This window comes from Erythrolamprus reginae, chromosome 3 (assembly GCF_031021105.1).
Source record: "Erythrolamprus reginae isolate rEryReg1 chromosome 3, rEryReg1.hap1, whole genome shotgun sequence".
Lineage (NCBI taxonomy): Eukaryota > Metazoa > Chordata > Lepidosauria > Squamata > Dipsadidae > Erythrolamprus > Erythrolamprus reginae.
Window position 1 is genome coordinate 172,864,236 of NC_091952.1, and position 288,358 is coordinate 173,152,593.

At 40.9% G+C, this 288,358-nt stretch overlaps 2 protein-coding genes and 1 long non-coding RNA gene across 4 annotated transcripts; 1 reads left to right on the top strand and 2 right to left on the bottom strand.

Moving 5' to 3' along the window:
- The first annotated feature begins 31,575 nt into the window (after positions 1 to 31,575).
- PSMG4 (proteasome assembly chaperone 4) lies at positions 31,576 to 37,461 on the top strand. The gene is made up of 3 exons (XM_070747177.1): positions 31,576 to 32,170; positions 35,221 to 35,296; positions 35,948 to 37,461. The coding sequence occupies exons 1-3, from the start codon at positions 31,949 to 31,951 to the stop codon at positions 36,067 to 36,069; spliced, it is 420 nt and encodes a 139-aa protein (XP_070603278.1). The 5' UTR covers positions 31,576 to 31,948; the 3' UTR covers positions 36,070 to 37,461.
- Positions 37,462 to 43,835: 6,374 nt separating this feature from the next.
- On the bottom strand, positions 43,836 to 181,033 carry SLC22A23 (solute carrier family 22 member 23). 2 transcript variants are annotated; one of them, XM_070747178.1, is made up of 10 exons: positions 179,712 to 181,033; positions 139,624 to 139,727; positions 134,849 to 135,003; positions 84,917 to 85,085; positions 81,587 to 81,714; positions 70,110 to 70,212; positions 64,661 to 64,893; positions 54,963 to 54,995; positions 53,084 to 53,207; positions 43,836 to 47,295 (listed from the first exon to the last, which is right to left on the bottom strand). In XM_070747178.1, exons 1-10 carry the CDS (start codon positions 180,282 to 180,284, stop codon positions 46,938 to 46,940), a joined length of 1,980 nt encoding a protein of 659 aa, XP_070603279.1. In that variant the 5' UTR covers positions 180,285 to 181,033; the 3' UTR covers positions 43,836 to 46,937. The 2 variants fall into 2 exon arrangements, with proteins under 2 accessions (XP_070603279.1, XP_070603280.1); XM_070747179.1 differs by lacking the exons at positions 43,836 to 47,295; positions 53,084 to 53,207; positions 54,963 to 54,995; positions 64,661 to 64,893; positions 70,110 to 70,212 and adding an exon at positions 79,845 to 79,998 and having other exon boundaries at positions 179,712 to 181,020.
- Positions 181,034 to 208,448: 27,415 nt separating this feature from the next.
- LOC139165864 (uncharacterized) lies at positions 208,449 to 212,922 on the bottom strand. The gene is made up of 3 exons (XR_011558824.1): positions 212,838 to 212,922; positions 209,032 to 209,132; positions 208,449 to 208,514 (listed from the first exon to the last, which is right to left on the bottom strand). It is a non-coding gene; the product is annotated as an uncharacterized lncRNA (long non-coding RNA).
- Positions 212,923 to 288,358: the final 75,436 nt, after the last annotated feature.

Genomic DNA, 288,358 nt, shown 5'->3' on the forward strand with positions numbered 1-288,358 from the left:
CCGAAAAGGAATCCCTGCTTCGGTTCGCGCCTCCTGCTGACGCACACACCAGCGGTCTCTTTTTAGGGGCTAGCCGGCGTTGAGGAGCCGGGCGGGTGGCGCTCAGGCCGAAGCAGCGCTTTGTTCTTGGGTTTCTTCTCCTCAGGGGCGGTGGGGAAAGAGAGAGAGAGAGGGTGCTGAGGAAGGCGTTGAGGAGGCGGCGGCGGCAGTGGCGAAAAAAAACCTGCAACGTCTGGGCTTTTCAGGCTGCCCGGCATCCGTCACCGAACGCTTCGCACCGCTCCCTCCTCCTCTTCGTCCCCTCAGCTCTTTTGTTCCTGAGGAGACTCGCCCGCCCGCCCTCTTTGCAGCAGCAGCTTTTTGCGGCGGCAACAGCGCTGCGAAAAGGTGGTCGAGGGCAGGGGCGTGTCCCGCGCTGCAGCTTGTTTCTCCACGTGCTCTCTCTCCCCCCCCACATACACACCCCATACCACCACCGCCCCACACACGACACCCTCGCTCCCTTTCGAGAAGCCACAGCAGCTGTTTTGCGGAGCGAGTCCTCCGCTGCTTCGCCTTTGCTCCAAGGAGCCGAGTCTAAACAAATAAGCGGCGCTTTGTGGGAAGAGGGGAAAAAAAGCCAACTCTGGTTTCAAAGCTTTGTGTAGACAACCGGTAGCTTTCATCCATGTCTCTCTCCATCTCCCTCCCCCCCGCGCCATCTTCTCCCGTGGTCGCCGCCCCTGAGTTGCAGCACCTGGTGTCTCGGTATGAAAAGCAATACTAGCCATCCCCGCCCCCCTAAATGTATTTTTGCGCGGCGGGCCTCGTCAAGGCACTGTGTTGTTGCCTTGACGAGGCCCGCCGTCAATCGTACTACTAGTCAGGCGTTTCCCATCAAGTCGAGGTTGGGAGCGAAGCGGGCCAGGGAGATTTTGACGGCGATGCGACCTGAAGTAGTGGGGGGCGGGCTGTTGGGAGATAATAGTTTTGAGGGGGGGGGTGGAAAACGAGGAGAGAAACGCTACGAGCGGCTTGTCTCAACGCGGACTGGGATTTTGGTTAAAAGGACGGGAACCGCCTCAAAGCAACTAAGCATCCCAATCGCTTGCTAAGCGAAGTACAGTACACTGCTCCAAAAAAAGGCGGGGACACTTAAACAACAGAATATAACTCCAAGTAAATCAAACTTCTGTGAAATCAAACTGTCCACTTAGGAGGCAACACTGATTGATAGTCAATTTCACACGCTGGTGTACAAATGGAATAGTTGTGCAAATATTAAGTGAGAATATTTCATTCATTCAGATGTAGGCTGTGTTCTTTGAGTGTTCCCTTTATTTTCCTGAGCAGTATATTAACTCTCCGCTTTCCAGAATGTACGATTGAAGAGTATTATCGTGCCTATTTTATATTAAACGCAGTTGGTTTAATCCGGCGGATTAGGCGACTCTTTTGTCAAATTGTACAAAAGGAGGGTGTCAATTTCTTTATCAAGAGAGGGGAGGGGGATCTGTACTGAATGTCTCTGTTAGCTTCCCACGGTTTTTTGGGTGGGTGGGTGAGGGGGGGGGAAACAGTCGGTTGTCCTTCACCAGATTCAACAGCTGTGGTGAGAAACGGAATAGCGCTGGGGGTGGGTGGGGTTTTCTTGTGCTGCTGGTTGTTTCTGTCAATTCCTACTGTTCGTAGAAGGAAACACGCCTCGCGCGCGCGCACACACACATACACTGTCAAACCGAATGATCCTAAGCCACGGAGTAGCCTTTTTGTTTTATTACAACTGGAACACTGCTCAGGAAGTGAGTCAAGAGGATCTCATAGCTGGGGCTTTCATATTTGCATTGGTGCAAGCCCTAGTGCAAAATCCATACCTTCAGTTTGTGTGTATGAGTGTGTGTGTAAGTAACATATTTTTTTGCTGATAATGAAAAGTATTGGCAGTACTGTAGCATCAATCCAGGTGTGTTTGTGTCTGTGTGTGTGTGTGTGTGTGTGAGACAGAGAGAGAGAGAGAGAGAGAGAGAGAGAGAGAGAGAGAGAGAGAGAGAGAGAGAGAGAGAGAGAGAGAGAGAGAGAGAGAGAGAGAGAGAGAGAGAGGGAGTGTTTCTGCCGAATCACCCTGGTATACCCAAATATGGGAGGGAGCATACTGCTTCCTTTTTACCTCTCGGTCCTTCCAGGGGCCATATCCAAGGCAGTTAAATTTTTATAGCTGACACATATTGTATATGTGTAACATATTTTTTGCTGATAATGAAAAGGAAGGGAGACTAGTATAGATCTATTTCAAGCTATTCTGCTCTCATCAAATCCTGGTAAGTTTACGGGTAGCTGATGAGAGCAAAATAGCTTGAAATAAATCTATACTAGTCTCCCTTCCTTTTCACAGAATCATAGAAACATAGAAGATTGTCGGCAGAAAAAGACCTCATGGTCCATCTAGTTTGTCCTTATACTATTTCCTGTATTTGATCTTAGGATGGATATATGTTTATCCCAGGCATGTTTATATTCAGTTACTGTGGATTTACCAACCACGTCTGCTGGAAGTTTGTTCCAAGCATCTACTACTCTTTCAGTAAAATATTTTCTCATGTTGCTTCTGATCTTTCCCCCAACTAACCTCAAATTGTGTCCCCTTGTTCTTGTGTTCACTTTCCTATTAAAAACACTTCCCTCCTGAACCTTATTTAACCCTTTGACATATTTAAATGTTTCAATCATGTCGCCCCTTTCCCTTCTGTCCTCCAGACTATACACATTAAGTTCATTAAGTCTTTCCTGATACGTTTTATGCTTAAGATCTTCCACTATCTTCCACTATTCTTGTAGCCCATCTTTGGACCCGTTCAATTTGATCAATATCTTTTTGTAGGTGAGGTCTCCAGAACTGAACACAGTATTCCAAATGTGGTCTCCCCAGCGCTCTATACAGCGGGATAACAATCTCCCTCTTCCTGCTTGTTATACCTCTAGCTATGCAAGCAAGCATTCTACTTGCTTTCCCTACTGCCTGGCTGCACTGTTCACCCATTTTGAGACTGTCAGAAATCACTACCCCTAAATCCTTCTCTTGAGAAGAGTCTGCATGCATGGACAGCTAATAATGTAGCTGATAAGATAGTAAACCCTATTACATGTAGTTTTGAAGCTAGATAGTGATTGCTGTTCCCGCTACTACTGGTGCAATGCACACGTAGCTCCGGGTGACTGCCCTAAATCCTTCTCTTCTGAAGTTTTTGCTAACACATCCATGCCAACTCCATCAGCATCCTGGCTCCAGGTCCTCACTGCCTTCCTGTAGGAAAGCAGTCGGAACCAGCCATATTTTTTTTTTGGAAGGGGGGAGGCTGTTCCACAAAGCATCTTGATATAAAAGGGGCTGCTTTTGAGACCCCCATAAAGAGACACTACTTTAGCAAAGTGGCCTGGGACATGCCCACCTTCTTTCAGATCTGGTAAAATGTTCAGAAACCACTGGATGAGGATGAGCTGCAAGGAACATGACCCCTGTCTACAACTTTAAAATGATAATATTCACAGTTGGAGATAATTATTTTACCTTGAGAATCACAGGGTCTATAGGTTCATATAATTGTAGGATTACATGTCACGGGATGTTATTTTGGGTATGGGAATTTAGAAACTGAATAGTATTCTTATTTTCTCATTTCAGCACTGTGGGGAAAATGTGGGATAGGAGAGTGTACATTATGTTTGTCTGTCTTTTGAAAAAAACTTTTCCCCAAAGAACAAGAAGACACATCTCTCTCTCTATAGCAGTGTTTCCCAACCTTGGCAACTTGAAGATATCTGGACTTCAACTGCCAGCATTCGCTGGCTGGGGAATTCTGGGAGTTGAAGTCCAGATATCTTCAAGTTGCCAAGGTTGGGAAACACTACTCTATAGAGACCTCACCTACAAAAAGATATTGACAAAATTAAACGGGTCCAAAGACGGGCTACAAGAGTGGTGGAAGGTCTTAAGCATAAAACGTATCAGGAAAGACTTAATGATCTCAATCTGTATAGTCTGGAGGACAGAAGGAAAAGGGGGGACATGATCGAAACATTTAAATATATTAAAAGGTTAAATAAGGTCCAGGAGGGAAGTGTTTTTAATAGGAAAGTGAACACAAGAACAAGGGGACACAATCTGAAGTTAGTTGGAAAGATCAAAAGCAACATGAGAAAATATTATTTTACTGAAAGAGTAGTAGATCCTTGGAACAAACTTCCAGCAGACGTGGTTGGTAAATCCACTGTAACTGAATTTAAACATGCCTGGGATAAACATATATCCATCCTAAGATAAAATACAGAAAATAGTATAAGGGCAGACTAGATGGACCATGAGGTCTTTTTCTGCCGTCAGACTTCTATGTTTCTATGTTTCTATATATACTGTATTTTGGGGCTATAAGAAGCACCAGGGTATAAGATAAACCAAGATTTCAAAGAGGTAAGTAAGAAGAAAAGGTTTTGTCTTCCCTGGCCCCCAGGAGCATTCTGCGGGGCTCCCAAACCCTCTGCACACACACACCCTTTTTTGTGCAAATATGGCCTTGTTTTTCACCCATTTTTTTTTTAAATGGGGCACGCATTGGGTTTTGGAAGTCTGCAGAGCAAGGGTGGGCTGCAGCCCAGACCAGGGTGGGAATGCAGTGGGGTAGCGAAAATGGAGCTCTACCCCAGAGCACCCAATTTGCACTGAAAGATGTTGAAAGAAAATGCATAAGCCACGGCCACAGTGTGGTAATAAAAATTTTGGTAGCTCTTCACTGCTGCAGTGTTCCTGGGAGCTCAGGGAGGGCAAAAATGCCCCTGTTTTTGTACAAAAATGACCCATTTTCATCCATTTGTTTTACAAAAATGGCGTACACATAGGTTTGGGAGGCCTGCAGAGTGCTCCTGGGGGCTGGGGGAAGGCAAAACCACCCCCATCCCCCCTTTTTTTGCAAAAAGGGTGTTTTGCCTACCCACAGCCCCTGGGAGCACTCTGCAGGCCTCGTAATAATAATAATAATAATAATAATAATAATAATAATAATAATAATAATAATAATTATTATTATTATTATTATTTATTAGATTTGTATGCCGCCCCTCTCCAAAGACGCAAGACCCAAACCCTCTGCGCATCCCATTTTTGCAAAAAACAGATGTAAGGGTAAGACTTCAGGAGGCCAAAAATGACTGTATTCATTGCGTAAGACGCATCAACATTTCCACCCTCTTTTAGGGGAGAAAAAGGGTGCGTCTTATACTCTGAAAAATATTGTATATATGTATGTGTGAATATAAATATAGATATCATGTATATTATTATTCACTTTCAATGTATTTCCTACTTGTTTTGAAACCTGCTAAATTCACACAATATTAATCCACATTTTAACTATAGCCTGTTCACACATAACACTAATTTCATGCATAACAGCAAGCTGTATTGTTAAGAGTTCACACTTTTTTTTTTTTTAAAAAAAACCCTTTGAGTCAGTCTTGATTCCTGGAAACAAATTCCTGCAGTTTTCTTGGCAAAGTTTCACAAGTGGATTGCCAGTGAAAGCTTTCTAGGGGTGAGAATGAGTGACTGGCCCAAGGGTCACAAATTGGCAGGACTAGAAGTTTCTCTGTTTTTTAACTTGGTACTTTAATCGCTGCACCAAATTAACCCTCTCACTTATTTTTTTTTTAAAGGGGTGGGTGGGGGCTTCATATCAGCCTTGACTCCTAATACAAGCATACAAGTCCTTGCAGTTTTCTTGGCAAGATTCCAGAAGTGGTTTGCCATTGCCTCCTTCCTTGGACTGAGAGAGATGACCTGCCCAAGGTCACCCAGCTGGCTTCATGCCCAGGTCATGCCTAGAACTCAGTCTCCTGGTTTTCTGATGCCCTAATCCAGTGGTTCTTAACCTTTCTTTTTTTTATTATTATTATTTTTATTTGTTTCCCCCCCCCCAAATATAACAGAAAAAGAAAAGACATACACAGAAACATACATACACATATAACATTTGGGAAATGAAAGTTTCCCCACTTTTTTGGGGGGATGTTCGATCAGAGAATTTTACTTCTTTCACATAGTATTAATTCTTCAATTCTTTTATTTGACGTGTTGCTTTGCTTGAATTTTTATTTATTTCTTTGCTGCTCTTTCCTTTAACCAGTCATAAAATTTTCCCCGTATTTTATAGTAATCTGAATCTTCTTTTCCCTCTAGTTTTTTAGATAATCTGTCCATCTCCGCATAGTGCAATATTTTTTTAATTACTATATTTTCTTCTGGTGTTTTATCTATTTTCCATTGTTGGGCATAAGCTATCCTGGCAGCTGTTAATATGTGTGTAACTAAATATCTTACCTCTTTTTCCATTTTTTAATTAAAAATACCCAATAAATACAATTCTGGTTTTTTTTTCCAATTTCTTCTTTTACTATTTCTTTTAACCAGTCTGTTATTTTATTCCAGAAATTTTTTGCTTGTACACATGTCCACCATTGATGATAGAACGTGCCTCTTTCTTTTTTGCACTTCCAGCATAATGGGGAGGGTTTGGGGAACATTTTAGAGAGTCTTTCCGGTGGTAGGTGCCACCTGTAAAACATTTTTAATTGGTTTTCCTTGAATGCAGTCGATTTTGTCATCTGCCAATTATTAGTCCATAATTTTTCCCATTTTTCTAATTCAATTGTGTAGCCAAAATTCATTCCCCGGTTTTTAATCTTTCTAATGCCATGACTCCTTAACATAGTTCCTCATGTTGTGGCGACCCCCAACCATAAGTCTAGCACCAATTCTCCCAACAGAGCTTTAAGCTGATTGATAGGAAGGTCAGAGGGACACCCCCACTGTAAACGCCTGATTGTAAAATTATATTCCAAGGTGTCAGAATAGAAGCTTTAGTTCCTAACACCATGGGAAATTTGTCTTTTCCCATGGTCTTAGCCAGGGACAGGCAAAGTTGGCTCTCCTATGACTTGTGGACTTCGACTCCCAGAATTCCTGAGCCAATCATGCTAGCTCAGGAATTCTGGGAGTTGAAGTCCACATGACATAGAAGAGCCAACTTTGCTTATCCCTGGTCTTAGGCAACCGCTGTGAAACTATCGTTCGACCCCCAAAGGGGTCCCAACCCCCAGGTTGTGAAGCACTGCCCTAATCCTCAGACCCATGATGGCAAACATATGACACATGTGCCACAGGTGGCACACAGAGCCCTCTTTGAGGGCACATGAGCCATTGCCTCAGCTCTGCCAGCCAGCTGGTTTTCAGGTCTCTGCCGTGTTATGCAGGAGTGGGGCGCATGCTAGAGACACGTGCGATTGTGGGGAAGAGACATGTGCTCATGCATAGGGTTGTACATGCATGCATGGAGGGTCACGTATGCATGTGCAGGTATATGTGGGAGGGGTCACATGGGCATGCACAGGGGCAGGGCATGCATGAGGGCTGCACATGCATTGCATTATAAGTGTGTGACTTCAGACTCCCTTTGGAGCTGTAGAATAAAATACTACCGTGTTTCCCCAAAAACAAGACACTGTCTTATATTAATTTTTGCTCCAAAAGTTGTGCTACGTCTTATTTTCGGGGGGTGCCTTATATTTCTCAAATAAGACAAATTCACAGGCAGAAAAGCTGACATCCCCAAAGAAAGTGTATTGTATGGTACACTGATTACGGTACAGTACCTGTCAGTATGGCACACACACACACAAACGACGGCACTTATATGGTACAACAGTATACTCCCGCTATTGCAGCTTCCGGCCACCAGAGGAACTACAGTCTATGCACTGTAGTGGAGACTGTAATGGCGGTGAGACAGCAGCAGACTGTGTCTGCTGTACTGGACGGTACAAAGTGATGGAAGGGGCCAGCAGGGGACGCCACATTATTACGGTACCGCTATGAACAGCTTTGAATGGTACCGTATGTTTTTCCACCGTACCGTATGTAAACTTGACTACGCCTTATTTTTTTTTGGGTGCCTTATATTAGCAAATTCTGCAAAACCTCTGACATGCCTTACTTTCGGGGTACGTCTTATTTTCGGGGAAACAGGGTAACATCAATCCTCGACTGTTTACTCTTATACAGTAGTATAAACTAGCCATTTTTATAACAACAGATCTATCTAAATCAGTAAAACCCAGAATCAAAGTTTCATTTTTCCCCCCACCTCAAGCACAAAGTCCAGAAGTGGTTTCCAAGTGATTTCCAAAGGTTTGCTTTACATCTGCTGCAATTGTTTTGTGAAAGCTGCAAAAAAAGGTCATAAAATCAATTTGGTCATTTGATGGACCTGTCACAAATGATGACTGACATGAGTAGACTCCATTATGACCATATGTTGAGAGCTACCAATACATGGTTATGTTTCAAATTCGTTTTTATTAGGCAACAAATCTCTAGATCTCACAATAGTATTTCCCTGGAATCCTCTATTCTCCTTCCAATGTTGACTAATCCTCTTTAAAGGATTGGCTTTTGTTTCTTTAGCCAGCACAGTTTGCCAAAATTTGATTACTGCATTCAGGTACTTGAGACAGTTTTGCTACTTGATTGTGATTCCCCATGTCTTTTCCCTGGCATCCTTCCTCTAATTGTAATATAAGAGGGAGTTACAGCATAGTCTTATTGTGAATCAAATCAGATATTAGCTACAATCCAGTATAACATTACTGGAATGGAAGCTGACCGAAAGAAACCTTTCTTACCCTGGTCCTGGGAAAAAGTGCTATAAGATCTTAGGGACAAATATCCTCCATTTAAGTAAACTGAGAAGTCTGGGTTGTGTTGTGTTCCACCAGCAGCCTGTGGAACTGGCAGTAGAGTTGAACAGCGAGGAGGCTGGGGAGGAAATTGTGCCAATCCTGGAGTCTGGAGAAGACTCTGCATTGGAGGCAGAGATGGGGCCAGGGCTATCTGGAAGTTCTTTGCTGACACCAGAGCCTGCAGAGCCAGACATCAGCAAAGCAGAGGAACAGGGAGAGTCTGTTCCTGGTGTGCGCATGCGCAAGAGCAGTTAAGGGGGAAAAGGGCTACTTGGGAGTACGTCTTTAAGACATAAAAGAGGAGGAAACTGATGGGAGCCTTTGCAGGAAGCAACTTGATTCATTCTGGTCAGTTTAACTCTGCAGATCCGTTTGACTCTGTGTTTCTGTTTAGCCTTACAAAACTACTTGTCAATCAGGTATTTGTCAGCATGTCAACTGTCAGGAGAGATAAAGGTGGGTGCTTATCAGCCTTCTGAAAGACTGTGGCAGACTTTTGTCAGGACTAATTAAAACTCTTTGAGACTCATTACGGCTATGAATGAACATAATTCACAGCCATTGAGATAAAAAGTGTTTTGGGGGGAGACCATGTTTGTGATTTAGTTATGCTCTCTCAGGAAGCCTTGGTCAGAACAGGCTGGCTGATTTCCCACACACACCTACATCATGGTGCATAGTGCAAGTTAGATGAACAGGTGGTCCTCAACTTACACGAGTTTACTTAGCGACCATTCAAAGTTACATCATCACTGAAAAAAGTGACTTACGGCAATTTTTACACAACCGTTGCAGCATCCCCATAGTCACGTGATTGAAATTCAGATAGTTGACAACTGACTCACATTTACAACCATTAAAATGCCCCTGGGATCATGGGTTATTTTATTTATATTATATTGTATTGTATTGTATTGTATTGTACTGTACTGTATTATATTGTATTATATATACTATATTATATTATATTATATTATATTATATTATATTATATTATAATATAATATAATATAATATAATATAATATAATATAATATAATATAATATAATATAATATAATATAATATAATATTATATTTATTATATTATATTATATTATATTTATTATATTATATTATATTATATTGATTGGATTTATATGCCGTCCCTCTCCTTGCAACTTTCTGACAAGCAAAAGTCTACGGGGAAGCCAGATTCATTCAGCAACTGTGCGTGACTAACTTTAGTGATTCACTTAACAACTGTGGCCAGAAAAGTTGTAAAATGGGGCAAGCTCACTTCACAAACGTCTCGCTTTATCACCATAAATTTTGGGCTCAATTGTGGTCGTAAGTTGAGGACTATGTGTAGTTGGTTTTCTCCAATAACCACTATTTGATGAACCGAAATTTGGATCCATAAAGAGCTGCTTTGTGGGTTGGACTGGTCTGCTTCAATGTTGGCACTGATGCTCCCCTCAAACTCGCACGAATAAATTAAGATAGACGGGGGGGGGGGGGGGGGGGCAAGAGAGCCATAATATTTTATTAACATCCTCAGATCCCAGAAGAGTAAGACGATCCACGCAATTAAACTGAGTGATGCAACGGGCAGAAAGAACTACAGCATGTCAAAACAAGGTACTCAAACCAGCATGATATATTGAAGGCTTGGATGCTCCATTCCTCCACTGGATGATGACCAAGGCTATAACTGAATAATTAATTCCTTGATTATGTGTGTAATATATATCCATCTATCCCAAAACCTGACACACGGAGAGACGTAAATACCTATCAGTTTCACATCACATATTAAAAATGGAAGTGGGTTGCTTCCGTGAATTTTACTAGCAGCCATTAACCAGATAATAGATAGGCCCTCTGTACAACGAAGGTGTCTTCAAATAGCAGCGATGATTCTTTCTGAAAGGAAGCGCTAGTTTTGCTGACAGTATGTGTCTGTGTGCCCTAAAAAAAGAAAAGCTTCCCCTCCCCCATTTCTAGGCCGGGAGTGTTAGAAACCGAATACATTTCATAGCTAACAGTAGTTAGAGGAGCCATTATACTGAATAATAGCAGGTTCCTATTGTTCTCCGCGAGGCATCTTAGAAACATAGAAACATAGAAGACTGACGGCAGAAAAAGACCTCATGGTCCATCTAGTCTGCCCTTATACTATTTCCTGTATTTTATCTTACAATGGATATATGTTTATCCCAGGCATGTTTAAATTCAGTTACAGTGGATTTACCAACCACGTCTGCTGGAAATTTGTTCCAAGGATCTACTACTCTTTCAATAAAATAATATTTTCTCATGTTGCTTTTGATCTTTCTTTCCCCCAACTAATTTCAGATTGTGGCCCCTTGTTCTTGTGTTCACTTTCCTATTAAAAACACTTCCCTCCTGAACCTTATTTAACCCTTTGACATATTTAAATGTTTCGATCATGTCTCCCCTTTTCCTTCTGTCCTCCAGACTATACAGATTGAGTTCATTAAGTCTTTCCTGATACGTTTTATGCTTAAGACCTTCCACCATTCTTGTAGCCCGTCTTTGGACCCGTTCAATTTTGTCAATATCTTTTTGTAGGTGAGGTCTCCAGAACTGAACACAGTATTCCAAATGTGGTCTCACCAGCGCTCTATATAAGGGGATCACAATCTCCCTCTTCCTGCTTGTTATACCTCTAGCTATGCAGCCATCTTGTCTGATTCCAGTCCCTGCTACATTTCTTTCTTTTTCCCCCCATCATAAATGTTTTATTTTTCTCCAACAACAACAAAAAAAACAATACATAGTTTCCAACACAAAGTCCAGCTTATTGTCAAACATATACAAATTTTTCCTTTTTTACCTTGTAATCATTCAATGCAGGATCTTATATCTCTTTCTTTCGCAAAGTAATTGTAAAAACATATCATATCTTATATATTCCAAAAAACCTTTAAAGTATAGCTTTTCCTTCTCTAATATTAAAACATTACAATAACCTTTACATTAATCGCTGGTCAACAAATTCATTTCTTATTTAAATCTTACAAATCTGTTAGGCTCATTATTCAAAAATAAATAAAATAAAATAAAAATATCCCTGCTACATTTCTTTCTTTTTTTCCCCGATCATAAATTTTTTATTTTTTCTCCAACAAAAAAAAACAATACATAGTTTCCAACACAAAGTCCAGCTTATTGTCAAACATATACAAATTTTTGCTTTTTACCTTGTAATCGTTCAATGGAGGATCTTATATCTCTTTCTTTCGCAAAGTAATTGTAAAAACATATCATATCTTATATATTCCAAAAAGTATAGCTTTTCCTTCTCTAATATTAAAACATTACAATAACCTTTACATTAATCGCTGGTCAACAAATTCATTTCTTATTTAAATCTTACAAATCTGTTAGGCTCATTATTCAAAAAATAAATAAATATCCCTGCTACATTTTGAACGTACGCAGATATTTTTATGCACAGCTAGGAAAAAGAATTAACATGAATTTGCATTTTTATTTTATTATTTATTTATTTTTTGCTTGTCTTCAATTTTATGCCTCCCTTAATTCTTCAGAGGCTGTCTCCCTCCTTCATTGAAACCCTGCCCACAGATCCCTGTCTCTCTCCGTCTGGCCACACTATTGAATCATATTCCACCTACTGTGGTTTCCTAGGCAACCGGTTTAGCCTTGGAAACAAGCTCCAGTGTGGGGAGAAAAAGGATCCCTCTGTTTCCTCTCCCCGTAACGTTTTCGGTTCCGACAATACCGTCTCATGGCTTAAAAGGCAAGAATGTGAAAACAAATGAACGTTTCCCTTTGTTATTCCTCATTCCCCTCCCCTGCGAATTTGGAAGGAAGGCAGCAGAGAAGTGCTTGAAATGGATGCCGAGAACAACATTTATGTTACACCCTTTTCTATGCCATTTGAGCATATGGCTATGTTGTTCAAATACAAGAAGGTGTTAAGACCCCAGTGCTATCAGTTTCCTTGCTGGCAGGTCACAAAAGAGCTATTTCAGAGTCCAGCGATACAACCACCATGGGTTGGGGAGGGGGAAGGGAGGGGGAAATGATAGAGCACCCATCATTGTGTTGCAATGCAAATTTTGTTCCTTCTGTTGTGATGTCCATCACCCGGGGGGGGGAATTATTGACCCCCTCAGAGAGGGTGAGCAACTTGGGCGTCCTCCTCAATCCACAGCTGACATTGGAACATCATCTTTCGGCTGTGGCGAGGAGGTTGTTTGCCCAGGTTCGCCTGGTGCACTAGTTGCGGCCCTATCTGGACCGGGACCCACTCCTCACAGTCGCTCATGCCCTCATCACCTCAAGGTTCGATTACTGCAATGCTCTCTACATGGGGCTACCTTTGAAAAGTGTTGGGAAACTCCAGATCATGCAGAACGCGGCCGCAAGAGCCATCGTGGAGCTTCCCAGATTCACCCACATATCTTCAACACTCCGTGGCCTGCATTGGCTGCCGATCAGTTTCTGGTCACAATTCAAAGTGTTGGTCATGACCTTTAAAGCCCTACATGGCATTGTACCAGAGTACCTCTGGAACCGCCTGCTACCGCATGAATCCCAGCGGCCGATAAGGTCCCACAGAGTTGGCCTTCTCCAGGTCCTGTTGACTAAACAATGTCGTCTGGCGGGCCCCAGGGGAAGAGCCTTCTCTGTGGCGGCCCCGGTCCTCTGGAATCAACTTCCCCCGGAGATTAGAACTGCCCCCACCCTCCTTGCCTTTCATAAACTACTTAAGACCCACCTATACCGCCAGGCATGGGGGATTTGAGACATCTTCCCCCAGGCTTGTATAGTTTTATGTATGGTATGTTTGTTGTATGGTGGAGTAGCAAAAATGGAGCTCCACCCCAGAGTACCCAATTTTCACTGAAAGGTGTTAAAAGAATATGCAGGGCGTCCTGTATAAGCCACGCCCACAGTGTGTTAGTAAAAAAATTGCTAGCCCTTCACTGGGAATGTGCATTGCCATTTTGACAAAAGTGTTACCATTTAAACTTTTAGTCCAGACTGATATCCATTTATGTGGCCATATGTCATATTGAAGTTTGTGGGATTTCCTGCTGAATAGAGACGCATCAGGTTGCAATGCTATCCCGGGGCTTGATTGCCTCCGGATGGGACTACATCTACCTTCAATGCGGTTAGTTATAATCCAACCATCATTCATTATAGCCTTGGAAGGACACCTAACTGGTGAATCTCACTGTAGACTTTGCAGAAGGAAATTCGGGTTTGTCTACGATAGTCAAAAATCAGAAAGAGTCTGGTAACACATTTTTATACGTTTTTGGATGGTTTATGATCGTGATGGTGAACCTATGGCATGTATGCTACAGGTAACACACGGAGCTATATCAAAGGTATCAGAGTCCACGGAGAGGGGCAGCATACAAATCCAATTAATAATAAATAAAAGGGCATATGAAGTGTTGCCCTATGTCAGCTCCAGGGCACATGCAAGGATTTTTGGCCTTCGGGAAGGCTGTTTTTCCCTCCAAGCCCCAGAGTCCTAAAAAAACCCCAATGGATGAACCAAAAGTCCATTTTTCCAAACTTCTGGTTTGTCAATTTTTTCACCGTCCCAGGCTTCATTGAGGCCTGTGCGCATGTGTGGGGACAGTGTATGTGTGATTGTGCACATGTGCAGGGGCAGCACGGGGTGTTGGGGTGTTTGAATCAAGGATTTGCTCAGTTCTAGGTGATATTCCATTATATAACCATATAACGTAAAAGAAGGATGTAAGCATGTGGAATGCTGAGTCATTGGGTGTAAATTGAAATCTGATTGGGCCAGAGCACTATAAAATGCAAAGCAACTTAACAATGATTAACTGCTGTTAGATGTTAACTGTTGTTGGTGGTGATATTGTTAGTTGGTTGGCTAGAGCAGTTTTGAGCATGAATTAAAATATTGAGTTAGAGCTGTAGTGTTGACACGGAGAAACCTGGATTGGTTTAGTATCTATGTGTAAGTAAGCTTTATTGCATATAGATAAAGTTTGGTCATGTAAATAGAAGACTAAGACCGCCTTCTGCCGCACGAATCCCAGCGGCCGGTCAGGTCCCACAGAGTTCGCCTTCTCCGGGTCCCGTCGACTAAACAATGTCGGCTGGTGGGACTCAGGGGAAGAGCCTTCTCTGTGGCGGCCCTGACCCTCTGGAACCAGCTCCCCCGAGAGATTAGGATTGCCCCCACCCTCCTTGCCTTTCGTAAACTTCTTAAAACCCACCTCTGCCATCAGGCATGAGGGAAATGAGACATCTCCCTTTGCCTATGTAGTTTTATGTATGGTATGTGTTGTGAGCTTGACAGAACAGTATGTTTGTGTGTATACTTTTTAAATAATGGGGTTTTTAGGCTTTTAATGGTAAATTGTTATTTTAGACTCTTAATATTAGATTTGTTATTGTACATTGTTTTATCACTGCTGTGAGCCGCCCCGAATCTGCGGAGAGGGGTGGCATACAAATCTAATAAATCTAATAAATCTAATAAATTAATACATCTAATAAATCTAATAATAATAATAATAATAATAATAATAATAATAATAATAATAATAATAATACAGAAGATATTTTGCTTGCACTGAAAAGTAAAACTGTTTACTCCTGTTTTCTACAAAAGTGTCTTTATTATTTCTCTGCACTGGTTCCTAAATTGCCACAATATAAATCCTGGTATCTTATTTTATGCGTAGCTCTGTATATCCGGACAGGTTGTGCATTTGTGAGTGGGAGGGAATGAGGGTAGGCACATACGCGAGTGTTAGCACATGCACATACGCCCTTTTGCTGCCATCACTGATCTATGACAATCATCTAAAACTGATATTCAGTATAATTTTATACTCCTTTTCACAGATGGGAGGCTCAGAGATTTACCGAGTCTTACACTGCAGTATTGCAGGGTTAAGCACCCTTTATCTCAGTGAAATCAATTGTCTGGATTTCACTTTGGGTATTGGCCTGGGTGCTGCTAACTAAAAATAAAAAAAGGCATTTCCAATCCAAGAAAGGATGAAGCAGCTGTTTTGGCTGATATGTTGAAAGACTCAAAAGAGAAACCAGACCCTTAAAGACTTCAGTCAACCATAGCTTCTAAATCTGAAGTCCTTCACCTATGTTGGTCTGAGACAGAGGATAATGGGAATTATGTGATGAAGCATTTCTTATTTTATTTATTTATTTGTCAAACAATTATAGGGTGTTCATTTGTACAAATAAAACATTAGATAAGTAATGATAAAAAGTAACAAAAGAAGACAATAGGACAGGGACGGTAGGCACAGTAGTGTACTTATGCACACCCCTTACAGACCTCTTAGAAAGGGGGAGAGGTCAATTGTAGATAGTCTAGGGTTAAAGGTTTTGGGATTAGGAGTAGAAACCACAGAATCAGGTAGTACATTCCAGGCGTTGATTACTCTGTTGCTGAAGTCGTATTTTTTGCAGTCAAGTTTGGAGCGGTTGACATTTAGTTTAAATCGATTTTGTGCTTGTGTGTTGTTGCGGTTGAAAATGAAGTAGTCGTTAACAGGTAGAACATTTTGGTACTGTATATGATTTTATGAACTATAATTAAGTTGGAACGGAGACGACGGAGTTGTAAGTTGTCTAAACCAAGAATTTCAAGTCTGGTGGAGTAAGGTATTTTGTTGTCAGAAGAGGAATGAAGGACTCTTCTTGTGAAATATTTCTGGACTCTCTCAATTGTGTTGATGTCAGATATGCAATGTGGGTTCCATACAGGTGAGCTGTATTCTAGGATTGGTCTAACAAATGTTTTGTAAGCTCCTGTTAGCAGTTCAAAATTACCAGAGAAGAAGCTGCGAAGGATTAGGTTAACAAGTCTTAAAGCCTTTTTGGCAATGTTGTTGCAGTGGGCTCTAGGACTTAGGTCATTGGACAGGAGTACTCCAAGGTCTTTGACAGATTGAGAGTTATCAATAAGTTCAATTCCTCCAAGTTTATATTTAGTATTCTGATTCTTTTTACCAATGTGTTTTTTTTTAAAAAACACCATATGTATAATGTACACTGCTCAAAAAAATAAAATAAAGGGAACACTTTAAAAACAGTTTAAGTAAATCAAACTTCTGTGAAATCAAACTGTCCACTTAGGAAGCAACACCGATTGACAGTCTATTATACATGCTGTTGTGCAAATGGAATAGTTCAATGAGAATATTTCATTCATTCAGATCTAGGATGTGTTATTTGGGTGTTCCCTTTATTTTTTTGAGTAGGGTATAATGCTGCCTTCTGTGATATTAGTCTTGAGTCCCAGGCAAAACAAAGACGCGTAAATCCAGCAACAAGGGAAGATCTCCACCAGCTGTTCTGTAGGCAGATAGGGTTTCATCCCTGGCAGCTATAATTAGGTCTGGATTTGGTCTTTAAGATCTGCTGGCATCATAAATGAACACTGAGCTTGTTGACTGCATGGTCATATTCTAAATGCAGCAGTTCCCTGGGTTCCTGTTCATGAACAGAGATGGATTGATCTTCAAAACTCTTCCTTCCCACTTGCAGAAAAAAGAGGGTGAGGGAGGAGAATCTCCTCAACAGATCCATATCAAGAGAATAAAATAGATAATAGAATTTTATTGGCCAAGTGTGATTGGACACACAAGGAATTTGTCTTGGTGCACACCCTAGAATGCATGTTGTACAGTTTCTGCCTAACCCAGGGGTAGGAAAAGTCGGCTCTTCTATGACAGTGTTTTTCAACCAGTGTGCCGTGGCACACTAGTGTGCCGTAAGACATGGTCAGGTGTGCCGCAAAGCTCAGAGAGAGAAAGAAAACAAGAGAGAGAGAGAGAGAAAACAAGAGAGAGAAAGAAGGAGAGAGAAAGAAAGAGAGAAAAAGAAAACAAGAGAGAGAGAAAGAAAACAAGAGAAAGAGAGAAACATAGAAACATAGAAACATAGAAGTCTGACGGCAGAAAAAGACTTCATGGTCCATCTAGTCTGCCCTTATACTATTTTCTGTATTTTATCTTAGGATGGATATATGTTTATCCCAGGCATGTTTAAATTCAGTTACTGTGGATTTATCTACCACGAGAGAAAGAAAGAAAGAGAGAGAAAAAGAAAAGAGAGAAAGAAAGCAAGGGAGAGAGCAAGAGAGAGAGAGAAAGAAAGAGAGAAAGAGAGGGAGGGAAAGTGGGAGAGAGAAAGACATAGAGAGAGGGAAGGAGGGAGAAAGAGAGCAAAAAAGAGGAAGGAAGGGGGAAAGAAAGAGGGATGGAGATAGAGAGGAAAAAGAAGGGAGAGAAAGAAGGAGGGAGAGAGAAATAGAGTGAAAGGGAGGAAGAGAGAAAAAATTTTTGTCCAAACTTTTTTTAGCCCCACCCCCCAACTCAATGTGCCCCAGGGTTTTGTAAATGTAAAAAATGTGCCGTGGCTCAAAAAAGGTTGAAAATCACTGTTCTATGACATGTGGACTTCAACTCCCAGAATTCCTGAGCTAACATGATTGGCTCAGGAATTCTGGGAGTTGAAGTCCAGAAGTCATAGAAGAGCCAACTTTGCCTATGCCTGGCCTAAACTATTGATCACTTAACAGATACATTGTGATGCCTCTAGCTGAGATGGGTGACAATTCAAAAATTATGAAAAATAAAATAAATTAAAATAAATAATAAAATAAATTACAATGAAAAATGTATTTTTTTAAAAATAGCAACAGCAATAGCACTTGTATACCGCTTCATAGTGCTTTATGGCCTTCTCTGAATGGTTTACAGAATCAGCATATTTCTCCAACAATCTGGGTCCTCATTTTACCCACATCGGAAGGATGGAAGGCTGAGTCAACCTTGAGCCGGTGGTGAGATTTGAACTGCTGAACTGCAGCTAGCAGTCAACTGAAGTAGCCTGCAGTACTTTACTCTAACCACTGCACCATGTCGGCTCAAAAAATGAAATGAAATCAAATAATAAAATACAATAAAAATAGTTATCTGGAACAAAAGGGTAGCAAATGCTGAATTTAAAGGCCAGATATTTTTTCCCTTCCTAATTTCATAAAAGATGAGATAAAGAATAAGAACACAAGAAGAGCCATGCTGAATCAAGCCAAAGCCCATTGAGTCCAGCATTCTGTGTCACACAGTGGCCCATCAATTGTCCATGGGGATCTTGAGCAGAAAGAGAAGGCAAAACCCTCCCTTTCCCTTCACCTCCAACAAATGGTACCCAGAATATCAGCTTGTCTGGTGTATGCAAAAGGAATTAGTTTCCTGAGCCATTTTGCTTAGATAATTGGATTTTTCTAAACAGTAGAAGTGTCTGTATTCACAGAAGGACTAATATTACAAGAGCGCTGGAGTACGAAGTGGGCTACATGCCAAAACAGTAATTCTTAGCTTCTAAATGTAACAAGGGAAGCTTAGTTTTCCACCTAAACTTTCCAGGAAGAAAAATGGTTTCATAATTAAACAGATTCACAATTTGTTACAAAGTTCCTGCATGCTGTAATGTTAGAAGGACAGAGAAAGCTCTGGGGACTTCATTATGCTGCTTCTATTTTGGCAAATATGAAAGCAGAAAATAATAGAAGAACAAAAACTCAGGGAAACTATGGTATTTCCAAAAAAACTATTGATTCCCTCTTTCAATAGAAACTCTTACCTGTCTCTCTGCTGCAGTATTTCTGCAACGCTCTCTACATGGGGCTACCTTTGAAAAGTGTTCGGAAACTCCAGATCGTGCAGAACGCGGCTGCGAGAGCCATCGTGGGGCTTCCCAGATTCGCCCACGTATCTACAACACTCCGTGGCCTGCATTGGCTGCCAATCAGTTTCCGGTCACAATTCAAAGTGTTGGTCATGACCTTTAAAGCCCTACATGGCATTGGACCAGAGTACCTCCGGAACCACCTGCTACCGCATGAATCCCAGCAGCCGATAAGGTCCCACAGAGTTGGCCTTCTCCGGGTCCCGTCGACTAAACAATGTCATCTGGCGGGCCCCAAGGGAAGAGCCTTCTCTGTGGCGGCCCCGGCCCTCTGGAATCAACTCCCCCCGGAGATTAGAACTGCTCCCACCCTCCTTGTCTTCCGTAAACTACTTAAGACCCACCTATACCACCAGGCATGGGGGATATGAGGCATCTTTTCCCCAGGCTTGTTATAATTTATGTTTGGTATGTATGTGCTGTTTGGTTTTTAATTATGATAGGGTTTTTAGTTTTTTAATATTAGATTTGTGCCATTATAATATTGTTTTTATTGTTGTTGTGAGCCGCCCCAAGTCTTCGGAGAGGGGCGGCATACAAATCTAATAAATTATTATTATTATTATTATTATTATTATTATTATTATTATTTGCACAACACATTCACTTGTGGTTAACAGAATTATGGTTTACTTAAACCAGTGCTTCTCAATTATTTTCTGTTTCATGCTCCCCCAAAAGAAGTAAAGATTTCACCTGCCCCCCAACTCTCCAATCTGTGCCCCTATGGAATTTTAGTGTAAGTCATACTGAACTCAATGGAGACTGTGGACAACGGAAACACTTTATTCGCTCTGGGCAGTCCAGAGATAGGAAAATTGGGCTGCTGCACAAGAAGACAAATATCTTATCACACAAATCTTAACAGCAGCCAGAATCACATGTACACAGTTATGGAAACAGGAAAATACCTCTACCACATTAAATATTATAATAAAAATCATGGAATGTGCCAAAATGTCTAAAATGACATTGGAATTCCAAAACAAAAATGAATCAGATTTCTACAAGGTTTGGGAGAAATGGTACCAGTGGTTAACAAATAAAAATATGTATCAAAATTTTTGGAAAGAAAAAAAGAAATGCCTCAAGTCTTCTAATTGTTCCAACTGATAACAGAGAGGGTCCGCAACTATCAACTATCGATTACAAACAATTCAAAACTTAACTTGACTCCCTGTACTCAACTTGCAAAAAAAAATATATTTGAAATATTATCTTGTTTATACCTACATATAAATACTAAACACTTATTACTTCAAGCTCTTTACATATTTACCTCCCTCCTCTTAACATATACACCAATCATACAACCAAAATGAATAGTCGTAAACTCCAAAAATGCCTGCTATATTGCAGGCATCGCCTTTCCAACCCCCCCCCCAATACCTAACCTTTCTGTACACCTGCTAAGTTATCTCTTTCATAATCTCTACTTACTCCTTTTTTCTTTTCTCTGTAAATATTGTAAGATACAACTAAATATATACAAATCATATTATGATCTATCTCAACTGAGTATCTTGAGATTTGCTGTTATTATGTATATTTTCCCCCCTTTCCCTCCCTCCCTCAATATTTAAAACTCAATAAACTATTTTTTTTTTTTTTAAAAAAAAGAAAATCGGGACTTTTTAAAAACCCTGTGGGATGCGGGACAAATTATTAAAAATCAGGATTGTCCTGCCAAGAGCAGGACACCTGGTCACTTTAGGTTAGTGCCCTCTTTTGACAAGAGACCAGGCTAGCTTTTATTTATTTTATTTTATTTTATTTTATTTATTTGTTTTGTCCAATACACAATAATACACAATGAAGGTAATAGAGGACACCTTCGAGGAAGTAGAATTAGAGAAAGAATAGAAGAGAGAGTATAGGATAAAATAATCAAAGAGAGAATAGAAGAAAGATATAGGGATAGAAGAGAAGATATATGGGATATAGGAGAGACTATAGGACAGGGGACGGAAGGCACCCTAGTGCACTTATGCACGCCCCTTACTGACCTGTTAGGAATCTGGAGAGGTCAACCGTGGACAGTCTAAGGGTAAAATGTTGGGGGTTAGGGGATCATACTACGGAGTCCAGTAATGAGTTCCACGCTTCAACAACTTAATCAAGCCGATGTTTTGGAGTCACCGTCTGGGCCCATAATCACCACCTCTGTTGGGCAGTCACAGTGAATGGTGTGGAACGAGGCTTTAGGGTGCCGTTCAAAGCTTTCGCCCAGCTGCAGAGGATGCTCTTCCTTGTCCAGCAGTAGGTTCGCCACACTGTTCATGCCTACCGTGGTGCCTGCAAAGAACAACAAGAACTCACGCAGTCACTCTGCCCCGCCTTGCCGCCTTCTCTTCCGGGTTCGGAGCAGCATGTAACTGGGAAAATACTTTCCATCATAGCCTGGGAATCAATCGAGAGGGAGCATGCATGTTTCCCAGGGTCACACCTGCCCCCTGGCATCGTTCTGCAGCCCCAGGGGGGGCGTGCCCCACTATTTGAGAAGGACTGACTTAACCCAATTGTCTGTGTTCAGACATCTCACTTATCCATAAATTGGCTGGGCTCACTCTCTCCTCTGACATATATCCATTGTTGTTGTTATTGTTATTGTTGTTGTTGTTGTTATTTATTAGATTTGTTTGCTGCTCCTCTCTGCAGACTCAGGGCGGCTCACAGCAGTGATAAAACAGTATACAATGACAAATATAATATTAAATCTAAAATAACAATTTTACATTAAAAACCTAAAAAAAACCTTATATAAAAACATACACACAAACATTCCATACATAAAACTACATAGGCAAGGGGAGTTGTCTCAGTTCCCCCATGCCTGATGGCAGAGGTGGGTTTTAAGAAGTTTACAAAAGGCAAGGAGGGTGGGGCAGTCCTGATCTCCGGGGGGAGCTGGTTCCAGAAGGTTGGGGCCGCCACAGAGAAGGCTCTTCCCCTGGGTCCTGCCAGCCGACATTGTTTAGTCGACGGGACCTGGAGAAGGACAACTCTGTGGGACCTAACCGGCCACTGGGATTCGTGCGGCAGAAGGCGGTGTCGCAGATATTCTGGTCCGGTGCCATGAAGGGCTTTATAGGTCATAACCAACACTTTGAATTGTGACCAGAAACCGATCGGCAACCAATGAAGACTGCAGAGTGTTGGTGTAACATGGGCATACCTAGGGAAGCCCATGATTGCTCTCGCAGCTGCATTCTGCACGATCTGAAGTTTCCGAACACTCTTCAAAGGTAGCCCCATGTAGAGAGTGTTACAGTAGTCGAGCCTCGAAGGTGATGAGGGCATGAGTGACTGTGAGCAGTGATTCCCGGTCCAAGTAGGGCCGCAACTGGTGCACCAGGTGAACCTGGGCAAATGCGCCCCTCGCCACAGCTGAAAGATGTTTCTCTAATGTGAGCTGTGGATCGAGGAGGACGCCCAATTTGCGGACCCTCTCTGAAGGGGTCAATAATCCCCCCCAGGGTGATGGACGGACAGATAGAATTGTCCTTGGGAAGCAAAACCCACAGCCACTCCGTCTTATCAGGGTTGAGTTTGAGTTTGATAGATTCTAGATATGACAGTAATCCATTAGGTAATATTAAAAAAAATCAATTTGCCTTCTATATGTTTCAACAATTTAGGTTCGATTTCAGACTATTCGAGTAGTTCCTTTCCCATTCTTCTGGAATTGAAGCATGTAGATCAGTGTTTCCCAACCTTGGCAACTTGAAGATATTTGGACTTCAACTCCCAGAATTCCTGAGCCAAGCATGCTAGCTCAGGAATTCTTGGAACTGAAGTCCACATGTCTTAGAAGAGCCAACTTTGCCTACCCCAGGGTTAGAATGTAGTATTGCAGGCAAACTCTGCCCATAACCCGGAGTTTGATCCTGATGGAGCACAAGATTGACTCAGCCTTCCATCCTTCAGAGGTCAGTAAAATGAGGGTGCAGATTGGGGTTTTTTGGGGGGAGAAGCAATATGCCAACATTGTAAACTGCTCAGAGAGTGTTATATACCACTATGGGATGGTGTATAAATGCTATTGCTATTTGAAAATATGGAGGGAAGGCTTGATGAGTTGCAAAGGATTTCCTGCATTAATAGTAACATTGAACACGATCTTTCAGCTTCGTTATTCTGTTTTATGAATGACACACAGGGGTGGGCAGCAGGCAGGACAGGGTGGAATGCAGTTCCACAAGTGGAAATGAAGATGAGTAGTATCTCCAGCTGATTGTGGCTGTCATTTTCTGGATTACTGGTTTCGGTTCCGCTCTCCTTTTCTTCTCTGCTACTGCTGCTGCGTCTGCGCTCCTTGCTTTTTTCCTCTTTCCTCCTTCCTGGCCTTGGACTAGCTTCCCTCTCTCCTGTCCAGCTCTCCTCCAGCCTCCTGCGGCCACCTCCCGTTTGCTTAGCTACCCAGCCTGAGGCAGGGGGCAACCCAGGAAGGAGAGCATGGGAAACACGAAGCAAATTGTCACCCCAGTGAGCAACACTGGTAAGGTTGTAAGTCGAGAACTTAACAATTCACTTGAACGATGATTGTTCAAGCTACTCCTACCTGGTCACATGGCCGGCAAGCCACTCCCACCCAGTGACATGACCATTAAACCACACCCACAAAATAAGCCACACCCTCAATGTGGCAGTAAAATTTTTGGCTGACCATTACTGATGACACAATATATGGACCAAGCAGTTGCCACTGTGGAGGAATGTAGTCTGGATTCCCAGGAGGGAGGGAATATGTTCCAGAGGAACAAAAGGCAGCAGTGTTTAGCCTGAGTGGGAAGAAGACAGCCAGAATAGCTCCTCCCTAGGAATTCTCAGAGTGTATGTTTAATGGTGTAAGCACTTAGCTTTAGTTTGATAATATTTCCGTCTATGGGTGAGGAACAATAAAGGAATCTGCTTAGAACAGGGGTGTCAAACTGGCAGAATGTGGGCTGGATGTGTCATGCACAAGCCACGCCCACCCCAGCTCTGTAAAGGGGGAAAAAGTCATAACATGTCACATGACGGCAATGTGCCATGGCAAATTTGACATCTGTGGCTTTAGAACAGGGGTAGGCGAAGTTGATTCTTCTATGACTTATAGACTTCAACTCCCAGAATTCCTGAGCCAGTCATGCTAACTTAGAAGAACTTTGGTGTGTCTTTGTTGGCTTTTGGAGTATCAGAGTTCACATTTAAAACCCGGAAGCCTGAGAAACAAGTGACTGCATGTGGCTGAGATTCAGAATAAACTATAGATGCACAGTACCGTATTTATAAGAACACTTTCAATAGACATCTGTCTCTATCAGAATCATCAAGAGCAATGGCGGAGGGTGGGAGGAGAACTCAGGCTAAACTCTGCCTTTCGCCCCCTTCATTCTTGCACATGCTCAGATTATACCACACCCAGATTAGCATACTGAGCTATACACAATCATTGTCTCTCTCAGGCAGGAAAAGACCTTGACACAGAGTTTGACATGCACAATCGTTTCTGGAAAATGCTGACTGAGCTTTTGGGAATAGCTGATATTTACAGTATAACTGCTTGGTTTATAGTATTCTTTTACATGTCAGTGTGATTTCCTAAATATATACAATTTCCATTTAAATTCAGCGTAATTTTTTTCATAGTAATAAAAAAACAAATAAACCCAGTATCAGAATATTTATAACAGGTAGAGACTCCAGATAGGAATAATAAAATTTCTCCATCTAGTGGGCAGATGAGCTATCACATCTCTGGGTCTTGGGTATAAGACCGACATTTATGCTGTGAAAATCCAAAGCAGCAATAATTTTATTTATTATTTATTTGTTTTGTCACGTATGTATTGGTGGTATACAAAGATATAATATTTATATACATTATATTAATAAAAGAGAAACATTAGGACAGGGGAGGAAAGCACACTGGTGCACTTATGCATGTCTGTTACTGATCTCTTAGGAATCAGGAGAGGTCAACAGTGGATACTCTAAGGGTAAAGTTTTGGGGGTTAGGGGATACTACAAAGTCTGATAGTGAGTTCCATCAACTTCTCGGTTACTAAAGCTGTATTTCCTGCAGTTGAGTTTAGAGTTTACTTTAAGTTTGTATCTGTTGTGTGCTCGTGTGTTGTTGTGGTTGAAGTTAAAGTAGTTGTTTACAGGAAGAACTTTGTAGCAGATGATTTTATGGCCTATGCTTAGGTCATGTTTAAGACGACACAATTCTAAGCTTTGTAAACCTAGGCTTGTAAGTCTAGTTTCGTGGGGTATTTGGTTGCCATTGGAGGAATGAAGGACTCTTCTGGTAAAGTATCTCTGGATATTTTCTAGAGTGTTTATGTCCGAAATGTGGTGCAGGCTCCAGACAGATGAGCTGTGTTCAAGGATTGGTCTGGCGAAAGTTTTGTATGCTCTGGTTAGTAGTGTGAGATTACCGGAGTAGAAGCTATGTAGAAATGTCTCAGTCTTCCTTTCAAGTGGAGATGTTTCTTTGTTTCAAGACATTGAGTTTTGTCCATTAAATGACCATTGTTGTTAAATGTTATTAAATGAGTGACTGTAGTTCTAAGTAACATAGTTAAGTGAATTTGACTTTGCTTGACAGAAGGTTGCAAAAGGTGATCACATGACCCTGGAACAGGGCAAGCTACATAAATAAGAGTCAGTTCTATAAAACATGGAACAAGTGGTATGACTGGTTGAAGCAAAAAAAATATTTAAAAATATAAAGTAGATTTATTCATCCCCCACGATTTGGAAGAAACTATGAATGGAAATATAGATATGTAATCTTACAATCCTAATAAAAAGAACAGACTATAAATGTAAATTGTTGTTAAATTCACATTCTTTTAATCAAAAGACCCTTGAAAACACCCTTGAAAATGTCCAAAGGTACTTCACCAGAAGAGCCCTTCACTCCTCCACTTGAAACAGAATACCCTACGAGACTAGACTTTCAATCCTGGGCCTAGAAAGCCTAGAACTAAGACGCCTTAAACATGATCTAAGTCAGTGTTTTTCAACCAGTGTGCCGCGGCACACTAGTGTGCCGTGAGACATGGTCAGGTGTGCCGCGAAGCTCAGAGAGAGAAAGAAAGCAAGAGAGAGAGAAAGAAAGCAAGAAAGAAAGCAAGCGAGAGAGAAAGAGAGGGAGGGAAGGAGAGAGAGAGAAAGACATAGAGGGAGGTAGAGAGGGAGAGAGAAAGAGAGCAAAAAAGAGAGGAAGGAAGAGAAAGCAAGAGGGATGGAAAAAGAGAAAGAAAGGAAGGAAGGGAGAGAAAGAGGGAGAGAGAAATAGAGTGAAAGGGAGGGAGATAATTTTTTTGTCCAAACTTTTTTTAGCCTCCCCCCCCCGGCCCCACTCAATGTGCCCCAGGGTTTTGTAAATGTAAAAAATGTGCCGTGGCTCAAAAAAGGTTGAAAATCACTGATCTAAGTATTGCCCACAAGATCATATGCTGCAACATCCTGCCTATCGGCAGCTACTTCAGCTTCAACCACAACAACACAAGAGCACAGAACAGATTTAAACTTAATATTAACTGCTCCAAATTTGACTGTAAAAAATATGACTTCAGTAACCGAGTTGTCGAAGCGTGGAACTAATTACCGGACTCCATAGTATCATTCCCAAACCCTCAACACTTTACCCTTGGATTATCCACAGTTGACCTCTCCAGATTCCTAAGAGGTCAGTAAGGGGTGAGTACAAGTGCACTAGAGTGCCTTCCGTCCCCTGTCCTATTGCTCTCCTATATCTCCTATACCTTCTTCTATTCCTATATCTCTTCTTCTATTCTTTCATTGATATGTTCTATTCCTATATCTTCTCTTCTATTCTTTCTTATATTTTACCATGAGTATCTCCTCTATAACCTTCATTATACAAATCTATATTAATAAATAATAAATACAAATCTAATTAATAAATAATAAATTAATAAATTATGTATTTTACTATGTGTATACCCACTAAAACCCTCATTGTGTATTGGACAAAATCAATCAATCAATCAATTAAAAAATAAAAGGAAAAAAACCCCTCATTGAACTAACAAAACTAGCATACTAAAGGAAAAAGAGTATAGAAAGAAAATGACACTATACAAGGGCTGTTCAAAAACGATAGTCAACCGAACAGTTGACCCTTTTTTCTGTTGAATGTTACACTTATGAAAAGTTTGAGATATGTATATATTTTATCTTTTCTATGTGATTGTTTTTTTATGGTTTCTATTTGTGTGTGTTTATGTTGTTTGTCTTGAATGTAAATAATAAAGACTATTTTTTTTTAAAAAAAGTGTCAGTTACAAAGTGTTTGAATTTTCATCATGTGACACTGAAGATTCTGCAATGGTCATAAGCGTGAAAAATGGTCATTTTTTGCAGTGCCATTGTAACTTCAAATGGTCAGAAAATGAACTGTTGTAAGTTGAGGACTACCTGTATATCATTCTAATTTTGGCTTTCTGGCCATGATACTAATTCTTTAAAAAAAACATGACTGGAATATTTATGTTTTTAAAGACAACCTACAATCTACTGTCAAACTATTTCCTAAGTCTGCATTACTATTAATCTTCTCATCGTTCCCATCCCCTACCTCCTCCCACAAATGCCTCTATGACTGTAACTTTGTGGCTTGTATTCTTACTGGTTCCTAATATGATTTGCTTGCTTATATGTTCCCGGACTATCATTAAATGTTGTACCTGACAAATTTTCTCTTTTCTTTATGTATACTGAGAGCATGTGCACCAAGGCAAATTCCTTTATTGGCCACACTTGGCCAATAAAATTCTATTCTATTCTGTTCTGTTCTATTCTACCAACCAAAATGACATAAAATGACACTCTAACACATTGTGATGCATTGTGATGCATTGTGATGCATTGTATATCACACTCTGCGGGGCCTCTTATAAGAAGAAAAGGGTCAAATATCTATATACACCATCAGGATAGATATAACCAGCTGAGGCTGAGGCTTCATCTGGTGGTGGCAACATTTACCTCCAGTCCTGACCAGGATTAGAAATCGGGACAATGGGGAGGAGTAGCAGCTTCAACTACTCGCCGTGGCAACACAATGACAAGTGTGCGGCAGCCTTCCTGGGTTTGGATGAGAGGAGGCCTGCTATTGGTTCATTGCTAGTGGTCGGGATGAATCCTAGAAGGTGATTGGTCAGTGAGCATTCCCTGTGCCTCCATTCTTCCTGTCGCTGATAGCTGGAAGGATTGTGAGGGGAATGTTTATGTTCGGATGGAGGCAGGGGTGGATAAATGGCCTCCGCAGGCCATATCCGGCATGCAGGCCGTAGTTTGGGGACCCATGTTTACTTTCCACATGGCACACCTGACCATGTCTCACGGCACACTAGCCACGGCGCACTGATTGTAAAACACTGGTCTACATAATGAAAAGCCTTAATATAATCCATAAAGCAAATCAGGCATCTTTTTGGAAGTCCCTTTTCTTTTCTAGGCATCATATGTTAACAATATGATCTCAGGTCCCTCTGATTTGAATCCAGCTTGTACATCTGGCAGTTCTCATTCCATGCATTAGTGAAATCTGGATTGCAAAAACATTAGCTTACTAGCAGATAAATGTGGTACTTGGTGTGAGCACTGCACACCAAGACAACTAGACACAAGAACAGTTTTTACCCGAACACCATCACTCTACTAAACAAATAATTTCCTCAATACTGTCAGACTTTTTACTGAATCTGCACTTCTATTTCTACTAGTTTTTCTCATCATTCCTATCATCCTTTTCCTCCCACTTAGGACTGTGTGACTGTAACTTGTTGCTTGTATCCTAAGATTTTTATTAATATTGACTGTTTCTTCATTGCTTATTTGACCCCTATGACAATCATTAAGTACCACACGATTCTTGACAAATGTATCTACGCTGAGAGCATATGCACCAAGACAAATTCCTTGTGTGTCCAATCACACTTGGCCAATAAAATTCTATTCCATTCCATTCCATTCCATTCCATTCTATTCTATTCACACTATTTAACACTGCCCTATAAACTGATCTTTTACCATCCTTTAGCTACTGCTCTGCTTTCTATACCTGCTTACAAACCACAATACTTTAGTTTGTATCACCCTCTTGTAGTAATAAAAGTACTGTACAGCTGGTAATTATTCAGTACCTGCAGCTTTGTTTTTAGTAATATTTTATAGGACCCTTTTCATTATCTTTGCAGAGTGTTTGGCCATAGTTAAGTGACCAAATCTTGTATGTATCAGTGATTGGGAGATTATTTATGTACTGTATAGTTATTCCATATATTTGCACCATGTTTTTTTTCTCCGTAAGTCTTTGCCTTTTGTCATACTCATCTTTATCTAAATATATTTCTAGATATTTTTCTAATTTTCATCTCTCTTATTATTCATTTGCTTGTTCTTTGCATTGCTTATACAACTTGTTGTTTTTTCTTCTTCCCTGGAAAGATTTAGCGAGGCAAAATTCTATCTGTTTCTATTTCCTTCTACATTCTGCCTCTTATTAGGTACCAACTCCCCCCAGAGATTAGGACTGCCCCCACCCTCTTTGCCTTTCGTAAACTTCTGAAAACTCATCTGTCGCCAGGCATGGGGAAATTAATATACCCCTTAGCTATTATAATTTGTGTATGGTTTGTTTGAGTTGCATGATTATTTTTATAAGGGTTTGTACATTGTGTATTGTCCTGTTGTGAGCCGCTCCGAGTCCTCGGAGAGGGGCGGCATACAAATCTAATAAATTATTATTATTAAATTATCATTTTCAATATATCAACAGAATTATTTTCTGTTTTACATTTTGGGTATTTTATTTGCTTTAGCTTCAATACCACAAATGTCAATCGCAAATTCTTCAGCCATTCTTTTTAACAAACCTAATCCATTGAAGCTAATCCTTGTCTCCACTGACTGTACCGGCAATATGATTTTATCCAACAACAAGCAACAAGATACTCAACATCTGGACAATGTTTATTTTAAGACTTTGCCTGCAAGACAGAGGACATGAAGAGGAAAAAGGAGGGCACTGTCTTTTGTCAGACATCTGGAAACCTTGATTCAAATTAAGATCATTTCATCAGCTGAGTTCTTATCCTTTTCTTGATCTCCACTTCTTCTGTGATCTGCTTGTTTGTGGTTTTAACCATCCCAATTTTCCAGAGCATTGGGTTAAAGAAGTTTTAGACTGTTTTTAATTGTTGGTTTTAAATTGTTTAGATTGTTTCTTAAGGAGTTTTTATATTACAGTCTATGTTTTACTTTTTTTGGTTATGAGCCATCCCGAGCCCCTCAGGAGTTGGGCAGCATACAAATTCAAATAGATAGAGATAGAGAGAGAGATAGAGAGAGAAAAGATAGATAGATATAGATAAGAGAGAGAGAGAGAGAGATAAGATAGATATAGATAGATGAGAGAAGATAGATAGATAGATAGATAGAGATATATAGAGAGAGAGATAGAGAGAAAAGATAGATAGATATAGATAAGAGAGAGAGAGAGATAAGATAGATATAGATAGATGAGAGAAGATAGATAGATAGATAGATAGAGAGAGAGAGACAGAAAAGATAGATAGATATAGATAAGAGAGAGAGATAAGATAGATATAGATAGATGAGAGAAGATAGATAGATAGATAGATAGATAGATAGATAGATAGATAGATAGATAGATAGTCAGTCTTCGGAGAGGGGCACCATACAAATCTAATAAATTATTATTATTATTATTATTATTATTATTATTATTATTATTATTATTATTATTATTAGATAGATAAGACAGACAGACAGACAGACAGATTCTTCGGAGAGGGCGCCATACAAATCTAATAAATTATTATTATTATTATTATTATTATTATTATTATTAGATAGATAGATAGATAGATAGATAGATAGATAGATAGATAGATAGATAGATAGATAGATAGATAGATAGATAGATAGATAGATTCCTTGTGCAGGAAGAATGGACGTGAAGTGCAATTTAAACGCCAAAAGTAATTGGAAGTAATTGCTCTTTCTGAAGTTATAGATTCCTTGTGCAGGAAGAATGGACGTGAAATGCAATTTAAACGCCAAAAGTAATTGGAAGTAATTGCTCTTTCTGAAGTTATAAATGTGCACAACAAGGTGGCCAAAATGTGGTTATGGCTAGCGATGTGTGAATATAATCTAATCCAACCATTCCTTTACGGTTCAGCGTGTATTTTAAAAAAATAAAAATTAAAGGAAAGAAAGGCGTTCGCGAAAGCCGAGACGCCGCTTGGGAGAAAGACAGAAAAGTAAGCGAGGGCCACGCCCGCTTCTGGCCCGCTGACAACCAGGGAAGAGCCGACGCGATCGGGGATCGCTTGCTTCGGTCTACCGTGGCCGGCTGCTGCTGCTGAGTGGCGGCGTCGGCGGCGATGGAAGAAGCGCAGGAGCCGGGAAGAGGAGACGCGGCCGAGCGGGTCTCGGCTCCCGCCCCGCCGGCCGAGGACGGGGGAATCTCCCTGCACAATTTCTGCGGGCGTTTAGCGGAGCAGCTGGTGCACTTCCACGCCATGCGCCTGCAGGACTCGCTCTTCCTTTGGGTCGGGGACGGGCCGCAGCTCAGCAACTTGGCCGTGGCCATGTGCACCCCCCGCGTGAGTCCCGGACCTTTTGCCTCTCTGGGGTTGCAGTCTGGGGTGATGGGGGTAGAAGAAGTTGCAGATGATGGGCTTGGTACTGCAAAAGTGGAGTAGCTGCCGGTTGGATCCCGACACAGCTAGCAGCCATCCCCCCTTTTATTTATTATAGTTGGAAGGGACCTTGTAGGTCATCTAGTCCAACCCCCTGCTCAAGCAGGAGGCCCTATTCCAGGGGCAGGCAAAGTTGGCTCTTCTATGACTTGTGGACTTCAACTCCCAGAATTCCTGAGCCAATCATGCTAGCTCAGGAATTATGGGAGTTGAAGTCCACAAGTCATAGAAGAGCCAACTTTGCCTACCCCTGCTACCATTTAGGATAAATGGCAGTCCAATCTCCCCTTGAAAGTCTCAAGTGTTGGAGTGCTCACACCTTCTGTTCCACTGGTTGACCACTCTCACGGTCAGAAAGTTCCTCTTTATTTCCAGGTTATCTCTCTTTGGTCAGAGCTTCCATCTAGCCCTCTGGTGCTTTGGAAAACAGCCTGACCTCCTCCTCTCTGGGGCAGCCCCTCAAGTATTGAAACATTTCTCTCATGTCACTCCTGGTCCTTCTCTTGGCCAGATTGTCCATGCTTAGTTTAATAATAATAATAATAATAATAATAATAATAATAATAATAATAATAATAATACAACAGCAACAACAACAACAATAATAATAATAATTGATTGTTAGAGTTGAAAGGGACCATGCAGGTCATCAAATGCAACCCCCTGCCTGAGCAAGAAACCCTACAGCACCCCAGCCCAATGGCAGTCCAATCTCCTGTTGAAAGAGTTGGGGAGTTCACAACCTCCACGGGCAGGCTGTTCCACTGGATGATTGCTCTGACCATTAGGAAGTTCTTCTTTATTTCCAGGTTGAATCTCTACTTGGTCAGCTTCCAGCCGTTGTTCCTCGTCCGACCCTCTGGTGCCCTGGAGAATAGAGCGACCCCCTCCTCTCTGTGGCAACCCCTCATATACCTGTATGCTGCTATCATGTCCTCTCTGGCCCTCCTTTTCTCTAGGCCAGTGTTTCCCAAATGCTGGCTGGGGAATTCTGGGAGTTGAAGTCCAGATATCTTCGAGTTGCCAAGGTTGGGAAACACTGCTCTAGGCTATCCATGCCCAGTTCCCGCAGTCTCGCTTCGTAAGTCTTGGTTTCTGTTCTGCTGGCGTGTGCCACACACCCTTAATTACAGTTTAATTAATCCAAGCAGACACACACACACAATAGAATGTTCTTTATCAACAGAAGAGAAGAAAAAACTCCCTTTTAAACTTCAAAGGGATTTCCTGTACAAACAAAGCACACTTTAAAGACAATCCAAGAACGAAGTCTAGTAATAAATCCAATTTACTAACCCAGTAACTGGGAATTGGCTCACATCTACTGTTGTCCAAACGATGATAAACACTCACAATGAATTATAGTCCAGAGTCCGGAAATTCAAAAAAAGTCTTGAATATAATCAGGAAACAGCAGGTCACGGTCGTCTTGACGAACTAGCAGCTCTAATTACTGGAGCCCCACCCAACCACAGGTGGCCTCTCTTATCTCCTACAATATGTCTTAAGTTCTCTCCTATGCATAGCTCTACGCATGCGTGGGTCTGTCATACGTTCCTCCTCTGAATCCAACGAAGATAAGGGAGATTGATCTCCTGGGCTGTCAGCCAAGCCCCCCTCTTCCATCTCACCCACACTTCCTTCATCATCGGATAATTCACTAGCTGACTCTATTGGGAGCAAAACAGGCCTGTGACATGTGGATGTTTCCCCCACATCCACCTCCACATTCCTTGGGGCAGGACTGGGCCAGAGCTAACCACAACAGTTTCAAATCCCCTAATAATTTTGGTTGCCCTTTTCTGCACCTTCTCCAGAGTTTCAATGTCTCTTTTGAAGTGTGGTGACCAGAACTGGATGCAGTACTCCAGATGTGGTCTGACCAGGGCGTAGTAAACTGGTATTAATACTTCCCTGGTTTTGGAGTGTATTCCCCTGTTGATGCAGTTTAGGATAGTGTTGGCTTTTTTGGCTGCTGCTGCACATTGCCGGCTCATGTTTGGTTAATTATCCACCAAGACTCCGAGATCTCTTTCACAGTCACTACTGCTAAGTGGGGTTTCTCCTAGGCTGTAACCGTGTCTAGATTTTTTTTAACCTAGGTGAAGGACTTTGCTCTTGTCGACGTTGAACATCATTTTGTTAGTGTGGGCCCACAGTGTTAATCTGTCTAGGTCTTTCTGTATTTTGAGCCTGTCCTCTAGGGTGTTGGCTACCTCCGCCAGCTTGGTGTCGTCTGCAATAAGATGATTGTAGTGTATTAATTTATTATATTATTTTACAGTGATCCCTTGATTTTCGCGGGGGTTGCGTTCCCAGACTGCCCGCGAAAGTCGAATTTCCGCGAAGTAGAGATGCGGAAGTAAAAACACAATTTTTGGCTATGGACAGCCAAAAACTACCCCCGCGCACCCTTTTCCAAGGCCGGGCTTGAAGTTGGGGGCGGGGAGCGACGAAAGTGCAGAGGCCGGCAAAGATTGTTTTGAATGTCGGCCGCCCCCGCCCCCCAGCGAGAGAGAGAGAGAGAGAGCAAGAGGGGGGGAGAGTGGAAGGTAGAGAGAGAGAGAGAGAGAGAGAAATGATAGAAAAAAGGGGAGAAAAAAGAGAAATGAGAAAATGATTGAAGCAGAGAATGACAGGAAAGAGAGAAAGAGAGAGAAGTGACTCTTGGTGATGACATATGACATCATCGGGTGGGAAAAACCATGGTATAGAAAAAAAACCGCGGAGTATTTTTTAATTAATATTTTTTTAAAAACCGTGGTATAGCCGTTTTGCGAAGTTTGAACCCGCGAAAATCAAGGGATCACTGTATACGGGATTTTATAATCTGTAAGCTGCCTTGACTCACCATGGTGGGCTGTATAAATTCCCTAAATAAATATTTTCTTTCTGAGCAGAGGATCTATGTATGGATGCATAGAATTGCTCCTAAAACCTTTTCTTTGTTCCAGGACTCCATTCCAGCATCTACCTTACTTTTTGGCAATGCTTCTGACAATACCTCAAATTCTTTAGCTCAAAGACTAGGTATTTATTTTATTTATTTATTTATTTATTTAATCAGATTTGTATGCCGCCCCTCTCCGCAGACTCGTATGTATGTGCATGGATTTTTAAAAATTAACATAGAGAAATGGAAGACAAAAATCTATGACAGCATGATACAAAAGTTAAAAAAAACCCTAATGGCTGATATTAAATGGGATCATCATAAATTTTGTGAGCTTTCAGCAATCATTGAGCATGTTTATTATTATTGTTTTAATTTGGGTGGGGAACTATGGCCCCTTTAATGACTTGTGGACTTCAACTCCCAGAATTCCTGAATTCTCATGCTGGCTCGGGGATTCTGGGAGTTGAAGTCCACAAGTCATAAAGAGGCAACAATTCCCCACCTCTGCATTAAAACAACAATAATAAACATGCTCAAATATATTCCTAGATATTCCCTGGGGATATTAAAAGCAGTTCAATTCCTGTTTAAAGTAAGCATTTTATCTTGAAGAACTCCGAAAACTTCATGTGGAGAATTTATCCCAAATGTATAGCAATTACCTTCCAAATTCACACCCATTTATTGTCAGCAACTATGAACTTGGAACTGTGGGAAACAATGATTTGATTTCTGCTATGCCTCCCTTCAAAGGTTGATAGACTTGTGCTTTGTTTATGTTTTAGCCAGCAAGACTAAAAAGCAGATTTTTGTCAGCTATAACATTCAAAATACGGACAGCGGCTTCATACTACTTGTGGAAAATCGTATCAAGGAGGAAATGACAACATTCCCAGACAAATTTTAGTTTGGGATAGTCACTTTTTTTGTTTATATTTGTTTTTTTCAAAGTTTTTTTTTTTAAAAAATGTCCCTGGGTTATAATATTTGGGATGGCAAAATGCATTCAGTGTAACCGAGCTTGTTTTTGAACTAATGAATGAATCTACATATATAATGAAAAGGAAATAAGTATTCACCTCTTCCTGTCCGGAGAATATAGAACTGGAATAAATGCTGCAATATTTGACAGATGTCGCCACCTACTGTTTTTGCGTGATATGACATGGATCAGTTTTGAATTTTCCAATCTTATGTGCTTTAGTTCCGTAGCATTCAATGATAAGATGAATCTGTTCAGTGGAATGTATCTGGTTTGAAATGGATTCATTGCAGAATATAGGCCCGTAGCAAACCAAGGCAAGAAAAAATGACGTATGGGTTTTTCGGACTATAAGACACACTCCCCCCCCCCCCAAAAAAAAAGTGAGTGGAAATATCTGTATCTGAGTGAATGTTGCTGAAGGCCCGCCTACCCATTGGCCCCCACCTTTCAGACTCTGCCTCCCAACAATTTGCCTCCTTGCAGCAAACAGTCTGATTTAGCTAGAGCAGCTGATTGGCAGCTTGCTTCACCTTCTGGAATACCAACGATCAGCTATTCCAAGCTGTGGGAATCGCTGCTGTCCATCAGCGCCATCGTCACTGCCACCTATTGTTGCCTCTGCCCCATTTTCGGCCTCCGTGCACCCCATTTTCGACCTCCAGGTGTGCCGTTTTTGGCCCGTTCCAGGCAGCGGGGAATGGGATGTGCGGAGGCTGAAAATGGGGTGCATGGAAGCGGTGATAGATGGCAGCTGTTATGGATGGCGTCAGCCCTAGTGAGTGGTGGCAATCTCTGCAGCCTGGAACAGCTGATTGGTAATATTCTGGGAGGCGGATCCAACTGCCAATCAGCTGCTCATGCTAAATCAGGCTGTGCTGAAGCTGACCAGGCTGTTTGTCGTTTGCTGCAAGAAGGCAAATTGCTGGGAGGCTGAAGCAGATTTATTTTTTTCTTGTTTTCCTCCCACAAAGCTAAGTGCGTCTTATAGTCCGGAGCGTCTTATATAGACCGAAAAATACAGGAAAAACTTACTCAATGAGTGTAGTCTTAATAACTTCCCTAGCAATTTTTGATGGCATGACGTACAATGGGATTGACTACTTTCCCATTGTGTGAGGACCAGTGGTGAGCAGGCTTACATTAAAAAAAAAAGAAACGGGTAGAAGAACATCTGTGAGATGAAGCAGAAAAGGAATCACAGGCTCTTTCCCACAAACCTGAATTTCAATATATAAAGTAGAACAGATGTAGATTGTATTGCAAAGAAAACCATTGTCAAATTTAAAAAAAATAAACCACTATGTAATATTTACTGAATCTGCTTTGTGATTCATCCATTAAATCAATAACAAAAGAAGCTACATTTCAGGCAGATTTAGTGAAATTAATAATAATAATAATAATAATAATAATAATAATAATAATAATTTATTAGATTTGTATGCCGCCCCTCTCCGAAGACTTGGGGCGGCTCACAACAACGATAAAAACAATATTATAATGGCACAAATCTAATATTAAAAAACTAAAGCCCTATCATAATTAAAAACCAAGCAGCACATACATACCAAACATAAATTATAATAAGCCTGGGGAAAAGATGTCTCAAATTCCCCATGCCTGGCGGTATAGGTGGGTCTTAAGTAGTTTACGGAAGACAAGGAGGGTGGGAGCAGTTCTAATTTCCGGGGGGAGTTGATTCCAGAGGGCCGGGGCCGCCACAGAGAAGGCTCTTCCCCTGGGGCCTGCCAGACGACATTGTTTAGTCGACGGGACCCGGAGAAGGACAACTCTGTGGGACCTTATCGGCTGCTGGGATTCGTGCGGTAGCAGGCGGTTCCGGAGGTACTCTGGTCCAATGCCATGTAGGGCTTTAAATGTCATGACCAACACTTTGAATTGTTAGAATGTTTTCCTGATCCAGGTCTGGATCCCCTAAAATCTACCAACGGACCACCAAGAGGCCTCTGGGAGCCTAAGTTAAGAATCCCTGGTTTACAGTGGAAAATTCAGTAAAAGGCTTGTAAGGAATTGTGCTCCTTATGTCATATTGAGACCCTCTTTCCCCCTAGGCCTTTACAATTCTATGCATGGTATGTATGTATGTATGTTTGGTTTTTATATTAATGGGTTTTTAATTGTTTTTAGTATTAGATTACTGTTAGCCGCTCCGAGTCTCCGGAGAGGGGCGGCATACAAATCCAATGAATGAATGAATGAATGAATGAATGAATGAATAAATGAATGAATAAATAAATAAATAAATAAAGGTTAACGTTCATTGCAACTGAGAGAGCAAGTTTAGAGGCTATTTACTGTTTGGGGACAGGATTTAATATTGCAGGACAAGTTTGTGTTGTGTTGTTTTGCTTTCCAAATCTCCAAAACCTATACTTTTAAGAAATTCAAATCTACCCTGTTAGATAATGGCAAAAGTCCAGTATTCTTTGCCTCAAGCTGCAAAATCAGTTGCTCTGAATCATAACTGACTTTTTGTGTGTGTGACTTTTAGGAGTTTTCTCTGGGAGTATTAAAGCTATTGAAGGCTTCAGTGGCCATTTTCTTTATTTGCAGTATGTCATATACTGTAACATAAGGGAGTACTGTATACCCTCTCAGATTTTAAGTAAATATTTAACTGTGTCTTTTCATGTGACAACACTGAAGCAATGACACTTGGCTACAATGTAAAGTGGTGAATATACAGCTTGTTTAACAGAGTAAATGTGCTGTCCTCTCAGAATAACGCAACACGCAACCATTAATGTTTAAAATGCTGGCAACAAAAGTGAGGTTGAGGGGACAACACATTTACACTGTTATACAAACTGTATACTTACTACTTTACATTGTAGCCAAGTGTCATTTCTTCAGTGTTGTCACATGAATAGGTACACTTAAATATTTACAAAACCTGAGGGGTTTTTTGTGTTGTCACATGAATAGGTACACTTAAATAAGTACACTTAAATATTTACAAAAACTTATGTGACATACTGTACTGTTCTGCCGGGCTCTCTGGTAGGAGCCTCCTGAAAATTCAAGGGTACAAATTTCAGACACACACATGTTTGAAAATTCAAAACAATGTTCTTTATCACAAAATTCAAAATAAACTAAGCACTCTTTTTGTATTGCAAAGAGCATTCGTCCCAAAACAACCAGGTAGTCTGTACAATTTCCCTTAAGCAGTCATTAAGTACTTAGCAGCTGTGAAGAAACTTCACACCCCTTCTTCTTCCACCAAGTGAGACAGACACACACACATGTTGCTCTGCTTTGGTTTCAAAGGCGTGAAAAATCAACAAAGTCCAGAAAACAGCAACACACGATTCCTGAAGAGCTGCGATCAGATACTCTTCCACAACGGCCAAACCCACACACCGCTATTTATAGCAGCAGCTCTAATTACTGGAGCCCCACCCAAACACAGGTGGCCTCTCTTATCTCCTGTAATATGTCCTTACTTGGTCTCTTCTACGCATAATTCTGTGCTTGCGTGGGTCCAAGACGTCTTCATCCGAATCAATGGAAGATAAGGGAGATTGACTGCCTGGGCTGTGTGCCAAGCCCTCCTCTGCCGAGTCACTCCCACCTTCTTCTTCGTCCAAGGAAACTAAACTCTGAACTGACTCTGTCGGCAATAACTCAGGCCTATGACATGTTGAAGTTTCCCCTGCATCCACCTCCCCATTCCCTGGGGCAGGAGCTGGGCCAGAGCCAACCACAACACTGTACATAATCCTCCAGCTCCTGAATTTTAACAGGTCATTCTTAGCAAGGCAAGGAGCGGCATGGTGGCCCAGTGATAAAGCATAAAAGCTAAAATATCTGCTGGGTGTTAGGAGAAGCATTTGGCTTCATACAGTCACCCTGATTCTACCCCGAATAGAAAAAAGGGAGATATTCTTGGAAAGACAAGGGGTGGGGGAGGCGTGAGAAGCAACTTTGGGCAAAGCAGAATCTGTAAACAGTGCAAATTGGGGTAATCCCCATAAAACAGATGAACACTGAGTCCAGCAATAATGGAGCAACGTCTTTTATTCCTGTACATTTACATATAAAGTTGTTCAGTAGGTACAACGGGTGTAACATCATGCAGACATTTAGCTTTTAAGACTGTTCTCCAGTAGTTGATTGTTAAGCTTGTGCTATGAAGAAGCACCAACTACTCATGATAAAAAAAAAGTACAGTAACAACGATTAGTCAAGAAAACATCATCAGAAATTGAGGGAAAGGGCGGGGATGTCATCCACTACAGACATAGCACACTACTCTGTTCCAAAACATTTTCACACGGTACATTGAAAAAAATGAGGTTTTGTTAACTTTTATTTTTTTTAAAAAAAAATCAAGTGTGAAACACATTCAACACTTGTCTTTCTATCCCAGCTACAGATGCAACTTGATATGACATTCAGAGTTCATTTTAATGGCACTTCTGAATTTGGTGACTTTTTCTTCTTCTTTAGTTTGGCTTCAGGATCTGGCGACATAAATAGTTGGTAATTTAAACATCAATAAAAACAGAACAAAAACGGAGCCAACAATTCAGAATACAGTAGTACCTCTAGATACGAGTTTAATTTGTTCCAGAACGGAGCTCGTATGTCGATCAATTCGTATCTGGAACAAATGGCTTTAGAATTTGTTTTTCCCCCCGCCGAGATAACCAGAAGCAAGGATTCTTGCACCACCTAGTGGAAGCTCGGCTCGTATCCCGAATTTGAGCTCGGGTGTGGAACAGAAATTTCGCTCCCGTCGTGGCTTGTAACTTGGAATACTCGCATGTGGAGCAGCTCGTATCTAGAGGTACTACTGTACTCGTAAGAGTTCATTCTTGCAATGATCCATAACAAGGTTCTCTTGGAATGCTCAGTTTTGATCAGAACTTTCTCGCTATTAAAAAGGTTTCTAATAAATTATTTTCAAATACACCTCCCCAAAAATGACTCGACTCGAATTACCGAAAGCAGAAGTAGAAAAATTGAAGTGGACAGAACAGATACTGATGGTCTCCCTGTTTGGATAAATATGAGGATTTGTTTATTTTTTTTTCTCTTTCAGGGCTAGGTAACCTGCTAGGGCTTCCTAGCTGAAAGGTCTGACTGTCATGCTTGTTAAGATCTCTCTCTGGTTTCCTTAGAAATTGCCAAACAAGATATGCCTTTTTTTCCCTTCCAGATTTGGCAGGAACTAAGGATTTGATCTGTTTTCTGCAGCAGTCAGTTTTCAGGCATGCTTGTGCTAAAGCTGGTCTTGAAATCTGTGCAACTAGAGAGCATCCCTGCCCTTGCACACCCCATTGCAACAGCTTGTAGGCGATGCAGCAGAAGCTGATCCGAATAGAGCACATTATGTGGTTCTGCAGATTGTTAAGTTTCAAAGCTGCTGCAGGGAAAGGCCGTAGTGGCACTGGTGTGTTGTTGCTTGGTCTCCACAGGACAAAATGGCATTGGGTACACGATCAGTTTCAAATGGTCATTTTTAATAGAGTTTTCAAGCCATTCTCACATTATACCAGGGTCACCCAGAAAATAATGCACCACATTTTTTTTCTCAGCCTGCAGTAATGGCACAAATGCGAAACTTTAGATATACATTATTTGAATTGTGTAAATTTTGTGTTTCTTCAGATAGCGTAGCTACAGCAGTGTTTTGAAATGGCGTCTGTAAGTGATGTATGTTACAAACAGTGTGTCATTGAATTTCTCACTGCGGAGAAAGAAACTGTTGGGAACATTCACAAATGTTTGTGTACAGTTTATGGAGAATCTGCAGTCGACAGAAATACGGTTAGTCGCTGGGCACAGAGGGTAGAAGACGGTTCGGCAGAGCTCCAAGATTTGCAGCGTTGGTTTGTGACCAGAACAAGGAGTGGTACCGACAGGGCATACCCCCCTTCGTGTCTTGCTGGAGGAAGGCCATAGAATGGGACGGAGATTACATGGAAAAATAGGGGGTGTAGAAGAAACATTGTTCTTTCTTGTGTGTAAGTTTCATTGTGTTCAATAAATAATTGTTGAAGAAAAAAAATGTAGTGCATTACTTTCTGGGCGACCCTTGTACAATGGGTATGGTCATGGCAGTTGAACCACATTGATGCTGCAGTATATGTGCACTTCTGCTGAACCTAGACCCATTGAAAGGAATGGCCACATGACCCACAGTCCCATTCCCATTTTTCAATAGGTGCCAGTGTTCTTGTTGGAGACTGGAGAAAGGCTTTTCCTATTAGAGAACAATATTTTTAACTCCTTTTTAAAAAAAACCCTTAGATTTAATACACGTACAGTGATCCCTCGATTTTCGCGATCTCGTTCTTCGCGAAACGCTATATCGCGATTTTTCCCACCCGATTACATCACTCTCTTCCTTCCTTTCTCATCTTTCTTTCTCTCTCTCTTTCTCTATCTTGCTTCTTCCTCTCTCACACTCTCTTCCTCCCTCTCTCATCTCTTTCTTTCCTTCTCTCTCTTTCTCTATCTCTCCCCCTCTTGCTGGCGGGCAGCGGGCGGCGGGCGGGCGGTGGGCGGGCGAGCGGGGGCATCAGCGAGGAAGACCCAGGGAAGGTTCCTTCGGCCGCCCAGCAGCTGATCTGCTCGGCAGCGCAGCGAGGAGCCGAATTGGGGTTTCCCCTTTGCGTGGGCGGCGGGGAAACCCCGATCTTCGTCTGCTCGCTGCTGCTGCGCTGCCGAGCAGATCAGCTGCTGGGCGGCTGAAGGAACCTTCCCTGGGTCTTCCCCGCCGCCCACGCAAACTCCACCATCTGCGCATGCGCGGCCATGAAAAAAAGGGCGCGCATGCGCAGATGGTGTTTTTACTTCCGCAACCCTACATTGCGAAAAATCGATTATCGCGAGGGGTCTTGGAACGGAACCCTCGCGATAATCGAGGGATCACTGTATTGCCATTCTGTCCCAACTGAACATTCAAACTGGCTTACCGTTCAAAACAACAGGAAGGGGAAAAAACAGATGCCACCCAGTTAAAGACAGTGTTGTGCTAAAACGGTATGATGGAGAATGGATCCTTGTGGTACATGGCTCGTTCTTGCTGGCCTCCATTCAGTTTTGAAGAGCAGAAAGACCTTAAAGCCTGATTTTCAGACTTAGCAAGAAGAACGAAGCTGTACACCACCATACCTGCAATATTTCCCATGCCGGAAAAACTAAAACATCAATAATGCCTAATAAATAAATATAGCCAAGTCCTGCGAGGCTGCCTGACCGTTGGTCAAAGTTCCAGACCTCAAGTCTGTGTTAGGGATCGCTGCCAACATCTATGGACGATGCTAAAGCTGTAAAAAACAGAAGACCTGTCCAAATGCTTGATAGGCTGCCATAAGTAGTTGATTTTCCAGAAACAACCTGGGGGCCAAGTATGTAGTAGTCCAGTCTTAAGAAGAATACTTGAATGGGAGGCTATGGAAAAATATTGCCAATTGGTTTGCTATGAGCAAGCCTCCAGCAAAGTGCAGCTTATTGGAGGGGACAGCAGCAGAGACACACCGCACCACAACGGTAACAAACTTCTGTGAGTCCTTGGAAATGGATCAAAGTTCAGGTAGGTCAAGCCCTATGAGTAGCTTTTGGAATCTAGGGTTGCACTTGAGCACATTTAGTGGAATCCTCTGGTCCCGTGGATAATTTTATGCCCATTTACTTCATCCCCAAATAATTTAAAATTTAGGCATGCAACATAATTTATTAGAAACATGTTCTACAAAACTGTCTTCAACAATATTGCCATGAGGACTCGACTGACAGTCTTCAGTGAGGCAAATTGCAAGGAAAGTTGGGCACAAATAACAACACATTAATTCCAAATACCAGATTTAGACCAATATAATAAAAAAGCACATCTTAAAAACAAATCTTTTTTTTTTTAGTATCACCAAGTGCTCCTCTCGTCTTACAATATACAATCTCCAAATGTTCGCTTTCTGCTTGTTTGTAAAGTTAAGGAGCGTCGCATCAGAAAGTGGTGAGGATTGTAGATGACAGAATGAACACAACAGGGACTTTGAACCATGGTAAAATGCAATAAACTCCCTATATTAGTGCATGGTTGTAGTAAAGAGTACTGTATATGTACAGGAGTGGGGAATTAAAAAAAGGTACTCCACAGCATACAGACTGCAAAAGTGCTCTGTGACTTGGAGCCTGGATGTCAATAATAAATCCCTCTTCCCCCCAAAAACACAAGGCCCCACTCCACTGAAAAATAAATTTATACTAGAAACTTGCTGTTCCTGATATATCACTTAATAACAAGCATCATATAAAAGGCAAAAGGCGTCACACAGATTTGGCACATGAATACTGCACAATTCAAAGGGCTTATTTTTTTGAATGTGATGTCCAAGAGTTTAATGGAGGAGGGGTGGTCATATTGTTAAAACCAGACAATTTACTAGAGTGTGCAAAGAAAAAAAAAGGTTGGAAAAGCAAGTTCTACTGGCGTGAACACAGCAGTAGCAACTGAAGGGTGAAACTCAGAGTCCTGAAGCTGAGCTACCCAGTTACTTTACGCTTCCCTCCACATTAGACTTTACAAAGGATTTCCCCATGCTTTTTATTCTGTGTAATGAGAGTTAGCAGCTTTATGACATTATTTTCTCTTTTCAAGTATTTCAAAAGTTTCATCTCTTCTGCGGAACCATTTTGCCCATCAACATTGGAAGCTGTGTGATACTTGCTACTGGTCTATATCTACATCAGGGATGGAGAACGATGGCCCCTTTATGACTTGTGGACTTCAATGCCCAGGATTCCTGAGCCAGCCAGGCTTGCTCGGGAATTCTGGGAGTTGAAGTCCATAAGTCATAAAGGGGCCATCATTCCCCACCTCTGATCAATACAAAACAGGTCTGACAGGAGAAGTAAGGAGATATACAGAGAAGTCAACAGACAATATACAGAAAGAAAAAAAGAGAGAGAGAAAGAGGGGAAGGAAAGAAAGAGAAAGAAAGAAAGAAGAAGGAAGGAAGGAAAGAGAAAGAAAGAAAGAAAAAGAAAGAAAGAAAGGGGCATAACAAGGAAGGGTGCACAAAAGTGGGTCCCTAACACTTTACCCACAAATGCAAACTATACATCAAACAAAATGACCACCAGGTGAAGAGCTGTACACATCACCCCATTGGCTGCTGTGCTGATTGAAATGGCAGGCCTATTGGGCTATCAAGTCTCATGATGGCGATATTAGTTTTTTAAAAAAGGGAGTAGGAATAGTTTAACTAGCCACAAGTTCAGATCTTCTTGCATGAAGCTGACATTCTAGTGACTCCTGCGTAAGAAGCAGTGCTGAAACAGGCAAAGCTACAGCAAGAGCAGAGATTTAAATTGCCAGCAGATATTATTGATGAATCTGTAGGGGAAGAGGAAGGAAAAGATGTTCTGTTCCGTTAGCTTCCTGCTCTTAAACACAGCTGCTGATGAAGAAGAAGCAGTGAGTTTCAAGAGGAGTTACCTTCAAGTTTACTTAGGACCAGGGAGTTAAGAATCTATTTTCAGCCCCAGTGATCATATGGGTTTTGGCTTTTATTTATTGTAGGGTAATAAAAAATAACAACGACGAAGAATCCTACAAGAGCACTTTGGATTTTGCGTTGGTCCACTTATGGCGGCCATTTTGTAAGGTTTCAATAGTAAAAAGGGGTAGCTGGCTGACAATATATGCAAACTTAGAAAAATAATTACTTCGGATATCACATGGAGGATGCTCCAAAACCTTCTTAAGGGGGGCCTTTTCAATTAGTTACTTGTTGTTTTTGTCTGTATCCCCCCCCTCAAACTTCATTATTTAAGTCATTGCACTCATCCATTAGAATCAAACAGGGTGATGATGTTGGGGCTGCCTTGAATTCCAGCCCATGGCTTCTGGGACAACCAGTAACTATTTTGCCATCATTTTCCCTCCTTCTCAGCTTGGAGGTAATTTTCTTAAAAACATTACCTCTTCCTTTTAAAAAATAATTCTTGATAGTGTTTATTATCGAGTAGGGCTTCTTCCTGTTCTTAATTAGCAGACACTTGAAATAATCTTTCCCACTTAAAAACCTTATCCATTTAACCTGTACTTGGAAAAAAAATTACCTCCTTGTGCAGAGCTTTTTATTTTTTTTACTGTAAACAGCAATTTACACATGGATTCCTCAACTTCTAAATTAAGAGCTGTTAAAAATGCCCCAGGGTTTTCTTTCTGCTACTTAAAACACAGTTGTAATTTACTTTTATGTGCACACTTTCACAGTCGGTAGGACTAGAAGGTTGGAAGGAGGAAATATTATCTGGAGAGATCAAGGGGAAAAAAAGATGGCTCGAAATGTCATTAGCCAACAAATTCATTGTTGCAGCAAGAGATGCCTCATACCCCTAGTAAAAACACAAAAATAAACAATAAAATGAAACCAAAACCATACCACATCATGATTTCTTTCTTGGAATGGCTGCTGTTCTTGAGAGTAACATGGCTTCATGTTTATGGTCAACAAGGAAAGAAGAACAGAATAAAGTGCATTCATGGGGAAAATCAACAAAATAAATAGAACTATGTCATGGCAGGAAAATAAAAAATAAATGGACAGTGATCTCCAGCCAGGTTTTCTGAAGATGTATTTCCCCCCATTACTGTGCCTCAAAGCAATTTATATCCCCATCACAGATTTATAGTAGTGGCTTTAGCAGCAGAGTCTAATTTCCCTGTATATTCATCCCTTCTTCTCAATGGTTTGTAAATCTTGGGTGAGAAGCAAACCTACAGCTAAATGCTCCTCTTCCTCCTCCTCTTACATTGCTTTCATCCCGTTGGCAGTGACGGTCTCGGTCACCCCATCATTCACGGTTGCCGAGTCATGGAGGCCCGAGTAATCTTTAAGTTCAGAGTTCGTCAGCAACAGGGGCTGCTCCCCCTTCTTATGCGGTATGAGAGGCTGCCGGGTATAATGTTCGCCATCTGGAATGTCCTCTGGCAAGTTCTGGTTTTTGCTCTCGGGCAAGAGGAGGATGCAGATGATGCAGATCAGGGTGCAACACGCAAAAATCACATGGTGGAGGAAGTAGCCTTTCTGGTTGTGAAGCTCCATGATGGGCGCGGTCAGCATCCCAAAGCCTGCGCTAGCCAGGACGAGGCCAAGGCCGCCACCCCTGTGGAAGGAAGCAGAGTTCTTCAGTATAGGCCAACTGTCTATGCCAGTGTTTCCCAACCTTGGCAACTTGAAGATATTTGGACTTCAACTCCCAGAATTCCCCAGCCAGCGAATACTGGCTGGGGAATTCTGGGAGTTAAAGTCCAGATATCTTCAAGTTGCCAAGGTTGGGAAACACTGGAATAGAAGAATAGTTAATGCATGTCCGTAGACAAATACACAAGAGGGAGGAGGGCATTTAAAGTTATTCTACTAATAACATAAATTAATATATTAGTTTTAATAACATTTTTTACTGAATGCTGGCTGGGGAATTCTGGGAGTTGAAGTCCAAATATCTTCAAGTTGCCAAGGTTGGGAAACACTGGTCTATGCAGTATGGTAATAACATAAGAATAGCTGCACTTGAGCATCTGCTTTCATGGTACAGCCCCACCTCATCTCATCTCTCAATTCGGCTATTTTATCTAATTCTTTGGCTTAACACCAAATACAGTGGTACCTTTACTTACGAACTTAATTTGTTCCGTGACCAGGTTCTTAAGTAGAAACGTTTGTAAGAAGCAATTTTTCCCATAGGAATCAATGTAAAAACAAATAATGTGTGTGATTGGGGAAACCGCAGGAAGGGTGGAGGCCCTGTTTCCTCCCAGGAGGTTCCTAGAGAGGCCCCATGGAGGCTTCTCACCGCCTTTTCCGGCCCTGTTTCCTCCTAGGAGATTCCTAGAGAGGCCCTACAGAGGCTTCTCCATGCCTTTTCCATTTACAGTTTCGGAGACTTGGGTTTGTAAGTGGAAAACAGTTCTTGAGAAGAGGCAAAAAAAACGTGAACACCCGGTTCTTATCTAGAAAAGTTCATAAGTAGAGGCGTTTGTAGGTAGAGGTACCACTGTATATAAAAATGTTTTTAATACTAAAAAACTGAACACAATTTGCAACCATTGAAGAATTACAGTAAAAGTAGAAGAGGAAAACTTATAGAAAAGAACCTTTAATTACCATATTTTTCGGACTATAAGATGCACTGGTGCATAAGACGCATCAAGATTTCGAAGATGTAAGTAAGAAAAAAAGTTTTTGTCCTCCCTGACTCCCAGGAGCATTCTGCAGGCCTCCCAAAATCCCTGTCCTTCCCCCACCCTTTTTTTTTTGCAAAAAAACAGGCTTATTTTCATAAAAATGGGCTGTGCAGAGGGTTTGGGAGGTCTTTAGAATGCTTCACAAAAACATTGTTTTTGTGAAAAATGGCTCACTTTGCAAAAACAGAGATGCGTTTGCCTTTTCCTAGGACCTAGGAACACTGCAGGCCTCCCAAACCCTCTGTGCACCCTGTTTTGGAAAAAAATTGCCCATTTTTCATCAGTTTTTGCAAAAAATGGGGTGCTAGGTTTGGAAGGTCTGTAGAATGCTTCTGGGGGCTTGGGAAGGCAAAATCGCCCCTGTTTTTGCAAAAAGGCCCATTTTCTGCCCATTTTTCACAAAAACAGGGGTGTTTTTGCTTTGGGACTAATTTCCTGGAATATAAAAATCATTATATCCTTGACCCCAAAAGAAGCCAAGAAGCTAGTCCTCTTACTATTGACTTTTTAAAATATTTGGTTACACAGTACATGAAAGAACCAAAGGTGGACTATAGCCAAGTCTGAGGACTTATGTTCACTTGTTGGTTTCCTTCTGCCAAAGGTGCTAGGGGTCATCAAAGCAAAAGGAGTAGCTGATTGGCTAATAAGTGACAAGAAGTGTCAAGAATTGGCCACAGCAACATTCATGGAATTTGAACATTTCCTTCAAGAAATATTTTCAAAAATCAAATAAAATCTTACTTTACCAAGCTAGTTTATTCCATTTTTAGTACTCTATCCCTGTGAGATATTGTATATAACATATATGCTTTGCAGATTTTTGAGTAAAATGCACACAAAATCGAACACTTGTGTATAGGTGAAATTTACCCCATAACTCGGTTATAGCCATAATCAGCAGAAATGAGGAACTATCACAATGAAGTGTTCCGTTGTCTGCTTTAAATCTGCATTTATCATTAAGTACAATCCAAAATTAGGTAAAATATGTTATTAAAACTAATATATTAATTTATGTTATTAGTAGAATAACTTTAAATGCTCTCCTCCCTCTTGTGTATTTGTCTACGGACATGCATTAACTATTCTATTCCAGTGTTTCCCAACCTTGGCAACTTGAAGATATTTGGACTTCAACTCCCAGAATTCCCCAGCCAGTATTCGCTGGCTGGGGAATTCTGGGAGTTGAAGTCCAAATATCTTCAAGTTGCCAAGGTTGGGTGGGAAACACTGTTCTATTCCACTGACCAATGTTCGTTTTCTATCCTACCAAAAACAGAAGCTTGGAGCTTATGTAATTCTTTGTGTTACCACTAGAGAGCAAACTTTCCTCAAATTTGTTTTATAAGAAATATAAGGAGCCAGGTTACTGAAAAAGATATACTGATGACAGACTTAACCTCCATGCTTCTCATTTTTCTCAGTCACATTTTATATCCACTATAAATTTAAAAGTCCTTCAGGAGCTGTCATTTTTTAAAAAATATTTCTTTTAGCTAATGAATTAAGTACATTACACAAGACTGTGTAGACCAATGACAATATTGGGCTGGATCCAAATGCAACAAATGTAATGAGGGATGTTTTAATGACACTGATTTCTTTTTAAAAAATGTTGTCTAAATGTGCCTCTCTGGATTAAACACCTTATTCAGAATAAAATCATCCATTGATCAAACAGAGGAGGACGGAACAATTTATATCCACATTTTCCACACTATCCATGAATTCAGATACATTTGTTGTATCTACATTTACTTAAGGTCAGCCTCTAAAGTTACTTTATTTTTGTAAGGAAGACACCAAATTAATGTATTTGCCCTTTTCTCTATCTTTTATCTCTCTGTAACAATCCTCTTGAGATCAAGTGATCACATTGTTTCATCTCCTGAAATTCAGTCTGTGGAATTTATTATTTATTGACTTCTAGTAGTGCTTAAAATCAGGAATCTCTCCGAATATATTGGCTTCTACAATAGGCTTTTTTTTGGTGAAAAATGTTTTTATTTATGTAGAATAGAATAGAATAGAATTATTTATTGGCCAAGTGGATTATTATTATAATATTATTATTATTTATTGGATTTGTATGCCGGAGAGGGGCGGCATACTAATCCAATAAATAATAATAATAATATAATAATAATAATAAAGTGTGATTGGGCACACAAGGAATTTGTCTTTGGTGCATACGCTCTCAAAAAACCATTTGGGAGCATTTCACTGAGGCCGCCTTTGTCGGCGCCATCTTGGATCTTAGGAAGTTTCCAAAAGCTGTTCCTATACTTTCATGGAATATACACATATACTTCAATGGAATAGGAATAAGAATCACTCCCAAATAATTTTAGGGAGTATTCTCTCACACATTCTGAATGCTATCTCTCTCCCTCTCTGAAATTACTTGAGAATGATTCTCACCTTCCTTTGATTTTTTCTGCTTGTCCTCTTTGCACAAGCAATAAAATAAAGGACAAAAATAAATCCAGGTTTTTCTATCCCAACGAAGAGAGAAAATGTGGGCTAATGCTGGACTAGAAACAGGGAGAGGCAAGTTCTGGTCCTTCCCTCGGACAGAAGCCAGCTGGATGACCTTGAGCAATCACTCTCTCCACCCAAATCAGCAAGCTAAATGAAAAGCGCATTACATACAGATAGGCTTCCCTGAAACAATGAGACAAGTTCTTTCAGTGAAACTAAGGAAAACAGACTCTTGGCTGAGACAATTTTGATTTTGTTCAGATTCCAATCTGGGTAAAGAGACTCAGAAATGATTCAAATGGGAAAGGCCCAGCTTCTTAGCACCTGTATGCTCATAAATATCTCATCCTATTAAAAAGAATTCTGCTTTCAGTAACCAAAGTGCAGTTATTCCACATAATAACTTTAGGGTTATTGATTTAGGGTCAGAGGTAGGTTCTTCCTGGTTCATACTGGTTCTATAGAACCAGCAGCAAATCACTGGTGATATCACGATGACAGTGTATGCAACAATTGGGTCTCATCAATATGCATTGATTAAAAATGTATATATTGCTTCTTATGTACACACTCCTGTAATGGTCGACCACAAAAGTGTAAAGAATAAAACAATCAGGTAAAAAGAACAATAATGAGCTAACTGGTCATGCCAAATGTTTGTTTTGCCAATATTCTGAAGAACACTAGGGCATGGAGAAGACCTTTTAAAAAATATAAAATTGTAATAATCCCTTCAAAAACAAACCGTTTTGATTGGACTGGAAGACAAGGCTTAAAAAGAGACAAGTTAAAATGTCCATTAAACCAAAAAGCTCCCCAAATATTTTACACTTTTTATTAAGCCTGTTAATTCATTGATATCTGAAATCTTTGGTATTCCCCAACTTCAAATCATTTTATGAGGCTCAAAGAGACACTGGGAAAACTATGTATTTTGAGTAGTTCAGAGAACCAGTAAATACCACCTCTGACTGGCCCCAGAGTGGGGTGGGAATGGAGATTTTGTAGTATCCTTCCCCTGGAGTGGGAATATTGCAGTATCCTTCCCCTGGAGTGGGGAGGGAATGGGGATTTTGCAGTATCCTTCCCCTGGAGTGGGGTGGGAATAGGGATTTTGCAGTATCCTTCCCACAGGAGTGGGGAGGGAATGGAGATTTTGCAGTATCCTTCCCCTAGAGTGGGGAAGGAATGGGGACTTTGCAGTATTCTTCCCCTGGAGTGGGGTGGGAATGGGGATTTTTCAGTATCCTTCCCCTGGAGTGGGGAGGGAATGGGGATTTTTCAGTATCCTTGCCCTGGAATGGGGAGGGAATGGAGATTTTGCAGTATCCTTCCCATGGAGTGGGGAGGGAATGGGGATTTTTCAGTATCCTTCCCCTGGAGTGTAGAGGGAATGGGGATTTTGCAGTATCCTTCCCCTGGAGTGGAGAGGGAATGGAGATTTTGCAGTATCCTTCCCCTGGAGTGGAGAGGGAATGGGGATTTTGCAGTATCCTTCCCCTGAAGTGGGGAGGGAATGGTGATTTTTCAGTATCCTTCCCCTGGAGTGGGGAGGGAATGGGGATTTTGCAGTATCCTTCCCCTGGAGTGGGGAAGGAATGGTGATTTTTCAGTATCCTTCCCCTGGAGTGGGGAGGGAATGGGGATTTTGCAGTATCCTTCCCCTGGAGTGGAGAGGGAATGGGGATTTTGCAGTATCCTTCCCCTGGAGTGGGGAAGGAATGGTGATTTTTCAGTATCCTTCCCCTGGAGTGGAGAGGGAATGGGGATTTTGCAGTATCCTTCCCCTGGAGTGGAGAGGGAATGGTGATTTTGCAGTATCCTTCCCCTGGAGTGGGGAGGGAATGGGGATTTTGCAGTATCCTTCCCCTGGAGTGGGGAGGGAATGGTGATTTTTCAGTATCCTTCCCCTGGAGTGGGGAGGGAATGGGGATTTTGCAGTATCCTTCCCCTGGAGTGGGGAAGGAATGGTGATTTTTCAGTATCCTTCCCCTGGAGTGGAGAGGGAATGGGGATTTTGCAGTATCCTTCCCTTGGAGTGGGGTAGGAATAGGGATTTTGCAGTATCCTTCTCTTGCCAAACCCACCAAGCCACACCACGCCGACTAAGCCACACCTACAGAACCGGTAGTTAAATAAAAAAGGATTTCACTACTGATCATCTATATAAGGATGGAACTTCAAAACATCTTCTCTTTCTGGAATGAACTCTTATTGAAATACCTGATTACTGTTGGGGTGATCTCTGCACAGAAGAATACACTCAGATTTCCAACTGCGTGCGATGAAAACATCCCCACGATGGAAAACGCAATGGAGAATTTGTCCTTTACGGTGTCACTCATACCTGTTTAGAAAACATGCAGATACGTCATTTGCATTCAGCTCTCAAGGACTGACAGCTCCGTGTTCAAAGTGCCCCTCTACCAACTACAACTGTTGGCTCTTGTACATATTTAGGAGAGTGTAATGCAGTGTTTCCCAACCTTGGCAACTTGAAGATATCTGGACTTCAACTCCCAGAATTCCCCAGCCAGCATTCGCTGGCTGGGGAATTCTGGGAGTTGAAGTCCAAATATCTTCAAGTTGCCAAGGTTGGGAAACGCTGGTGTAATGAAAGAGAAGTGTAAGGCAACATGAGGACCACTGTGTACATTCGTTTGTCTTTGTAAATTGGTGTCATTGAATCAGTGTTGACTGCATGGACTAATTCCTGCAGTTTTCTTGGCAATGTTTTGGAAGTGGCTTGCCATTGTCTTCTTCCCAGGCTTGAGAGAGTATGACTGGCAGGACTAGAACGCAGTGTCCTGATTTCTACACCTGCACCTTAACCATGGCACCAAACTGGTTCTCTTATCTCTCATCTGAAGTATGGAGAGATTAACCTGCCTTTACCATGCGTGGCTCTGAAAATAAAAATGACCCCTCTGCCATTCTTATGTAATTATAGTTAATCTAAAAGAGGAAAAACAGAACATAGTTACACATGCAGGTAAAATATGCCTTTGGGCTCAAGAAATAGATATTCCCATTCAATTAAAATCAAGGCTGTGCAAATTTAGGAGGGGGAGCTGCCCAAGGATGTGTTACGAAAAGGAGACATAGCCAGGAGAAAGTCTAAATTCGAATACATTTACATTACATTAAAATTAATTACACGTTAATATTACAGCTGTTGTAGTTATTCCCCATCGTGCAGAATGCAGCTGCGAGAGCAGTCATGGGCTTCCCCAAGTATGCCCATGTTACACCAACACTCCGCAGTCTGCATTGGTTGCCAATCAATTTCCGGTCACAATTCAAAGTGTTGGTTATGACCTATAAAGCCCTTCATGGCATCGGACCAGAATATCTCTGAGACCGCCTTCTGTTGCACGAATCCCAGCGACCGATTAGGTCCCACAGAGTGGGCCTTCTCCGGGTCCCGTCAACTAAACAATGTCGTTTGGCGGGCCCCAGGGGAAGAGCCTTCTCGGTGGCGGCCCCGACTCTCTGGAACCAGCTCCCCCCAGAGATTAGAACTGTCCCTACCCTCCATGCCTTTTGTAAACTCCTCAAAACCCACCTTTGTCGTCAGGCATGGGGGAACTGAGATATCTCCCCCGGGTCTATATAATTTATGTATGGTATGTTTGTATGTATGTCTGCTTATACTGTAATGGGTTTTTAAAAATATTTTAAATAGTAAATTATTAGATTTGTCATGAACTGTTTTATTGTGTTGTGAGCCGCCCCGAGTCTACGGAGAGGGGCGGCATACAAATCTGATAAATAAATAAAATAAATAAATATGTTTGATGTTTTTGTCCATTTTGTTACCTGAAATTTTGCGGGAGCTTTGAGGGAGTGCCTTGACCAACAAGATTTCTGCCTGTTCAGCCCCCGATTTATAAACATGCTTGTTGGGAAGCACAATAAAACACAATAACACAAAACAAATATTAAATGGAACCAATGGACAAATCTATGCTGAAATAAGGGGGAGATACGATTTCCTCAAAGCTGGCTAATGGTGCTTAAAATAGTAGAAATGTACCCTGACAGCAAGAAAATTTGTTAACATTAAATAAATCATATTCTAAAACTGATTTGGAAACTATACCTGAGTCTGGAAGTTGACTGTATTTTCCTATCACTGGATTCCAAACGATAAGATGATTAAAATATGGGAAAGAGAAAAAGAAAAAAGAATTTGTGAAGAAAAATACACAACCAACAGCAGTTGCCTTGAAAAATTACAGAGCAGAATTACTCCTCTAACTACCCCAGCCCATTTGTTGTTTATGCATTGATAAAGTTAGATTTGTCTTGAATTGTCCTATTGTTGTTGTGAGCCGCCCCGAGTCTACGGAGAGGGGCGGCATAAAAATCTAATAAATAAAATAAATATCCTTTTCCTAGATGGCCTGCCCTGCCATTTAATCTCCAATTCCCAATCAAAAGGCAGAATTCTAACAAGAACAATGAATTGCATAATAATGAAAAATTCCAGGCCTAGAATTAATGCAAAGGCTCAACCAAAGCTTTTATACTGATAATGTAGGGAAAATACAGAGAGAATAACAGACAGAAACAGATTCAGTATTAAAAAAACAAAACTCTGAGATTTTTAGGCAAGTTTTACAATTTTTAACCAAGTCTCTCAAATCCTGTTATTGTAAATCTTAGGACTCAATCCTTCTTAAATGCCTTCAGGAAGAAAAATGATTTACACTTCATTTCCTGTTTCTGAAGACATCATTGGGTTATTTCAATATTACTCTATGCAACACTATGTATTATACAGATATGTAATACAGTGGTACCTCTACTTAATGTTCTGTCTGGATCCCCCCAGACGCCAACACCAACCAAAAAGAGTAGCCAGACACATTGGTAAAAAGCAAAGGCAGTTTATATAATTCAAAGCAAACACAGGTAACAAAAACTGTTCTTACAGACAGGAACACTATGAAGCTTCACAGAGGTTTCACGAAGGCCAGGCAATAAAACAGGATTCTTGTTGGCAAAAACAACGCTGGAGATAATAAAACCGACGCCTCCCACAAGTCTTCCAGACTTCTAGGCCACAAGCCAAGATCAGAGACGCCGAGAATCGAAGCAAGGTCACAGGACTCGCAATTGATAACTCTCCACAAGACTGTAAGGGCGGGCCTGCCTTTTCAACCCTGCTGAGGAGAACCACACCCAAACCCAGCTGTTGCCAATTCAGGGATGGAAATACCTTTCTAATTGGCCCCGTCTTTGAGCTGCTCGTCGCTGCCTCATGTCTATTATAGCCTGTGCGTCTTCATCCAATGAATCCAGGCTACTATCTGGGGAGAGCCCCCCGGGGGTCTCAGGCTGCTCTCCCTCCTCCTCTTCCTGACGTTCCTCTCCCCCATCTGCCTGGTCCTCCCCCTCCTGTTCACTGTCCTCCTCCTCTGGGCATGGATCCGGCAGAGATCCAGCCGGTCCCTGAGGAGCCTCAGGCTGAATCACAACACTTAAGAACTTAATTTGTTCCATGACCAGGTTGTTAAGAAGAAAAGTTTGTAAGTAGAAGCAATTTTTCCCATAGGAATCAATGTAAAAGCAAATAATGTGTGCAAACCCATTAGGAAAGAAATAAAAGCTTGGAATTTGGGTGGGAGGAGGAGGAGGAAGAAGAGAGGACAGTCGCTGCTGAAGGAAGAAGGGGAGGGGAATTAAAAAAAATCCAAAACTTTAAGGCTTAAAAAAAAAAGAGGGACTGTGAGACGGCAAGGAAGAGCAACGCCTCCCATACACCTGGCGTGAGGTTGCCTGCCATACACTGCACCAGAGAGAGAAACCCAGGGGGAATGGCAGGAAACTGGCCGGGCCTTCATGCTGCTCTCAAATTTCCTGGGAAATTTTTCTGGGCTCCGGTTCTTAACTAGAAAATGGTTCTTAAGAAGAGGCAAAAAAATCTTGACCACCCGGTTCTTATCTAGAAAAGGTCTTAAGTAGAGGCGTTCTTAGGTAGAGGTACCACTGTATATAGAGATATATTATATGCCATGTCACTATGTAATATAGTAACAGCACTTAGACTTATATACCACTTCAGAGAGCTTTACAGCCTTCTCTAAGCGGTTTCTAAAGTTAGCATATTGCCGCCAACAATCTGGCTTCTCATTTTACCAACTTTGAAAGGATGGCAAGCTGAGTAAAGCTTGAACGTAGTAAGAATCAAACTGCCAAGCTTCTAGCAGCTGACAGTCAGCAGTACTGGTACTGCATTCAAACCACTGCGCCACCACAACTCCTAAACAGATATAAAATTTTACAGGGCTGCTTTGCTTTCGCTTGCATTTATATGAAGAGGGATATGATCTGAAATCCTGTGTACTCCAAAGTTCCATCCCAGTGATTCATAGGAGACAAGCATTTTTAAAATCAAAACAATCTTTCCTTGGAGTTAAACTTGACTTGTGTGTCTACATGGTTAATATCCATGCAGTTGAGAAACAGAATGGAATTTATTTGTTACTGTTTCCTTCCAAAGAAATGTTTCCAGTCTCCCCAACAGACTGAGACTCTCTAATGTTCTTCCTTCTTCCTTTCATGTATGAAATGTCTACAATCCTCCTTATCTTCCAAATCCAGAGGAACCATCCTTATCCATCTGCTAAGAGCTGTATGAGGTGTGTTCAAAATTTGATGTAGGCATAAATTGTATGGAGCTTCTGCTAGAATACGCCTTCCAAAAGCTTGGTGCCATTTTTCATTATACAGTGGTACCTCTACTTAAGAACGCCTCTACCTAAGAACTTTTCTAGATAAGAACCGGGTGTTCAAGATTTTTTTGCTCTTCTTAAGAACCATTTTCTACTTAAGAATCCGAGTCCGGAAAAATTTCGTAGGAAATTTGAGAGTGGCACGAAGGCCCGGCCAGTTTCCTGCCATTCCCTCTTTAATCCCAGCCATCTTGGGGTTTTCAGGGCTGTAAGAGGAGCCTTTCGGTGGCACTTAAATAGGCTTTGGCAGCCCAGGGTGAACGGACCATTTTCCTTTCTCTGGGTGCTTGGAGAGGGAATAAACCACTTCGCTGTGGTGACTCCCTCGCGCTGCCTCCCATACACCCGGCGCGAGGTTGCCTCCTGGAGCGTCTGGGCACAGAAAGACAAAAGGGGGCGCTCACTTCACCTTCTTCCTTCGGTAGTGACTGTCCTCCTCCTCTTCTTCTTCCTCCTCCTCCTATCCAAATTCCAAGCTTTTATTCCTTTCCTAATGCGTTTGCACGCATTATTTGCTTTTACATTGATTCCTATGGGAAAGATTGCTTCTACTTAAGAACCTGGTCATGGAACGAATTAAGTTCTTAAGTAGAGGTACCACTGTATCTGCATCAACAGAATCACCTGGTCATAACAATTTCACAGACATTACTAAAAGGCACACAAGGCGAACATTAATTTAGGATTTGAAAAGAGAAAAATGGTATTGAATTAAATGTAGAGGTTAAAGATGAATCTGGGTCACTATGATCTGCTAATACCATGATGGTGAACTTATGGCACGTGTACCATAGGTGGCACGCAGAGACCTCTCTGCAAGCGCGCAAGCTGTCGCCCAGCTCAGCTCTACCGTGCATGCCTGCATGCCTCCTGCTGGCCAGCTGATTTTCTGGTATCTACTGTGCATGTCTGGGGCGCATGTGGGACACGTACATACACGAGCAGGGGGTGGGTGGGTTAAGAGGCGCCTGCTAGGGTCCAAAGACAGGCTACAAAAATGGTGGAAGGTCTGAAGCATAAAACTTATCAGGAAAGACTCAATAAACTCAATCTGTATAGTCTGGAGCAGTGTTTCCCAACCTTTTTTGAGCCGCGGCACATTATTCGTATTTTCAAAATCCTGGGGAACACTGAAAGGGGGGGGGGGCGGGCTAAAGAAAAGTTTGGACAAAAAAACCCTCTCTCTTCCTCCCTTTCGCTCTATTTCTCCCTCTTTCTCTCTTTTCCTTCCTTCCCTTCATTCTCTCTCTCCATCCCTCTTTCTTTCTTTCTTTCTTTCTTCCTCTCTTTTTTGCTCTCTTTCTCTCTCCCTCCTTCCCTTCCTCTATGTCTTTCTCTCTCCATTGCTCTCTCTCTCTGTCTCTCTTGCTATCTCTTTCTTGCTTTTTTCTCTCTCTCTTGCTCTCTCTCTCTCTTTCACTGTCTTGCTATATGTCTCTTTCTTTCTCTTTGCCTCTCTTGCTATCTCTCTTTCTCTCTCTGTCTCTCTTGCTATGTCTCTCTTTCTTTCTCTTTCTCTCTCTCTCTGTGCCTCTCTTGCTAAGTCTCTCTTTTTCTCTTGCTATGTCTCTCTTTCTTTTTCTCTCTCTCTGCTTCTCTTGCTATGTCTCTCTTTCTCTCTCTCTTTCTCTATCTCTCTTTCTCTGCCTCTCTTGCTGTCTCTCTTTCTTGCTCTGTCTCTCTTTCTCTGCCTCTCTTGCTATGTCTCTCTTTCTCTCTCTCTCTGCCTCTTATATGTCTCTCTTTCTCTCTCTCTCTCAGCTGACTGCAAGCGGGAGCCCTGACGGCGGCAGCTGGACGTGGTGCTGGACACCGTATATGCCAGGCACGCAGCGCCAGCATGTACGACGTCCAGCAGCACATCCAACCGCCACCGTCAGGGCTCCCACTTGCAGTCAGCTGAGAGAGAGCGAGCGAGCGATCCCTCTCGCCGCCGCCATCTCCCCCGACTGCCTGCGGCCGCTGCGGCCACCCCCCCGCTCCCATCGGACACTTGCCGTCGACGCCAGAGGAGCTCCAGCTGGGCGGGGCGCTGCCGGTACTTCCGTCCTGGGGCTCCCGCTCGCAGCTGTCCCCCGCCTCCTGCTCGATGCCGCGGTTTTCGGCGCTCTCCTGCTGGGCCCCAAAGAAAGAAGGCGGGAAAAAGGTGCGAAGAATGGAGCTCTCCTTCTTCCTGCCTTCCTTCTTTGGGGCCCAGCAGGAGAGCGCCGAAAACCGCGGCATCGAGCAGGAGGCGGGGGACAGCTGTGAGCGGGAGCCCCAGGACGGAAGTACCGGCAGCGCCCCGCCCAGCTGAAGCTTGGCGGCACACCTGGCCATGTCTCGCGGCACACCAGTGTGCCGCGGCACACCGGTTGGGAAACGCTGGTCTGGAGGACAGAAGGAAAAGGGGGGACATGATCGAAACATTTAAATGTGTTAAAGGGTTAAATAAGGTTCAGGAGGTAAGTGTTTTTAATAGGAAAGTGAACACAAGAACAAAGGGGCACAATCTGAGGTTAGTTGGGGGAAAGATCAGAAGCAACGTGAGAAAATATGATTTTACTGAAAGAGTAGTAGATGCTTGGAACAAATTTCCAGCAGATGTGGTTGGTAAAACCACAGTAACTGAATTTAAACATGCCTGGGATAAACATATATAAAAACTAAGATAAAATACGGGAAATTGTATAAGAGCAGGCTAGATGAATTAGGAGGTCTTTTTCTGCTGTCAATCTTCTATGTTTCTATGTTTCTAAAATGGGGCAGGGGGATTGACATACATGTGTGGGGGGCAGGAGGAGCACGGAGATGTTGTGCACACAGGCATGGGGCAGGGGTGTCATAGTCGCAGAGCGCCTGGGTGTGTGTGTTGCACCTGCACTGAATTATGGGTGCTATCGCATGCATGTGAGCTTTCAGCACGCAATGAGAAAAAAAATTAACCCTCACTGTGATAATAGTTATAGATGAGGATTTTGTGGGATCTTGTGATCTCGGCCTCTGCTATTCTCGGCCAAATTGAAATCAACACAAAAGGAGTTGAGATGCTTTCCATTAAAAGTAGCACAATCTGTAAATCCCAGGATAGTTCTGGCAGAGATGGAAATGTGTCATCGGTCAATGTTTTCTTTCTCCCCTGTCTCTGAATTTATCCAGACTAGACACAGACTTTGCCAGGAAATGAATCTTGCAGAGATCCAAGATTGGGTCATATATGTGATGCAATTTAAATTGTGCAATTCTGACCAACAGAAAATGGTAACCTTGAATAAAAAAGTGATGGTTATAACTAGCAGCTTGCATGACGTAAAACCACAATTACAAAGGGCACAACTATCAGTTTATACTTTGCTCTTTCTCTCAGATGGAAGCATTTGGAGTCTGTCAGTGCATTGTATGAGCCTTCTAGCTAGTGGGAGGCCAATATCTATCTATCTACCTACCTACCTACCTATCTATCCATCCATCTTATCTCTCTCTCCCTCCTTCTCTATCTTATCTCTCTGTCTCTATCTTATCTCTCTCTCATTCTTATCTCTCTCTCTCTATAATCTATCTATCTATCTATCTATCTATCTATCTATCTATCTATCTATCTATCTATCATCTATCTATCTTATCTCTCTCTTTCTCTCTCTCTCTCTCTCTATCTAATCTATCTATCTATCTATCTATCTATCTATCTATCTATCTTATCTCTCTCTCTCTTTCTCTCTCTATCTAATATATCTCTCTATCTATCTATCTATCTATCCATCCATCCATCTTATCTCTCTCTCCTTCTCTATCTTATCTCTCTCTCTCTCTATCTAATCTATCTATCCATCCATCTATCTTATCTCTCTCTCCTTCTCTATCTTATCTCTCTCTCTCTCTCTCTCTATCCATCCATCCATCTTATCTCTCTCTCCTTCTCTATCTTCTCTCTCTCTCTCTCTATCCATCCATCTATCTTATCTCTCTCTCCTTCTCTATCTTATCTCTCTCTCTCTCTCTCTCTCTCTCTCTCTCTCTAATCTATCTATCTAAACGTGCACAAGATAATAGGTATGGTATAAACATAAGCAAAAGCAAAGTAGGTCAAGGTAAATTTGGACAATAGGACAGTAGGACAGGGACAATAAGCACAATGGGGTGCTTATGCACATTCCTTAGGAATGGGGTGGGGTTGACCGTAGACAGTCTAAGATTAAAGTTTTTGGAGCTTGGGGAAGAAACCACAGAGTCAGGTAGTACATTCCATGCATTGATTACTCTGTTGCTAAAGTCATATTTTCTACAGTTGCGTTTCGAGGGGTTTACATTGAGTTTGAATCTATTTTATGTGCCTGTGTTGTTGCAGTTGAAGTTGAAGTATTCATTGACAGGCAGGACATTGTGGTAGATGATTTTATGAACTACATTTAGATTGGATGGAGACCGATGTAGCACTAGGTTTTCTAAGCCCAAAATTTCAAGTCTGGTGGAATAAGGTATTCTGTTGCAAGCAGAGGAGTTTGAGGACTCTTCTTGTGAAATATTTCTGGACCCTCTCAATTGTATTAATGTCCAGTATGCAGTGCAGGTTCCAGATGGGTGAGCTGTATTCAAGGATTGGTCTGGCAAATGTTTTGTATGCTCCAGTTAGCAGTTTAATATCGCCAGAGAAGAAGCTATGCAAGATTAGGTTAACAACTCTTACTGCCTTTTTGGCAATAGTTTTACAATGGGCTCTGGCACTTAGGTCATTAGATACGAGTACTCCAAGGTTCTTAACAGAGTGAGGGTCATCTATAAGGTAATTGTACATTGGCTTGTGAGGTGGTATCCAAAGATCCTAGCCCTCATAGAGTAATTTGCCATACCTGGAGTAAAAGTGGCATTTGTGGTACCATGACCAAAATATCTAAACCAACAATGTGATATACAAGAGTAGAGATGCAGTAATTGGTAATAGGCATCCTGATGTGAGGAATGAAAGGCTATTAAAAGAAGTGAAAAATGGCTACATATTAGAACTTGTTTCAGCTTTGCTATATGCGAGAACAAGGTAGAGCCAGGGAAACACAATGTAAATTGAACTCAGTGGAAATAGGGATGCTTAGCGTGCATGCAAAAGGAGAAGAGACTGAGTCAGGGTTGAGTGGGTGGGGATTCAGTGGATGAGTGAATAAGCAGCATGATAAAAGCATGTTAATGGTTTGGTCCAGGGGTGAAATGGTCCAGGCCAGAACAAGGCCGAAATAGCGCTATCCTAGTCTCCCTTAATTTTAAATATTCAGCAAAATTAAAAAAAAACATTTGGCCAGGGTACACATGTGCGCTGGAACTGACATAGGGCAATACCTCACATGCCCTCAGATATGGCTCCACAAGCCACCTGTAGCACATGTGCCATAGGTTCACCATCATGGTGCTAGATGATTCATGAAGTCACTTTTCCATCCCTGACATAACTTCAAACAGGTAGCTATTAAAAGAGGATAATGCAGTGGGAGTTATATAGTAAAACAGCAAGGATGGTCCAAGACTGTTTAGTGTCTGAGGCACATTGCCAAATACAGTAGCCAGTCAGATGCAAGGCATTTTTTACTTTAACACACAAGCAATGGGCTAGCAACTGATGGCTAACACTGACTTAAAGCAGTGTTTCCCAACCGTGGCAAATTGAAGATATTTGGACTTCAACTCCCAGAATTCTCCAGCCAGCAAATGCTGGCTGGGGAATTCTGGGAATTGAAGTCCAGATATATTCAAGTTGCCAAGGTTGGGAAACACTGACTTAAAGGATCCAAGATAAACTGCATAGCACACAGCGCTTCGAACATCTTGCTGTTTTGCTCTCTCCTTTCTCCAGCATCTGTCACCAGAGTCAGCGGCTTCACTTTACTTAATGACAGAGCTCTCTATAGCCTTGCTAAAAGTTAAATTGGGAAGATGGGCAATAAGCTACAATCAAGAAGGCAAAGCAGGGATGACATTCAAAATTTCCCTCTGCCGCTTCTGTAGGTGTGGCTTGGTGGGAAGTGTCATGTGACTGAGTGGGCATAGCCAACTTGACATCACTCGCGGCCCCACAGAACTGTCAGAAAAGTTTGGCCAAGTTTTCTAGCGTTCAGTCTGACTGCTTCTCAAATCCTTCTCGCGTTTGCTCTGTGTGTATGAGCCCAAGAAGGAAGAGAGAAGGAGTGGGTGGGTGGGGTGGGACAGGGCCAGTCAGTGCTGCGATTTACCAGTTCTCCAAACTGCGTATAATCCCCACCACTGGTTCTATAGAACCTGTCCGAACCTGCTGAATTTCACCCCGAGACAAGTGGTACCTCTACCTAAGAACACCTCTACTTACGAACTTTTCTAGATAAGAACTGGATGTTCAAGATTTTTTTGCCTCTTCTCAAGAACCATTTTCCACTTACAAACCCAAGTCTCCAAAACTCTAACCAGAAAAGGCAGGGAGAAGCCTCCGTGGGGCCTCTCTAGGAATCTCCTGGGAGGAAACAGGACCGGAAAAGGCAGGGAGAAGCCTCCATGAGGCCTCTCTAGGAATCTCCTGGGAGGAAACAGGGCCGGAAAACGTGGCGAGAATCCTCTGTAGGGCCTCTCTAGGAATCTCCTGGGAGGAAACAGGGCCGGAAAACGTGGCGAGAAGCCTCTGTAGGGCCTCTCTAGGAATCTCCTGGGAGGAAACAGGGCCTCCACCCTCCCTGTGGTTTCCCCAATCGCACACATTATTTGCTTTTACATTGATTCCTACAGGAAAACTTGCTTCTTCTTATAAACTTTTCTACTTAAGATCTTGGTCATGGAACGAATTAAGTTCGTAAGTAGAGGTACCACTGTAGTACAATTTTGAAAAAAGAAAGGTCTAAAGAAATGCACACATTTGCATTGTTCCTTCTCCTCCCCTCTTTTATTCATAATCAGGGCATCTAACTGCCCAATGTGATGGTTCCCTTATCTTTCTCCCTACAAGTAAGAGTAGCAATGAACCTAGGAAGTAACTAAGGGTACTAATAAACCAGAAACCCTGTGGTAATCTGAAAGACTGGGCCCGGTGAATCTGAACTAAGCTTTGCAACAGTTCAATGCTGACACTCACAGTTGAGAAGGCCCAATTGTAAAAGAGAAGCCAGAGCAGTGAGGATCATGAAAAGCAGGAGGCCCCCTCTTCTTCCGAGAAAACCAACCACTGGGCACATAGCCAGGCAGGACACCAGAGCAATGCTAGCCATAGTGTAATAGTCCGCATAAAAATTGTTGGTAAAGGACATCTTATCTTCATGGCCCATCATACTCTTGGCAAAGCAGTGGTGTATTCCATATCCAGTCAGCCTGTGGGAGACAACATGAGACAAATAACAGGAACCTTTCCTTATATAACCACACTGTAAACAATTACTTAGGACCAGTAATGGGCTGCAGCTGGTACGGCTGAGATCAGGGCTCCGCTAATGGAAATGAAGATGCACATGCGTCTCACACATGTATGCATGAGATTTGGCTTCTGTGCATGCACAGCAAGCAAAATTTTGCATGAGGATGCTGAAGCGCATGATTTCACCAATTTCCAGAGTTATTTTGCTTCTGTGCATGCACGGAAGCAATTAAATTGCCAAAAATAGGCAAAGTATCACACGCGAGCGCATGCTTGTTTTCCATTCGCAGAAGCACAAGTCTCTCGCTGATGGGTGCCCGTGATTATCCAGAAGAGCATACCGCTATCATCCGGTAAATGGAACCCTGCCTGCTTAGGACTATCATGTGGGACTTAGCCGAAAGGAATGGGTTTCTTTTTAAGAGTCATGGGGGGGAGGGAGGACCCTATATGACAGTGATGGTGAACCTTTTTTTTTCTTGGGTGCCAAAAAAGCATGGGCGCGTGCTATCACGCATGCGTGAGTGCCTATGCCCATAATTTAATGCCTGGGGAAGGTGAAAACAGCTTCCCCCACCCCCCATAGGACCTCTAGAGGCCAGAAACAGCCTGTTTCTCAACTTCTGGTGGGCCTAGTAGGCTCATGTTTCACCCTCATCAAGCTCCAAAGGCTTCCCTGGAGCCGGGAGAGGGTAAAAACGCTCTCCCCCATCCCCCAGAGGCTCTCTGGAAGCCAAAAACACCCTTCCAGAGCCACTGTGTGAACCAAAAATCAGCTGGCCAGCACATACATGCAATTGGAACAGAGCTAGGGCAGCAGCTCGCATGCCCGCAGATATGGCTCCGCGTGCCACCTGTGACACCCGTGCCATAGGTTCGCCATCACTGCTATATGATGTACTGTGTTTTATGGAGTATAAGACGCACCTTAGTTTTTGGGGACGAAAATACGGAAAAAAAACCTGCCTACCAGATATTCATCTGGCTAGTGTCCTTAGTCTGGTCAGCTCCAGCAAATTATTTTATCCCCTGTTTAGGGCTTAAAAAAAACTTATTCGCAGAGAGTAACAATGAAAAAGCCTGCAAGCCCGTAAGAACTGGGAAGATTGTTAGCACCTCGTTAGGGCTGGGAAAAAAGCTTTGGAAAAGCTACATTCAGAGTATAAGATGCACCCAAATTTTCAGCCTCTTTTAGGGAGGAAAAACAGGCATCTTCATACTCCCAAAAATATGGTATTTCTCCCATTTGCTTGGATGTCAGGACCAAATTTAGCTTTCTCATACCAGTATTGTTTTAGAACCAACTAGGAGAGCTTGGCATATGGACCTCTACATGCCAAGACTTGACACACAAGCTACAGTGCTATGCAGTTCAAACTCCCTACAAGAGAAGTCTCTGTCCTATGGAAATAAGACAGTCGGAATAACCAAGCAACCAAGCTACAAGAAAGCTATACATGAATGCATGCCCAAGGATTTATCTATATTGAGCAAAATTATTGTTCCATCATGAATCCAAACAAATCTCGGCATGGAGCAGTTTGCAATTAATAGTACCTGGTAGGATTTTTTTTTTAAATGTTTAATGTCTAATATCTGCTGCTATTAAATATCCAAATCTGTGAAAACTCATATGAAAATATAAATATTCTAAGACATGCTTATGTTAGGCAGATAAAGTGAACTGCATTGTCTGCATAATATACTGCATTCCTTCTTAGCAAGGGAAAGAAGAAGTAACCGTGCAGAATAAAGAAATCACATCCTTGTCCATAAGAAATGAGCTGCTTTATTTCAAAATTATTTCACCGATCATGGACCAAATCTTGGAAGCCAATGTTCACAACCAAGAGGAACTATAAACTTGCTTTCATTTTTTAAAAAGCAGAGTTTCAAATAATGAATTCTCTGTTCTATACTAAATAAACTAAAAGACATTTTTCTACTCTAGCAAAGACTTGCAGAATCTAAAGGCTTAAAGCCATGCAACAAACAAATCAGTTCATTTTGAGGGGTCCAGTGGTATCTTCGAGTCAGTCATGACTCCTGGTGATTTCCTTGAACTAAGACCTGCAATTTTCTCAACAAGATTTTGGAAGTGGTTTATTATTGCCTGCTTCTTAGGGCTGAGAGAGAGTGCCTGGCCCAATTTCATCCAGCTGGCTTTAACCCCAAGAAGGGGTTGAAACACACCATCTCCTGATTTCTAACTTGGAGCTTTTAACCATTGCATCCAAGCAAATCTCGGCATGGAGCAGTTTGCTCCATAATAATCCATTCAATAGCATGCATTTATAATGCTATTTAAATTTAACCCAGAGGTTAAATTAACCCAGAGGTTTTTCTTTTAAGAAAAAAACTGATTTTATGAAAAATAAATTGACTTTCGTTGTAATTTTTATTTTCCAGCTTAAATATGTTCAGTTGTCAATGAAGCATCTACATAGATACAGTTTGTTTTAGCTGATTTCTCTCCTCCTTTGTTAGACGGTCATATTTTATCAATGAGATTTCAGAGATTTCTTTTGGCGCCCAATTAGCAAACAAATAACCATACCCATATTTGTATAAGCAGAACGGGAAGGCAGAGTAATTTTGTGACTGCTATTGTTAAATAGCTGGAATTAGAAATCTTTGCCAAAGTCCTCTAATTCACTAGTCATAGTTGTCCCAAAGGTACTTTTTCAACAGACAACTAGGCTGCTTTTTCTGTGTATATCTTTGGCCAGTTTTTCTTAGTTGTTTTCTTGTCTCAACTGGAATCCTAGGAAAACCCAAGTCAGGAAAAGCCGCTCTCGTGGAATAGATGGCAAAACGCACAGCAGTTAAAACAAAATTTTCTGCTGCAAACTTATTTATTTATTCGATTTTTATGCTGCCCTTCTCCTTAGACTCAGGGTGGCTTACAACATGTTAGCAATAGCACTTTTTAACAGAGCCAGCATATTGCTCCCACAATCAGGGTGCTCATTTTACCCACCTTGGAAGGATGGAAGGCTGAGTCAACCTTGAGCCGGTGATGAGATTTGAACCGCTTATCTGCAGATCCAGCAATCAGCTTTAGTGGCCTGCAATGCTGCATTCTACCCACTGCACCACCTTGGCTCATATACTGCTCTTGTCAATGGTGGGAGTAGCAATTCTGGGGTATAATCAGTGAAGGGCTACCAAAACTTTTGCTACCATACTGTGGGCAGACACACACCCCAACGCCAAAAGTGCCCAAACGTGTGCAAACCTCACCGGTGCAAAATCCCTGAAGAAAAACAAAAAACAAAAAACCAGCACTGGAGGGACCAAGACGGTCTGCAACTGAGCGTCTGGAGGAGGAGGAGGAGGAAAGCCAGGGGGCAGGAAGGAAAGCGGGCCTGCAATTGGCCCCTTTCTTTCTCGCCTTTAGGGAGAGGAACTGTTGCTGCTCTGCCATAGGGCAGCAACAGTTTCTCTCCCTAAAGGCAGCAAAGAAAGGGGCCAATTGCAGGCCCGCTTTCCTCCCTGCCCCCTGGCTTTCCTCCTCCTCCTTGCCGCCGCCAGACGCTCAGCAGCAGAGTGGATGGGAGATTCGGGAGCTTAGTATATAGATGGTAAAATCTTGTACGCTGCTGCAGGCCAGATAAATGACCTCAGCGGGCCGCATCTGGCCCGTGGGCCGTAGTTTGGGGACTGCTGGTCTCAGAGTTGTGTCATGTATTTTCGTATGATGCGTGCAGATCCAAGTACGGTGGCTTCTTGCAACTGACAGATTGTGACAGATTTGTTAATGTTTATTGTTTTCAAATGCTGGCTGAGGTCTTTTGGCACAGCACCCAGTGTTCCGATTACCACTGGGACTATCTGTACTGGTCTATGCCAGAGTCACTGTAGAATAATAATAATAATAATAATAACAATAACAACAACAACAACAACAACAACAGCAATAGCAGCAGCAACAACAGCAATAGCAGCAGCAACAACAGCAACAAAAATAAAAACAACAACAAACATTGACAAAATCATAACCTGTCAATTGCAAAAGGCCACCATACTTAGATCTGCGCGCATCATACGAAAATACATCACAGAGTCCTAGACGCTTGGGAAGTTTTCAACTTGTGATATTGTGATACAAAATCCAACCTATCAATCTCATTTGCTGTGTATTACTGTTTTTTGTGAATAATAATAATAACAACAACAACAACAACAACAATTATTATTGTCAGTACAACACAGCAAATGAGACCACTATGCTGGATTTTGTATTTTATCACCAGTCAGGCGCTTCCCAAGCACTTAAGACTGAGTGATACAGCGGCGAATTATGTTTGCCGATCCCAGTAAAGCGGCCTTTTGCAATTGACAGATGGAGATTTTGTCAATTCCGATGGTTTTCAAATGTCCGCTGAGATCCTTTGGGACTGCGCCCAGCGTGCCAAGGACCACTGGGACCACTTTCACTAGTTTATGCCAGAGTCGTTGCAGCTCGATTTTTAGATCTTCATATTTCACTAATTTCTCTAGCTGCTTCTCCTCAATTCTGCTGTCTCTTGGGATTGCAATGTCGATGATCCATACTTTCTTTTCCTCCACAATCAGGATGCCTGGCTTCAGAATTCGGTCAGTCCCACAGTAGTTTTGCTTGCACATTTTCGACCATTTTTTCGGGCTTATGATCCCACTAGTTCTTTGCCACTGGTAAATGGCAGTTCAGGCACAGGTTCCAGTGAATTATTATTATTATTGTTGTGTGCCGCCCCGAGTCTTGGGAGAGGGGTGGCATACAAATCTAATAAATATAAATATAAATATAAATATAAATATAAATATAAATATAAATATAAATATAAATATAAATATAAATATAAATATAAATATAAATATAAATATAAATATAAATATAAATATAAATATAAATATAAATATAAATATAAATATAAATATAAATATAAATATAAATATAAATATAGTTGTTTGTTGTTGTTGTTTTGTTGTTGTTGTTGTTATTGTTATTGTTGTTGTTGTTGTTGTTGTTGTTGTTATTATTATTATTATTATTATTATTATTATTATTTCACTTTAAAAAGACGAACATCCAAGCCACAGGAGTTGCTGGTGCTAATAGATAAAACATTTCCCCTGTTTTCCTCATTGTTTGCTTGATAATCCTTCTGGGAGGCCCGTTCATACTTACGAATTGATGCAGAGCACAACAATGTTTTTCCACAGGTTTCTTGTTCCCACCACTTTAACAATGCAGACTTTTTTTGGTCTCCTGGCAAGCTCTTTCTCTAGTTCTGAAACAAAAGCAACATTTCATTATTTAACAGGTAGGCATTTGGGAACAAGGCAGCTCAGCGGAAAGAAGGAAGTTCTAATTAAAGCTCCTTGTCCCCCCCCCCTTTTTCCCAAGGTTTCCTTAGACAGTGAATTGTCTTTAAACCGCACATGTCATGGTTTCTGAGGTTTGGGAACTGTGCAACAGAAAAAAAAAGAAAGTAATACGTCTTCTCTAATCTTCATCCCATTTCTGAATTAACAATCAATTGAACCTATTCGCCTTTTCTTTTTGAGCTATCAAAGCCTTGGAGAGTTTACGATTAGATTAACGAGGCGTAAATTTCAGGATTATGTTGATTTCCACAACCACAGCTGGCAGAAGATAAAATTAAAGAATTTTGAACCCCGTCATTTAGTTTGATTAGCAGAAAGGAATAGATCTGATATGCTCACAAAAATGTTGCTCCTGGTTTCTTATTTTTTTGGTATCGTTTTGGCAATGTAGAATCTATCTGTTATTCCCTTCTGCCCAGTAATGGGCTGCTAGCCCCACGGCGGAGGGGGGTGACGTAGTGGGGGGGGAAATAAGCTTATGCACTATTTATTGAATACTTAATAGTTTTTTAATTGTCCTTCCTTCTCTAGTACCTTAGTATGATCCTGGATTACTTTAAAATAGGAAATACAGTGGAACCCCGACATAAGAGCTGCTCTACTTAAGAGCAACTCGAGATAAGAGCTGGGAGGGGAGAGATATTTTTGTTCTACTTACAAGCCCAAATTCGGGATACAAGCGCCAAGGAGCTGTCTCCTGAAGCCAAACGCTAACTTCCGCGTTCGGCTTCAGGAGACAGCTGCGAAGCGGCGCGCGTGTTTTAAAAGGTTGCAGCCGGCCTGGGGGGCTCGGGGGGGTGCTTGCAGCTTTCTTTCTTGCTCTTTTTCTTTCTCTCTTTTACCTTCCATTCCTCTATTTCTTCTTTTCTTTCTCCTTCCCACCTTCTTCCCTCCCTCCCTCCCTTCACTCATTCCTCTCTTACTCTCCCCTTTCATAAGTTTCCTTGCTTCCTTCCTCTGTTCCTGTCCCTTCCCCCTTTCTTTCTTTCTTTCTTTCTTTCTTTCTTTCTTTCTTTCTTGCTTGCTTGCTTGCTTGCTCTTTTTCTTTCTCTCTTTTACCTTCCCTTCCTCTATTTCTTCTTTTCTTTCTCCTTCCCACCTTCTTCCCTCCCTCCCTCCCTTCACTCATTCCTTTCTTACTCTCCCCTTTCATAAGTTTCCTTGCTTCCTTCCTCTGTTCCTGTCCCTTCCCTCTTTCCTTCCTTCCTTCCCACCCTCCGTCCATTCATTCACCCATTCCTCTCTTGATCGCTTAAAGCCGGTCCCTGGTGCAAAAAGGGTTGGGGACCTCTGTCCTACAGGATTGGGTGGCAGAGAAGTTGAACATATGTAAATTTAAAAGTTTAAGAAAGTTTACAAGTTAAGTGAAAGAAACTTCATTATTCATTTATATGTACATGTACATTTCTTCATTAAAAACATGTCTTTCTGCATAATTTAGACTAACTTTGTGAGTTTTTTGAGGGCTGGAACCAATTAAAATTATTTACATTAATTCCTATGGGGAAAAGTCGTTCGAGATAAGAGCTGCTCGACTTAAGAGCCCAGGTCCGGAACGAATTAAACTCGTATCTCGAGGTACCACTGTAATTAAATAGTTATTAAATGCTTTAATCATTATCTAGAACTGAACTTTAATAGCAATTAAAGAAAGTTGAGCTACTTGCCTAATCTGTTATCATACTGAACCTTGTGGGTTCAGTACAAAACCATAAATTTGTTACTGTGCTCCTCAACAAATATAATGCTGTCTATCATTTGTCCTTTTTGTGGCTATTCAAATAATGTGACTTAATCAACTGAAAAAGAATCAAAGCACCTATTTGAAAACTTATCTTGGTTGGTACGCCACTCCCACCCACTCACATGACCTATAAGCCACCCCAGTCACATGATTGTTAAGCCACTCCCGCCTGGTTGGCAAGCCACACCCACAAAATAAGCCACACCCTCAGTGTGGCAGTAAAATTTTGTCGGAGCCCATCACTGCTTCTGCCCATCCTTGGATTAAATGTTCTACCTTGTCTTCAGAGAAGAATTATTTGGACTTAGGTATTGGGAGCTGATCATTCCTTCCTCTCTCTCTTTTCACCACCAAGAATAGTAGCAATAGCAACAATAGAACTTATACTTATATACCACTTCACAGTGTTTTACAACCCTCTCTAAGCGGTTTAGAGTCAGCATATCACTCCCAACAATCTGGGTTCTCATTTTATTGATCTCGGAAGGATGGAGGGCTGAGTTAAGCTTAAACCAGTCAGGATCGAACGTTTGGCATTTGGCAGAATATTGCATCCAGTAACATTGCATTCTAACCACTGAGCCACCATGGCTCTTATTTTGAAAGTACAGATAAACAACAATCTGAATTAGCACAGGAACCATAAAAGCACTAACAGTGTCCTCAAACAATAGAAAAAGAGGCAGGTAAAACTTTCTTGATATTTTATATTTTGAAATAGGATTTTTCCATTTATTATTCTAGTATACTTTTTTCATATCTAATTCATTTTGCCTAGTTCTAGCTGAATAATGTCTCATTTCCCCCATATTTTATCATTGTTACTATGATCCTATATAGAAAAATAATAAAGGTGGAATATAAAACAAACGTGGCAAAATCCATCATCTCATCAAAGCACAAACAACATAGTGACTTCTTCTAAAAGGTACCTGCATTCTTTTCATATATATATTTAGCAAGCTTTTCTGAAAATTACATTTCTATTTATACCTCCACAACATATAGAGTGCCAGTTCTGGTTTTTGTTTAACACATGAACAAGCACTAGAAAATCTAGCAGGCAAGAAGTTCTACAATACACCTGTCAAAGTAAACAATAAAATGTCACCAGCAACTTTATGTAAATGCTAGCACCACACTATTGTAATAACAACAACTTGGGAACCATCCCAAAGGAAAGAGAGATCCCAGCCAACGGTAAAGAAATGTAGTCATAAATGGCTTAAATAAGAACTTTTCTCAAGCCCTATCATGTATGTTTGAGATATATCTAAGTTAGGCAATTTGCTCATAGAGGTTGCTGTTGCTGTTGCTGTTTTAGGGCTAAATCTACTATTGCATAATGAGACATCTATGCACCAAAAAACAAACCTCCCTGATCTCCTTCTGCCTTTCCCTCCTTGCATCCCTCAGATCTGCTTTGGGGAGTGTTCCCAAACATTTAGAGAATATTTTGGAGGTGTTCAACAGTAAATGGGAAGATGGAGAACCTGAACTGCCCTTGGTACCCATTCTGTTGCCAAAGGGATACAATGAGTTCTTCATTGAGTTCCCTCTCAATCTTCGACTTACAACAGTTTCATTTAGTGACCATTTAAAGTTACAACGGCAATGAAAGAAGTGGCATGACCATTGTTCACATTTACAACCACTGCAGCATCCCCATGTGATTAAAATTTGGATGTTTGTTTATATTGATAACAGTTGCGGTGTCCTGGGGTCCTTTGACCCGCTTTTGCAACTTTTCACAAGTAAGGTCAATTCATTTATTTTTATTTATTTATTTTGTTGAATATGTATTGGTAATATAATAGATATAACATTGTTTATATCTATAAGATGGGTACATATAAGAAAGAACATTAGGACAGTGATGATAGGCATGCTGGTGCACTTATGCACCAGCGTAACCGCCTGCTACCGCACGAATCCCAGCGACCAATAAGGTCCCACAGAGTTGGCCTTCTCCGGGTCCCGTTGACTAAACAATGTCGTTTGGCGGGCCCCAGGGGAAGATCCTTCCCTGTGGCGGCCCCGGCCCTCTGGAATCAACTCCCCCCGGAGATTAGAACTGCCCCCACCTGCCCTGTCTTTCGTAAGCTACTCAAGACTCACTTATACCGCCAGGCATGGGGGAGTTGAGCCACCTTTCTTCCAGGCTTTTTTATATTTTTTAATGTTTGGTATGAATGTGTTGTTTGGTTTTTAAAATAATGATAGGGTTTTATACGTTTCTTAATATTAGATTTGTTCTACTATAATATTGTTTTTATTATTGTTGTGAGCCGCCCCGAGTCTTCGGAGAGGGGCGGCATACAAATCTAATATATTATTATTATTATTATTATTATTATTATTATTATTATTATTATTATTAATTATTATGCACGCCCCACTTATTCACACCCCTTATTGACCTCTTAGGAATTGGGTGAGGTCAACAGTGGATAGTCTAAGGGTAAAGTTTTGGGGGTTTGGTGATGACTGAGTCAGGTAATGAGTTTCAGGCATTAACCACTCTGTTACTAAAGTTGTACTTTCTACAGTCAAGTTTGGAGTGGTTCACTTTGAGTTTGTATCTGTTGTGTGCTGGTTATGTTATGCTATTGTTATGGTTGAAGCTGAAGTAGTTGTTGACAGGAAAGACATTGTAGCAGATAATTTTATGAGCTATACTTGGGTCATGTCAAAGGTGACGTTATTCTAAGCTTTTTAAGCCCAGGATTTCAAGTCTGGTTGCATAAAGTATTCTGTTGCGAGTAGAGTAGATGGAGGGCTCTTCTCGTAAAGTATCTCTGGACACTTTCTAATGTATTTATGTCCGATATTCAGTGTGGGTTCCACACAGATGAGCTGTATTCAAAGATTGGTCTGGCGAATGTTTTTTATGCTCTGGTTAGTAGTGTTATATTACCGGAGAAGAAGCTACATAAGATTAGGTTAACAACTCTTGAAGAAGCCTTTTTGGCAATATTGTTGCAGTGGGATTTGGCACTTAGGTCATTTGATATGAGTATTCCAAGGTCTTTCACAGAGTGAGGGTGGTCTGCAAAGTCTTCTCTATTCAGCTTTGTATTTGGTGTTTTGATTTTTTTTTTGCCAATGTGTAGGACAGAGCATTTGTTGGTTGAGATTTAGAGTTGCCAAAAGTTTGACCATTCTGACACAAAGTCAAGGTCTTTTTGGAGTGTTGTCAGTTGTGTTGAAGTGTTTTACATCATTGGTGAAGAGAACGGAATCGCTTGTAATGTGATCACAAAGGTCGTTTATATAGAGTATAAAGAGTGTTGGCCCTAGTACACTGTCTTGGGGTACACCGCTATTAATAGGAACAGGATTAGATAGGGTGATCCCTATTTTGACCACTTGTTGTCTGTTTGATGGGAACACAGTTATCCAGAGATGCTGTAGGACAGTCTTGGCGAACCTTTTTTTCCTCGGGTGCCAAACAGTGTGGGTATACACTATCGGGTATACGCGAGTGCCCACACCCATAATTCAATGTCTGGGGAGGGTGAAAACAGCTTCCCATGCCCCCCAGAGGCCAGAAATGGCCTGTTTCCTAACTTCTGGTGGGCCCAGTAGGTTCCTGTTTCACCCTTCCCATGCTCTAAAGGCTTCCTTGGAGCCGGGGGAGGGCAAAAATTCCCTTCCCCATCCCCCTGGAGGCTCTCTGAAAGTCAAAAATGCCTTCCCAGGGCCTCTATGCAAGCCAAAAATCCGTTGGCCCAACACACACATGCATGTTTGAGCTGATATAGGGCAACAGCTCGCGTGCCAGTAGATATGGCTCCACGTGCCACCACCCGTGCCATAGGTTCGCCATCACTGCTGTAGGATTTCAGTTTCAGAAGTAGTTTATCGTGAACCACTGAGTCAAAGGTTATGTAAATTGCATCTATTGACCATACAGAACTGGTCCTATAGGACTTTTCAAAGATTATGCTTAGTGGTTCAGCTATAGCTGTGGAGAGCATTTTTGGGAAGTATGCACATAGTCCATCAGTCTGATTGACAGAGAAGGTTTTAGGCCACGTAGTGCTTTTTCAACGTTGTCTTCAGTGAATTCTATTTGTGTTAAATTGTTGTATTTGTGGTACGACTATGGAATTTTGGGCATGAGCCGTTGCTGTTTAGAAAGACTGAGCCAAAGAATGTGTTGAAGAGGTTACCTTTGACTGTTTCATCATAGTATTCTTTGTTGTTGGGTCCTTTTAATGGTGGGAGGGGTCTCAAGAAAGCCTCCACCACAGCTTTATCTCGAATACACAAAGAACAATATCATGTAACTATATTTCCCACTTAATTTCCTTTTCAACAAGTGTATTTTAAATCCCCCCCCCCATGAGTTAATTGTATGGAACTTCTGTGTCTGGCAGCCTGCTTATACATTATCTCCAGCATGGTTGCTTCCCACACACCCCATCTTGGCACTCTCTGACAACAAAGCCATTAGAGCTCCATGACATGCTGTCCTTTTCTTCACTTCCTGACAGAACTGTGGGCAGCCACCTGTGGCCTGTGAGAAGGAGCCAATCATGCAGGTAAAGGAAGCACGGTTTGACTGACAGCACCAGGAAACAAAACCAGCATTCTCTTAGTCTAAGTCACAGTCTATCAAAAGAATGTTAAAAGCAGTGCGTGCTTCCCTAAATAAACCACATCTGTGTAAAGGATTTTCTTTCCTAGGAGCGATGACGACCCTCCAGTTCAGATAATCTATTGTCCTCAAAATATAGAACATTCATGTGTGCATAAACTAGGCTGACTTCCAGGCAATTGAGCTCATTTACAAGCAGGGATCATCCTTATCTCCCTTCTGCAGAGTTTTACTATCTAATGATTAATGGAATATGTGTATACTCTGCACAGGTCTCTCAGAGTGTACTTGGGGAAAAATTGTGTGCCCTTTTTCACAAATAAAATAAAAATGGAAATTAAACATTTATTTATTTATTTATTTATTTGTTTGTTTGTTTATTTATTTGATTTGTATGCTGCCCCTCTCCGGAGACTCGGGGCGGCTAACAGCAATAATAAGACAGCATATAATAATAATCCAATACTAAAAACAATTAAAAACCCATTATAATAAAAACCAAACATACATGTACTCAACACACCTATTTTCCTTCTGTTTTCCAGAAAAAACCCACAAAGCTTCGCATATTGGCAGTTCAATCCAAGTTGTGCTTTAACAACTGCAAACACCATATCTGAGATCTAAGTATTGCCCACAAGATCACATGCTGCAACGTCCTGCCTGTCAGCGACTACTTCAGCTTCAACCACAACAACACAAGAGCACACAACAGATTTAAACTTAATATTAACCGCTCCAAACTTGACTGTAAAAAATATGACTTCAGTAACCGAGTTGCCGAAGCGTGGAACTCATTACCAGCCTCCATAGTGTCATCCCCAAACCCCCAACACTTTACCCTTAGATTATCTACGGTTGACCTATCCAGATTCCTAAGAGGTCAGTAGAGGCGAGTACAAGTGCACTAGAGTGCCTTCCGTCCCCTGTCCTATTGCTTTCCTATATCTCCTATACCTTTCTTCTATTCCTATATCTCTTCTTCTGTTCTTTCATTGATATGTTCTATTACTATACCTTCTTTTCTATTATTTCTTAGATATATTTTACTATGATTATCTCCTCTATAACCTTCATCATGTATTTTACTATGTGTATATAGATATATACCACTAAAACCCTCATTGTGTATTGGACTAAATAAACAAACAAACAAATAAACAAACAAATAAATAAATAATAAATAAATAGATAGATAGATAGGTAGGTAGATAGATAGATAGATAAATAAAACAAACAAACAAACAAACAAACAAACAAACAAACAAACATGCCCATTTTTGCAACACAGGGTAGAAGTGAAAGAATGGCTTTTATAGAGTCAGGACTCACATAGGTAGAAAGCGTGATAAAACAGACCTGCAAGGCCAGCATACAAGCCTCAGCTAACAAAAGGCTGACTGACAATCATCCAGGAACCTGCAAAGTCATGGACTGGATTTAACATAGCTAGTTATTTAAATGTTACCTATATTGCTGCAACTTTCCTAATCTATTCTGCAATAACAAAGGCTAAGAAAATAGCCTTATTGAAAATAGATCTAGCTCTAAAGATCATTTGTATATCCAGAAAAATATATAAAAACTTGTGAATTTTCATCTCTGGAGCAAAACACAGCAGTTCCAGGATTCAGATGTCAAATCATATGGGACATCATAAATGTCACTTAGCTGCGTAAAAAGGGCATGTAATAATTAAGGATAACACAATGGGGAACTATTGCCCCTTTATGACTTGTGGACTTCAACTCCCAGAATTCCTGAGCCAGCCATGCTGGGAGTTGAAGTCTACAGGGAATAAAGTGGCCTTAGTTTACCATCCTTGCTGCAGGGCAATGATGGTGAACCTTTTTTTGGTTCGCGTACCAAAAAGATGATGATGATGATGATGATGATGATGATAATAATAATAATAATAATTTATTAGATTTGTATGCCGCCCCTCTCCGAAGACTTGGGGCGGCTCACAACAATGATAAAAACAATATTATAGTGGCACAAATCTAATATTAAAAGAAATAACTAAAACCCTATCATATTAAAACCAGTCAACACATACATACCAAACATAAATTATAAAGAGCCTGGGGGAAAGATGTCTCAAATCCCCCATACCTGGTGGTATAGGTGGGTCTTGAGTAGTTTATGGAAGACAAGGAGGGTGGGAGCAGTTCTAATATCTGGGGGGAGTTGATTCCAGAGGGCCGGGGCCACCACAGAGAAGGCTCTTCCCCTGGGGCCCGCCAGATGACATTGTTTAGTCAATGGGACCCGGAGAGGGCCCACTCTGTGGGACCTTATCGGTTGCTGGGATTCGTGCGGTAGCAGGCGCTTCCGGAGGTACTCTGGTCCAATGCCATGTATGCTAGCATGAGTGCACATTGCCCACACCCCTTTCCTCCCCACCCACATTTGCACCCCCCTGCATTGCCCCTGAACATTCACACAGTGCCCTCTGTCCCCCTTGCATGCACACAGGCCTCACTGAAGCCCAGGACAGTGAAAAAATGGCCAAACCGGCAAACCTGAAGTTCAGAAAATGGCCTTCCAGTTTGCCCGTTGGGAAGTTTTTTGCACTCTGTATGGTTCAGGGAAGCTTCCTGAAGCCTTGGAGTGCAAAAAACAGCACAACAGGAAAACCAGAAGTCTGTTTTCCGAACTTCTGGTCTGCCCATTGTGCTGTTTCTCTCACTCCGGGGTTTCAGGAAGCTTCCCTGAACCCTCCAGAGTGCAAAAAACAACACAATGGGAAAACCGGAAGTCCATTTTTTTGAACTTCCTGTTTGCCCATTGAGTGATTTTTTGCTCAAAAATCACTCAATGGAAGCTTCAGGGAAGCTTCTCTAAGCATCTGAAGGGCGAAATGGCCTTTCCCAAGGCCGAAAATCAGCTCGCCAGCATACGTGTGCACACTGGACTTGACACAGGGCAACACGTGCTCTCTGATATGGTTCCATGTGCCACCTGTGGCACATGTGCCATAGGTTCACCACCACGTCTGTAAGGCATACATAGGTTCACCACCACGTCTGTAAGGCATACATTTGTTATTGAGAAGTGATACCTCTTTATTGGTTCAAATAGATTATCCAAATACACTGTATCAGAGCACAGCCCAAATCATTCTACCTATTACATTTGGAAGAATCAATTGTGTATATACGGAGATAAATAAATAAATAACTCAATAAATAAATTTGCTTTTTATTCTAAAGCAGCCAATGGTAATGTGGCTACAAATTCATTTTTACAAATATCGCCCCGAGTCCTTGGAGAGGGGCGGCATAAAATCCAATAAAAATAAAAATAAATATCCATTTGGTCACTTGATTCAGAAGCATCCTTCTCCCAAAATTCAGTTCATGGCAGCACACAAAATATGAATTAAAGGGAACACAAGACTCAAATTACAATAGAGAACAAGAACATTTAAACGATAAGTGCTGTTCTATATTTCACAGTATGAAACAAAATATCAAGCATAGCTACTAAGACATTTGCTGGGGAGAAAACCAAAGTATTGTACAGTATATACAAAGTATTCTATATATTGCAGGGAGGTTTGGACAAGATGATCCTTTTTCTATTGTAATTCTTAAATATGCTATACACTTTTCAGTTTGCTTAATCAGTAATTTTCTGGGATAAATGAACATTATAGTCAATGAGTTCTAAAGTTCTGCTGTGCAAAAATGAACAAAGTTAGCATCTGCAGTTGTCCAAATATTTTGAGGTCAGCTTTCCCTGGCCACTATCTTAAGCAAAGCACCCATTGCCACAAAATTATATTCCTAGTTTGTTTGTTCTCTTGCCTCTTTCTGGCTTTCTAAGATATTTTTCCCCTAATAGTTGTCCTTTCATTTCATACTTGTTAGTTTAATTAGCTTAGGAAGAATGAGAGACATTTTCTGTAAACTCTCATGGTGAAAATGTGCTTTCTTGACATATTTGTCCTTGACAAACTCATGTACAGACAGGAAAACACTTAACATATGGACTTTTGAGATAGTTTAAAGAAAAAAAAGTGTTGTGACAAGGACAAAAAGGAGAGAGGAAAAAGAACACCAATTGATTTGGTACGCCTACAGAAGCAGATGTGTCCTGTTTTCTAATGTTACTAAAGAAAGCTTGCAAGAGGTAAGATAGTGGTATATCTCTACTAATCTTGTGAGCACTTAAGCCTTTAGTCCTATGAAACTGTTGATTGTTCTGTCTTGGGAGTAATGTAACCAGCTCATGTAGGTTATATTAAGCATTACAGGTAGCCCTTGACTTACAAGAGTTCATGTACGAAGTTACAGCAGCATTGAAAAAAAGTAAATTTATGACAGTTTTTCACACTTACAACTATTGCAGCATCCCCATAGTCACATGATCCAAATTCAGGCGCCATGATTGTTGCAGTGCCCCAGAATCAATTGAACTCCTTTTGGGACTTTCTGACAAGCTGTCATTGGGGAGGCCAAATCCACTTAACAATTATTTTACTAACATAACAACTGCAGCGATTCCCTTAAATAGTGTAGCAAGAAAGGTCATAGAATCTGTCTTGCTTACCAACAGAAAATTTGGATTCCAATTTGGTCATACACTGAGAATTACCTGTACTTCTATATTCTTAGTATCGATAAAACATTATTTATTCCCTATTTAGATATGGAACTTAATTGATGGGCCAAAATTTCCCCCATGAAACAAATGGGGGAAGGGGCGGAGAGGGGCGGCATACAAATCTAAATAATAAATAAAATAAAATAATAAATAAATAAATAAATAATAATTTTCTCCATTTTGTTGGTTTAAATAACCTGGAGGAAAATAGCAGATGAATTTTTCCCCCAAAAACAAAATTGCAATTTTTAATCTGCAATCTACAAAAAACATCCATGTGCACTTTCGTTATCTACTTCTCACAGCTTCAAACACTTACCAGGCATCACTCCCTTAATATCACACTCTGTGCTCGTCCTATTCCTGTGAGTCAGACGAAGGATCAGCTTCTTTGCAGCTTCAAATTGTTGTGTGGCCATCAGCCAGCGAAGAGATTCTGGGAAAATGCTTCAGAGTGGGAGAATATGTTAGTCAAGGTTCTTAAAGGATCACAAGCCCTTTTTTTAAACCCTGGTTAAAAACCCTGCTGTTCAGTTCGAGAAAACTCCCTAATCTTATGTTCCCGGGTCTATTTGACCCGGACTGCAGATTGATCATTTTAGGTACTTATATTTGGTCTTTTTGAAAGCTTTTTTCACCTGGAAACAAGTTTGAACATTTCTGCACACAATGGAATGAAAATTGAACTGAAAAAAATTAATCCTTATTGGTTTATTTTGCACATAAATGTGCCTCCCCCCGTGTTTGTGGATTTTTTTTAGGTTTATTGATAATTTTGCCTGCAAAATTAACGGGGGGGGGGGGGGCACGCATTCTATCAGCAAAATAAACCAATAAGAATTACTTTTTTCATTTCAATTTTCATATCATTGTGTGCAGAAATGTTCGGACTACTTTCCAAGTGAAAAAAGTATTCAAATTGACCAAACATAAGCACTTCAAATGAAGAGTTTTCGGTCCTGGTCAGGGTGACCCGGGAACACAAGTGTGACTTTTTGTTTTTCAGCAAGAAAGAAACCCCCCACCCCCCAAAAAAAATTCTCATAGAGAGAACCCCTGAAATGATGAAAAGTCATGAAATTTCAAGTTTCAGATATGCAGGGAAAAGTTTTTACAGAGACTGAAACTTGGCTTCGGGTCACATACGACCCGAACAGAACAGCAGGGTTTTAATATCATCCTTTTTCCCTGTCTGGATGTATTTTGTTTTCTTTTTCTTTTTTGTCAAACTATGAATAACAAATATTATCAAGTAGCTAAATTAGCCAAAATCCAAGATCAATGAGTAGTTACAATCTGTCTCTCCTCTCCTCTCCCTCAGGCTTACTGCACAGAGGCCTCTACTATCCTATCCCCTTTTTTCTCTCAGGCTTCCCACAGAAGAACTCCCCTATCCTATCTCCTCCTCTCTCTCAGGCTTTCTAGCGTCTTCTTTCCCCCCGGTTTGCCCCACAGAATACTCTCCTATGCTCCCCCATTTTTCCCAGAGTTATTTTCAGGTGGGGTGGGGGAGTAGAATGTCTAACTAATTAACATCAGAGAGTGTTAATAATAATATAGGAAATACTAATGATCTGAGGCTCATTTTTAAAAGTCCTTTCTTAGTGAGCACCTAGAAGCCAAGAGGAACATACCTGCCAAATTTCAAGTTTGTAGGCTTTATAATTCTGAAGATTTTAGCATTGCAGTATGAGTGGTTTTCGCATGCAGACATAGATAGATAGATAGATAGATAGATAAATAGATAGATAGATAGATAGATAGATAGATAGATAGATAGATAGATAGATAGTGTTGTGGTTAGCTCTGGCCCAGCTCCTGCCCCAAGGACTGTGGATGTGGGGGAGACATCCACATGCTACAGGCCTGTTTTGCCCCCCCCCGGTGGAATCTGATGATGAAGGCTCCTCTGACCAAGAAGACATGAGTGACAGGGAGGAGGAGAGTGTGGCAGACAGCTCAGAAGGAGATCAATTATCTAGCTCCTCCTTGGATTCAGAACAAGAGTTAATGATACAGCCACGCATGCGGAGAGCGATGCATAGGCAACAACAACTGAGATATTATTATCAAAGAAAATGAGGCCACCTGTGGTTGGGTGGGGCTATGGTGATTAGTGAGGCTGCTATAAATAGCAGCCTGTGGGTTTGGCCATTGTGGAGGATTATCTTGTGTTCAGTTCTGGAGACCTCACCTACAAAAAGATATTGACAAAATTGAACGGGTCCAAAGACGGGCTACAAGAATGGTGGAAGGTCTTAAGCATAAAACGTATCAGGAAAGACTTAATGAACTCAATCTGTATAGTCTGGAGGACAGAAGGAAAAGGGGGGACATGATCGAAACATTTAAATATATTAAAGGGTTAAACAAGGTCCAGGAGGGAAGTGTTTTTAAAAGGAAAGTGAACACAAGAACAAGGGGACACAATCTGAAGTTAGTTGGGGGAAAGATCAAAAGCAACATGAGAAAATATTATTTTACTGAAAGAGTAGTAGATCCTTGGAACAAACTTCCAGCAGACGTTGTAGATAAATCCACAGTAACTGAATTTAAACATGCCTGGGATAAACATATATCCATCCTAAGATAAAATACAGAAAATAGTATAAGGGCAGACTAGATGGACCAGGAGGTCTTTTTCTGCCGTCAGACTTCTATGTTTCTATGTTTCTATCTAATCGTTGTATTTCATGACTGCTTTACTGACTTTGACCTTTTGTGTGCTGATTTCCCCCCGCTTTGAAACTAAACCAGAGCACAGTGTGTTTCACTTTGTGAAAGAAGAAGGGCTGTGAATTGCCTCACAGCTGCAAGCTAAGTATCACAGAACTGATAAGGGACTTGTACAAATTACCTTTTTGTTTGGAGACCAGTGCTCTTTGCTATACCAAAAGAGGGTTTAGTTTAAGTGAATTTTCATTATAAAGAACATTGTGTTGAATTTTCAAACGTGTGTGTGTCTGAACTTTGTACCTGTGAATTTTTGGGAGGAGTCTACCAGAGAGCCAGACAGAACAGATAGATAGATGGATGGATGGATGGATGGATGGATGGATGGATGGATAGATAGATAGATATAGATATAGATATAGATATACATACATACATACATACATACATACATACATATATACATACAAACAAACAAACATACATACATACATACATATTATTGCGATCTATTGTTATTGAGGTAAACCATAAAATCCGACCAGATTTGATAGAAATATGGTTCCTTGTTTTGTTCTTTGTTTTTTTCCTTGTTGTTGTTTTTCGTTTTTGTTTGTATTTTTCTCTTTTTTGTATTTTGCAAATGTGTAAATGTATATATGTTTGTGTTTTGTTTTTTCCTTTGGTTATTATGTTGTTTTTAAAAAATCAATTCAATAAAAACTATTTTAAAAAAAAGAAACATGGTTCCTGTCTCTAATGTCTCATTATTTTAACTTTGTGATTTAAAAACCACAAGGCTGGAAGACCCACAACAGAGGGAAAAAAATGGCGCTCTAGCTCCTCCTATTTCTCTCAGTTTCCATATAAAGAATATAATGGAAATTTGTGATCAAACTCCTCGTTTCTATCATAACGTTTGCTCTACATGCTACTAACGAACTCCTTCTGAAAGTAAAGAATCGCAGATACTTACATCCAGTACAGTAACATCAGCAGGAAAGGGCAGATGATAACAGCTTGGAGAATTTGCCAGTCCTTGCAGAGGGCAGCCAATCCTGGCATCAGGAACTGCCCTGCCATTGCTACAAAGCTTGCTATCATTGTGATCATGAAACGTTGGTTAGGAGGGCAGAGCTCTATCCCTGAAAAATATAAAGAACACTTTTGAGAGCAATGACAATCCAAAATGGGGGAAAAGGACAAACTCATCACAATGGTCATTTGCCTATAAAAATAATTCTACATTCGAAGAGGATAATTCCTATTTGAAATATTCTACGCCACTAATTTTATTTTAGGGCGCAAGAAAAAACTGTACTGTTACTCAGTGGCTGCTCTCAATCTCTATAAGAGCGACAGCCTGCATTTTACAATTTTGTTGCATGAATACAGGTGTAAAAAGGAACAGGTACAACCCGCTGGCTGGACACTGTAAAAGATGACAACGGGATGACCATGGTGGGACCGCCTTCTGCCGCACGAATCCCAGGGACCAGTTAGGTCCCACAGAGTGGGCCTTCTCCGGGTCCCGTCGACTAAACAATGTCGTCTGGTGGGACCCAGGGGGAGAGCCTTCTCTGTGGCGGCCCCGACCCTCTGGAACCAGCTCCCTCCGGAGATTAGGATTGCCCCCACCCTCCTTGCCTTTCGAAAACTTCTTAAAACCCACCTCTGCCATCAGGCATGGGGGAAATGAGCCATCTCCCCTGGCCTATACAGTTTATGCATGGTGTGTTTGTGTGGATGTATTGTTTTAAATAAAGGTTTTTAGATATTTTAATTATTAGGTTTGCCATTGTATATTTTATTTGTTTTATTTATTTGTTTTATTTATTTATTTATTTATTTATTTATTTATTTATTTATTTATTTATGTATGTCCAATACACAATGAAGGTTTTAGTGGGTATACAATGTTCCTTCGATTTCCGCGGGGGATGCGTTCCGAGACCGCCCGCGAAAGTCGAATTTCCGCGAAGTAGAGATGCGGAAGTAAATACACAATTTTTGGCTATGGACAGTATCACAAGCCATCCCTTAACACTTTAAACCCCTAAATTACCATTTCCCATTCCCTTAACAAGCATTTACTCACCATTATTACTGGTACTCACCATTGAATAAGACACTTAGTGATCCTGATATTTATAAACATAATTATTTATTAACAATAAATTTTTTTTGTTACTTATTTGCAAAAACTATTAGTTTGGCGATGACACATGGGTGGGAAAAACCGTGGTATAGGGAAAAAACCCGCAAAGTATTTTTTAATTAATATTTTTTTGAAAAACCGTGGTATAGGCTATTCGCAAAGTTCGAACCCGCGAAAATCGAGGGAACACTGTATATCTATATACACATAGTAAAATACATGATGAAGGTTACAGAGGAGATACTCGTAGTAAAATATATCTAAGAAATAATAGAAAAGAAGATATAGGAATAGAACATATCAATAAAAGAATAGAAGAAGAGATATATGGAATGGAAGAAAGGTATAGGAAATATAGGAGAGCAATAGGACAGGGGACGGAAGACACTCTAGTGCACTTTTATTTATCTATCTATCTATCTATCTATCTATCTATCTATCTATCTATCTATCTATTTATATTGTTTTTTGTTATTGCTGTGAGCTGCCCCGAGTCTGCGGAGAGGGGCGGCATACAAATCTAATAAATGAAATGAAATGAAATGAAATCTGAAAGAGGCGGTGCAAGATGGGAGGGACATGGACAGTGGCAGACGGTCGGACATGACTGAATATCTGTCAGTGTTGATGATGATGTGTTAGTAATAGTTAAGGCTGCATTTTATATTCTGTGAATCACATCAAAACCAGTTAGACCAGACTTAACCAAGAGTCACTATTTTCAACCAAATTAGCCGTAATCATCTTGCTTGGATCCAGACTATCTTTACCACTGGAAAAAAAGAGTAACATTTGTTGGGGTTTTGGTTTTTAATAGCCATCACAAATACCGAATACAGTGATACCTCATTTTACAAACTTAATTGGTTCCAGGACGAGGTTTGTAAGGTGAAACATTTGTAAGACGAAACAATGTTTCCCATAGGAATCAATGGAAAAGCGATTAATGCGTGCAAGCCCAAAACTCACCCCTTTTGCTAGCCGAAGCGCCCGTTTTTGCACTGCTGGGATTCCCCTGAGGTTCCCCTCCATGAGAAATCCCACCTATGGACTTCCGTGTTTTTGTGATGCTGCGATTTTGCTGAGGCTCTCCTCGCTGGGAAACCCCACCTCCGGACTTCTGTTGCCAGCGAAGCACCCGTTTTTGAGCTGCTGGGATTCCCCTGCAGCATCGCAAAAACACGGAAGTCTGGAAGTGGTGTTTCCCATGGAGGGGAGCCTCGGGAATCCCAGCAGCGCAAAAACGGGTGCTTCGCTGGCAACAGAAGTCTGGAGGCAGGGCATCCCAGTGGCAGCGGCTTGGCTTTGTAAGGTGAAAATAGTTTGGAAGAAGAGGGAAAAAAATCTTAAATCCCGGGTTTGTATCTCGAAAATTTTGTATGACGAGGGGTTTGTAAGACAAGGTATCACTGTATTTGCTTGGCATCCTAAGATACCTATTTTCATTTGACCTCCCAGAAAATTGTTAGTGGCCTGAATATTTGACTGTCAACAAGTAGAAATTTGGATATGCCATAGTTCAACAAATTAAATAGCACCCAACATATTTAGAAAATATTTCTACCCTGTGTTTTGGAAACATAGTTGAAGACATTATTTTGCTCTCGCTCTTATCAGTCAGACTGTATTGAAAGATAACACTGGCTTTTTAAAAAAACCCAATTGTTTCCAGTTCAAAATATTGATAGTTCTTGCAAGCTTAACTGTTGGCTGCAATGTATTTATTCTTCCCGAAAGGGAGCGGGGAAAAAATCTACAAATATAATATATGCAATGTTGTTTCTGCTACCAGCAGGGAACAACTAGAAAGAGCTGTATTGTCCATTCTGATTATAATAAGATGCACGTAAATGGTTTTGGATGGAAAAGATTGCTCACACAAAGCAGCATAAAAGATTGATTGGCATTCTTTGATTTTATTTTTCCCCCTTTGATAAAAAAAGAGAAAGAAATGCAAAAGGGGAAAAAAATAAAAGCAAAGAAAGCCAACTAATCTCACACTGCTTTGTAACAAAAACAGAGTAGGAATGTAATAGCATTCAAAAAATTATTCCAGATTAGTTAACGAATGAGGGCAAATATACATTCCAAAGATAATGTTTTAAGATTGAATCCAAGTCAGTCGCTGGGACCAGAAATTTACTTTTCCAAGCTTTTGGATTCATGCTGGTGCCATGTTCAGAGAACTTCTCTCTACTGGAATATGTGACTTGGGCTATCCTATGAGTCATATTTATATAGTTATTTATTTTATTTTATTGATTTATTTTGTCCAATACACAATGAGGGTTTTAGTGGATATATATCTATATACACATAGTAAAATACATGATGAAGGTTATAGAGGAAATACTCATAGTAAAATATATCTAAGAAAGAATAGAAAAGAAGATATAGTAATAGAACATATCAATGAAAGAATAGAAGAAGAGATATAGGAATAGAAGAAAGGTATAGGAGATATAGGAGAGCAATAGGACAGGGGACGGAAGGCACTCTAGTGCACTTGTACTCGCCCTTTACTGACTCTTAGGAATCTGGAGAGGTCAACCATAAATAATCTAAGGGTAAAGTGTTGGGGGTTTGGGGATGACACTATGGAGTCCAGTAATGAGTTCAACGCTTTGACAACTCGGTTACTGAAGTCATATTTTTTACAGTCAAGTTTGAAGCGGTTAATGTTAAGTTTAAATCTGTTGTGTGCTCTTGTGCTGTTGTGGTTGAAGCTGAAGTAGTCGCCGACAGGCAGGACGTTACAGCATATGATCTTGTGGGCAATGCTTAGATCTTGTTTAAGATGTCTTAGTTCTAGGCTTTCTAGGCCCAGGATTGAAAGTTTAGTCTCGTAGGGTATTCTGTTTTGAGTGGAGGAGTGAAGGGCTCTTCTGGTGAAGTATCTTTGGACATTTTCAAGGGTGTTGATGTCTGAGATGCGATATGGGTTCCAAACGGATGAGCTGTATTCCTATTGATTGATACGTTGATGGCTGGCGATTGCTATTGTTTCTTCATGCTGCTAAACCCTCAGAAGTCTAAGTACTTGATAATCTAGGAGCCAAGGGCTCCAAAGAAACAACAGTCAATCACTAGCCATTGACACATGCATACATCTCTGACTGGAGTTAAAAAAAATTCAGCCTGCAATTAATATATGTTGTCAGTTTTCCCACAAACGTACAGATTGGAGGCACCCAAAATATTTCTTGGACGGTCACATACCAATTGTAACCCGTACCCATATTAATTTTTCTTTTTCATAGCCAGATCTATTTCCTGCTGGCTACTCTCTTTCTTGGGAAAAGATATCACTAAAACACTAAGTGTCTGAGAAAATAATTCTACCAAATCGAGGATTATATGACAACCATATTTAGATTTTGGGCAGAGCTTTGGGCCTTTGATATTAATTGGCTTGGTGAGATTGTATTTCAGTAAATAGGATTGGTAATACGGTACAATAAAGCCAGATCAATCAGTAGGGCTAAATATGATATCACTAAGTCGATTCAAACTGAGAAGAAGCACAACCTTACTTTGAGAAGGAATGTGAATTAGGAGGAAGAAGAATACAGTAAATGATATTTGGGCATCTGTGAAATGGGCTGGGTGAACATTTTTGCTCTTATTGCACTCTCAACTGAAGGAAATCAGGATAAACATTGTAAAGGTTTGTACATAATCTCTTTTGTAAATCAATAAAAATTATTTTTCAAAAAAAAAAAAACATTGTAAAGGTTACAAAAACAAAATGTATCATATGGTCCATGAACAATGCACTGGGGAATCTCTCTCCTAAAATGCAACTAAACATATGCAGTCATTTATAAATGGCATATTTGGAAAGCTAATTTTATAAAACAGGTAACATGGAACATCATGATTAACAAAATATGAACCCGAACCCTAATAAGTATTTATTCATCTGTAAAAAGTGTTTTCATGAAACTATAACATAACCCTATTGTCTGACTTTTGTCTCCTTCAGAAATCTCTCCATTTACAGAAGAGAAAAGGAATAACATGGAAATGATTTGATATTTATTGTCCTTATTATTGGCTATTTCAAGTTAAGACTGCTATGCAATTATGTTATGGAAACAAAAATAAAATGATTTTTTCAAGTTTTAAGTGAGGATAAAGGAATGTGGAAGACAAGAAGTACTGGATTGAATTAGCATTTTTTTGTGGGGGGAAGTATAAGATACACCTTAGTGTAGGCCTATAAGCCTGGGAGAATTGAGACATCTCCCCCGGGCTTAGATAGTTTATGTATGGTATGCTTTGCTGTATGCTTTTTTAAATGATGGGTTTTTAGATATTTTCTTTTTACATTAGATTTGTTACATTGTGTATTGTTATTATTATGGTTGTGAGCCACCCCGAGTTTGCGGAGAGGGGCGGCATACAAATCTAATAAATAAATATATAATAAAATAAATAAATAGCTTGGGGGGGAGAAAAAAGTAGAAAAAAATCCTCAAGCATCCTTAGTCTGGTCAGCTTCAGCACATTATTTTATCCCCTGGTTCGGAGTTAAAAAAAAGCTGATTTGGAGCGAGTAGCAATGAAAAAAAGCCTGCAAAGACTTAGGGCTAGAAAAAACCTTCTTCAGAGACAGTAGCAATGAAAAAGCCTGCAAGCTAGGAAGAAGCCGGAAAGATCTTTAGCACCTCATTGACAGAGGGCCAGAATATCCCGGTCCTGCTGGGGAGAGGTAGATATGGCGGGAGTCACGGGGCTAGCCGTTCTGGAGGAAAAAGAGATCGCTGCTTAATAGCGATCCCTTGTTCCGGTCCCGTGAGCTCAAACCGGAGCCCTGGTGACGAGTGTAATCCGGGCCCTGGGCTCAAGCTGCTGCTACTCAATGCCAGATCGGTCGTGAATAAAGCTCTCCTCATCCGTGATCTGATCCTGGATGAGGAGGCCGATCTGGCATGTGTTACTGAAACCTGGCTGGGCCCAGAGGGAGGGGTGCCTCTCTCGGAAATATGTCCAGCCGGGTTTCAGATATGGCACCAGCCTCGACCCCAGGGAAGGGGGGGAGGAGTGGCTATTGTAGCCAGGGAGAGCCTCCATCTGCGTAGACTCGTTGCTCCTGAGATCGCGGGTTGTGAGTCACTCCTTGTGAAGTTGGACTTAGGGGTTCAGGTGGGCTTGTTACTCATGTACCTGCCTCCCAGCTGCGTGTCAACAGCTCTGCCTGTGCTGCTCGAAGAGGTGGCCGGGCTGGTGGTGGAGTTCCCCGGACTCATTGTCCTGGGGGACTTCAATCTGCCGTCGCTCGGCGGTTCCTCAGGATTAGCACAGGAGTTCATGGCCACCATGACAGCCATGGACCTGACTCAAGTAGTTCAGGGTCCGACTCACGAGGGTGGACACACACCCGACATGGTATTCCTCTTGGAGCAATTGAATAGTGGTCTGAGACTAAGGGGCTTAGAAGCATTGCCTTTGTCATGGTCAGACCATTTTCTACTGCGGCTCAACTTCCTGGCTCCAATCCTCCCCCGCAGGGAGGCGGAACCGATTAGGAGGTTCCGCCCCAGACGCCTGATGGACCCTGAAAGCTTTCAGAAGGCGCTTGGGGTTTTACCAGATTCGCTCATCCACAGCTCGGCAGAGTCTCTTGCTGAGGCCTGGAACAAGGCTGCAGCGGAGGCTCTTGACCGAATTGCGCCACTGCGACCTCTCTATGGCACTAGACCCCGTAGAGCTCCATGGTTCAACGAGGAGCTCCGGGAGTTGAAACGCCAGAAGAGACATCTAGAGAAGCGATGGAGGAAGAGTAAGTCCAAATCCGACCGAACACTTGTAAGAGCTTTTATTAAGACTTACAAAGTGGCGCTCAAGGCGGCAAGATGCGTGTACCATGCCGCCTTGATTGCATCAGCGGAATCCTGCCCGGCTGCCCTGTTTAGGGTGACCCGCTCCCTTCTAAATCAGGGGGGAGTTGGGGAACCCTTGCAGGGCAGTGCTGAGGAATTTAACTCGTTTTTCGCTGATAAAGTCGCTCGGATCCGAGCGGAACTCGACTCCAATTGCATAGCAGTATCGGCTGACAATGAGTCAGTCGAGGTGACTGGGGCTAAACATCTTTGTCCATCTGTCTGGGAGGAGTTTGACTTGGTGACACCTGATGAAGTGGACAAGGCCATTGGAGCTGTGAGTTCTGCCACCTGCTTACTGGATCCGTGTCCCTCTTGGTTGGTTTTGGCCAGTCGAGAGGTGACACGGAGCTGGGTCCAGGAGATTGTCACCGCCTCCTTGGGGAGGGGGTCCTTCCCAGCTCCTTATAAGGAGGCACTTGTGCACCCCCTCCTCAAGAAGCCTTCCCTGGACCCAGCCGTGCTTAATAACTACCGTCCAGTCTCCAACCTTCCCTTTATGGGGAAGGTTGTTGAGAAGGTGGTGGCGCTCCAACTCCAGCGGTCCTTGGAAGAAGCCGATTATCTAGGGCCTCAACAGTCGGGTTTCAGGCCTGGTTACAGCACGGAAACTGCTTTGGTCGCGTTGATGGATGATCTCTGGCGGGCCCGGGACAGGGGCTTGTCCTCTGTCCTGGTGCTTCTTGACCTCTCAGGGGCTTTCGATACCATCAACCATGGTATCCTTCTGCGCCGACTGGAGGGGTTGGGAGTGGGAGGCACTGTTCTCCAGTGGTTCTCCTCCTACCTCTCCGGTCGGTCGCAGTCGGTGTTAGTGGGGGGGGGGGTCAGAGGTCGACCTCTAGGTTTCTCCCTTGTGGGGTACCTCAGGGGTCGGTCCTCTCCCCCCTGCTATTTAATATCTACATGAAACCGCTGGGTGAGATCATCCAAGGGCATGGGGTGAGGTATAATCAATATGCGGATGATACCCAGTTGTACATCTCCACCCCATGTCCAGTCAGCGAAGCAGTGGAAGTGATGTGCCGGTGCCTGGAGGCTGTTGGGGACTGGATGGGTGTCAACAAACTCAAACTCAATCCAGACAAGACGGAGTGGCTGTGGGTGTTGCCTCCCAAGGACAATTCCATCTGTCCGTCCATTACCCTGGGGGGGGGGAACTACTGACCCTCTCAGAGAGGGTGCGCAACTTGGGCGTCCTCCTCGATCCACAGCTGACATTGGAACATCATCTTTCGGCTGTGGCGAGGAGGGCGTTTGCCCAGGTTCGCCTGGTGCACCAGTTGCGGCCCTATTTGGACAGGGAGTCATTGCTCACAGTCACTCATGCCCTTATCACCTCGAGGTTCGATTATTGCAACGCTCTCTACATGGGGCTACCTCTGAAAAGTGTTCGGAAACTTCAGATCGTGCAGAACGCAGCCGCGAGAGCCATCGTGGGGCTTCCCAGATTCGTGGCCTGCATTGGCTGCCGATCAGTTTCCGGTCACAATTCAAAGTGTTGGTCATGACCTTTAAAGCCCTACATGGCATTGGACCAGAATACCTCTGGAACCGCCTACTACCGCACGAATCCCAGCGGCCGATAAGGTCCCACAGAGTTGGCCTTCTCCGGGTCCCGTCGACTAAACCAGTGATTTTCAACGTTTTTTGAGTCGCGGCACATTTTTTACATTTCCAAAACCATGGGGCACATTGAGTTGGGGGGGGGGGGGGCGGCTAAAAAAAGTTTGGACAAAAAAATTATCTCTCTCTCTTCCTCCCTTTCGCTCTATTTCTCTCTCCCTTCCTTTCTCTCCCTTCCTCTTTTTTCTCTCTCTCTCCATCCCTCTTTCTTTCTCTTCCTTCTTTCCTCTTTTTTGCTCTTTCTCTCTCCCTCCCTATCTCCCTCTATGTCTTTCTCTCTCCCACCTTCCCTCCCTCTTTCTCTCTCTCTCTCTCTTTCTCTCTCTTGCTCTCTCTCTTGCTTTCTTTCTCTCTTGTTCTCTTTCTCTCTCTCTTGCTCTTTCTTTCTCTCTTTCTCTCTTTCTCTTTCTTTCTCTCGTTTTCTTTCTCTCTCTGAGCTTCGCGGCACACCTGACCATGTCTCGCGGCACACTAGTGTGCCACGGCACACTGGTTGAAAAACACTGGACTAAACAATGTCGTCTGGCGGGCCCCAGGGGAAGAGCCTTCTCTGTGGTGGCCCCGGCCCTCTGGAATCAACTCCCCCCAGAGATTAGAACTGCTCCCACCCTCCTTGTCTTCCGTAAACTACTTAAGACCCATCTATACCGCCAGGCATGGGGGATTTGAGACACCTTTCCCCCAGGCTTATTATAATTTATGTTTGGTATGTATGTGCTGTTTGGTTTTTTTAAATTGATAGGGTTTTTAGTTTTTTCTTAATATTAGATTTGTGCCTGTACAATATTGTTTTATCGCTTGTTGTGAGCTGCCCCGAGTCTTCGGAGAGGGGCGGCATACAAATCTAATAAATTATTATTATTATTATTATTATTATTATTATTATTATTATGGCTGGAAAAAAATCTTTGAAAAAACTACATTCAGAGTATACTCACACAAATTTTTAGCTTCTTTTAGGGGAGAAAAAGGTGTGCCTTATACTCCAAAAATACGGTATGTCTTAAGAGGCTGCTATCATTCATTGTAGATATAACAATAATCTGCATAACTGATAAATGTAGTGCAGGCAAATTAATGTACACATAAATATTCTTATTACTGATTTATTTATTTGTGGCCCAAAATACCAGCCACAACACTAATGGTAATACTGAGCATTATTATCTAGATATTGGCAATGTTTTGGGTTCTTTTGATGTGCCCTTTGTTGTCATGTTGTTTGAGAACTCTTGGAGGCACTAGATTCAGGAAGTTAACCTAATGTATTTTCAAGTGTTCACAGCACTTTTCAAAAACATTTTTGCCAATTCTTAAAATAACTACAGTGATCCCTTGTTTTTCGCGGGGGATGCATTCCAAGACCATCCGTGAAAAATGAATTTCCGTCAAGTAGAGGAAAGATTTTTTAAAAATGTATTTAACAAGTATTTGGACGTTTAAAACCTGCCCTTTGCATTAAACAGTCATTCTATAATGTTTCTCAGCTGGAACTACATGGGATATCCTACCAGTTTCTTTAATAGAGTACAGTAGTACTGTAGAAGAATTTTATGAATTTTCAATGGATTTAATGGATTTAAGCCCCCTTTGAAAACCCGTGAAGTGTGAATCCACAAAAGATGAGCTCAAAGTAGTGAGGGATTACTGTATTGTGAACATGGATGGTGATGAAAAGTAATTTGCTTATGTCCATCTAGCTGAGAATACAAAATATAGAATGACAGAGTTGGAAGGGACCTTGTAGGTCATCTAGTTCAACCCCCTGCTCAAGTAGCAGACCCTATACCACAGGGGTGTCAAACTGGTGGCCTACAGGCTAGATGAATCACATGTAGGCCACGCCCACCCCAGCTCTGCAAAGGCAAAGAAGTCACGTCACATGACGTCATCAAGTTTGACACCTGTGCTATACCATTTCTAACAAGTGGGTTGTCCAGTCTCTCCTTGAAAGCCTCCAATGATGAAGCACCCATGACTTCCAAACGCAGGCTGTTCTGTTGTTCTCACTGTTGGAAAATTTATCCTTATTTCTAGGTTGGATCTCTCAGTTTTCATCCATTGTTCCTTGTCTGGCCTTCAGGTGCTTTGTAAAATAGTTTGTCCCTTTCCTCTCTGTGATAGTCCATCAAATATTGGAACACTGCTATCATGTCAAACCTGGTCCTCCTCTTCACTAGACTAGCCATGCCCAGTTCTTGCAACCATTCTTCATATGTTTTAGCCTCCAGGCCCCTAATCTTCTTGATTGCTCTCCTCTGCACACTTTCTACAGACTCAACATCTGGATGCAGTATTCTAGGTGTGGTCTTACTAAGGCTTTGGAAGTTTCCCTTCTATTCACTCATCTAAGTCATTTATGAAGATATTGAAAAGTACTGGGCCTTAGATGGAATCTTGTGGCACCCCACTACTTACTTCCCTCCATGTACATGCAGGACTACGTATTGAATACAATTGTCAGTCAGTTATAAATCCATATGGTCAGTTTGTGAGTGACATAGGGGAAGGTTTGGTAGGGAAGGTTTGCCTATTTGCTGATGACTCTAAAATGTGCAATAGGGTTGATATTCCTGGAGGGGTCTGTAATATGGTAAATGATTTAGCTTTACTAGATAAATGGTCAAAGCAATGGAAACTGCAGTTTAATGTTTCCAAATGTAAAATAAGGCACTTGGGGAAAAGGAATCCTCAATCTGAGTATTGTATTGGCAGTTCTGTGTTAGCAAATACTTCAGAAGAGAAGGATTTAGGGGTAGTGATTTCTGACAGTCTCAAAATGGGTGAGCAGTGTGGTCGGGCGGTAGGAAAAGCAAGTAGGATGCTTGGCTACATAGCTAGAGGTATTTATTTATTTATTTATTTATTTATTTATCAGATTTGTATGCCGCCCCTCTCCGCAGACTCGGGGTGGAGGTATAACAAGCAGGAAGAAGGAGATTGTGATCCTGCTATATAGAGCGCTGGTGAGACCACATTTGGAATACTGTGTTCAGTTCTGGAGACCTCACCTACAAAAAGCTATTGACAAAATTGAACGGGTCCAAAGACGGGCTACAAGAATGGTGAAAGGTCTTAAGCATAAAACGTATCAGGAAAGACTTAATGAACTCAATCTGTATAGTCTGGAGGACAGAAGGAAAAGGGGGGACGTGATCGAAACATTTAAATATGTCAAAGGGTTAAATAAGGTTCAGGAGGAAAGTGTTTTTAATAGGAAAGTGAACACAAGAAAAATGGGACACAATCTGAAGTTAGTTGGGGGGAAGATCAAAAGCAACATGAGAAAATATTATTTTACTGAAAGAGTAGTAGATCCTTGGAACAAACTTCCAGCAGACGTGGTTTGTAAATCCACAGTAACTGAATTTAAACATGCCTGGGATAAGCATATATCCATCCTAAGATAAAATACAGGAAATAGTATAAGGGTAGACTAGATGGATCATGAGATCTCAGTCTTCTATGTTTCTATGTTTCTACTGAAATAAGCCCTACCTGCACCGAACAAAATAGCGTCGCTGTGGCATTCATGCATTATTTCGGTGGGGAATACCTAGTTGATATTAACTTCTATTATTCACTTTTGGTAAGGAGCAGGATTGCCACCTAAATGTGAATCTAGTATTAGGCATCATTGATATTTCCTCTGTTTCGTTATTATTGCCATCATTCACTCTGGTCAGACTGATATTTCCACAACCCATAGTTATTTATTTAATAATAGTAGGTTCATGAACTAAATTTCCAAGTTTCATTGGTCAAATTAGTCTAATTTTTCTTCTTACCCTGCAGGAAATTCAAGCTTTTCATTTCACTTAAATGATTTGCAGAGTGTGGCAAGAACATAGTCCATTGCATGGTATAGAAATCCAGTGAAGTTCAGCTTCCAAATTAACAAATGTTTGTAATAAAAAGTGGGAAAGAGAAGAAAACCAATCTATGCATGACAAAATAGAACTAAATCATTTACTAATCAATCTCAAGCGGACCAGTTTGGGTTGGGAAGAAACATTTGCTAGAGAATCAGAATTCCATAGAGAAATATGTTTAAGAAGCAAGTCAAGTGGATGTTAAATGACAGTCAAGAGGCAATCAATCAAACTGTAATGGAGTTTAAGCACAAGCTTTCCATAGGAAGATCACCAAAACAAGAGAATGCCTCAAAAAGAGGAGATTATGCCAGCTGAGAGTATAGGTTTTAAGGAATTTTATGACATGAAAAACCTCAGGAAGTTTCATCAAATGATGATGGTAATAATCATAGAATTCAAAAAAGTTTCTGGAATTAATGAGGATGATGATGTTATCTATTCAGTTGCATCTGACTCTTGGAGGGTCCATAGACCATGTCTCTCCATACTTTCCAATCTTGCACTATTTTTTTAATAGTAGAGTTTTCTAGGCTCCAGTTGGTGTCAGCTTTGATGATATCTAGCCAACATGTTCTTTGAGGGCCTGCCTTTTACCACTAACTCTTCCAAACTTATTTATTTATTTGTTTATTTGTTTGCTTGCTTTCCTTCTATGCCGCTCAATCCCAAAGGACTCAGGGCGGCTTACAATAATAATATAAATATTATTTTATATTATTATTGTATTATACAGTGGTACCTTTACCTACAAACACCTCTAATTACAAACTTTTCTGGATAAGAACTGGGTGTTCAAGATTTTTTTGCCTCTTCTCAAGAACCATTTTCCACTTACAAACCAGAGCCTCCAAAACTGCAACCAGAAAAGACAGGGAGAAGCCTCCATGGGGCCTCTCTAGGAATCTCCTATATTAAAGGGTTAAATAAGGTTCAGGAGGGAAGTGTTTTTAATAGGAAAGTAAACACAAGAACAAGGGGACACAATCTGAGGTTAATTGGGGGAAAGATCAGAAGCAACGTGGAAAAATATTATTTTATTGAAAAAGTAGTAGATCCTTGGAACAAACTTCCAGCACATGTGGTTCGTAAATTCACAGTAACTGAATTTAAACATGCCTGGGATAAACATATATCCATCCTAAGATAAAATACATGAAATAGTATAAGGGCAGACTAGATGGACCATGAGGTCTTTTTCTGCCGTCAGTCTTCTATGTTTCTTCTATGTTTCTAAGAGAGATTCAACATCCCTGCTCTAGGGAAACCATGGAACTGAGCTGTCACACTTTCCTTTGCAGCACCTCATTTTCTCACTGCTACATTCTAAACGGCAAATCTCCATCCAATTGCAAGAACAAGAAAGCATCCACCTGTTAAATGCATCACGGGAGCAACTAAGATCCTGGTTTTTCACACTTCGATTTGACGCGGATGAAATACGACAGCTGCTTTCTGAATCCTGGGAAACATAAACTGTCTTCAGGGGTTTACCAAATTGCTCCATCTCCATCTCCTCAATCCTATCTATTCTGTGTTGACAGAGAACGTCTAAAATCACATAGTAAATAGGCTTGGCTGAACTCGGTTGCAAAATTTAATATACATTTAAATCTAGACAAGATGCTAGGCAGCAGGATCATGCTTAGCTAAACTGCAATATACAAAATAGTGTCTTTTGATCATTCGGGTGACTTAGAAGAGTCAAAGCAGAAGGAGGACAGGAGGTACAAGTAGTCCTCAACTTACAACAGTTCATTTACTGACCGTTCAAAGTTACAACGGCACTGAAAAAATTAACTTATGACCATTTTAGAAACATAGAAGCATAGAAGATTGACGGCAGAAAAAGACCCCATGGTGCATCTAGTCTGCCCTTACGCTATTTCCTGTATTTTATCTTAGGATGGATATACTGTATGTTTATTCCAGGCATGTTTAGATTCAGTTACTGTGGATTTACCAACCACGTCTGCTGGAAGTTTGCTCCAAGCATCTACTACTCTTTCAGTAAAATAATATTTCCTCACGTTGCTTCTGATCTTTCCCCCAACTAACCTCAGATTGTGCCCCCTTGTTCTTGTGTTCACTTTCCTATTAAAAAAACTCTTCCCTCCTAAACCTTATTTAACCTATTTAAATATTTCAATCATGTTCCCCCTTTCCCTTCTGTCCTCCATTTTTCACAGTTATGACCTTTGGAGCATAATCCCCATGATCATCTGATCAAAATTCAGATGCTTGGCAACTGGTTTATATTTACGACCGCTGCTGTGTCCCAAAGTCATGTGATCACCTTTGGCAACCTTCTGATGAGCAAAGTCAATGGAGACGCCAGGTACACTTAACAACCTATTGACCAACTTATGATCTACAGCAGTGTTTCCCAACCTTGGCAACTTGAATATATTTGGACTTCAACTCCCAGAATTCCCCAGCCAGCGAATGCTGGCTGGGGAATTCTGGGAGTTGAAGTCCAGATATCTTCAAGTTGCCAAGGTTGGGAAACACTGATCTACAGTGATTCGCTTAACAACTATGGCAAGAAAGGCTGAAGCAAAACTCACTTAACAAAATAAATTTTGGCCTTGAGTTGGTGACTACCTGTAATACAAACCACAAAGTTGAGGACTGCCTGTAATACAAGCTACCATTCTGTAATGCTTTATTTAAAATGGCTTGTGGTAAAAAAAAATGAGAGGAAAAGATGGAAAGAAGACATCAGAAGCCATAACTTATTAGTAGGCAAATTAGTCAAATAAAACCATGCTAGACTTTGCACGGAAAAGAGAAGGTAATTATAATAAAATGTTCCTCAAAATAGACCTGGATTATCATCAGCACTATTAATTTATCACTGCAATTTTCTCTCTAATGTTTTATGTTCCGTTTCTAGTCACACTTTCATTCTTACAATAATACCCACTATTTTTAGCAGCAAGCTACTAAACATACACCTCCCTTTCCCTATCCACGATACCTTAATCAGAACTTTTTGATTTTATTCCAAGGGGAAATAATATTTAAGCTATTAGGTACATATTTTGCCCGACTTAAAAAGACTCCCCCCACCCCCAATTTCTATTCTTGCCAGCAAAATAAAATTCTATCTGGCAATATGCAGGAATAGGAGGTTCTAAATACAGAGTTATTAATTGGAGCGTTTGAATTTTGGCCAAAATGCCAGTTGCTTGAGGTTTCTTTCCTGTGTTGTGCATGCGCAGAAAGAAAATATAGTGGCTGACCCAGGAATCAGAGACCTTTTATTAAAAAATAAGTCTTGATTTATCTCTCCTCTCGCATCCTGGACATAAACTGTTTCAACTCCTACCCTCAAAATGTTGCTATAGAGCACTGCACACCAAGACAACTAGACACAAGAACAGTTTTTCCTGAATGCCATCACTCTACTAAACAAATTAAACTTTTTACTGAATCTGCACTTCTATTCTACTAGTTTTTCTCATCATTCCTATCATCCTTTTCCTCCCACTTAGGACTGTATGACTGTAACTTGTTGCTTGTATCCTAAGATTTTTATTAATATTGATTGTTTCTTCATTGCTTATTTGTCCCCTATGACAATCATTGAGTGTTGTACCACATGATTCTTGACAAATGTATCTTTTTCTTTTATGTACGTTGAGAGCATATGCACGAAGACAAATTCCTTGTGTGTTCAATTGAATTTGCTTTTGTTTTGAGAATACAAGAGAATAGAATAGAATTTTATTGGCCAAGTGTCCAATCACACTTGGCCAATAAAATTCTATTCTATTCTCTTCTTCTCTTAAAACAAAAGCAAATTCAATCAATAGAACTTCAAAGGGAATTGAAAAAAAACCTCCTTATGGATAGATAGATATGTCACTAACAGAAGGAAGGAAAGCATCTATTGATTGCAAAGATCTGGACAAACCAGGGGTGAAATGTTACTGGTTCAGCCGGGTATGTGTGTACCAGTAGCAGTGGCTATTAGTAGTTCGGAGAATCAGTAGTGATGGCAGCGCGTGGCTCCACCCACCTGCCCAGACATCGCCATTTTGTTGTTTTTAATCCTCTGCACATGTGCAAAGCGTTCTGCGAATGCACAGAGGCTGAAAAAGTACATGCGTGAGCAGAGCACGGATAAAAAAGCGTGCAAACCAGTAGGGAAGGTAAGTAGATTTCACCTTTGGGACAAACAGTATGTGGCAGCACACAGCTAACATTTTGGCATCTCTTTGCTGCTGCTTAGTGGTCAATTAAATTTCTGTAGACCACCCCTTAATACAGTTCCTCATGTTGTGATGACCCCCAAACATAAGTCTAGTGCCAATTCTCCCAACAGAGCTTTAAGCTGATTGGCAGGAAGGTCAGAGGGACATCTCCTCTATAAATGCCCGATTGGTCGGATTATAACAATATGTTCCAAGGCACCAGAATAGAAGCTTTGTCTTTTCCCATGGTCTTAGGCGACCCCTGTGAAATGGCCATTCGACCTCCAAAGGGGTCCCGACCTCCAAGTTGAGAACCACTGCTGTAGACTATCACTTTGGTTAACAAAATACAGTATAGTTCTGAAACAGGGCTATTAGATCACACATTTGAGATAGTTCGTTGGCTGTTGCCTTCTGCTGCATTGATTTGCACACAAAGAGAACAGGGAGAAATCACTGTTTTCTGGCCACATGGAGGATTTAAAAAAAGGCAGAAATGGATGGGTTAGTATGATCAGTACAGGATGCAGTTGGGGTAGTAGGTTTATGCACTATTTATTGAATACTTAATAGGTTTTTTATTGTCCTTCCTTCTTTAGTACCTTAGTATGATCCTTTTAAAATAGGAAATAATTAAATAGTAGGTTTTTACCCATAAACGCTTTAATCATTTTAATCATTATCTAGAACTGAACTTTTACAGCAATTAAAGAAAACTGAGCTACTTGCCTAATCTGTTATCATACTGAACCTTGTGGGTTCAGGACAAAACCTTAAAATGTTACTGTGTTCCTCAACAAATAATGCTGTCTATCATTTGTCCTTTTTGTGGCTATTCAAATAATGTGACTTAATCAATTGAAAAAGAGTCCAACACCTCTTTGAAAACTTATCTTGGGCAGTAAGCCATTCCCACCCAGTCACGTGACCTTTAAGCCACCCCGGTCACATGATTGTCAAGCCACTCCCACCTGGTCACATGGCCGGCAAGCGACTCCTGCCTGGCCACACCCACAGTGTTGCAGTAAACTTTTGGCAGCCCATCACTGGGTATGATCCTCCAAAAATGTCTGTGGTTTTGAGGGCCCTGACACACACACACACACACACACACACACACACACACACACACTCTCTCTCTCTCTCTCTTTCTGAGTGTGTATGAGTGTGTGTGTTTAAATCTACTCTTGTGAAGAGGAAAGAAGCAGAAAGGAAGCTATAGCCTTTTTTGCACCAGCTGGAGGGCTAAAAAAAGAGCTGGCAGAAAAATGATCAAGCCATCTTGTTCATGCCATTTGGTGTAAGAGGGTAGATCAGCAGGAATAGAGAGGAGATGATTCAATAGTGATGTCATGAGATCATGATCAATGATCTATCAATGTCATGAGACCATGATCAAATGTTCATAATACAAAGATAAAATGTTGGGTTTTATTATAGGTGAAGGAGGTGTGTTCTATAGCATCACCGGGTAAAATACCTTAATCCAATCCCATTCCTTACACATTGCTGACTTTATGTGGTCTGAGAGAGTAACTTTCATCAGTTCTTTCCTCTGTATGGGCTATCTATGGACATATTCTACAGTCCCTTCCCTACTGACCCCCCCCTACTTGCTCAACAGTAGTAACTCTGAGAGGGATCTTGGAGTCCTAGTGGACAACCATTTAAATATGAGCCAGCAGTGTGCATCAGCTACCAAAAAAGCCAACACAATTCTAGGCTGCATTAACAGAGGGATATAATCAAGATCATGTGAAGTGTTATGACCACTTTATAAGGCCTTGGTAAGGCCACACTTGGAATACTGCATTCAGTTTTGGTCACCACAATGCAAAAAGGATATTGAGACTCTAGAAAAAGTGCAGAAAAGAGCAACAAAGATGATTAGGGGACTAAAAGCTAAGACATATGAAGAACGGTGGTAGGAATTGGGCATGGCTAGTTGAAAAGAAGGAGCAGGGGAGACATGATAGCTGTGTTCCAATATCTCAGGGGTTGCCACAAAGAAGGAGTCAAACTATTCTCCAAAGCACCTGCAGGTAGAACAGGAATCAATGGGTGGAAACTAAACAAGGAGAGAAGTAACTTGGAACTAAGGAGAAATTTCATTTCCAGTTGATCAGTGGAACAACTTGCCTCCAGAAGTTGTGAATGCCCCAACACTGGAAGTTTTTAAGCAGATGTTGGATAACCATCTGTCTGAAGTAGTGTAGGGTTTCCTGCCTAAGCAGGGGGTTGGACTAGAAGACCTCCGAGGTCCCTTCCAACTCATTGTTGTTGTTGTTGTTGCTGCTGCTGTTATTATTATTATTATTATTATTATTATTATTATTATTATTATTATATACCTTTGAGGTAGCAGATTTTGTTTATGGTAAGATATAAATCCAATCAACTATGGTTGATTCATCAAACTGCAAAAAAATTAACAAAAAAACAAAAAAAACCCCATCCTAGCAACATTTGTGAACACAGCTGAAAAAAACACACCTTTTGAAGTTACCTCTGAAGCATCTCAGGCAAATAATTCTACCTCTTACAAAAGAGAAGGGAGAATATGAATCTCTCACAAGGCAAACTACTCCCTCTTGTTTTATTTTCCTTTCTCAGTTTGTTTTTTTGATATACACCTTCTGCTGGAACACCTTGTCTTTTAATCTATTTTGCCCTTTACATTCTTAGTGAAATAACAACAACATAGTAGGTGTTATCTCAGTTAAATATTTGCTTGGGTGGGTGGGGGGACAACAAAATTCTTTAGCTGCTGTGAACAACTACTAGAGGAATTATTCCAAAGTAGGTAGCATTTAAACCACTGTTCCAAAATAGAGATTCCATTCATTCTCACCTGAGATTCTTGTGTATGGAAAAAGTCAGCAAGAATGAGTACCTGTCCTAATGCTATGGGGTGGGGTGAGAGTAGGATTTTTTTATGGTGGATTTTTAAATACTATTGTAAACTACTTTTTGCATGTGTTGGGCGGCCATATAAACTTGTCAAACAATAAATAATACCCCAAGTCATGCAAACTGTAATTTTCTCCTGACATGAGTCCTTCACAAAACAAAATTCATGGCCTAAGCAGTGAGTGTAGAAAATTTAATATAAGGGGATGGGTGTGGGGGGAATAACTTGCACTAAGTGGCACAAGAATGTTATTTTAAAAAAAAGTAGGAGAGGAAACCAAACTTCCTTTTTTTAGATTCCTCCAACTTTGTTAATAAATCAGCAGTGATTTACAAAGATTTTGGACTCAGGATACCTTTACATATTTAAAAATGATTGAGGATCTCAAACAGTTTTGGTTTATGTGGGCTGTAGTTATTGATATGTACTGTATGAGAAGGTACAACAGGAAAATGAAAATAAATATTATTTATTAATTGTCTCTGCAGACCACCTTGACCAGTGGTTCTCAACCTGGGGGTTGGGACCCTTTGGGAGTCGAACGACCGTTTCACAGGGGACGCCTAAGACCATGGGAAAAGACAAATTTCCCATGGTGTTAGGAACTAAAGCTTCTATTCTGGCCGCTTGGAACATAGTTTTACAATCTGACCAATCAGGTGTTTACAGTGGGAGTGTCCCTCTGACCTTCCTGCCAATCAGCTTAAAGCTCCGTTGGGAGAATTGTTGCTAGACTTATAGTTGGGGGTCATCACAACATGAGGAACTCTATTAAGGGCTCAGGGCATTAGAAAGTTTGAGAACCACTGACCTAGACCTAGAGGGGTCTTGAGGATGTGCAGAGGCTTCCAAACAGTGATAATCCTTGACTTAGAGCAGTGATAGTGAGCCTTTTCAGCACCAAGTGCCCAAACCAGAATGCATATGCCCACCAGAGCACTGGCCAGCTGGTCTTCGTGTGAGCCAGAGCTCCAGAAATCCAAAGACAGCTGGCCAGCATGTATGTGTGTGCCAGAAACCACAAGAACAGCTGGCAATAGTGCGCGTACTCACAGAGAGGGCTTTGTGTGACACATCTGGCACATATAGCATAGGTTCACCATCATGGACCTAGAGGATTTGCAGCCCACACTTGGATTGTCTCTGCGTTTGTGAACAGCAATAATTTGGACAAACCTTTCAGTTAAAGAAGCCGCTAATACTGAGATTCAGTAACTTAAGTAGACGATGGATAAACTGGAGAAGATCAACTCCTGTAGGTAGCTACAACTCAATGCATCAAAATAAGGCTGTGCTGCCAATTTTTAAAAAATTCTTGAACTTGTTCCTCCTTTCTACAGGAATGTTCCTTCTTTTAGTGAACTTTTTTTTCATTTCCTTCATCCTTTTATAGCATTTACAGGATGATTTTCATTTGTTTTAAAAGACTATAGGTTACTTAATAAATCCCAATTGCCTGGGTTCACAATTGACTTGGGCAGGTATGAATTCCTCCCAGTTCAGACCAATTCACCCGAACTGCTAGTGACCTGCTGGTGATGTCAAGATGGCATCACGGATCCGGTTCGGTCAGTGCTGGTCCATGGGTGCCCCCATCTTTAAAAATAAATTCCAAATTTTTTCTGTTGGGAAGTTTTTTCCTCTGCTGCTGCTTGAAAAAGGGCCCTCCTGCCCACTCTCGGGCTTATACTTAACCTTTATTCCTTCACTCAAAGCACAGCTGATTACCTCCTCAGCTGTATCTTGGTCTGATTATAGCTACTGAGCATGCTTGGAAGCAGAATTGCACGAGGGGATGCACCAGGTAGATCCATACTGTAGCCCTAGTGTGTTTATAGCAAATAACTAAGTGGAAGTGCATCTCAATTCAAAGTACAGTGGTACCTCTACTTACAAACTTAATTTGTTCTGTGACCAGGTTCTTAATGAGAAAAGTTTGTAAGAAGAAGCAATTTTTCCAATAGGAATCAATGTAAAAGCAAATAATGTGTGCAACTGAGAAAACCACAGGAAGGGTGGAGGCCCTGTTTCCTCCCAGGAGATTCCTAGAGAGGCCCCATGGAGGCTTCTCTCTGCCTTTTCTGGCCCTGTTTCCTCCCAGGAGATTCCTAGAGAAGCCCCACTGAGGCTTCTCCCCACTTTTTCCGGCCCTGTTTCCTCCCAGGAGATTCCTAGAGAGGCCCTATGGAGGCTTCTCTCTGCCTTTTCTGGCCCTGTTTCCTCCCAGGAGATTCCTAGAGAAGCCCCACTGAGGCTTCTCCCCACCATTTCCAGCCCTGTCTCCTCCCAGGAGATTCCTAGAGAGGCCCCATGGAGGCTTCTCCCTGCCTTTTCCAGTTACAGTTCCGGAGGCTTGGGTTTGTAAGTGGAAAATGGTTCTTGAGAAGAGGCAAAAAAATCTTGAACACCCGGTTCTTATCTAGAAAAATTAGTAAGTAGAGGCATTCTTAGGTAGAGGTACCATTGTATTTGGTAAGCCTCACCGAGACTTCCTTCTGAATATACAATTGCTGGAGTTGTGTCTTGCACCTGTGACATTTCACTAGAAGATAAATAAGTTCTTATAGCAGCTAAGCACTTAAAGAAAGACAGTGTCTGTGCTTTCATGGAGGAGGGAATTACATTTCCAGAACAAGCAGGCAACAAATCTGGAGGGAACCTGCCCCCACAACATTTCAAGTATCCATAAATAGTTTTGTGATATTCTATGCCTGTTATGGAATATAAATACCACAAGGAACAAGCCATCTGCCTCACCATGTTGTTTGCCTATTTATTCTAGATCCAGTTTAGCTTAGTATCCTTGTCCATCTGTGGCGAATTCTTTTTTCTTCCTTGGCCGTCTTAAAAAAACACAACCCACTATAACAAACCTTGCATCATTCATTTTAATTGCTTTTAATGTCTCAGTTCAAATTTTGATTTTATACATTGTTGTAAATCAGTATTAGATACACAGTTCTTAAATATTCTTATAAGTCCTATATATTGAGATAGAACATATAAACGAGAAATTATGTGCTATGCTTTAGTTCCTAACAAGATCGTTTCAACGTACAGTAACAGCTCTTATTTATTTACAATGGGACCTTGCAGCGGTTGGCCCAGTTCTGTGAACCAATAGTAGCAATGGTGAGAAGCTCCGCCTACCAGCCCGGGACATTCCGTCTAACCACTTGGGAGGTATCATGTGCGCACGCAAGTGAACCAGTAGCAACTGGATTTAGAACCCACCACTGGTACCTTGATACTCAACTGCTTTAAAACTCACTGAATTTGGTACTCAACACATTTTAATGTGAACATTTTGTCCCGGTACTAATTGTTTGTTTGGTATTCAATGCACAAACTACAACACGTCATTGTCGGCTGCCTTGTAATTTACTACATTATTCCTTATGGAGAAAATTTGTTTGGTACTAATCATTTTTCGTACTCAAAGTGCTTCCTGGAAGAATTAAGGACGAGTATCAAGATACCATTGTACCTTGATGCTGTTTCTGAGTGGTCTAACACAGCGTTTCCCAACCGGTGTGCCAGGTGTGCCGCGAAGCCTAGGGAAGCTCCAGCTGGGCGGGGCGCTGCCGGTGCCGGACCGCCGGTGTCTCGGACCTGGAGCTCCCACTCGCAGCTGTCCCCCGGCTACTGCCCGATGCAGCTGTTTCCGGCGCTTTCCTGCTGGGCCCCAAAGCTTCATTATTCGCGCCTCCTTTTTCCCACCTTCCTTCTTTGGGGCCCAGCAGGAAAGCACTGGAAACAGTGGCATCTGGCAGTAGTCGGGGGACAGCTGCGAGCACCGTTCCCCATAAGCTGCCCCCTCTCCTCCTCCACCGCCGCCGCCTGTCTTGGGGCACGATCTGCCCCCTCTCCTCCGCCGCCGCTTCCTGCCTTGGGGCGAGCAATCCAGGAGTCTGGGGCTGTGTGGCTTTGCGCCATGAAGAGAAAACGGCCGACTTTTCCCTGCTGCCCGGGCCGTTTTCTCTTCATGGTGCAAAGCCACACAGTCCCGGACTCCCGGATCGCTCGCTTCTCCGCTCAGCAAGGCCATCTTCCCAGGAAAGCACTGCGCATTGAAAAAGTGCGATGCTTTTCCGGCAGCCGGCTTGCTGGCTGGAGAAGCGAGCGATCCGGGAGTCCGGGACTGTGGCTTTGCGCCATGAAGAGAAAACGGCAGCAGGGAAAAGTCAGCCGGGCTAACGGGAGGCGGCGCATGGCTGGGCGCTGGGGACGTCTGGGAGGGTGAGGGGGCTGATAGCTGCTGCCTCTTAGCTGCAGAGCTGGTGGGCGGAGGCGAAGACAACAGCCGCCCGCTCTCTCCCTCCACTCTCTCCGGCTCTCTCACTTTCTTTTTCTCTCTGTTGCCGGCGTGGTGAACGAGAGAAAGAGAGAGAGAAAAAGGAGGGGAGAGAGAATGAGAGAGAAAGAAAGCAAGAGAGAGAGAGAAAGAGAGGGGGGAAGGAGGGAGAGGGAAAGACATAGAGGGAGGGAAGGAGGGAGAGGGAAAGAGAGTAAAAAAGAGAGGAAGAAAGAAAGAAAGAGGGATAGAGAGAGAGAAAGAAGGGAAGGAAGGGAGAGAAAGAGGGAGGGAGAAATAGAGTGAAATGGAGGAAGAGATTTTTTTTTGTCCAAACTTTTCTTTAGCCCCCCCCGCCCCCCGCCCCCCAGTGTTCCCCAGAATTTTGAAAATATGAATAATGTGCCACGGCTCAAAAAAGGTTGGGAAACACTGGTCTAACACATGGCAACTCCAAATCTCAACTAGCAAATGCTCTGTCCTACACATTGGGAAGAAGAATCTGAACTCCAAATACGAACTGAATAATCAAATTATCACAGATAATCCCCACTCGGTTAAAGACCTTGGTATACTAATAACAAAAGATTTAAGTGCCAAAGCCCACTGCAACAATATAGCCAAGAAGGCTTCAAAAGTTGTAAACCTAATCGTACGTAGTTTCTGCTCTGGCAATCTCACACTACTTACAGAGCTTACAAAACTTTTGCCAGACCCATCCTCAAATACAGCTCATCTGTTTGGAACCCATATCGCATCTCAGACATTAACATCCTTGAAAATGTCCAAAGATACTTCACCAGAAGAGCCCTTCACTCCTCCACTCGAAATAGAATACCCTATGAGACTAGACTTTCAATCCTGGGCCTAGAAAGTTTAGAACTAAGATGCCTTAAACAAGATCTAAGTATTGCCCACAAGATCATATGCTGCAATGTCCTGCCTGTCGGCGACTACTTCAGCTTCAACCACAACAACACAAGAGCACACAACAGATTTAAACTTAATATTAACCGCTCCAAACTTGACTGTAAAAAATATGACTTCAGTAACCGAGTTGTCGAAGCATGGAACTCATTACCAGACTCCATAGTGTCATCCCCAAATCCCCAACACTTTACCCTTAGATTATCTACGGTTGACCTATCCAGATTCCTAAGAGGTCAGTAAGGGGCGAGTACAAGTGCACTAGAGTGCCTTCTGTCCCCTGTCCTATTGCTCTCCTATATCTCCTATACCTTTCTTCTATTCCTATATCTCTTCTTCTATTCTTTCATTGATATGTTCTATTCCTATATCTTCTTTTCTATTCTTTCTTAGATATATTTTACTATGAGTATCTCCTCTATAACCTTCATCATGTATTTTATTATGTGTATATAGATATATACCCACTAAAACCCTCATTGTGTATTGGACAAAATAAATGAATGAATAAAATATATTTGTAGGATGCTCATTCCCGGAAGCTCTAAGGCAGGGTTGGTGAACCTATGACATACTATATAGGTCGATGGTCATGTGTCACAATGTTTTCAGTGACATGCCAGATTGCCAGAGTTTACCAAAACCGGACAACAACTATTCTTAAAAGCAATACAAAAGCGTTGAACAACAAGACTCAAAATGCCCCATCAAACCTTAGCACTGCTATTTTCAGTGAAATTCCTTGCTCTCAGACTGACTCTAAAAGCCAACTGATAAAATAAAAATGATGGGTAGTTGCGATGTTTTGCTTTGCAGTGCTTTGATGGGAACCTTCTCCTCCAAACAATGTTGGAGAAACATTAAAGGGGATAACGGACATTGTTATTGATATTTTTAAATGTTATTTATACAAAAGCTCCCTCTCGCTCTCTCTTGCCTGTTACATTTTAAAGTGTACCTACACTGGCTTGTCTTTAAAAGGATTTTTCATGATGTACAGTATATGCTTTATTTAGGATGTTGTATTAGGTACAGGAACATTCTGAGGTTTGTCTTTTTCAAGCAAAATGCCTCAGAGGTTCTTATAGGTTTAAATATGTCAAGTTTCCGAGAATCTTACAAACAAGGCAACTGTCTTCATCTATGATTGGCAGTTTGCTTCTGAAAATGAGAATTTGGTTAACAATTAGTTAAAATAGAAGAATAGAATAGAATTTTATTGGCCAAGTGTGATTGGACACACAAGGAATTTGTCTTGGTGCATATGCTCTCAGCGTACATAAAATAAAATATACATTTGTCAAGAATCATGTGGTACAACACTTAATGATTGTCATAGGGGTCAAATAAGCAATGAAGAAGCAATATTGATAAAAATCTTAGGATATAAGCAACAAGTTACAGTCATACAGTCAACATGGGAGGAAATGGGTGATAGGAATGATGAGAAAAACTAGTAGAATAGAAGTGCAGATTTAGTAGAAAGTCTGACAGTGTTGAGGGAATTATTTGTTTAGTAGAGTGATGGCATTCAGAAAAAAACTGTTCTTGTGTCTAGTTGTCTTGGTGTGCAGTGCTCTGTAGCAACATTTTGAGGGTAGGAGTTGAAACAATAAGAGCTATAACAAAACCTCCTATTGAAAAATAATATTTAAAGTTCTGGAAGCAGCAGAGACCAGCTCAGACTGTTCCAACAGTGTTCTCTCATTTGATAATATGTCTAGATTTACAAAGAAAATTGAAAACTGAAGCATCTGGACAATATCAGAATAAAGAGGCCTACTGAAAACTATCTATAAAAAGAGTTTTGATTGAAATCTTGGGGAAAATGTATTTTTGTACAATTGTTATATTTGTAGACAGGTGGGAGCTCTTTGTACCATCTGTATAATTACATTCAACTTGTGATTCCTATAGAAGCTATTCCAATATAGGAATGAAATACTTATTCTATAATTCTCTGGATAGGGGCGGCATACAAAACACCCTCATATGGTATCAATAAACCATATGAGTACTATTTTCCACTTATGATCTTGCTATTCCTCCCATTATTAGAATTATCAATAAAACACACTCTTTTGTAGAGTCCTTCCTTTAAAATAATTTAATACAAAGGCAAGTAAGTAAGGAATTAATATCCAAGGAATCAGACTTAGGACAAAGCCTAAAGCAGGCTATAAAATGCTAATGTAGGCACCTGTAGCAAGTACAGTATTAGTTCAATTTCCTCACCGAAGATTGAGCCTAACAGGTGGGCGTATTAAATCATAAAAATTCATTAAAAATTCTAGCTTTCTCATGCTGTCATAGCCCTTAAAATACTTGACTTTTTAAAGATAATTGAGATGGGCAAATTAACAATGCTACAAATTTTTCCTTGATAATGTTTAAGTTCTCCTTTAAGCCTCAAAACGACAAATCATATTCTGGTTTGCTTCTTTGGGTTTTGGGGAATATAGCAATGAAGGAGGAAGAAGAAAGCAAGATTTTTATCTATAAAACAGAACAGCTCAAACATAAATAATTTTGAAGAGCTACCTTTCCTAAATGAATAAAAGTGTATTTATTGATTTATCCATATCTGAGATCATAACCAACCCTACTCAAACCATATTAATTTATAATGTATATTATATTATCTATGTAACCATATAATACCATATATACTATGTAAATTATAAGATAACTTGGGTCAGAAAAGCAATCATTTTGCACCTATGTATTCAAACGCATGAGTTGCCATCCAAATTACATTGTTCTTGTCATGATAAATTATCCCTCTGTAAGAAATTATTCTAAATAAAGAGAAGAGCAAGTGAAAATGTGAAAATACTAAGGAGAAACAGCATGGTGGAGAGATTTTAGGACAGACAGTGTGCCTCGATATTTGTTCAGCAATTTAACTTGGACATCTTTTGTGATAAGGTCAAATGCCAAAATTACAAGGGACCCTGATCAGCCATGCTCCTGTTTAACAGTTAGCCTATTCACACAGTCATTGAAAATTCTTGTTTGCAAATTAGACAATTTCTTACCTAAATATCTCCCTAATAGATACTAATGGCCTGTGTCAGGTGCTTTGAGACAGGTTAGTACCGGTAGGCCATGGTACTTAATGATTTAGAGGGGGTGAAGCAAGTGCTATTCATCCAAAGTCATAAACTTTTGAGATCACATCTGATAGATGGTGTTGTGGTTAGCTCTGGCCAGCTCCTGCCCCAAGGAATGTGCAGGTGGATGTGGGGGAAACATCCACATGCCGTAGGCCTGTTTTGCTCCCAATGGAATCTGCCGACGAAGCCTCCTCTGACCAAGGAAGTGTGAGTGACAGGGAAGAGGGGAGTTTGGTAGACAGCCCAGGAGATCAATCATCTATATCATCCCTGGATTCTGAACAAGAATTAATGACACATCCACGCATGCGTAGAGTGATGCATAGGAGACAACAACTGAAGGATTATTACAAGAGAAAATGAGGCCTCCCCTGGGTTGGGTGGGGCTGCTGTAATTAGTGCTACAGATAAAAGTGCAGCCTGGTGTTTTAGCCTCATGGCAGTTTATCCGATTCATTGTTTCGTCAAGATCGTGGGTTTTGTGCTGTTCAAGATTGTGTGTGGACTCTCTGGACTTTAGAATTGGACTCAATTTCCCAGTTATTGGGTGAGCAATTGGATTGCATTTAACCTGTGCCTTGTGTGTACCAGAAAATCCCTTTGACATTTAAAAAGGGAGCTGTTTCTGTTTTTCTGTTTATAAAAACTTTTGGGTTTTCCTTTTATCGTGTGGTGTGTGTCTTCCTGGACTAATTACCCTGTAATTACGGGTGGTTGAAACACGCCTGCAGAACAGATGGTATTTCATTGAGGGAATGTTACTCTGATTTAGTTCTTAAATATATGGAGATTTCTTAGTTGAGGCTCTCTTTCTTGGAATAAGTTCTTAGGGAATAATCATTACTTTCAGAAATGTAGCTAGATAATCTGCATAAATTACAACCATGTAATTAAAGTGGCTGAAATTAATTTGGGGGTGTGGAAACAAATTTGCAAAAATGCAGATAATAAATGCAGATATGCAGATAATATATGAGCAAGCAAAAGTTTAGAATTGTCTGGCACAATTTATACTGGAACAGGCTGGAGGACCTCATGTGCTTTCTTCAGTACACTAGACCACAAATTATATGGGCCTCCTTCTAAAGGAGAAACAAAGAGGGAGAGAGAAAGAGAGGGAGAGGAAGGGAGAGAGAGAGGGGGAGGAAGAGAGAGAAATCCAAGTACTATTTGAATTATTATGTCAATAGTTTGTACAATACTGGAGTTTTAGAAGAGAAAATTGCTTTCTGTAATTTCCTGCATGCAGTGAATTCTGAAAAATTACAAGTCAATTCAAATTATAAACAAACAAACAAACAAATAAATATTTATAAGTAATTATAAATAAAAAAATGGGGAATGTGAATTACAAGTCCCCACCACCCTCTCTACAGCCATCTTACGAAAAGATGACACAAAAATATGTTTCACTTTCCTTTCCATTCCTTTTCTATAGAGTATCAACTATTACTTATGTGGAAACATTTCAATCAATTTAAAATAGTCACAGAAAACTCCATTCAGTCAGTATTAGAAATACCTAAAGGCCAGGCTCATCTATGAATCAAATTCTGTGCGTTAATCTAACAGACTGTCTCTCCAACAAATACCAATTGCCATTGTTTTCAAATTCGAGGTATGTGGAAGTCATCAGTCAGCAGCACTATATGAATAATGTGTCCATGATTGAGGTCCACTTGGTCAATAGACTGTAGACTATGTACTGTGTTTTCCTGAAAATAAGACCCTTTCTTATGTTTTTTTGAACCCTGAAATAAGTGCTTGCCCTTATTTTTGGGGAGGTCTTATTATTTTGGGGAACGTTAAGCAAGAATGGGCTCCTCTTGCTGTCTTTCCTGATTTTCAGCTCTGTCTGCTTAATCCTAAACAGAGAAAATGGCGGAGGTTGGCTGCTCCTGCGGTTAAATATTTTTTGGGAGGTCTTATTTTGGGGGAAGGGTTTATTTTTTGACGGCGGGCTTATTTTCAGGGAAACACAGTAGTTATTTATTTATTCATTCATTTATTTATTAAATTTGTATGCCACCCCTCTCCATAGACTCAGGGCGGCTCACAACAGTAATAGAAAAAACAATGTAGAATACAAATCTAATAATTAAAACTAAAAACCCATAATTTAAGAAAACATGCACACAACATACCATACATAAACAATATAGGCCTGGGGAAGTTATATCAGTTCCCCCATGCCTGACGACAGATGTGGGTTTTAAGGAGTTTACGAAAGGCAAGGAGGGTGAGGGCAGTTCTAATCTCAGGGGGGAGCTGGTTCCAGAGGGTCGGGGCCACCACAGAGAAGGCTCTTCCCCTAGGACACGCCAAATGACATTGTTTAGTCGATGGGACCTGGTTATAACACTACATTCTCTGTCTATAGTTGAGAGCCAGATTGGTTTCATAGTTAAATTGCTGGATTAGGAATTCAACAACTTGAGTTGTATCGAGATCTTAGCACAAAAGCCAGCTGGATGATTTTGGATCAGTTATTTTTCTTCTTCATACGTAAGAGCCCAATGGCAAATCACTTCTGAAAATACTAACTAAAAATTGTATAGATGTATCCAGGTAATCATCAGAAGTCAAGTCTGATTCAAAGGTTAAAAAATAAGTATAAAACATTATTCATCCCAGTAATATTACCAACTTTCCTCTGTTTGGCATTACACAAAATGCTCCCAGGTAAGCAGTGTAAAGTTCAAGACCCAGGGCCCAGATCCAGCCTGCAGGGTGCTTAGATCTGGCCCACAGGCATACCTTGAAAACAGCGAAGGACTGGTCTGTGGTGTCTCAGCCAGTGAAAACAGAGTTTGGGGGCGTGACTGCTTCCTGCACTCCTCTGCTAGTTAAAAGGAGCCTGGGAAAGCCGCTAGCAGCCTCCCCAAGCTCCATTTTTGCTGGCAGGGGACTGCAGGAGGCCACTGTAGTCCAAAACAGAGCCCTGATGAGTGATGTCAAGCTGGCTACTCCCAGCCTGACCATACCCTCGGCCATGCCCCCCACTGGACCCCTGAGGTCAAACACAACCCGGAGGCGGCACTCAATGAAACCCCTGCCCTAGATAAAGGCCCAATAGCTTATCTGGATTTTGTTCTGCCTTTCATCTCTAGAGTGTTAAAAGCAGCAGTGTTACATACAGGGGTGGGCTGCTGCCCAGATGTGGGGGAATGCAATGGGGTAGCAAAAATGGGGTTCCACCCCAGAGCTCCCAATTTGCACTGAAAGATGTTGAAAGAAAAATGCAGGTTGTCCTGCATAAGCCACACCCACAGTGTGGTAGTAAAAATTTTGGTAGCCCTTCACTGGTTACATACATATCTTTTATTCAGTGCATATTTTGTAGGGTTTTTTTATACTATGCAATTTAGCCCCAGTGAATTGCCTGGATTCTAAATTTCTATTCAACAAAGATTTTCTTCAGCGTTGTAATGCAAAACCAGTGGGTTAAAAGTTCCCAAGAGTAGGAATACTGCCAAATCTCTGGACAAAATTATTTCTTTCATGAGACGGATTATTTATTAATATCTGCATACATCAGGCTTTTGTTTATTTTCAGCTGTGTTTCCTTAATGGCTGTTAGCTCAAGCTCACTTTATCATACAGTTAGATCAAAGGCCAGAACCTGAGAGCCGACTGTATTTTTTAAAGAATCAAGTTCAAAAATAAAATGAGCATAAGAGCATCGTTGTCAAACAAAACAGAGTCTAAATTTTCATTCAGATCGTCATAAATTTTATGAGTAGCTGTGGAAATATTTACCATCCAGAGCCAGTGATCTTTGCACACAGTTGTACATATAGTACCTAATTTCATCTGGCTGAATGTAGCAGAAGTTCAACTAATCTAAAGGAAAGTCTTTGTTCCAAGATAGTTTATTTGGAAATGATATGTAATGTTTCTGTAGGAAAAAGTATTAAACCAGTCACCATAACATGAAAAATAATTATTTTCTCACAGGAGGATTATGGTATTACCAAGAGTGAATGTTTGATTCGACTAACTGGAAATAGTACAATGTCTGACATTTTATATCAAATACAATGAATATTAGTTTAATCTGTATGATACACACCAATACGAAGTTTGACTCTTTATACTAGGCTCATGAATTGGGATTAGTAGCTCCCAATAACGATGCAAAGTTGAATGTTGTTCCAAGCACTTTGAATTTATTTATCTTAGTAGGGTTATACTGTACACTGTTCCAATACCGAATGCAATTTTACTTTATAGTTCATTCCTTTTTAAAATATATATATATATATTATTAATTTTCAAAAACAAACATAACAAACATAACATACAACATTTAGTGGAGCTACAGTCACTCTGCTCAAAGTAGAAGATATATAAAAAGAAAATATCAGTTTTAACATAGTAAATCTAAACCTATATAAAAGTTTATAAAGATATATATATATATATATATATATATATATATATATATATATATATATATAAAAATTTAAGAGAAGAAGAATTTATGTTTATATTAGTAAATAATTACCATCTAGTACAATTTTACTACTAAATTCAAATATTAAAAGTAATATAATAACACACTTATCCCTTTTTCCTCGTTTCCCACCAAGTATATACCTTCTGCCAAATATCATAAAATTCTGATTCTTCTTGGTTGTTTAACCGTCTCGTCATCATGTCGAATTCGGCACAATCTAAAACTTTCTGTTTCTTTTGGTATCTCAGTATCTTTCCATTTTTGCGCAAAAGCTATCCTAGCTGCTACTAATGTATAAACCATTAAATAATATATATCTTTTTTGTATTTATTATTTGATATACCTAGTAAAAAAAAAAGTTCATTCCTTCATACATCTGCTAGGGCAGCCCATCTCATTTAATGACTTTGGCGGTTTACAGTTCATAAAATGTGTGGGGAGATGGTTGGAAAACAAATTAAACAAACAATTAAAAATAGAACAAATGAAAATAATGAAAAACAGCAAAACCAATTAAACACTAAAAACATCCAATTCAAGAAACACAAGAGCAAGATATTCAGCCCATTAGCAATACAGCGAGGAAATGGGGCCATTGGCACATTTAGCGCCCCAGACTTGGGAACATAACTGGGTTTTTAAGGCCTTACATGAAAGGCTAAAGTCAAGTTCAAATTATTACATCATCAAATTCCATTGCTTCCATCTACCTTAGGCTCTAGCCACCAAAAAGAAAATGTAGATCTTCATTTACACGGAAATACCGTAAATCCAGTCAATCCATAAAAGGTTAATCATTTGGCTGCATGTCATTACATAACACAAAATAAATAAATCAGCTCTGTAAGGTACAAGGTCATTTCCAGTAGGTATTTGTAAATGTGTCAGTACAAATTATGATCCTATAATGCTTTTTATTGTGGTGTTTCTGTAGATTATTCTGCTAGAAAGAGGCTAAGATTTCATATGTGGCGATATCACTTTCAATATGTGATCAGTACTATAGAATCTTTACAGGTGCTAGCTTAACATGCATTTGATTAAAATTAAAATGCATTGAATAAAATTTTTATTTTAATCAAAAGGAGCCAAAGGAACCATTCAAGCTTCACTGCTTTTAATTAAATCTAGTTTTAATGAGACCTAGTGTAAACTGTGTTGAGATCACTGTAACTCAAATTTATTATCCAACAGCTCAGTTTTTTAAAAATAATCAAAATAGAAAAGACACAACTTTATTTCTCTATTTGGAAATAACTAAAGGTGAGTTATAATTTACTCCAGAGGTGTACAATTTACAAGAGAAAGTTTGGGGCATGGGCCCCTGATCTTTCACACTGATCACTAAATCGCGCTCTTCAAAGTGTCAGGAATAATTGCTTTAAGTAAATGTAATCAATTAAATTTTTATTAATTCAAAAAATTTTTTTTCTTGTCCCATCTTTTGTGTGTGTGTGTTTGTGTGTGTGTTTGTGTGTGGTGGCCTGGTATTTTAAAGAAAGGCTAGACACAGCTCTTGGCCCGAAAAGTTGAAATGAAGTTAAGTATAAATGACCTAATTTCTCCTGGGTCTATGTCAAATCTTACTTCGGTTTCACTACTAAGAAAACTGGACTTCAGAAAGATGAACCACATCCGTCTTGAATTTCTCGGTCATCAATCATCTCAACAGCTCTTTAGAACAGGAAAAGTCATTGAATGGAATACAAGGTTACCGTCTAAGATAACCAAACAAATATCTTGTTTCAGATAATTTAAGAAGTATGACAAGCTCCATCCAGTTAACATTATCAAGATACGTACACAAATCTTGGCTAAAAGGTTCTGGAAGATATACTGAATATTATTGGCAAATATCTTGGCCACTTATTAACATGGTACAGAGCAGCATGCCAGAATACATTGTCTGCATAATTTTATCCAGGGATGAGCTCCTGGAAACTGTTTTCTTTTTTTACTTCTACTTCCAAGATCTACCAAATGACTACTTCAGCTTCAAAAGCAACAACACAAGAGCACGCAACAGATTCAAACTTAATACGAACCGCTCCAAACTTGACTGTAAAAAATATGATTTCAACAATCGAGTTATCGAAGTGTGGAACTCATTACCGGACTCAATAGTCTCAACCCCTAACCCCCAACATTTCTCCCTTAGACTCTCCACGATTGACCTCTCCAGGTTCCTAAGAGGCCAGTAAGGGGCGTACATAAGTGCACTGATGTGCCTTTCATCCCCTGTCCAATTGTCTTCCTTTCTCTCGCTTTTCATATATATTTTCTTCCTTTCATATATCCTCTCCTATAAGTTCACTTTTACCCTTATTTATATTACTACATGTCTATTTTTCTTCCTATGTATTTATGTATTGGACTAATGAATAAATAAAAAAATAAATAAACCAGAATTACAGTTTGAACATCAGTCAAGGGTTTTTCCTCTTTTGCAAATGCCTGCTCCATTCACTCCTTACGATCACCCATATACTGTATACAGTTGTGGTCTGCCAGCGGTCTGCAGAGCTCCCAGCAGAGTTGGACAGCGAGGAGTCTGGGGAGGAACATGGGCCATGCCTGGAGTCGGCTTGGTGACAGAGGTAGAAATCCAGTCCAGGTCATCTAGGAGGTCTCTGTTGACTCTAGAGCCCCCAGAGGCTGACATGAGTGAGGCAGAGGATCAGGGGGAGCCTGTTCCTAATGCGCACATGCGCAGAGCTGCCAGAGGGCAAGAACAGGAGTAATGCTTGGAGATTATTGGCCCCTCCCATAGGATATAAAAGTGGAGCAAACAGATGTGCTTGTTGCAGGAAGCAACTTGGTTCAATTCGTGCCTCCGCAGGTCCGTTCTAACTCTGTGTTCTGTTTGGCCTTGCAAAGCTCCATTATTATTATTATTATTATTATTATTATTATTATTATTATTATTATTATTATTATTATTATTAGATTTGTATGCCGCCCCTCTCCGTAGACTCGGGACTCTTTGCCAATTAGGTCTTTGGCAGCATGTCAAGAGAGATAAAGGTTGGTGATTATCAGCCTTTTTCTGAAAGACATTGTGAGAACTCTGTTGCATAGTTGTTGTTGTTGTTCTTCTTCTTATTATTAATTAGATTTGTATGCCGCCCCTCTCCGAAAACTCAGAGCGGCATACAAATTTGAGACAATACGGCTGGGAATGAACATAATTCACAGCCGTTGAAATAAAAAAATTTTTTTGGGACTAAGTTTGTGTTCTATGATTTATCACAGTGATGGCGAATCTTTTTTGGTTTGCATGCCAAAAGGTGTGTGTGTGTGTGTGCTGGCATGTGTGCATGTGCCCACACCCCTTCCCTCCCCCTTGCGAATGTGCACCCCCCTCAAACTGCCTCCCGTGCATGTGAACAGGCCTTTCTGAAGCCTGGCAGGGAATGGTGGATTTCTATCGGTGTGGTCCAGAGAGCCGCACCAATGGGAACCACTGAATTTTTGGCAATTTTTTCCCAGCGTCTCTGTGTCAGAAGAAGCCCTCCCATGCCCCCTCATCTTAATGCTGAAGCACAGCTGAGGGCTTCTTCCAAATGGAGACGCCGGGGGAAAAAAAATCGCTGAAAATTCAGTGGGTTCATACCAGTGTAGCTCTCTGAACCACACTGGCAGGAATCCACCACTGCTGGTAGGTGAAAAAAAAAATGCCCGAACGGGTAACCGGAAGTGCATTTTCCCAAACTTCCAGTTTGCCTCTTGGGGGATTTTTTGCCTCTGAGATTTCAGGGAAGTGTGCAGAGGATGAAACGGCATTTCCCAAGGTCAAAAATCATCATGTCTTGCATTTGTAACATCATAATCTGTAGGTCCTTGAATGAATTAGACCTTTCCTTGGGAAGCATATCCTCAAGAGATCTCTGAGAGGAAGGGCTAGGAATGGCGGAGGTAGACTGGTTAATCGGTCTTCTCCCAGATCCGAGTCTAGTAAGATAAGAAAGACTTGTCATTTTTAAGATTTCCCACCAAGAGTCCCACTTAGTAACACCTTTTTTGTTACCTTCCACTCTTAACAATGTTGTGCTAGGTTCAAACCTGAACAAGTTTGGAGGGTCTTTTTTTTTTAATCTATAAGAGATAATTGTTTTCTGAAAATAGCTATAACTGGGCAAAAGACAAAATATATACACAGTTTTTAAGATTATATAGACTGGTCTTGTCCTGGCCTACATTTTATTAGGTGTTTTTGATGTATTGTGTCCATGTATTGTCATTTCCCCCCCTCTTTCTTCTGTATTTATAATTGTAAATTTTTTTTAAAAAAAAATTAGCTGGCCAGTGTGTGCATGTGCACTGGAGTTGAAACATGGAAAAGTTTCACATGCTCTCCCATATGGCTCTGTGTGCCACCTGTGGCATGTGTGCCATAGCCTCGCCATCACGAGGAAATCTAGGAAATCTATCAGGAAATCTAGGTCAGAACAATATCCAAACAAAGAGAGAAGGGAGAAGAAGGACACCATTTTAGAACAAAATAGAGAAAACCGAAGTTCTCCTTGAACGAGGGAGAAAAACAGCTTAATGCAGTTATTGTACTTTTTCAATATATAAAGGTAATGGATGCCTCATTGGGAAAGTCCTTGTGGAATGAGGGTTTTTGTTTTTATAAGCAGTTTCAAAAAAGAGGCTTGGCCTCTCAAAGGTCCCCAACCCACAGCTCCCCATTCTATATTGTGCTTTGCTATGTTTTTACAAATCACCAGGCACTCAAAATCATTGTGCTGAAAATCATTATAGCGATATAAAAGCTAGATTAAGAATACATGAGGATACCAAAGCCTCGTGTCTGTCTAAATAACTAAACATCATGAAGAGGACATTTGAAGAGACAGAGCGAGAGGAAGAGAAATCCCTTTGTATTGTAAACACAGTGACTCAGTTAATTAATAATAGACCAGATGAGAAACAGAGAGGCATGTGTGAAGATATTTCCACTCATCTATTATATCCCTAGTGGTGAAAAAGACACAAGTATGCAAGGAGATGAGGTTGTCAACAATGGGATTTTATGGAAGCTAATCTTCTGTCCTGTACAGGTATTCCTTGACTTATGGCCACAATTGAGACCCACATTTTAGTTGCTAACCATGACAGTCCTCGAAGAGGGGCGGCATATAGATCTAATTAATAAACAAATTAATAAATATTAAATGAGTCATGCCCCATTTTACAACCTGTCTTGCCACAATTGTTAAGTGAATCACTGCAGTTGTTAAGTTAGTATCACATTTGTTAAGTAAATCAAAGTTCCCCATTGACTTTGCTTGTCAGAAGGTTGCACTAGCTGACTTCATGACTCTGGGACAAGGCCGCCATCATGAGTCCGTTGCTAAGCACCTGAATTTTGGGTCATGTGACCATGAGAATGCTGCAATGGCTGTAAATGGGAAGAATGGTTGTAAGTCACTTTTTCATTGCCACTGCAACTTTGAATGGTCGCTAAATAATGGTTGTAAGTGAAGGACTACCTGTACAGACTTTTTAAAAATGCAACTTCCACAATGCCTTGCCATTCACTTATTTTTCTTTTCCCTGCCTATCTTTGCTGTAGGCCATACTAGTTGCCACCCTACTTTGACCAGGAGGTACTCTGCAGAGTCACTCATGCCCTCATCACCTCTCGTCTTGACTTTTGCAACACACTCTACACGGGGCTAAAGAACAGACTTTCGGTTTGCCCTTTGTGCTGTATTTTGCACCCCGGAGGCTTCAGGGAAGCTTCATGAAGCCCCGGAGTGTGAAAAACAGCACAATGAGCAAACCGGAAGTCTGTTTTTCCGAACTTCCAGTTTGCCCATTGGGTGGTTTTTTTGCACTCCGGGGCTTCAGGAAGCTTCCCTGAAGCCTCCAGAGGGAAAAACGACCTTCTCCAAGGCGGAAAATCAGCTGGTGAGCTTACATAAGGCAATGCATCACGTGCCCTCCGATATGGCTCCACGTGCCACCTGTGGCACCTGTGGCATGCCATCATGAGTGTAGTAGGGTCTCCTGCTCCAGCAGGGGGTTGGACTAGATGAGCTCTAAGATCCCTTCCAACTCTGTTATTCTATGTTATGTCACTTTTGATCTACAAACAACAAGGAAGGAAGCACTGGGCTGCTTAATGCCAATGCCTGACAAGTCTGGCTCTGTTTTTACTACATTCTGAGTTCAGGAAAAGGATTCACCTTGTGTAACCTTTTAGTAATTAAAGTGCAGATATATTTTCTCCTTTCTTTGTTCTGTTCCCTAGAAAGTTTACAGCAATGTGAATGACATCACTGCAAGTGAGACCAAGTCTACAGATAAGTCTTCAACATACAACCATAATCAGGACTGGAATATCTGTTGCTAAGCAAGGTGGCTGTTAAATTAAGTGCACCTGATTTAAGGACCTTTTTCTTTTTGCAGCAGTTCTTAAGGAAATTACTGGGATTGTTAAGTGAATCAAAAAGTAGTTAACTGAATCCAGTTTCCCCCACTGTTGGATGATAGATGATAGGTGGAAGACCCATTCTCGAATACAGACCCATCCTCGAATATAGCTCATCTGTTTGGAACCCATATCACATCTCAGACATTAACACCCTTGAAAATGTCCAAAGATACTTCACCAGAAGAGCCCTTCACTCCTCCACTCGAAACAGAATACCCTACGAGACTAGACTTTCAATCCTGGGCCTAGAAAGCCTAGAACTAAGACACCTTAAACATGATCTAAGTATTGCCCACAAGATCATATGCTGCAACATCCTGCCTGTCGGCGACTACTTCAGCTTCAACCACAACAACACAAGAGCACACAACAGATTTAAACTTAATATTAACCGCTCCAAACTTGACTGTAAAAAATATGACTTCAGTAACCGAGTTGTCGAAGCGTGGAACTCATTACCGGACTCCATAGTGTCATCCCCAAACCCCCAACACTTTACCCTTAGATTATCTACGGTTGACCTATCCAGATTCCTAAGAGGTCAGTAAGGGGCGAGTACAAGTGCACTAGAGTGCCTTCCGTCCCCTGTCCTATTGCTCTCCTATATCTCCTATTCCTTTCTTCTATTCCTATATCTCTTCTTGTATTCTTTCATTGTTATGTTCTATTACTATACCTTCTTTTCTATTATTTCTTAGATATATTTTACTATGAGTATCACATCTATAACCTTCATCATGTATTTTACTATGTGTATACAGTGTTCCCTCGATTTTCGCGGGTTCGAACTTTGCAAAAAGCCTATACCACGGTTTTTCAAAAATATTAATTAAAAAATACTTTGCGGTTTTTTCCTCTATACCACGGTTTTTCCTCCCTGATGACGTCATATGTCATCGCCAAACTTTCGTCCGCCTTTAATAATTTTTTTAAAAAATAAACTTTAATAAATAAACATGATGAATAATAATCTAAATGGTTGCTAAGGGAATGGGAAATTGTAATTTAGGGGTTTAAAGTGTTAAGGGAAGGCTTGTGACACTGTTCATAGCCAAAAATAGTGTATTTACTTCCGCATCTCTACTTCGCGGAAATTCGACTTTTGCGGGCAGTCTCGGAACACATCCCCCGCGAAAATCGAGGGAACACTGTATAGATATATACCCACTAAAACCCTCATTGTGTATTGGACAAAATAAATAAATAAATAAATAAATAAATAAATTTTAAAAAAAATAAAGATCACCAATGGCAATTACATAACCCCTAGATGCAGGAACAGTTGTAAATATAATTGGTTGTCACACATTCAAATTTTTAATGCATGACCACGGGAATGGTGTGGCAATCAAACTAACTGACTAAGACCGATCATTTTTTAGAATAGAATAGAATATAATTTTTTATTGGCCAAATGTGATTGGACACACAAGGAATTTCTCCTTCGTGCATTTGCTCTCAGCGTACATAAAAGAAAAGATACATTTATTAAGAATCATGAGGTACAACACTTAATGATTGTTATAGGGTACAAATAAACAGTCAGGAACAATCAACATTAATATAAACTGTAAAGATACAAGCAACAAGTTATAGTCCTACAGTCATAAGTGGGAGGAGATGGGTGATAGGAACAATGAGAAGACTAATAGTAACAGTAATGCAGCCTTAGTGAATAGTTTGAGTGTTGAGGGAATTATTTGCATAGCAGAGTGATGGCATTCGGGGAAAATACTGTTCTTGTGTCTAGTTGTTCTGGTGTGCAGTGCTCTATAGCATAATTTTGAGGGTAGGAATTGAAACAATTTATGTCCAGGATGTGAGGGGGCAGTAAATATTTTCACGGCCCTCTATTTAACTTGTGCAGTATACAGGTCCTCAATGGAAGGCAGGTTGGTAGTACAGTAATTGTTTTTATCTGTATTTCTGATTATCCTCTGAAGTCTGTCTGTCTACACTCTCATTTTTTAGTTTTTCAGTGACGGTGTGACTTTAAACCATTGCTAAATGGTTTATAAAATTGGTTGTAAGTTGAGGACTCCCTGTATCTTGCTTGTTTGGTACCCTTGCATTTTCCCTTGGGTGTACAGTATTTCAGTCCAGAGATAGGCTAGTTACTTTGTGCCAACACAGAGAGACTTATTCTCTACACAAACAAAGCTATTTTAGAGCCCAATCACCTGCTTATTCTCGCCTGAGCTTCATAATTCTGCAGCGTAATTTTTTTTAATCCTCTGTGTAAATCTGTCCCACTGCTTTTTACACCTCGCACACTGAAGTTAAAGCCATGTTAGAGACAGAACGAATATGGCAATTTTAACCAGAAAATGAAGGATCTAATTTCTGTGTATGGGACAGACGGATGGTTCAAAGGTTTGATATATGTTGTGGTAAGCTCTGGCCCAGCTCCTGCCCCAAGGACTGTGGATGTGGGGGAGACATCCACATGCTGCAGGCCTGTTTTGTCCCCAGTGGAATCTGCTGATGAAGGCTCCTCTGACCAAGAAGACATGAGTGACAGGGGGGAGGAGAGTGTGGCAGACAGCTCAGAAGGAGATCAATTATCTAGCTCCTCCTTGGATTCAGAACAAGAGTTAATGATACAGCCACGCATGCGGAGAGCGATGCATAGGCAACAACAACTGAGATATTATTATCAAAGAAAATGAGGCCACCTGTGGTTGAGTGGGGCTGTGGTAAGTAGTGAGGCTGCTATAAATAGCAGCCTGTGGGTTTGGCCATTGTGGAGGATTATCTGATCGTTGTGTTTCGTGACTGCTTTACTGACTTTGACCTTTTGTGTGCTGATTTTTCCCCGCTTTGAAACTAAACCAGGACAAAGTGTGTTTTACTTTGTGAAAGAAGAAGGACTGTGAATTGCCTCACAGCTGCAAGCTAAGTATCACAGAAATGATAAGGGACTTGTACAAATTACCAGTTTGTTTGGAGACGAGTGCTCTTTGCTATACCAAAAGAGGGCTTGGTTTAAGTGAATTTTCATTATAAAGAACATTGTTTTGAATTTTCAAACGTGTGTGTGTCTGAATTTTGTACCTGTGATTTTTTGGGAGGATTCTACCAGAGAGCCAGACAGAACAATATATAAATAGGCAACATAAATACAGGTACTCTTTGACTTACAGTAGTTCACTAAGTGACTGCTTGAAGGCACTGAAAAAGTGACCTATGACCATTTTTCATACTGATGATCTTTGCAGCCTCCCCATGATCAGGTGATCAAAATTTGGACGCTTAGAAACTGATGACGGTTGTAGTGTCCTGGATTATATGGTCACCTTTTGCAACTTTCTGACAAGTGAAGTTAATGGAGAAGTACAAATTTTAACAATTGCAGTGAAATGTACAATGGGGCAAAGCTCACTTAACAAATGTCTAACTTAGCAACATAAATTTTAGGCTCAATTGTGGTCATAAGCCGAAGACTTATCTATGATAAATAACCAGACTATTATTATAGCTGTCAGGAGCACCTGCACCCATCACCAGGTTGGTATTGTGTAAAGCAAAGAGCTACTGGGAAAAAATTAAAAATTGGTTAGAAGAATTTGGTTAGAAAGGAAAATGGGGGGAAAAACGGAGCTCTTTTTATTGGGAATAATGCACGAAAAATTTGAGAAAAGCCAGATATACCTAATCTTACATATTACAACTGTGGCAAGAATTATATTTGCGCAATATTGGAAAAATGAAAACGTATCGACTGAGGAAGATCTAATAGAGAAAATAATAATGTGCACGAAAATGGTTAAACTAACATTAGAATTAAAAATAAGGAAGATTTGGAATATTATGACTATTGGGGCAAGTTATATTGTGGGTTGGAAAAAAAGAAAATGTAACAAATGTATAGTCAGTAATAGAATATATATACTGTATTCTATATACTATTCTATATATTCTATATATTCAATACACCAGGGTGATTCGACACAAAAATATGTAACCCATCCCTGGTGCAGAGCTGAAGGGATTGGATACTGTAGCCTAGAGGTTAATTCTCTGCCTTACAAGGCAAAGGTGGCAGGTTCAAGTCCCAGTGAGGGTATGGCTAGCTAATAAGGCCGAAATAGATCTATCCTAGTCTCCCTTAATTTTCAAATTCAGCAAAAAACATGTGACATATATATATATATATTAAAAAGAAGAAAATAAAAGATATTTCTTGGCGATAAAGGCTTAAAAAAATAGATATGGAAGTAAGACTGATGTATAAAAACTGTTAATAACAATACGTTAAAAATAGCTATGTAATAGGTTGTGAGCACAATAAGAAATGGAAAACAGATTTGCTACACAAACGTCCAATGTTTTTAAATGTCTTTTGCGTTTTGTATATATGTGTATAAATAAAATTTTCTAATTAAAAAAAAAGGAGCACCTGCACCCCAAAATGGAAAACACTTTTCACAAATATATGTGATTCATCTTTTTTTTGCTAGCAACTTTTCTGTAAACTTTGCAAACAGTACAAGAGGAAAGAGAGAAGAAACATTTGTTAATGTAGAACAGCTGTGAACTTCCAGGCATTATTGGACTCCAACGCCCATAAATCCCATGAAGTTTACTAATGGATTAGGAATGAGAACAGCTATTTTTGGAGAATATTTGAAAAAAACCCAAAGCTTCCTTAGCACAGAGTTATGGGGAGCCAGTATTCAAGATTGAGTATTCAGAGGGTGAACATATACTATCACTTCAAATAAATAGAATGGCTGTGGGCAGTATAAGATAAGAGTTAGTCAGCACTGAAAATAATGAAATGTTATTACCTCCAGCTTTCCTGACTGCTTAATTGCCGATGAATATTTTTACTTCAATCACAGTAACAAATAGGATACTAATCTTACCATTGTCTACTCATAAGGGGCGTGAATAAGTGCACCAGTGTGCCTTCCGTCCCCTGTCCAATTATCTCTCCTTATCTCATTTATCTTTTCTTCCTTTCAAATATGTTCACCTATACTTTTATATCTTTTTTCTATTCTTTTCTTTATTTATCTTATTACATATCTATTCTCTTCAATGTGTACTATGTATTGGACAAAACAAAGAAATAAATAAAAATAAATAAATAAATAAAGAGGTACATTTGAATATTTTATTGTCTATGTTTTTAAAGGTCCTCGTTTCTTGGACTAACAAAGATCATAGCTATTATTTGATTGTCAATGTCTCCTTTTTGCTACCATACTGTGGGCGTGGCTTACACAGGACGCCCTGCATTTTCTTTCAACATCTTTTTCGTGCAAATTGGGTGCTCTGGGGTGGAGCTCCATTTCCGCTACCCCACTGTGTCCCCCCCCTCCATCCGGGCAGTAGCCGACCCCTGGGAGCATGAAACATTCACTCCAACAAAGATTCCTTTCTGTAAACTTTAAGATGATCCATTAGTACCTATTTCAGGATAAACAAACTTGGTTACTACTTTTGCAAGCTGAGGATTCTTTTCCCAAACTTTACAGAACCTGACACTAATTATGTGCCGTCAGGTCAATATTGATTCTTAATAACCACCCAGATATATTTTCAAGCCGACAAACTGTTCTCAACCCTTCGGTTCTTCAGGCCTTCCAATAGTACATTCATCATAAATGTAATTGAATCAATCCAACTTGTGGGGGATTCTTCTCCTTCTCTTTCCTTACAACTCATGCCATAAATCACAATTTTTTGAATTCTATTAAGGAGTGCTATGTACCAAAAGGACTGCACATTACTCAACACATATGTCAATCAACTTGTAGTTCACTGGGCTATAAAATTTCAGTTTCCTTTCGTACGGATTGAGGAACTTAGCTTGGCAAAGTATTCATATTATAACTGTAAACAGCATCCCACTTTTGAGGACTTAAATGATGGATTCTGAAGATACGATCGCATGAAGCATTTTGTATCTGTAATCTAGATTAATTGCATGGTTCTTAATGATTAAACATTTCCCCCTGACACCCTTCCTACTTTCTTTTAACTTGGCAAGCACAATTCATTAGATTTCTCTATTGGGTATAATGCTTTAAACATGATGTAATACTGTTTTTGAAGGTCCCCTCAAGGGCTTTCATGGTGAAAAAGCCGAGTAGGCATCTTTAAACAAAAGAAGCAATACTGTACTGAAGTGGGCTTGGTTCCAACAATGTTGTTTAGCCGGTAGAAAGATATTCTGTTCCTAGAAGAGCTATTTCTGATCAGGTGAAATTACATCATGTATCAAAACAAGGACAACAAATCCTAAAGTCTTCTAATTGTTCAAGATAATCTCTAACAATCCTTTGTGTCACATTACAAGTGGCATGCCTGTATCATTTTACATAGTATTGTATCTTGTGACCTACTTTCCATTCCTATGCTCCCAAGACATATGAGAATTTTGTTCAGTTCGAAGGAATTGAACTGTCTTGGTTATTATATGTGGACTTCCAATCTACTCAGATCCAAAATTATCTTTCTCCTGGTTCATCCAACTCAGTAAACACAGTGTGATTTGGGGACGACATGGGGTTGTATAAACATAGCCACTGTGGTTTGTTAATCATGGCCTAGAGCTCAATGCATTCCATAAACTCAGTCAATTGTGAAAAATTGTTTTGCAATAAACTATCCTTAGATAAATCATACCTTAACAATGGCTTCAGGGGATATTCCCAGGCCTCTCTCAATGATAGAAAGTGATTTTTTTCTATGCTGATTTGAAAACCTTTAAATATTTGCACTTTTCAAAATTTTACATATAAAAAGTGTATGTAGCCAGATAGCCATTAGAGGGATGTGTGACTCAGATGTTTACATTTGCGAAAAAGAATCTTCAAAGAGATTTAGTTTTAAGAACATTGCTTGTAAAAGACCAACAGATTTATATTAATCTTTTAAGCAAATATGCATATAAACATTAACATGGGCTTAAGTTGCGTATGAAGAAGAAAATGAGAGAAAATTGGAAAATAAGAAATTGATACCCGTAGCAATTCACACATACAACAATTGCCTCATCTCTACTTCTTGTCGGAGTCTATGACACTTTTTTATTTTGCTTAGAGCAGTGGTTCTCAACCTTTCTAATTCTGTGATCCCTTAATACAGTTCCTCATTTTGTGGTGACCCCCAGCCATAAGTCTAACGCTAATTCTGCCAACAGAGCTTTAAGCTGATTGGCAGGAAGGTCAGAAGGATACTCCCACTGTAAATGCTTGATTGGTCGGATTGTTAAAATATGTTCCAAGGCTCCAGGATAGAAGCTTTAGTTCCTAACACCATGGGAAATTTGTCTTTTCCCCTTGGTCTTAGGAGACCCCCAGGTTGAGAATCACTGGCTTAGAGAATTTTGGATACAAATCACTAATATTAGGCTGTGCAGTATATTCTGTACTTAATTTTCAGGTGTAACTGCTAGAATTGATTCACGTACACCAAGTTTTCTGCCCGAATTCTTTTGAAGTGAGCCTCTTCCCTTCCCTCTTTGACCAAGAAAAGAAACTGGTGTTTAAGAAAACTTGTAAAACAAGTAAATAAATCATGGCTATGTGGCAAATATTGAACAATATTGATGAATATTGCCTTATCCTAACTCCACATGAACTTGTATTATTAACTTTACTTAACTGGGATCTCCCTGAGCCCAGAATAACCATAATGAAAACAATAAAAGGAAATAGATTCAGAAAAAAAATGGAAATGGATTTACAGAACATCTTGCACCGTTGTATGGACAACATGCTGTTTGTATTCCTCTGAAGACCATCTAGCTGACCTTAGCCAATCTTACTAAAATTAATATTTGGCTAGACTAGGGAGCCCAGGGAAAAAAGGACAATAGGAATCTAATTTGATTGTTGCCAATAAATGTTTCGTTGCCGATAAATATGTACAGTAATATATATGTCCAAGCGTGGTAATTGAGGAGATCTTTAATTTTATCCCATAAGAGAGAGACAAAGAGAAAAACCCCTGAAGATTGTAAAATCCAAGCAAACTGTATTTAGTATGTTAACTGTTAGTATGTTAACTGGACATAATGATAAACTGCTTTAATGAACATTCCACTTATTTCAATGGGATCAATTAAATATGGTATTCAAATAACGTTTTCTCTGGACATATTAACAATTACTTTCAGAAAAACAATCTCTTCTGATCTCTGCATGTATTGTCTAAGGCAGAGGTCCCCAACCTTTTTTGCACCAGGGACCGGCTTTAAGCTAGACCAGTTTTCCATGGCCCAGTGGGGGGGGGGAGCTAGCTGTCAGCGGCGCCGTAAAAGGGGCGATCAAGAGAGGAATGGGTGAATGAATGGACGGAGGGTGGGAAGGAAGGAAGGAAAGAGGGAAGGGACAGGAACAGAAGAAGGGTGCAAAGGAAGCAAGGAAAGGTGTGAAAGGGGAGAGTAAGAGAGGAAGGAGTGAAAGAAGGGAATGAGGGAGGAAAGAAGGGAGGAAGGAAAAGGAAAGCAAGAAATGGAGGGAGGAAAGGAAGGAAGGAAAGAAAGAAAGAAGGGGGGAAGGGACAGGAACAGAGGAAGGAAGCAAGGAAACCTATGAAAGGGGAGAGTAAGGGAAGAAGGTAGGAAGGAGAAAGAAAAGAAGAAATAGAGGAAGGGAAGGTAAAAGAGAGAAAGAAAAAGAGCAAGAAAGAAAGCAAGAAAGAGAGAAAGAAAGAAAGGCAACTTCAAAGAAAGGCTCACTGAGCATCTCTCACTCTCTCTCTCTTTCTATCCCTCTTTCTTTCTTTCTCTTCCTTTCTCTCTCTCCTCTTCCTTTATCTCCTCTCTCTCTCCCTCTCTCTTTCTCTCCCCCCTCTCTCCCCTTTCCCTCTCTCTTTCTCTCTCTCCCTCTCTTGCTATCTCTCCCCCCTTTCCCTCTCTCTTTCTCTCTCTCCCTCTCTTGCTATCTCTCCCCCCTCTCCCTCTCTCTTTCTCCCTCTCCCTCTCTTTCTCTCTCTCTCCCCCTCTTTCTCTCTCTTCTTCTCACTTTCTCTCTCTTGTTTTCTTTCTGTCTCTTTTGCTTTCTCTCTCACTCTTTCTTGTTTTCTTTCTCACGCTCTCTCTCTCTCTTGTTCTCTCTCTTGCTATCTCTTTCTCCCCCCCTTTCTCTCACTCTCTCTTTCTCACTTTCTCTCTATCTTGCTGTCTGTTGCTATCACTCACTCTCGTTCTCCGTTCTTCTCAGCGGTGACGCGCGCACACCCTGCCCGCCTCACCTTTGCGAGAGCACTTTCGCCCCGGGCTCTCAGCAAGGGGGTTTGCAGGAGAGGTGGGGCCGGCGAAGGTGATATTCAATGTCGAGGGCACACGGGCGGTTGCACGCGCTCCCTATCTCCCTGCTAGCCCACTCGGAATATTCAAAATAAGAAAAGCCTTCGCCGGCAAAGGTTTTTCTTATTTTGAATACTCCGAGTGGGCTAGCAGGGAGATAGGGAGCGCGTGCAACCGCCCGTGCGCCCCCGACATTGAAGACCTCCGCTGAGAAAAGCCTTTGCCGGCATTTCCTCTCGGCGTCAAGGAGGCGCAGCGGCGGGCGGAGAGAGGGAAGGGGGGGGCAGCGGCGTCCCTCCTGGCCTTGGCGGGCCGCCCGACCCTCCCCACCTCCTGCAAACGAGGCGGGCGGCGGGGGGAGAGCGAGGAGCCGGTTCCGGCGGGCGCGGGGCTTGGCTGGCTGGCGGGGGGAGCGCCGCTGGTGGTGCGGAAAGGCCGAGGGGGCCCTGGCGCCGCGGACCGGCTGAAAACCCCCAACGGCCCGGTGCCGGTCCGCGGACCGGCGGTTGGGGACCTCTGGTCTAAGGCCTGGCTGGAAAACTGGGTGCACAGTATTCTCCAAAGCAACTCAGGAATAGGTTGGGAAAAGGAAGAGAACTTTTAATGTGAAATGTTGGCCTTGAGCCTGCTTGCAATCGAAATATGTTTTGGTGCAGTGGCCAATGAAAAAGGCATTTGGCTTCGATGTGTAATTATTTTTAATGATGAGATAGAAGAGGCATCTTATATAGTGTATATAATCATGCCCTACCCACATACTTCATGGAGCATCTAATTTGCCCTATTTGGTTGGCTAGATTAAACGTGATCCAAGAGAGTATCTACCCAGCTCTTAAGGTTATCTTCATTCAGCATCACTTATTCTGTTGTTCTGTCTAACACCATAGCTGCACCAGCCAGTTTGACTAGTTTCTGAGTAACATAACACAAGACGAAACTGAGTAATGAGATATATATATACACACCGCTCAAACAAATAAAGGAAACATTTAAACAACACAATTTGACTCCAAGTAAATCAAACTTCTGTGAAATCAAACTGTCCACTTAGGAAGCAACACTGATTGACAATCAATTTCACATGCTGTTGTGCACATTCAACTTTGTACCGAACAAAGTATTCAATGAGAATCTTTCATTCATTCTGATCTTGAATGTGTTATTTGAGTCTTCCCTTTATTTTTTTATGTATGTATGATGTGTGTGTATGTATGTATGTATGTATGTATGTATGTATGTATGTATGTATGTATGTTTGTTTGTAGAATTGGCACTAGTGATGGGCGAACTAAACCCTCACAATTCGGGTCCGTACCGAATTTTGTGGTGTTCGGTATGTTGAACACAAACCCAATTTTTTTTTCAAATTTGGGCAAAGTTCGGGGTCGTGTTCAGCGTTCGGAGCTTTGACATCACCAGCAGGTTGCTAAGGATGCCAAGGTGATCACTTACTGGATTCCATGGAATCCAGAAAGTGATCACCTTGGCGTCCTTAGCAACCTGCCGGTGATGTCAAAGCTCCGCCCCTGGAATTTCTTCGTGGGAGGGATTCCCCGTTTGGGTTCATCCAAATTTTGCATAAAGTTCATCAGAACTTGCCGAAACTGAACACCGTTGGGTTCGCCCATCACTAACTGGCACTCAATCTTCTTAGCATAATCATACAAAAACACAACCAACAGCGACATGAGGCTTATAACATAAACATTTTTTTACAAAGATATCCAAGAGGTATTCTGAAGACAATACTCACGTAGTGCATACAAGGAAAGGGTTATTCCAGCCAGGCAAAACCCTTCAAAAAACCTGAGTGTGCTGAACATGGTGACATTCACTGAGAGGGCCACTGTCAGTCCAAATATTAAGATGAGCAACACTGAGAAAAGCAGCACTGGACGACGACCAACCCTGTCAAAACAAAACAGGAACAAAAGGAAATGTGCATTTGTGCATTACAGGTTCCATATTATCCATTTGCAAATTAGAATTCTGCACTGGGTACAATGTTCCCCAGTCAATTTCAAAGAATCCATGATTGTAAACACTCTCTTGTCAAAACATTCCCAAAATGTTTTGGGAACAGTATCTCACTGGAGATTTATGATTCGGATTGGGTATATTTTAAAAAAACCCAACAACAATTATATAAATTTATTTTGGACCCTTCTCTAACTAGAATATAAATTGTGGTATGAAAAATAAGCATCATACAAAAAAGGGAGGCGGGAAGAGAATATGTTTCAAGCAGTTTTGTTCCTTCTTATATCTTTTGAAAAATGCCTGCATAACACAAGTTCATCTTGGCTAAAATCATGTTAAACTTTGGCTGATATTCTATTGCTTTCTAGTTATTCATGTTTAAAGTTTATATGTGTCCCTTCAAAACCAAGCTTTTCTGGGACACAAATGTCATAGTTATGATGGTTGCAGTGACCCAGAGTCACTGGGACACTGCAACCATCAGCAATCGCCTTTTGTGACCTTCTGACGAACAAAGGGGCGTGCATAAGTGCACCAGTGTGCCTTCCGTCCCCTGTCCAATTGTCTCTCCTTATCTCATTTATCTTTTCTTCCTTTCAAATATGTTCACCTATACTTTTATATCTTTTCTTCTATTCTTTTCTTTATTTATATTACTACATATCTATTCTCTTCAATGTGTATTATGTATTGGATTAAATGAATGAATGAATGAATAAATAAATAAATGGGGAATTTAACAACTGTGCTACTAACTTAGCAACTGCAGCGATTCACTTAACAAACTGTTGCAAGGAAAGACATAAAATGGGGCAAAACTACATGAGAATCAATGTAGAATCAAAGGAATTCATTGCAATAAAGATAACTGTAGGTTGGTTCTTGCTTTCGAACAGGGAGATGTTCAACTCATGGTGTCACGGTGACATCATGGTGACATATTGTGACTTTTCTCCCCTTTGTTAAACCTGGAGTAGTCATGATCAGTGTATGTTGCTCACAAATATAATGTTGGAGATACTGGCAGAAAATTGGTGGTTTATAAACATTTGGATCAAAACCTGACTTTGAAAAAGATGCTGGGTTTATAGCCAATGATGGCTTTCTCCTGGCAGTATAGAATCTACCATGAAAAAAAAAATTCTTTGCCTCCTCAACGTAACCACAAGCCTCACTAAATTTCCTCCAGAATTTTGAGAGGGCCTTTGGAGAAGATCTGAGGGATGCTGGATGGATGGATGGATGGATGGATGGAGAGGAGAAGGAAGTCCTATTGTTTCTGCAGATATATTTGAGGATGGTTATATGAATCCCATACATCATTTTTCTTAGGATTACTATTTACAGCACTATACTGCACTTTTAAGCTTTTTTAAAATGTGAATTTATCTTGTTCAATGAAAACATTAGTGAAAACATTAAAAAGAAATAAAATGTGAGTACTGCAACAAGGTGAAAATAAAAACAGAAAAAAACACTATCCCTGTGCAATATACTTTTTTGTGTTTTCCCCCCAAAACCTATGGAATTGCATCAAGCAATTTTATGGTTTATTTCACACAACCAACTTAGTAGTATTAAAAAAAACCCTTAGAATAAACCTACTTAACATGATAGTTTCTTAAACATCCATTCACCATATAATTACACCCAATCTACCCACAGAACGAAAAGGATTTTTAGAAAATAATTTGTTTTGGTTTGATTTTTTTTTAAGGAATTTAAAAAAAAAATCTAGTCCCTAAAATCATCTGCTTTCCAAATCAGTCAGCTCTGGCTAGGAAGTAGAAGCAGGTAGAAGTGACATTTATCATAACCCTGCAATAGACTGCAGCCATTATCCAGATAAAAAGCCACAATGTCTAATCCAGATTCAGGTACCTAACATGCTTAATAAAACATAGTCGCAGTCTCTGCTGGTTACCAAGCAACTATGAAATGCTCCCATCAAACCTCTAAATCATGATTTTATTTCATGGTATTGTTTAGCAATTTAAATCACAAAAATCACCATTAGGTTAATCACCATTAAAATCTGAAGAAAATGCAAGCATCTTATTTGGATGATTTTCTGATAATTGCTGATGAATATATTATTCTGAATAAATAAGATAAATATTTGTTTGGCTTCAGTTAATATTACACTGATGCTCCTTCCCTTCCCTCCTTTTCCCATTAAATTTTTGATCAAAACAAGAGCACTGAAAAGCTGCTTGACCAAATTATCAATTACAAAAAGCTATCTTGGGAAGTGTCAACTATGACATCAAGGCAAATGGAAATATGTGAAGCTGGTGCTGGTGAATTTTTGCCCAAGTAAGGCTCCTAGCATTAGGAGCTGCAAATGTAAATCCAGAATGGATTTTATTGCATAGCAGCATATGGTATCAAAGCTGTTTGAAATACATGGAGATATGTATGAATGTACAACTCTGTCTATATTCTCAAACAAGTAATGGTTTAAATATATATATGTATAGATCTATCCTAGTCTCCCTTAATTTTCAAATTCAGCAAAAAAACATGTGACATATATATATGTTTTGTTTATAGGTTTTGTCCCGTGTAATATTTTGCATGTCTATGTGACATTTTGGTGAAATCACATTCACTATCATCAGGCTGAAGTTGTAAGCTTTGTGCTGCTGTAAATATAGTTTTTAACTATATTTAGTTTTATATTTAGTTTTAAACTATATTTACAGCAGCACGAAGCTTACAACTTCAGCCTGATGATGGTGAATGTGATTTCACCGAAACTCAGAACAATCTACATATATATATGTATAAGGAGCTGTGATGTTCCTTCAATATACCAGGGTGATTCGACACAAAATGTAACCCTTCCCTGGTACAGAGCTGAAGGGATTGGATTATTATTATTATTATTTATTCGATTTGTATGCCGCCCCTCTCCGAAGACTCGGGGCGGCTCACAACATGTAACAACAAATCATAAATAGTCCAACAGTTTTTAAAATGTTTAAAGATTTAAAAGACCCCATATACTAACAGACATACACACACGCATACCATATATAAATTAAACATGCCCAGGGGGAGATGTTTCAATTCCCCCATGCCTGACGACAAAGGTGGGTTTTAAGGAGTTTACGGAAGGCAGGAAGAGTAGGGGCAATCCTAATCTCCGGGGGGAGTTGGTTCCATAGGGCCGGTGCCGCCACAGAGAAGGCTCTTCCCCTGGGGCCCGCCAACCGACATTGTTTAGTTGACGGGACCCGGAGAAGGCCCACTCTGTGGGACCTAATCGGTCGCTGGGATTCGTGCGGCAGTAGGCGGTCTCGGAGATATTCTGGTCCAGTGATTGGATACTGTAGCCTAGAGGATAATTCTCTGCCTTACAAGGCAAAGGTTGCAGGTTCAAGTCCCAGTGGGTATGGCTAGCTGATGAGGCCAAAATAAGGCCGAAATAGATCTATCCTAGTCTCCCTTAATTTTCAAATTCAGCTTAAACATGTGACATACATATATATATATATACATACATACATACATACATACATACATACATACATATATATATATATATACTGTATATTGTGCATAGAATAAAATATTTGTATTCTGTGCTTTTCTAAATTTAAGAATGAAAGTAATCCTTTAATTCTTTATTATTGGGAATTTGTTTTTAATTTATCTAAAATTTCAAATTCAACTCCTACAATTTCTAGTTCTTTTCTTACTAGCAATGAACTCAGTGGCTATGATGAAGTAAATATTTGGCTGCATTAAAATTCCATACAGGGATAGTATATTTTAAGTAAGACGTATTGTCATTTTCTCTAAATTACTTCAATAGTTGGGAGATATTGGAAGCTGAATTTCAACATAAAATAAAGCTGAAGGAAGGTTTAATTCAAGCACACAAGCTTAAGCCATCCCTATTACCTCAAATGCCTTCTTTTATTTTGTAAAATTACTTTATTTAGCACAGTAACAATATCAATCAATGGCAAGTCATTTGTGAAATACTATGCTTATGTATGTGTGCATGAACTTTATTGAAGATTTTTATGTCAGTAAAGGTTAATGTAAAACATATAAACCAGTTAGAAAAAATGAGAAGAACCAATTAGAGAACGAAAAGAAGAAAAAGATAGTTAATGATTTTTTTTATCTTATTCACAATTGCAAATGAATGTATTATCCCTTGTCCCTTTTAAAAATTACATTACAGAAATTTTGTGAAATTAAATTACAGAAATTGCATGTTCAACCTTTTTTTTCATTCAGAAAATATAAAGATCACCATTTCACTTTTTTTTCTATTTTCACCAAAAAGTCCATAAAAGATTTTTAAGTCTTTTATTAAAGCACCTGTGGTTTTATCCTGGTCGAGATAAGTAAGTTCTTCTCATTTTTGCTAATTCTATTATTTTAAAATCTATTCTGCCATTGTGGGCATGAAATTCTGGGTATTTGTGCATTGAAATGGAAATTTATAGAAAAAATTCAAGCATCATTGGTGGTGACAAAATGTCATTTCCTCATGGAGAGCAATTTCATAGTGGTTTTAGTTAAACTTACCAATCAGCTATACATCCTGTTATTAGGTAGCCGAAGATTAATCCTACAAGCAGAGAAAACTTCGCGATGTGAACTTTCCAGGCAGAGTCACAGACCAGATCCCACTAAAAGCAACGAAAAAGAGAAAAAAGAAAGATGATGCATTTAAAGTAGATAGGGTTATTTTCATGTACTTGGAGCAAAATCACATATAACTGTCAAGTACACGTAGTCCTCTACTGAAAACTATTCACTTAATGACCATTCAAAATTATAACAGCACTGAAAAAAGTGACAAACATTTTTCACACTTATGACTAGTGTTGGGTGAACCGAACTTGCATAGTTCAGGCCTGTGCTGAACTTTGTGGGGTTCGGCATACCGAACCTGAACCCGGAACTTTCCAGAAGTCTGTATTCAGGTTCAGTGTTCGCTCGAACACCGCGGTGGGTGGGAGGGGGAGGCGGGCTCCGAGGCTCAAGCCACTGACTCAGCTTGGGAGGGACAGGAGGGGCGACTCCAGACCCGGAGCCTAACCTCCCCCCCCAGCGCTTCACCTCACGCCGGGCCAGAGGGGTGGGGAGGCAGGTTCTGCCAACCGGCTATTCAGGATCCCAGCCAGCAGCTTCAAGCAGGCGGTGGGCAAGAGTGGGAGGCAGAGAGGGCTCTGACTTAGATGGACGGGAGCCGACGAAACGAGAGAGAACTAGGGGCAGAGATTTTCATTGGCTCCCAGCCATCGCCCGCTTGAAGCTGGCCACCAGGATCCTCAAAAGCCGGCCCGGCAGAACCTGCCTCCTGAACCTTCTTGCCCGGCGGGAAGTGAAGCGTTGGGGGGAGGTGTTAGGCAATGGCTGGGAGCCACCAAAATGAGAGAGAACTAGGGGCAGTGATTTTCGGCGGCTCCCGGCCATCGCCCGTTTGATGGAGCCTGACACCCCCCCTCTCCAGCGCTTCGCCTCCCCCAGACCAGAGGTGTTGGGGTTTGGGTTTGGTTCGGCAAACCTACCTGAACTCCGACGGCAAGTTCGTCCGAACCCGCCAAACCCGAACTTCAATGGGTTCGCCCAACACTACTTATGACCACTGCAACATCGCCATGATCAAGTGATCAGAATTTGGACTCTTGGCCAGGGCATGTTTTTATGATGGTTACAGTCTCCTGGGGTCATGTGATCACCTTTGTGACCTTCTGATAAGCAGTCAGTGGAGGGGGCAGATTCACTTAACAACCATTTATTTATTTATTTATTTATTTATTTATTTATTTATTTATTTACTTACTTACTTACTTACTTACTTACTTACTTACTTACTTACTTACTTATTTATTTATTAGATTTGTATGCCGTCCCTCTCCATAGACTCGGACTTAGTAACCCTGTTATTAACTTAACATCTGCAATTATTCACTTAACAACTATGGAAAGAAAGACTACAAAATGATACAACTCTCTTGCCCAACCACAGAAATTTTGGATTCAGTTGTGTTGACCACTTGTATGTTCACTATGGTGACTATCGGTAATTTTACCTTGGTGTTGTCATGTTTACAAAAGGATAAAAATCGTTATTTCTTACTGATTTAAGCTTTTTCTCCCCTAGAAGCAGCTAGTTAAAAACTTACAGAAGATGATAACCAGGTCATGATAAGATTTTACAATTCTAGTCATTCACTCTTTCTTCCCACTGGCGTTTTGAGAGTTTTGAGATATATTCTCTGAATATGGACATCTTCTGTGGTAAATGTATCAACAATAAATCTGTCTAATTTTAAAAAGCAGATGATGTATTTACTAACATCCTCTGCTTTTGGCACGAACTCCTGCCAAAAAGAAGTGTCTCCTTTGTCTAGTTTATTTTCTTTATTGGTTTACTTCCATCACTCTTTTTGCCCTTTCCTTTTTCTTTTTTCTATTTCCCATAAGAAAATATTCTAATGGCTCTTTAAAACAGCGCCCATTTTTTTGTTCTTCGGTGGAGGTCGATATCTAAGGTCATGTAAGTGAATGGTAAACAACCGTGTTATTTTTCTGTATTCAAAGCAAATATTAACAGAGTTTTGGCTAGATCATCTGTAATCAGAGAAGGAAGGGTTATTGTTAAGCTGTTAAGAGTTCTGGGAAGCTTGTATATATCCAGTAACATGAAATGACTGGATAAAATGTCCTTCCTGGCATCTTCTATAGCTAGTCTTCACCTTGAAGAAAATGGGAAGTATTTCAGTTTGCACTGTTAATTACTTAAGGATTTTTTAAAGATAGCTTCACATCTCTGAGCCATTTAAATAAAGATTACAGTATCTAAAAGGAAGCAATCTAAAAGCATTTCTTTGATTAAATATTTAACTCAAACAAATCTTCAGTTTAATCACAATTGCATTCAAGAAGATTTATATCAATATTTTTTAATCCTGGAAGCTCTTTCAGAACAATCAGTTCAGACTGAAAAGACATATTTAAGTATAGTTGCTTAATTATAATTCCTTCAGGACTTTCCAAACATCCTAGTCGTTTAGTAATGTTTTTAGGTTAAGCAGCAAAAGATAGATAGTCAATTCAATAGGAACTATTTTCAGTGTTCCCACGTCACAAGAGGATGGAGACAGAAAGGAAAGGAAATTAACTAGATTAAGGAGAAATATCAGGCAGAATTTGCTGCAATGGATTTCATGTAGTATCAGTGCCAACCAAACTAGATACCAACTCTGCCCCATCTTTCATTAAATGCCAGTAAAAACAATTGCTACTCCACTCGCAACAAATACCCTACGCCAGTGTTTCCCAACCTTGGCAACTTGAAGATATCTGGACTTCAACTCCCAGAATTCCCCAGCCAGCAAATGCTGGCTGGGGAATTCTGGGAGTTGAAGTCCAGAAATCTTCAAGTTGCCAAGGTTGGGAAATACTGCCCTACGCAACTAGTCTTATAATCTTAGGTTTAGAAAGCTTAGAACCACGTCGTCTTAAACACGACCTAAGCATAGCCCATAAAATCATCTGCTACAATGTTCTTCCTGTCAATGACTACTTCAGCTTCAATCACAACAACACATGGGCACACAACAGATACAAGCTTAAAGTAAACCGCTCTAAATTCGACTGCAGAAAATACAACTTTAGTAACCGAGTAGTTGATGCGTGGAACTCACTACCAGACTCATCATCACCTTATCCCCAAAACCTTACCCTTAGATTATCCACTGTTAACCTCTCCCGATTCCTAAGAGGTCGGTAAGGGGGCGTGCATAAGTGCACCACCGTGCCTTCTGTTCCCTGTCCTAATGTTTCTCTTTTACTAGTATCATGTTTATAAATATTATATCTTTGTATGCTACCAATACGTACGTGACAAAACGAACAAACAAATAAATAAATATTTTTGGAAGAATGGGGTGCCTAAGATCCTGCTATGAAAAATCTTCATTGCACAACTCGAGAAAACTGTTCAACCAAACCAGCACAATAAACAAATGCAACAAACTGCCCCATTATCCAAATGTCTTCAATGAACTGCTTAGAGAAAGTCTCTCAGACAAAATGGGCAGACAAGAATATAGACCAGAGCACGAGCATCTGATTCCTTTGTTGAGATAATATTTCTGTGGCACATCTGCTGGCTAGCAGGCATGTTCGCTGCTGCATCATGAGACAGTGTGGCTAAACCACAACAAACTGGATTTCCTAGATTTCTCCACAAAAGCTTCTTTCATGGCAAGAACAATTTAACCACAGTTTTCTTCATGAAGGAAATCCATCAACAGATATATGAGATTCTGCAGAGAGGGTTCAAGCCATGTGCAAAAGACGAGCAGTTTGACTCTAATCCTCTACACCAGGGGTCTCCAACATTGGCAACTTTAAGCCTGGCGGACTTCAACTCCCAGAATTCCCCAGTCTGTGTTGCTTTGCTGGCTGGGCAATTTTGCTTTGCTTTTCTGGCTGGGCAATTCTGGGAGTTGAAGTCTGCCAGGCTTAAAGTTGCCAAGGTTGGAGACGTCTGCTCTAGATCAGTGTTTCCCAACCTTGGCAACTTGAAGATATCTGGACTTTAACTCCCAGAATTCCCCAGCCAGCAAATGATTAAGGGACTAGAGACCAGGCCATACGGGGAAAAGTTGCTGGAACTAGGCATGGATAGTCTAGTAAAAGGAAGGGCTAGGGGGGACATTATAGCTGTATACAGGTACTTAAAGGGTTGCCACGGAGGGGAGAGGGTCACACTATTTTCCAGGGCCAGACGAGAAACAACGGTTGGAAGCTGACCAAGGAAAGATTCAACCTGGAGATAAGGAAGAACTTCCTGACGGTGGGAGCGATCAACCAGTGGAACAGCCTGCCAGCGGAGGTTGTCAACTCCCCAACTTTGGATATTTTCAAGAGGGGATTGGACTGCCATTTGGCTGGGGTGCCGTAGGGTTTCCTGCTTAAGTAGGGGTTGGACTCGATGATCTGCAAGGTCCCTTTCAACTCTATAAATCAAGAAATCAAGAAATCAAGAAATCAAGAAATCAATAAATAAATACATAAATACATAAACAAACAAACAAACAAACATCTATGTTGGCCGGTTCGCTCAGGGTCACACCATGAGCGCAGCAATCAAAAAATAGCTTCTGCTCATGTGCAGAAGCAAAATCCAAGATGGCGGCAGCCACAGAGACACTGACAGAACCGACTCGGTGACCTCATCACCAAACTACGGTACTAATGGTTCTAAAGAACCGGTTAGAACTGGTAGGAACCCACCGCTGATGTTGAACATAAAATCAATAGCATACACAAAATTGACCAAGAAATATCACATAGAACAGCAGCATGGCTCAGCTTTCAATGTGTAAAAACAATACTCTAACACAGTGTTTCCCAACCTTGGCAACTTGAAGATATTTGGACTTCAACTCCCAGAATTCCCCAGCCAGCAAATGCTGGCTGGGGAATTCTGGGAGTTGAAGTCCAAATATCTTCAAGTCGCCAAGGTTGGGAAACAATGCTCTAACAAACAGGCAGTGCCAGGCTAAGAGTAAGAACTTTCAACACCAATGTTTTTCTCACCATAATGTGAAGGATGTGAAACAGAAAAGCTTGGGGGGGGGAGGTGTTATACAGTGTGCAATAGAAAGATGATCTCACTGTAGAGATCAGTTCAGAAATAAGGAAATTCAGCTCAGCAACGGACTACCTTCAAAGATATCATAAAAGCAGCATTAAAATCTAATCTAAGTAGGAAGGACGCATTGTACATTGACCTCACAATAGATATACCTGGTGGCAGGGTGGATTTGATTTAAATCAAATTAATTTAAATAATGATTTAAATCACTAGTAAAAAGGCTTCATTTAAATCAACTCGATTCAATTCATAATTTTAAAGAGCACCTGTCATTTATCTGTCCGTCCGTCCGTCCGTCCGTCCGTCCGTCCGTCCGTCCGTCCGTCCGTCCGTCCGTCCATCCATCCATCCATCCATCCATCCATCCATCCATCCATCCATCCATCCATCCATCCATGTATTTCTTTCCCTACTCCCAAAGCAATCTTTACAAGATGCCTGTGAACCAGGCAACTACCCCACACACTTTTGAAAAGCCTGATCTGTTTTCATTATTTAGAAAGATTATTTGGAACATTGTTTTATTAATTACTACAAAGTAACAGACTCCATTTCAGTTATTTGGGCAGAGTGAAAAGCCAGAGTTAATTTCCAACCTTTCACTTATAAATTCTTCTACCCAAATGCATCTCTACTTTATTTTACTAAAAAGACATTATTTTCAACCTCCCAATTCCTTATTTCCCAACCTGTCACTTTCTGGCATTGCAACAACCAGTCTCCAGGAAGAAGGGCCCTACAGTCTGGAAATGTGCTGACCTGAGGTTACATCCTACTTAGAGAGTATCAAGTTGGAAAAGGCCAGTCTTAACTTTTAAAATATTTGAAGTTACTGTATTTGAAAATATTTGAAGTGATTTTTTGATGGCTAGGATCACCAAGCCATTAAAGACTTGCAATTACAGTTTTCATGTGTTTACAGGGCACAAATGCAAGATGTTCATCACTAATATAAATGACAGCTCTTCGAATATATGAAGACAGCTGACATCTCACAGGTCATCAGTCCTAATTCCAGACTAAACATTCCTAATTCCTCCAATCTTCCTCATGGACTTGGTCTGCAGGTGCCAAATGATTCAAAGGCTCCTCTGTCCAGATGTAGCACCTTACTGGAGGAAATTATCTAATGTATTTTTTGCAGTATAAGATACACCGGAGTATAAGATGTACCTTATTTTTTGGGGAGAAAAATAGGGAAAAGAATCTGCTTACCAGGTATTCATCTAGCTAGTGTTCTTAGCCAGTACATTATTTTATCCCCTGGTTAGGGCTTTAAAAAAAATTATTTGGAGAGAGTAACAATGAAAAAGTTTGCAAGTGGGTAAGAGCTGGGAACATCGATAGCACTGGTTAGGGCTGGAAAAAACATTTGGAGCAAGCTAGACCAATGGGGGGCAAAACCTGCAAAGACTTAGGGCTTGGAAAACATTCTTCGCAGAGTAACAATGAAGGAGCTTGCGAGCCGGTAAGAGCTGGGAACATTGTTAGTACCTAGTTAGGGCTGGAAAAAACATTCATAGCAAGTAAAGCAATTTAAAAAAAACTACAAAGACAGGTTTGAAAAACATTCTTCACAGAGAGTAACAATGAAAGCGGGTAAGAGCTGGGGACATCATTAGCACATGGTTAGGGCTGGAAAGAAACTTATTTGGTGCAAGTTAGAGCAATGAAAAAAATATGCAAAGACTTAGGGCTTGGAAAACATTCTTTGCAGAGAGAAACAATAAAATAACCTGCAAGGTAAGAGCTGGGAAGATCGTTAGCAGCTAGTTAGGGCTGGGGGAAAAAAATCTACATTCAGAGCATAAGACGCACCAAAATTATCAGCCTATTTTAGGAAGGAAAATACTCCGAAAAATACAGTTAGTTATCCTAACACAGAGGTAGGCAAAGTTGGCTCTTCTATGACATGTGGACTTCAATTCCCACAATCCCTAAGCTAGCATGGTTGGCTCAGGAATTCTGGGAGTTGAAGTCCATAAGTCATAGAAGAGCCAACTTTGCCTACCCCTGTCCTAACCTATTTATAGAATAGTCAACCCAGAAGTTTTTGAGATGTAGAAACATCTCAAAATATAATACCTTTGCATGCATAAATCTGAGATGGGGAAATATGTTGCAGGCTATAGTATAGCAGGAACCAAGCCTTTATCTTTTTATAAGCATATAAACAGCTATCAGACATTGCTTTTATTGAAACTGGGACTTTTCTGCAGTAGCACCCAAACTTTGATTCATACTCTCCAGAGAAGCTTTAGTTAGCATCAGCTTCATTGCTGAATCTGCTTGTGCCTTCGAAACAAAATTCTCATCTCTTTATTTTATAGCTTTGTTGCCATGGATATGTGAAAAGAGGAGGGTAATTTTGTCATACATCCATGTCATTACTCATATCACTAATCATACTATTAACTCTTATTTTTCCCCGTCTACCTTTTATCCATACCTAACCCCTTTTTCTTTCTTGTTAGGGTTCCTAACATTTTATGATGCCAGGAACCTTTAAAATAACAAATTGTGTGAGAACAATCATCTCCATGAATAATACAGAATGTAGTATTAGGACCTCCAGAAAAAATACATGACGTTGATCTCCTTCAAATAGAAACATAGAAACATAGAAGACTGGTGGCAGAAAAAGACCTCATGGTCCATCTAGTCTGCCCTTATACTATTTCCTGTATTTTATCTTACAATGGATATATGTTTATCCCAGGCATGTTTAAATTCAGTTACTGTGGATTTACCAACCACGCCTGCTGGAAGTTTGTTCCAAGGATCTACTACTCTTTCAGTGAAATAATATTTTCTCACGTTGCTTTTGATCTTTCCCCCAACTAACTTCAGATTGTGTCTCCTTGTTCTTGCATTCATTTTCCTATTAAAAACACTTCCTCCTGAACCTTATTTAACCCTTTAACATATTTAAATGTTTCGATCATGTCCCCCCTTTTCCTTCTGTCCTCCAGACTATACAGCTTGAGTTCATTAAGTCTTTCCTGATACTTTTTATGCTTAAGACCTTCCACCATTCTTGTAGCCTGTCTTTGGACCCGTTCAATTTTGTCAATATCTTTTTGTAGGTGAGGTCTCCAGAACTGAACACAGTATTCCAAATGTGGTCTCACCAGCGCTCTATATAAGGGGATCACAATCTCCCTTTTCCTGCTTGTTATACCTCTAGCTATGCAGCCAAGCATCCTACTTGCTTTTCCTACCACCCGACCACACTGCTCACCTATTTTGAGACTGTCAGAAATCACTACCCCTAAATCCTTCTCTTCTGAAGTTTTTGCTAACACAGAACTGCCAATACAATACTCAGATTGAGGATTCCTTTTCCCCAAGTGCCTTATTTTACATTTGGAAACATTAAACTTCAGTTTCCATTGCTTTGACCATTTATCTAGTAAAGCTAAATCATTTACCATATTACAGACCCCTCCAGGAATATCAACCCTATTGCACACTTTAGAGTCATTTGTCACAAAATCTATTCTTGATTCATGATCTACAGTTTAAAAACCACAGATCTAGCCCCTTGATTACTGCCAAGAACTGATGCAGAGAATCTAGATCTAAATCTATGTGTACATAACTACTTTATTAATTTCATAGATTTGATTCAAAAATATTTCTGACTCATCGAATCAATGCTTCAATATTTAACACACAAGTATAATCAAGATAGCCTCTGTTTAAGACACAGGAGGTGTATACATACACTGGAAGGAATGTTCATTAAGCTTGACAGCTACCTCTGGGTCAGTGTTCCCTCTAATTTTTTTGGGGGGTGGGCGGAAAAGTATAGTGTCTGAGCGGCAGTCCCTTCGGGACTGGGCGGCACAGAAATAATAAATAAACAAACAAACAAACAAACAAAAAACCCACCCTGTTTTGCCTCAGAGAATTTCAAAATAAAATACTGTACTGTGTGTCTATAACAGTGAGCTCATAATAGGGCAACTCCATCAATATCAAAATGCCACTTAAATAGTTGAGCTAGTTTCAAACTAGATTTTGATTTTCTTTCTCTCTTCCTTACTCCCATTCTTTTTCTTTCTCTTTTCCTTCCTCTCTTTTTTCTATCTGTTTCTCTCTCTTCCTCTCTTCCTCTCTCTCTCCTTCCCTCTCACTCTTTCCCTCTCAGCTTCTGGGCAGGTTTGGAAAACTCTGAGTTGATGATGATTTTTAAGTGAGCGATTGCTCACTGCTCAGCTTAGAGGGAACTATGCTCTGGGTAACCATTTATTATTATGCATTGCATATCCCATAATAGTATAGCCCCCAAGATTGTAATTCCTACACATTCTCTTGTTTTTCAGTGGCTATAAAGCAGCGGAGGCAAAACTGAAGCCGGTTGCCATTTCACATTACTTATTGATTGAGCAAACTAATTTACTAAGATAGCCTACCCTTTTGACATTCTGTCAGTCCGAGTAATATAAATTGGTTCATAGCATAGTAACTGATGGAACTTCCCTGACCACAAAGCTTTGGCACTGAAAAGGCAGAAGGATGCTTTCAACCCAGATATTTGAGTGCATAGCCTTTCAACAGGGCCTTGACATGTCAACCCACACCAATCAGCAGCATTACCGAGTTCCAAGGTCTAATTTCTAACTTGCCAGTTTTGTTTCTATATTTAAAAATACAGTGTTCCCTCGATTTTCGCGGGTTCGAACTTCGAGAAGTCTATACCACGGTTTTTAAAAAATATTAATTAAAAAATACTTCGCGGGTTTCCCCCCCTATACCATGGTTTTTCCCGCCCGGTGACGTCATATGTCATCGCCAAACTTTTGTCTGCCTTTAATAAATATTTAATAAACATGGTGAGTAATAATCTAAGTGGTTGGCAAGGGAATGGGAAATTGCAATTTAGGAGTTTAAGGAATTAAGGGAAGGCTTGTGATACTGTTCATAGCCAAAAATAGTGTATTTACTTCCGCATCTCTACTTCGTGGAAGTTTGACTTTCGCGGGCGGTCTCGGAATGCATCCCCCACGAAAATCAAGGGAACACTGTACATGCAAGATTGCATTGGAGAGGGTTTTTTTTTGAAGCCTAATAATCAGTGAAATGGGGCGTACATCAAATTGTCATTTGCATTATGGCAAAATGCAATAATCAGGAATCCAAGAGAGTTTATGATCATTTATGTATGGTTTATGTATGGTCTGTTGAGCTGTGTGATTGTTTTTTAATAAGGGTTTCTTAATGTGTTCTGTTTTTTAATATTGGATTTGTAGACTGTACTGTTGTTGGAAGCCGCTCCGAGTCTTCGGAGAGGGGTGGCATACAAATCTAATAAATGAATGAATGAATGAATGAATGAATGAATGAATGAATGAACAAACAAACAAACAAACAAACAAACAAACAAATAAACTAAAAATATTAATATTGCTTTTGATGGGAGGCTGGTCCTGGGCAGAATGAGTGAAGAACGTTGATAGTGTATGCCAAGGGTGTATATTCCTGACCCTAGCTCACCCTAGGTGTGAAGGGCATCCCAACTGCCCAGTTAAAGCAAGCAGGCTCCTGTATTGGGAAGCAGAAGTAAAGGAAGATGCTGGAGGCAGATGGTCAATTAGACCAAGTGACAAAGACATCAATTCAGAATCATGGATAAAGTCTCTTTATGTGATTGCAAGGAGTTGAAAAACTACTTTAATATATATATATATATATATATATATATATATATATATATATATATATATATATATATATCCTAGTCTCCCTTAATTTTCAAATTCAGCTTAAACATGTGACATATATATATATATATATATATATATATATATATATATATATATATATATTGATTTTTTAGCAAGTTTAATATACACACAACATAAAACAGTGCATAGTGAAAAATGCCCACCACCGCGATACACACACAGATACCCCACCACCAAATCGGAAGTGTTTCTTATATAACCCACTGTAAACCAAGAGCAAATTATCTATTTAGATATTATAGAGTGATTCCAATTTATTTCTTATAGCTTGGTCTCGGATTCTACTCATCATATATCTTCTTACTTTGTCCCACCGTCCCATCAGTTGTCTCAATTCAGTTCCATTATCCAAATTTATCCTTTTATCCATCATTTCAAACTGAATATGGTCCACCATGTACCTGTACCAATTTTGCATTGTCCATTTTGTCGCATCCTTTCAACCCAAAACTATTACCGCCTGAGCGCTTTCTATTGCTGCTTGTTTTATTTCTCTAAATTCTCCCATCGCATTGCTTTTAACTAATACTGCCATTTCCTTAGTGATTGTCTATTGTATATTTAACATTCTATTTATGTCCTCTTGCACTTTTTGCCAAAATTCCTGCACTATGGGGCATTCCCAAATCATATGCATAAACATTCCTTTATCTTGACAGCCGTGCCAACAATTACCCCTGACCTTCTGCTGAAAGGGTGCGAGTTGAACGGGAGTATAATACCACTTATGTAATATTTTCCTTCTCATTTCCCTAATTCTTGTATTCTTAATTTTCCTTATATTTTCTACTGTATTTTCCATCTCTTGTACCTCTACTTGAAAAACTACTTGATGGCATATAATTAATTAATCAATCAATCAATTAATTAATTAATTAATCAATCAGGATATATGGTAGCCCAATACCATAGAACAGCACTCACTAGAGCAAGATTTGAGCAGTTAGATTCTATGGTCAAATATGAACGATTCCACCAAGTACCATATTTTGAGAGAACATGCATTTGCGGTGCACCAGAAATAGAAGACATTGCACATGTGCTACTCAATTGTAAACTATACTCCTCAGTAAGACCTTAGTATTTACAGCCCCTACTTGACAAAATCATACACTGGGACTGTAATAAACAATTATCATATTTTCTTCAGGGTACAAATATATATGTAGTTTCTAGAACCGCTACTTTTATAGTCAGGGCTGTTCAGATGAGAATACGTTTTATAGAACATATTGGAGTGGCATGCAAAGGAGATGAACTCACTTAAGAATATTTTATATCAGTATGTTAGATTTGTTTAATATAATCCTTTGCACGAGTTATATTCTCATGTTTTACTACTCGATTTTAGCATATTATACTGCATTTTAACTTATTATTTATTCAAATTCCCTCTATTTTAGCCAATTTTATGGTATTTTAACCAGTCACAATTTTATGACGACCGATGTGGTCCTTTTCCTCGCTTTGATATGGTCGATTGACTAATCAAATAAAGTTGATATTGATTGATTGATATACGGTAGCCAGTATCCATCTGCATATCTTCTCCCAGGAAATCCCAGGAACATCGTAGTCCTTTATTCTTTATGGAACCATCTCAAAAAGGAAATGTACTTTTTGCAAAATGTTTCTTCCTAGTCTGAATAAAGGAATGCTGGAAGTGAAAAGATTAAAAACCTCCCCAAATGCCAATGAATTCTTGGTCCATTCCATATAATCCAGTGTCTGGTAGTAAATACAGAACGGCATTTTCAGTGTTCTGGGGCTTTTAACAGCAACAAAATTTACCATTTATGGTGAATATAATTTTAATAAGAAGCTCGGAAGAATATTTCAAGACAATAAAAATAACACAGAGATATAAAGGCAGCTGTACAAAAGCCATCCATCTTATCCACTGCAGCGGACAAGAGAAAAGTGCCATCACAAAGCAATTACCATAAACTACTGGTTCTTAAAAATATAAAAATATAGTACTTTTTACTGAGAATGAATAGCAGCACTGATAAGGATGAAAGGTTCTTCCGAAGATTTTCTACATTCAGCATTTATATTTTGAATAGGCCTACAGTAAACAATTCCAATGCTGGAAATATTTTGGAAACCTATTGAAAAATGCCCAATTCAAGACTCAGCTTGGCATAGGCAGTGAACTATGCTCATTATCTGAATATATTTCATGATTCTGACCACAGGAACGGAGGCAAACACAGCTTCATATCCAATTACTCAAGTCTTGCTTGGATTCAGGAGTATTCAAAGGAAAGGTAAAAAAAGAAAGTGGCCCAAAAAGTCCTATCCTTTTTTTATGAGCATTGTGACCTTTTTCTGCTCTCCTTTTTGAGTCTGTCCTATAGGATTAAAAACCATGTTGCAATTCTATCTACTGTAATAGAGAATAGTGATGGGTGAACCGAACCCGCACAATTCGGGTCCGTACCGAATTTTGCGGTGTTCGGTATGCCGAACACGAACCCAAAATTTTATGAAACTTGGGGCAAAGTTTGGGGTCGTGTTTGGCGTTCGGAGCTTTGACGTCACCGGCAGGTTGCTAAGGACGCCAAGGTGATCACTTCCTGGATTCCATGGAATCCAGGAAGTGATCACCTTGGCATCCTCAGCAACCTGTCGGTATACGTAATGTCAAAGCTCCGCACCCGGAATCTCTTGGTGGGATTCCCCGTTCGGGTTCAGGTTCGGCCAAATTTTGCGTAAAATTCGTCCGAACTTGCCGAACCCAAACACCGTTGGGTTCGCCCATCACTAATAGAGAACTAAAAAGCTAGAGACTACTTTAACAAAACAAATATATAGGACAGAAGCATCACAGATTCACAAAATGTTATTTAGAATTGCTGATCTGCCCTATTGTCCATTTTGGACTCAATCAATAATAATAAAAAAGGTTTCCTTCAATTTATTTATTAGATTTGTATGCCGCCCCTCTCCGGAGACTCGGAGCGGCTCAATATTAGATGGTTTGATTGCTTTAATTATAGCTTCTATTTTGCATCACATGTTTTACATTTAAAGAAGTGCCCTTAACTTATCTTAACATTTTACAGGTCTGCCTTAAGCAGCGGCAGAAGTCACATTGTCCTTAGGTCATAGTTTGTCAAATTAGCTAAAACTGGATAGTTTTCAATAACTGTGAAGTCCTTGGTATTCTCTGAGCTTGCTTGTGGATATTTTGTTATCTGACTTGCTTACAGAACATAAAATAACAAGAGTTGGAAGGGATTTGTTTGCTTATTTATTCTTTTTTCCCCCAATGCCGCCCTTCTCCTTGGACTCAGGGCGGCTTATAACATGTTAGCAATAGCACTTTTTAACAGAGCCACCATATCACCCCCACAATCTGAGTCCTCATTTTACCCACATCGGAAGGATGGAAGGCTGAGTCAACCCGGTGATGAGATTTGAACCGCTGACCTGCAAATCAGCTTTTTAGTGGCCTGCAGTACTGCACTCTATCCACTGTGCCACCTCGGATCTTGGAATTATTCTAATCCAACCCCCTGCTTAGGCAGGAGACCTTATAAACATTGCAGATAAATGGCTGCCCAATCTCTTCTTAAAATTCACCAGTGATGGAGCACCCACAACTTCTGGAGGAAAGTCATACCATTGATTAATTATACTCATCGTTAGGAATTGTCTCCATAGATCTAGGTTGGAGCTCTCCTTGATCTGTACACTATGTATTGCTTTGTCCTCAGGTGCTTTGGAGAATAGATTGACCCTCTCCTTCTCTGTGACCTTCAAATATTGAAAGACTTGTATCATGTCTCCCCTAATCCACCTCTTCATTAGACACTAGACAAACCCAGTTCCTGCAGCTGTTCATCATGTTTTAGCCTCCAGGACACTAATCATCTTTGTTGCTCTTCTTTGCATTCTTTTTAGGATCTTGACATCTTTTAGGTGGTAACCAAAATTGGATCCAGTATCCTTAATTGAGAAGGGATCCAACCTAAGGCTACCTATGTGTACCAACCAGGAACTTGAAAATATACAGTAACAATAAACCTTGGTTCACAGCCAAACTCAAGCAGTTACGTCATTCCAAAGAGGAAGCCTACAGAAAAGGTGATAGAATGCTGTACAATCAGGCCAGAAATATATTAACAAGGGAGATCAGAGCAGCAAAAAGGAACTACTCTGAAAAGCTAAAGAATCAATTCTCAACAAATGAACCAGCAAACATGTGGAAAACTCTCAAAAACATCACCTGTTACAGCAAACCACCTTTCCAGGCTGAAGGAGATCAGCAATTGGCAGATGACCTGAATGTGTTCTACTGCAGGTTTGAAAAGAAACCTCAACCACTTATGTGCACAACCTCCATCCCAGACACACCAACAACAGCTAAATCTTCTACAATTGAACCCATCCCATTGTGTTTACAACCCCTAGTGATCACAGAAAAGGAAGTGAAAGATCTATTTCTCAGACAGAAGCCTGGAAAAGCACCAGGCCCAGATAAGATAACTCCTTCTTGCTTAAAAGTCTGTGCTGACCAATTGGCCCCCATCTTCACCCAAATCTTCAACAAATCACTAGAGTTGTGCTATGTTCCTTCCTGCTTCAAACGCTCGACTATCATCCCAGTGCCAAAGAAGCCCTCCATCAAGGAACTGAATGACTACAGACCAGTTGCTCTAACATCTGTAGTTATGAAAACCTTTGAAAGGCTAGTGATGTTGCATTTGAAAGCCATCACGGATCCACTGTTAGACCCCCTGCAATTTGCATACCGAGCAAATAGATCAACAGATGATGCTATTAATTTGGCTCTACACTACATCCTTCAACATCTTGAATCTCCAATGACCTACGCCAGGGTCCTCTTTGTGGACTTCAGTTCAGCATTCAATACCATCATACCGGACATTCTCTTAACCAAACTAAATCAGCTAGCGGTACCTGAACACACTTGTAAGTGGATCACAAGCTTCCTAACAGACAGGAAGCAGCAGGTGAAGCTAGGAAAAATCACATCAGATATATGTACAATTAGCACAGGTGCCCCCCAAGGCTGTGTACTTTCACCACTTCTCTTCTCTTTATACACTAATTTTTTTTTTTTTTTTTTTTTTATTATTAAAATATAAACATATACATCGATATATACAATATATGATACAAGTTACAATGCGGGGCATATCATATATAAAGAAAAAGGATAACAAAAAAAAGAACAAAAAACAAAAAACAAGCAGAACAAACAAAAACAAAACTAATAACAGTATCGGCGAATAAGCAGGGGAGTTGAATTGAAAACGAAAATTAGATCTAGATATTTTTGCTCAGTTAACATATTTCAAATAAGTTATCCAAAAGTGTTAGAAGCCAGCGTTGTATTTACATATATTGTTAGAAAGTTCGCAAAAAATAGAGATAGGTTTAGGTAGTTAAATACATATACAATCTCATGTAATAATATTAGATAATGAAATACGTTATACCGGATTTGTGACAGTTCATGGTTTGGTTTTTTTTTTTTTTTTTTGGTTTTAAACCTTCTTAAAGCCTATTGGTCTCTCTGATATTTTCTAGCCATTTATATAGAGGGTCCCAACAACTGTTAAATGTATCTAGCGGTTCGTTCCTGACTAATAGGGTCAGTTTCGACATTTCTGCGCAGTACATTATTTTCCTAAGTATTGCTTCTTTTGGGGGAAGATCTTCATTTTTCCACCACTGCGCATATGTTAGTCTTGCTGCGGTAGTTAAGTGGATGATAAGATGAGCTTGTGGTTTTGACAGTTTTTGCCTAATTATACCTAGTAGAAAACATTCAGGGGTTTTGTCGAACGTCAAATTTAATATTTCTTCAATCCATTTTCCAATCATCTCCCAATAGATATATGTACAATTAGCACAGGTGCCCCCCAAGGCTGTGTACTTTCACCACTTCTCTTCTCTTTATACACTAATGACTGCATCTCATACGATCCATCTGTTAAACTACTGAAGTTTGCAGATGATACAACAGTGATTGGACTCATTCGAGACAATGATGAATCTGCATACAGACGGGAAGTTGAACAACTATCCTTGTGGTGTGACCAGAACAATCTAGAACTGAACACACTCAAAACTGTAGAAATGGTGGTAGACTTTAAGAGAAACCCTTCCACCCTTCCACCTCTCACAATACTAGACAACACAGTATCAACTGTAGAGACCTTCAAATTTCTAGGTTCTATCATATCTCAAGACCTAAAATGGTCACCTAACATCAAAAACATCATCAAAAAAGCACAACAAAGAATGTTCTTTCTGCGCCAGCTCAGGAAGCTCAAACTGCCCAAGGAGCTGCTGATTCAGTTCTATAGAGGAATCATTGAGTCTGTCATCTGCACCTCTATAACTGTCTGGTTTGGTGCTGCAACCCAACAGGACCGACACAGACTTCAGAGGATAATCAGAATTGCAGAAAAAACAATTGCTGCCAATCTGCCTTCCATTGAGGACCTGTATACTGCACGAGTCAAAAAGAGGGCGGGTAAAATATTTACTGACCCCTCACATCCTGGACACAAATTGTTTCAACTCCTACCCTCAAAACGTCGCTACAGAGCACTGCACACCAAGACAACTAGACACAAGAACAGTTTTTTCCCGAACGCTATCACTCTACTAAACAAATAATTCCCTCAACACTGTCAGACTTTCTACTAAATCTGCACTTCTATTCTACTAGTTTTCCTCATCATTCCTATCACCCATTTCCTCCCATGTTGACTGTATGACTGTAACTTGTTGCGTATATCCTAAGATTTTTATTAATATTGCTTCTTCATTGCTTATTTGACCCCTATGACAATCATTAAGTGTTGTACCACATGATTCTTGACAAATGTATATTTTATTTTATGTACGTTGAGAGCATATGCACCAAGACAAATTCCTTGTGTGTCCAATCACACTTGGCCAATAAAATTCTATTCTATTCTATTCTATTCTACCTACTAGAACAAGAACATACAGTGAAAATTTATCTTTGCCCCACGATTGTCTAGAAGCTATAAGTCAAGACAATGGTTTGCTGTTGCAACACTTTGCAAATCAGCCATCAAACAATTGTGATTGTTCCAAAGGAAACATTTACGTAGGAGAAAGAGGGAAAGGAGCACAAAGGAAGAATAATTGGGTGAGAAGCAATTGTGCCAAGGACAGAACATGGAATGAAACAAAGAGTTTGGATGAAACTTAACAGTGGTTCATGCTCCTCGGTTGAGCACTATTCCTGGCTGCCTGCAGGCCTTGCTAATTTCGAATAACCTGGCCTGTACTGATTCAGCCCTTCCCCAGTTTCCTCCGAGGCCAATTGAGCTGCCCTCTCACTCGCTGTCAGTTCTTGTTCCAGCTCATCTTCCGCCACCATAGAGTCAGACTCCAACAAGGCATGACTATATAAGGTCCCACAGAGTTGGCCTTCTCCGGGTCCCATCGGCTGGTGGGCCGCAGGGGGAAGAGCCTTCTCTGTGGCGGCCCCAGCCCTCTGGAATCAACTCCCCCCAGATATTAGAACTGCCCCCACCCTCCTTGCCTTTCGTAAGTAACTAAAGACCCATCGCCAGGCATGGGGGAACTAAGATACTCCCAGGCTTATATAGTTTACGCATGGTATGATTGTATTGTATGGTTTTAATGTTGGGTTTTTAAGATGTTTTTAATATTAGATTTGTTATACTGTTATTATTTTGTTGTGAGCCACTCCGAGTCTACGGAGATGGGCGGCATACAAATCTAATCAATAATAATAATAATAATAATAATAATAATAATAGTTGTTGTTGTTGTTGCTGCTGTGTCCAGAGGACAGTTAGGCCTTGTACCCGCCCCATATTCCTTGGGCGGGAAAATACTGAAAGGTGATTCGATGGCTGAGCCTGGCAGCTAGGGGTGCCAGGAACGGCCATGTTGTTGTCTTGTTTCGTTCTGTAAATCGTTACCTTCTGTTCTAATAAAAAAGAACCGTTACTTACTACAAGTCTGCAGTCCTTCATAATTGCAAGGATCTAACAACAACAACAACAACAACAATTATTATTATTACTACTATTATTATTTTGTGTCTAACTTAATTGTGCTTTTTCGGTAAGCAATTACGTTGTTAAGGCTAGGTAAGATAAAGTACAATATTATTATTATTAGTATTACTATTATTATATTATATTGTATTATTATTATTATTATTATTATTATTATTATTATTATTTTGTGAGTCTACGGAGAGGGGCAGCATACAAATCTAATAAATAAAATAAATAAAATAATAAATAAATAATATCCCTATTCCAGGGGTGAAATGCTCCTGGTTCACTTGTGCCTATCGGTCATTGGAGAGCTGGTTGTGATGGGAGCGCATCATTCCCCCACCTGCCCAGATGCCACCATTTGGGTTCTTTTACTCTCTGCCGATGTGCAAAGCATTCTGTACATGCGCAGTGGGTAAAAGAACCCAAATGGCAGCATCCGGACGGTGGGCATAGCCTCACGCTTCCTTCGCGACCATAGAAACATAGAAGACTGACGGCAGAAAAAGACCTCATGGTCCATCTAGTCTGCCCTTATACTATTTCCTGTATTTTATCTTACAATGGATATATGTTTATCCAGGCATGTTTAAATTCAGTTACTGTGGATTTACCAACCACGTCTGCTGGAAGTTTGTTCCAAGGATCTACTACTCTTTCAGTAAAATAATATTTTCTCACGTTGTTTTTGATCTTTCCCCCAACTAACTTCGGATTGTGTCCCCTTGTTCTTGTGTTCACTTTCCTATTAAAAACACTTCCCTCCTGAACCTTATTTAAGCCTTTAACATATTTAAATGTTTCGATCATGTCCCCACTTTTCCTTCTGTCCTCCAGACCAGTTCTCTGACAGCCGATAGGCACAGCCGAACCAGGAGCCTTTCACCCCCTGCCCTATTCTCATCTGACATCTTTCCTGCTCTAGAAAAACCAGTATATCTTGTCTATCTACCTTACCCTTAATATTGTACTTTATCTGTACCTAGCCTTAACAACGTAATTGCATACCAAGAAAGCACAATTAAGTTAGACACAAAATTGGGATGATAAATATAGCACCACTGGGTGCTTAAAAAAAAAACCTTAAGAAAGAGGTGTTGATGCTCATTTGTTTGTACCGTATGTCCCTTTGTTTATTTATTTTACTTTTATTTTATTTATTTGTTTTGTCAAGTGAAAATATGATGACATTAAGATACATGATACTAGTAAAAGTCAAACATTTGAAAAAGAGTATTAGAAATAATAATATTCAAACATATGCAACTAGTAAAAATGACGAACGTTAAGGACAGGGGATGAAAGGCACACTGGTGCATGTATGCACTTATCACTTTGAGTCTTTGTGATTGTCGGGACAAGTCCCTGGCCAGATTTCAATGGTTTGCCATTTCCTGTTACCTAGAACTTAGCGTGTTCCGACTGGCGCAAGGTCACCCAGCTGGCTTTGCACCCAAAGTGGGACTAGAACCCATGGTCTCCCAGTTTCTAGCCTGAACCACTGCATCCAACCAGCTCTTTCTGATTATTATTATTATTATTTATTAGATTTGTATGCCACCCCTCTCCGAAGTCAGCATACCTCAGCGACATCAACGACCCCAATTGTTACCCCACTGACTCACCAGGAAGTTTCTACACAGCAGGCAATTGCTGAGCCATCAAACCATACCCAGCCACCAGTATTTATAGAAGGAATGCAGCTCAGGTCTCGCAGTGTTCGCCTGAGAAGAAGGACAGAAACACCAGCCTGAAGATGATGAGTGAGACCTTGTTGAAACGTCGCCAGAAATTTCCAAATCCTACACGGGAAGAAACCCGAATATACCAAGACCGTCATACCTGTACCCGTGAAAATCTACGAATATATATATATATATTGTTTTCGTAGATCAGAACAATCTACACACACACACACACACACACATATATATATACACACACACACAGTGGGTATGGCTAGCTGATGAGGCCAAAATAAGGCCGAAATAGATCTATCCTAGAACCCCTTAATTTTCAAATTCAGCAAAAAACATGTGACACATATAGATAGAATTGTCGGCTATCAATAAAATTAACTGCCTTGGAAATGGCCCTGGGTTGAGCCGAGTGGCAAATAAAAGGAGCTGTGATGTTCCTTCAATACACCAGGGTGATTCGACACAAAAATATGTAACCCTTCCCTGGTGCAGAGCTGAAGGGATTGGATACTGTAGCCTAGAGGATAATTCTCTGCCTTACAAGGCAAAGGTTGCAGGTTCAAGTCCCAGTGGGTATGGCAAGCTGATGAGGCCAAAATAAGGCTGAAATAGATCTATCCTAGTCTCCCTTAATTTTCAAATTCAGCAAAAAACATGTGACATATATATATAACCCCAATAGCTAAAAAACCATACAACACATACATACCAATCATAAAATATAGGAGTCTGGGGGAGGTGTCTCAGTTCCCCCATGCCTGGCGATATAGGTGGGTCTTGAGTAATTTGCGAAAGAAAAGGAGGGTGGGGGCCATTCTGACCTCCGGGGGGAGTTGATTCCAGAGGGCCGGGGCCGCCACAGAGAAGGCTCTTCCCCTGGGGCCCGCCAGACGACATTGTTTAGTCGACGGCACCCAGAGAAGGCCAACTCTGTGGGACCTTATCAGCCGCTGGGATTCATGCAGTAGAAGGCGGTTCCGGAGGTATTCTGGTCCAATGCCATGTAGGGCTTTAAAGGTCATTACCAACACTTTGAATTGTGACCGGAAACTGATCGGCAGCCAGTGCAGGCCACGGAGTGTTGTAGAAACGTGGGCGGATCTAGGAAGCCCCACGATAGCTCTCGCGGCCGCATTCTGCACGATCTGAAGTGCTGATCTAGAGACTGGGTAAAGGAATGGATACAATTCATACATTGGCAGTGGAAATGAGGATTTTCCTTCTGCTTTGTGCAGTCCCAACAGAGGTGCACAGCTATTATGGAGAGGGTTGCTTTTAGCCAAGGAAAGCAACCTTTAGAATGCCAGGATGCCTCTAAAAGAGAAAAACTGCACCAATGCCAGCAGTCTGGCACTCTTGCAACAAATGAATATAGCTTGCGTGTAGGCTCTGTATGAGGCATAAACACAGCCAACTTTTCAAAAGACCACAGCCAAGCGGTCAGACAAAAAAAACACAGTAAAAAGATATGTTGGAGAAAAAGCACTGGCTTAAGTATGTTCTAAATTTAGGCCCTCACTGGGAGTCCTTTTGGAAGATCAAAATTACTGCCTGTCCTCAAAACCTCTATACACAAGTGCCACACTGAAATGTAAATTTACCGTAATTGCAAAGTGACAATCCACTGCTCTGAAAACACACACTGCTCTATTATGCTGCATTATAGTTATCCTTTTTTTAAAAAAAAGAGGGGAGAGAAAGCACACCTATGAACACATCCATGAAATGACATTATTATTATTATTATTATTATTATTATTATTATTATTATTTATTAGATTTGTATGCCGCCCCTCTCTGTAGACTCGGGGCGGCTCACAACAATAACAAGAACAGTGTAAAAACAAATCTAATAATTTAAAAACACTAAAAACCCCATTATTAAAAGCAAACAAACACACAAACATACCATGTATAAACTGTATAGGCCTGGGGGAGATGTGTCAGTTCCCCAATGCCTGACGGCAGAGATGGGTCTTAAGAACTTTACGAAAGGCAAGGAGGGTGGGGGCAATTCTAATCTCCGGGGGGAGCTGGTTTCAGAGGGTCGGGGCCACCACAGAGAAGGCTCTTCCCCTGGGTCCCGCCAAACGACATTGTTTAGTCGACGGGACCCGGAGAAGGCCAACTCTGTGGGACCTAACCGGTCGCTGGGATTCGTGCGGCAGAAGGCGGTCCCGGAGGTATTCTGGTCCGATGTCACTTCCAAGATCTTACCTGTAAAAGTCCCAGTTTTAAGAACCGGCTATATAACGTAAAGTCTATTAGCTGTGTTAACGATTTGCCATCTCTGCATATTATCAGTGTACTGGAGGGATTTTATTGCTCCTTTCTCAGAGTGAAAAGAGACTACTAAGCAGGAGTCTTAATTAAAGGCCCCAGGGTTTGATGTAAATAATTGGCCCTGACCACAGAAAAGCAGGAAGGGAAAGCCATTCAAAAACACAGATAAAGTAGCATTTATTTTGAACCATCAGCCTCACGGAAACATCGTGAACTAGTAACTTAATCCGGTTAGGAATGTCGGCTTTGTGCAATTATACGTTTTACTGGCACAAATGCATTCCAATGCATTTATTGAGACTTACTCCCAGGTCAGTGTGTAATAAAAAGAAAAAGCAGCCCTTAATTTCGGCATTTGCAGTTATGGAATCAGAAGATAAAAATATGTGAAGCATTTATTGCTAGAGCAATTTCTTCTGATAAGAGGGTGGAAATACTGTATGTCTTAGCTTCAAGGATAAGAAAGAAGGGGAAAGTAAGTTATGACTTAATCAGGAAATATTCCAAATATCTGATTTAGTTTACTGTACTGTACTAGAATTTTCTGAGGTTAATTGTATTTGAAATGAATTTGTTTATTTAAATATTGCCTACTAATAGGATACTGGGTAGCTTACAGTATATAAGACCATTTTTATTTATTTTTATTTTTTTAATTTGATTTTTTTAATGCCACCCTTTTCCTTAGACTCAGGGCATCTTACAACATGTTAGCAATAGCACTTTTTAACAGAGCCAGCATATCGCCCCTACAATCCGGGTCCTCATTTTACCCACCTTGGAAGGATGGAAGGCTGAGTCAACCTTGAGCCGGTGATGGGATTTGAACCGCTGAGTTGCAGATCTAGCAGTCAGCTAAAGTGGCCTGCAGTACTGCACTCTACCCACTGCACCACCTCGGCTCCTGCGATGGACTCAAAATGTCCATTAAAAGATTAGCATTTCTTGGAGGTTGGTGCTCCAAAGAAACCCTGGGAATCTGTAAAAACTTGACAACAGAAAGACAACAGGCAAAATAAATTCACTTAAACTCATCCATAGTAATTTTTATAAATAGCAGCAGAAAGGGCAAAAATGATGGCCACGATCTTCACCTAGGAAAATACCTCGATCATGCAGTGTTCTCCTGTGGGAAAATCTCACAGGTACAATTTTGTTCATATCCACACTTGTTTTCTGCCCTTTCCTTGAGCAAGGTGTCACCAGGAAGGAGCAGAGAGCCAGGTCATATTTAACTGGCCCAAACTATTATTAGACAAGGAAATTGATGGCAATTAAACACAAAAGTTTTATTTCCGATTTTCTATTTCTAGAACCAACATTTCCTTTCCTTTCCTTTCCTTTCCCTTCCCTCCCCTCTCTTCCCTCCCTCTTTCTCTTTCTTCTTTCTCATTTATGTGGCTGCCCTTGTCAAAAAAGTGATTGCGGTTAGTTTTTAAGAGCTTTCTTTCTTAATCAAAGATTCTAGTGATTTTTTTTTGTTGGTTTCTTTTAACTAAGCCTAGAAAGCTTAGAACTAAGATGCCTTAAACATGATCTAAGCATTGCCCACAAGATACCCTATCTGAGGACTCAGGATGGCTCACAGCATATTAATTTAATTTAATTTAATTTAATTTAATTTAATTAATTTAATTAATTTAATTTAATTTAATTTAATTTAATTTAATTTAATTTAATTTAATTTAATTTAATTTAATTTAATTTAATTTAATTTAATGTAATTTAATTTAATTTAATTTAATTTAATTTAATTTAATTTAATTTAATTTAATTTAATTTTTAATTTAATTTATTTATTATTTAGATTTGTATGCCGCCCCTCTCCTCGAACTCGGGGCGGCTCACAACAAGGCATAACAAATCGTAACCAATCCAAATAAATTTAAATATTTAAAAAAGTTTTTAAAAAACCCAATATACTAAGAAGCACACACACAAACATACCATACATAAATTGTACATGCCCGGGGGAGATGTTTCAGTTCCCCCATGCCTGACGGCAAAGGTGGGTTTTAAGAAGTTTACGAAAGGCAGGGAGAGTAGGGGCTGTTCTAATCTCCGGGGGGAGTTGGTTCCAGAGAGTCGGGGCCGCCACAGAGAAGGCTCTTCCCCTGGGGCCCGCCAACCGACATTGTTTAGTTGACGGGACCCGGAGAAGGCCCACTCTGTGGGACCTAATCGGTCGCTGGGATTCGTGCGGCAGCAGGCGGTCTCGGAGGTATACAAAAACAGAACAATAATATAAATCCAATGAATACTACATTAAAAACAACCATTAAATTCAATTAAAAGAAAGTAAAACCTATCAAACCAATCATTCAACACTCATACTTAAAACATTCATTGATCAGGGGGAAGATCTAAAAGTCCCAAGCCTGGCAGCAAAGATGAGTTTTTAAGCTCTTTCGGAAGGTAAGGAGGGTGGGGGTCAGTGCGAATCTCTGGGGAGAGCTGATTCCAGAGGGTCGGGATATGCTGCAACGTCCTGCCTGACAAAGACTACTTCAGCTTCAACCACAACAACACAAGAGCACATAGCAGATTCAAGCTCATTATTAACCGCTTCAAACTTGACTGTAAAAAATACGACTTTAGTAATAGAGTTGTTGAAGCATGGAACTCATTACCGGACTCCGTAGTATCATCCCCTAACCTCCAAGATTTTACCCTTAGACTGTCCACGGTTGACCTCTCCAGATTCCTAAGAGGTCAGTAAGGGGTGTGCATAAGTGCACTAGAGTGCCTTCCATCCCGTCCTATAGTCTCTCCTATATCCCATATATCTTCTCTTCTATCCCTATATCTTTCTTCTATTCTCTCATCAATTTATTTTATCCTATATTCTCTCTTCTATTCTTTCTCTAATTCTATTTCCTCGGTGTCCTCTATTACCTTCATTGTGTATTATTGTGTATTGGACTGACCAAACAAAGAAACAAACAAAGAAACAAACAAACAAAAGGTTTCCTGGGGAAAAAACAACAACCACTTTTTGGCCTGGGGAAAAAATGGTTTAAACCAGTGGTTCCCAACATTTTTTTGGGGCCATGCCCCACCTAAGCATCTCTAAAATCCTGCCCCCCCAAGCATGACATATAATCCTTATTATTCAAAAAGTGAACTAGTCACTCAGAGGAAGCCTAAAAGGCCATTAATTACCATAAGTTTAACCAAGGTTCCAATTGCCCCCACTAAAAATGAAATTGCCCCCCTCTGGGGCATTGGCCCCAGGTTGGGAACCAGGGGTTTAAACCCCTTTTCAGGATTGGAAGAATGACAATTCTGTGAGTCTTTGGTATTCCTTGATGCAAGAACTAGCGTAACTGGTAGAGCTTTTGAAGTTGGGCAAAGGATCTCCTGGCCACAGCTTCACTTGCTGTCCCAGAGAAGTTGTGAGTCCAAGAAATATCACAGGTTAAACACCAACTCCTTTAGGAGAATCGGACATTTCAGGATAGGAGAAAGAAACTCCATAAGGGCATCAAAACTACCTCCATTTTTTTTTCTGGGATTCATCAGAAGTCTGGCTTTCCCCATCTAGGCCCTCGTAGCCTCTAGTTACTTGGATAACCATTCTCAAACTCTTCTCATCCTGCTTACAATCTCTTTGAACTGTTGCCTTCTGGCAGAAGATACAGAACAACTAGAACTCGGACCACACGTTTCCTGAATAGTTTTTATCCCAGAGCTATACTCGCACTTAACAATGAACCAAAGGGTCACCATCAGTGAACTGTTGGACAATATTACTCGGTTTGTCATGTAGATGGTTGAGTGGTTCAGGGTGGGGAATTTGTAGTGGGTGGGACATTTTATTCTATTTTTTATTCTATTTTTAAATTTTATGGTGGGACTGGTCTCTGGGTGTCACACGACTTTCATTGCCAATGACAATTCGTTGTTTTGACAATGACAATAAAATAATAATAATAATAATAATAATAATAATAATAATAATAATAATAATAATAATGTTTTGCTTCGGCATGCTGTATTAAGGGGCAAATAATGTGGGTTTTGTCATTTGTTAACTAACACAGTTATTTTGTATTTTAATCTGATTTATATCCTTTCTTTTAAAGTGATGTTCAAGATTCATTAGCTTTTAACGTTCCTAAACTTATGAACTAACTGGAGACTTTCCTCTTTCAGATTTTCTTTGTTATGTTAACTATAAAAGGGGATGTAAGCTGAAGATTGGGGTTCACTCTTTGAATGAGGAATCTCTTTTGTCTGAATATTCTGATAAATTGTAATGAAATGATCTTCTTGTCTCATTGGGAAATATGCACACCGAGACATGAACCTAAAAAGCCATATTTGGCCATCAGTATGAATCAGCCATTGTGATATAAAATCAACCTTTACAACTTGTCTGTTTTTAAATCAACTGGGATGCGTTCAATAAATCATGTCTAGAATTACACAGAAGATTTTTTTCCTCATATTCCAAGCAGGAATCAATAACCATTTACTCTGGTTATTTCTCTTATATCATGCCTTATTTCTAACCGGTCAAGTCTGTATACCCTATTCACCCCTGGATAAAACACCATCAAATAGATTGGGCTGAAGTTACTAGACAATGAATCTCCCTAGTCAAGGTCTAAATCACAGCTGCCTAAGTCATTTAGAGTTTAAAAGTTTCAAAACAATAATGACTGGCAATCGGAGCTTTTAACATTGGGGTGATACAATTGTTGATCACAGTATCATTCATTAGTTATCAACAGCAATGTAGTTGCCATATTTTGCTCCAGCTGATTTTTTTTGGATACTCTTTAGAGTAATGTTTTAATAGTAATGCAATCAGGTATAAGATCAGATTAATTCAATGTGCATAAAGACCTGGCTAATGCATTTCAGAAAGCTTTGCTTATTTGGAAGTTAGTGCTATGAATGAACTGGTCACTCCTAGGCAAAACTACCATCTTAAATATACACAGAAACAGAAGAGCCTAAAAATAATAATTATTATATCTTTCAGGGATCAACAACAGCCCCAAATTGTCTCACAAATAATTTCTTATGTCCTTGTTATAATTATAAAAATCTCTGGACTATGCCAAGGCACTTCCCTGATCTTCGGACTCTCTATTCCAACAGTGACCCAAACACAAATCTCTTTGAGTTTGGCCTTATCTCCTTCCATGTGTTCTGACATTTCTCAGTTATCCTGCCCATCAGGAAAGGAGCTGCTCTGTAGAAACATCCTTACTTTACAATGCCAATGCCACAAAAACCTTTCACAAGGAAAATAATACACACCACATCAAATCTCTGGAAAAGAAAAAGGCATTAAATTAAATTCTGAATTAACATTAATTTGGAAATTTAAGAAACTCATGAGAATATGTGAAGATGTATAGTGGTGGGCCTTACATACCCTGTTTCCCCGATAGTAAGACACCCCCGATTGTAAGACGTATCGGGGGTTTCAGGGGGGTCGGCTAATATAAGCCATACCCCGAATGTAAGACATATGTCTTACTTTCGGGGAAACACGGGGGGTATTGCCGCCTCCCTCTCATCTAGCTGCGCGCCGCCTCCTGCCCACGTCCGCACCATCCCCCTCTCCATACGTTGCCGCGCCATCCCCTGCACTTGTCACTGCCGCCTCTGCAAATTTACTCGGGCACGTCCCTACTCCAAAGAAACCTCCCCCCCCCCGCCCGTCACAGAAGGTAAAATGCATATACATTAAAAAAACACATTTTACACAGTTTTTTTAGCTGTCAGTGCCCCTTTAACAATATAAGACATACCCCGAAAGTAAGACATAGTGGGGCTTTTGGGGATAAAAAGAAAGTAAGACACTGTCTTACTTTCGGGGAAACACGGTATCACACCAAACTCCGTGGTCTGCACTGGCTGCCGATCAGTTTCCGGTCACAATTCAAAGTGTTGGTTATGACCTTTAAAGCCCTACATGGCATTGGACCAGAGTACCTCCGTAACCGCCTACTACCGCACCAATCCCAGTGGCCGATAAGGTCCCACAGAGTTGGCCTTCTCCGGGTCCCATCGACTAAACAATGTTGTTTGGCGGGCCCCAGTGGAAGAGCCTTCTCTGTGGTGGCCCTGGCCCTCTGGAATCAACTTCCCCCGGAGATTAGAACTGCCCCCACCCTCCTTGTCTTTCGTAAATTACTCAAGACTCACTTATACCGCCAGGCATGGGGGAGTTGAGACACCTTTTCCCCCAGGCTTCTTTATATTTTGTTTCATGTTTGGTATGAATGTGCTGTTTGGTTTTTAAATATATGATAGGGTTTTATATGCTTCTTTTAATATTAGATTTGTTGTGCTATAATATTGTTTTTATTGTTGTGAGCCGCCCCGAGTCTTCGGAGAGGGGCAGCATACAAATCTAATAAATAATAATAATAATAATAATAATAATAATAATAATAATAATAATGTGATTTTTCTGATTCCAGCAGAGTACAGTATATTGTATGTGATTGATACTTCTGCTTTAGCATTATGAACACAACCTATTATGGATTTCTCCAAGCACTATGGTTAAACCTTGTATGAACAAGATGATTGGGAGTGGGTTCACATATTGCACCAAGTCATGGTTTACTAAACAGCGACTTTCACAATAAAACACATCACTGCCTACAATTTCCCCCCCTAAATTCCATTTAGAGCAACAGGTTTTATTTTAATACCACAAGCAGATGGCCTCCAACACCCAACATCCCCAGCCAATACATTCAATAATCGTGCCTGCTAGCTACAATAAAATACAATCAATCTGGAAATTGAGAAAGTGACTTATAAGGATTAAATCCTTGGTCCATTAGATATTTGAGTCAGGGGTGGGTTCCATTTACCTTCGCCACTGGTTCGTATCAGGATGTTTCATGTGTGTCCCTTTGGACTATTTACTCCACTCCACTCCACTCGAAACAGAATACCCTATGAGACTAGACTTTCAATCCTGGGCCTAGAAAGCCTAGAACTAAGACGCCTTAAACAAGATCTAAGTATTGCCCACAAGATCATATGCTGCAACGTCCTGCCTGTCGGCGACTACTTCAGCTTCAACCACAACAACACAAGAGCACACAACAGATTTAAACTTAATATTAATCGCTCCAAACTTGACTGTAAAAAATATGACTTCAGTAACCGAGTTGTCGAAGCGTGGAACTCATTACCGGACTCCATAGTGTCATCCCCAAACCCCCAACACTTTACCCTTAGATTATTCACGGTTGACCTATCCAGATTCCTAAGAGGTTAGTAAGGGGCGAGTACAAGTGCACTAGAGTGCCTTCCGTCCCCTGTCCTATTGCTCTCCTATATCTCCTATACCTTTCTTCTATTCCTATATCTCTTCTTCTATTCTTTCATCGATATGTTCTATTACTATACCTTCTTTTCTATTCTTTCTTTGATATACTTTACTATGAGTATCTCCTCTATAACCTTCATCATGTATTTTACTATGTGTGTGTGTGTGTGTATATGTATGTGTGTGTGTATATATATATATATATATATATATATATATATATATATATATATATATATCCACTAAAACCCTCATTGTGTATTGGACAAAACAAACAAACAAACAAACAAATAAAATAAATACTTCCACGTATGCTCTGAAGTAGGATTTAACCCGAAATACAATTGAGGAGCTCATCATTTGTACTTCGGGCGAAGAAATAAAGATCAGTTTTAACCCAGGGATAGGGGTGAGGGCTTTTTTCACAGTATAGAATGAGGAGAAGCCATCCAAACAAAGTAAAATTGGCCAATTTTTAAAAAAGGTGGTGGTGAGTATAGACCAGCACAAACAGAACCGAATCGGTGATGCCAAAATTACATCACCAGTGAATCGCTAACAGTTCGGGTGATCTGGTCCAAAACGGGAAGAACCCACCCGATTTGAGTTTGAAAAGTGCAAAAATAATAAGTCACTATTAATATTTTGTAATTAACCAGTTTTATTTCTTTCCCAAATACATAACAATATGAAAAACTACTAATTAATAGCTACCATTAATGCAGTTTTCTCCTCTAACTGGACACCCAGGATCATCAATGCCCAATAAACATAGTGGCAATCAGATGGTGCTTTAATAGCCAACGTAAATCTAATTAGAGATTTAGAGATCCAATTCTCTAAGGTAATTCAGATAGATAAATCTAGAACAAAGAGATTTACTGAAGCCCAACATTACAAGCTCTGAATTATGACCAGAGTCAAGGCCTTAACCCAGATCTGTGATTAAATACACTCACTGGCAGCTGAGTTATGCCATCAGCTATTTTTCCCAGTGTATCTGTTTGAGTTGTATAAAAGATTCCTGGTTCTGTATTATCTCCTTCAAGTCCTAATGGCTAAAACTGACAGCTGAATCTGACAATGGGTTCCATGTCAGAGTTCAGCCTTAGCAGAAAGCAGGATGGATTCACATAATGTCAAGGCCAAGTTTAATCATGACTTTTCTGAATGACCACAACAGCTGAATTTTTCTATCTCACCATTATCAATGTAGGAGTAAAGTATAACAAAGCTCCTAGATGAGTGAAGAAGGTTTTCCACAAACATATTCTTCACAGAAATTGTATTACACCCCCCATCAATGGCTAGGTAGGATGATGGCTGTATCTATAAACATATTAGTAAACGATGCAAGGGGCATCTCACTGCTATAGGATTGCAATACTCATTACCCACAGCTGTCTCATAGCCTAATAGTGATAAAATTCCTAGAGCACAGGTGTCAAACTTGCAGTGTCACATTGCTGTCACATGATGTTTCATGACATTTTCCCTATTTGCGGAGCTGGGGTGGGCGTGGCCTACGCGTGACGCACCCAGTTTGACACCTCTGTCCTAGAGGCTTATCAGTTGGAGAAAGCTGATTTATTTTGATTAGCAACAACATACGTCAAGGTATCCAGGGGGAAAGCATTTTGAAATTCCCTGATATTTCCCTGACATTTCCCTGTAACTTGCAATCTAGTTAAGGCAAAGTCGTAGATGATGTCATACCAAACAGCTAAGCCATGGAGAAATATCGGTAGCTGAGCAAGCAAGTTGCCACAGTTATGCTCATTTTTGCTTGACTCAGGTAGCGCAATCCATTGGTTTTTTTACATGATTTTTCTCTGACTTTTAAACATTTTAATACTGTTCTGTTGGGCTCTCTGGTAGACTTCTCCCAAAAATTCACAGGTACAAATTTCAGACACACACACATTTGAAAATTCAAAACAATGTTCTTTATAATGAAAATTCACTTAAACCAAGCCCTCTTTTGGTATAGCAAAGATTTGTACAAAAATTTGTACAAGTCCCTTATCAGTTCTGTGATACTTAGCTTGCAGCTGTGAGGCAATTCACAGTCCTTCTTTGACAAAGTGAAACACACTTTGCTCTGGTTTAGTTTCAAAGTGGGGGAAAATCAGCACACAAAAAGTCAAAGTCAGTAAAGCAGTCACGAAACACAACGATCAGATAATCCTCCACAATGGCCAAACCGACAGGCTGTTATTTATAGCAGCCTCACTAATTACCACAGCCCCACCCAACCACAGGTGGCCTCATTATCTTTGATAATAATCTCTCAGTTGTTGTTGCCTATGCATCCCTCTCCGCATGTGTGGCTGTATCATTAACTATAGTTCCGAATCCAAGGACGAGTTAGATAATTGATCTCCTTCTGACCTGTCTGCCACACTCTCCTCTTCCCTGTCACTCATGTCTTCTTGGTCAGAGGAGCCTTCATCAGCAGATTCCAGAAAACAGACCTGCAGCATGTGGATGTCTCCTCCACATCCACAGTCCTTGGGGCAGGAGCTGGGCCAGAGCTAACCACAATAAATACAGTTTGGTTTTTCCCCACTGATTTATTGTTTTTTTTTCATGAATTCCCTGACAATTCCCGAGCCATTGATTTCCCTGATAATTCCCTGATTTCCCTGTTTTCCTGGACACCCTGATACTTGGTCTAAAGCTCAGAATTTTCACAGCACCCATTTTCAAGTGATATTAAAAATAAAACATGGGATTTTCTGCAGGCAAAATAGATTATGCTATGGTGTCACCTGTAATTTAGCTTGGTACCAATTTGGGTCTTTCAGAAGAAATAACTCACTGAATTTGGACTGGTTCACTAATGCTTAGCTATAAGTATCATACATATTATAGGTATCATACATGATTACATAAGAACACACTTTCCTTTAGTTCCCAATCAGGAAGACAGAGGATCAAAATGAAGTATCTAATTAAATCTGGGTTATACTAGAAAAACAGTGTTCTTCATGAAATAAAACAGTGTTGAAAAATCCATTTCTGCCAGCAACTCAGTTGCTATTTTTTCTTCTTTTTAATTATTGTACATATACTTCACAAAAAGCTTCGGAAGTAATGGAATTTCTTGCTTTTTTCAGTTTAATAAATGAATTCTGCAGTAATCATTTTCAACTCACATATCTTTCACTTGCTTCATGCAACTCGCTCTAGAATAAATGAAGAAAATTTCATTTACTCTAATAATTAGCACCTTTTTCAATAATGGAATTTCATTCCTACTTTTTGACATAGGGTACATATGGTTCTTCTGCAAAATTGTGCTCCTTTTTCTAATAAATATATACAGTGATACCTCGTCGTACAAACTTTTCGAGATACAAACCCGGGGTTTAAGATTTTTTTGCCTCTTCTTACAAACTATTTTCACCTTACAAACCCACTGCCGCTGCTGGGATGCCCCGCCTCTGGACTTCTGTTGCTAGCGAAGCAACGGAACAAGGTTCTTAAGGTGAAAAGTTTGTAAGATGAAACAATGTTTCCCATAGGAATCAATGAAAAAGCAATTAATGCATGCAAGCCCAAAATTCACCCCTTTTGCCAGCCGAAGCACCAATTTTTGCGCTGCTGGGATTCCCCTGAGGCTCCCCTCCATGGGAAACCCCACCTCCAGACTTCCGTGTTTTTGTGATGCTGCAGGGGAATAGCAAAAACACAGAAGTCCGGAGGTGGGGTTTTGAAGACTTCCATGTTTTTGCAATGCTGCGATTTCACTGATGCTCCCTTCGCTGGGAAACCCCACCTCCGGACTTCCGTTGCCAGCGAAGCGCTCATTTTTGTGATGCTGGAATTCCCCTACAGGGATTCCCCTGCAGCATCGCAAAAACACAGAAGTCCAGAGGTGGGGTTTCCCATGGAAGGCACCCTCAGGGAAATCCCAGCAGCACAAAAATTGGTGCTTCGGCTGGCAAAAGGGGTGAGCTTTGGGCTTGCATGCATTAATTGCTTTTTCATTGATTCCTATGGGAAACATTGTTTCATCTTACAAACTTTTCACCTTAAGAACCTTGTTCCGGAACCAATTAAGTTTGTAAGACAAGGTATCACTGTACCGCGTAATGCTTTGGATTTGATTTCCAAAAGATTTTCCAGAATGCAGTAACACTTTCCCAGGAAAAAACACACTTGCCTTAAAATGTTGCTGATTGATGTTGCATTCTTGGAAATTGAAACAATTTTGGGGGAGCCTACATTTCTTCTTGTGGATCAAAAATGATATATGGGACTTTAATCATAACACAGCATTACAGGGTTAATAAAAGCACATGGAAATATTATTTGTCCCTGAAGGAATGAAGTAACCATAGAATCACAGGGTGTAGATGTTTTCTAATTCAAACTTCTGCTCAAGGCAAAAGACACTTATTATGGCTGTCCGGTCTATTCTTAGAAATCTCCAGTGATGGAACACCTGCAACCCCAGGAGACAAGCTATTCCATTGATTAATGGCTCTCACTGTTAGAAAACCTGCCCTGACTTCTAGGTTATATCTCTCTTTGACAAGCTTCCACATATACAGTACTTCTTCTCTTGCCTTCTGTGTCCTAGAAATTAAGAAAATAAATAAATAAACAATGTCATTTGGCGGGACCCAGGAGAAGAGCCTTCTCTGTGGTGGCCCCGACCCTCTGGAACCAGCTCCCCCCAGATATCAGAGTTGCCCCACCCTCCTTGCCTTTCGCAAGCTCCTTAAAACCCACCTCTGTCGTCAGGCATGGGGGAACTGAATTTTTTCCCCATTCCCCCTAGGCTTATAGAATTTATACATGGGATGCTTGTTTGTATGATTGGTCTCTTAAATTGGGGTTTTTAGATTACCGGTATTTTTTAATATTAGATTTGTTACATTGTCTTTTTTATTGTTTTTAGCCACCCCGAGTCTTCGGAGAGGGGCGGCATACAAATCAAATCAAATCAAATCAAAAAATAAATAAATCAAAAAACAAATCAAAAAATCAATCGATGAATCAATCAATCAATCAATAACGTGACTTATGGGCTTCTTCTAAAGGTCCAACATAACGGATTTTGCTCTAGTCTCTTCTTTGGACAATGTCATCCAATGGGTCTTAAAGGAATCTGTCTTTTCTGCTATTCTGCCTGCCCTATGGAATAATCTCTCACATCTTATGTTTAAGATCTGATTGTCCCCCAAGTCTGTTAGTCTTCAAGAATTAATTAAGTTGAATTTGATAAATAAAATTGGCATACAAGAACAGAAATAGTTTTGAAAGGTTTATAAAAATGGAATTAGTGAACAATAGATGATTTATGGTGCAGTGAAAAAAATATACGAAATTGGTTATATTGTATATATATTTTCTTTTCATTTATCCTCTTTTTTAGTATCTTCAAAGTTTGTGATTTGATAGACTATATAGGGGTTTTTAGATTTAAGTAAAATGTGTAAAGAGAAATAGGAGGCGCTACGGCCTACCAGTTAATTAGAATGTTAGAAATATTGTTTATTTGTCAGTATATATTTGGGGGAACATTAATGAAGAGAGGTAATACATGATGATTGTGATTCCTGGAGGACAAGATTAGATAAAACAAATTGCAATAAGGGATAAAAGATTTATAGAGAAATTAATAATTTTGTATTATGAATTTTTTTTCTGGGATTATGTACAAGAATTACTAACAAAATACTGCATTTTATTGTACTGGAAATTGAAGATATTTGACATTGTATTAAAGTATATGAAGGAGAAAACAATAAAAAATTGTATATCGATTTTAAAAAAAGGCTTTGAGGACCAGCTCTTTCCTCAGATAGAATGTTAGATAAGTCCATCTTGGGTGGTGAAATATATGTTGATGTGCCTCTACTGTGGATTTGTTGCCTTTATTGATTTTCACTTCTTCTGTTGCAGGGGAAAACTAATCTTATTTTTATTATTGTATGCCCCCGGAAGTCACATTTCCTCCCTTCTTCTGATTTCACCCACCTTCCTTCCTTCCTTCCTTCCTCCCTCCCTTCCTTCCTTCCTCTTTGATTTCACTTTCCTTCCTCCCTTCTTCTGATTTCACCCACCTTCCTTCCTTCCTTCCTTCCTTCCTTCCTTCCTTCCTTCCTTCCTTCCTTCCTTCCTTTTTGCAAGTGGGGTACCTCTATAATTTCTTTAACAAATGAATTCCTAACCAGAGTTAACAGATTAAAAATATAACAGCTAAAGCAAATCCCACTCTGACAAGGTACCATGCTTTACCTACCATCATCGCTCTTCTTATAAATAAACCAAGGTAGGTCCTCTATCACTTTCAAGAGGAAATGAAACAACATTTAATCCTTAAAGGCAGTGAAATTTGCAAGATAAAGCAAGAATGCACTCACTTGATTAGCCTAAACCACAGGGCAGTTAATTCTAACACAGTTCCCAGAAGGATTGCATTTTGCTGAGCTTTGGTGTTTGGGGATTAAGGGAACTACAGTACAGTACAATCATGATGAACAGTTTCATTTTACAGTGTAGTTGTTTATTTGAGTCATGCTGGAAAGGCAGGCAAACTCTCTGGAGTCCTGGCTCCTGATGACTTCATGGTATCTTCATGCAGCTTCTTAGAAACAATTTGGAAGTGGTTTGCCATTGCCCTTTTCTGGATTTGTTTTTACTTTCTATTCTAACCTATAGCTTTGGGATTCCCTAGTTTATCTGCCATCCAAGTGCTACACAGATCTAGCTCAATTTAAATGCCAGAGGCTAGAGAAGGTGCAAAACACCAAAACACAGATCTATCTCGTCCCCAAGAAAAAAGAGAACCAACTGTTAAAGGAAGCAAATTAGCAATATATTCTAAATATTTAGAACAAGCTTCTGCCGCAAGACATTATACTGCAAATCCATCCTTAAAAGTACCAGTCCTATTTGTGATTCCTGTTCAATGCATAATGTCATGATTAAAAAGTCCCAAATAAATTTACAATGTATTCATATCAGACATTATACCGAATTGGCATCAATATATCATGAATTATAGTGAAATTGTTTTGCTGAAACAATTTCACTATATGGAACACCATTTCTTGGTGTCTTTGATAGAAATCTTCATTCTCATATTGAAGTAGTCAGTAAATCTCTAACTGATGCCATCTGTCCGTCCACCCACCCACCCACCCATCCACCCATCCATCCATCCACCCATCCATCCACCCATCCATTCATCCATCACTAGAATCAGTCATATCAAGTTCTATTTGGCTTCAACCATAGTTTGTTAAACTAGCAACTGGCTAATTATAAATTCATGTTGATAAAACATAATGACTGGTTCACAGTAACCCATCAAATCACATTAAGAATCAGTATATTATGCGAGTACTGGACAATTCAATAACACCTTCATTTCTTCTTCATAAGTGCAAGGTTAGAACTTGCATTCTAAAGCTAGAAGCTCTGTTGGTCCTTGTGGTTTAAGCTTGCTTTGTGTCAACCTGCTTTTCACCAAGAAACATCTATCATCATCACATGGTAAAAGTGCTTATGAAGTGCGACAAGCAAAATTCCCAGGTGAAAAATGCAGGCAGTGGAATATTTGTCTAGAAGTTGGGCAGGTATTGCCCTGTGTTGTACTATGGATCAGCTGGTTTGTCTGAATGACGCCGCTGAGAATCCAAAACTTCATTTATGATTTTGTTTCACAGCTTTATTAAAAAGCACCTCATCACAGGAGCTTCATTTAGAAACGTATTGTTGATTTTGCCAAGAAAGGAAAAATAGGTGCTTTTGTGTGTCATCTTGGCTTAAAAATCTAAAACAGGATAAGTTACAAAAGGATTGTGAAAATGTATGCTCCTATCTCACTGACTTAAAGTAGTCCAAGAATTCCAAGGTAACAAGAGAACCTTTCACTTTAGCCATCAAATCAAAGGACACCCTTGTAAGAGGGTATAGGAAATGTATTATGGGAATATAGTTCAAACACAACCAACAGTGGTTGTGCGGAGGGAACCAAAACGATCACACATTCTTTATTAGGTTCATGTCAATATTGTGTTTGAGAAGCAGCTGAATAAATATTACAGCTCATAATCACCATTCCCATACAAATAGGCTGCTTTCGTACAGCTTAATTACCACCATTAATTTAGCCGGAGTTATTCCATTAACCCAATTTTTCTGGGTTCACCAGACACACCAACCATTTCACTACAAAGGGCTGAATTCACTGTATGTGAAAATATGGTTGAATCGCTTGTATCAACCTTTTTCTTCACCACTGACCTGTTTAAATATCTTTTGTGGCCACGGACAATGTCCATAGATACCCCCCCCAAACTTAACTCAAGACATCACCTCCCAAAGAGGTCTGCAGACCACAGATTGAGAACCACCATTGTATATTAATCTACTGTACTTCTAATCTAGTCAATGTCACTGCTGCAATGTCCCACGATGACACATCCCTGTCCATGAGGAGCTATCAGAAAAGTTAAATGCCCTGCTCCTGTGCTAAATCTTGTCGCCCCACCTTTCCTGCCAAAGTGGAATCTTCTCAAGCGCAGGTAGACATGATTAAAGTCTTTGCAGGGCCAGAGGAAAGCCCCACTAGGAGCACCTCAACTTAAGAACTGCATTCAAAGAACGGAAGCTACACATGATCTCATCCATTGGTTCCCCTGCAGCTAATGTGTACTGCAGGGAACTTCATCAGAAGTTGCAAGGTCCCCTCCTCCTCTCCCCTCCTCCCCCACATCACATATAAACGATGGGCTGGGCAGGAGAAGGAGCCTTTCCTGTGCTGCCACCTTTCACCTTCCTTCCTTCCTTCCTCTCTGATTTCACCTTCCTTCCTCCCTTCTTCTGATTTCACCTTCCTTCCTTCCTCTCTGATTTCACCTTCCTTCCTCCCTTCTTCTGATTTCACCTTCCTTCCTTCCTCTCTGATTTCACCTTCCTTCCTCCCTTCTTCTGATTTCACCTTCCTCCCTTCCTCTCTGATTTCACCTTCCTTCCTCCGTTCTTCTGATTTCACCTTCCTTCCTCCCTCTTTGATTTCACCTTCCTTCCTCCCTTCTTCTGATTTCACCTTCCTTCCTTCCTCTCTGATTTCACCTTCCTTCCTCCCTCTTTGATTTCACATTCCTTCCGTCCTTCTTCTGATTTCACCTTCCTTCCTTCCTTCCTCCCTCTTTGATTTCACCTTCCTTCCTCCCTTCTTCTGATTTCACCTTCCTTCCTTCCTTCCTTCCTCCCTCTTTGATTTCACCTTCCTCCCTCCCTTCTTCTGATTTCACCTTCCTTCCTTCCTCTTTGATTTCACAGTCCTTCCTTCTTCTGATTTCACCTTCCTCCATCCCTCCCTCCCTGATTTTACCTTCCTTCCTCGCTTCTTTTGATTTCACCTTCCTTCCTTCCTTCCTTCCTCCCTCCCTTCCTCCCTCTTTAATTTCACCTTCCTTCCTTCCTCTTTGATTTCACCTTCCTTCCTCCCTTCTTCTGATTTCACCTTCCTTCCTTCCTCTTTGATTTCACAGTCCTTCCTTCTTCTGATTTCACCTTCCTCCGTCCCTCCCTCCCTGATTTTACCTTCCTTCCTCCCTTCTTCTGATTTCACCTTCCTTCCTCCCTTCCTTCCTTCCTCCCTCTTTGATTTCACCTTCCTTCCTTCCTCTTTGATTTCACCTTCCTTCCTCCCTTCTTCTGATTTCACCTTCCTTCCTTCCTTCCTTCCTTCCTTCCTTCCTTCCTTCCTTCCTTCCTTCCTTCCAGTTTATATGCTGCCCAATTCCAATGGACTCTGGGTGGCTCACAATAGCAAAACAATATAAAAAGATACCACATCAACAATAGAAATATAAAAGCAGACCAACAACCCATTAAACACCCATACACCCTCCCAAGTCATTCATTACTCTTTACCTTGCTCACGATATTCTGCTGCAGGCCTGCCGGGATCCGATGGTACCTCTCACTGCAGTGGCAGTAACTGTCATTTTCCCCCTCCGGGGTGGGCAGTTCCGGAGCGGCCAGGATCCCCCTACTGTAGCTGCCGCCGCTGTGGTTGTAGCTGGGGCTGGTGGCGAGGCCCCTGGCGGGCGGCTGCGGGGGGGCCTGGGTCCAGTTGCCCTGCCCATCCGTCCCCTTGCACCAAGAGATGGGCTGCACCAAGAGGAAACTGTCCGAGAACTGGCTGAAGCCGATGAAAAGCGCGGGGATCCAGGTGAGGAAGAGGAGGGTTTTCTGGTGCCCGCCGCCCAGGCCCCCCAGCAAGGGCAGCACGGAGCCGTCGTAATCCAGGAGCAGGGGGCTGCAGGACCCGGAGGGAGGCGCGGGGAGGGGCAGGCTCTGGATCTCCGCCGAGGGACCCCCGGCAGGGGGTGCGGCCGCGGTGGCAGCGGCGGGGTCCGCCTCCCCGGCAGGCAGCGAGCCGTTTTCTTCGGGGAGGGGCCGGCCCCCTCCGCCACCCTCCTCTCGGCGCCGGTCAATCGCCATCCAGCAGGAGGGAGGAGGAGGAGGAAGAAAAAGAAGAAGAAGAAAGGCGACCTCACATAGAGGGGAGCCGCGGAGGAGGAGGTGGGATCCGGGCTTTCGTCAGCCGGCCGGGCTGAGGGACGACGGAAGGCTCGCCTGCCGAGCCGCGCATAGGTGTGAGCGGCCCGCTCAAGCGCGGCGAGATCCCCGGGGAGACCCGGGGAGGTTCGCCCGCCCACCTGCACTTACCCGCCCCGCCGCCACACCCAGCGCTCCCCTTCTTTCCACGTTGCCCTTACCCAAAAAATAAATAAATAGAAAATCCTTCCTGCGTCTCCCTCTCTCTCTCTTTCTTTCGCCGCAGCCCGTTTCTTTCCCGGGCGATCGCTTCTTTCCGCCGCCGCTGCCGAGGCCCAACGGGATCCGAAGAATCCGGCGATCGGATCTTTAAAAGATCCCTCGCTGGCCGGGAGGAGCCGGCGCGCGGTTCCTGCGGGTCCCTCGCCAGCCCGCGCTACCGCCCATTAAAGCACGCCGGCGGCGGTGGTGGTGGTGGTGGAGGAGGGACGGACGATATCCCTTCGCCGAGGATCGAGCAGGCGGAGCGTTGGGAAGGAGCCGCATTCGCTGCGCTCAGCCCGAGCGGGATCCGGGGCTCTCGCGGCGGTGGATCGCCTCCTTTCTCCAGTGGAGGGGGGCGGGGGTTGGGAAGCTCCTCGGCGGCGTCTCGCCTCCCTCGCTCGCTCTCTTTTCTCCCGCCGCGGCTCTCCTCCGCTTGGCTCGCTCGCAACCTGCAAGCCCGGCCCCCCTGACCCGGCTCCCGCCCCCCCCGGCTCCTCCTTTCTCTGAGGTAAAGGTAACAAACTGCAGCCGCCGCCGCACCTGCTGCTGCTGTTGCCGCCTCCTCCTGCCGTATTGAATCTCTGCGGCCGCTCGGTTTTCCTCCCCCGGCAGGAGCCGACGCCTCACCGCCCCCCGCCCCCGCCCCCCGACATCGGGTCGCTTGGCGCGACGACAGTAGGGAGAGTTTCCAGCCAGGCCCGTCAATCTTTCGGCCGAGAGTCTGGGGTGAGGTGGGGGGGGGGAGTCGGCTTGGCTTTGGATAGGCAGGAGCTGGGCAGAAAAATTAGGTCGGGCGCCGCGGGCGAATATCTCGGGTTCCTCCGGCGCGCTAAGCTGCAGCGTGGCTTGGTTGGGTTTCCCCCACAGCGGAATGACCTAGTGAAGCTGAAGTATTTGTAACCCGGCTTGGAAGTCATTGTTTGTCGCTTAACTGTGTTGGGTCCAGCCAGTAATGGGCTGCTGCCCCCGCGGGGATCGGGAGAGGGACGCAGTAGGGGTAGTTAGTTTATGCTCTCTTTATTGAATGCATAATAGTTTTTATTGCCCTTCCTTCTCTAGTACGAAGATTAAAGCGTTTATGGGTAAAAACATACTATTTAATTATTTCCTATTGTAAAAGTAATTAAGGATCATACTGACCCCTTAGTATGACCGTTAATTATTTTTACAATAGGAAATTTATAATAATAATAATAATAATAATAATAATAATAATAATAATAATAATAATAATAATAATAATAATAATACTGTAATAATAATCTTTCATTGATATGTTCTATTATACCTTCTTTTCTATTATTTTTTTGATATGTTTTACTATGAGTATCTCCTCTATAACCTTCATCATGTATTTTACTATGTGTATATAGATATATACCCACTAAAACCCTCATTGTGTATTGGACTAAATAAATAAATAAATAATAGTAGTAGTAGTAGTAGTAGTAGTTTATTAGATTTGTATGCCGCCCCTCTTCGAGGACTCAGGGCAGCTCACAACAATAGTAAAATACAATAAACAGTGTACAAATCCAATTTTAAAATACAATTTAAAACCCTTATAATAAAATAAAATAATCACACAACCAATCAAGCCATACACCAGCCACGACAATTGGGGTGTGTGTTAGTTTCCCCATGCCTGGTGGCAAAGATGAGTTTTTAATAACTTGAGAAAGGCGAGGAAGGTGGGGGCAGTCCTAATCTCTGGGGGGAGTTGGGGCTGCCACAGAGAAGGCTCTCTCCCTCGGTTCTGCCAGACGACATTGTTTAGTCGACGGGACCCGGAGAAGGCCAACTCTGTGGGACTTAATCGGCCGCTGGGATTCGTGCAGCAGAATCCCAGCCGCTGACTAACATAAATTTTGGGCTCAATTGTGGTAGAAGTGGAGGACTACCTGCAGGGGTGAACTGCTGGCCGGACCGGGGTGAATGCAGTGGGGTAGCGAAAATGGAGCTCCACCCCAGAGCTCCCAATTTGCGCTGAAAGATGTTGAAAGAAAATGCATGGGGTCCTCTTTGGGCAGCCTCTGCGTTCTTCCAGAAATTGTTTTAAAACCCCAAAGCTGGAGATTCTGCTACAAACAAAAGTGTTGAGGAAAAGTATAAGGAGATAAGATCTGGAATAAGTGATCTGGGTTTCTGCCTCCCCCTCCTTTCCAAATGGCTATAGTATTGTCTAGAGCAGAGGTCTTCATAGCTGGCTGGAGAATTCTGAGAGTTGAAATTCACAAGTCTTAAAGTTTCCAAGTTTGGGGATCCCTGCTCTAGAAAATAAAATGAATAATGCTTGAAACCTAATGCAAGCCACTTCTACTGGTTACCTGACCATCAAACCACACCCACAAAATAAGCCACGCCCATAGCATGGTAGTAAACATTTTGGTAGCCCTTCACTGACTACCTGTATACTAGGGTTGATGAGATGGTCAATGTGGGGTTCCCTATTGACCGTATACCAGGTTGCCATAGCCACAGCCTCTCCCCTTCAATCTTTAAATATTGCCCTTTTTTATTTTTTTTATTTTGTCCAGTATACAATAATACACAATGAAGGTTATAGAGGATATAGTAGAGAAGAAATACGAGATATAGGAGAGACTATAGGACAGGGGACAGACTCTAGTGTGCTTATGTGCGCCCCTTACTGACCTCTTAGGAATCTGGAGAAGTCAACCGTGGACAGTCTAAGGGTAAAATGTTGGGGGTTAGGGGATGATACCACAGAGTCCAGTAATGAGTTCCACGCTTCGACAACCCGATTACTAAAGTCATATTTTTTACAGTCAAGTTTGGATCGGTTAATGTTAAGCTTGAATCTGTTGTGTGCTCTTGTGTTGTTGTGGTTGAAGCTGAAGTAGTCTTTGACAGGCAGGACATTGCAACATATGATCTTGTGGGCAATACTTACAACTATACAACTGCCTTCTTGGCAGTTTGGGCTGCAGGACCAAACAAGTTACCAGATTCTGCAGAGGCCTCTGTGTGAATAATGGTTTACTCCAGCACTTTACTCCGGCTTCATAGGAGGTCAAGTTTAAAGGTCTTTGGGAAATGCTTGGCCTGTGTTTAAAACAAAACAACAAAGCAAAACAAAACAAAAATCACCAGCATTTTCTTCCATTGCATTGATTCCATTAGGGAAAATAAACCTAGGTTCTACTAGCAGCATGTTGTTGGTTTTGTTGCCAGGATGCATTATCTATTTATTCTGCTGACAAGGGGCTTGTTTAAAGGATTTTTATTTAGGGGAAATGGGATTATTTTACTTACTACATATGCTACTTCCAACCACAGCTGCTGGAGTGATGGGCAGAGAATTTATCCTGCCTTAAAACAATTAGGATAATACCATTCTCTGGCTTCCTTACTGAATCAGAAGCAAACTAGGGAAATGGGGAAAGCACTCCAAAATATTCTACTTTGCTGCCTTAAATAGGTGAAAGGGCTTTTAGCCCTGCACGTGCTTCCTCTTCAGTGGAAGATTAAATAAATAAAACTTTTGGTTTCCAAGTATTTGCATATTAACCTTTCACTGGGGTTTAATATAAGTCAATCCAGAGATAGAGACTACGCAAGATGGATGATGCCTAGCAAGGCTGTTCATGTTGCAGAGATAATAGGTTCTCCATTGATAGGGTTTGGAGCCAAAGCCTTTACTTTTTCAAAGCGCTTTACATAACCAGAAACACTAAAGGTGCTTCCTTTGCTTAGTGTGATGCTCTTCCGTTTGCAGGTAGTTTCGTGAAGCTGCTTCAAAGGGTTATTTTGCATAAAACTTCATAGAAAGCACATCTTCAAAGAATTGCGCGGCCTTACTTAAAATCTCATTGATACGTTTTTTGGGTAGGATTTACGGTTAGGAAAAAGGATTTGATGCAGTACAATTCTTTATGTGCCTACTGAAAAGTAATTACATAATTCACATTACATTAAGCCAGAATGATTTGTTGGATAAGCCACAATGCATAAAAGTATCAAACTTTGCCAAGGCTGCATAACTATTACTATTAGTCTTCTCATCGTTCCTATCACCCATCTCCTCCCACTTGTGACTGTATGACTGTAAGTGGGCCTTCTCTGGGTCCCGTCAACTAAACAATGTCATTTGGCGGGACCCAGGGGAAGAGCCATCTCTGTGGCGGCCTCGGCCCTTTGGAACCAACTCCCCCCAGAGATTAGAATTGCCCCCACTCCTCGCCTTTCGTAAACTTCTTAAAACCCACCTCTGCCATCAGGCATGGGGGAACTGAGATATTCTTTCCCCCTAGGCCTTTACAATTTACGCATTGTATGTCTGTATGTATGCTTGGTTTTTATAATAACGGTTTTTTAGTTATTTTAGTATTGGATTGGATTGTTACATGCTGTTTTTATCATTGTTGTTAGCTGCCCCGAGTCTACGAAGAGGGGCGGCATACAAATCCAATCAACCAACCAACCAACCAACCAACCAACCAACCAACCAACCAACCAACCAACCAACCAATCAAGAAAGAAAGAAAGAAAGAAAGAAAGTGTTGCTTGCATCCTTACAATTTATATTAATATTGTTTCCTGATTGCTTATTTGTACCCTATGACAATAATTAAGCGTTGAACCTCATGACTCTTGACAAACGTATCTTTTCTGTTTATGTACATCGAACATGCATCAATGATCAATTCCTTGTGTGTCCAATCACACTTGGCCAATAAAGAATTCTATTCTACCTTAAATACTTCAAGATGCATATTGGTGCCATCCAGTAGCACTCCTAAACCAAACAACCTCATTTAAAATTGTGTGGGAACCCAGCCTCTTGATAGTATAACATCAATTTGCAAGGAGAGTCTGTCATCTTTGCTAGGTTTTGCCTGTTCATGCAAACATTAATTTTATTGATGGACAGGAGCTGGAGAAATTGCCTGGGATGTCACAAATGTGAAAGGCTAAGTGTTCTGGGAACTGGAGCTGAAGAAAATAGCAGAGTTGAGACAATCAGAAGACAGTAAACACTATCTTTTAAAAAGAGACAATAAATTTATCCCCCCCCCAAAAAATCTAGCTAGCGTCTATAGTTCATAGATAAGACATCAATTATTTAAAAGAATTAATTCTTATTAATCTGACCATATGGTTTCTTGCAGTATTAGATATTTATGCTGAATGTCTTCATTTAGTCCTGTCTCTTTATAACATTTTATACATGTGTGTGCAGACAACTAGTATCTACATGCTCCGCTTTTGCACAAAGTAATAGAGAGAAGGATGCCTATTCAAGCACAGGCATGCTTGAAAGAAACCAATTATCTAGATTTATTTTAGATTAGCTTTTGGCCTGGAAATTTTACGGAAGTACAGTAGTATTAGTTGCCCTGAATGTGACTGATGAACTTTACAGTAGGGTCATGAACATAGGTGAATGCTACTGTGTTGGTTCTTCTTGATGTTTCAGTTGCTTTTAATCCTCAGCTATTGATCATGAAACACTGCTGAAGAAGCTTGGTTGGATTGGGAACAGGAGGCATATCGTATGACTTTCCTTTTATATTCTCAGCACATTATCAGAGAGTCACGAAAGCAGATTCCGGTTCTTCTCCATGCCGCTTGAGTTGTAAAGCCTCCTCCAACTTTTAGATTCAGAAAGAGAAATATCCCTTGTTCTGGGCAATCGAGCTTTCTCTCTAGACAGAACCAGGATTCACCTTCCTGGTTCTTCTAGATTCTGTTCTGTCGGGCTCTCTGGTAGAATCCTCCCAAAAATTCACAGGTACAAATTTCAGACACACACACACGTTTGAAAAGTCAAAACAATGTTCTTTATAATGAAAATTCACTTAAACCAAGCCCTCTTTTGGTATAGCAAAGAGCACTCGTCTCCAAACAAACTGGTAATTTGTACAAGTCCCTTATCAGTTCTGTGATACTTAGCTTGCAGCTGTGAGGCAATTCACAGTCCTTCTTCTTTCACAAAGTGAAACACACTTTGCTCTGGTTTAGTTTCAAAGCGGGGGAAAATCAGCACACAATGGGTCAAAGTCAGTAAAGCAGTCACGGAACACAATGATCAGATAATCCTCCACAATGGCCAAACCCACAGGCTGCTATTTATAGCAGCCTCACTAATTACCACAGCCCCACCCAACCACAGGTGGCCTCATTTTCTTTGATAATAATCTCTCAGTTGTTGTTGCCTATGCATCGCTCTCCGCATGCGTGGCTGTATCATTAACTCTTGTTCTGAATCCAAGGAGGAGTTAGATAATTGATCTCCTTCTGAGCTGTCTGCCACACTCTCCTCCTCCCTGTCACTCATGTCTTCTTGGTCAGAGGAGCCTTCATCATGAGATTCCACCGGGAGCAAAACAGGTCTGCGGCATGTGGATGTCTCCCCCACATCCACAATCCTTGGGGCAGGAGCAGGGACAAAGCTAACCACAACAGATTCTAAGTAGATTCAGTAGCTAAATAAGCCTACCTTCAACTTTGGTGGTGTGCTAGTTTTGGTGACCTATGATTTAAAAACTTCTCAATCGGATTACAGTAGTCACTGTAATGGAGCTACCCTTGCAGAGTGTCTGGGAATTTCAGCTGATACAGAATACGACTACATATTCTTAATTGGGACAGGCCAATCCGATCAAATAGCAAAGTCATGAAAACACTGAGTTCTAATTTCTCAGTGACCAAATTCCAAATCAGGGTGCCAAAATTAATCTGTAAAGTCCTAAATAGCTTGGAACCATGCCAGAGGTGGGTTCCTCCTGGTTTGGACTGGTTTTCCCAAACCGGTAGCTACCTGTTGGTGATGTCACGATAACATCACAGAACCAATTCTATCGGTGCTAATCCGTGGGCGTCACCATCTTTTCCTTTGAATTTTTTTAAAAAAAATTCCAGGTTTTTTTCCCCTGCTGCTCATGCACAGAAGTCTAGTTTCCGGCACTGTGCACTGTGCAGTCACCACCTTGTTTTTGGCTTTTTTGGGGGGGGTGGGGTGGAATTTTTGCCACTGTGCATGTACATGCATGTGCCCATGATGCTCGGCCATGTGGCGCACGAGGAAACAAACAGACAGCGAGGTAAGTTAGAACCCACCCCTGAACCATGCATGTAAAAGATCACTGCTCAACACCAAGCTACAGTGGTACCTCTACTTACGAACTTAATTTGTTCCGTGACCAGGTTCTTAAGTAGAAAAGTTTGTAAGAAGAAGCAATTTTTCCCATAGGAATCAATGTAAAAGCAAATAATATGTGCATTTGGGGTAACCACAGGGAGGGTGGAGGCCCTGTTTCCTCCCAGGAGATTCCTAGAGAGGCCCCATGGAGGCTTCTCCCCGCCTTTTCTGGCCCTGTCTTCTCCCAGGAGATTCCTAGAGAGGCCCCATGGAGGCTTCTCCCTGCCTTTTCTGGCCCTGTTTCCTCCTAGGAGGTTCCTAGAGAGGCCCCACAGAGGCTTCTCCCTGCCTTTTCCAGCCCTATTTCCCCCAGGAGATTCCTAGAGAGGCCCCACAGAGGCTTCTCCCTGCCTTTTCCAGCCCTGTTTCCTCCCAGGAGATTCCTACAGAGGCCCCACGGAGGTTCCTCCCTGCCTTTTCCAGTCCTGTTTCCTCCCAGGAGATTCCTACAGAGGCCCCACGGAGGTTTCTCCCTGCCTTTTCCAGTCCTGTTTCCTCCCAGGAGATTCCTACAGAGGCCCCACGGAGGTTTCTCCCTGCCTTTTCCAGTCCTGTTTCCTCCCAGGAGATTCCTACAGAGGCCCCACGGAGGTTTCTCCCTGCCTTTTCCAGCCCTGTTTCCTCCCAGGAGATTTCTAGAGAGGCCCCACGGAGGCTTCTCCCTGCCCTTTCTGGTTACAGTTTCGAAGGCTCAGGTTTGTAAGTGGAAAATGGTTCTTGAAAAGAGGCAAAAAAATCTTGAACACCCGGTTCTTATCTAGAAAAGTCCATAAGTAGAGGCGTTCTTAAGTAGAGGTACCACTGTATATTTAAATGTCAGCTTCCAAGATGCTGCTATTGTAAGGAGCCAATATGGTACAATGGTATTGGTTCAGGTGATGGGTCTAGGTTTCAGTCTATCATTAGCCATGAACGCCCACTGGTTGACTTGTGTTACTCATTTTCTCTCATCTTAAATCTACTCCACAGAACTAGAGAAAAAGGAAAGAAAGAAACACTGCACAGGCCACCTTGAGCTCATGAATGAAAGGCAGGGTATATTTTAATAAATATATAAATATACAGTCCACCAGTGAGCTCAACTCACAAAGCTGAGACCAGGATTTGGATCTTCTCAATGACAGCACTCCAGTTGTAACACTCTAATTCTATTCCGAAGAAATTACAACTCCTTTCTCTTGTTTTAAAAGACAAATGTAAGACAATTGTATTTTAAGTTGAAACCAGTTAGGATTACAAGTTATCCTGGAGTAGATGGCAATTTTGGCTTGTTTTTAAATCGGGCTCTTTGAAATTGCTATATTATAATACCTTTTATGATTGGTGGATTTCTTGCTTTTATTGTTCTTGTAGACTTCGCTTTCTTTTTGTAGGAGTAGGATTAATACAAAATAATCCCATTTAGAGAAGGAAAATAATAAACAGACAGTTACTTATTAGCATCTATTTATAAAGGTGTGAATTAATTCCCTTCTGCAAAAAAGGGATTTTGCCTAGAAACAAAATCCATTGGGCCCTTGGTTCCATAACAATTCACCATGGCCAGCTCGCCACATCCTCCACTGGTGTGTTATCCTGTTGCGAGTTGGCTGAGGTGATTTGGCTGCAGCATATTGGCCATGCCGAATAGGCGGCAGCAAGTTCACTGTGGCAAATGGCCCCATTTCGTGGGCCCACTGCCAACTCAGAGGACAATGAGCCGAGGTGGCGCAGTGGGTAGAGTGCAGCACTGCAGGCCACTAAAGCTGAGTGCTAGATCTGCAGGTCAGCAGTTCAAATCTCATCACCGGCTCAAGGTTGACTCCGCCTTCCATCCTTCCGAGGTGGGTAAAAGGAGGACCCGGATTGTGGGGGCAATATGCTGGCTCTGTTAAAAAGTGCTATTGCTAACATGTTGTAAGCCGCCCTAAAGAGAAGGGCGGCATTAAAAAATAAGTAAGTAAGTAAGTAAGTAAGTAAGTAAGTAAGTAAGTAAGTAAGTAAGTAAGTAAGTAAGTAAGTAAGTAAGTAAGTAAGTAAATAAGTAAATAAATACATAAATAAATACATAAATAAATACATAAATACATAAATACATAAATACATAAATACATAAATACATAAATACATAAATACATAAATACATAAATACATAAATAAATAACTTCTAAGGAAATGAATCAGATTGTATTGTATACTTCCCTTTGCACCACAATCCTATGGATTCCTTACTTGTTTAATTCACTGGAGGCTTCTTCAAAAGAGGTGGACGGAACATTTTTTTTGCTAACTGTTTGCTTTTGAAAGCCCTACTAACAATAGCATTACTGATTCCTAAACCTGTTTAACCTGCTTTTTTAAAGCTCATAACTGAATTTCCTGATGGGTCACAGACCTGAGTTGATTAAGAATGTCTGTTCTTGACCACATGTCTTCTGTTGAAACAGGAAGTCTGCCTTTCTTTTTTAAAAAAGGTATTTCTCAATGTCATATGTGAATTGAAGTGATTATTTTTGTCAATACATCATTAAACAAACAAGGGACAAAAGGACAATTTTGCTCTAATAATTTAGAAATCTGAATAGAATGCTAAGAGAAGGCTGCATACAGGTCATGTCTAAAAGAGTAATAGATTTGGAAGGGATCTTGCAGGTCATCTAGTCCAACCCCCTATCCAAGCAGGAGACCCTACATCTGCCTCTACCTAGGATTAAACCAGTGAAGGGCTACCAAACTTTTTACTACCACACTGTGGGCGTGGCTTATGCAGGATGCCCTTCATTTTCTTTCAACATCTTTCAGTGCAAATTTGGTGCTCTGGGGTGGAGCTCCATTTTTGCTATCCCACAGCATTCCCCCTCCCCCCTGTCCGGGCAGTAGCCCACCCCTGGATTGAACTCACAGTCTCCTGATTGGGCAAGAGCTCTCCCCAGTAGTGGGTTTAACTTACCTTCGCTACCGGTTCGGAACTGTGTGTGCTTACTTTGCTCATGCATGGTGCTTCTGCACATGTGTAGATCATAAGTGATGACATCCGGGTGGGTAAGTGGGCGGAGCTTCCCACTGCCTCTACTGGTTCACCCAAACCGGGGAGAACTGGTAACAACTGGTGACAACTGGCTTCAACCGCAACAACACAAGAGCACGCAACAGATTCAAACTTAATACAAACCGCTCCAAACTTGACCGTTAAAAATATGACTTTAACAATCAAGTTGTCGAAGCGTGGAACTCATTACCGGACTCAATAGTGTCAACCCCTAATCCCCAACATTTCTCCCTTAGACTATCCATGATTGACCTCTCCAGGTTCCTAAGAGGTCAGTAAGAGGCATACATAAGTGCACTAGTGGGCCTTTCGTCCCCTGTCCAATTGTCTTTCCTTTATTTCATATATTATATATATTTTCTTCCTTTCATATATCTTCTCTTCTATTGTCACTTTTATCCTTATATATATTACTTCATGTTATTTTATTCCTATGTATTTGTGTATTGGACAAATGAATAAAATAAAAATAAATAAATAAATAAAAATAACCTACCACTGGCTCCACCTCTGGGCCACGGCTGCTGGTCTAAGCTTTGTCTACGGTTTACGCTGCATAATAGCAATGAAACTAGATGAAATTAACCTCAAACTTTTAATTCTATAATAGTGGCTGATGCTGGCTTGGATTTAGAAAACGGATTTCAGATGTATTAGTGGGTGGATGTAATTTCTCCACTCCACACCCTGCTATAGCAACGAAAAAGCAAACAAGGTACACTTTATCTCATTCCGTCTATATCTCACCTTGAAACAGATATGCATAACACTGCAGGCAAATTGTGCAAAATCCCTTGTCTGCCTCGTTAGGTGTATAACCAGTGTTGTGAGCCATCTTTCTTACAGCCCTACTTTCTATTTTTCAGTGTATCATTTCCTTGATATAATTGCTTGAATGGCTAATAATTTTTCCGGCATTATTTCTAAGGCTGAAATAATAAAAAGAACAAAGCAAGGAGAGAACATATCAAGGGCAATAGAAGTAGATGGGGCATATTTGGTAGGCACAGATTATTAATTAAAACAGAAAAGGAAAAACTGGAGAACAGAGTGACTCTCCTGGAGGGAATGGAACACTGAACAGGGACATTATTAAGAAGGAGATTCATCACAGGTGTATAACAGTTCATTTAGTGACTGTTCAAAGTTACAACAGAACTGAAAAAAGTGACTTATGACTGTTTTTTCACACTTATGAAAAGTGTGCTACATTGCAACACCCCCATGGTCACATGATTAAAATTCAGATTAAATTAAACTCACTCGTATTTATGACGGTCACTGTACCCTGGGGTCATGGGATCATCTTTTTTTGTGACCTACTACCATGCAAAAGTCAATGGGGGAGCCAGATCCACTTAACAATCACTTAACAACTGCAGTGATTCACTTTAACAACCGTACGCAAGAAAGGTTGTAAAATGAGGCAGAACTCAGCAACTCTTTAACTTAGCAACAGAAATTTTCGGCTCAATTGTGATTGGAAATCGAGGACCAACTGTACTTTTTCCGGATTAGGGATGTTAAAAAAAGGGAGGGGGTATTTTTATTTTCCTGAGACTTTAAGGAATTGTTTTTAAAATATCTGCATTATTTTACACTTTATGTTTTTCTTCTTGGCAGCATTGTGTGCTTTTAGTTGTCATTATCCTGCATTACCGCCAAGGGTGGGTTCCACTTACTTTCACCGCCGGTTACCATCTGTTCTGTCTGGGTCACTCCAGAAGCCAAGACCAACCCAAAAAGAGAAGCCAGACGCACTGGTAAAAGGCAAAGGCAGTTTTATAAAATTCAAGAAAAACACAGGTAACAGAAAATGTCCTTACAAACAGGAAAATGCTGTATCTTCAGATATATCCACGAAGGCAAAAGTCCATGCAGCAATACAGAAGCCTTGCTGCCAAACCAAGGCTGTAGATAGCAGACCTACACCTCCCACGGGTCTTCCAAAGCTGCTGGGCCACAAGCCAGGAACAGAGATGCCGAGAAACAAGACAGGGTAACGCAACTCCAAACTGATAACACTGCACATGGCTTCAAGGGCTTGCCTGCCTTTTAAACCCTGCTAAGGAGGACCACACCCAAACCCAGCTGTTCCTAATTCAGTGCTGATAATACTTCTTTAATTGCTCCTTTCTTTGATCTGACTGTCTCTGTCGCATGTCAATGACGGCTTGTGTGTCATCACCTAATGACTCCAAGCTACTGGCTGGGGAGAGCCCCTCCCCCCCGGGGCTCTCATGCTGTTCTCCTTCATCCCATTCCTGATTTTCCTCTCCCCCGTCCGACTGTTCAGCCTCCTCCTCTTCGCTGTCCTCCTCCTCTGGGCATGGAGCCAGCAGAGACACAGCTGGTCCCTGAGCAGCCTCAGGCTGAATCACAACACCATCATGACATATTGCACGCGCACGCTGGCTCCGTTCATGCATGCACGCACGTCCCTCATGCGATTTCACTTTTGCGCATGCTCAGAAGCTGGATTCAGCCCGAAACACAGTTGAGAAACTGATCAGCTGTGCTTCAGGCGAAGAAATAAAGGTCAGTATTAACCTGGGGTCGGGTGGGATGGCATTTTTCAAAGCACAGAACGAGGAGAAGCCATCAAAATATAGGAAAATCGGATGAAAATTCAGAAAACAAGATGGCGGACTCGCACAGACAGAACTGGATCTGTGACGCCAAAATTACATCACAAATGGGTCATTAACAGTTTAGGTAATCTGGTCTGAACCGAGAGGAAGCCATCCCTGGTTACCACCATGGTTTTATTGTTGTCCTGTATTTTATGTTTTTAATTTATACAGCACCCAGAAGAAAATGTCTATTGATTTTATTTATTTATTTATTTATTAAATTTGTATGCCGCCCCTCTCCGCAACAATAGGCTCACAACAATAGTAGCAAAACAATATGTAATACAAATCTAATAATTTAAGTAAAAACCCATAATTTAAAAACATGCACACAACACACCATACATAAACAATATAGGCCTAGGGAAGTTATTTCAGTTTCCCCATGCCTGACAGCAGAGGTGGGTTTTAAGGAGTTTACGAAAGGCAAGGAGGGTGGGGACAGTTCTAATCTCAGGGGGGAGGTGGTTCCAGAGGGTCGGGGCCGTCACAGAGAAGGCTCTTCCCCTGGGACCCGCCAGACGACATTGTTTAGTCGACGGGATCCGGAGAATGCCAACTCTGTGGGACCTAATCGGTCGCTGGGATTCGTGCAGCAGAAGGCGGTCCCGGAGATATTCTGGTCGGATGCCATGAAGACCTTTATAGGTCAAAACCAACATGATGATTTAAAACGCACCAAATGTACTTAATAAAAACGGAGCCAATATTCACTCTTTTAATTTTTCTTCTCTAGGAAAACAATGTAATTTCAAATTTTGCTGAAAGCAAAACTATTTTAATTGTTTCCACTCAAACCATAGGAATTGCCCTTTTTATTGCATTCTCTGCAATAAAAGTGCAAACTAATACAACATTAAGGTTGAAAATCATTATTTTTTTGAAGATCAATGCGAAATGTTTAAGCCATCCTCTTGTTCTTAATACATTAAATGCAATTTCCTATTATAAATAATAATGAAATATCATTGTAAATTATTACATAACATCTGCATGAACTTGGTCAATAGAACAAAATGTCTTGCCAACTTGACAGTTTAAATCAAAATTATGAGAAAATTGCTATGAGGCAAGACAAGATTTTCTAAGGTTGTTTCCAAAGCTGGTGAGCTAAGATGCTCTGGTCCCGTTCTTCCAGCAGAAAATCAAATTATAGAATGTAAGAGTTGGAAGGAAAGTCAAAAATAATCTAGTCCAATTGCTTGCCCAGTGTAGGAATCCAGTATTCTACCAACTGCCAAGGCAGTTTGTTCCCTTGCTTGAGTTCCACTTATTTAGAAAGTCTTCCTAATGTCCAATCAATATTTGCTTCTTTTGCACTTTAAACACATTGTTTATGGTCCTTCCTTCTGGAACAATTTGACCATTATCTACATCTCAGCCCCCAGAAATCATCTCAGTTCTTCCAATTGTTAGTCCTAGGTAATTCCTTATCAGATTGGCTGCCGTCTTCTTTGTGCTCCACTTCTTCAACGTCTTTCTTAAAATATAGCGCTCAGAACAGAATGGAATATTGTCTAAATTGTGCTCAGAATGTTCTGGTCTTTCTAAACAGAATGTTAGAGGAACAATTGCTTCTTTTGATCTCCATGCAGTTAATTCGATGGATGCAACCTAGGATCGCATTGTTATTATTTTTGCAGCTGTACAATTAAAGATGCATTGCCTTTTGAACTTTTTAATCTTTTAAGCTGGAAAACAATTTGCTTTCTAGGACAAAGCCTAGCGGTAATGAGTTTCTGTTTGGATAATCAAGCTGTGCAATTTCTGTTTGGAAACCAGTATGTATGGTCTGTTGTTTGTGAATCAAGCCACTAGGGCAGTGATGGCGAACTTATGGCACGGGTGCCACAGGTGGCACACAGAGCCATATCTGTTGGCACGTGAGCTGTTGCCCTAGCTCAGCTCCAGTGTGCATGTGTGTGCCGGCCAGCTGATTTTTGGCTTGTACAGAGGCTCTGGGAGGGTCTTTTTGGCTACCAGAGAGCTTCTAGGGGATGGGGGAGGGCTTTTTTACCCTCCCCCAGCTCCAGGGAAGCCTTTGAAGCCTGGGGAGGGCGAAACACGAGCCTACTGGGCCCACCAGAAGTTGGGAAACAGGCCATTTCTGGCCTCCAGAGGGCCTCTGGGAGGGTGGGGGGAGCTGTTTTCGCCCTCCCCAGACATTGAATTATGGGTGTGGGCACTCACGCATGCGTGATAGTGCTTGCCCACGCTCTTTCGGCACATGAGGAGAAAAAGGTTCCCCATCACTGCACTAGGGCTTGTCCCACAAAATATGTATTTCACTTATTCTGTGAATCAGGCTATCTAGTGTTGTGGTTGGCTCTGGCCCAGCTCCTGCTCCAAGGAATGTGGAGGTGGATGCAGGGGAAGCATCAACATGTCATAAGCCTGTTTTATTGCCGGCAGAGGCAGGTAGTGCAGTTTCCTCAGATGAAGAAGAAGGTGGGAGTGATTTGGAAGAGGGGGGCTTGGCACACAGCCCATGAAGCCAATCTCCATTATCTTCGGTCGATTCGGATGCGGAAATCTTGGACCCACGCAGGCGCAGAGTTATGCGTAGAAGAGACCAATTGAGGACATATTACAGGAGATAAGAGAGGCCACCTGTGTTTGGGTGGGGCTCTAGTAACTAGAGCTGCTGATACAAATAGCAGCGTGTGGGTTTGGCCATTGTGAAAGATTATCTGATTGCAGTTCTTCAGGACCATGCTTTGCTGTTTTCCGAACTTTGTTTGTTGATTTTTCACGCCTCTCTAAGAATCTCCTGGGAGGAAATAGGGTTGGAAAAGGCAGGGAGAAGCCTCTGTGGGGCCTCTCTAGGAATCTCCTGGGAGGAAATAGCGCCTGAAAAGGTGGGGAGAAGCTTCTGTGGGGCCTCTCTAGGAATCTCCTGGGAGGAAACAGGGCCGGAAAAGTCGGGGAGAAGCCTCTATGGGGCCTCTCTAGGAATATCCTGGGAGGAAATAGGGCCTCCACCCTCCCTGTGGTTTCCCCAATCGCATGCATTATTTGCTTTTACATTGATTCCTATGGGGAAAATTGCTTCTTCTTACAAACTTTTCTACTTAAGAACCTGGTCAGTTCGTAAGTAGAGGCCCCACTGTATTTGCTAAACCAGAGGTCTTCAAACCTGGCAACTTTTAAGACTTTTGGACTTCAACTCCCATAATTCTCCAGCCGCCTGGCTGGAGAATTCTGGGAGTTAAAGTCCACAAGTCTTAAAAGTTGCCAAGTTGGGGACACCTGTGCTCAACCAATCATTGTAAGGTGAGTATTACTTGTATAAATGATTTCCCTTTCAGACAGCCTGAAAAGGAGGGAACCCTGTTTAACTGTTTACACAGGTGAACGTGATTCTGCATTTGTTGTCTAAATAATGAGCAGAATCATCAATTGAAAAGCTGCAATCTTGCCTACAGCTAGGTTGTGTGCCTTCTAATAAAGTCACAAAGGTTTAAACAACTGAATTGTCTTCTTTTTTTTAAAGAGTACAGTAGAGTTCATGAGTCAAATTCTATCTATAGTGGCATGGTAATAAACCTCCCCGAACTTTTAAATAAATATAACTGGGATGTGGCTTTGCAGTAATTGTATTCCCAAAGCCACCATACATAGATTAAATCACTGGTTCACGTATACTAAACCACATTTTGTTAGCCATGTATTGCTGAATAATAATTGGTTGGGTTTGCATCATAATATAAGCTTTAATGCTATTGGTTATTAATTGCATTGGATATTTGTCATCAGTCATAATAAACCATGTTCTGATCTAGCATAATTTCTGGCCTGATGCAGTGCAACACCATAAGCCACGATGGTCTAATATGTATACATCATGCTGTACCACAATATAAATCAGTCACTCCGAGAGGGAGGAGGGCCTAAATTTGAGAAAACCTAAAGGGTCTGCCTAATTTTGACAAATAAACGATGACTAATTGTTATTAGTCATTGTGACCAACATCTTAGTGCTAGGGTGTGAACTAATGATGGTACAATGCAGAACTGTTTAAACTTGTAGATATATGCAGAAATGTAAGCTATTGCAAGTCTTGGAATAAAATATCCATCTGGTTCATTTCCAAGTTGGGAGAAAGATACTGGAAACTTTGAGGCTGATTGGAAAGATGGTTTATTGATGAAGCAGATCTACCAACTTCATGTGATTCTGGGCAGCTGACAAAATGGAGTTGAGAGTGGATGGGTTGTACAATCCAATTTAAGAGTTAAAGCATTGGATTGGATTGTGCGGAATCTGATGCTTTAACTCTTAAATTAAAAAACAAGGAAGACTCTGATTACTATAAAACATGGAATTGTTTTTATGATTGGTTCAAGAGGAGAAATGAAAATTGAAACAAAAATATGACAATAGCAATATACTATGGCATGTTTTTTTTGATACAATAGATTAGGTACGATATATATACAGTTGTTTAGTGAAAATAAAATCTCTATGAAATTGAATTAATTAATAAAGAGTGTATAGAAGGCGGCTAAGAAAATAACAGTAACAAACAAGACATTGATAACCAAAAGAAATAATAGTGAATACCGACTGTCTGTTCTTTTTTCACCAGAAAATAATTTGATATTAGAAGAGGTTGTATTTTCCCTCCTCACAAGAGGATATTAATGATATATTTTCCGTTACTTATTTATTGATATTGTTTATTGTTTTTGTTGTTGTTTTGTTTTTGTATGTTCTTATATGTTATGTATTTTCTTATATGTTATTTTAAAATCAATTTAATAAAAATTATTTTATTTTTTTTAAAAAAGAGTGGATGGGTTGTATACCTTCTCTGGACTTTGAATTTGAGCTTCCTGTTCCTGTGCAACAACATGTCTAATATTCTATTGGCTGTTGTCAGATTCCTATGGGGTTCATGAAGGGGCCATAGCTGGCTCTATAGGCAAAAGAGGAAATTCAAATCCTAGGTGTTTATCTAAACTAATCTAGTCAACCTCTGGCTTATTGTTTATCTGAGCTCCCAGGTTTCTATGGTTGAAGTTTGGACTATTCAGGGGATGATGCAATGAAGGGGCTTATGTTCTGAAAGGGTGTTGGGAAATTCCTATTGTGGCTAATGGCTTTTGTCCTGTGTTGGATCTTGGCTGATGGGCTGTTTTCTAATCCTACCATTTGGCCAAGGAGTTTTGAAATATTCTGTCTTGAATAGATTTCTGCCTGCAGTATTTGTTTTGCTTATGAATAGAGCTATCTAGATACTTGTCTTCCTCCCCTGCTTAATCACCAGGGTGACTGTTGGTATGTCCCGGTATAGCTAGGCTATGAGACCTTTGACATACACTGAGCAGAGAATTTTAACAGAATGTGGATGTGTGGTAAAGCCAAAAGAAAAAAGACACAGACTTAGTTATGCTTAATAAGTACTATTTACATATATACAAAATAGAAACAATCCATAACAAGCACTAAGCAAATACACTCCCCCCTCAAGGCAAAGCAAAAGCGAATGAGCAAAAAAGCATCATTGAGGGAAGGAGTACTGGCGCCCTCTTATGGCGAACCAGCCTAACATATTTAAAGTGATAGTACAAGAGACTACAATAGGTAGTTTACAATGGCAAACCCTAACAACCATGTACCTTGTATTGTACTAACAGTGACTTATGATCATAATTTCACGTTCAACCACTTATTCGTTTATTATTTATTAATTTAATTTATATGCCGCCCAACTCCTGAAGGACTCTGGGCGGCTTAGAACAAGGTATAACTTAAAACAGTTTAAAAAGCAATTTAAAGCCCCTTATATAAAAACATTCATATCTTTTGTGGCCAGATCTAAAAGATGTGCCAGTTGATCAATGGCCCCAGGCCTGCCGGCAGAGCCAGGTGTTTAAGGCTTTCCAGAAGGCCAATGGGATGGGGGCAGTACAGATTTCAGGAGGAAGCTGAGAGAGCCGGTGCCACCACAAAGAAAGCCCTCCCCTGTAGCCCAGCCAACCAACACTGCTTAGCTGATGGGACTTATTTACATGCTTAGCAAAGTACTAAGTATCAGTCATAGATTACCAACTACCCAGAGTAAAACATCCCCTGATAATAAGCCCAATTGGGCTTTTGAGTGCATGATAATAGGACCAAGCGCTTATTCCAGGGCTCAAAAAAATATAAGTCAGGGTCTTATTTACAGGGAAACATGGTACCATAATATGATTGCAGCTGAAATATAGAAGACAGCTAACTATGTTCTACTTCCAGGGATGGGGGAGGAATTCAGATACAGCAATAGATTTATTACACTGACAGATGATTTGGAAATATCGTGGAAATGTTCATATTTCTGAGAACATCTGTCAGAATGACTCCATCCCCCAAAATCTGGAAGATGGGAGAAGAGGGGGGAAAAAGACTAACATTTAGGATACATCTTCATCAGATGAGTCTTAGATGAAAAGTAGAAGAAATGAGCAGACAGGCAAATTGGAGTTATCAGATGCAGAAGTGGTACTGGCTAATTAAATTTCTTTTAATTTATTCCCTAAGCGCACACATTCTCATGTAAAAAGAAGAGATGAAAAAGGATGTGTGTACAGATTAGCTTGAATCAAATTATCTGAGAGTTTGCCTTTCTTCCTTCGAAGCAGCCTGAATATTGTTATATTGTTATAAACCACAATTCAAAGCTTCATATTCTAGGTATAACTAGTGTTCTGGTTTCTGGTAGAAATTTAGCAATTACAAATAACTCTTATTAAATGCATTATTTCATGAATAAAGAAACTCCATTTATTTCTCTGCTCTTCTGGAATTCAAACACATTTCATACAAACACTCGGTCCGTTATCTCCCTTAGCTGCATTCCTCACATTCCTTCTGCTCCACTTAACAAGATTTATTTTCCTAACAGCATGATTTGGAAAAACAGCAGAACTGACGATTAACAACACAGAATACTTTTGTTTACTTTAGATCGGCAAGAAACACATCCATCTTTCCTTTCGGCAATGTTGAAACTCCACCTTTCTTCCCCACTGACCCCTTGACGTGCCAAATACATCACTACAGTATATAACACATTCCTCTCCTTAATATCTTCTTCCAGACCTCTTTTCTCTACATTTTTGAGCCCTTCTGAATTTAGGGTTAACCCAGCGAGCGTCTGATTCTCCCTTGCTAGATCCTGAACTCATAGCCCCATCCTGTGGCTGGCCTCCCACCTGTTCTACTACCTGTAACCCCGCCCCCCCCCACTAATTCATAAACACTATCTGAATCCGAGTCCTCAATATCTTCATCATCCTCCAACTGATCAGGAGTATGTACAACAACTGGTATTTGGGAATAATTTATGTATTTATTTATTAGATTTGTATGCCGCCCCTCTCCGTAGACTCGGGGCGGCTAACAACAATAATGAAACAACATGTAGCAAATCTAATATTTAAAATAATTTTAAATACCCTTATTTAAAAAACCAAACATACACACAAGCATACCATGCATAAATTGTATAGGCCTAGGGGAAAGGGAATATCTCAGTTCCCCCATGCCTGACGACAAAGGTGGGTTTTAATGTCATAAAGTATTAAGAAAATCATGGCTAAATAGTAATGTGAGAATCAGTAATTGCACCCAGTTTTAAAAATTCCCTCTTTTTCTTTGCTTCCACTCTTCATTTAGGTACAATTTAGTATCTTATCTAGATCGATGGTTCTTTATGCTCAAACAATAAATTAACTGACTTTTTTGATGGTCTACCGTATTTTCCGGAAAATACGACATCCCCGGAAAGTAAGTCCTAGCTTGATTTTTAGTCCTGTGCCCAATATAAGCCCTACCCCGCAAAACAAACCCTAATTAAGGCCTTGCCCACTCGAGGGTGCACGAGAATGGGAGAGTAGAGCTGCCCTACTACTTACCTTCACACAGTTGCAGCAGCCAACCACACCTCGACACCTGCCTTGCTAGCCCATTTCTTCAGCCGGTGGCAAGACCAGCAAGGCTTTCCTGAAGGCCTCTGCATCCGATAACACAGCTCTGGATCAATCCGGAGTTCTGTTATCTGCTGCAGAGGCCTTCAAGGAGGCTTTGCTGGTTGCGGAAGAAGTTCCTGAAGGCATCTGACAGTGAAAAGAAGGCCAGGGGCAATGGGCGCAGTTGAGGTCAACCCCCCACCAAAAAAATAAGACCTGGTGCCTTTTTTGGTGGCAAAAGAAAATAAGACAGGGTCTTATTTTCAGGGACATGTGATATTATTTTGCTATCTAATGTTTAGTCATTTTTAACATGTACTTTTGAAGTTTATTCCTATTATTTCTTTCTTTTTAAAGGTAGCTACCTAGAATGCCTCTTACATGGACATATGATGTGGAACATATAGGAGTTATAATTACACTGAAAATTCAACATGAAAAAATAATTCCTTGGTCTACTTCTTGTTCTGCCGGGGTCTATGGTATGAGTCTCCCAAAAATTCAAGGGTACAAATTTCAGACACACACACACACACTTGAAAGTTCAAAAACAATGTTCTTTATCACAAAAATGCAAAAGAAACAAAACACTCTTTTTGTATTGCAAAGAGCACTCGTCCCAAAACAACCTGGTAGTCTGTACAATCCCCTTAATCAGTCCTTAAGTACTTAGCTAGCAGCTGTGAAGGAACGTCACAGCCCTCCTTCTTCCATGAAGTGAAACACACACACACTTTGCTCTGCTTTGGTTTCAAAGTCGTGAAAAATCAAAAACAAAATCCAGAAACAGCAAGGCACGGTCCTGAAGAACAACGATCAGATAATCTTCCACAACGGCCAAGCCAGCACACTGCTATTTATATCAGCAGCTCTAATTACTGGAGCCCCACCCAAAAATAGGTGGCCTCTCTTATCTCCTGTAATACTTCCTCAATTGGTCTCTTCGATGCATAATTCTGCGCCTGCGTGGGTCTAACACTTCCTCATCCGAATCGACCGAAGATAATGGAGATTGGCTTCCTGGGCTGTGTGCCAAGCCCCCCTCTTCCAAGTCACCCCCACCTTCTTCTTCGTCCGAGGAAACTGCACTACCTGACTCTGTCGGCAATAAAACAGGCCTATGACATGTTGATGTTTCCCCTGCATCCACCTCCACATTCCTTGGGGCAGGAACTGGGCCAGAGCCAACCACAACACTTCTGAACATTTGATATCAATGGATGTAGCTGCAGCTAGATGCATAGTAGAGTTCAATGTATTATATTATATATTCCTTTTGTCTTTTCACATGTGACTTCTCCATTATAACACAATATCAAAATAAGAAGTCCTACATGGCTTAGGGCTAGCCTATCTTCACGACCGCCTTCTACCACATAGCTTCCAGCAGCCGATAAGGGCCCACAGAGTTGGCCTTCTCTGGGTCCCATCAGCTAAAAAGTGTTGGCTGGAAGGGCCATGAAGGAGGGCCTTCTCTGTGGTGGCTCTCTGGAGCCAGCTACCCCCAGAGATCCATACTGCCCCTGCCCTACTGGCCTTCTGGAAAGCTGTAAAGACCTGGCTTTTCCAGCAGGCCTGGAGCTATTGATCAAATAAGGTATCATCTAGGCCCGGCCACAAGAGATATGCACGGTTAAGGGGTTTTAAATGATCTTTTAAATTATTTTTTAGATGTTGTTCTTTTTGCTGTAAGCCGCCCAGAGTCCTCAGGGAGTCGGGCGGCATATAAATTAAATGAATAAATTAGTAAATAATAGGGTTGGAAGGGACATTGGAGGTCTTCTAATTCAACTTCCTGCTGAGACAGGAAACCCTATACCAGTGATGGTGAACCTTTTTTTCCTCAGGTGCCGAAAACACGTGTGCACATACTATTGCATGCATGCATGTGCCCACACCCATAATTCAATGCCCCCACATGGCCCATCCCCTGGAGCCTGGGGAGGGCAAAAACGCCAGCCCTCCTCTGTCCTCTGGAGTACAGAAATAGCTCCCGATTTCTGGTGGGCCCAGTAGGCCTGTTTTTCCCCCTACAGAGGCTCCAGAGGTGTCCTACGGCCTGGAGAGGATAAACACGCCCCTGCCCCTTTCGGTGGAGCTTAAGGAGGCTTTGGCAGTCCAGAGCGAACAAAGCATTTTCCTTTCTCTGGGTGCTTGGAGAGGGAATAAACTTCTGCCAGGGCCCAGAGAAAAGAAATGCTCCCTTTGCTCTGGGCAGGCCAGAGTGAACGGAGCATTTTCCTTCTTGGGGAGGAAATAAGCCACTTCACTGTGGTGACTTCCTTGCACTGCTTCCCACACACTAGGCACAAGGTTGCCTCCCGAAGTGTCTGGCCACAGAAAGGCAAAAGGGGGCGCTTCACCCTGGCCAAATCAACTTGGCTTCAGCCAAGCTGAAAAATCACCACAGTGAAGGAAAGGCGCCGGCTACAAAGCAAGCGAGCGAGAGGAGAGGGGAGCCCTTCAGCATGGGAAGGAAGAGGAAGCAGGTGGCAGCCTTTCAGTCAAAGGAGCAGGAGGTTACCCCCTCTCGCCCGCCTGGGTTTCTCTCTCTGGTGCAGTGTATTGGAGGCAGCCTCGTGCCGGGTGTATCGGAGGCGCATGCTCCTCCTCACCACCTCAGAGTCCGTCTTTTTTTAAAAAAGCCTTAAAGTTTTGGATTTTTTTGATTCCCCTCACCTCACCTTCTTCCGTCTGCAGTGACTGTCCTCCTCTTCTTTCTCTTCCTCCTCCCACCCAAATTCCGAGCTTTTATTTCTTTCCTAACGGGTTTGCACGCATTATTTGCTTTTACATCGATTCCTATGGGAAAAATTGCTTCTACTTACAAACTTTTCTACTTAAGAACCTGGTCACGGAACGAATTAAGTTCTTAAGTTGAGGCACCACTGTACCAATTCAGACAAATGGTTATCTAATCTCTTTTTTAAAAAACTCCTGTGTTGGAGCATCCCCAACTTCTGGAGGCAAGTTGTTCCATTGAATAATTGTTCTGCCGGGAAATCTCTCCTTAGGTCTAGGTCTCTCTCATTGATTAGTTTCCACACAATTGCTTCTTGCCCTGCCTTCAGGTACTTTGGTTGACCTTCTCTTCTTTGTGGCAGCCTCTTAGATGTTTGAAGATTGCTATCATGTCCCTCCAAGTCCTTTTTCCATTACAGCCCTTCTTTTCATTTAATTTTTAGGGCAGCAAATCAGCCTGAGGGTCAATGAGTATCGTTAGGGTCTCAATATCAGCATTGTGCGACTGTAAAAGAAAAAGACACATTTCCAGCAGTCTGGATTTTGTCATCCCCAACCTCACATGACTGCTCTTGTGACTACAATAGCAACCAGTGACTTCAGTTTTGGGAATGGCTTACTTCATTACCCCAGGAAAAACTTCATTGGCTGATGCTTTGTACGTCTAGTTATTTAAAAAGCCACAGCAGCAGACTATGGTTTCATATCACTTAGTATGTGGTTTATTGCATAACTTGAATGCAAAGCTGATGAATGACAATTGTGCATCTGTCTCTCTTGAAGATCAACCAATATAGTTAAATTTCGAAACCCGGAGCCCATTATCACATCTTCACCAATACTTAATAGAAGTTAAAGATTAATGTTCACGTTTGCTTAACTTCTCAAGTCACAGATTGTTAAATGCAAGATTTGTGTGGGTTTGGAAAGCTAGTCTAACAGACAAGTATATGTATCTCACAATTTTATGATTGTTGGAATTTACCACTGGTTAGAAAAAAGAAAAAATCCTTGCTAATTACAATACGAACATGTAAACACACACACACACACACACACATATATATCCCTGATGAAAACAAAAAGAACAAGCAAGATAAAGTTATGATTTACTAATTGAACTGATTGTCTAAAAAAGTCATATTTTTTTTTTGGATGAAAACTAACTGAATCTAAAGAAAATTTACATAGTTTCGGAAGAATATATATACTGATCCTGTACACGCCTTTATTTTAATATATGGGTTTCCTTTTTTTGCTTGTTTAGGTTTTTTGTTTGTTTGTTTGTTTGTTTTTAATTTTTCTTATTCGATGTATTGTTTTAATATGTATCTTTGGATGTATTGTTTTTCTTGTTTGTTTTTCCTTTTTCCTTTTCATGTATTCTAAGTACCTTGTATTATATCTGTAAATAAAACTTTATATAAAATTAAAAAAATGAAAAAGTATATGTATCTCTTCCTGATCTTAAAATAAGCCTGCTTAAAAGCAGGCCTTGGAGGTTATTCCCCCCCTGACCTCTTGGCTTCAGTAAAATGTGATACTGAGTATATAATACCCATGGAATGATCCACAGAGTTGCTTCCTATTTACAGTGAGCATTTGCTACTCCTTTTCCCTCTTGCTACCTGCAGCACTACCTATCATTTCAAAGAGCCAAGCCACACTATCAGACTGAAGAATAACAGAGTTGGTAGGGACATTGGAGGTCTTCTAGTCCACCCCCCTGCTCAAGCAGGAAACCTTATAGTATTTCAGAGAAATGACTGTCCCATCTTTTCTTAGATACTGTTAAGGAGTGTGCAGAACTCTTGAGTTATCACAGAGGAAAACATGGGATTCCAGCAGATATCCAGGAGATATGAGTAATTCAGTCATACAAAACATACAATAAAATATATAAAATAGTGTCTACTTTTAGAAATAACACTGACAAGTTAAACAGTTAATATCTCACAATACAATAATAATATTGCAAGCTTGTCTTTGTCTTACATATCAGACATAAATGACAGGTTACAAATACATCAAACTACCATCGAACACACAGAGCTTACTACATCAGTCAAAGTGAATCAGCAGAAAGAACAGAGAGAGCAGAGAGAGAGAGAATCATGCTTTCTGGCGCCCTGTTATGGCAATTTGCAACACTAGCTGTTAAAGCTACAGTACTTTAATACAAACAAATTCATTGTTAGCTTGTTTATATATTGCAAACCCAACTATTTTGTACATAATACTAACAAAAACCTCCAGTATTGGAGCACCCACAACGTCTGCTGGCAAGTCATTCCATTGCTTAATTATTCTGTCAGGAAATTTCTCCTTAATTTTAGGTTGGGTTGTTTCTTGATTAATTTCCACACATTGCTCCTTTCTTGCCTTTATGTGCTTTGGATAAGAGATTGACTTCCTCCTCTTTGTGATAAGCCCTCAAATATTTGGAAGACGGCTATCATGTCACACATGGGCCCAGTGCAAAGGGATGGTGGTAGCCCACAGATCAGATTGAATCAGAGTCAAATTGAAGAAAGCTATTCTGCATGATCCCTGGACAGGGTTCCTTAAGAATCTGTTCCTCATGTATGAATCTGCCCCAATGCATAAATTGGTAATGGAGGTTGTGCTCCATCATTCCTGGCTAGTTAATCTGCTCTCCCTTGGCTTGAAAGATCCAAACAAGAGGCCACCTTTGATTTTATTTGAACAAGTAATTTTAAATTTTAAATCACGAGTATTTATTTATTTATTTATTTATTTATTTATTCATTCATTCATTCATTCATTTATTCATTTATTTATTTATTTATTTATTTATTTATTTATTTATTGGATTTGTATGCCGCCCCTCTCCGTAGACTCGGGGCGGCTAACAACAATAATATAAAACATCATGTAAATCCAATACTAAAACTAATACTAAAACAATTTAAAAACCCTTATTTGTTTTAGTAAAGATGCTCTTTCGATGCTAATTGTATATTGTTTCACAATATTGTAAGCCAATCCTGTTGGCCTTAGTGGCTCTTTTGTCCATTCCATCCAATGAGATCCTGAATTTTTGCTCTGAATTCTTCTCTCTTAAAGGCATCATTGAATTGAGCAATAGAAATCTGTTCTATTGCGAAAAAAGGATTTCTTTAGTTCAGTGCCTTTTTATATTGTATTTAAATATTGTTTCTCCCTAGGGTTTTATATTTGTATGGGAAAATAATTATCAATTAGATAAAAGTCATTAAGAAAGCCAATGCTGTACTCACCCAGATTACAATTTTCATGCATATGGGCTTACAAATGTAGCCAAAGTGACTTAATTTAAATTTAGAGGCCTGCCACATGTAATAGCACACAGGCAATAAAGGTTTGTTTTTAAAAGATGCCTGACACCATATTTAAACTCCATTCATAAGAGGTCTGTGAAGGGGGCGTGCATAAGTGCACCAGCATGCCTACTGTCCCTTGTCTTACTGTCCCCATTTATCTGTAAAGTGGTACCTCTACTTATGAACTTAATTCGTTCCGTGACCAGGTTCTTAAGTAGAAAAGTTTGTAAGAAGAAGCAATTTTTCCCATAGGAATCAATGTAAAAGCAAATAATGTGTGTGATTGGGGAAACCACAGGGAGGGTGGAGGCCCTGTTTCCTCCCTGGAGATTCCTAGAGAGGCGCCACAGAGGTTTCTCCATGCCTTTTCTGGCCCTGTTTCCTTCCACAAGATTCCTAGAGAGGCCCCACAGAGGTTTCGCCATGCCTTTTCCGGTCCTGTTTCCTTCTAGGAGATTCCTAGGGAGGCCCCACAGAGGCTTCTCCCTGCCTTTTCCGGTTACAGTTTCAGAGGCTCGGGTTTGTAAGTGGAAAATGGTTCTTGAGAAGAGGCAAAAAAATCTTGAACACCCGGTTCTTATCTAGAAAAGTTCGTAAGCAAAGACATTTGTAGGTAGAGGACTTACTTCCTTTGTTTATATTTACATCTATATTTGTTATCTTGTACCTGTTTGACAATAAACAAAATAATAACAAATCTCCCATTTTCAGATATTCAAGAATTAAGAAAATTGTTTCTGGTTACTTGGCTTAAAATAAACCAACAGGCATAAAAGTGATCAGCTAGAATTTCAACAGTTATTGTAGTGTAGTGACCAAGCGGACAGCTGAAGCAGGTACAACTCAACTTTATTTAACATTAATGCAGAACAACAATTACCACAACTTGACAGGTTATTTATACTCAGCAACCAACCAATGGGAACGCAACATACCATGTTAATTTTTAAAAAAAAATATTATCTGATATGAATTATTATATAATAAAATATTATCTTCATGAAAGATGCTAAGGGATTTCTGGTTGTCATTTTTTTTTCAGGATGACTTCATACGTCACTGCTGGAAAACACAATTATTTTAGTAGAAAACTTTTATCTGCATCAGTTATTCCATTGTGCTGGGATTTACCGTGTCTTCCTCGTATGAACAAGTGATTTGTGATTTGAGCACGCGAAACAGTACTCCTGCATATGTTAAGCTATCGTCCTTATGTAAATTGCAAACACAATGCATAAGTACATTGCATAATGACTAAATTTATCCATTCCATAACATGGAAATGTGAAGCAGGAATAAGGCATAAGATAAGTTTAAGAATTATAATAAGTAAATTGATTACTTATTTAAAACTGAATATTTGAGCTGTTCCACTATGCCAACTTTAAGATGGTAGTTTTTATATATGATGGAAACCTAAATGTCTGCAACTAGCACAAGGGGTAGGGCAAATGGAAAAAAAAAGTGCCATGAGGGCAAATTTCATGATCTATCATATATTTCATGATATCTTGTATCTGGCATTTGGACATAAGTTTATAAGGGCAGTATTTGTATTATAAGATTGCTGCATACTTGCCATTCATTATGGTTGCTTCAGATGGAATTACAATTGCTAGAATTCTTAGTCATGCCAGTTGGGAAATTTCAACAATTATAGATCCAACATATGTGTGGCACCTGTAAGAGAAAGATGAGTGACTCTATTTGAAGAGTACTGACTTTTAAAAGATGAAGGATGTGAATAAAATTGTTGATGTGAAAATGATTGAAATAATTCTTGCTGTAGTCCCGTTCTAGTGAAATTCACCATAGTTTGTACATAGTGTATCAGGGACCTTGCCATTTGTAGCTCATTAAATAATTTTGTATTTGTATTTGTATTTATTAGATTTGTATGCCGCCCCTCTCCGAAGACTCGGGGCGGCTAACAACAATATAAAAAGACAATGTAAACAAATCTAATATTAAAACAGTCTAAAAACCCCAATTTAAAGAACCACTCATACATACAAGCATACCATGTATAAATTCTATAAGCCTATGGGGAAGGGAAATTTCAATTCCCCCATGTTTGACGACAGAGGTGGGTTTTAAGGAGCTTGCGAAAGGCAAGGAGGGTGGGGGCAACTCTGATATCTGGGGGGAGCTGGTTCCAGAGGGTCGGGGCCGCCACAGAGAAGGCTCTTCTCCTGGGTCCCGCCAAACGACATTGCTTATAGTGATGTGTGAACACATTTCACACTTAAAGTGATGTGTGAACACATTTCAACAAACAGATACTAATACGTGAATTTGACCAATACAAATTAAGCTACATGTAAGAATTCATCTGGAATGGCAGAAAATATTAAGTCCTAATGCCGCTGGTTTGTGGCTTTTGGACTATGATTTATGGGTTATCAAATTGCATGGAACCTATGGAATAAAACATAATAGTCTTGGCTTTGGGTGATGTATAAATTCTCTCTTTCAGATTAACATTATGCTTGTGACTATAGTCTTCATTTTATAGGTCTTCTTTGCAGGCCTTTACACCAGCAATTTAATAGATGAGGCTATTCTGGATACAAAGAAACAGTGGTGAAAAAATAAGTTCTGTGCCACATTTTTGTAAAACTAACAAGTAGTGTTTCCAATTTCACATAAAATGGTATCTTTCCCTTTAAACAATGCCTGTTCTATAATATGCAATTAATTATGTTTCATTAAAGTTGTAGTCACAAATTACTGCCTGTTCTGTGTACATGATAGAAAGAAGACATAACAAAACCACAATTATTTTCCTTATGGTCTAATAGTTTTATTAGCGGCAAGAGACTCCAGTTTGCATTGGAGAATACTCAAGAGTGGAAATAATTAACTCCTTCTTTCTCACCTCCCCAATCTAAATAAAACTTATTAGTATTCATAGAAATTTACGAATTTATTTGTAAGAGTTAGATGTGGCACAATGGTGACATATGCTTATTATCTAGAAGGTTTTTTATTTTTTTGTTTTTTAGGATTTTTTTTTGTTCTTCAGGTTTTTCTATAAGCAGTTACAGATTTTTTTCATTCAAACAGAATTTTAGACTTATTGCTATTTCCCAATAAGGGAAGGGAATATAGAGTAGGGTAGGGTAGAATAGGATAGGATAGGTTCTTTGTCTCCAGTGCATAAACACACACTCTCACTCTCACGCTCACTATCTCTGTCCCTCCCTCCCTCCCTATCTATCTACCTACCTACCTACATCTACATCTACATATCTCTCTCTCTCTCTATCTCTCTATCTCTCTATCTATCTATCTCTCTATCTATCTATCTCTCTCTCTATCTATCTATCTATCTATCTATCTATCTATCTATCTATCTATCGATATATATGTATATAGTGATAGTCATAAGATACCAATAGGAGGAGGTAATTGGAAAGATGAGAATAATAATAAAGTCCTGCTACATAGTTAGATATCCTATTGACATTTATCCAGCTTAGCAAGGACAAATCCCCCAAATCAACAAGTCCTGCTATTTCCAAAATTTGTCTGACTTACTTGAGAGGTAAGCAGAAAACTGAAAATAGTCTAAGGGTCTCGACTTATTCCAGTCATAAAATGGAATCAAGCTAATTTTAGCTTTTAATTTACTCCATGCTGAATACGTACTTGCAAAACTAACAAGCTTCCATTTCTTCTCTTCCATTTGATCATTAGCATGTACTGTATGTATTCAGTTATAACTCAGAATGCTAACCTCCAGTCTCACTTAATAGTTTACAATGAGCAGAATTTCAAAAGGTGGAGACATTTTCCCCCCTTTAAAATATACCATAAAATATGCATGCCCAGAAGTGATCACCTTATGGAACCTCTTGGTTTTGGGTAGCATTGGAGGGGAAGGCTGGCAATCCATGCTGCATATAAGGTTGCCAACTGATTAGGGAAAGGACTACCTGGGGTGCTCCTCTATCTTTGGATGTTCAAATAGAATAGAATAGAACAGAACAGAATAGAATAGAATAACAGAGTTGGAAGGGACTTTGGAGGTCTTCTAGTCCAACCCCTGCTTAGGCAGGAAAACCTACACCACTTCAGACAAATGGTTATCCAACATCTTCTTTAAAAGTTCCATTGTTGGAACATTCACAACTTCTGGAAGCAAGCTGTTCCACTGATTAATTGTTCTAACTGTCGGGAAAATTCTCTTTAGTTCCAAGTTGCTTCTCTCCTTGTTTAATTTCCACCCATTGCTTCTTGTTCTACCCTCAGGTTCTTTGGAGAATAGCTGGACTCCCTCTTTTTTGTGGCTGCTCCTGAGATATTGGAACACTGCTATCATGTCTCCCCTAGTCCTTCTTTTCATTAAGCTAGACATACCCAATTCCAAGAGGTGATCAAGCCTCTCTTGGAAGAGAGCCAATTTTATCCCCAGCTCAAACCAGTTATGCTGCAGTAACATCCATTTCTAAAGCTTACAACCCTGGCTGTGTTAGATGGGACTCCCCTGTAGGTGTTGATCTCCACATATCCAAGGGCCGCTATAGATAAATCAAATAATTTCATCATTTCCATAAGTGGGTTGCTGATGCTGATGCTTTCTTAATGCTTGTAATCTAAACTTGCCAAATTCTGCAAGAAGGAGGAACCTACATGGGAATATTTCCCTATCTTAGGAGAGAAATGAAAAGGCTTCACAAGATTCTTTCTGCTGGTGGTAAAGGCTGCTTTTATTTAGCACCGTTTTGAGAAATAATGCGGCTAGTGATAAGAACAGCTGCAGCTTCAACAGAGCTTCCTGTAATTCTAAGAAAGGGGAATCTCCCCCCCCCCATCCTTTCAAAATCCTTTGGTTCCCCCCTCCGCTCCTCCATCTCATTAACATTTCCCATTAAAAGTCTGCAGAGGCTACTGCAAAATGCACAAACAAATCAAGGTTTGTTCTCTTTAATTTTTCTTTTCCTAAGCCCCCCTTCTCCCCTTTTTCATCCCATTCCCAATGCAAGTGTTTTTTCTCCCCCCCTCCCCGATTCCATTTAACCAAAAAGAGAAGGCAGGCATTTAAAATCTCAACCGAGGAAGAATGCCTACAGTATCTACAACCTGTTTTTGTTGTACTTGTTATTGCTTGGTTCAAATTATTCAGTGTTTTTGAATGGTTAGCACTACCCAGCAACTCGGGGCAAAGGAAACCTTTTGATTGGCTGGAGGATATAGAACTCGGCTTGGCGCCTGGGCGCCCGCAGCTCGGCCTTCTAATCTGTATGAGAAGGAGAATGCCACGCTCCTTCACTTCCTTTTCAGCATTCGTAAATCACCCAACAGGCATGGCTAGCTTCAACTGAGCCCTGCTACAAAGAACTTGAGCAAAGCTGCGGATATGTCATGCAGATAATTTCTTACCTGAGCTGTGCTCTGAATACGCGATGAGTCTCCTGCCTTGTGCCAATTCCTTCCGAATCAATTGGGCAGCAGTGTTTATAGCTGAAGGATCTCTTGAGAAGGGATTGTTGTGCACTCTTTTTAAGTTATGGGCAACGGCCTTTGAGACCTATAAGGCGGTTGCCAAGTTCCAGTGAGCCAGGGCAGGAATTTCATTTGAACCGAGGATTATTCCATGCTAAAAATTAGCTTGGTCCTTGGTTCAGCAAAAATGTATTGTGTTAGGTGAAAATGCTTGCAAATACCTAGAGTACAAGCAAAATTGCACAAAAAGCCAGTTATTAGTAACTCTGTGCCAGAAGCTAGCCTCTCCCTTAATTATAAATCATATACAATAGTGATGGATAACCTATGGCATGGGTGCCACAGGTGGCACACAGAGCCATATCTGCTGGCACACTCAGCTTTGATGTGCATGTGTGTGCTGGCCAGCTTATTTTTGGCTTGCACAGAGGCAAGAGCCTGGGGAAGGCGAAACATGAGCCTATTGGGTCCGCCAGAAGTTGTGAAGTAGGCCGTTTCCGGCCTCCAGAGGGCCTCCAGCAGTTGTGGGAAGCTGTTTTCGCCCTCCCCAGGCATTGGATTATGGGTTTGGGCACTTGCATGATAGTGTGCGTCCATGTTCTTTCAGCACCCGAGGAAAAAAAGGTTCACCATCACTGATATACAACAATGTTTTTCAAGGGAATGGGCATCATTTGGTTTGCTGTAGGCACTGCTGTTATTTTTTGCAAGCTTTTTTGAGAGACGTGCCACTTTTGTCAGCTGTTAAAAGACTATTCATTCAAACTTATTGACACATGCAAAGGAATCTATGGAACTTAGATTTTGTACGAAGAGAACATTTCTTGTATTATATGCACCATTCTATTTAGTTATAGCCCAATAAAAATATCCCAGTTTAGTCTATTGGAATTCGGTCTACTGAAAGCTTATGCACTGGAGACAAATTCCTGTGTGTGCTAGCCAGTTGATTTTCAGCCTTGAGGAAGGCTGTTTTGTCCTCTGGAGGTGCAAAAGAACGCCTTATGGGCTAGCCAGAAGTTTAGAAAAATGGACTTCCGGTTTGCTCGTTGTGCTGTTTTTTGCCCTCCAGAGCCTTCAGAGAAGCTTCCTGGAGCCCCGGAGTGCGAGAAACAGCACCATTTTTGTCAAACTTCTGGTTTGCCCATTTGGTCATTTTTTTTCACCATTCCAGGCTTCAGTGAGGCCTGTGTGCATACACATGGACGAGAAGTTTGTGCACATGTGCCGGGACACTCTGGGGGTGTGCGCATGTGTGGGGGGAAATGGGTGTGGGCACATGGTTAGCCTTTAAGAAACAGCTGGATTTTTGTTGTTTTTAATACAACGTACTATCGTGGATGCCTCATTCGAATCTTGTTGCTAAATTATTGTCTTCCACTGTTAATACTTCAAAAGATTTTGCATTGCTTACTTTATATACCAGTGATGGAGACACACAAACATATCCTTTTGGCATGCGGACCATAAAAGGTACGCCATCACTGGTATATACAGTAAGCCAGTGTTTCCCAACCTTGGCCACTTGAAGATATTTGGACTTCAACTCCCAGAATTCCCCAGCCAGCATTCGCTGGCTGGGGAATTCTGGGAGTTGAAGTCCAGATATCTTCAAGTGGCCAAGGTTGGGAAACACTGCAGTAAGCAATGCAACATCTTTTGAAATATTAACAGTGGAAGATAATACTTTAGCAACAAGATTCGAACGAGGCACCCACGATAGTATGTTGTATTAAAAACAACAAAAATCCAACTGTATTTTAAAGGCTAACCATTTTATTGTTTTCACTATGAAATGGACTATAGTACACATAGTAAATAAATAAACTTTCTGGTCTCCAATTCCATAAGATTAGGTTTTTTTAAAAAAAATGTTAAAGAGAACTCAAATGGTGAGACAAACTAACACAAGAGGCAGAGGAATCGAACATCAGAGGAATTATTTAGAAAATGAACTTCTTTCTGAACAATATACTTGAATACTTGAAAATGGTACTGAATTACTGGTATATTACAGTTGCCTTATATTCTCCACAAGCAGCAGCTTGCTGAGTGATTTTCTTTCTCCGTTATTCCCTCGATTTTTTATTAATATGCTCCATATTTTTTTAAAGTTCTCCATTCTAAACCTGATGGCCCTAGGCAAGAAATTGCAGCTGTGCGTATAAAACAAATTCCCAACATTAAGATATTTTGATACTCCTTAGCATTTCAATTCAGATTCTTTTTCTAGTTAAAATGTGTAGACCACCCGCTGCAAGTAATTATCAGCATTTAATTTTGTCCAAAGGAAAATAGAAATAAAAGGGTTTTTTCCCCCTGCAAAAAAAAGAATGGATTCTTTTCACCCTTTCTCAAAGCATAACAGATGTAACCTGCAGTCTTTGAAAGTAAGAAAATATGTATGTGTGCATAGGCACAAACCCACGCACACTGTCTTTTGCATTCAGTAAAATGTTCTAATTTCCCAAAGTGTGAGATTATGATTGTCTCCCAAGGGACCTCAGTGTTTAAATTGAACAATTATTTCAATTTGGGATGTAGAAAAGCAAGATAGTAAAGACTAAATTCAACTTCCAGAGATTCCCCTCCCTCCCCATTGTATATTTCTCTCAAAAGAGAAAAGGCTAACTATAAGACCTCTTTTGTCAGCTTTACACTGGAGATCTACAGAACTTCATTTGGGGCTGTCACAGGCCATTCCATTGTTTTGAAGAACTGACATGCCCTCACAAGAATGGGAAAAGATGCTTTTGGGTTTGTTTTTTTAACAATAAGCTAGTCAAGATACAGTATTGCCATCCCGTTGGACAAAGCAAATCATAGAACAGATTTTAGAAGGCAATGACACATGCAGCCAATATTAATATCTGTAGATTAGAGGTCTTCCAATCTGGCAGCTTTAAGACTAGCAGACTTCATCTCCCAGAATTCCCAATGCCAGCACTGGTTGGGGAATTCTGGGAGTTAAAGTCCACAAGTCTTAAAGCTGCCAAGTTTGGAGACCCCTGATCTATTATTATTATTATTATTATTTATTCGATTTGTATGCCGCCCCTCTCCGAAGACTCGGGGCGGCTCACAACATGTAACAACAAATCATAAATAATCCAACAGTTTTTAAAATGTTTAAAGATTTAAAAGACCCCATATACTAACAAACATACACACACGCATACCATATATAAATTAAACATGCACAGGGGGAGATGTTTCAATTCCCCCATGCCTGACGACAAAGGTGGGTTTTAAGGAGTTTACGGAAGGCAGGAAGAGTAGGGGCAATCCTAATCTCCGGGGGGAGTTGGTTCCATAGGGCCGGTGCCGCCACAGAGAAGGCTCTTCCCCTGGGGCCCGCCAACCGACATTGTTTAGTTGATGGGACCCGGAGAAGGCCCACTCTGTGGGACTATAGAACTGGCTGCCAAGATTCTCCTGAGCTGCATTAGTTTTAAACTGTAATCTCTGCCCCCACCCGTCCACATTTCAGTTGTCCTTATATCAGACTCCCATTGTCACATTTAGGACTCTTAGTCTCAGTGATTGGCTTTAAAAATATATGACGTGTTTATTTCATTGGTGGTGGTATTCCAAAGTCAGATAATTTCCTATTGATTTCTACATGTTGTTCCTCTCTTGGCAACATTTGTCCATCCAATTAGGACCTCTTTTGTCTGGAAAGTGACAGTAGTCAGTGTTAGATTTGCGCATAAATGAAAAGGCAAGTCACAGGAACAGTTCAGCACCTTTATTGTCTATTAGCTAGAACTAATACAGACTGCCGACAGTCTGCAGGGAAGCCATCTTAAGGGCTTCTCTGAAGCCTGGTAGCCATTGACAGTAGTTTATTTATCCCGCTGCTAGATTAGCCAATCAGCGGCAGCTATGTAAATTTGTATTCCATATGTCTGAGAAAGCAAAGCCTTTACATCACTTGTCTCTCAAAGCGTGCAGTTCCTTGTAGGGTAAGCATAGGCAGTTTATGGCTCTCATATAAAATGCAGCTTCTTAGCCCAATTTTGACTCCTCAGGATTGTTTTATCCAAATGCAGAATGCTGAATAATAGTGTCATGATTGCTATCCATGTTCTGTAGAACCAATGTCCTATAGCAATGGCTTGAAACCATGTTCTACACACACACAAAAATCCCGAGAAGGGGTAGAATGTGTTGAAAATCCACCTCCAGCTTCTCAAGTGACATCATGACATCACTGACCATTCTCTCTAGTATCCGCTCAATAGAGAAAATAATAATAAAATCTGAATTACTGTCATCATTATTATTATTATTATTATTATTATCATCATCATCATCATCATCTGTATTCTCTATCCATAAGGTTATTGTCCCTGGTAAAAGCCTTTTTAAACACCTACAGGGCAAACTCACAGTCACAGTCACTCATTGCCTCATCACCTCGAGATTCGACTACTGTAACGCTCTCTATATGGGGCGACCTTTGAAAAGTGTTCGGAAACTTCAGATCATGCAGAATGCAGCTGCGAGAGCAGTCATGGGCTTCCCCAAATATGCCCATGTTACACCAACACTCCGCAGTCTGCATTGGTTGCCGATCAATTTCTGGTCACAATTCAAAGTGTTGGTTATGACCTATAAAGCCCTTCATGGCATCGGACCAGAATATCTGTGGGACCGCCTTCTGCCGCACGAATCCCAGTGACCGATTAGGTTCCACAGAGTTGGCCTTCTCCGGGTCCCGTCAGCTAAACAATGTTGTCTGGCGGGTCCCAGGGGAAGAGCTTTCTCTGTGGTGGCCCCGACTCTCTGGAACCCGCTCCCCCCCCAGAGATTATAACTGCCCCCACCCTCCTTGCCTTCCGTAAACTCCTTAAAACTCACCTCTGCCGTCAGGCATGGGGGAATTGAGGTATTCCCCCCCTCCCCCGGGCCTATACAATTTATGTATGGTATGTCTGTGTGTATGTCTGGTTTAATAATGGTTTTTAATTTTTTTTAAAATTTATTAGATTTGTTGTGAATTGTTTTATTGTATGTTGTGAGCTGCCGTGAGTATACGGAGAGGGGCGGCATACAAATCAAATCAAATCAAATCAAATCAAATCAAATAAATAAACAAACAAACAAACAAACAAACAAACAAACAAACAAACAAACAAACAAATTTCTCAGCCCTATTCTGTTATTTCCTTGCTTTCTAGGTGTTATAATTTGCCTAGAGCAGTGATTTTCAACCTTTTTTGAGCCGCGGCACATTTTTTACATTTACGAAACCCTGGGGCACATTGAGCGGGGCGGGGAGGGGGGGGCTAAAAAAAGTTTGGACAAAAAAATTCTCTCTCTCTTCCTCCCTTTCGCTCTATTTCTCTCTCTCTCTTTCTCTCCCTTCCTTCCTCTTTCTTTCTCTCTCCATGCCTCTTTCTTTCTCTCCCTTCCTCTCTTTTTTGCTCTCTTTCTCTCTCCCTCCCTCCCTCTATGTCTTTCTCTCTCTCTCCTTCCCTCCCTCTCTTTCTCTCTCTCTCTTGCTTTCTTTCTCTCTCTTGCTTTCTCTCTCTCTCTTGCTTTCTTTTTCTTGTTCTCTTTCTCTCTCTTGCTTTCTTTCTCTCTCGTTCTCTTTCTCTCTCGCTCTTTATCTTGCTTTCTCTCTCTCTTGCTTTCTTTCTCTTGCTTTCTCTCTCTCTTGCTTTCTTTCTCTCTCCGAGCTTCGCGGCACACTCGACCATGTCTCGCGGCACACTAGTGTGCCTCGGCACACTGGTTGAAAAACACTGGCCTAGAGAGTGTAAAACACTATGGGGCAGTATATAAATTTGCTATTGCTATTGCTCTAAAGCTGATCACCAATACTTTGAACTGCCCCGGGAAAGCCAACTGGGAATAGTATCACATGAGTATAATTACTCATGCTGCTGCATTCTGGACTTGTACCTTTTGTTCTTTTCAAGCTCAAGGGCAACCTTTAGCAGAATTCATTACAATAATCCAATTGGGTAATGACTAAGGCATGAGTGACTATCAACAGATTGCCAAACCCTGAAAGGGTATAATTGGCTTTTCGGGCCATAATTGTCACCTCCTTAAGCAGGAGTTGTTAGTTCAGAAGCTCGCCGAAACTGTACACTAAATCCAAGCAGGGTAGTGCTATCCCACTGGATGTATCTCTTCAACGTTCTTAATTTTAAATGCTAAGAGATTTTTTAATCATGGTGCACGAATCCCAGCAACCAGTTAGGTCCCACAAAGTGGGTCTTCACCGGGTCCCGTCAACTAAACAATGTCGCTTGGCGGGACCCAGGGGAAGAGCCTTCTCTGTGGTTGCCCCGGCCCTCTGGAACCAACTCCCCCTGGAGATTAGAATTGCCCCCACCCTCCTTGCCTTTCCTAAGCTGCTTAAAACCCACCTCTGCCGCCAGGCATGGGGGAATTGAGATACTCTTTCCCCCTAGGCCTTTACAATTTTATGCATGGTATGTCTATATGTATGTTTGGTTTTATAATCAGGGTTTTTAACTGTTTTAGTATTGGATTATTATTATATGCTGTTTTATTGCTGTTGTTAGCCGCCCCAAGTCTGTGGAGAGGGGCGGCATACAAATCCAATAAACAAACAAATCAATCAATCAATCAATCAATCAATCAATCAATCAATAATAACAATCAAAATGTATGGGAGCATAGATTATTTCACTTGTTTGACACTTTAAAATTAATTTCAATGCTATGGAGCAGAGACTTTCGTGGAAAAAGTAAAGGGATAGTTTATATGTGAAATCAGAAGTGAAAAGAAGAAGGAAGATGTGATCCATTTTGAAAATTCTGTTTAGATTTTTGCACAAGGTGCTAATAGCCACTGGGACAATTACCCCCAAATGATAATCCACTGAAAATATCAGTGAGATGATTATTCCATTAACATCATGTGCTATTTTCCAGACCCCTGCTCTGCATTAAACTTTGAAGCAATGTGGTGACCTAAAGATATCCGTTTAGAAAACATTGCTGATGTTTGACATTTTTCTACAATTGATATCACCCTGTTTTGCCATGGAACACTTTACTCACAAACATTTTGTCCTTGCTAAATAGGGAGGGATTGCTCTGGCAGAAATAGAATCAGGAGAGCAGAAAAGAAGACAAAGTTAAGAAGCCAAGAAAGATATCAATTATAAACCAAAGCTTTACGGTAACATCTTGCACACTTGAAATATTTCTACTTATTGGCACAAGTCCCTTGCCTTTTTTTTCTCTTTCAGAGTCCAAGGGCTGAAGGTTTTCATTTTTGAACTATAGTTTGATTTCTTTGCAAACCTCAATGTGTATTTTATTGGTTGGCTCTAAACACAGAGGTCTGTCATTCATTTTTTGCTGTAAAATTCTCAGGGACATCCTATTGACCATTGTGAAAACGAAGATGGATCACAGATCTGTTCCAGCACGATTTTCTCTCTTAAAAATACTGGGGCCTCTGCATGTGTGGGGCCATATAAGATTAGTTATCACCTATAAATACACCTATACACCTATCAAGCCCTGCATGGCTTATGTCCAGACTATCTCTGGGACTGCCTCCTTCCACACAGCTCCCAGCAACCAATAAGGGCCCACAGTGTTGGCCTTTTCTGGGTCCCATCAGCCAGACAGTATCGGTTGGCGGGGCCACAGGGGAGGGCCTTCTCTGTGATGGCACCAGCTCTCGGGAACCAGCTGCCCCCTGAGGTCCGTATTGCCCTCACCCTGCTGGCCTCTGGAAGGCTGTGAAGAGCTGGCTTTGCCAGTAGGCCTGGGGTCATTGAGCAACTTGATGTCACTTTGATTCGGCCACTAAATGAGATGAATGGTTTCTAATGGGTTTTAGATTGTTTTTATACTGTTTTTTACATGTTGTACATCACCCAAAGTCCGAAAGAAGATGGGTGGCCTGTAAGTTTAAGTTTAAGTTTATTGGATTTATATGCCGCCCCTCTCCGAGGACTCGGGGCGATTTACAACATATAAAAAAACAATATACAGAAATCCAAATAATTAAAATAATTAAAATTCAGTTACAACTAAAAGGGATAATTTAATTAATAACATTAATTAATGTACACTAATAATAGTGTAATTAATAACCAAACAAACAAATTATATGTTCTGACCAGGGCATACTAATCAAATAGCTCTTATTAATGAAAGTTTTATAGCATTCTTTATATTTTTTCTTGGCTTGGGAAATCTTTGTAATAGTAAGACATCTTTATTAGACAAACTCATTAAGACTTGATTTTGTACCTGTAAACAGGTAGGGCAAATATGTCATTGCTACACGATATAATGGTTTGTTTCTCCCAGTCTTCTGTGCATTGTGTTGAGGTATAATGATGAGACATGCATGTGTTTAAACTGACCTACGAGCAGGGGTGGGCTACTGCTCGGACAGGGTGGGGGGTGGGGGATGGAAACGCAGTGGAGTAGCGAAAATGGAGCTCCACCCCAGAGCACCCAATTTGCACTGAAAGATGTTGAAAGAAAATGCAGGGTGTCCTCCATAAGCCATGCCCACAGCGTGGTAGCAGAAATTTTGGTAGCCCTTCACTGCCTGTGTGTAACCTTACTTTTTTTTAAAAAAATCATTTTGCTTGCTTTATCTTGGAAAGAGTTGCAAGTATCTGTAAACAGCCCAAACTGGCCAAATCAATTCAGAACATTATGATGTCCTATATAGAAAAAAAAATCTACAAGTCATCTTGCCCCTTGCAGAGCACTTATGGAGATCATGCTAAGCAGGTCAGCTGAAGCCCAAACGGGCTCAGTGAGTTAAGACTTCTTGTTAATGTGGAAACAGACTGCCCCAAATCTTTGCAAAACTTCATCTCTTGTAAACAAAAATTTAGGATTTTTTCCCCCTCCTCATCTTTTTAGCTAAATGAGTTTAGGTGCTGAATACAGACAACATTGAGTTCCAGAGTTGATTTGGGAATAGAATTCATCCCCTCCCTCCTGGGAATCCATAAAACTACCCAGTGATGGGCTACCAAAATTTTTACTATCACACTGTGGGCGTGGCTTATGCATTTTGTTTCAATATCTTTCAGTGCAAATTGGATGCTCTGGGGTAGAGTTTCAAATTTTGCTACCGGAACTGCGTTCCTGACCATTCCCGTAGGAGCCCATCACTGCAACTACCATCCATCACAAAAAAGCTCAATGTCTAGTCTAAGCAATCAGGCAATAAATCAAATAGTACTAGCCAGGGATAGTGATGGGCGAATCGAACCTGCACAATTCGGGTCCGTACTGAATTTTGCGGTGTTCGGTATACTGAACCCGAACCCGAAACTTTTTGAAACTTCGGGCAAAGTTTGGGGGTGCGTTCTGTGTTCGGATCTTTGATGTCACCGGCAGGTTGGTAAGGACGCCAATGTGATCACTTTCTGGATTCCATGGAATCCAGGAAGTGATCACCTTGGCGTCCTTAGCAACCTGCCGGTGACATCAAGGCTCTGCCCTCGGAATCTCTTCATGGGAGGGATTCCCCAGCTCCTTCAAAGGGAGGTCTTCACGTAAAAATAAACATTGTTATTTTTACGAAAAAGGATGCCGCAGCGGCGCTGCAAGCAAAGAGCAGTCATTTCATGTAAAAATAAACATGTTTATTTTTACATGACAGGACCGCCCTTTGCTTGCAGCACCGCTGCGGCGTCTTTTTTCGTAAAAATAACAATGTGAATATGGTAAAAGAACACCTTAAGAAAATTACGTACCCTAAGCTTGTTTCTACTACAGCTTTGACCCAAGGAAAAAAGAGACCATCAACTGAGTTTATCTAGATTAATTCACTTCTGTTGGATGGAAATGGAATAATAGAAAGTAAATAATTCTACCAAGACTTATTTTAGATTGCAGCAGTATATAAATAAATCATCCCATAGAGGATGGAAAATGTCACATCTCCTTTGGTTCTATTCTACCATTATGTTCTAGCTAAGGTTTGGGAAAAGTGAAATCACTAATACCATTTGATCTGAGATATAATCAGAATGACATATAACTTAAAAAGAACGAAGAGGAGGATTATGACACCTATTAGTTTCAGTGGGAAAGAATGCTTCAGAAGTAATTACTTAAGGGGCTTTGAAAAGTTGGTTCAAAGTTTCGGAAGAGGAACTGTTTTAGATGGGGTCAATTAATTTTTATTTGATTTTAAAAAGCAATAGGAGATAAATAATTTTTGAGAACTTTGGTGCAGGATATGAACTGACTTTAAAATCAGATATGTACAACAACCAATTTTGAGATAATCGCCAAAGCACCATCCACAGAGTCCTTCTCCTACTGTATGCTGTTCATCACTTTCCCATCTACACCAGGAAAAAGATTGTTCTGTAATTTTCTCCTTAAAGTCTATGCAGTTAGAGAAAATAGAAGCACTACAGAAACATAAGTGCTCTATGGACAGAAAGGCAGATGAGGAACAACAGTAAAAACAATGGAATGAATATATCTGGATTTGCCTGGAATTACCTAAGGGTTACATGATGCAAGCACCTGAAGACAGGATAAGAAGTAATAGATGGAAACTAATCAAGAAGCTAAATCAGCAGCTAAAAAAGCCAACACAATCCTAAGCTGCATCAACAGGGGAATACACTCCAAGACCAGGGAAGTCTTAATACCACTCTACTACGCCCTGGTCCAACCACACCTGGAGTACTGTATTCAGTTCTGGTCACCACACTTCAAAAGAGACATTGAAACTCTGGAGAAGGTGCAAAAAAGAGCAACCAAGATGATTAAGGGATTGGAAACCAAGACTTACGAAGAGAGACTGAGGGAACTGGGCATGGATAGCCCGGAGAAAAGGAGGGCCAGAGCGGACATGATAGCAGTCTACAAGTATACGAGGGGATGTCACAGAGAGGAGGGGATCACTTTATTCTCCAGGGCACCAGAGGGCCGGACGAGGAACAACGGCTGGAAGCTGACCAAGGAGAGATTCAACATGGAGATAAGGAGAAACTTCCTGACAGTCAGAGCGATTAACCAATGGAACAACCTACCAGCGGACGTTGTGAACTCCAACACTCTGGACATTTTTAAGAGAAGATGGAACTGCCACTTGACTGGTGTACTATAGGGTTCCTGCTTGGGCAGGGGGTTGAACTCGATGACCGTCATGGTCCCTTTCAACTCTAACAATCAATCAATCAATGGATAAATCAATGGATAAATCAATGGATAAATGGATAAATGGATAATAAATGAATGAATGAATGAATGAATGAATGAATGAATGAATGAATGAGAACCCCACCTAGAACTAAGGAGACATTTCCTGATGAATGAATTGCCTCCAGAAGTTGTGGGTGCTCCAACCCTGGAGGTTTTTAAGAAGAAATGTTTAGCTGAAATGGTATAGTGTTTCTTGCTTGAGCAGGGGTTGGACTAGAAGATCTCCAAGGTCCCTTCCAACTCTGTTGTTCTGTTATTCTGTTCTAATGATCAAGTGTCCTATGGAAGTGCTAAACAGCAGTGCATGCAAAATCCAGAAGTTCACCTGGTTTTTACTTGAAATACTGAGAATCCGAGTCTCATATGGTAGATAGATTATTGACAAAAAAACCCCCTGCAACACTCTTGTTCTGCTGATGTTGTGAACCTAAGTATCTGTGGTATACAAGATAGTGTAATGCACCTTAGGGGGACAAATATTTCTCTCTGACACAAAGTAGAAAAGAGAGGCTAATAATAGGAGTAAGAGTCAGCAGAGCAGAAAATGGCACTGCTGACCAAGCAAGTACCTAATGACACAGATGAATGCTAAGCTAGAAGCAGTAGCCATTTTTCTGACACTTGTGTGGACATCTACCTCAGCACTTCCAAGACTGAATCACAATATCAAGAGAAAATTCAGGATTGTTGGGTTGTGGGGGGGGGGGGGGGGTTGCGCTTTTTGTTTGGTGTGGTAGTCAGGAAGTACCATATAGAAAGCTACTTGTGGTAGATGATGCACCAACTTTTATCTGGGAAACTCTGTGTGGATCAGAGGCCTTCAAATTTGGCAACTTTAAGACTTGTGGACTTCAATCCCCAGAATTCTCTGGGAGAATTTATTTATTTTTATTTATTTATTCATTTGTCCAATACACAATACATATGGAAGAGAATAGACATGAAGTAATATATATATAAAGATAATATGTAAAAATAGAGGAGAAGATATATGAAAGGAAGAAAATATATATGATAAATAAATAAATATATATGATAAATAAATAAATATATATGATAAATAAATAAATATATATGATAAATAAATAAAGGGAACACTCAGATAACACATCCTAGATCTGAATGAATGAAATATTTTCATTCAATGCTTTGTTCTGCACAAAGTTGAATGTGCACAACAGCATGTGAAATTGATTGTCAATCAGTGTTGCTTCCTCAGTGGACAGTTTGATTTCACAGAAGTTTAATTTATTTGGAGTTATATTGTGTTGTTTAAGTGTTCCCTTTATTTTTTGGAACAGAGTACTAATCCAAAATCTTAGTTCATAAATACGAGTACATAACTTAACATTGAAAAGCTAGTAAGGCTACAGTGTTTTCCACAAGGCAAAATCTAACTACAGCATTCTTTATGATGTTTTATGAGCAAAGAACATAACAGAGTTATTTTCATTGGCAAAATCCTAATTACAAGCTGGTCAGGGAATGTAATACAAACCTGCATTCCTTGTTAGTTAAAGGACAAAGTCTTTGTATCCAGATGTTCTGCTGTAACAGTTGAATTTAACCCCCAACATTTTTCCCTTAGACTATCCACGATTGACCTCTCCAGGTTCCTTAGAGGTCAGTAAGGGGCGTGCATAAGTGCACCAGTGTGCCTTCCAATTGTCTCTCCTTATCTCATTTATCTTTTCTTCCTTTCAAATATGTTCACCTATACTTTTATATCTTTTCTTCTATTCTTTTCTTTACTTTATTATTACATATCTTTCTCTTCAATGTGTATTATGTATTGGACAAAATAAATAAATAAATAAATAAATAAATAAATAGATAAATAAATAAATAAATAAGAGATAAATAAATAAATAAGAGATAAAGGAAAGACAATTGGACAGGGGACGAAAGGCACACTAGTGCACTTATGTACGCCCCTGGCAGTTGAAGTCCACAAGTCTTAAAGTTGCCAGGTTTGGGGACCCCTGGTGTGGATGCACTGCCCATATCTTTTCAACGTATGTATTAACTGAGGAAGGTATGGATGCTAAAGAACCAAGGAACTTCACGAGATGTTGGAAGGTAGAACTGGGCAAGCTATGTGAACTGTCCTGCTTTCTCTAAGTTATCTTGCTATCCTCAGGAGTCAGGGAAGGAGTTCTGTTGCCAGTATTGAGAAAAGATTCCATTGTCATTCTACGTTTCTATGTAGAATTGGAGAAGGACATCAATTTATCTTTCATTTTTGGACAGCAAAGCCTCCTTAAATCCAGCACTTAAATACAAAAACACATTTTATATCCAAGCTGGGGATATTCAAACAATGCATTAGAGTGGTTTTAACTAAGGCAGCCACAGTTTTATTAAGATTGTTAGTAAAGCACAGTAGACCAATAAAACTAACTCAGTTGAAAAATGAGTATGGTTAAAGTAGTGATTTGGACATTGTTGTTGCTGCTTCAGGATTAGATGAGCAGACTAGCTGTTAGAGGAAGAACCCTGATTGGCACTCCAACAGTAAAGAAAAAAAAAGGTAAATGATTTTGAGGAGAGATTGAGCAATAGAAATGGTGCCATGTGGAAGTGCTGGTTGTGAGAATATACAAGTCTGAAACCAATTTATGACTGTTACAAATGTCCCATGTGCGAGTCTCGATAATCATCATGTCTCATGGCCTTTAGACTATCTACCATTTATCAAAGATTGTCAAAATTGGTGGTCATTACTACCTCTCCTGATAGCAAATGACAGCATTCAACCATCTTTTAAAAAATTCTGTTCTGAATCTCTTTACCGTTAGCCTAGTTGGATAACCCTGGGTTGTAGTGTAGAGTGTATAGATCAGTGATGGCTTACCATTCTGCCATTGGGTGCCAAAAGCAAGGGTTGCATGGGGGGATTGTGTGCTTATATGGCCTCCCCCCGAGGCACTCCAGAACCTCCGCACAAGCCTTTTACCTACCTAAAAACAGGCTGCATGGGGACTTCTGGCAGGGGAGGGGGTGTGGCCATCCCAAAAATCAGCTGGCCAGTACACGCATGCACGCTGGAGCTGATCTATAGCAGTGGCTCCCATGCCAGCAGAAATGGCTCCACGTGCTACTCATAGTTCGCCATGATGGGTGTAGTAAATGATCAAATTATTGTTTGTCTCTGTTGGCAGGACAGAGTCAAATACTAATCTAATAGGAATTGAATTTTGTGAAGGAAATTATGCTATTGCTGAGCTGGACGATTCTCCCTATAAATTATCTGTTTATGTATCTTCATCTCTGTGTTTCTGTGTCCATACAAGGCAGCCCTTTCCTTCTTAGTTTGTTTTTTAAGAATTTTTATTTTTTCACCAACTTTACATAAACATCCATAATATCAAAACATACGTAATTCTACATTTCTGTCTAAGATGCCATAAAGAAATACAGTATCCTGAATTTGCACCTTTTGTACTTTTTATCTCCCATCTGAGTATTTCCCTTATTTCTTTGTTTCCCAAGCACATCTGCTCAAGATCACAAAGAGAGTTGTGATTTTTTTTTAATTCAAGGAGGGACAAAAAGAGTCTTGAGGGAGAGGAAGCAGTATTCATACTCAACTAAAGAAGAGAAGAAATCTCTTCTCTCCACTTTTACTCTCATACGCAGCCATTAAGACTTTACGTATTTAAAAAGGCATGGAGAAAAGGCATCTTTCTCGTTTGATTGACAGTTTATTCCCGTCAATTCTGGTTTGTTGCACATCATGGAAATTGGAGTGGAAACGTGCGGAAATAGTAACTGAAACTTCTCTGTGAACTGGTATGGATTGTTTGTTTGTTTCTTTGTTTGTTTGGAATACTGTGTTCAGTTCTGGAGACCTCACCTACAAAAAGATATTGACAAAATTGAACGGGTCCAAAGACGGGCTACAAGAATGGTGGAAGGTCTTAAGCATAAAACGTATCAGGAAAGACTTCATGAACTCAATCTGTATAGTCTGGAGGACAGAAGGAAAAGGGGGGACATGATCGAAACATTTAAATATATTAAAGGGTTAAATAAGGTTCAGGAGGGAAGTGTTTTAAATAGGAAAGTGAACACAAGAACAAGGGGGCACAATCTGAAGTTAGTTGGGGGAAAGATCAAAAACAACATGAGAAAATGTTATTGTACTGAAAGAGTAGTAGATCCTTGGAACAAACTTCCAGCAGACCTGGTTGGTAAATCCACAGTAACTGAATTTAAACATGCCTGGGATAAACATATATCCATTGTAAGATAAAATACAGGAAATAGTATAAGGGCAGACTAGATGGACCATGAGGTCTTTTTCTGCCGTCAGTCTTCTATGTTTCTATGTTTCTATCAAGTATCAAGCCACCCCGAGTCTTCGGAGAGGGGCGGCATACAAATCTAATAAATTATTATAAATTATTATTATAGGATAGTAGTTTATATAAACATAACATAGAAAGTAATGATAAAATAAGACAATAGGACAGTAGGACAGGGATGGTAGGCACAATGGTGCGCTTATTCACGCCCCTTACAGACCTCTTAGAAAAGGGGAGGTGTCAACCATACACAATCTAAGGTTGAAGATTTTGGGGTTGGGGGAAGAAACCACAGAGTCAGGTAGTGAATGCCAGGCATTGATCACTCTATTGCTGAAGTCATATTTTCTGCAGTCGAGTTCCGAGCGGTTTAAATTTAGTTGGAATCTATTACCTGTTCGTGTGTTGTTGCGTTTGAAGGTAAAGTAGTCATTAACAGGAAGGACATTTTGCTGTATTCAATTCAATTCAATTTATTAGATTTGTATGCCGCCCCTCTCCGAAGACTTGGGGCGGCTCACAACAATATTAAAAACAGTATAATAATGGAACAAATCTAATAATAAAATTATATTAAAAAACCCCAGCAATTTAAAAACCATACAACACATACATACCAAACATAAAATACAAGAAAGCCTGGGGGAGATGTCTTAATTCCCCCATGCCTGGCGATATAGGTGGGTCTTGAGTAACTTGTGAAAGACAAGGAGGGTGGGGGCCGTTCTAATCTCCGGGAGGAGTTGATTTCAGAGGGCCAGGGCCGCCACAGAGAGGGCTCCTCCCCTGGGGCCCACCAAACGACATTGTTTGGTCGACGGGACCTAGAGAAGGCCAACTCTGTGGGACCTTATCAGTCGCTGGGATTTGTGCGGTAGAAGGCAGTTCCGGAGGTATTCTGGTCCAATGCCATGAAGGGCTTTAAAGGTCATGACCAACACTTTGAATTGTGACCGGAAACCGATCAGCAGCCAGTGCAGGCCATGGAGTGTTGTAGAAACGTGGGCGAATCTAGGAAGCCCCACGATAGCTCTCGCGGCCGCATTCTGCACAATCTGAAGTTTCCGAACACTTTTCAAAGGTAGCCCCATGTAGAGAGCGTTGCAGTAATCGAACCTCGAGGTGATAAGGGCATGAGCGACTGTGAGCAATGACTCCCTGTCCAAATAGGGCCGCAACTGGTGCACCAGTTAGTGGTGGTGCACCATGGTGTATGATTTTGTGAACTATGGTTAGATCAGTTCAGATGCGACGTAGTTGTAAATTGTCTAATTTCAGTATTTCAAGTCCGGTGGAGTAAGGTATTTTGTTGCGGGAGGTGGAGTGAAGGACTATAGATTTTTTTCCACGTTTGAATCAGGGTGGGAGTCCACATTCCGCCCCTCCCCCTCTGGGTGGCTTAAGAACCCATAACCCCATGCAGCCTCCTGTTAAACAAGCGGTTGTTAAGACTTCTTTTTTCCCTATCTGTACAAAGCTCAATAGCCGAACAGAGAAGGCTGTTTCTATTCTTTGGCGGGGGGGGGGGGGATGAAAGATAAGGATCACACTGTGACACACAAGAAGGCTTTGTGAGCAGATACAGAGGAGCTGACACAAACGTCTCCCCACAGCTTGTAGAGACAAGGTAGACGGCTCCCTTTTTGGCTGGTGCATTTTTTCAGTTCTGGGTTCCAGAAGAAAAGCAGATGAACAGCGCTGTTGGAAACATCTCCATCTTTGGATTGAAAGGCCATGAATTCAGCCTTGCCCTGTCTTGCCTTTTCAAGAAATGCCGAATTACAATTGCCGTTATCTATTCAGCATATGGGGATTGTAACCTATTACATCTGGAGAACACCAGGCAGGGAAGGCTCGTTTGATTGTTCAGAATAACTGACCAGATACCTGGCTACAGTGCTCTCGTCCTAATGGGGTTTCCCCCCTCTTAACAAACTCTGGTTCTCCCACACGTCTTCCTCTCTTCCTAGGACTTCTGAGTTATCCTCCTGCAATTTATTTATTTTTATTTTATTTATTTATTTGTCCAATACACAATTCATATTGAAGAGAATAGACATGTAGTAATATATATAAAGAAAAGGATAGAAGAAAAGATATAAAAATAGAGGAGGAGAAGATATATGAAAGGAAGAAAAGATATAAGAGATAAAGGAGAGACAATTGGACAGGGGACGAAAGGCACATATATATGCCCCTTACTGACCTCTTAGGAACCTGGAGAGGTCAATCGTGGGGAAAATGTTGGGGGTTAGGGGTTGACACTACTGAGTCCGGTAATGAGTTCCACGCTTCGACAACTCGATTGCTAAAGTTATATTTTTTACAGTCAAGTTTGGAGCGGATAATATTAAGTTTGAATCTGTTGTGTGCTCTTGTGTTGTTGCGGTTGAAGCTGAAGTAGTCATTGACAGGCAGGATGTTGCAGCATATGATCTTGTGGGCAATATTTAGATCGTGTTTTAGGTGTCGTAGTTCTAAGCTTTCTAGACCCAGGATAGTGAGTCTAGTTTCGTAGGGTATTCTGTTTCAAGAGGAGGAGTGAAGGGCTCTTCTGGTGAAGTATCTTTGGACATTTTCATGGGTGTTGATGTCCGAGATGTGGTATGGATTCCAGACAGATGAGCTGTATTCAAGGATGGGTCTGGCAAAAGTTTTGTAGGCTCTGGTGAGTAGTGTGAGATTGCTGGAGCAGAAGCTGTGTAGGATCAGGTTAACAACTCTAGAAGCCTTTTTGGCGATATTGTTGCAGTGGGCTTTGGCACTTAGGTCAATTCTCCCATGCTACTTCTCCAAATGCAAAAATGATATTGTCAAAGAAGAGAAATTATTTAAACTGATAAGGAACTGTATTAACTGCATTTTAAAACCAATACTTGGTTTTTTCTTGGTCCTGCTAAGTTTGACTGTGTTTCAAAACCAAAAGTATTATGTCTTATATAAAATGAGTGCCTGTATTAGTTTATGTGACTGCATGTGCCTTCGTGTGTGCCTAGATAGAATAAATCGTGCTTGAATACCAATAACAAAATTTTGAGAGCCAGCAAAAAAGTGTACAGTTCAAATGGCAGGGCAAATACTGTAATGTAGGTTATTGTTGTTCGTGTCCAGAAAAATGACACGAATGATATTGCAACCTTTCATTTTGGAATGATAATATATCCTTCTCCTTACAGTTGTTCTTATAACTGTATAAGCTATAAAAATAAAATGTTAAGTGTTGTGGTTGGTTCTGGCCCAGCTCCTGTCCCAGGGAATGGGGAGGTGGATGCAGGGGAAAATTCAACATGTCACACGCCTGTGTTATTGCCGACAGAATCAGTTCAGAGTTTAGTTTCCTCGGACGAAGAAGAAGGTGGGAGTGACTCGGCAGAGGAGGGCTTGGCACACAGCCCAGGCAGTCAATCTCCCTTATCTTCCCTTGATTCAGAGGATGACGTTTTGGACCCACGCAAGCGCAGAATTATGCGTAGAAGAGACCAAGTAAGAACATATTACAGGAAATAAGTGAGGCCACCTCTGTTTGGGTGGGGCTCCAGTAATTAGGGCTGCTGCTATAAATAGCAGCATGTGGGTTTGGTCGTTGTGGAAGAATATCTGATCGGAGTTCGTCAGGAATCCTGTGGTGTCTGGACTTTGTTGCTTTTTCACGCCTTGGAAAACAAAGCAGAGCAACGTGTGTGTGTGTGTGTCTCACTTTGTTGGAAGAAGAACGGGTGTGAAGTTTCTTCACAACTGCTAGCTAAGTACTTAATTACTGCTTAAGGGAAATTGTACAGACTACCCGGTTGTTTTGGGACAAGTGCTCTTTGCAATACAAAAAGAGTGCTTAGTTTATTTTGACTTTTGTGATAAAGAACATTGTGTTGAATTTTCAAACGTCTGAAATTTGTACCCTTGAATTTTCGGGAGGCTCCTATCAGAGAGCCTGGCAGAACATTAAGTAATAAATATTATTTACTATTAAATAATAAAATAACTACTACAACAACATCTTGTTCTTCATATACTCTACAGCTTTCTGAGGAGGGTGAAAATATTTAAAAATCACATGCATCAATTTAAGAAAAGATTTTTGAGATTAAGCAACTATTGGGGCCGTGAATACTACCATCTGTCACGGCCGAATTGTGTTGATTGGATAGGTATGTATGTTTGGTTGATTGGATTGCTGTGGGTTATTATGAGGTATTATTGCTTTTATTATTTTAATGTGTTTAGTATTAAAATTGACTTCTTTCATTATTGTATTATAGTGTGCTTTATATTGTTGTAAGCCGCCTTGAGTCCCATGGGATTGGGTGGCACAGAAGTTAAATTAATAATAAATAAATAAATATGATCTGGAGCAGTATTTTCCAAATTTGGCAATTTTAGGATGCGTGGATCTCAACGTTCAGAATTCCCTAGTCAGCATGTTCACACATTATCAGGCCGAAGCCATTTTCTTTGTGATCTTAGGCCTGCCACACTTTATACAATTCTACTATGCATTTTCTAATGTGGGAAAACGGGAGTGGGGAGATTGTATGGAGTTGCTAGCATGTAGCCATAACCCATTCTTTCTAGAAAGCCAAGGTCATCTGTCTCTGCACCTGAATGGAAAGTGCCATGTAGGCTGTGCAGGTCATTCTTTCTGGGTCAAAGAATTCAGGTGGCTGGACTACCGATGGAGTAGCCATGATAGCACACGGAGGGTCGGTTTCCTCATCGCCAATGTAATAACTCTCAAAGCAAGGTTGAATCAAGCAAGGTTTATTTCGCTAACAGGACAAGGAACTCAATTCAGTCAAGAAGCAATGGAGTACATTGCGAGCCCTATACAATGACAGTTCTCCTATTTATACAATCTAGCCCAGCAACAGGGCAGTTTTACAAAGATACATTTTAAGCACCAAAAGAAGGCAACCAATCAACATGCAATAAACAAATCTGAACTTTTGACTTTTACCCTGTCTGGGTAGGTCACCCAGGCAAATATCTAACAGAAAGAGATGGGTGGACACTGCCAATCTGGAAATGTAAGATTGGACAATGTAGTGGACTTATAGGTGGGGGACAAGGGTTTGAACTTTCAATTAGGTGATGAAACCTGGGAAGCTTCAGATTTGGGTTTCACCCAGATGTGCCAACATGGCTCTATTAATAAATTGGAACTTTGAGGAACACTTTGCCTTGGACTCTGATTTAATTTTGGACGCTATTGGAAGCCCTGACATACATCTTTTAGAATTGCCAAGTTTGAAAAACACTGATTTATAGTATTACGAAGAAGTATCCCCCTAAATAATTAAGATTAAAAGTCTTCCATAGTCAGACAGAAATGTGGGAGGGCTGAAGAGAGAGAAAAATGCAATAATTTAGCTTTCCAGTATTATGACTCCAAACACTAGCCAGGAAGGTTGAGAATTCAGGTAGGTGGTGGCAGATGTTTAGTTTCTAGGGCACACAGATAATCTGCTGTGAACTTCACCTAGGTATCAGGAAAGGCACCTGCCTGTAAACGCTCAGCTCCATCCAGTCTACTCCAAATAAGAGACTACAGGGTCATTAAAAAAAGTTTTACATTCGCGCAGAAATGGAAGATAAGGAAATACCAAAGGATGCAGAAGTTTATAAAAAAAATTATGGAATGTGCAGAATTAGACATGATGACAAAACGCTTGAATAATCAAGTAGAAACAGAATATTATAAAATATGGAACAAATTATATGAATGGTGGGATTTTAAAAATAACATTAAAAGTTAAAGTAACAAGAACTTAGAACTTTTTGAACCCATAGTTTTGAAATCTTATAAGTTAGAATTTAATAGTTTAAAAATGTTTATAGTATAATAAACTTAGACATGCTATTCACTATATTATATTTTTGGAATAAGTATTTTAATAGACAAAGTAATTAAATTAACATATAGAGTTAAATTTAATAAATACCTAATATAAATGTATGCTACTTTTCTATTGATCTGATCATAGTTAGGTTTTTATTTTTTGTTAGACTTCTAAGATAAGTGGAGCAATGGCAGCTTCTTGAGTGTTCAATGTTGTATGTCTTTGTTTGTCTTTTTTAAAAATTCAATAAAAATATTTTTTTAAAAAAAGTTTTCCACCCATGTCTACTGCAATATCAATTATTTGGTAACTACAGCGATCCCTCGAGTATTGCGAGGGTTACGTTCCAAGACCCCTCGCGATACTCGATTTTTCACGATATAGTGGTGCGGAAGTAAAAACACCATCTGCGCATGCGCGCCCTTTTTCCATGGCCGTGCATGCGCAGATGGTGGAGTTTGCGTGGGCGGCGGGGAAGACCCAGGGAAGGTTTCTTCGGCCGCCCAGCAGCTGATCTGCTCGGCAGCGCGGCAGCAGCGAGGAGCCGAAGATCGGGGTTTCCCCGCCGCCCACGCAAAGGGGAAACCCCGATCTTCGGCTCCTCACTGCTGCCCCGCTGCCGAGCAGATCAGCTGCTGGGCGGCCGAAGAAACCTTCCCTGGGTCTTCCCCACCGCCCACGCAAAGGGGAAACCCCGATCTTCGGCTCCTCGCTGCTGCCCGCCCGCCGCTCGCCCGCCCGCCCGCCACCCACCACTCGAGAGAAAGAGGGGGAGAGATAGAGAAAGAGAGAGAAGGAAAGAAAGAGATGAGAGAAGGAGGAAGAGAGTGTGAGAGAGGAAGAAGCAAGATAGAGAAATAGAGAGAGAGAGAAAGAAAGATGAGAAAGGAAGAGAGTGACGTCATCGGGTGGGAAAAACCGCGGTACAGTATAGCAAAAAAACCGTGGAGTATTTTTTAATTAATATTTTTTGAAAAATCGCGATATAGCGTTTCGCGAAGATCGAGATCGCGAAAATCGAGGGATCACTGTAATGTAACAAATATGGAACATTTCATATATACCATACTACATGCATATTAAATCTACAAGAGATTTGAGATCTGAGAAATGCTTACGCATCTCACAATGTTTTGTATACAAATATGAAAAACTTGTGAAATGTAATTCAAAAAGATTTGGGACATTCCTAAATACTTTTCATACATAAACATGCATTTTCTTTGTTGAGGTGGAGATCACACATGCCATGGTGTGAACAGCTGCAATGTTACCAAATCCTGGCTAATATGGCAGTCATTAAAGCCTTTAGATCAGGGTTTTTGAACTTAATAATGTTCTGTGAAAAACAAAGCACAAGAATTTTAAAAAATAATTTAAAAAAATTGATTTAAAAACAAAATTTTAAAGACAGCTAGGAGCATTGATAAAACAATTTTTTTCAAAGCTACATTTAGCCTTCAACTTATGACCATTTATTTAACACCGGTTTGAAATTACGATGGCGCTGAAAAAGTGCTCCTTAACCATACGTCACAGATATCACCATGGCAGCCTCCCTGTGGTCACATGATCAAAATTTGGGCGCTTAACAACTAGCATGTATTTATGATTTTCCAGCATGCCGGAGTCACGTGACTGGCATTTGTGGCATTCCCAGACGGCTTTCAATGTCAAAGTCAATGGAGGAAGCTAGATTAATTTAATGACTGTGGGATTCACTTAATAATTGTGGCAAAAGATGTTGTAAACTTGGACCTGACTCACTTAGTAATGGGAATTCTGGCTTCAGTTATGGCCATAGGTTAATGGCTATCTGAACAACTGAAAGGGTTCTGTTAAATCAGGAGATTGCTTGAAGAAATATTCTGAATTTGGACATATAGGTCGTCCAAGTGTCTTGATCGGGGTTGAAGAAGGCCGGTGCTTGTGCCATGGAGGAGGCCATTGGGGACGCGTACGTCGGGCACCCTCATCGCCACTGTTAAATCAGGAGACTGGAGACCACGAGCTAATAATCAGCTCTTTTATTAGCAGTGAAAGTAGAAGTGTTCAGCTCAACTCTCAGTCTCCAACAGAGACAATGGCTCGAGACCACGGCTATTTATACTCTTTGGGAAAGCGGGAAACAGTTCGACAGTTCATTGAATTTGGTGGCAAGTTTATTTGACTTGCCGCGTCTTAGCCAATCAGCGTTTAGTTTAGAAACGGTTTACAGAGACCTAACAGGTTCAACTTGTTCTACCATAAAAACAGTCCGTGGCAGCCATTTTGCAGATAAGATCTGGATTTGTTTATATTTTTTAACTGATAGCAAATACAGCATTTTCAACCTCTATGGACAGGTTGAATGGTCATAAACTGTTTACTTCAGACAGGATCTTGAACTACTGTAAAAGCTGATCTAAACATTACATCATTTTGAAGGGATTGTGATCAAAGTTAGCAGAGGTTTTTTATGGTTTTATAGAGGCCAGCTTTCTAGCTTTCATATGTGCTGGTATAATGGAACAAATAATTTGAATGTAATTATAGTCATATTAGCGGTGAGCAGGGCAGTGGCCTAGAAGTGCTCACCTCCCACTTGGAGAGTTGAGAATTCAATCCTAGATAGCACAGATGTTTCTCTATCAGGAAGAGAAAATATCCGCTGCAAACTCTGCGTATGTCTCCGGAAGGGCATCGGGCCAGTAAACACTTAGCTCCATTCAGACACCCTAACCCAGTGATGGTTTCTGGGTATGTTTTTCCTATCGCAGTAAGCTAGGTTGAATGTGTATCATTTTAGAAGAGATATATGTGCGTGTGTGTGCATACATTTTATATAGTAGATAATGTATATTTTTGTGTACCTGTGTGTAATATGTATGTACACATATGGCATATATACATAGAATTAAATGGTATATTTTTGATATACATGTTGTGGTTAGCTCCAGCCCCAAGGACTGTGGATGTGGGGGAGACAACCACATGCTGCAGGCCTGTTTTGCCCCCGGTGGAATCTGATGATGAAGGCTCCTCTGACAAAGAAGACATGAGTGACAGGGAGGAGGAGAGTGTGGCAGACAGCTCAGAAGGAGATCAATTATCTAGCTCCTCCTTGGATTCAGAACAAGAGTTAATGATACAGCCACGCATGAGGAGAGCGATGCACAGGCAACAACAACTGAGAGATTATTTTCAAAGAAAATGAGGCCACCTGTGGTTGGGTGGAGTTGTGGTAATTAGTGAGGCTGCTATAAATAGCAGCCTGTGGGTTTGGCCATTGTGGAGGATTAGCTGATCGTTGTGTTTCGTGACTGCTTTACTGACTTTGACTTTTTGTGTGCTGATTTTTCCCCGCTTTGAAACTAAACCAGAGCAAAGTGTGTTTCACTTTGTGAAAGAAGAAGGACTGTGAATTGCCTCACAGCTGCAAGCTAAGTATCACAGAACTGATAAGGGACTTGTACCAATTACCAGTTTGTTTGGAGACGAGTGGTCTTTGCTATACCAAAAGAGGGCTTAGTTTAAGTGAATTTTCATTATAAAGAACATTGTTTTGAATTTTCAAACGTGTGTGTGTCTGAAATTTGTACCTGTGAATTTTTGGGAGTAGTGTACCAGAGAGCCCGACAGAACAATACTAATAATAATAGTAAGGGAAATTGCATCTCTGAGGTTAGGAAAGGACAGGCACCTTAACCCTAACCCAAACCCTTGACGTAAGTGACATCAAGTTGGCCATCTTTAAGCGAGTTACATGACCTTTAAGACACCCCGTCACATGATTGTCAAGCCACTCCCAACTGGTCATATGGCAGGCAAGCCACACCCACAAAATAAGCCACACCCACAGTGGTAGTAACATTTTTTGCAGTCCTTCACTGCCCTAACCCCATTCTAAAGCAAGTGATTACAGCAGTGATTCTCAACCTGTGGGTCATGAGACCCCCCAGAATCATTGGAAAACACATATTTCCGATGGTCATCTATCCATCTCCAAGGGGGGTCCGTCTCCAGGGGGGCCCACCCACATGCAAATAGACTACTACTACAAAAACCCAAATCTGTACCATGAGAACTTCTGATCCTGTGCAGAAGCTGAATTTTGAGCACTGGGCATGAATTGCCATCTTGTTTTCGGCTTCTTCTTTTTTTTGCCATTTTTTAAAAAATTCAGCACTGGGCATGTGTGTGCCTGTAAAGCGCATATGAGGCACAAGCGCACTGCACAGGTGGAAGCAAACCGGCAACAAGTTAAGTTAGAACCCACCGCTAAGATTCCTAATAATTTTATTATTTTGTGGTTGGCGGTCACCACAACTTGAGGAACTATACCGCAGCATTAAGAAGGTTGAGAACCACTGGATTACAGGGATGTAAAAAAGAAAAAATAGTCATATTAATAGTAATAATTAGCACTCCTGCTTTGCAATTAATGAAGAAAATCTATCCATGTGGTCACTGGGAGTCAAAAATGACTTAATGGCACATAATCAATCAAACACTTTGCAGTAAATATTGCTACCAAGCTTTTTAACAAAAAGATACATTTGCGTGTACAGAATATGTGAAAACATGCGCCTAATTAGATTTTGTTCTTTATTCAATTCTTTACAGAAATTCCAACCACATCTTGATCTTTACATATTCCTTCCCTTTTAACTTCTGTCTTTTCTTCTCTGCTTTTATGGTTTCCTCGGTTTTGAACTTTAGATTGAAATTTCCTGAGGGCAAAGGATTTATCTTCTTACATCCTATGAATTAAAGCATCATTCACATTGATTTGAAACACAATACCACATAATAACTCAGATAGTTAAAATCTATGTAGAAGATTTTGTGATAATAAAAGCAGGATGTGGGGTGCTTTTTGTTACAGCATTTTTCCTTCATTTTATTTTTAATCTAAAGAAATAAAATAAAAGCAAGTCAGGGAGCCTAATGGACACAAAAGCAATGTGACTGTAACCCTGGGGATTCAGACTTTAAAATGTGGAAGCAAGAGGTTGGTTCACCACAAGGGATCTCACTATTAGCCCATCTGTCTTTAGTGAATATTCCTGAAAAAGTCTATGATGTAGGAAACTTATCATACCCTGTTTCCCCAAAAATAAGACAGTGTCTTATATTAATTTTTGCTCCCAAAGATGTGCTACGTCTTATTTTCAGGGGATGTCTTATTTTTTTCAATGAAGAAGAATTCACATTTATTGCTGAACAACAACAAAAAAGAACATTTATTATATACTGTACAGTAGTTGTCATCATAAACCAGCATAACCAGACAAACTGTGAATCCTATCAAGAATTTCTTACTACTATAGTACCATTATGTACTACTACTGTGTTGGATGTGTCTTAAATCTGATTGATGCAGCGTTTTGGGATGCAATTTATGGACAGCAGTGTTATACATGTTCTGTTCGGGAATGCTGCGAAACGAAACGTCTCCTACATCTTACTTTTGGGGGATGCATTATATTAGGCAATTCTACAAAACCTCTCCTATGTCTTACTTTCAGGGGTGACTTATTTTCGGGGAAACAGGCTATTATAACTGTGATATCATGTTAGCACAATCTAAACTGCATTTAAGTACTGTTGGATCTAAACAAGATTATTTGCCAGCAACAAATTTTAAAAGTCACTGCATTGGCCATTGTCATGTCAGTGCAGCTATAAATCAACTTGGAAACAGCAGAAATTAAATATCCATCTCCAACAAATTAAAAATAAAACAACTCTTTCTCTCTAGTTCACTCACATTCTTATTCTGCTAATTCTTTAAATGAGAAGCAACATCAAAGTACATTGTGACACTTGATTAATGTTTTTCTTCATCAGTGATTTATACTATATCCTGCTCTACTTGTTTCTCCCCAATTCCAAGAGCCTAAGCCTGGTTGATAATACATTACAAACATATTATGTAAATTACTCCTGGATTTTCTTGATTGTAAATACATGGGGTTTTTTGACTTACGGCCGCAACTGAGCTAAAAAATATCCATTATTAATGTGAGACATGTGTTAAGTGAGTTTTGACTCATTTTATGACATCCCTTTCCACAGTTGTTAAGTGAATCACTTATACATGTTAAATCAGTAACACAGCCCTTAAGGGAATCCGAGTCTACGGAGAGGGGCGGCATACAAATTTAATAAATAATAATAATAATAATAATAATAATAATAATAATAATAATAATCATCATCATCATCATCATCATCATCTACCTTCCACGTTGACTTTGCTTGTTATAGAACAGGGGTGTCAAACTGGCGGCCTGCAAACTGTATATGCACTAATTCACACCACACTGTGGTGTGGGTTATTTTGTGGGTGTGGCTTAATGGCCATGTGACTGGGTAGGAGTGGCTTGCCGGCCATCTGATCAGGTGGGAATGGCTTGAACGATCATCATCATTCAAGTGAACTGTTAAGTCTTTGACTTACAACCTTACTAGTGTCGCTCGCTGGGGTGACAATTTGCTTCGCGTTTCCCAAGCTCTTTTCCCTGGGTCGCCCCCCCCACCTCAGGCTGGGTAGCTAGGTGAACGGGTGCTGCCAGAAGCATAAATGCTGCCAGTGCCGCTTCCACTCCCGCCTTGTTCTTACACCTCAGGCGGGAGGTGGCCGCGTGAAGCTGGAGGGGAGCTGAGCGGGAGAGAGGGAAGTTCATCCAAAGTCAGGAAGGAGGAAAGAGGAAAAAAGCAAGGAGTGCAGACGCAGCAGCAGCAGCAGGGGGAAAAAAGGAGAGCCGAGCCATGACCAGTAATCCAGGAAGTGACAGCCACCAATCAGCTGGAGCTGTGCACGCATCTTAATTTCTGCTGGTAGAACTGTGTTCCACCCCGTCCTGCCGACTGCCCACCCCTGTGTATAAGTCAAGCACAGACCAAGCCCACCTCAGCTCTGTGAAAAAAAAAGTTGTGATACATCACGTGACAACAATGTGATGTGGTGAGTTTGACACCTGTGTTATAGAAGTTTGTGAAAGCTGATCGATCATGTGACCCTCAGACACTTGACAGTCATAAATATGAGTCAGTTGCCAAGCATCTGAATTTTGATCATGTAACAGTTGTAAGGGTGAAAAATGGTCATAAGTCACTTTTTGAACGATGTTGAATGGTCACTAAACAAACTGTTGTAAGTAGAGAACTACCCATAGATGTTTCATCCAGAGGGCAAGACGAGATGAACTATTTTTAATCATTGTTTTATGTTTTGCTTTGAATGTTTTTTTCCCCACACAAGGCAAGTGAATAAGGCAAAAGAGCCCTGGTACAGCATTTTATTTGGACCCCAAAAATGGGTCCTATTGGGTTGGCCTATAATGGTAATGGAGAACCTACGGCATGCATGCCACAGGTGGCACGTGGAGCCATATCTGAGGACATGCGAGGCGACGTCCTGTGCTAGCTCCAGCGCATATGTCTTATATGTGTGTGCTGGTCAGCTGATTTTTGGCCTTCCAGAGAGTGAGGGAGGCAATTTTCACCCTCCATAGGCTTTCAGAAAGCCTCTGGAGCCTATGGATGATGAAAAACAGGCCCAACGGGCCTACCAGAAGTTCAGAAATGAACCTGCTGTAGGCCCATTGGGGCCATTTTTTGCCATCCACAGAGTCTGGAGGATTCAGTGTAGCCTGCGCACATGTGCAGTGGGGCAGTGGGGGGGGGGGTTGTACACGCATGCACGGGTGGGAGGGCCTTGCATTATGGGTGTGGGTATACACACATGTGCTATCGCATGCACACATTTATTTATTATTTATTAATTAGATTTGTATGCCGCCCCTCTCCGTAGACTCAGGGCAGCTAACAACAGTAAAAAACAATATAAACAAATCTAATATTAAAAGTAGTTTAAAAACCCCAATTTAAGAAACCAATCATACATACAAACATACCATGCATAAATTTTGTAAGCCTAGGGGGAAGGGAATATCTCAATTCCCCCATGCCTGACGACAGAGGTAGGTTTTAAGGAGCTTATGAAAGGCAAGGAGGGTGGGGGCAATTCTGATATCTTGGGGGCGTTGGTTCCAGAGGGTCGGGGCCGCCACAGAGAAGGCTCTTCCCCTGGGTCCCGTCAGACGACATTGTTAAGTCGACGGTACCCGGAGAAGGCCAACTCTGTGGGACCTAACCGGTCCCTGGGATTCGTGCAGCCTATAAGAAAGCTCTTTGTTTTGAAATGTATCACAACAGAATCTTTAAAGCTTGCCAGTTTTTCTTTACTATCCTTTATATCAAACAAATCAAGACTGGATTATTCTGAGGTTTATTTCTTTTACTCGTGGGTCCTGTTTTCCTAGGACGGAGTGATTTTTACCTTGGGAGGGGAAAATTCCCAGCAACAACGACTGTGGCAGCGAGGTAGCGGGTTTCCAGGCTGTGGTGGTAGCAGCGGTTTCCCGGTGGTGGCAAAGGGTGGGAAGGTGGCAGACGGGCAAAAGAAGGAGAAATGTACCTTAACTCAGGAGTCAGTGTAGGTCAGTTACTTCCTCATTCCTCGTCACCAGTGTAAAATCTGCCAAACAAGATGCTAGAAGGCCAGGGAAACTCTCAACTACTTTATTGGAGAAATAGTAACGGTAACGTGCAACTGTTAACAACAACAACCACTGCTGTGCCTGGCAGCTATTTATAACCCTTGCTGCCAGGGTGAGCCAGCCCAGCCATGCCCTATATTTTTCCCACCCAAGGGCAAGGGGTGGGCCACATTTTCCAACCGTCCTCCAGACACAACATTCATCCTTTCTTAGAATCAGGATGACAACCTATCACACCTGAAGAAGTGTCGATTTGGTTTTGAAGGACAAAAAAGACTGCCGGGTGTGTAATACTAACAGCTTTCTTCTCGGTGCACTAGGAATACAGTTTGAACCTGTCAAATTAGTTTTTGAAAAAAGTCATCTGGGCAGCTCCGGGATATAAAGCAGACCTCATTAAAGTTAGCTGAGTATAACTCCCTGTTCATCTATTACAACTGGAGAAATCTGTCATAATCTTTTTCTTTTCATTGGGGCAGGCAAACTGCAAAACAATTAATCAAATCTCTCATAAGGCAAAAACTATGTTTGACAGGATGCATCCAGTTACCGTATTTTTTGGAATATAAGATGCACCAGAGTATAAGATGTACCTAGATTTTAGAGGTGGAAAACAAGGAAATAAGGATTCTGAACCAAATGGTGTAGTAATACAGCGATGCCTGGTCTTACAAACGCCTCGTCATACAAACTTTTCGAGATACAAACTCGGGGTTTAAGATTTTTTTGCCTCTTCTTACAAACTATTTTCACCTTACAAACCCACCACCACCGCTGCGATACCCCGCCTCCGGACTTCCGTTGCCAGCAAAGCACCCGTTTTCCCCCTCCAAGCGAGGGGAGTCTCAGTGAAATTGCACCATCGCAAAAACACAGAGGTCCGGAGGTGGGGTTTCGAGGACTTTGGTGTTTTTCCGATGCTGCAATTTCACTGATGCTCCCTTCGCTGGGAAACCCCACCTCCGGACTTCCGTTGCCAGCGAAGTGCTTGTTTTTGCAATGCTGGGCTTCCCCTGCTGGGCTTCCCCTGCAGCATCGTAAAAACACAGAAGTCCGGAGGTGGGGGTTTCCCATGGGAATCCCAGCAGCGCAAAAACGGGCACTTTGGCTGGCAAAAGGGGTGAATTTTGGGCTTGCACGCATTAATCGCTTTTCCATTGATTCCTATGGGAAACAGTGTTTCGTCTTACAAACATTTCACCTTAAGAGCCTCATCCTGGAACCAATTAAGTTTGTAAGACAAGGTATCACTGTATATTATTTAATAAAATACCAGTGTAGCAGAATACTTTATACATGTTTGTAAAAATACTTTTTACAAACATGCATACTTTTTACAACCAGATACACTTTTCACAAACTTCAAACTTAACAGCTCTAAGACTTGTGGACATAAACTCCTAGAATTCCTTCTCCACTCATGCTAGCTCAAGAATGGGAGTTGAAGTCCACCAGTCTTAAACTTGCCAAATTTGAATACCCTTGCACTCCTAATCCCTAATACCTTTGCCTAATTTCTTTCCCACTTCAATAGAGTTTGAAAGAAATGAAAACTGTTGCAGGGCCATCTTGTACCCAATGAATTTTATTGTTTCCCCACCTTCTGATCATTTTAACTGCATCTAGTAGAAATGACAAAGATAGATACTAAAAATAATGGTGGATTCCCATGTCATATTAAGGCACAGCAGTTAGCTGGAATTGATTGCAGAATGCATTAAGATATTAGCTGTGCTCTGGAATACTGGGGCGCAGTAACACAATTGAACCTCCTTCACACTTCTGAAATTTGAATTCCACACCCACACCTCAAAGTTAAAAACAAACAGAACTGAGGAGAGACAAATGAACTAAGCTTAAAAGAAAATGTCAAGTAGTATGACAAGAAGTGTAAAAAATTACATGGATGCAAATATGAAAAAGCTTTAAAAAAAGCACAGGGAACAGGAAGTAAAAAGAATTTGTAAGATTCTTTGTAAGAAGGTAGGTAAGTATTTATTTATTTATTTGTTTGTTTGTTTGTTCAATTTTTATGCCCCCCTTCTCCTTAAATTCAGGGCGGCTTACAACATGTTAGCAATAGCACTTTTTAACAGAGCCAGCATATTGCCCCCACAATCCAGGTCCTCATTTTACCCACCTTGGAAGGATGGAAGGCGGAGTCAACCTTGAGCCGGTGATGAGATTTGAACCGCTGACCTACAGATCTACAGTCAGCTTCAGTGGTGTGCAGTACAGCACTCTACCTGCTGTGCCACCCCGACTCTTTAAAAAAAAGTCCTACCTTCACACTGATGTGCTTTTATTACAGTCAGGCATTCTCACAATATCTCACAGTTATGATGCAATTCTTCTGCAGTATAATCTTTCCCACTGTGCAGGTAAAAAGAGGTTGAATTGACCCAGGCTCTAGGTGTAGCATCAACATGCTGGCTGGCTTAGTGAGTGAAGACAAAGACCCTCTGGAATGTTCTCTCCAATTACCCCTCATCCCGAGTCAAAGCCAATAGGAATACACAAATGTGGTCACATGTAAAACTACATTACCCAGAGTGCAATTTCACTACATTTCCCCTAATGCAATATCTTAAAGAAACATGCCTAAATACAGTCCAACTATCTCTGTCTCTGGGGACAGCACATCCTACCTTCATTGTTTCCCCCTGGTTCTAGGTTAGCAACACACATTTAAAAAACCAGGTAGAACTTCAATTAAACATTGGAACAGCCATCTTGCCTCTTCTGACTAAACGCCGAAGACACCTTGACACTCAGCTACAGGCAGATCAACAACCGGGGGTGAAATGGTCCTGGTTTGCTGTGCCTGTCAGTTGTCGGAGAGCCAGTCACGAAGGCATCGTGAGGGTCTGCCCACTCACCTGGATGATGCCATTTGGGTTCTTTTACCCTCTGTGCATGCACAGAACAGAATGCTTTGCACATGTGCAGAGGATAAAAGAACCCAAATATTAAAAACACACCCAGGAGCCTCATTCTGTTTTTGCAACCGACTTGCCAACGACTGTCAGGTACGAGCGAACCAGGACCATTCCCCCCCTGTCGACAACTAACTACTTAATTCTGAACAATTACTATTAAACAATATAGGCCAGAAGTCTCCAGTACAGGAAGAGAATGCTCCCCATTTCTTAAAATTGTAATATCCCAAAAATCCCAGCGACCGGTTAGGTCCCACAAAGTTGGCCTTCTCTGGGTCCCGTCGACTAAACAATGTCATTTGACGGGACCCAGGGGAAGAGCCTTCTGTTATGTCCAGAAGGTTCCATAATATTTAGTAGCTGGGCAAAGTTTAAAAATAGAGTTGTTAAGCAGAATTCAATATTTGTATAAGAAGTTGTTTACCTGCTTCCCATTGGCTGCTGCGGTTTGGCGCCAAGCTTGGAGAGCTGTCAGCCGTCGCTTGTTGTCGGGTGAAACTGTATATAAGGAAAGTGCCTCCGGTCTTACGCGTCTTCTCTGTAGCTCGCGTCTGAGCGAAAGTGATCTGCGCCTGTTAGCCTCCTGCTGCGAATAAATATTTAAAGTTAGCTACCGTGTTTCTCGGTCATTTCACTGTGGTGGCCCCGACCCTCTGGAACCAGCTACCCCGGAGAATAGAACTGCCCCTACCCTTCTTGCCTTTCGTAAAGTTTTTAAGACCCATCTCTGCCATCAGGCATGGGGAAACTGAGACATCCCCCCTGGGCGTATACAGTTTATACATGGTATGCTTGTGTGTATGTTTGCTTAGCCCAAATGTAAAGTTTTATATATATACAACAAAATGATCTCAGAGGTTTCTAAAGGCCGATTCATTTCCACTTCAGAGTTATCCACAAAGTACAGAACAGGTCATTCATCTGGGAAAGAAGAGCAGAATTAACAGAAGTTAGAGCTCTTTACAAATCAAGAATTTACTAATTGCATAAATGTGCTTAGGAGCAGTTCGCTTAAAGGCGTGAGTCAACTGAAATAGTTGACCAATAGCATTCTTTTCTTTTTCTTCCCTTTTTCTTTCTTTACTCTTCCTTTCTTTTTTTCTTTTCTCTTTCTTTTTCTCTTTTCTTTCTTTTTCTCTTTTCTTTCTTTTTCCTTTTTACCATGCATAAATTTAGTCTAGGCTTATGTGATAAGACAGCTATGTAACTAAATAAGAGCAAGCCATTGTAAATATACTTAATTGATATAAAATATATAAAGAAGAAAAAATGGTAAACTGCTGAAATGTAAGCCTAAAAACCTCAACCAGGGTCAAACACATTTGTTAATTTTGTTTATTTTAATTGTTTCATAAAGTTTATTTTTAAATTGACAAAAAAAGAAGTTAGAGCTCTGAAATGTCTTTCTTTCTGTTTAACCATATTTCCTCACGAACATCTTGGAGCCCAACACCTGCAATTCAACATTGTTAGTTACTCAAAAAATGACTTTTTAAAAAAGCCGTAGAGCTACTCCAGACCTCACTCAATAATTTACAAGATGTCAGCAACTGATAAAGAATTGTAGGCATCTAGAGAACTTCTGGTCAAGAAATATAATAGCAACTTGCCAGAACAGCTTTGCGAGCATTTTATTGTAACAGAAATCTAGTGATAAAATGAACAATAATGGAAGTTACCCAATTTCTTTTGATAGGGTACTGTAATTTATTATCAGATTTTGCCGAAGTCTGCGTTGCATGCCTGCTTGTCTTTTATCATCTCTATGACAGGGACAGCTGCAGATGTAAAGAGGCCATTCTCCAAACTTAAATCAATAAAAAGAAACTCATGTGCGAAGTTAATATCAGAAGAACATCCAAGTGGTCTATCTATCGGTATTCTCAATGGCGATGAATTGTAAGACTTGATATTCCAATATAATCGATATGCACTGCTCAAAAAAATAAAGGGAACACTCAAATAAAACATCCTAGATCTGAATGAATGAAATATTCTCATTGGATGCTTCGTTCTGTACAAAGTTGAATGTGCTGACAACAAAACGAAATTGATTATCAATCAGTGTTGCTTCCGAAGTGGACAGTTTGATTTCACAGAAGTTTCATTTACTTGGAGTTATATTTTGTTGTTTAAGTGTTCCCTTTATTTTTTTGAGCAGTGTATTTATAGATGGGAATGCACCAGAGAAAAATGTTTCATAGTTCCTTTGCAGGTTATATCCATGCCTTCCATCTGCACATAAGGAAAAGGTTTCCCCTGTATTACTCTAGGGAGCACTACTCATCTCCGTTTATTAGATGAGGGAGCCATCGTCATCCAAAACCACTTCTGTGGTTACGTGGCCAGCATGACTTTATGTCAAGGCATATGGGATGCTTTTACCTTCTCACCGAAGTGGTACCTATGCATGCTTTCAAGCTGCTATAGGAGATGCTGAGCTGAATAACACCATCATGCAGATCAGGTCTCAGGTCTCAAACCAAGACTGTCAGCTTTTCAGCTGACAAAATCAGTTTCTTTAACCGCTGAGCCATCACGCCCTGCCTTGTCCTTCTGCACATAACCAAGAGTAAAAACAGGCCTTCTCTATAGCAGTGATTTTCAACCTTTCTTGAGCCGCGGCACATTTTTTACATTTACGAAACCCTGGGGCACATTGAGCGGGGGGGGGGGGGGGGGGCTAAAAAAAGTTTGGACAAAAAAATTCTCTCTCTCTCCCTTCCTTTCGCTCTATTTCTCTCTCCCTCTCTCTTTCTCCCTTCATCTTTCTTTCTCTCTCTCTCCATCCCTCTTTCTTTTTCTTCCTTCCTTCCTTCCTCTCTTTTCTGCTCCCTTTCTCTCTCCCTCCCTACCTCCCTCTATGTTTCTCTCTCTCTCCTTCCCTCCCTCTCTTTCTATCTCTTGCTTTGTTTCTCTCTATTGCTCTCTCTCTTTCTCTCTTGCTTTCTTTTTCTTGTTCTCTTTCTCTCTCTCTTGCTTTCTTTCTCTCTCTTGCTCTCTCTCTTTCATTCTCTCTTGCTTTCTTTTTCTTGTTCTCTTTCTCTCTTGCTTTCTTTCTCTCTTGTTCTCTTTCTCTCTCTCTCGCTCGCTCTTTCTCTTGCTTTCTCTCTCTCTCTCTTGCTTTCTTTCTCTCTTTCTTTCTCTCTCTGAGCTTCGCGGCCCACCTGACCATGTCTCGCGGCACACTAGTGTGCCACGGCACACTGGTTGAAAAACACTGCTCTATAGTACTCCCACATTCTGAGACTCTTTGGCAAGGCAACCTTATCTCATCTTTTCTGCCATCAAAAATGTTGAAAGCCTTCCTATGTAGGCAGGCTTTTCATTATTATTATTATTATTATTATTATTATTATTATTATTATTATTATTATTATAGTTGAAAGGGACCTTACAGGTCATCAAGTCCAACCCCCTGCTTACACAGGAAACCCTACAGCAACCCAGCCAAATGGCAGTCCAATCTCCTCTTGAAAATGTCCAAAGTTGGGGAGTTGACAACCTCCGCTGGTAGGCGGTTCCACTGGTTGATCGCTCTCACAGTCAGGAAGTTCTTCCTTATCTCCAGGTTGAATCTCTCCTTGGTTAGCTTCCAACCGTTGTTCCTTGTCCGGCTCTCTGGTGCCCTGGAAAATAGTGTGACCCCCTCCGTGGCATCCCCTTAAGTACCCTGTATACAGCTATCATGTCCCACCTAGCCCTTCTTTTTACTAGACTATCCATGCCCAGTTCCATCAACCTTTCCTCATATGGCCTGGTCTCTAGTCCCCTTATCATTTTAGTTGCTCTTTTCTGCACCCTCTCCAGAGTCTCTATATCTCTTTTAAAGTGTGGTGACCAGAACTGGATGCAATACTCCAGGTGCAGTCTGACCAGGGCCTTATAGAGTGGTATTATTACCTCTCTGGTCTTGGAGTGTATCCCTCTGTTCATGCAGCTTAGGATTGTGTTGCCTTTTTTAGCCGCTGCTGCACATTGCTGGCCCATGTTTAGCTGGTTATCCACCAAAACTCCAAGATCCCTTTCACAGTCACTTATGGTGAGTGTGGTTTCACCTAATTTGTATGCATGTTTTGGGGTTTTTTTTTGTCTAGGTGCAGGATTTTACTCTTCTCTACATTGAACTTCATTTTGTTCGTTTCGGCCCACTGTCTACATCTTTCTGTATCCTGTGTCTATCTATCTTTCTGTATCCTGTGTCTATCTATCTTTCTGTATCCTGTGTCTATCTATCTTTCTGTATCCTGTGTCTATCTATCTTTCTGTATCCTGTGTCTATTTGGGGGACACCATGTATTATTATAATTCCTTTTAATTGGGGCAAGTGGAATTTCCCTTTTATGGTATTTATTACACATAGGGTTAATAGATAACTGAAGATCCAAACGCTCAGAAAGGGGTAAAATGGAAGAAGGAGGCCATATTGTTTAACTTTCTTGGCATCTGTGACAATAGACTATAGACATAAAATTCCTTTTTCCATTATCACAAAGATTGGTTTTTCAATTACAATATTTTCCCAACAAATCTTTAATTTCAAGTTTGTACACTAGCAATAATGTAGATGCTCTATAATGTGCTTTCCATATTTTACCATTTGGCAAATCACATGATCTACTGACTACAGTGATGATAATAGATTTTTAAGGGGCTGGATCACTGATGGGCTCCTGCGGGTATGGTCAGAACCGGTATAATTTTTTTTCTTTTTTTCCCCTTCTGGGCTCTGGATATGTCTTTCCTCTCGCAGTAAATGAAGTTGAATGCATATAATTTTATAAGAGTTGTGCATGTGTGTGTGTGCATACACTTTATATAGTAGATAATGTATATTTTTGTGTGCCTGTGTGTAATATGTATGTATACATATGGCATATATACATTGAATTAAATAGTATATTTTGGGTGTTCAGTAATAGTAAATAGATAGGGAAATTGTATATCTTTGAGGCGAGGAGAGGCCAGGCATCCTAACCCTAACCAAATCCTTGATGTGAATCATGTCAATTTGGTCACCTTTAAGCCAGTCACATGACCTTTAAGCCACCCCCGGTCGCATGATCATCAAGCCACTCCCACCTGGTCACATGGCTGGCAAGCCACACCCACAAAATAAGCCACAATGTGGTAGTAAAATTTTTTGCAGCCCTTCACTGGGCTGCATTGAAGTTGGTTGTTGGAGTCAGGAAATAAATATTGTAACATAACTCTAGCTTGTTGAGTCTGTGAACAAACAAGAAAAAAGAAGCAGGCAATTTACAAAGTTACAACTTTTCATTTTCTTTCTCAGATATAAATGCTTTGATCCTGTATACATTAATTTTCACCCTTGCTCCAAATCTTTTGAATTCTCACTAACAATACCCCATTATTTGCACATAGAATTTCATATATTACACCTCCAACCACGATCTCTCTAAGGCAGTGGTTCCCAACCTTTTTTAGTCCATGCCTCACCTAAGCATCTCTAAAATCCTGACACCCCCCCCCCCCCCGTGACGTATAATTCTTAAACTATTCAAAAAGTGAACTCACAGGGAGGAAGCCTAAAAGGCCATTAACTTGGTTTAAAGCAAGGTTCCAATTGCCACCATTAAAAAACAAATTGCCCCCCTGTGGGGCGTGGGCCCCACATTGGGAATCACTGCTGTACGGTTACTAATCCACTGCTCTATGAATACCAAGCATTCTTCATGTATTTTTTCATAAATACATTAAATAGGCAAGAGGAGACAAACACCATTCTTAAATTCTGACTCATTGTTGAACTATTCTCTAAGCCAGTGTTTCCCAACCTTGGCAACTTGAAGATATCTGGACTACAACTCCCAGAATTCTCCAGCCAGCATTCACTGGCTGGGGAATTCTAGGAGTTGAAGTCCAAATATCTTCAAATTGCCAAGATTGGGAAACACTGCTCTAAGCATTTCATATATTCTCATATATTCGTATATTCTACTGGACTCCATAGTGTCATCCCCAAACCCCCAACACTTTACCCTTAGATTATCTATGGTTGACCTATCCAGATTCCTAAGAGGTCAGTAAGGTGCGAGTACAAGTGCACTAGAGTGCCTTCCGTCCCCTGTCCTATTGCTCTCCTATATCTCCTATTGCTTTCTTCTATTCCTATATCTCTTCTCCTATTCTTTCATTGATATGTTCTATTCCTATATCTTCTTTTCTATTCTTTCTTAGATATATTTTACTATGAGTATCTCCTCTATAACCTTCATCATGTATTTTACTATGTGTATATAGATATATACCCACTAAAACCCTCATTGTGTATTGGACTGACTAACTAACTAACTAACTAACTAACTAACTAACTAACTAACTAACTAACTAACTAAACAAACAAACAAACAAACAAACAAACAAACAAATTCTATCATATCCTGCTCTTATCACACTCGGCAACAAATCTTCAATCCAACATTGGTGCAGAACGTTCCGTAATTGAAGCCTAATCACTTTATAAAACATTTTGCCACGCTTCAATGCAGCACCACTGTAAATCTAGATTCTCCAGGCTCTCTTATTCTGCAATTGCCTTGCTCGGCAGTACGCTTTCTGACTGTGAGCTAGTATAAATATTTTATTGCAAACAAGAGCGAAACCAACTACGGCAGTCAGAACCTATAGGAAAGTCAAGGTTTAAAGGATTTTTGTTCCATCTTTCCAAGTGAACAGATCTTTTTGGTACTCTTCAGGTCAGCTGGGATTTGTTGACCTTATCATTTTTATTAGAAAACCACCTCTCGCTCTTTACCAATTTCCTTCCCCACAAGCTTTCTGTAATATTTTCTCATATTTCTGATTCTCCTCACCCCCTCTAGATTTCTTATGTTTCTCAGGGACTTCCTGGAGAATGAAAATCTGGTCAGTGCACTCCCCAAATTTCACTGATTGTCACTTTTCATCTTCTTCAAAAAAAGGGTTGTGTTGAGACCGCTCTGGGTATATACCACACAAAGGAATCCTGCCGTCTGCATTCATTTTTCCTTTTGTACAGAGGAACAATTGTGGCATTGTTCTAAAAACCAGGCACAGATGCAGTATTCGCATAAGAATTTAAACAAGTCGCCCAGCTATTCCTGAACAAGCGCTGCGAATTGAGAGGCTTAGCGGCGGTGCTGGCGGTGACGGTGGCTGAGGAGAACCCGAGGCAGCAGTGGTGGCTGAGGCAAGTCCCTGGTTACCTTATTTCTCGTGGTGACGTTTCCTCGTCGCCAGATGTTAGATCCTTGCAAATTATGAAGGACTGCAGACTTGGAGTAAGTAACGGTTCTTTTTATTAGAACAGAAGGTAACGGTTTACAGAACGAAACAAGACAACAACATGGCCGTGCCTGGCAGCTATATATACCCCTAGCTGCCAGGCTCAGCTAACTAATCACCTTTCAGTATTTTCCCGCCCAAGGAATATGGGGCGGGCACAAGGCCTAACTGTCCTCTGGACACAACAAAAACACCTCCATATTGCAAGATTTCTCTGGTGACAGAATCAACATCTGAAACTGTATTCGTTTTCAACATTGTCTCAGCATGCATTGCCACCTTTTAACCTTTTTTTTGTTTCCTAATCAATAAGATCCATTACATTATTTTTAATTTCATTCTTCAGCACTATCTCAGTTCGTTCTCTTCTTAGAATTTCTCATCCTTTTTATTCTTAACCCATTCACTCAGTTAGAGGCTTTTGATTTAACTGAAGTAGACCCAGAGACAGGGTTTTGAGCAATCGGTACTTTTATTCAGCTCAGAGAACAAGTGACAGCTCAGCAAGGTAAAGTGACAATTCAGCGAGTACCGACTGACTCTGCCTGGAGAAACCGCTTCTTTTATACTTTTGCGGTTCCCGCCAAAGCTAGAGCCGGCCGCGTCTGAGCCAATCAGGAGCGACTTCCTGCTTGGGCTCAGACAGCGCTGGAAAGAGGAACAAACTATTTACAGAGTTACAAGGTAGCCATTTCAGGATACAACACCCCTCCCCTCATAGTTGGACTCATCCATCAAGAAAGCCATGTGACGAAGTCGTCCAATCGGTGAGGCCTCCGAGGCTCTCGCGCTGACCTGCGCAGTTCAATTTCTCCTTCGCCACTGACTGTGGAGGATGGCTCGCCGCTGTTCTCCCGGTGCGGCGGACTTGGCCTGGCAGGCCCAACGAAGGCTTCGGAGGACGAGGATGGCTCGGCGTCGCTGGATGGTTCCCCCTGGCCCGATAAGTCTCTTTGCGTGTTTCTTAGTTCGGGCAATGTACTAAAGTCTGTTGAAGGGGGAGAGTCCATGTCAGCGGGTTGTGGCAATTGATTTTCAGCTCGTTTCCGAATGTGGTCTATGTGTCGTTTCCACAAACGACCATCCTCTAGTTTAACAACATAAGTCTTGGGTGCGTTTTGCTTAACAATAATTCCCTTCATCCAGTTTACATTTCCATCAAAACATTTTACATATACATTTTGTCCCAAATACATTTCTCTTTCTGGTTTCATACACATTTGGTTATTATTAACACAGAACCTTGGATTTAACCTGTCTAATGGTGACCTCAACTTCCTTCCCATCAATAACTCTGCAGGGCTTACATGTGTGTGCGAGTTAGGGGTAATGTGCTGGGTTAGTAAGAATTGGTCCAAGTTTTGTTGCACATCCCCAGGGCCTGACCTGTGCAATGCCTCCTTTGCCACCCGTACGTAACGTTCTGCCAACCCGTTAGCCCAGGGCGAGTAAGGCGAGATGAGGGCATGCCTGACCCCTAGGCCATCTAGGAATAATTCGAATTGCCTGGCTGTTAGCTGTGGCCCATTGTCAGACCCTAAGAGATCAGGGCAACCATGGGATGCAAACAGTCTGCTCAATACCTTGATAGTGGCACTTGTGGTTATGTTGTTCATTGCTATTATTTCCAACCATTTGGAGAAGGCATCAACCACTATTAAAAAATACTGAGACCCCACTGGGCCAGCAAAATCAATGTGGATCCTAGACCAAGGACCAGCAGGCTGTTCCCACTCAGCCGGAGTTGTTTTGGGGGGACTGGGCCTTGACTCTTGGCACGGGTCACAATTTGAAACCCAACTTTCAATATCAGCATCTAGCCCTGGCCACCATAAATGCCCCCTTGCTAGGCTCTTCATCCTGACAATCCCAGGATGGCCCACGTGTAACATTTTGAGTACCTTTTCCCTTAGGCGTTTGGGGATGATCACTCTATCCCCCCACAGCAAACAACCTTTTACATACGATAATTCAAGCCTTTTGTTTTTAAAATCACACAATTCAGGTTTAACAATATCATTTTGCCATCCCTTTAGAACACAGTTCACCACTTGTTTAAGGATTTGATCTTGCTGCGTGTGTGCAGCTACCTCTTTTGCTGTGGTTAGTGGGTTTTCCTCGAGTTCTATCATTAGCACATCTGTGGAAGGAACAGGGTCTTCCACTAAGTCTGCTATGGGGCATCTGCTGAGGCCGTCTGCATGATTGATTTCCTTCCCCCCCTTGTGGGTGAGCTCATACTGATACCCTGAGAGGAAAAGAGCCCATCTGATTAGTCTTGGAGACATAAAAGGTGGAGTGGGCTTGTTGGGGGCTAGCAGGCCTAGTAGGGGTTTGTGGTCAGTGACTAGCTCAAAGCTTCTTCCAAAAATGTAATTGTGAAACTTCTTCACCCCTGCCACTAATGCTAGAGCCTCCTTGTCTAACTGGCTATAATTCCTCTCTGTGCTGGTCATGGTTCTTGAAAAAAATGCTATTGGGGCCTCTGTCTTATTAGGTAGAACGTGAGCTAAGACTCCTCCTATGCCGTACGGCGAAGCGTCGCAGGTGAGCCTAATGGGTAGTGAAGCACTATATTGGACTACTACACTTTTCGAAGTTAATAAATTTTTTATTTGAGAAAAAGCTTCACGTTCAGTTTTCCCCCATGTCCAGCGGGCTTCCTTCTGGAGTAAACGATGGAGAGGCTCTGCTACTGTTGCCTTCTGCTTTAAAAAAACGGAATAAAAATTAAGGAGGCCCAAAAATGCCTGCAACTCATTCTTATCTTGTGGCTCTGGGGCTTCTCTAATTGCTCTCAGCTTCTCTGTTGTGGGGTGGATACCTTCTTTATCTATTTTATACCCAAGGAATTCAATACTGTTAGTTCCCCAGACACATTTATCAGGCTTGATTCGTAGCCCTTTGTCCTGTAGCCTCTTAAGTACTTCCCTTATTCTTTTGTTCACTTGTTCCTGGTTTTCCCCTGCAATTAAGATGTCATCAAAATATGGAATTGCCCCATTTACCCCTGACAATAGGCGTTCCATGATGCTCTGGAATATTCCTGGGGCTATGCTTACCCCAAACTGTAACCTCGTGCATTTGAAAGCCCCCCTGTGCGTTACAATCGTTTGAGCGTTTGCTGTTTGTTCATCGACCGGAAGTTGCTGGTAAGCCTGCGCCAGGTCGATCTTTGCGAACCTTTTTCCCTCCCCCAGGGAGTGTAAGAGTTGTTGCACAACCGGGATGGGGTAGGGGTGGTGTTGGAGTGCCTTATTCAGGGTTGATTTGTAATCAGCGCAAACTCTTAAAGAGCCATCTGGCTTCAGGGGTGTCACTATGGGAGTTTCCCATGGCCCCTGTTCCACAGGGACCAAAATACCTTGACTAATGAGTTTGTCCAGCTGCATGTCTAGCTTGGGGAGAAGCGGAAGGGGGACCCTGCGAGGTTTCAGTCTAACCGGTGGGACCTTGGGGTCAATAGAGAAAGATATAGGGGGTCCCTTATACAATCCCAAGGTGGGGCTGAACACTTCAGGGAACTCTTTCACAAAGTTAGGCATATTATCACAGTTTACATTACACACACCCGAAATTTCGATCCCCAACGGTTCCATCCACGCTAGACCCAGCAGGGAGTGTTTGGCCCCCGTCACAATAAGCATGGGAAGGGTACATTTAACATTCTTAAATGCAATAGGTACATTTGCTGTTCCCAGGACCGAGATTACCCCCCCTTGGAAGTCTCTGATCACCAAAGAGGTTTGAGTTAGGTCAGCCTTAGACACATTAGGCATATATAGTTTAAATTTTTCCCAGGGCATGATGGTATATCTCGAGCCCGTATCCAGCTCCATTGAGCAAGGCTGGTTATTTAGTAACAATGAGATAACAATTTTAGCCCCCTTTTTGGTTGCCGTGTTATTCACGGAAAATTGAGAGTTACCTCTATTGTAGTCGCGGTTAGCGGTTGAGTAGTTCCTTTGACCCGAGTTGCGGAACGGTCTCCTTTCTCGCGATTGGGGGGGCTGGTTTTGAGGTCGCTGGTATTGTTGTGTGGCAAAAGTTTCTTCTGGTGCCGTTGCCCTGCATGCGATGGCGATGTGGCCTCTCCGGTTGCAACGGCGGCACGTAGCGTCTCGGAAGGGGCATCGATGGCGCTGGTGATTTCCCCGGCAGCCCGCGCAGGGGGCTGGGTGAGTAGCTCTAGGGTGTCTCGGCTGGTCTTGCAGGAGGAGGCAGTTGTCCCCGTTGCTAGTTGGCTGGCTGAGGTCGTCTGTTCCCACGGCGCTGGGAGACTCGGCGTCGATTTTGGCAATGATTTCTCGCCTTCCGTGCTCTTTTAATTCTCTTGCCGCTGCGTCGGCTGCTTCCGCGGTCTGCGCTAATTTAATTACGGTTTGTAGAGTCGGCTCTTCTTCGGTGAGGAGTTTATTTCTCACTGTGTTGCTGTTCATGCCGAAAACCAAGGCGTCGGTGAGGCGAGCTTCCGGGTCTTTAAACTTGCATTGAGCAAGTACCGTTCGAAGCCGCGTTGTAAATTGGCTGATCGACTCGGTTTCTCTCTGAGCCATCATGTGGAATTGATGCCGGTAAACCATGGCTGGTCTGGTTGGTTTGAAATGGCTCGCTAGTTTCTGTTGAAGTACGTCCCACGCTGTGGTTCTTGCTTGTTCTGGTTCGGTGAGAGTTTGGGCAAGTCTACGGATCTCTGCGCCGCAGTAGTTGAGAAAAATAGCCCGTCTGCGATCGGCTCCGGCGTCCTGCATTCCCACCGCCTCGAGGAAGATCTCGAAGGTGGCCATGTACTCGTCCCATGTCATTTTCTCGGGATCGAAGAGTTCCGGAGCCTGGCCGATCTGGATTTTGTCCATGTTGCACGCGAAGTTTCTTCCGTTCGTTCGTCGCCAGTGAAGTAGACCCAGAGACAGGGTTTTGAGCAATCGGTACTTTTATTCAGCTCAGAGAACAAGTGACAGCTCAGCAAGGTAAAGTGACAATTCAGCGAGTACCGACTGACTCTGCCTGGAGAAACCGCTTCTTTTATACTTTTGCGGTTCCCGCCAAAGCTAGAGCCGGCCGCGTCTGAGCCAATCAGGAGCGACTTCCTGCTTGGGCTCAGACAGCGCTGGAAAGAGGAACAAACTATTTACAGAGTTACAAGGTAGCCATTTCAGGATACAACATTAACCCTCTTCACTCACTGTCCAAAGATATTTCACCAGAAGAGCCCTTCACTCCTCCACTCGAAACAGAACATCCTACGAAAATAGACTAACAATCCTGGGCCTAGAAAGCCTAGAACTACGGCGCCTAAAACACGATTTGAGTATTGCCCACAAGATCATATGCTGCAACGTCCTACCGGTCAATGACTACTTCAGCTTCAACCGCAATAACACAAGAGCACGCAACAGATTCAAACTTAATACGAACTGTTCCAAACTTGACTGTAAAAAATATGATTTCAACTATCGAGTTATCGAAGCATGGAACTCATTACCGGACTCAGTAGTGTCAACCCCTAACCCCCAACATTTCTCCCTTAAACTCTCCACGATTGACCTCTCCAGGTTCCTAAGAGGCCAGTAAGGGGCGTACATAAGTACACTGGTGTGCCTTTCGTCCCCTGTCCAATTGTCTTTCCTTTCTCTCACTTATCATATATATATTCTTTCTTTCATATATCCTCTCCTCTAAGTTCACTTTACCTTTATATATATTACTACATGTCTATTTTTCTTCCTATGTATTTGTGTATTGGACAAACTAATGAATAAATAAAATAAATAAATAAATTCTTTTTTTTAGTTTCATAAATAAAATGCCTCTTGTAATCTGAACTACTCCTTAACCATTACTTTGATTACCTTGTTTTCTCTATGTACATATTACATAATTTCTTATTTATATATACTACAACTTTTTTCAGTTCAGCATCCCACAAAGTTTTTGTTTTTATATCACACTACTGTAGCATTGGCACTTTGTAACATTAATTATTTTAACCCTCGGCAGCTTCTGTATCCTCCTTCCTTGCACCCACTTTTCATATATTAATTAATTATATTTCTATGCCATCCTTCTCCACAGACTCAAGGCGGCTCACAACAAAATAAATATTATAATACAATATACGCGTATAAGATATCTAAATTTAAAATTATGAAATACGATTATAATATTAAGATGATTATTCATTGAAGATTTAAAATAATGGTTTGGTTAATTTTTATATAGTTTTCATATTCCTATAATAATAGACTTCGGTTTTTCTTTTTGTTTATTTTGCTCTTTCTTTTTTCTTTTTTTCTTCTTTTCTCTTTTCTTTCTCTTTCTTTTTTGAATTATAATTTCCTTTCTTTGCTACTGTTTGCAGTGGATAAAGTTTTCTTTCTTGTAAGGGTTTTGAGAGAATACATTAGAAGTAGGAGTAGGCACTATAGCATATTTGAAGTACTAAAGGAGAAGGATATTAATTTAATAAGGTTTTAAAGAAAATTAAACTTGAATTCAATTAGAAGAAAATTAGATACCTAGATGACAAAATTAGAGTTCAAGGTTGGGGGGGGGGTGTTGGATTGACACCGGAAGTAATTAATTTGGAACTAATAATTTTGGGGGGAGATTAATTATAAATAATGGACTAACTTGATACTGTTTTTATTATAATATGAAAATATTTCCAAATGTATTGAAAAGGTTTGTATGGAGAAAAATAAAAATAAAATAAAATTAGATATAAAACCCCAATACATTAAAACAATCATCCATATTAATCCCATATACATTACAATCGATGGCCGGAGACAGGTGTAACACTCAATGGCCCCAAGCCTGATGGCAAATGTGAGTTTTTAAAGCCGTGGAGGGAGTTAATTCCAGAAGGCTGGGGCCACCACAGAGAAGGCTCTTCCTTAGGTCCCACGAGGTGGCGTTGCCTAGCTAACGGGATCTAGAGAAGGCCAACTCTGTGGTACCTTACCGGCCCCTGGGATACATGTAGAAAAAGGCGGTCCCGTAAGTAATGTTTTTGTTCATACATTTCATTATATTTATTAAGGGTGACTGTGTATTAATACATTTTCACACGCAGCTTGTATTTCTTTCCCCTGTCAATTTCCTTTACTGAAGTTTCCTTCATTTCTTTCCTTTTCTGTCCTCCATACTATTTCCCCCCAAGATTCCTTCATGACCCTACTATAATGTGCCTCATAATCAGTCTTTTATGTCCCTTGAATTCATTACTGATTTTTCATTACAAACCCCAAGTGAGTCAGTTACATTCACTTTGTCATGCATGTGGTAACAGATTTGAACTGAAACTACACACTAAAAACAAGCCACAAACCTTTTCTAAGAACTTAACAGTAGTCACAACAGTGCACATTTTCTTTCATTCTTGAGTCTCCCAAGTGATTCACTGATTTTTTTCTGTACTCTCTTGTTTCATTCTCACACTTCCATCCATTCATTCAAAAATAACTTACTTTGAGTGAATCATATTCATTCAAAACCTTTCCCTGTTTTTTTTTCATTACCACTATTCCCTGGACAGTAACATGCTATTATCAACAACCTATTAATTTTTACTTTCATAAACACCCAGACTAATTTAGAAAAGCACAATTTCATACTTCGTGTCATATACTGTACTTCGCCCTAGTCATGGGATTCAATTTTTTTTACTGTAGGTTCTGTGGGCATGGCTTGGGTGGGCGTGGCGTGGCTTGGCTTGGTGGGTGTGGCAGGGGGAAGGATACTGCAAAATCCCCATTTCTTCCCAATCAGTTTAGACTTGGGAGGCAGAGAATAGGTGGTGGTGGGGCCAGTTAGAAGTGCTATTTACTGGTTCTCAACATTCCACTCAAATACTGATAATTTTTTAAATTCATAGGTGATGCCAACTCTTTCTCCCTCTCTCTCATTCCCCATGGCATACCTGGCATAATATTGATGGTTTCTTCATTGCTTAGTTGACCCCTATGACCATCATTAAGTTTTGTACCACATGATGATTCTTGACAAATCTATATTTTCTTTTATGTACACTGAGAGCATATGCACCAAGACAAATTCTTGTGTGTCCAACCATGCTTGGCCAATAAAGAATTCTATTCTATTCTATTCTATTCTATCCTAATCCATTCCATTCCATTCCATAGCTGGCCATTTCAAATGATGCGTTCTTCATGTTTCACAAAAGCTATTTTCACTTTTATCCTCAAATAAAGGTCCCCAAACTCAAGCTCAACTCAGAAACAATGTAATCTACTTTTATGTTGACCCCTGAGAAGCACATGCAAAATGGGCCTCACAATTACTATATTTTTAACGCCTCTTCCAAAGAGCTAAACCTTACAGGCTCCCATTAAGAGACTGCAGAAAACCTTCCCAAGATAAAATTTAAGAGTGCAACTGAATTATTTACTCCAATTAAAACATTGAAATGTCTATGTGGTATAATATCCTACTTGCCGGACTGCTCCAGATCTGTAAATAATAGCATTAACTATTATAAATTAATTAATACTCTTCTTTTATATTAGTTATCTTCCATTTAAAAAGTTTAATTAAAAGTGTTAATATGTATCTATATCTATGTCTCTCTCATCTTTCTCACCTTTTTCTTTCTTTCTTTCTTTCATTCTTTCTTTCCTTCCTTCCTTCCATCCTGTCTGTCTGTCTGTCTGTCTGTCTGTCTGTCTGTCTTTCTTTCTTTCTACCTATCTATCTATCTATCTATCTATCTATCTATCTATCTATCCATCCATCCATCCATCTACTATCTATCCATCATCACCTAACTAAGCTGTGGTGGTACAGTGTTTAGAAAGAAGTACTGCAGGCTACTTCTGCTGACTGCTGGCTGCTAGCAATTCAGTTCTCACTGTCTGAAGGTTGACTCAACCCTCTACCCTTCCAAGATCAGTAAAATGAGGACCCAGTTTGTTGGGAGCAAATGCTGACTCTGTAAACCACTTAGAGGGGGCTGTAAAGCACTGTGAACTGGTATATAAATCTAAGAGCTATTGTATCTGTCTATTTCTCTATCAACTATCTCTGTTTATCTATCTATCTATCTATCTATCAATCAATCATCTATCTATCTATCTATCTATCTATCTATCATCTATCTATCATCTATCTATCTATCTATCTATCTATCTATCTATCATCTATCATCTATCATCTATCATCTATCTATCTATCTATCTATCTATCTATCTATCATCTATCTATCATCTATCTATCTATCTATCTATCTATCTATCAATCATCTATCTATCTATCTATCTATCTATCTAAATCAGAATCTATTTATCTATGAATTGTCCCTTCTAAAACGACTAAGCAGATGGGGGATTATGTTTTGGGATTTTTTAGCAAGGTCCTTTTGTGATCAAGATCAGAAGAGGTTTAGCAATTGTTCACAGAAACATGTCACCTACGTCAGTTGTTTTCTAATTATCTGCCAGCCTTCTGCCAGCCAGCAGCTGATAACCCACCTTCCCCCCCAAAAAAGCTGTGCAGAATCAGGGCTTCAGCACCAACTCAGAACAGCAGCTGACAGCAACAGCTGACAGTAACAAAGTTTAAAGTGGCTAAAGGCTGCTAGAGCTCATGCAACAAAGGAGAAAAGAATTTTTCATAAAATTCTGTAGAAAGTATAAAAGCACTCACATGTCAAATGCAGTATTCTGTGTAACATATCTTTACCATAAATCTTGCGTTCAGAAATAGGTACATTTGTTCATGCCTTATGTACTGGTAATCCTCAACATCTGGCTTCAATTGGGACCAGAATTTTAGTTGCTAAGTTGCTAAGTTGCTAGTGTATCATGCCTGACTTTATGGCTTTTTATTTTTGGCCATATTTGTAAGCAAATCCCAACAGTTGTTAAGGGAATCGTGTGGTCATTAAGCAAATTGGGAACTCTGTGACTATAATGTTGGTTATGACCTTTAAAGCCCTTCATGGCACTGGACCAGAATATCTCCGAGACCGCCTGCTGCCGCACGAATCCCAGCGACCGATTAGGCCGATTAGGTCCCACAGAGTGGGCCTTCTCCAGGTCCCGTCAACTAAACAATGTCGGTTGGCGGGCCCCAGGGGAAAGCCTTCTCTGTGGCGGCCCCGGCCCTCTGGAACCAACTCCCCCCAAAGATTAGAACCGCCCCTACTCTCCTTGCCTTCCGTAAGCTCCTTAAGACCCACCTCTGTCATCAGGCATGGGGGAACTGAGACATCGCCCCCGGACATATACAATTTATGAATGGATATATGTTTGTTTAGAAAATGGGGTTTTAAAAATATTTTTAAACAGTAATTTAGATTTGTCGTAAATTGTTTTTCACTTTGTTGTGAGCCACCCCGAGTCTGCGGAGAGGAGCGGCATACAAATCTAAATAAATAAATAAATAAATAAATAAATAAATAAATAAATAAATAAATAAATAAATAAATAAATAAATAAATAAATAAATAAATAAATAAATAAATAAATAAATAAATAAATAAATAAATAAATAAATAAATAAATAAATAAATAAATAAATAAATAAATAAATAAATAAATAAATAAATAAATAAATAAATAAATAAATAAATAAATAAATAAATAAATAAATAAATAAATAATCAGTTTTGGGCTGCAGTCGGTATGGTCAGGGCTGCAGTTGCGGTTGGAAAAATGGAGGTGCGGGCACAGTTCCAGCTGACCGGTGGGCGGGCACATGCGTCAGCATTAGATTCGGCTGCTGCACATGCAGAGGAAGCTGAATCTCCATAAGGATGCTTGTGCCTGAGAGATTTTTCCGGGGAAGCGGTGCATTTGAAAAGCACGCCGTTTCCCTGGGTGGCTGGCTTTGCAGGCTGGTGCAGGGCTTGATGTCAGCAGGCCCCGGCTGCCCCAAAGGTAGGCAATCTGCTTTTGCTAAAGGTAGGTGATCGGCTCTTGCGCAGAGTTGAAAAACCCTGCTCTGAAAGCTGTTGCTAAGTGCGCCATGGTGCACTACGCACCTTAGGGGGAACATTGGAGATGGCCAGCCTTTCCCTGACTGTAATCTAAATTGTGCAAAAACAGTTCATTGGGATACTTATCTCTTTAAACACTGATGGAAAACTTGAAATATTCTGGAGATCAACTACAAATCCCAATAGTCTCATCTACCATTGTGATAAATGCTAAGAACTGACATTCAGCAATATTCCAAGGGCTCCACCACAATTGCCTTAAGATAAGTTTGCAGTTTGGCCTTTATCTTTTACCTGTTCCATAAGTCACCTTGGAAATTATCTTGCTGCTGATCTTTTTATGTTCTTGTTAAACGTTCCCTCCCACACAGATACTGAAACTACCGGATAAGAAGGTATATCCATAAACAAAGTGCTATAGTATGAATACAGAACATGTGGAATAAGGACAAACTGAAGTTCTGAATGTACTGATATTTGTGTTTGGCAGACAAATCTCCCCTACTTTTTATCTGATTCTTGCTGAGCTTTCCACACCACAAAGTTTTGTAAACTCACTTATTTATTTATTTTTTTGCTTCATCCTCTTGTTTTAAGAAATGCTAACTAGGATTCAGGATCTATGCCGAAGAGGACAATTGAAACAAAGTACTTAAAAAATAAAAAAAAGCAGACAGCCTTGGTTCCACCTTGGAATTAAAAGTGTTTCGATCAAGAGATCTTGAGACTTTGCATAATGGCATCATAGCTAATACTTTTAGAACTTCTTCCTGACCTGGGTTTAAGAAACATGAATAAACATTGGCATTTCTCCAATTAAAACAACAGAGCAAAGGCCATATGGGCAAAGGAAACACACCAAAAGGTATATTCCACGTGGCCTTAAAATACAGAGCCAGGAAATCCCACTTCTTACATGTGTCAGCATAGGCTGGTTGTCAACAGGTCAGGATCAATGGGGAAATAGCTAGTAGCAGAGTGATGCCAATTTCACTGGGGGTTTTCCCGCTGCTAACTGAAAGTGTTATCTGCTCATCTTTGAGTCAGCGCAAATCAATGCCAGCATGGAATTAGTTATCTCCATTGTCTATTCCCGGCCTGTTTCTATTCATCTCTTCCAAATCAGTGTCAAAAGCATTGTTGATTTGTGAATAAATCATTAATTGTAACCAATTGATTGGCTTTCCCCCTCTGTTTTTGCTACAGCGCATATCTACACAGAAATCAATCAGACTTACCCCTAAATGAATGATACAGCACCACTGCCTTTATTATGTTGTCATTATACTGCTCACAATGCTACTGAATAATCAATTACTCTAATAATTAATCTACTAATACTAAATCTAATAAATAATTAACCCAAGTCAACACTCATTAGCTGTGGCTGTAAATAAAACATGCAACATACACATGTTTTAGTCCAAGTGACTGTTATAATCATGTATTTTCAAGGCCATTAGATTTTCCAGAACACCAATTAAAAAAACCTTATATAAAGTGTGAGCTGAATACATGATAGATGCTAGCTAGATACTGTAGCTAGATGGATGGATGGATAGATAGATGGATGGAGAGAGAGAGAGAGAGAGAGAGAGAGAGAGAGAGAGAGAGAGAGATGGTGTGGTTAGCTCTGGCCCAGCTCCTGCCCCAAGGACTGTGGATGTGGGGGAGACATCCACATGCTGCAGGCCTGTTTTGCCCCCGGTGGAATCTGATGATGAAGGCTCCTATGACCAAGAAGACATGAGTGACAGGGAGGAGGAGAGTGTGGCAGACAGCTCAGAAGGAGATCAATTATCTAGCTCCTCCTTGGATTCAGAACAAGAGTTAATGATACAGCCACGCATGTGGAGAGCGATGCATAGGCAACAACAACTGAGAGATTATTATCAAAGAAAATGAGGCCACCTGTGGTTGGGTGGGGCTGTGGGAATTAGTGAGGCTGCTATAAAGAGCAGCCTGTGGGTTTGGCCATTGTGGAGGATTATCTGATCGTTGTGTTTTGTGACTGCTTTACTGACTTTGACTTTTTGTGTGCTGATTTCCCCCCGCTTTGAAACTAAACCAGAGCAAAGTGTGTTTCACTTTCTGAAAGAAGGAGGACTGTGAATTGCCTCACAGCTGCAAGTTAAGTATCACAGAACTGATAAGGGACTTGTACAAATTACCAGTTTGTTTGGAGACGAGTGCTCTTGGCTATACCAAAAGAGGGCTTGGTTTAAGTGAATTTTCATTATAAAGAACATTGTTTTGAATTTTCAAACGTGTGTGTGTCTGAAATTTGTACCTGTGAATTTTTGGGAGGATTCTACTAGAGAGCCGGACAGAACAGACAGACAGACAGACAGACAGACAGACAGACAGACAGACAGACAGACAGACAGACAGACAGACAGATAGATAGATAGATAGATAGATAGTTGGATGGGTGGATAGATAGGTAGGTAGGTAAGTAGATAAGTAGGTAGGTAGGCAGGCAGGCAGGTAAACAGAGAGACAGAGAGACAGACATAGACACACACTCCCATAATAAACAGAGATGAAACCTTAATGGTGTTGGCATTATGTTTCTTTATTGGTGCTGACACTTTAAAACAGGAGTGTCAAACAATTTCTTCGAGGGCTGGATCAGCATTGTACTTCTCCTCCATGGGCTGGCTGGAGTGGTGGTGGGGAGATGGGATAGATGCCTCCTGCAGCACCCTGTTGGCTAAAATGGGGCATGGGCTGGATTGCACAAGGGCACGGCATGCCCCCTTTTGGCCAGCAGAGTGCTGCAGGAGGCTATCCAGGCTTAAATTGGGCACATGGGTGCATGCAGCCACTATTCCCCCGTTTTGACTGCCAAAGGCACTGCGGACCGGTCCATGCTGGCACTATGGGGAAGATTTAAGCACCCCATGGGCTGGATTCGGCCTGTAGGCCTTGAGTTTGACATCCCTGCTTTAAACCCTTTCTTATAGTGTATAAATTAATCTATTAGCATAGTTGGAAGAAATTTTCCTGGTTCGTTCCCAGCTGAGATGCAGTCACCGATGCTGAGAAGAAATAGACATAGAAGTAGCTGCCAGAAAAAAGGATCATTTAATTCAAGAAGGCAGCAAGAAGAGTAGTGACACAGCTCAAGCATTCCTGGGTTGCAAGCAAACTTGGAAGTGTGACTGAGATTTTTATGCTTAATTCCCCTTTGAAGTTCCTGCAGTTTGATGGTTTTTGATGTGTTTCTGATTGCCTGGGTTTCATTTTCCTGGGTGAATCTTGGTCTCAGGTCTTTTGTTTTTCCTGCCTAGGAATTAATCCTGTCAGGGAAGCAGGAAAGAGGGAGTTTCAGGTGAGTTATTTTTAGCCTGATTCCCCTTATCTTAATGGCTCTATTATCAGCTCTGTCAGCCGGGCTGCTTTGTGTTTTTCTTTCACCTGGTGCTATGGTTTCAGGGAGTATGGCTGGTTTGAGTCTCTTGGCACTGTTCTCCATAGTGGGTGGAACTAATCTCCAAGAATGGGATGATACTATGCCTTTAGCCAATGAGGTCTGAATCTATCAAATTGTATATCTTCGTCCTCCTGCCCCCTCTTTGACTCAGTCCTTGGCCTGAATAGAACACGTGATTTCCTGCTCCCACCACACCGGTCATCGAGGTTCTGTCATCCGTGAGTTCTCCCCAGCTGACTTGCTTTCATCAGAAACACTGGGTCAAGTACAGTGAGGGCTTTGGCTCTTCCCTCTTGCCTAGCCTTGAGGTGAGGATCTTGGTATCTAGGATCAAATGCCGTGGAGGTCCAGGATCTACATCAGCAGAGCGAGAGTCCGAATTGGTGCGTTCCCGATTTGGAAGGTGCAGAAGGCCCTGGTTGGCTTTCAGCCTCTGACATCACATCCTTTTCGACTTCCTTGCTGTTAGACTTATGTGCCAAGTGCATGGGCCTATGGTACTGTGCCACAACCATCTCTTGATCTTCGGGATCCATGAGCAGAAGATATACAATTTGATAGTCTCAGTCCTCATTGGCTGCGTTCTGCCGGCGTGTTTCAACTGCCCGTAATTACAGGGTAATTAGTCCAGGAAGACACACACCACACGATAAAAGGAAAAGCCAAAAGTTTTTCTAAACAGAAAAACAGAAACAGCTCCCTTTTTAAATGTCAAAGGGGTTTTCTGGTACACACAAGGCACAGGTTAAATGCAATCCAATTGCTCACCCAATAACTGGGAAATTGAGTCCAATTCTAAAGTCCAGAAAGTCCACACACAATCTTGAACAGCACAAAAACCACGATCTTGATGAAACAATGAATCAGATAAACTGCCATGAGGCTAAAACACCAGGTTGCACTTTTATCTTAGCAATAATTACAGCAGCCCCACCCAACCACAGGTGGCCTCATTTTCTCTTGTAATAATCCTTCAGTTGTTGTCTCCTATGCATCACTCTATTCATGCGTGGATGTGTCATTAATTCTTGTTCAGAATCCAAGGATGATACAGATGATTGATCTCCTTCTCGGCTGTCTGCCAAACTCCCCTTTTCCCTGTCACTCAAGCTTCCTTGGTCAGAGGAGGCTTCATCGGCAGATTCAATCGGGAGCAAAACAGGCCTGCGGCATGTGGATGTTTCCCCCACATCCACCTGCACATTCCTTGGGGCAGGAGCTGGGCCAGAGCTATCCACACCAGGCTGAAGGGATGGTGTCATCCCATTCTTGGAGGTTAACTCCACCCTACAAGAAGAGGCTTATCAGGTAAGACCAGCGCTCCTTTTCTGAAGCTTCTAGTGATATGACACTGTCCCCCTGGGGTACACTTCCCACAGCATAATGGATGGTTTTAATTTTAGCATTGGATGTAAATTTGCTGATATAAAGCACATTTCATTACTAATAAAATGTTTGCACACAACTGTAACAGACTCCCTTTTTCTTTCATGCATTCAAAACCATTTTGGAAATCTTTTTTTTTTATTATTCCAGGGTTGAAAAGCTGTCAACTTCTTTCTGAATAAAAACAAGGAATTCGCTATCAAGAACTCAAATACCAATCAAAGAAAAACTACTCTGTGCTCTACGAGTTTGCTTTCTAGGCCAACATTATTGAGTGCCTTTGCTTCAAAGCAGTCTTTCTTGAAAGCAAAGTTTCAGTTAAAATAATAACAGACAGCAGGGGAAAAAAACCCATAACTTTTCTGTGATCCTTTTAAAATGTTGAAAAGCAGGCAAAATCATTGATCTTTTCAGTTCAGTATGTTAGACAGGTTATTCCAGGGGTGGGTTCCGCTTATCTCCACCACAGGTTCGCTTTGTGACATTTCTGCTCAGCTATGCTTCGAGTGAAGAAATAAAGGTCAGTATTAACCCAGGGGTGGGCGGGAAGATTTTTTTCAAAGCAGAGGACAAGGAGGAGCCATCCGAACATCGAAAAAGATCACCAAAAGTTCCCCCCAAAAGATGGCGTGCATACGGACCGGCCCAGACAGAACCGGATCCATGCCACCATCTTCACGTCACTAGCGGGTCTCTAACAGTTTGGGCAATCTGATCTGAACCGGGAGGAACCGGTTAGTCCTTATAACATGAAACAAAGTTGGCATTCTTTAGCGCATTTATTAGGGAGTAAAGTCCCATTCTTGTGATGTGAGCAAATCTTCAGTTCAAAATCAATTTGTAAAATGTATTGATTAAGATAAATGTTACATTTTCCTGAATCCTGAAATCATCGGGAAGTATTTCTGAATATGATTGTCAATCTGTCTGTCTGTTTATCTGTCTGTCTGATTGATTGATTTAATTCCATTTGTTGGAATGGGTGACTGCCCAGAGCTCCCAGCAGGGGTGAATTGGCTTTGTTAAAGTTCTAAAAGAGCTTTAAAACCTTTTTATGTGGACATAAACATAAGTAAGAAACACTAGTACCTCATCTTGATGTTTAAAATCTTACAGTTTGTTGATATGCCTTTCAATAAAACTCCCAAGATTGAAAGACTAATCCTTTCCAAGGCTCAAAAATTATCATTTTTACACTAGCCTCTCATGTTGAAATAGTCCTTAGTTTTTCAGTACAAATAAGAAGTGAATTACGTTGCTTTTTTTTTTTAGGTTGTCCGTCATTTAGCATTATTATTTCTAAAGTCTCACATAGTTGTGTTTTATTATTCTAGCACAGTGCTGGTGAACCTTTTTTGGCTCGGGTGCCAAAAGGTTGCACACTGCACACATGTGCTCACACCCATAATGCAATATCCTCCCTTGCTCATGTGCACAACCTCCACTCTGTCCCCTGTGCATGTGCACAATAACTCTCCTGCACTGCTCTCACACATGCACACAAGTCTCACTGAAGCCCATGGACTGTTTTTTGCTCTCTCCAGGGTTCAGGAAAGCCTCCTGGAATGGCGAAAAATGGCCCAACGGGCCAATCGGATGTTCAGAAACGAAGGGGCATGGAGCTGCCCTACTACTTACAGTATATTCAGATAGTTACAACCAGGCCAGCAAGGATTTCCTGAAGGCCATGGACTGTTTTTTGCTCTCTCCAGGGTTCAGGAAAGCCTCCTGGAATGGCGAAAAATGGCCCAACGGGCCAATCGGATGTTCAGAAACGAAGGGGCATGGAGCTGCCCTACTACTTACAGTATATTCAGATAGTTACAACCAGGCCAGCAAGGATTTCCTGAAGGCCTCTCTAACTGATAACAGAGCGCTGGATCAATCAAGCTGTAATCGCTTGCAGAGGCCTTCAGGAAAGCTTTGCCCACTGCAGAAGGAATGGGTCAAGGTGTGCGAGGCCTGGCTGTAACGGTCCAAAACCAAATAAGTTCTTGAAGTCCTGTGACAATGAAAAGGAGGCTGCAGGTGAGGCACACAAATGAACTTCCAGATGGCCCATTGGGGCATTTTTTGCCGTTCCCAGGCTTCAGGAGGCTTTCCTAAAGCCTGGGGAGAGCAAAAATGACTGAAAATAAGGCCGAAAATCAGCTAGCCAGCACACACATGTGTACTGGAGCTAACATAGGGCAACACCTTGCATGCCCTCACGCATGCCATAGGTTCACCATCACTGCTCTAGCACCTACACTGAACTACAGGATTTCCATTTGTTCAAGAGGGTTTTTTTTATGATAATGTATTTTAAATTAGTTATTTAATTTTTTAATATTAGATTTGTACTGTATTGTATTGCCGTTAATGTTGTGAGCCGCCCCGAATCTTCAGAGAGGGACGGCATACAATTCTAATAAATTATTATTATTATTATTATTATTATTATTATTATTATTATTATCTTCATATTGATTAATCTTGAGGCATTTTAAACTGTAACGACAGCTTTCACTGATTCATCATATCAAGTAAAGTTTCAGCCTTGAGCTCCTAACATACTTTAGTTCAAAGCACTTGAATCACTTCAGTTCAAAGCAGTACTTATGTGTATGTTACTCATGTTATAGATAGTCTATAGTCTCGATCATATATTAGCCAGTACAGATGTCAAGGGGATGAAAGGAGAAGTATTTCAGAGTATACAGGAAGATTGAGTTTTGCAGAACGAAGCATCACATGTAAAAGATAATGTGATTTTGTGGCATGGACCAATTTAATTGCACAGAGCATAATAGAATTAAGTGGTTTGCTTTGGGCAATTCTTTATGCCCAATAAATAATCACGTAAAATGATCCAACCCCCACCCACCCTTCCCAGTAGCTATCTGGTTTCTGATGGACATAATTGGGCTGCAACTATCATCATATACAAAGCATAAATATATCAGATCAAAGGTTCTGCACCTGATAACATGTCTCAGTTCCAGTTTTTGTTATTTTTGTACGGCTTCTGGGAGCTGCTTTCCAAAGGAGATACAGGTAGTCCTCGAATTACAGGTTTATTTTGTGTCCATTTGATGTTAACAATGGCATTGAAAAAAGTGACTTAAACTGTTTTTCACACTTACAACCACTTCAGCATCCTCCTGGTCATGTGATCAAAATTCAGATTCTTGACAACTGACACATATTTATGCGGTCACCTTTTGCAAATTTCTGACTAGCAAAGTCAATGGGGAAGCCAGATTCAATAACCATGTAACTAACTTAACAGTTGGTAGCAACCATATTGACTTAAGTTAGTAACAACCATGTTACTAAGTTACCATCTTTTTCAGAGTATAAGACGCACCTTTTCCCCACTGAAAATTTGGGTGCATCTTATACTCTAAATGTAGCTTTTTTCCCCAGCCCTAACAAGGTGCTAACATCTTCCCAGCGCTATTCCCTCTGAAGATTTTTTTTCCAGTCCTAGTGAAGTGCTAATGATTTTCCCGGCTTGCAGGATTTTTTCATTGCTACTCTGAAGAAGTTTTTTTTCCAGCCCTAAGTCTCTGCAGGCTTGTTTTCATTGCTACCCCTCCAAAGAAGATTTTTTTCAGCCCTAACCAGGAGATAAAATAATGTGCTGAAGCTGACCAGACTAAGGATGCTAGCCAGATGAACTTTCGCCAGACCCATCCTCGAATACAGCTCATCTGTTTGGAACCCCTATCGCATCTCAGACATTAACACCCTTGAAAATGTTCAAAGATACTTCACAAGAAGAGCCCTTCATTCCTCCACTCGTAACAGAATACCCTACGAAACTAGACTTACAATCCTATGTATTGAAAGCTTAGAACTATGACGCCTTAAACATGATCTAAGCATTGCCCACAAGATCATATGCTGCAATGTCCTGCCTGTCAAAGACTACTTCAGCTTCAACCACAACAACACAAGAGCACACAACAGATTCAAGCTTAACATTAACCACTCCAAACTTGACTGTAAAAAATATGACTTTAGTAATCGGGTTGTTGAAGCATGGAACTCATTACAGGACTCCGTAGTATCATCCCCTAACCCCCAACATTTTACCCTTAGATTATCCACGGTTGACCTCTCCGGAGTCCTAAGAGGTCAGTAAGGGGCATGCATAAGTGCACTAGAGTGCCTTTCGTCCCCTGTCCTATTGTCTCTCCTATATCTTGTATTTCTTCTCTACTATATCCTCTATAACCTTCATTGTGTATTATTGTGTATTGGACAAAATGAATGAATGAATGAATGAAAGAAAGAAAGAATGAATGAATGAATGAATGAATGAATAAATAAATAAATAAATAAATAAATACCTGCTGGGTAGGTACCTCCCCCTATTTTCCTCCCCCCCAAAATAAGGTACGTATTGTACTCCGGTGCATCTTATACTCCAAAAAATATGGTAACAACAGCATTGTACACTTAATTACTGTGGCAGGAAAGGTAGTAAAATGGAGCCAAACTCAATTTTAAAATGTCTCAGCAATGTTGGGCTCAATTGTGGTTGTAAGTTGAGGACTAGCTATATCAAATGTTTCTTTTTGGAAAGGCAAGTGATCTAGAGCTGGAGCAGAAAATAGAAAATTTCTGAACGGAACTTAACACATTTTAATCATTAAATGAGATTCTTTTTAAAAAAATAAAGATTTTATTAAATATTTGCACATTAAAATAAGACATCACATAATACATCATTTTGTTACATACTTATTTAAATTTACTGTTTATATAAGATGTCTTAAAAGATACAAAACAAAAACACAAACACGAAAAAATAAGATTCTTATGTGTTATATTGCTTTGGAGAAAGTTGAAGAAGGTAAGACTTGGCAAGGCTGCATTTAGCCCTGTGAGCCATCAATCAATCATAATGTCCAGCTGTGGATAGCCAGCTGTAGATTAGCCTTTTCCAATTAGACGCCTCTGTGGCTGTATTGGGTTTACAGTTTTTGACTTCTCTTCCTTTCTATTGTATACCTTTCACTATATAGGTGGTCCTCGACCTACGGCCACAACTGGGCCCAAAATTCATGTTGCTAAGTGAGATATTTCAGCAGTATCAGTGCTAGGTGAAATGATCAGCCCTGCATAATGCAAGAACATTATGACCTGGAATAAAAGGAGAACTGGGTAAAGATTTTCATATCATGGTGCTCACTCACAGGCTGTTTTTGAACGGATGCTGTTCCTTTAGTTATGCTGGTTGAGAATCTGTGATTATTGTGGCCTTAAAATAGCCGCAAGGTCAAGCAATTGGAGTTGGAGAAAGTAGTGAGGGGGCAATCAGTGGGAACATTCAAGATGCATTAAAAAAATTGGTTCACCATTTTTAAAAAAATCAAACAATTATTTTATTTGTTTGTTTGTTTGTTTTGTCAAGTACGTATTGGTGGTATACAAAGATAAAATAATACTTGTTGTGGTTGGCTCTGGCCCAGCTCCTGCCCCAAGGAATGTGGAGGTGGATGCAGGAGAAACTTCAACATGTCATAGGCCTGTTTTATTGCCGACAGAGTCAGGTAGTGTAGTTTCCTCGAACGAAGAAGAAGGTGGGAGTGACTTGGAAGAGGGGGGCTTGGCACACAGCCCAGGAAGTCAATCTTCATTATCTTCAGTCGATTCACATGCGGAAGTCTTGGACCCACGCAGGCGCAGAGTTATGCATAGAAGAGACCAATTGAGGACATATTACAGGAGATAAGAGAGGCCACCTGTGTTTGGGTGGGGCTCCAGTAATTAGTGCTGCTGATATAAATAGCAGCGTGTGGGTTTGGCCGTTGTGGAAGATTATCTGATCGTTGTTCTTCAGGACTGCCTTGCTGTTTCCGGACTTTGTTTGTTGATTTTTCACGACTTTGAAACCAAAGCAGAGCAAAGTGTGTGTGTGTTTCACTTCGTGGAAGAAGAAGGGCTGTGATGTTTCTTCACAGCTGCAAGCTAAGTACTTAAGGACTGATTAAGAGAATTGTACAGACTACCAGGTTGTTTTGGGACGAGTGCTCTTTGCAATACAAAAAGAGTGCTTTGTTTCTTTTGAATTTTGTAATAAAGAACATTGTTTTGAATTTTCAAACGTGTGTGTGTGAAATTTGTACCCTTGAATTTTCGGGAGGCTCATACCAGAGAGCCCAGCAGAACAATACATGATACTAGTAAAAGAGAAACATTAGTACAGGGGACGGAAGGCACACTGGTGCACTTATACACGCCCCTTACTGACCTCTTAGGAATCAGGAGAGGTCAACAGTGGATAGTCTAACGTTAAAGTTTTGGTGGTTAGGTGATGATACTACAGAGTCTGGTAGTGAGTTCCATGCATCAACTACTCGATTACTAAAATAGTATTTCCTGCAGTTGAGTTTAGAGTGGTTTACTTTAAGTTTGTATCTGTTATGTGCTCATGTGTTGTTGTGGTTGAAGCTGAAGAAGTCGTTGACAGGAAGGACGTTGTAGCAAATGATTTTATGGTCTTTGCTTAGGTTGTGTTTAATGCGACGTAGTTTTATGTTCTAATTATTTAGGAGTGCTCAGTGTTAAAACTTTTAAAATACACATTTGAAAGTTTTATAATCTTCAGTAAGACTGACCCATGGCTGTCGGTCATTTTCTTGCATCATTAAAGATTTTCCTCTGAAGAGCACTCACGTTTACACTTTCACAGACTTCCAAAGGCTGGGATAATTGAGCCAGAAGGTTAACTTAGCAGATCTGTAGAGGCCTGGAGTTAGCTCAGCAGGAAGCGCAAGGGGAAAGGCTACATCCAGCATGAGTCACTCAGTCACAGATTGCCTGTGCTCTTGTGTTAATATTGACATGGTGTTTTTTTCCACCACCTTAATTAAACAAAAGCTTGGCATTCTCTCATAGATCTCTTGGGTTGACGGTGCATTTGCCTCATAACATAAGTCTTACCTTTTTCATGCCTTCATCCTCCCTTGGCATGTCCATTCTTGATATTCTGACTGTAGTGTTTGCTCCTATAATGGTACATATGTCCTGGGTAGATTCTTTAAATCTTTCATAAGGACAAAAGTTTGTGTAGCCGTTTACCTAGTGTTCTGTCGGATTCTCTGGTAGACTCCTCCCAAAAATTCACAGGTACAAATTTCAGACACACACACGTTTGAAAATTCAAAACAATGTTCTTTATAATGAAAATTCACTTAAACTAAGCCCTCTTTTGGTATAGCAAAGAGCACTCGTCTCCAAACAAACTGGTAATTTATACAAGTCCCTTATCAGTTCTGTGATACTTATCTTGCAGCTGTGAGGCAATTCACAGTCCTTCTTCTTTCACAAAGTGAAACACACTTTGCTCTGGTTTAGTTTCAAAGCAGGGAAAAATCAGCACACAAAAAGTCAAAGTCAGTAAAGCAGTCGTGAAACACAACAAACGATCAGATAATCCTCCACAATGGCCAAACCCACAGGCTGCTCTTTATAGCAGCCTCACTAATTACCACAGCCCCACCCAACCACAGGTGGCCTCATTTTCTTTGATAATAATCTCTCAGTTGTTGTTGCCCATGCATCGCTCTCTGCAGGCATGGCTGTATCATTAACTCTTGTTCTGAATCCAAGGAGGAGCTAGATAATTGATCTCCTTCTGAGCTGTCTGCCACACTCTCCTCCTCCCTGTCACTCATGTCTTCTTGATCAGAGGAGCCTTCATCAGCAGATTCCATCGGGGGCAAAACAGGCCTGCAGCATGTGGATGTCTCCCCCACACCCACAGTCCTTGGGGCAGGAGCTGGGCCAGAGCTAACCACAACACCTAGTTGCTGAGGAAATTAGGGCTGCCAAATGCTGATTGACCACTAAGTCAGCAAGAAGTTTCTCTTTACTGCCATCTACTGACTATCTAGATTTTTGCAGCCATCTCTGAAAGCCCTAAAACAGTGATGGCAAACCTATGGCCATATTGGGGAGCATGTGAGGTATTGTCAGTGAAAGGCTGCAAAAAAAAAATTACTACCACACTGTGAGTGTGGCTTATTGTATGGGAGTGGATTGATGGTCATGTGAGCAGGCAGGAGTGGCTTGACAATCCTATGACCGGGGTGATGGTGGCTTAAAGGTCATGTGACTGGGTGGGAGTGGCTTACCGACCAAGACATGTTTTCAAATAGGTGCTTTCAGTTGATTAAGTCACATTATTTGAATAGCCACAAAAGGGACAAATGATAGACAGCATTATTTGTTGAGGAGCACAGTAACATTTTAAGGTTTTGTACCAAACTCACAAGGTTCAGTATAATAACAGATTAGGCAAGTAGCTCAATTTTCTTTAATTGCTATAAAGGTTGAGTTCTAGATAAGGATTAAAATGATTAAAGCATTTAGGGGTAAAAACATACTATTTAATTATTTCCTATTTTAAAAGTAATTAAGGATCATACTAAGGTACTAGAGAAGGAAGGACAATAAAAAAAACACCTATTCAAGTATTCAATCAATAGTGTTCAATAAATTTACTATCCCCACTGCATCCCCCTCCCAATGGGGACAGCAGCTCATTAATGGGCATTGCCCTATGTCAGCTCCACTGTGCTTTTGTATCAGCTGGCCAGCTGATTTTCGGGCTTGAGGAAGGCCGTTTCACCCACCGGAGGATTCAAGGAAGCTTCCATGAAGCCCTGGTGTTTGAAAAACCTCCCAACAGGCAAACTGAAGCCTCCGGAGTGCGAAAAACAGCACAACCATCAAACCGGAAGTCCGTTTTTCCAAACTTCCGGTTTGCCTGTTTTGCCGTTTTTTGCCATCCTAGGCTTTAGTGAGTCTTGTGTGCACGTGTGGGCGCTGGAGGGGGGGTTGTGCGCGTGTGCAGGGGCAGAGCAGGGGTTTGCACATGTGTGTGGGGAGGGAATGGGTGTGAGCACTTGTGCACATGCAGTAACGCACAACACGCCTCCTTTTGGCACGTGAACCAAAAAAGCTTTGCCATCACTGCAATGGAATATATCAAGTGAGGGTGAAGGTTCGTTCACCTGACTAGGTAAGACCTTCAGCGGAGTTTACGGGAGGTCAGTGTCATGACAAGACTCACTGATGACTCACACAGCCATCACAAGACCCTCACTTGACACACCCACACCTAAAGCCCTTATAATAACCAGAAGAATACTAACATCCCTTAAACTCCGCTGAAGATCTTACCCAGCCTGGTAACAAAACATTTGGAAATCAACACACGAGTTTGAGGAATGAATCATCACCCTCATCCTACACCTCAAGCTACAGATATTCCCCACTACTGCATGAGCTTTAGGCCTCAAATATTACAGCTATAATACAGGTAGTCCTTGTTTAGCAACTATCTCATACAATGTGTATGTCTTGCTTTTTAAATAAGGGTTTTTTAGATATTTTAAATATTAGATTTGTTGTACATTGTTTTTATTATTGCTGTGAGCCGCCCCGAGTCTACAGAGAGGGGCGGCATACAAATCAAATCAAATCAAATCAAATCAAATCAAATCAAATCAAATCAAATCAAATCAAATCAAATCAAATCAAATCAAATCAAATCAAATCAAATCAAATCAAATCAAATCAAATCAAATCAAATCAAATCAAATCAAATCAAATCAAATCAAATCAAATCAAATCAAGATAGATAAAAAAATAAAAAAATAACTCTTTGCAGTTCTGACAGAGATAAAAAATAACTTTAGAGCCAATTCTGATATTTAAGGCAGCAAAAGAAAACTGAGGTGAGATCATAAGTACAGTCATGGTTTCGCTTAGTAATGTTTAACTTAACAACCTAGTGGCTGGTTGCAATTGTGATTGCTAAACAAGAACTACCTGTATGGCCATTTAGAACTGATGCAGATGGAGTAGCTCTTGATGTGTATGAAATAATATTTGGATGGCTGCACTCACATATTTGTGGCTTTTACTCCAATAATAGTTGGAGTACCAACTCCCCCCGGAGATTAGGACTGCCCCTACTCTTCCTGCCTTCCGTAAACTCGTTAAAACCCACCTCTGCCGTCAGGCATGGGGGAACTGAAACATCTCCCCCTGGGCATGTTTAATTTATGCATGGTATGTCTGTGTGTGCGTCTGTTAGCATATGGGGTTTTTTAAATATTTAAATATTTTTAAATTTGTCTGTTTACTTATGATTTGTTTCTACATGTTGTGAGCCGCCCCGAGTCTTCGGAGAGGGGCGGCATACAAATCTAAGTAATAAATAAATAAATAAATAATAATAAATAATACACTGGTACCTCTACTTAAGAACTTGTCTAGATAAGAACCAGGTGTTCAAGATTTTTTTGCCTCTTCTTAAGAACCATTTTCTACTTAAGAACCCTAGCCCGGAAATTTGAGAGTGGCACGAAGGCCCAGCCAGTTTCCTGCAATTCCTCCTTGGTTTCTCTCTCTGGTGCCATGTATGGGAGGCAGCTTCGTGCCAGGTGTATGGGAGGCACGTACTGCTCCTTGCCACCTCAGAGTCTCTCTTTTTTTTTAAGCCTTAAATTTTGGATTTTTTTAAATTCCCCTCACTTCACATTCTTCCTTCGGCAGTGACTGTCCTCCTCCTCTTCCTCCTCCTCCTTCTCCAACCCAAATTCCGAGTTTTTATTTCTTTCCTCATGGGTTTGCATTCCAGGCGTTGATTACTCTGTTGCTGAAGTCGTATTTTTTGCAGTCAAGTTTGGAGTGGTTGACATTTAGTTTAAATCGATTTCGTGCTCGTGTGTTGTTGCAGTTAAGGTTAGGGCTAGTTTCTGGTGACTGTATCTATTTGACTTTTTTTGGCAATATTATCTTGGTGGCTTGTTACTGCCTTCTTCTTAAATATTTTTGACTTTCCAGTTTAGCCAACAGCCCTGGATATCCCAAAAGGTTCCAAATCCAAATATTCAATCAGCCAGGGTTGATTGAGCTTAAGTTTTGAGTTATTGAGAAAGTCAACCACAGTTAGACAGGTTCTGCAAGGAGCCAGTCAAGCAGAAGTAGCTTCTTCGATCATCTGCACAAAGAAAGAAAAGGCAGAGCTTAAGAGTTTAGTGAAAAATAAGGAAACAGAAAAATGTAGATAGTTTTGGTGGAACACTCATGTTTCAATGGGAAATGCCATGATATGATTATTGTAGGTGTGCTGACTCACTGGGGGATTCCAGATGACTGACTCAAGGCAGAGATGTCACAATTAGAAGAGCTGCAGATATCTTCTTCTAAATGTCTTGGGCTGGGAAGAGGCTTCTTAGAATGGCTGAAATCTGGGACTTCCGGTGACGATGTCAGGGCGGTGCAGAGGGAAAAGGATATAGCACCATCCTTTAACTCTGATTCTTTCATGTTCAGGGGCCCTTTGAGGACACGTTGGGTTTAGAGAACCATGCATGAGAGAGGGGAAGCCTGGGGGACAGTGAGGTGGAAAGCAACTGCCCACTGAAACAAGGGAATCCCTCCTTAACCTGCCTTCTACCGCACGAATCCCAGCGGCCGATAAGGTCCCACAGAGTTGGCCTTCTCCGGGTCCCGTCAACTAAACAATGTCATTTGGCGGGACGCAGGAGAAGAGCCTTCTCTGTGGTGGTCCCTCTGGAACCAACTCCCCCCGGAGATTAGAACGGCCCCCACCCTTCTTGTCTTTTGCAAGTTACTCAAGACCCACCTGTATCGCAAGGCATGGGGGAACTAAGACATCTCCCCCAGGCTTTTTATATTTCATGTTTGGTATGTATGTGCTGTATGGTTTTTAATTGCTGGGGTTTTTATATATTTTTTATTATTAGATTTGTCCCATTATTACACTGTTTCTTATTACTGTTGTGAGCCGCCCTGAGTCTTCGGAGAGAGGCGGCATACAAATTTAATAAATTATTATTATTTATTTATTATTTATTTATTTATTTATTGGATTTGTATGCCGCCCCTCTCTGGAGACTCGGGGCGGCTAACAGCAACAATAAAACAGTGTACAATAGTAATCTAATACTAAGAATGATTAAAAAACCCATTAATATAAAAACCAGACATACATACATACATACCATGCATAGAATTGTAAAGGCCTAGGGGGAAAGAGGATCTCAATTCCCCCATGCCTGATGGCAGAGGTGGGTTTTAAGTAGCTTACGAAAGGCAAGGAGGGTGGGGGCAATTCTAATCTCTGGGGGGAGTTGGTTCCAGAGGGCCGGGGCCGCCACATTAACCCAACATGAATGAGAATTGTCATGTTATTTTGACAATGCAGACCTGAGGCTATGGTGACCACAACATTTTTGGAAGTGAAAAAGTGAGTCTAAGACTGTGCTCATTCCCATTGGTGAGGAACCTCCATATGGGCAGTGACTGGAACTATGAATGTGAGTAATTTCAACAATATTGGGCAAAAGGAACGAAGCTCCGGCAAGAATCTTATCAGCGATTGAAAGAGAAGAGCCGCGATCCATTTAAAAATAACATTGCCGAGCAGGTAACACAGCTAAAAGACAATAAATAATAGAGTGAAAGTGTTAGAACATAACAAACTAGAGGGAAGTAAAGTAAAGAAGTAGGAGAAAGATAAAATCCCCATTGCAGCAAGAGAAGGAGAGTAAGAAAAGGACAACCTAAATCGAAAGAAGGACAGGAAACCAGGAAGAACACAAAAGTGAAAGGCAAAATGTTTGGAAAGGACTAGGAGAATCAAAGTTTCACACAATGTGCTATGAAGAAGGTGTTAGATCGAGGAGATTTTTGCTAGGAGAAAGGATAATTATAGACTGGTGGCTGTATATGCAAATTCAATCATTGCATTAAAAAGATAAAGAAGAGTACAATTTTGAGATAGTCCCACAATAATTAGATAAAATATTGATTGGCCTGGATGAAAACTTAATTATGAAAATTTATAATTATTTATTAGAATTTGATAGAGCAGAAAACATAGTGAAGGGAGTCATGATAGCATGGGCAAAAAATATTGGAAATAGTAATGAATTAGACGATTGGGGGGAAATCTGGAATAGAAATTATAAAATAACTAAATCGGCAAAGTATAAAGAGAACAAAATGTTTTATCAATGGTTTTATCAATGGTATATGGCACCCACTACATTAGCAAAGTACCGTCTATCATACATGGTGGTTATATATTAGGTAAAAATTCATAGATGGATACAGAAATAACAGGTTTTTAAATGGAATTTACTCCAGAGTTATATATTATATTACACATTACAGCAGCAGTAAGAATAGCATTTGCATAATATTTGAGACAAACAAATATAAGCTCTGAAAGTTTAGTAATAAAGAAAATATTTGATTGTGCCAAAATGGACAAATTAACAATTGAACTGAAAGGACAAATGGTTTCGGAATATTATGCAATATGGAAGAAATGGTATGATTGGACTGAGAACTGAAAAAAGAAAAAAATAAGAGACAAAATATAAATAGAAGTAAAATATCTAATTGAGGTGTAGGGAATATATCTGGATTTGAATGGAATGACATGTAAATAATATGTAAATGTAACGGTACGTAAATAATATACAAATGTAATGGTATGTAAATAATATGTAAATGAACACAGTCATGTATAAATTATGAATATTTGTATAAGGAGAAAAGCATAATAAAAATTTACTAGTAAAAAAAAAGGCTAAAATCCAGAAAGCAAAAGTTATTACAAATGCAGAATTGGACTGTACTCCAGCTACCCAGAAACTCAGGATTGCAAAGAAAACACTGGTCTTACTGGTGCAGTTTTAAATGCAAATCAGCTGCCCTGCCAATACTGTGGCTGACAGAGATCTAACCTGCTTTTCATTCCAAGAGCACAACATGACAATCCGAAATCCCAGGGGTGTCAAACTGAAGGTCCGTGGGCTGGTTTTGGTCTGTGGGGTACTTAGATCTGACCCATAGTGTCACCCCAGAAACATTGGAATGGCTAGCAGTGCCTATTCTACTGAAAACTGCGCTCAGGAGGGCCAGGCCAAGAGCTTGGGAGCTCCGTTTTTGTGGGCGGTGGCCTCCTGCAGCACTCTGCCAGTGAAAATGGAGCTCAGGAGGGCAATGTATGGTCTTCCTGAGCTGCTTTTTTTTCGCTGGCAGAGCAGTGCAGGAGACTGTCAGAGCCAAAACAGCTTGGGACTGTGGGATTCCAGTCAGTAATGGGCAGCCAAAAATTTTACTGCCACATTGTGGGTGTGGCTTATTTGTGGGTGTGGCTTAATGGTCATGTGACTGGGTAGGAGTGGCTTGCCAGCCATGTGACCAGGTGGGAGTGGCTTGAACGATCATCATTGTTCAATTGAACTGTTAAGTTTTCGACTTACGACCTTACTCGCTGGAGTGACAATTCACTTTGTGTTTCCCGCGCTCTCCTTCCTGGGTCACACAGCCCTGCCTCAGGCTGGGTAGGAAAACAGCATAAATGCTGCTAGCGCCGCTTCCACCCACCCCTTCTGCTTGCATCTCAGGCGGGAGGTGGCCACGTGAGGCTGGAGGGGAGCCGGGCAGGAGAGAGGGAAGCTTGTTTGAGGCCAAGAAGGAGGAAAGAGGAAAAAAGCAAGAAGCGCAGCTGCAGCAGCAGCAGCAGGGGAAAAAAGGAGAGCCAAGCTGAGACCAGTAATCCAGGAAGTGACAGCTGCCAATCAGCTGGACCTGAGCACACATCTTGATTTCTGCCAGTGGAACTGTGTTCCACCCCATCCTGCCTGCTGCCCACCCATGGTTCCAGTGCCTTGGGAGCTTGAGGGCTGGGCTGGGCATTTGCCCTCTGCTGATCAGGCCTCTGGACAGCCTGCGCTGCCATCCAGGGGTCCTCTATGTGACTTGAGAGGGATGAAGAGCTCCTCTGGAGGACGAGGGTTTGACACACTCCCTGGTCTTGCCTTCCTCCACTGGAGACAATGGATTCCCCCAACCTCACCCAGGCCACAACAGGCACCCCCAACGTGAGTGATATCAAGCTGGCTACACTCACACTATCCCTGTCTCCCTCACCCCCTGAGATCAAACACAATCGATGCTGCCCTCAATGAAATTGAGTTTGACACTCCTGCGATACCCCATTGAACATGATGACTAAGCATTCATATCATTGGTCTGAGATCTCTGTGGCTCCATTTCAGAGCAAGTTCAACAAGAACTAATCTCATTTTTACTAGGCTCTACATCAATCACTCAATCAGATTGTTTCAAACTAATGCCCATGCTTCACTGAACACCATGTGGAAAGTGTTATTAGGTGAATGTGTTCCTTTGCACATCAGCCACTTAATGTCACATGTTTGTTAGGTTTGATAACATAAGTAATCTAAATGTCAGTCATTCCATTGGGATCCTAGGAACAAGAATATTATAATTCCTAGCTGCAATGCGAGGAGTATTATTAGCATAAATGTACCATAAAAATTAAGAAATAGATTTTCAGGAAATCAATTCCTGTAAAAATAGTAGGCATTAGACAGCAAATGTTCTGGATCCCCTGACACTAAGGTGAAGTCAATGTAGCATCTGCCTTATTAATCACCAAAATCGATGTCCCAAATGTTTTTTTTAAACTATTCTTTTAAAATATTGCCACTGCTACTACGACTAAAGTTATATGATCCCAAGAAATCAGATTTGTGCAAGCATTTTTTTGGTGTGTGATTCTGTAATAATTGCAAAAGGTCAAGTTTGAAGAAACAGGATAGACATAATATTGATGCTGTTGAGCTTCAGTGTTGGAGAAGACGCCTGAGAATACTATGGATAACTAAGGAAACAGATGTATTATTGAACAAATCAAGCCAGAATTCATCCTCAAAGCACCAAGGACTAGACTCAAATGATCCTACTTTGGACATATTATACAAAGACCTAACTGGTGGAAGGAAATAAAAGATGATGACCAGCAGCAAGATGGATGGACTAAATTAGAGCAGCAATGGATGCACCATTGGAAGGACCAAGTTGGGAGTAAAGTGTCCTGCAGAAAATCTACTTGTGAAGACTAAGAGTTGATACAAACCTAAGGGCAGTCAATCAATCACCCAATCAGATTCTAAAATAAAACATCAAGCTCCAGCATTGCCTTTTTACTTCTGTTCTTGACCTCACAGAAAACACATGTGGTTCAGCCAGGTGTATTGCTTCTGCTATGAAGCACCCAATTTAGAACATAGAGAACATAAAGTTGGAAGGGTTAATGGCTTTTGGCAACACACCCAAGCTTTCAATTAGCCTGAACAGCTACTCTTAGTTTCTCTCTTAGCAACTGCATTTGCTTTGGAGTTGACATTTTTTTAAAAAAATGAGAGGGGATGATGGCTGTTTTCTGCATTGTTTTAGTGGTTTCTGGCACTGTCCTTTTGGGGTGTTCTTCCCTCACTCTTTTTGAAAACCTCTAGTCATTGGTTGATTGGTTGATTGGTTGATTGGTGGATTGGTGGATTGGTGGATTGGTGGATTGGTGGATTGGTGGATTGGTGGATTGGTGGATTGGTGGATTGGTGGATTGGTGGATTGGTGGATTGGTGGATTGGTGGATTGGTCGATTGGTCGATTGGTCGATTGGTCGATTGGTGGATTGGTGGATTGGTCGATTGGTCGATTGGTCGATTGGTCGATTGGTCGATTGGTCGATTGGTCGATTGGTCGATTGGTTGGTTTCACCCTTAGAAAATTTCTCCTTAGTCCTAGGTTGATTCTTCCTTTGGTTAGTTTCCATCCATTGTTTCTTGTTGTGCCTTTTGGTGCTTTGGAAAATAGATTGACTCCCTCATTTTTGTAGGAGTCCTCAAATTAATCAATTAATTGACCATCATCGAACAATTAATTAATTAATCTGAACTTGCCTTCAGAAGTTGTAAATGCCCCAGCACTGGAAGAGATTGGATAACTATTTGTCTGAGGTGATGTAGGGTTTTCTGCCTAAGCAAGGGGTTGGATTAGAAAACCTCCAAGGTCCTTTCCAACTCTGTTATTCTATTTTAAATATTTGAACAGTACTATGTTATTGTGCTATTTTATTGTGAGTTGGACTAAGGAGAAATTTCCTAAGGGTGAAACCAATCAAGTTGGCCATGGCCACCCAGTCACATGGCCAAGCTATGCTCACAGAACCAGTAGCAATGAGTTTTAGAACCCACTACTGTTATATATAGTGTATAGTTGTCAGTTGAAGTTCTCATTCTAGTCCTCTGTTGGAGCGGGGAAAATGCTCTCTCCTGATTGGTTGTTTGGTTAATCATTTTCATATAAAAGGAGCTGTGTCAGCCAGAGAGCTCAGTTGCCTCACAGGCAGTATTGAATAAAGGGCTGGTAGACATCACTTTGGCCTTGCCTCCATTCTTCACCCAGCACTTAACAGTTTCTTTCAGAAAATGTTATTTTACTTTGTTGTTCTTAATGGCATGAGTAAAATGGTACCCATGTCAATGTATTAGTGGAAGCATGGCTATCTTTTTTCCCCCCTTGCCCTGGAATGAACCAATGACTGGAAAGGCAAATATTGCTATAAGTATACAAATGGAGTTGAATCAATTTCTCTGTATTTATAATAATGGCACAAGTCCTTTTATGCTTATACGCTTTTACAAATCATCTTCAATAAGTCTATACCCAAGAGTAGAAAGTGTTCCAAACCTGAGAGCTGGAAGTACATCAATTTTTGATTATCAGCAACAAACACAATGCTCTGGTTGATTTACGGTACTGACAGGAATTTGATTTTTTTTTAAAGAACCATGGTTATTTGAATAAGCATAGTGGTTTAATCCACACAATAGACTCAGACAGAGGCTGGCATTATCAGCTGGCGATTATCAGCTGTCGTTAACATTTGGGGGGAAGGCAACAATTTATTATTATTATTATTATTATTATTATTATTATTATTATTATTATTATTATTATTATTTAGATTTGTATGCCGCCTCTCTCCGTAGACTCAGGGCGGCTCACAACACAATAAAACAGTTCATAACAAATCTAATAATTTACAATTTAAAATATTTTAAAAACCCCATTATTAAGCAGACATACGTACAAACATATCATACATAAATTATATAGGCCCGGTGGAGATATCTCAGTTCCCCCGGGCCTATACAATTTAATTTAATAAGGGAAAACCCTAATACAAAGGAGGGAGGTTGTGTAACACCAGGGCTCTCCAAATTTGGCAACTTCAAGACTTGTGGAATTCAGCTCCCAGAATTCCTGAGCCAGCATGGAATTCCTGGCTGGCTGAGGAATTCTGGGAGTTGCGGTCCACAAGTCGTAAAGTTCCCAAGTTTGGAGACCTCTGTGTTACACATATGTAAGCTATCGCTTTTGGGAAACCCAGAAGTTGCTTTGCACAGGTGATGAATCTGGGATTTTTTTGTGTTTTCTCAAATCATATGAAGCAAAGGTTTAACGTGATTTGAGAAAACACACAAAAATTATATCAGTAGCGGGTTCTTATTGATACAATTGACACCTGTTAAATTCGGAAAAACTTGCAAGACACGTGATTGCCTGATTCTTCTTTATTAGGAATCGGCTCGTGTGTAACAAAACAAGCAACAAAGTATACTGTTGAAGTTTGCGGCAAAGGAACAAAGCGCGCGGCTTGGGTTTGCATTTTTAAAGTATTTTTTCCTGTAGGCATGGCTTGACAGTCGCTCGAATTTCCCAGCTGCAGTATAACAAGCTGTGGGTGGTATGTAAACGACATAGATTAGCATATGATATTAACATAACTTATTTACATACTGAATATTTCCACAGGAACACAACAGTACCGGTAGTGAAAATGGAGTTGCGCAAGCAACCCTGTGTCTCCGGCATGTGCTTGTGTCTGAATGAGATTTTGCTTCTGTGCATGCGCAGAAAGCACAATTTTGCGAGGGGACACATGTGCAGGAGATTTTGATGATTTCTTGCTTCTGCACATGCGTGGAAGCAAAAAAATCACTGAAATCTCACACACATACACGTCCGTTCGTGAGATTTTACTTCCTGTGCATGTGCAGAATCTAAATTTTATTTATTTATTCAATTTTTTAATGCCCCCTTTCTCCTTAGACTCAGGGTGGCTTACAACATGTTAGCAATAGCACTTTTAAACAGAGCCAGCCTATTGCCCCCACAATCTGGGTCCTCATTTTACCCACCTTGGAAGGATGGGAGGCTGAGTCAACCCTTGAGCCGGTGATGAGATTTGAACCGCTGACCTACAGATCTACAGTCAGCTTCAGTGGCCTGCAGTACCACACTCCACCTGCTGCGCCACCCTGGCTCAATCTCACTTGGATGTGCACACATGCGCTCCAGAGACATGGAGCTGCATGGGCAGCACACCAGGAGTGGCAGGAGCGGCAACCCCCACCAGGATTATACTGCAATTTTTCCATACTTTGCGTTACATTGTAACTTTTGCACACCCTGCCAGGAATGGTTTCTACGCCTTCACTACCATATCAAACTAGCTGTTGCTATTTACCGTTACAGAACCAGGGCTACAAAACTTGGAAGATGCTTAAGAGCATTTGATCTATAAAAGTCGGGGTTTCCCTAACTCAGTGTTTCCCAACCTTGGCAACTTGAAAATATTTGGACT

What these genes read in the sequence shown, in the direction of transcription:
- PSMG4 (XM_070747177.1), top strand. Translation starts at nt 31,949, where the DNA reads ATGGAAGAAGCGCAGGAGCCGGGAAGAGGAGACGCGGCCGAGCGGGTC. An exon ending in TGGCCATGTGCACCCCCCGC is followed by an intron (nt 32,171 to 35,220) that starts GTGAGTCCCGGA and finishes TCTTTGTTCCAG; the next exon opens with GACTCCATTCCAGCATCTAC. An exon ending in TTCTTTAGCTCAAAGACTAG is followed by an intron (nt 35,297 to 35,947) that starts GTATTTATTTTA and finishes TTTATGTTTTAG; the next exon opens with CCAGCAAGACTAAAAAGCAG.
- SLC22A23 (XM_070747178.1), bottom strand. Translation starts at nt 180,284, where the DNA reads ATGGCGATTGACCGGCGCCGAGAGGAGGGTGGCGGAGGGGGCCGGCCC. An exon ending in CCTTTCCTTGTATGCACTAC is followed by an intron (nt 85,086 to 134,848) that starts GTGAGTATTGTC and finishes TATATTTTTCAG; the next exon opens with GGATAGAGCTCTGCCCTCCT. An exon ending in TATTAAGGGAGTGATGCCTG is followed by an intron (nt 70,213 to 81,586) that starts GTAAGTGTTTGA and finishes CTTTTGTTTCAG; the next exon opens with AACTAGAGAAAGAGCTTGCC.